Here is a 288358-nt window from a genome sequence, read left to right on the forward strand (position 1 = left end):
TTGCGATTCTGGCAGAGCTTGGTCAGTTGTTTTACCGGATTGGCAAGATTTTTGTTGAAAGAATATCATAGAGATTCAAATCATCCCGACGAGAACCCAAGAAATCCAAATAGAAGATGGGGTCTGACCGAGGCCCCCAAAATTCAATGGTATATATACATAGTTCCACCAAGTTTCTAGGATGGGGAGCGGGGAAATGCTGGAGCGGACTATGCAAAAGCTCCCCACCAATTTTTAGGAAAAGTGGGAGGACATTAGGGTCTTTAACATAAGGGACCTCGACAAAAACAGTAAAATACTAAAAAATTATAAATATATCATCGAAATTTTATAATTTATTTGTCTTTATCATTATATAACACTTACATCATGAAAGATAAATCGATGAATCATATAACTGAAAGAAATTTAAAATGAAAAGCATGGTACAATCATACATGTAACTGTAACATTGTACAATGAAAATAAAATTTTAAACCATATTGAAGTTCCAACCGTGAATACTGAATATTCAAGTCTGATACATCAAGATTCAATTTTTATAGTAAGTCTAATATATCATATATCAAGATTCAAAACAAACTAAAGTCTACAACTAAAGTCTACAACTAAAGTCTGAAACATAAAAACAGATAACATAAGAACATATCAAATGACAAATGAGCACAATTGCTCAATGTAATGCCCCACTAATCTGTGCATCCAACTGCTGCATAAATAAATTAGGATCATCCATGTCACCATTTGAATCAGAATCACTTGTATTTTCAAACATGTTAAGTGACACACCAACCAACCCCATCTGTGTCATCAAGTCCCTCCTCCATATCTACTTGTGCATCATCCTCTGATCAACATCCCATCGTGTTGTTAGTGCCTTCAAATACTTAGGTGTCTTCCTATGGTCAAGATGTAGGGCACTGTGCACAACAACTAACTTCTTCTCTCTTCTAGAGGTAAACTTGTTCCTTCCCAATCAATTCATAGTATATTTATAATATTTTATAAAATTTTTTAAGAATTTGACATTTTCCTTGAATGATTTGACATCGAATTTTTTTGGAAACCTAAGAAACTTTTCCTCTTTTAGGAGAAAACATCCCCTCAAGTTTCCTCGTGTTTTTTTTTTTTTGGGAACATGGAGAAACGCCTCCCCGACATCCTCACATCCCCGAAGTGTGCAATGAAGCGCGAAAATGCATTTCCCGATAAAAGGATGCCTCCCCATCGAATGTAATATCTAATGCACTACATTGTTTTCAAGCGTATATTGTTTATCAACCCAGTGCAATCCAAAGCACTCTATAAATTGGACAATAGCCTACTGCATGATTCAACTCGTCCAACTTGTAATATATTTATTTATTTGGATGTGTATTCCTCTTCCTATCTTATTTTTCATAGGACTTTCAAGTTTGTGCTGTGAGCGGGCCGTTGCTTAACTGGGAAGAAATGAGATGCTGTATACTGTAATCATTGGGAAATATTCTTAAGAGTGGAAATTGCAAGTTGGTTGTTTATTTTGTAAAATGTAGACACTTGTACAACTGCCCAAAACATGTGCTTAGAAAATTCAAGTGGATAGAAACTGTTGAATTGAGGCTTCTGTGATCCATATCAGGTTTACGAGAGATTTTTTCGGCGTAAAGCACAAGATCTATCATTTGTCGACGCGTTTCGAAGCAACTAGTGTGGTTCATCGTCAGGACAAGTTGAAGAACCAGATCCAGCTTTGCATGTTAAATAGCTTGAGCAGAGCCTCCAACAGCTAACAAGGCCAACGGCTAAATTAGACTAGGGACCTTATATAAATAATTTAAATAAATAAAGGACCTTACCTCTAAATAAATATATAAATAATTTAATTTAATTGGTTATCAATTTAATAGTTAGTTAAAGGGGATTAACTAATTAATAAATACATAGAAAATACATATTGAAATAAAAAGTATAATTAAACTATTTATAGAGTTATTAACTCTACGTATGATTAACTATTAATAGAGATTATAAATTGGTTATTAAGTTAAAAAAAAAAACTAAATAAAAATAAAATAAAATAAATAAATAATACTTAAAAATAAAATAAATAAATAAATAATACTATATAAAAATAAATAAATAAATAAATAAAATAAAATAAAATAAAAAAATAAATAATACTAAAAAAAACAACTTAATAAATAAATAAATAATACTAAGAATAAAAAAATAAAAATAAAAATAAAATAAAATAATGGTAAATATTAATTTATAAAAAATAAAAAGATGAGACAAGAAACGAGGGGAGGGAGAACAAGGGGCAGAAAGGAAGAAAGCGACTAGGAAGAGAGAGCTGGGACCTAACATCTACTGATCTTCCAGCCATCCTCTCTATTGAGATTGCACGACCTCTTTTCAATCTCCAGAGCTTCCCTGAATTTCCGATGATGGAACTGTGAAACTTTAGCAATGACATTAGCCTCCTCAATACAAACATGATGATTGGTTTTTTCTGCATGCTCAGCTAAAGCCGAGGACTTTGATCTCCTATGCTTAAGGTCAGCTGCGTGTTCACTAATCTTTTGATTGATGGAGCGACCCGTCTCATCAATATAGGGGGTCCCACAAGAACAAGGGATAATATATACCCCTTTCATATCTTTAGGGTCGATAGGATCCTTTACTGATCTGAGGGACATACGAATGGTGTTAAGGGGCCTAAAGGTTACAGGGACACTATGCATCTTGAGAATCCTTGCAATCTTATCAGTGGTCCCTTGAACAAACGGAAGATGGACACCTGGAATCCGCTCCTTCGGCTCCCTTTTAGCAAGAGAATTCTTGGTAGCTTTTAGGAAAGCCTTCTGTCCCATGTATCTACTATAACCATTCTCGACAAAGACATCAAGGAGATGGGATTTTTCTTTCTCAAAACTCTTATTATCCGAGATCCTTAGGGCCCTAGTAGCAAGGGTATTGAGAACTCCCATCTTCTGAGCAGGGAAATGGTGGGAACTGACATGAAGATATTGCTCCGTATGCGTTTTCTTTCGAAAAACTTGGTGGGAGAGGGAGCCATCACTATTCTTAGAAATAAGAATATCAAGGAAAGGGAGGCACCCATCAACTTCCTGCTCTTTAGTGAACTTTATGGCCGAGGATTGATTGTTGAGATGATCGAAGAAGAGATCTAATTCCTCTTGGCCGTGAGACTAGATAACATTGGTGTCATCCACATACCTTTTCCATAGCTTGGGCAGGAGACGGGATGAGTTAAGAGCCTTGGACTCAAAATCTTCCATAAAAAGATTAGCAACAACAGGGGATAGGGGTGAGCCCATGGCAACCCCACAGGTTTGCTCAAAGAACTCTCCCTTAAAATTGAAAAAGGTGAAAGTGAGGCAGATCCCAACTAACCGAGCAGTGTCAGGATCTGTTAGGCGGTTGATAACCTCCAAGGCCTCATTAATAGGGATGCAAGTGTACAGGGAAACAACATCAAAATTGACAAGAATGTCCCCAGGGTCAAGCTTAATGTCCTTGAGTTCATTAATAAAGGAAGTAGAGTCTTTTATGAAGGACTCCGTATGACCAAATAAGGGCTTAAGCCTTAATGCAAGGAACTTAGCAAGAAGGTAGGTAGGACCTCCAATGGTATTGACAATGGGCCGTAATGGAGCTCATTCCTTGTGAATTTTGGGGAGACCATAGATCCTTGGGGTGATAGGGTTGCTCTCAGTGTGTTTATGGTGTAGGGAACTCACAGAGCTAATGGACTTAATGGCAAGAGCCACATTCCTAGCAACCTTTTTTAAGGGGTTTTTGGGAAGCTTTTTATAGCTACCACTATTATGAAGATGATCCAACATTTTATTGCGGTAATCAACCCTGTTAAGAATGACGGCAGCTCCACCCTTGTCTGCCTTTACAACAACGATATCTTTGTTCTGGTTTAAGAATCTGAGGGCAATTGATTCTTCCTTGCTAAGGTTGCTTTTAGGGGGCTTAGCCTTTCTCAAGACAACCGCACAATCCTGCCTGATTGTGTCCTTGATTTTATTAGGTAAACCTCTGATCCCAAACTCTATGTCACAAATGATATCATCTACAAGAATTTTCTTAAGAGCTAATATTAATAATAATATGAATAATAATATTAATTCTTTTAACAATTATAATAATATTAATAAGAATAATAATAATAATAATTTATTTAACATTTATAATATTAATATTAATAATAATTTATTTAATAATAATAATAATAGTAATAACAGTAATTTATTTAATAATAATAATAGGAATAATAATATTCTTAATAATAATAATAATAATAATAATGGTATTAGTAATAATATTAATGTTAATATTAATAAAAATGATACATTATTTAATAATACAAATGATTCTATCATAGTAAGTAATAAAATATTGAATATTAATAATAATAATTTGAATCATAGTACAAGTAATCTTCCCCCTCCTTCTCAATTTAATAACAAGGTTATTAATCTTTCTAGTTTCTCTTTCCCCCTTTGGTTTTTAAAGTTTTGGGTAAGGGATTAAATTTTGCCTTAGCTCCTAAGAAAATTCCTGTAGATGATATCATTTGTGACATAGAGTTTGGGATCAGAGGTTTACCTGATAAAATCAAGGACACAATCAGGCAGGATTGTGCGGTTGTCTTGAGAAAGGCTAAGCCCCCTAGAATCAACCTTAACAAGGAAGAATCAATTGCCCTCGGATCCTTAAACCAGAACAAAGATATTGTTGTTCTAAAGGCAGACAAGAGTGGCGCTGTCGTCATTCTTAACATGGTTGATTACCACAATAAGATGTTGGATCATCTTCATAATAGTGGTAGTTATAAAAAGCTTCCCAAAAACCCCTTAAAAAAGGTTGCTAGGAATGTGGCTCTTGCCATTAAGTCCATTAGCTCTGTGAGTTCCCTGCACCATAAACTCATTGAGAGCAACCCTATCACCCTAAGGATCTATGGTCTCCCCAAAATTCACAAGGAAGGAGCTCCATTAAGGCCCATTGTCAATACCATTGGAGGTCCTACCTACCTTCTTGCTAAGTTCCTTGCATTAAGGCTTAAGCCCTTAGTTGGTTGTATGGAGTCCTTCGTAAAAGACTCTGCTTCCTTTATTAATGAACTCAAGGACATTATGCTTGACCCTGGGGACATTCTTGTCAGTTTTGATGTTGTTTCCCTGGCCTTGGAGGTTATCAACCGCCTAACAAATCCTGACACTGCTCGGTTAGTTGGGATCTGCCTCACTTTCACCTTTTTCAGTTTTGAGGGAGAGTTCTTTGAGCAAACCTGTGGGGTTGCCATGGGCTCACCCCTATCCCTTGTTGTTGCTAATCTTTTTATGGAAGATTTTGAGTCCAAGGCTCTTAACTCATCCCGTCTCCTACCCAAGCTATGGAAAAGGTATGTGGATGACACCAATGTTATCTGGTCTCACGGCCAAGAGGAATTAGATCTCTTCTTCGATCATCTCAACAATCAATCCTCGGCCATAAAGTTCACTAAAGAGCAAGAAGTTGATGGGTGCCTCCCTTTCCTTGATATTCTTATTTCTAAGAATAGTAATGGCTCCCTCTCCCACTAAGTTTTTCGAAAGAAAATGCATAAAGAGCAATATCTTCATGTCAGTTCCCATCATTTCCCTGCTCAGAAGATGAGAGTTCTCAATACCCTTGCTACTAGGGCCCTAAGGATCTCAGATAATAAGTGTTTTGAGAGAGAAAAATCCCATCTCCTTGATGTCTTTGTCGAGAATGGTTATAGTAGATACATGGGACAGAAGGCTTTCCTAAAAGCTGCCAAGAATTCTCTTGCTAAAAGGGAGCTGAAGGAGCGGATTCCAGGTGTCCATCTTCCGTTTGTTCAAGGGACCACTGATAAGATTGCAAGGATTCTCAAGATGCATAGTGTCCCTGTAACCTTTAGGCCCCTTAACACCATTCGTATGTCCCTCAGATCAACAAAGGATCCTATCGACCCTAAAGATATGAAAGGGGTATATATTATCCCTTGTTCCTGTGGGACCCCCTATATTGGTGAGACGGGTCGCTCCATCAATCAAAGGATTAGTGAACACGCAGCTGACCTTAAGCATAGGAGATCAAAGTCCTCGGCTTTAGCTGAGCATGCGGAAAAAACCAATCATCATGTTTGTATTGAGGAGGCTAGTGTCATTGCTAGAGTTTCACAGTTCCATCATCGGAAATTCAGGGAAGCTCTGGAGATTGAAAAGAGGCCGTGCAATCTCAATAGAGAGGATGGCTGGAAGATCAGTAGATGTTGGGTCCCAGCTCTCTCTTCCTAGTCGCTTTCTTCCTTTCCGCCCCTCCTCCTCCCTCCCCTCGTTTCTTGTCTCATCTTTTTATTTTTTATAAATTAATATTTACCATTATTTTATTTTATTTTATTTTTTTATTCTTTAGTATTATTTTTTTATTTATTAAGTTGTTTTTTTTAAGTATTATTTATTCATTTTATTTTATTTTATATATATATATATATATATATATATATATATATATATATATATATATATATATATATACTATTATTTATTTATTTTTAGTATTATTTATTTATTTTATTTTATTTTTAAGTATTATTTATTTATTGATTGATTTATTTATTTTTAACTTAATAACCAATTTTTAATCTCTATTAATAGTTAATCATATGCAGAGTTAATAACTCTATAAATAGTTAATTATACTTTTTATTTCAATATTTATTTTCTATGTATTTAATAATTAGTTAATCCCCTTTAACTAACTATTAAATTAATAACCAATTAAATTAAATTATTTATATATTTATTAAATTAACAACCAATTAAAATTAAATTATTTATATATTTATTTAGAGGTAAGGTCCTTTATTTATTTAAATTATTTATATAAGGTCCCTAGTCTAATTTAGCTGTTGGCCTAGTTAGCCGTTGGTGGCTCTGCTCAAGCTATTTAACATGCAAAGCTGGATCTGGTTCTTCAACTCGTCTTGACGATGAACCACACTAGTTGGTTCGAAATGCGTCGACAAATGATAGATCTTGTGATTTACGTTGAAAAATCTCTCGTAAACCTGGATAGATACTCTCCAAAGAGGGAACACAGGTGAGGTTGTCTTAGTTCGAGACGGTTACTTTGGTGGTATTTTTTGATCACAAAGGAAGACATTGAAGATGGTGAACGGACTTTGTAATTTAATATCAGAGGCATTGAATTTGGGTAAATATCTATTTCCGATTCGGTGCCCGTAATCCTGTTCTGTGAGAAATTCTTTCTCTTGGTTGTGAAATCTCTGTGGTTATTAATGAAATTTGTAAATCAAATTATTATTTATAAATAGTTTATAATTAATTAAGTGTAATTATAGTTTGGTAAATTTTTTATTTTATTTTATTAAGGATTTTAACATGAAAAAGATCGAGTTTGCTTATATATTAATTTATGGTAAGGTAGATTTTAGTAATAGATTTGACTCTAGTAATATATTTGTCTTTTTATCATTAATAGTTTAGTATTGGCCAATACAATTTCTAATGCTTACTTTTAATTTTTAATTTTTTTTTCTTAAATATTTGAATGAATTATAATTTAAAGGTTTTATTGTAACATTTGCACATTATAACGTTGTGTGGATAACTACTTCACATATTTTATGCCATAATTTATAGATATAGTTGCAATATACATGCATGATTTTTAGATATTTGTGTAGCGATTTTTTATTCTTAAATTTTAGAGAAAACCATCCAAAAATAAAATCCTTGAAAATAACTCATACTTAGGTGAGCAACATATTTACCATCAACTACTTATGAGCAACATATTTACCATCAACTACTTCCCACGATAAATTAAGCAAGTTTTTGCATTAAAAATGGATAGGAATAAAATATAAATAAATATATGACTGATGACCACTATTAATTTAGCATTACTTTGAAGGTTATAATTTTTTATGCAATTTTTCCTAGAACATAATTTCTAACTAGACTTGCAAAATTGCCATGTAGCACTTGTTATATGTGTAATGTAACATGTTCTCTTGCTATATTGACATATCCTAATGGATTTTGCTAGGATCTTGTTCCACATTAATATCCCTATTCTAAATTAATGTGTAAAAACTTATTGTGAATAATCCTTCTTACATAACAATTATAAGATATAGTTCACAAGTCTCAAATTGTGAATAGTTTCACATGTATAACTTGAGTGGGTATAATGGTTACGTAACATGTGCTTTCTCAAATCTACTAGAGGTAGAATGAGATAGAGCTACTATGTTATATGTGCTTTCTCAAATCTACAAGAGGTAGATTGAAATAGAGCTACTATGTTATATGTATGCCTTCACATACTTTAACAATGAAATTACCACTCTAAAATATGTCTCTTTCTCCTAAAAAACATCTCATAAACCAATTTAATATCTCAATTAACAATAATTTTAAAAATAAATTATTATTATTATTTAAACTTCAAAATATAACCATCCATCTTATCCATACATAAATTACCTTTTATCTATCTATACAACTTTAATTTATGTATTATATTTAATAACATATCTCTATCTCTTCTAAAATTCTGTACCACCCTTTACTTATTAATTTATATACTATATTTGAATGACATATCTCTGTCTCTATATTGAAATTGTGTGCAACACTTGACTTATTAATAGTCCTTACATCCATACGGTGAAGAATAAATAGTGTCAAATAGGCTATCACATTACAAAGATTTGCTCCCACGCCATTGACAAAGTACAACCAACCATCCTTGGTTCTCTTTCCTGGACCCATACCAAAGCATAAATATCATCCAAGATGCTACCGCATCAATTATTGGAATACTAGTTTTGAATGAGGAAATGAGTTTAGCTAAAATAATAGATGAAATTGTTAATTGTTATATTTTATTATTTAAATTATAATTTTAAATGAAAAACAAATTCAGCTTTGAAATCGTTTTTTTATATTAATCTCATTATCATGGATGGAAGTCACATCATAATTATTGACATTTTGAACCAACATTGGTTGTTCAAAACAAACTAAATTTAATTTTTGCAAAAACATTAAAATATAAAAACTCAACCAAATAAAATTATAATTTTTTTATTAAAAAAATCTGTCCAAAATTAAAAGAAAAATCGTTACTTAATGTTTTATATCGTCAGCCCATCCATACCCATATGTCCACTCAGGCATGGTTTGATTAGGACGTCTAAATATCTGCATATCCACTGAACTCGGTTAGATTAGGAGTTGAGAGAAGCTCGATTGAAATGTCATGATGATGAGATTGGAAAGGAGTATTCTCCACGTCGGAAGCGTTTGAGGTGGTGATCTCTGCGTACTATAGCGACATGAGGCGGTGTCCAAACAGAGGTGGATAAATAAGACAAAGACCATGAAGACGCCTCGGGCGCACGCAACCGTGAAGACGCTTCGAGCGCACGCAACATTTCTGTTGATTAGTTGTTGTTGACTCCTAGCCTTTTATCCCTTTGACGATGTCAGGCAGTAGACCAAACGTATTTTATTCTGTATTGAAATTCGGCTGTTCCCTTTTAATATTTTATTATTGAGTTTATAAAGAGTTTATTCTTATTTTGTTGGGTTGGATATGGTTAAAGGTTAACAAAATTATTCATATTTAAATATGAATTTGTGAAAAAAAAATTATTTATTTTAACTTTTATCAGGCTAAAAATAGTTTATGAGATAAATTGCTTTTTCATCTTTTTCATTTACTTGATGTATTTGGTCTTTTTTCTATGAAATTTCAAAATAATTGCTTCCAGTTTCTCGACAAACCCCTCGCTAAATAGATTATCCCAAGAGCTAGCTGCCAACGTATTTGCATAACTTTCCCTGTTGTCTTTGAAAGCCTCACATTTTAAAATGAAATGTTTTTCTGTTCCAATTTTTTGGGAAAAAACAAAAAATGCGTACTCTTTCGTCCCACACTTCTTTTGGCTTTTTCCAGTGCGCTGTTTCACAACAGAGTTGATGAAAATTAGTTCTTAACTGACCAATAAGAATTTTGTCTCTCCAATAGATATTGGCCTCTATGTATACTTTTGGTTGATGATTATGAATAAGATTACACACTTCAATATATGAATTTTTTTTTCTTCCTAACTCCTTATCCCAAATACATTTATGAAACTTTTCCATAACTGACCAATAAGAATTTTGGCGCTCCAATAGATATTGGCCTCTATGTATACTTTTGGTTGATGATTAATGAATAAAATTACACATTTCAATATATGAATTTTTCTTTCTTTCTAACTCCTTATCCCAAATACATTTATGAAACTTTTCCATTACAAAAACTTTTAAGCTGAAATGAGAGGGAACAATTTTTTTTTTTTACAAATTTTTAATAAATAATACCCCTACAAAATTTATAACACGTATTTACAAAAATACAATCTAAATTTTGGTACATGCGAGTTGGCACATGATCTCTTATTCATCATAATTTCAACTTGGACGAGACACTCTCGACACTCCACATTGGGACTCTTCACTGCGTTTTCTTTAACAAAAGTTCATAAATGCCGAAGCTTTATGTCATTAGTCAAGTAGGTCGGTGTCTGTATCTGTATGATTTCTGTACCATTTTGTCCGGCAATTTGAGGCGGCGAAGTGTACATATGAAAAGCAGGTTCCTCTGTTCGCATCACAATGCTGCCGTGGTTGTTTGGCTTTAAACAAAAAGCTTCGAAGTCACCCCAGGAACTGATATCGATTCCGAAAGACAGACAGCGTGCATTTTCGTGCGATGAAGTGGTTCATTTTGCTCGCTTTGCTGCAGCTTCTGCCATGCGTGGCACCGGGGCGTATTCTTCTCCAGGGATCCTCAACGGGAATCGTCCGCGGGCCAGTCTTGGTTTCCGATGGAGTTCGGGAGACGGCTTCATGGGGTTTTATAATGAAGCCCAGTTCGGAGACAGGTCTGAAGCGGCTATTGTCTTCGAGTAGTTGCGACGAGACTTACGGTTTCATGCCTTGCACTACAACTATAGTGGGAAATTTGTTTTTGTTGGCGGCTTATGGATACCTGATGTTCAAGTCTGCCACCCTTATCACGAATGGCTGCGAGCTTCTGTTGGTTGTGATGGGCCACGGTATAATTGGCGGGTTGCTTTTACCTATCCTCGGAGCTTTCCCCGATGCCCTGCTGATCGCTGGTAAAACTATTCCCTCTTTTGTTTTTGTTGTGCAGTTCAGTTCAGGTTGAATGGTCTTGTCTGGCTTGGTCTGTTACGCATGATTTAAGTATGAAACCCACGTTAATCTAGCATAGATCGACCGGGTCTAATAAGCATTTAAGCGGACCAGCAGACTTTTAGGTGCAAATCTGTTGAATTTTAATGGCTCGGGTTTGTTATGAATATATTGTTATTTAGTTATAGTTGTTTAAATTCAGAGGGACCAGCAAATTTTAAGATGCAAAACTGCTGAGGTTGGGGCTTGATATGTATGTATAAAGCATTCTGAGTTACCAGCAAAGTTTGAAGTGCAAATTTGTTCAGTTTTAGTGGTTTGAGGTTGATATGCGTTAAGAACACGTTTCTTTTTAAAGGTCACATATTCAAATTTAAAACGGGCAAGGTAAGTTATTTGTATTTGTGTAAGCTTGGCAGTACTTCTTTTTTCTATTAATTATATATAGGCAGGTAACAAAAAATATGTCTGGTGGCCCAACCTGCCTGAGGGAAACCAGGTCTGTTGGCCACCGATCAACATCATATGCTGTTCGAAATTTAAACAGTTTGAGAATATCCATCTAAGCTTAATCAATGAATGTATTGAATTGATTTACAATGAGCAGTGAAGTTCAATAAATAATACAAGTGTATTTACAGAAATAGCAAGTTTCTACTAAGAATATAGAAACAACGAGTTTCTAACAAGAAACTGCTAATTACAATCACAGATGAGCATTAAACACTAAAATAGCATTATTCTAATACCCTCTCTTAATGCTCAATCTATTTACAACACCTATAGACCCTCTGAATTTTACAAACTTATCAGGACCAAGAGGCTTGGTGAAGATGTCTGCTGGCTGCTCTGTTGTGGGATCATACAACAATTGAATGGATCCGTCTTCAACAAGCTGTTGAATGTAGTGACAATGGGTTTCCACATGCTTTGTTCGTTCATGGAAGACTGGATTCTTGGCGAGTTTGAGCACTCCCTGATTATCACAGAACAAGGGAGTAAGATCTGCCTGGGAAACATGCATATTTGCAAGCATACGTCGAAGCCAAACTGCCTCACAAGATGCCTTAACTGCTCCCCAATACTCTGCTTCTGTCGAGGAGAGAGCGACTGCCTGCTGCTTCCTACTAGTCCATGTGACAGCGTCAGATCCCAGACTAAACACATACCCAACTGTAGATTTATTGTCATCAACCAAACCAGCCCAGTCTGAATTTGTGTACCCACTGAGTGTAGGATTTGAACTCCTAGTGTACAGAAGTCCATAATCAGGAGTGCCTCTTACGTAATGCAGCACACGCTTTGTTGCAATCCAATGATCAGCCTTAGGAGTTGACATGAAGCATGAAATGTAGCTCGAGTGGCAGTAAGGTAGATGAGGTTTCCCACTAACTGCCTTAATAAAGTTTCATCCACAAGTGGTGAGGATGACTGAGCTGAAAGTTTGAGCCTTGGTTCCATAGGAGTTGTGACAGGTTGGCAATCCTGCATTTTGAACCTGTGCACAAGATTTATGGCATACTTGGACTGAGAGAGAAAGATGTTGTTCTCAGTCTGCCAGACTTTCACCCCGAAACAGTAATGAAGAAGTCCCAAATCTGTCATATCAAAAGTGCTGCACAAATCCTGTTTGATCCCATGGATCACATGTGCTAAACTGCCAGTAATGATAAGATCATCCACATAGACAACCACAAATAGAATATCATCACCAATATGTTTGATGTACAGGTTTGCATCAGATGGACTTCGTTGAAAGCCATGATCTGTTAGGTACTTGTCAATTTTCATGTACCAAGCCCGAGGGGCTTGTTTCAGACCATAGAGTGCTTTGACTAATCTACAGACTTTCTGTTCTTGACCGGCAATCTTGAATCCTGGAGGCTGCGTCATGTAGACTTCTTCCTGTAAGTCACCATTCAAAAAAGCACTCTTTACATCCATCTGATGGACTTTCCAATTGAACCGAGTTGCTAAGGCAAGGAAAAGCTGTATGGTACTCATCTTGGTTGTAGGAGCAAAGGTCTCCTCATAGTCTATGCCTCCCTTCTGTGAGAACCCTCGAGCAACAAGGCGAGCCTTATACTTGTTTAGGGTTCCGTCAGCTTTGTATTTCACTTTGTACACCCATTTGCAGCGAATGGGCTTTTTCCTTGCAGGAAGATCAGAAAGGGTCCAAGTGTGATTCTTCTGAAGACTCTGGAATTCAGCGTCCATAGCCTGTTCCCACTCAGGTGTACCCTTAGCCTCTGAATAGGTTTGAGGCTCAAAAATACTGTGTAAGTTAGCCATAAGAGCAAAATTTATTGTAGACTGCTATTTGCTCTTATTTCTGGAAGTTCTGCCTTCAAGGAGCTCATTATCCTGGAGATCACCAATAGTTTTAGCCCACCATTTAGGCCGGAGAGTAGAGGAACCAATATCAGGAGGAGGTGGAGGAGGCTCAGGAACAATAGGAGTAGCAAGAGGAGGGTTATTTTTCGGAGGAAGCTCAGGTAGTGCATCATCAAATACTGATGCTGCATCATCCCTCCCATCAGGTGGACCTAATGGAAGAAGAACACTGTGAGGCTGATCCTCAAAACATTGCGCAGAAGGAGGAGATTGAAAGAACCCTCGGTCTTTATCAAATACTACGTCCTGACTGAAGCTAAGACGACCAGTGTCTATATCGATCAACCTATAGGCCTTGTGGTGATCACTGTACCCTATCATCATGAGTTTCTAGCTTTTGGAATCCAACTTAGAGTGCTTAGCAGCTGGAATCCAAACATATGCAATCGAGCCAAACACTTTGAGGTGACTGATCTTAGGCTTACGGCCAGACCAAACCTCTTATGGAGTCTTCCCCTTAACAACCTGAGTAGGTGATCGGTTAAGAAGATAGACAGCATTAAACACTGCTTCAACCCAAAATTTGTTCGGAACATTCTTGTGTTGTAACATGGAACGAGCCATTTCAACAACTGTACGGTTGCGACGTTCGACAACACTGTTCTGTTGAGGAGTGTAGGGTGTAGTTAACTGCCGTTTGATGCCATGGGTATCACAGAAGTTGGAGAAAGCAGAAGATCAAAATTCTCTCCCCCCCGTAATCTGTCCTAAGAGTTATGATATTACAACCAGACTCTTTTTCAACTAAGGACTTAAACTTCTGAAAGATACTAAATACATCAGATTTATGTTTTAGAAAGTACACCCACATCTTTCTACTGAAATCATCTACAATAAGCAAAAAATATTTGCAACCAGTAACAGAAGATGTATTCATAGTACCACAAATATCAGCATGAATTAACTGGAGTACCTTAGATGCGTGCCAAGATTCTCCATCCTTGAATGAAGACCGATGTTTCTTGCCAGCTTGACAGGGGCCACACACTCCCCATGCTGAGTCTGAATATCAGGTAACCCTGACACAAGTCCCTCCCGAGATAGCTGAGAGAGATACTCAATGTTTAGATGCCCATATCTCTAATGCCACAGTGTGCTAATGGGAGAAACACGTGCTGCTAGAGCCACTTTTGGAGAATCACCAGTGTCAAGAAGCCTGTATAGGCCATGATCTTCTAAGCCAACAACAACCTTAAGATGAGTTTCCCTGTCAATAATGGAGCACTTGTGTGCACTGAACACCACATCGAGAGAGTTTCTCATAATCTGGCTGACAGACAGCAGATTAATTTCCATACCAGGAACATAGTACACATTCAGGAAGATGAGTGTGCACCCACCAGACTGGATCTGAACTGTACCTCTGCCAACCACTATGTACTCCTCACCTCCACCGAATACCACAGAATCACTGAAAGATGAGAAGTCAATAAACCAGTCACGCCTGTGAGAGAAATGACGTGATGCACCAGAGTCAATGTACCAGGCAGTGTTGCGGGGGAGCCCCCCCGATCCCGCTCCCAATCCGCGCTCCGGGCCGGAGCGGGTCGGGAGCGCGCTCCCTAAATTTTTTTTCGCTCCCTACCTTTTGGGATCGCTTTCGGTAGCGTTTTGCCTTTTTTGCAATTTTTTTTTTGTAGTAATGTTCGAAATGCAATTTTTTTTGAAAGAAACAAATAATTTTTGAGTGGGGCAGCTTAATGATGAAGTCTATGGCCCTAGTATTGATATGCTATTCATGGTAATGTTAATCTTCATTTTCATCCTTTTACTTAAATTTTTAACATTACCATGAAATGACTTAGGATGTTTGAGAGTGGTTCCGATCTCATTGGATTTCATATGGAGAAAGTAGAATTTTAGATTTCATTCAAAATCCAGTGGACTTATCAGTTTTTCAGGATTGGGGGGATTGCAATGTTTCCATTCAATTTTCTCATGTATTAGGGTATGGAACTCATATTTAATCAAGAGCACCAATCCCTCTATGTACCTTGATGTTAGTGACATTGGTTGTCGAACTCCTCTATCATGACCCTCCTAAAAATGTATGCATCACTCAAACAGAATCTTGACTTGACATGTTATGCTTTTTCTATCTTATGTTAATGCTTAGAGGGTGATATTAATGACAAAGATCCCTATACAAATACAGAGGTAATGACAAAGATACCTCTGGATATTAATGCTTAGAGGGTGATATTAATGACAAAGATCCTTATTTTCCAACAAGACCAAAAAATTAGACATTTCTCGTGGTGGCAAGAGGCCCAAGCATAAGAAATAGATAATAGATTTACTTCTCTTTTCTAGTTTCTAGTAGTTTTTATAACTATTGACTCTTTCATATTTATTATGATACTTTTTAAAACAATATATGACAATTTAAGTTTGAAGTTGGCTATTATAACTCATTAGTAATGAATTATGAATATGATGCTTCATGAAAGTTGAAAGTTGTTTCATTTCATTTCATTTTATAACATTTCATTTCATGTTAGATATTATTTGTTGTAATGGTTACACTTAGCTTACAAGTACAACTTTGGTGATCAGTGATGATAAATGTTATATATTGAATTTTGAAAGCTTGAAACTTTAAGATTGATGAATCATGAGACTCAATATGTTGTATGTTACTATGTTATTAACTTGTGGACGTGATTGATGAAGATTATAACTTCTAGATGATTGTTATTATATGGTTCAATCTATATTTTTAATATCTAGTTCACTATTCTACATGTTTTTGACATATATCTATCAAAATATAAAAAATATAAAAAAATATATATTATATAAAAAACGCTCTAGGATTCGCTCCCAAACCGGGAGCTTCTGAAAATGTTGCTCTCGCTCCCGTTTTCGCTCCCACTCCCTGCTTTTGCTCTCGCTCCCAAGTAACACTGGTACCAGGCAGAAGACGGGACATGATCTGAGGACCTCTTAGCCATAAAGGCGTAAAAAGTAGATTCCTTCTACTCAGAATGTTCTGCAACATTTGCTTGCTAATAAGACCCTCCCTGCTTCTTCTGTTCAGAAGCAATTCTTTGTTGGCAATCTTTCTTCATGTGGCCAAACTTGTGACAGTAATTACACTGCACATTTTTCTTCTTAGCGGGATCAGAAGGCTGAGAAGAACCTTTCTGCTGAAAGGATTGAGAGGACTGATATTTGGCAGCAAAAGCATTTTCTAAGGAGGCTGATGAAGCACTACTACCAAACTGCTGTTTCCAACGATCTTGCTGCGTGAGTTTGGTCCATAACTCTGGAAACTTCAGATCAACATTAGTGGAGGTAATGTTGAGTGTTTCTATGAAGTGCTCATAAGGTTTTGGTAGACTTTTCAGAGTGATGACTACCATATCTTCTTCCTCCATGGTCCGACCAATGGCTTCAAGCTAATCTCGAGTGTCTTTAATCTTGTTAAGATGTTCCTGTAAAGACATGTTCGTCCATCATGATGGAGAACAATTGATTCTTGAGAAAGGAAGCTCTGCTCTTGTCGGATGTCTCATGCAATTCCTTCAAATGTTGCCAGATTTTGGCCCCTGTCTTGCCAGAAGGAATTTGTGGTAACTGATTATCAGTCATAGAGAGTTTGAGAAGCATAACAGCCTCTCGATTTCGATCATCAAACTTAACTTGATCTGCACCAGCTGTACCAGGATTGAACTCTTTGCCCAAAACGAGCTGGTCAAGACGCCTATATTAAAAAATGGTCAACATTCTCTTTTTCTAGATGTTATAATTGGTGCCATTAAAACGCTGACTGCCTTCCAACATCAGATTTGTTAGCGAGGCCATTTGCACGTTTCTTGAGACACATAAAACAACAAAGGAGTCCGACACGGATTTCAATGCAGATGTCGGCTGATCCAGACGAAATTTGACCGGTGCAAACTTTTATGTAGCCAACAATTAATTCGAGAAATGATGTTTAGCATAAAAGAACTCGACCAACAAAAATCTTCATACTCAGCCAGCAATAAAAGACACGTGGTCTTAATAACCCATTACACTTCTGACAATGTGGAAGCTCTGCTACAGGAATCTGGGCATCCTTTTTGTGTGGATCTGGAGCACCCTGCAAGATCTACTGATAGGTGCAAGATCTATATTGAATTCTGCAACAACACCTTCACCTCCGTGCACAATAGGTGCAAAGCCTGCTGCCGGCTGCACAACTGCAGATGTTCCTACCACAAGCAAAATGTCTCACTTAATCAAAGCATTTTCTGCGCGATCTAGAACAGTTGGATCAAGGCATTCACCAAACCAAACAACACGCTGAATACATTGTATACGAGAACGCCCTTGAATGCATGGAAAGTAGAAAGGGAAGCTCTGCGATGTATATGTGTTCGTTCGCTTAATACTTAGACGGCAAGTTCCACGCCAGTTTTCCCTTCGGTCCATGCTTTTCCTACACGCTGATTTTGTCTGTGTATGACGACGCAAATGTCATCCAGTGATTCTCGTCGAGAGTGGAACCAGTCTCGCGGAGAATAATGTAAAAGGATGGCAGATGACTGCAATAAGCTTTGGTTGAAAACCACGAGCGGAACGCTGCGGAAGAAGTACAGCGCGCACTAGGCGACGACCATAGCGAGGACCACGAGTAACGAGATGGGCGTCTCGAGGAGAAGGAAGATGTGTTGCAGAGCTCCGACCACGGGCAACGTTGGGCATAAGTGGTTTTGCTTGCTTTTGAGATTTGTGTGAGTAGGTTCCGTCAACAAACGGACACAAGACAGCCTCTGACGATCTTTGCATTCTCGGACGATCTCTGGAGGTCAGCTGCGTCGAAGAGTTGGCCGAGGCGAGAATTGAATCGCTATCAATATACGAGAGCTTGATCTTATACCCAACTTATGCAAAACAATTGGCGTGTTGGCCCATGGTGGAATTAGCTATGAAGGCCAACTTTTACAAGTGCCGCCACGAAATAAAGCAGAAGACCATTTCATCCATGGCGGTAAAGCCCCCGCATAAGTCTGCAGGTGGACAGTCGCAAATTTCTTCATCGACCTCAAAACTATGCCATTTAGGCGAGATTTTCTGAAGTTTCTTTCCAAAAAAAAATTGCTAAAATTTTTGAAATATGATCGAACGGTAGATTTCTTCAAGAAAAAATCAAGCTTTGAAATTAACTCCAGCGGAAAACAAACGCAACTCTCAGAAAAGTAGCTCAAAAATTGTGATGCCAAAAAAAAAATTTCGAAATGAAGCACGAAATTTTTCAAACAATGAAAAATTATTTTGAAAAAAAAAACCTAAGCTCTGATACCATAATCAATGAATGGATTGAATTGATTTACAATGAGCAGTGAAGCTCAATAAATAATACAACTGTATTTACAGAAACAACAAGTTTCTACTAAGAAAGTAGAAACAACAAGTTTCTACTAAGAATATAGAAACAACAGGTTTCTAACAAGAAACTGCTAATTACAATCACAGCTGAGCATTAAACACAAAAATAGCATTATTCTAATAATGCTAAATATACTATTGTATCTACTGTATGCTTAATCCTTCGACTTTGAAAGTAAATACTATCTGACATAAAACCAAAAAATTACTTTCTGCTACTCTACGTCAGTCATCAGATGACTTAATAGGGGCTTGGACTTGGGTCCTTTGCATTCAACCTGGGCATTTTGATTCCACAATAAGGTTTGAATTTGTTTTTCAGTTCGACCAAAACAGAGGTTCTGATGGTATTGCTGTCCCTGCACTGCCCGAATCTCCTTTTGGATGTCCTTTAGGCTTGGCTCCTCTTGACGAGCTTGCATTGGTTCTTCCCAGTCCCTGTGTGTTGTCATAGCCTTGACCAACAAGTTCTTCATGACCCAATATTGCTGGACTGTCTGTCTAAACAGTGTTTGCCGGCCTTTGGTGTGCCCTGGATCTATGAGCAGAGGCTCCCATTCCACCGTTGTAAGCACTTCTGTCGTAACCTTGGTGTTTAGCTCTGCCTCCCATGTTGAAATTATGGCTTTTACTTGAGCTGGAGTTCCTCCATGGTATGCATGCATTAGGTTCTGCATGCTTTCCTCTCCAGTTTTCCTACCCCTTTTTCACTAGGTCTTGCTCGCTGAAGCCACTGACGCCTTCATTTTCTTTTCTGTCTGTTTGCTGGCCCGACGACCCCCTTTTCTTCCCTGCCTTGCTTCCGCCTTCACCATTTTATTTTCCTTCTGAAATTCTTTCAGCCCCCACCCCTCTCTCGTTCTTTCCTGCTCCTGGTATCAGAGTGTCAGAGTCAGAGTGGCAGAAGAGTTAAATAAACCTGTAAGGGTAGCATAAGTACAAACATTATAACCAGTCCATATTTCATTTGTGGCCTTCAGCCTTTCCATGTAAATCACCTTTATAGAATAACGAATTCAAATTTGCAGGAGATGACCTGGGTACCCCCCAGTCCCTTCCCATCTTTCCTTCATCCTTACTGTGCGCAACAGTAAGAGATTCTCTTCCCTCCACCGCTTAATTCCCCCCTTGGGGTCGGCGAACTGGGTTCCAGGCTGAGGTCCAACGACACCCGAGGTTGCTGATAGGCAAGGTTTGGGGTGATCAAAACAAGAAACGCAGGAGTTTGGCTCGGTTCTAGCTGAAATTGCAAGCCCACTAGAGTTGTGATGCCTCGACTCCTCCCTCCTACCCTTGAGGATTTTGACATGACCCTGCTATCTGTCTTGAACCAGAATGACAGAGAGAGATGTTAAGAGCCTACTCAGAGCCCCCCTCGGGTCAGACTTACGGGCCTCTACCCAACCATATTTCCATTTCCACTAGAATTTATTTGCCATGGTGGAATTACTAGCTGCACTGGGGTTCTAGTCCCCCACCTCCCTATTGATGTCCTGTTGCTTCTCATGAGTACCCGGGAGCTACGATGAGAGCAGTTGGTCGAGCTTACCACAATTAAGGTTCCCCAACACCCCTTTCCTACCCCTTTGGATTTGCATGTCTCCTGCTAACCAAACTAACTAAATTGAGCATATCTTCCACTTCCCATACCCCCCTTGCACCCCTCGCTGGTTCTGTAGACTACCAGACCGCCGCAGGCTCTCAGGGGAGCCTCGACCCCTTCTATATCCCAATCTGCGGGTTTTCGCAGTAGCCATTGCTAATTTCATTCCTTAGGATTCGAGAGTCCCTCCTAACCCTTAATAGATTCCCTCTTTCTCCCACAACCTTCCATAAATTGCAACAAATAACAAACCAAACATTAACAACAGAAGACTGAACCAACATTCTCGCATTCTTCTATATATTGAAACAAATATAAAACCAGACATCAACAACAGAGGACTGAACCAACATTTTCGCAAAACATTCGAAACCACCACCATTCGATGCCAGACCAGCCTCCAATCTTGCAGCATTGATTCCATATCTAGACTTAGGTAGGCTTGAATTACATACCAATCTCCTTCCAAGTCGTTGAAGGCAAATTCTAGGTGCAGACGACAGTCCCTTCTCCCGTAGGCTTGGTTCTCCTCTCGGCTTCCAGTCTCGTCACTTGCCACCTGTTTCCTCCTCTAGTCTTGCATGCATGCACTAAACTCCCTCACCACCTTTTTGCCTTGAAAACTTACCCACCTAACCTTTTGTTTTCTCGAGGTTGCCTCCATCCGCCTATCTCTCTTGGTACCTCCTGCCGCGCTCGTGTGGGGTCCTTGGGTGGGCCGCCCACGTACCCTATCCATTTGTCCTTCTCCCATGTCAACGATCCCTTTCCAGATCCCCTCTCCCTTTACACCCCGAGGGGGGCATATTCAAATTTAAAAAGGAAAGGTAAGTTATTTATATTTCTGTAGACTTTTTAGTCAAATCGCTGGGAAAAAAAATCTATTACACCAATTTGATGTTTAATTATTCGTAAAATCAAATTATTATTATTTTAATTTATTTATAGTTATTTAAATTTAGCCATACCAACAAAACTCAGAACTCAGGATTGATATGAATCTATTTTGATTTATTTATAGTTTAAATATGAATTTTCGTAATTTGGCTCTTTATAAGTGCAAGCCTTGACGTTGGTTTTAGGAATCCTCCTTTTTCTTCAAAATTGCATAATAATCTCCCGCTTCTCCACTCTTGGTGATGCCATTCTTTTAGGTGATTTCAATGCTCTTGAGACCTCCAAGTTTCCCTACACAATAGAGTGGATGCGGAGGATGTCGTTTGCTTCTCGGAGTTGGAACTAGAATCTATTGGTCTTCATTGGAGTTCATAGGATTTCATAGGACACTGATAGGCCCAAAATCTACGGGTCTTCATAAGAGTTCATAGGACAATGATGGCCCCCTCATGGTTTATGGGAGACATCTCTTGCACCTAGGCAAATCCCAATGTTGTTGGCTATGTTTTAGCCAACCAAGACCTTCTCAGGCATATCCAACACCTCTATGTCTCTCATCTCCCCTTGGCAGACCATGCCCTCTTCACCTTTACTCATTTTCTCTCTACCTCCTCTTCTTCTGCCCCCCACCCTCCAATCCAAGCCCATGTATTACCTTTCTTTTTGATAGAGATTATGCAGACTCCTATACCACCAACCTCGAGGAATTGCTTTGTCTCTCTGTTTTCCACTTCAAGTCACTGAACACAACCATAGCTAAATATGAGATACTTTTCACTGCCCTCGTGGAGCAACCTTCGACTGCTACCCCTATACTCATCAAAATGACCATAAGCCCCCTCTGATCCTGTCCCATGAATTGCTAGTTAGACAAACATTGTTGCACAAAGGGGGGACGATTTTTGGAAATGAAACATCAAAAACATCATTTTCCAAAAATTGTCGAAAGCGAAACATCTATTATATATATTATATTTTTTTGCATTTATATTAAAAAAATCCAAAATACCAAATTAGTTGTAAAAGATATGAAAACATGCATATTTGTACATAAATCAAGATAGATATGACATCCATTGTACATCAATGATTAATTATTTGAGCATCAACCATCTAGATGCATTAACGATCTAGAATCTAAATTCTTCTCCTTTTGTCTAGCCTTTGCCTCTACTTCGATTCTCTAGGGATATTAGTCAACATTGCCCAATTTTGATCAAATGATCTAATCCAAGCCTTATAATATGTGGTAGAAAGGCTTAACATGCTTGATCAATGATTTTGACTTGAGTGAAGGGTATATTTTTGCTAAGGCCATGACAAAGGGGTTCAACAATCAACACCCCCAAAACTGGGGTATATATAGGGCTTGATGTTCTTGAATAAATGCCAATCACATACCCTCATACATGATATAAACTAATGAAATTCCACAATCCCATTGATCCTGGAATCTTAAAAATTGTTATGTCCACTAAATTTTGAATGGGATATGAAATTCTATTTTCTCCATATGAAGTTCGATGAGGTTGGAACCAATCTCAAACATTCTGAATCATTTCATGGTAATGTTAAAATTTTTTAAGGATGAAAATGAAACATAAAGGAGAATGTCACTTTTACTTTAAGAATTTAACATTACCATTAAGGAGCATCTAGGAAGCATCAAGGGGGCACCTTGGGAGTGTCCAGGAAGCATAGTTCCTCACATAACATTTCGAAAATTCCAAAACAAAATTAAAAAAGCCGCGTGGAACCATGTGAGCAGTTTTTGGAACAGTGGTGGAATTGCTGTTCGGAATTGTCATGATTCCGAAAGTCTATTAACAACGAAGAAAGGGAAAAACTATGGTTCCCCCCGAGGATCGTCAACAAATTTGTCAGGGACACGAATCCACCTCCTGAACAGTAGGGGGGGGGGGGCGATTCCTGCAACTTTGAGACAATGAATGTAAATCCCTTCATAAACAACTTCATCTCAGCGTCTAGCATGGCCCATCTTCTCCCCCTGCCTCCGCAAAACTTATTGTCAACTTTTGCATTGCAAATAGCGAACCTATCTTTCTTGTAAAAGGAACTATGTGAGGCCCTTCGCCACTCCTCGAATGCCTTTTGGCGTACTCTTTTTCCTAAACACACTATTCTACCTGGCCAAAATCCCCAGTCCTTATTTTCCTACACGACCTCCCTCTATGACATTCTTGGACAACCTATTATGCCCATCCCCTTCAATACCATTTATCTCTTCATGCAGAATGTGAGTCTTGACTCTTATGTAAGAGCCCTTGAAGGTCCTATCAATTTTACATAAATTGCACCTCCATTCTCATGAACCCCCAACACCCACTTGCTTGACTTTGGTTACATACTTCCAAAGAGGATAGTATTCTTGCTGTTTGTTTGCTTGAAACCTCCGAGAGCACTATAAATACCATTTTGGGAAGCCATTAATGCTGCAAAAACAGTAAATCCACTCACCAAACAAATTCACTGCCCACACATTTCTTTTTGTTGTCCACAATTGTTCTCTTGCTAGAAATGCACCAAAGCTTACTCTCAATGCTCCAAAACACAAGTAAAATAGTTGTTATTGTTGTAGGAAGATCCTCTTGTTAAATAATGTGTGAGAAATGAGTGAATGAAATATTTTTTTGATAGAAAAGACGCTGTTAAGGTAGACAAATCTATTTTCTTACTTTTTATTTTTATTTTATGAAATGATGTAAAATTGGGTTAATTTGTTTGTGCAGTGAATTGAAATTAAATTTTATGATAAATTTAGTTGTTTTTTTACTATAGAAAACCTTCACATGCTTCTTGGGCACTTGAATGGGCCTACAAAAAGAAAAACTGTGTGGATAGATGGTGAGATTTAGTTGAAACGATATTGGCCATACCGTACACTCCTTCCAAATTGTAAAACTTTGTACAGTATGACTGATGGGGTTTCAGTGGATTTTTGGCATTTTGTGGACTGTTTCTGTTGGTTTGGGGTAGCATCGAATGTGCTCGAGGCTTCAAAATTTGCAGGAAGGCTTAGACACATGCATTTTCCAATACTCAGAAATCATTTTGGGAAATTCCACCCGGAAACAATTCTATTAAAATAAATAATTTTTTTTAATGGGATCCTAGGTCTAAACTTGGGAAATTAAAATAATTAATGGGTATTAATCTAAACTGTGGTTGGAACTTCTAGGAGGAGGCAGAGATCAAGTCAAATGATCCTAACCATTGATTAGAATCTAATTTGGGTTGTTGATTGATCAATGAGAGGATTATAAGAGAAGACTTGATGGGCACTTGGAGAACACACCAGAGGCAGATACTTAGTTACTCGAGGAAGATCGATTTTTTCACTGGTTGATGTTAGGCAAGAGAAAATTGAATCAAAGGGAGAGTTGCAGGTGAGAAAGGAAAAGTGGCCATCTGCATATCAGAAGTGCAAGGCAGCGAGACGTAGAGTAGAGACAGGGTGACGCAGAAAGAGGCAACGTAGAGGCAGTTTGACGCAGAGCCCTGATGCTGAGCCTGGGAGAGTAGTTTGACGTAGAGAGGATTAGGAGGATTCCGGGGAAGAATAAGTACTTCACCTTGGGTAGAACTTGGTCAAGAAGTGTTTGTAAAATTTCTTATTCCTATTACATGAGAATTCGCTGAAGAATAATAAAACGCTCATCCGCTGCACCAATTTTCCCACATTGGGTTTTTCCGGGATGATTGTCCAAAAATAACTGTCATTGTGATTGTATTGTGCTAGTATTTTTCCTTACATTTATTTTCTGCAACGTTTTAATTGTGAAGATTGCAGTAGAATATATTTCGATATTTGCCGTAAGAATACTGTGGATAACTTATTTATGAGATAATAAGTAGAAGAAATAATATTAATCACTGCAGTAGGATTTCTATTTAGAAATTTTCACATGGTATCAGAGCTAAAGGGAAGTAGAAGAAAGAAGCCGGAGGACCCAACGTTGGAAGGAGAGGGGAATTTAAAATTCCTGCAGGGGCATAAATTTGAATCTCCCAGAGGATTGTACAGGTCAAGCCAAGAAGATTGGATTTCAAAACTCTCTCTGAGTGAGTCGATAGAGAGGTAAGTCTTTCTAATCGAAATTTGTCAGTGGGAGAAGGAACAACACAACAGAAGATTCAGCTAGGAGGGGTGTCTCAGGTGGGACATAGTTTTTCCTGCAGCAGTTGCTGAGACAGGTTAGCATTAGAAATTGGCACAATATGGATACTCAAAATGTCTTAGATTTATCTACCAAATTAGATGAAGAATTCACATGCCTAACAAATTCAGCGTCAGCGGATGTTTGGTACATTGATAGCGGGGCTTCAGCTCATATGACTAGAGTACGAAAACATTTCTCGAGCTATCAAGAAGAACACATGGACTTCCAAATAACTATGGGAAACAAAACGAAATGTACTCCAGTAGGGAGAGGCACCATAGCATTTCAGACGGAAGCAGGGACCAACATTTGAGCCACTAATGTTCTGCATGTGCCAGGATTAGGAATGAACTTGATTTTAGTGTCCCAGTTAGAGGGCAAGGGATATGATGTATACTTCATGGGAAAGAAAGTATACGTCAAGCATCCACGCTGGAAGAAGAAAAAGAAAATTGGGATTCGAAGCAACAAGTTGTATAGGTTGCAACTTGAATCAACAATGGCACTGATAGGCAAAATGGTGAGAAGGAGCAAAATGAATTATGGCATAGGCGAATGGGGCACTTACGCCATGGAGCACTGAGGATGCTCAGAGAGACTGTTACAGGGGTAGCATTCCTTAGTAGTGAACATGATGACTTATGCAGAGAATGTGTGCTAGGGAAGTACGCTAAAGCAACTTTTTTCAGAAGCAACAATAGAGCAGAATGCGTATTAGGATTAATACACTCAGATATATGCAGTCCTATGTCCACAAGAGCTCTTAGTGGTGGCGAATACTTCGTCTATTCACCACCTTTATCAATGATCACTCTAGAAAAACCTGGATCTATTTCTTAAAGACTAAGGATGAGGTCTTTCATCGTTTCTGAAAGTTTAAAGCTCTTGCTGAAAATATGACAAGGAAAAAGATAAAGGTATTGTGTTCAGATAATGGTGAAGAATATACAGACAAAGACTTCACAGATTTCTGCACAAAGGAGGCCATCAAAAGAGAGTGGACAACTCCATATAATCCAGAGCAGAATGGAGTAGCAGAATGAAAAAATAGAACTATTGTTGGGGCAATCAAAGCTATGTTGTATGATTAGGATCTACCTAGGTATCTATGGGCAGAAACTTGCAATGCAACAACATATATCCATAATAGAACTCCTCAGAGAGCATTGGGGAAGAGAACACTCGAAGGAGTTTTCACATGGAAGAAGCCAGAAGTCAGTCATCTTAGGATATTCAGAAGTGTGGCTTATTGTCACATTCTAGACGAGAAGCACAATAAACTAGATCAGACTGTAGAAAAGGGGTATCTTGTAGGATACAACGAAACCTCAAAGGCATATAGAATCTACATTTTTGGCAGCAAGAGGATTGTAGTAAGACGAGATGCAAAGTTCATGGAGGACATAACTTTCAGGAAATCTCGTGAGATGCCTGCAGAAGATCAGTCAGGAGATGTTTCGTTAGTCCGAGAGCAGCATGGGTAGCAAGGAGGACAGACAGGAGGACATACCCCTGGATTGAGTACAGTGACCAGTGCCAATATCTCCTCAGAAGGAGGAAATGCAGATGGTTCTCATTAGATGGAACGACGAGATTAGGAGGAAGAGTTGGTTGAGTCTCCCACCACTAGTGGTAGAACCAACAGAGAAGTACGATAGACACTGAGGGACACAGAGGAGTTTGTTGGAGCTCCTAGAGCCGAGAAGAGGCAGTGTAGAAGCTAGATAGATAGCAGGCATTGGCAGCTCAGGTTGAAGAACCCTCTAACTTTCAGGAAGCTGTTCAACACCAAGTATGGGTGGATGCCATGGTGGAAGAATACAAATCCATCATGACAAATGATGTCTGGGAAGTAGTACCTAGACCAGAAGATAGATCAGTTGTAGGATCACGATGGATCTACAAGATCAAGAATGCTGCAGACGACAATATAGAGAAGTATAAGGCAATGTTCGTGGCAAAGGGGTATGCTCAGAAAGAAGGAATAGACTACGAAGAGACCTTTGCCCCAGTTTCTTGATACACCTCTATTAGATTTGTTATATCCTTAGCAGCTCAAATGGGAGGGGAGATTCACCAGATGGATGTCAAGACAACATTCTTGAACAAAGTGATAGAAAAGGAGGTGTATATAGAACAACCCGAAGGCTTCGAAACTCATGAGAAGAAAACTCATGTTTGCAGGTTAAAGAAAGCCCTGTACGGGCTCAAGCAGGCATTCAGAGCATGGTATGGTCGGATTGATAGTTACTTGCAGTAGTTGGGATTTGTCAAGAGTGACGCTGATCCTAATCTCTACTATTTGTTGGTAGAGAATGAGCCACTTATTCTGGTATTGTATGTAGATGACCTGTTCCTAACTGGGTCATCCAGGATTGCAAGAAGAATCTTGAAGCCAAATTCAACATGAAGGACTTGGGATTGATGCATTGGGGTTGGAAGTTTGGCAGAAGAATGTGGAGATCTTCCTTGGACAAGGAAGGTATGCTACAAATTTTTTGAAGAGATTTAGGCAGGATTTCCGACCCATGGCTACTCCCATGATCACCAACTGGGAGAAAATAGATGCATCAGAAGATAAGGAAGTAGGTCCCACCTTATACAGGCAACACATTGGGTTGCTTCTGTATCTGGTCAACGCTAGGCCAGACATTTGTTTTGCTGCAAACACTCTTAGTCAGTTCATGGTGGAACCAAAAAGGGTGCATTGGGGAGTAGCAAGACACATTCTTAGGTATGTACGTGGAACAGTCGGATATGGGTTGAAGTACCTTCGAGGGAGGACGTTAGTTTGAATGGGTTCACTGATGCAGATTGGGCAGGTAATTCAGTAGACTGGAAAAGTACCTCAGGGTATTGTTTCAGTGTTGGATCAAGGATGATATCTTGGTGCAGTAGGAAGCGGAAATTTGTAGCACTGAGCTCAACAAAAGTAGAATATATGGCAGCCATCACAACTACGTGCGAAGCCATATGGCTCAGAAAAATTTCGTGTGAGCTTATTTAGGAAAAGGATGGAAGCGACCAAGGTTTACTGTGATAATCAGAGTTGTATCAAAGTCTCTGAGAATCCAATATTTCATGATTGGTCGAAACATATAGATATCCATTGTCACTTTATTAGAGACTATGTTCAGCGTGGGGTAGTACAACTACACTATGTCCCCACAGGAGAGCAAGTGGCCGATATACTCACAAAGGCTCTCAGAAGAGCTAAGTTCACTTAGTTTAGAGAGCAGATGGGTATTGTTGAAAATTCGTTTCAGTAGAAGCAACAGTTTGCAGTGCAGGGACAGTTGGCATTGGCAGTGCCAGCAGCAGCACAGACGCAGACATTCAAAGGGAGCTCTAGTACAGATGTAGTGTTGGTAGTGGCAATGTTAGCAACAATACAGTTATAGCAGCATCGCAGTAGTTGGTGGACAGTATGTCAGTCATCAACAACGCAGAGAACGATGCTTCAGAGTCAGAGCAATATGCAGTAGCAATATATTGTTAGAGCACATTCCTCTGTAAGAGGGAGTGTTGATCTGGGGTAGCATCAGATGTTCTCTAGGTCTCAAAATTTGTAAGAAGGCTTAGACACATGCATTCTCAATTACCCAGAAATCGTTTTGGGAAATTCCACCCAGAAACAGTTTTATTAAAATAATTAATTATTTTTAATGGGACCCTAAGTCTAAACTTAGGAAATTAAAATAATTAATGGGTATTAATCTAAATTGTGAGTGGAACTTCTAGAAGAAGGCAAAGATCAAGTCAAATGATCCTAACCATTGATTAGAATCTAATCTGGGTTGTTGATTGATCAACGAGAGGATTATAAGAGGAGACTTGATGGGCACTTTGAGAACACACCAAAGGCAGATACTCAGTTACCTGAGTAAGATCAATTTTCTCACTGGTCGAAGTTCGACAAGAGAAAATCGAATCATAGGGAGAGTTGCAAGTGAGAAAGGAAGAGAGGGCATCAACATATTCAGAGAGTGCAAGGCAGCGAGACATAGAGTAGGGATAGGGTGACACAGAAAGAGGCAACGTAGAGGCAGTTTGACGCGGAGCCTACGTGGGCAGCTTCATGCTGAGCCATGGAGAGTAGTGTGACGCACAGAGGATCAGAAGGATTCCGAGGAAGAAGAAGTACTTTACTTGGGGTAGAACTTGGTCAAGAATTGTCCGTAAACTTTCTCATTCCTATTTTGCTGGTTGTAGTTTGTACATGAGAATTTGTTGAAGAATAATAAAACCCTTATCTGCTACACTGGTTTTCCCACATTGGGTTTTTCCGTGGATGGTTTTCTAAAAATAATTGTCATTGTGATTGTATTTGTGCTATTATTTTTCCTTACATTTATTTTCTTCAATGTTTTAATTGTGAAGGTTGCAGTAGAATATATTTCGATATTTGTAGTAAAAATACTATAGATAACTTATTTATGAGATAATAAGTAGAAGAAATAATATTAATGACTGCAGTAGGATTTCTATTTAGAAATTTTCACAGTTTTAAGCATCGATACGCCATTTTGGGGGCATTATAGGGCTTAGAGTTCCTTCTTGGATTTCAAAAATTCCTAGTGGGGCTTTCCTAGCTATATATGTATGATCCTTCTTATTTTGGATTTCATAAATCAAATTGTCTTCCTTCTCAACCAAATTTATGCAAAAGTTATTAAAGCCAGGTTTAGGGTTCTTTATTCATTTCATAAACTTTATTCTTAGTCTGCATAAACATTTCGTAGATGTAGAACAATTTACTATCAATTATGGAAAAAGGCTCAAATCAACCTTCTAGTTTTTTCACGACATTTCCCAAGTTTGTTAATGGCATTCTTTACTATATACAAATATTCTTGAATACTTTCAAAGGGATCTAATGCATTCAATTTACTTTTCGATTGATCGCTCTTATTATTGTACATTTTGTTCTTTTGCTACCCTCCTAGGTTGCCCGAAACGGGGAAACGGGTACGAGTTTTTGAAACGGGAATCGATACAAAACGTGACCTCCCCAAATTTTGGAAACGGGGAAACGCGAATATATATATATATATATATATATATATATATATATTAGGACATTTAAGAAATATGTGCAATCATAAAGAATATATGATACATTCTAATTTATTACATTATGATAAAATTGTCAATTGTCAATGCATAAACTATAAGTCTCTAAATTTACATCACATTTACTCATGAATGATCACATAATGAAAATAGAAATATCCAAAATCAGCCACGAGAAATTTCTAATTTCTTGTCTCGTGCTTGATTGGGAGTCTCCTCCTACATAGTCGAATGACCTTAGTGCTCTTGATTAAATACAAAGTTTCATACCCTAGTACCCTACATGCTCTTCATTATTGGGAGTCTCCCCTGCATAGAGGGTTTGGTTCTCTTGATTAAATACAAGTTCCATACCCTAGTACACGATAAAATCCAATGGAAACATTGCAATCCCCCCAATCCTGAAATCCTGAAAAACAGATAAGTCTGCTAGATTTTGAGTGAGATCTAAAATTCTACTTTCTCCATATGAAATCCAATGACGGCGAAACCACTCTCAAACATCCTGAGTCATTTCATGGTAATGTTAAAAATTTAAGTAAAAGGATGAAAATGAAGAATAAAGGAGAATATCACTTTTACTTTAAGAATTTAACATTACCATGAACTGCATATGCCTCAAACTTCCTGATGAACTGCATATCAACACTAGGGAAAAAGTTCACTTTTATAACTTTAGACAGGAATCTAGAAGCAACTAGAAGTCACTAGGATAACCTAAAAATAAATTAGAAAACAAATTAAAAAAAAAATAAAAAAAAAACTAGTAAAAAGCTGAAACGTGAGTTGTACGGCCCTGAAACGCGTTTCAGGCCGTACTGGCCACGTTTCAGTTTCGTGAAACGTGGTAGTATGACCTGAAACGCGTTTCAGGGTCGTACCACACGCGTTTCAGCATTTCATACTTGTTTCCGTACGGAAACGCCCCCTTGCCCTACGTTTCTTGCAACATAGCTACCCTCTGACTTGGCATATATTGCTCGACAATCCATTGATAATTTTCTTTCTAAGATTGTCATTTAAGCCCTTAACTATTATGTGTCGAGTTTCTTCTTTCTCTCAATTATTTGTAGGTTCATTTAGCTCTTCGTTGACTAGCCTCGTCGATTTTGGAACTTCATGATGTCATTGGGGGGAGCTTTCCAATTAACATAAACTTTGTCATAATAAATTGACACATTTTCATCTATAATCTTCGTGATGCCAAAAATATGTCAAAATCTAGTAGTGTTTGAAGTGGCAAGAGTTTCATAAAAGTGTGGCAAATAATAAAAAGATTCCAAAAGTTACTTCAATTTGCTGTCCAGATTATCACCTCATATTTAACACAAGTCCTATAACCTTTTGTAGTGACTTCAGGGCCAAAAAATCCAATTTGATGAGATCCAAGGTGAAAATTGAACCTTCGAGCTAATGGTATCAAAGGAGACATTTGGTAAATACTTAAGTCTAATATCTTTCAACCATCGATGATGGCCATTTCAAGAGGATCAAGCCTTAAGATTGAATTCAAAGTCCATGAAAGATATCCTTAGTATTGAGTTTTCATATCCCCGATGAGGTTTCTACATTGGTTTGGTATAAATGGTAGGGGTGCATTTGTTTATCATTGAAGCATGACAAGATAACTTAAATTTGTAATATGTTATAATTTCATTGACACTCTTTTATTAGTATCAAAGAGGTTTCTTGTTTTTATGGTCATGTACTTATGCGTGGTTATATGTAAATTAAAGATAACTTAAATTTGTAATAAATTATAATTTCATTGACACTCTTTTACTTATTTCAAAGAGGTTTCTTTTTTTATGGTCATGTACTTATGCGTGGTTATATGTAAATTTAAGTGAAGGAATGATCACTTGTAAATAGAAAGAAATACTTACATGGAATTTGTTGAAAAATGTAATTAGGTTTTGTCTTCATAATTGTAATTGAGTCAAAATGAAATGTATTTATCAAAAGAAAGTTTTTTTTTTTTGGTAAGACTTATTAAAGAATGAGTTTCATGCTTGGGTGATCATGTTTTAGGTTAAAGCAGTGTTGCAAAAATCGTGATATTATCGGAAAATTGCGATTTTTTGAGTTTGGCGATATTATCGCCCGATTTTTACGTTATTTTTATTTTTTATAAATAATTTTCACAAAAAATCGCGACAACTTGAAAAAATCGCGATTTTTTGGGAAAAATCTTTGAATATTTTTTTTTTTTTTTAATTTTTTACTCTTTCCTCCGATTTTTTGATGAGGAGGAGCAACAGGAGGAGGAGGTGACTCAACCTACCCAGGCTACCCCTGTCACCAATAGAGGACATGGTCTAACTCCTATAGCTCCTAGTTCTTTAGCTTTTAGAGCACAACATAGTCCACTGCCAACGCCACCAGCATCTACATTTAGAGGGAAAGGGAAAGCTATTGCATTTTCTCGCAAGAGGGGCAAAGGAAATCAGTAGTATTAGACTTTAGATATTTGGTTCATTATATTGTATATGACATTATGACTCATGATATGAGATACATTATTATATTTTTTGTTGATATTTTGAGGCTGAGTTGGGACTCAGGAGTCAGGACTTACTATTCAGGACATGATTCACTGTTATGTGTGATGTAGCACTAGAAATGATATTACACATCTTAAATGTTAGTTCTTTTATCATATTTATGTGTCAATGTATTTATTTTATGTTGTAGATGCTTTATATATTAAAAAAATTGAAAAAAAATGAATATTTTTGTATTTTATGATTTTTTCCCGATTTTTACGATTTTTTTTTAAATTAATTAATTTATTTTTATTTTTTATTTATTTATTTATTTATTTTTTTCCGATTTTTTCCCCTCGCCGATAATATCCCAATAACGATAACTGCAACATTGGGTCAAAGTCCCCATGGAGGACTTCTAGGATTTATTTCGAGTCATTAGAGTCATTGTCCATTTAAAGAGACCCTTCTTGGGCTTTTGAATTATGTAAAAAGAATTATTACTAAGTAAAATAAGTCAATTGTCACCTCCACACCAAGTCGGCTTCAAGGAGATCAAAGTCGGCCTCAAACTAGGTAATTCGACCTCACCAAAAGCCTATATATTGGAGCAATTTGATTAATTTGAAGAATACACTCTCACTCAAGTTCGATATCCTAGAAGAAAGTGCTGGAAAAAGTGTGAAGTTGGAAAAGAAGGAAGAAAAGGTCAAGATCGAAATTTTGGGCTATCTCCACCTCGTGTGGATTCCTCTAGGAGATCGAAGTCGAAATTACTGCTAGGTCGAAATTGTTGCTGCCAGGGTTATCATCTCTGCAAGAAGGTAGAAATGGCTGACTTGGTTTGGAGGAAGTTTGTGTCTAGGTCAAGAGTCTTGGATTATCTCGAGAAACTATTGAAGGAAGATTAGTTGACTGGGTTTTCCCCTAGATAGGGGTTTTGCCTTGGCCGAGTGCCTACATCTGGTGTCCTTGATGTTTGTGTTATGGTTTTGGTAATTGCTTGATGAATTGAGTTAAAAAGAAGAATACAAGAAAGATAATAAGAACATATGAATATCACAAATAATTGTCAAGTATAAGAAAATCTTTTTGCCTTTCTGATTTTCTAACATGGTATCAAAGCTAAGGTGAAGAAGAAGGAAAAAGGCAGACTAAAGATCTATTGAAAAGAGAATAAATTGATTAAGGGTTATTAAAGGAGATCATACAGGAGAGAAACCTACCATCTTCAAGGACCATATCTAACTCAAAAAGTTCATAGTTCATGTATTATGAGATCTACAATTGTCACAAGTTCATAATTCATGTGTTTTGAGACCTTCCATGTACTTGTATATGAATGAATACCTCCCTAGTTAAGAGGGAGTGTTGAAAAATGTAACCAGGTTTGGTCTTCATAATTGTAATTGAGTCAAAATGAAATGTATTTATCAAAAGAAAGATTTTATTTTATTAGTATTATTATACTTATTAAAACATGGGTTTCATGCTTGGGTCATCCTGTTTTAGGTCAAAGTCCCCATTGAGTACTTATAGGATCTATTTTGAGTCACCAGAGTCATTGTCCATTTAAAGTGACCCCTCTTGAGCTTTTGAATTATGTAAAAAGAATTATTATTGAGTAAAATAAGTCAGTTGTCACCTCCACACCAAGTCAGCTTCAAGGAGATCAAAGTTGGCCTCAAACTGGGTAATTCGACCTCACCAAAAGCATATATATTGGAGCAGTTCGATTCATTTAAAGCATACACTCTCACTCAAGTTCAATATCCCAGAAGAAAGCGTTGGAAAAAGTGCGAAGTTGGAAAAGAAGGAAGAAAAGGCCAAGATTGAAATTTTGGGCTATGTATCTCTCCCTCGTGTGGATTCCTCTAGAAGATCGAAGTCTCTTTTGTCAAGTCGAAGTTGCTGTTGCTGCTGTTGCTAGGTCGAAATTGCTGCTACTAGGTTGAAGTTGTTGCTGAAGGGTTATCATCTGCAAGAAGGTTGAAATGGCTGACTTGGTGTGGAGGAAGTCTGTGTTTAGGTCAAGAGTCTTGGATTATCTGGAGAAACTATTTAAGGAAGATTTGTTGATTGGGTTTTCCCCTAGATAGGGGTTTTTCCTTGGCAGAGTGCCTACATTTGGCATCCTTGATCTTTGTGTTATGGTTTTGGTAATTGCTTGGTGAACTTAGTTAAAAAGAAGAATACAAGAAAGATAATAAGAACATAAGAATATCACAAGTAATTGTCAAGTACAAGAAAATCTTTCTGCCTTTCTGATTTCCTAACATGGTATCAAAGCTATAAGGTGAAGAAGAAGGAAAAGGAGGCTAGAAGGGTATGACAATTCCGAACTGCAATTCTACAATTGTCACAAGTTCATAGTTCACGTGTTCTGAGATCTTCCATGTACTTGTATATGAATGAATACCTCCTTAGTTAAGAGGGAGTGTTGAAGAATTTAACTAGGTTCAGTCTTCATAATTGTAATTGAGTCAAAATGAAATGTATTTTTCAAAAGAAAGAAAAAGAAATTTTTATTAGTATTATGACTTATTAAAGCATGGGTTTCATTCTTGGGTCATCATATTTTAGGTCAAAGTCCCCATTGAGGACTTGTAGGATTTATTTTGAGTCATTGTCCATTTAAAGAGACCCTTCTTGGGCTTTTGAATTGTGTAAAAATAATAATTATTAAGTAAAATAAGTCAGTTGTCACCTCTACACCAAGTCGGCTTCAAGGAGATCAAATTCAGCCTCAAACTAGGTAATTCGACCTCACCAAAAGCCTATATATTAGCGCAGTTCAATTCATTTGAAGCATACACTCCCACTGAAGTTTGATATTCGAGTCGAAGTTGCTACTACTGTTGCCAATCGCTGCTTGGTTGATTGCTGCTACAAGTTGTCGCTACTAGGTCGAAGTTGTCGCTGAAGGGTTATCATCTGTAAGAAGGTAGAAATGGTTGACTTGGTGTGGAGGAAATTTGTGTCTAGGTCAAGAGTCCTGGATTATCTCGAGAAACTTTTGAAGGAAGATTTGTTGATTGGGTTTTCCCCTAGATAGGGGTTTTGGCTTGGTTGAGTGCCTACATTTGGTGTCCTTGATCTTTGTGTTATGGTTTTGGTAATTGCTTGATGAACTAAGTTAAAAGAAGAATACAAGAAAGATAATAAGAACATAAGAATATCACAAGTAATTGTCAAGTATAAGAAAATCTTTCTGCCTTTATGATTTTCTAACATGGTATCCGAGCTAAGGTGAAGAAGAAAGAAAAAGGCAGCCTAAAGATCTATTGAAAAGAGAATAGATTAATTAAGGGTTATTAAAGGCGATCATATAGGAGAGAAACCTACCATCTTGAATGACCATGTTTAATTCAAGAAAGGGAGAAAACAAGTTAGGAGGAGTATCCGATTATAGGTCATGGAAAAAGAGGATAGATCCAATCCTCGAAGAGAAGAAAATTTTGGATCCAGTCAAAGGAAGAGTAAAGAAGCCTACAAATGAATCAAGTGAAGCAAAGAAAGCAAAGTTTAGAGAAACAAAGATTTTGGCCATGAGCCTAATAGTGGATGGAATGCATGCAATAAAGGAGTCAAAATATCTTTAGTAATCAACAAGGAAAGTGAAGAAGAGAGAATCTCAAATAGCTATTCCGCTCATCATAAGAAGAAAGGATCCTTCAAGAAGTCCAAAGGGCCATGGAAGAAGATAGACCTATCCAAGAATGAATGCCACAATTGTCACAAAATGGGCCACTATAAAAAGGATTGTCCAGGTAATCCTAGGAATAAAAGAGGGACAAAGATCAAGCAAACTTTGCTAAAGAAGTTTCACCAAAAAAGAATAAGATGAAAGGATCCGAAGTCAAAGACCTATATGCTAGGAATTTTAGGGACTTGTTGATGGTGTTGGAATCGCCAACATTCAGGGGATCTCCCTGGTATGAAGTTTCAACTAGACCTCACACTGTTTGGTGTAGGAGTCCCATCCGGTTCGATGGCCCGGTTGCCATTATCTTAGATATTTGCCTTCACTCTTTTTGTTCAGCACATGCGAGTGTTATGCTTGTATCCTCAAAAAGCGAGGTGAGTATGCTTAGTGAGTGCATAATGTAACTTGTGTCCGGGTTCTCTTACTATAAAGGGAGAGAGTAAAATGAGCCTCTAGATGAGAGGTAATAGTACCACCGAGGGAGAGACACATGCTTACTAGAAAGGATCTGTCCAACATTCAGCAGAGTAGTCCACAATGGATGCGACAGTTGTTAAAACAAAGTACAAGGGAAAACACATACACCATTCAATAGAGTAGTCCACACGGATGTGAGGTTATAACCAGTAAACAAGGAAGGTCTGTCTAATGTCCTGCGGAGTAGTCCACAAGGGCGAGATAACAGTGATAAGCAATACAACACATCTTCAACAACGTAAGTACTAAAACAACCAAAGTAGTTCAACTATCTTAGTATAGGTTAAGCAAACATGCATTACAAATGTTTAAAGAGTAGTCTTACAAACATCTACAAAACATGCGTGAAAATGTGCTGGCCTTAATATGCTTTTGAATTAAGCAAAAGTCCCAAGACACATCTATACACCATACATCACTAGTCCCAGTAGTGGGACATTGGAGTGACTCCTCGCTCCTCAAAGAATAGACTATAGACTCTCAAGGCTATGTGGGAGGAGCCAAGGTGAAAAGTCTTTGTTCATACAATGGGAGGGGTATATATAGCCATAAGGGGAATGCTTGACCCTTGTGACTCTTGGACTACCCTCATGACCATTCAACTTCTCACGACTTTTCAACTGACATGACTATTCAACTTCTTCTGTGCGTTCATTGGACTTTCACTTTACATTACATTCAGTTACAACGGATATGGCCCATAGTGGTGATGTGACCAAGACAACTCATGACACAACTCGACATGACAATGCTGACATGTACTGGCTGACTGTGGTGTCTATGTCAAGCTGTTGCATTGCTGAGTGATGGATGTACTCTTGGTGTGCTTTGTCTTCTCTTCTGCATGGTTTAGTGCTGCGGGGTCTTCAATGGTCTTGGTCTTGCATGATGGTTCAATGCATGTGTTCCTTTTGCTTGTTGCTTGATATGCTTGGTATGCCCGTCCAACTGTAAGCAAGTCTTCCAACATGTGCGCTCCTTCATACTGTTGGTCGTCTCACAATGATCTATCAGTGTACTTGTTCCTGCAATTTACTCATGACATGAAGACATAAAATCCAAAACCTCCTAGTCTAGCATGATGCATTGTTCTCGTGTTTCGAGCCCGGGATAAATGAGAGACTGGGAAGCGGGCCCAACAACTGCGCAATGTGCAGTTCCAGGTGACGGGGAGGGAGGACAAGTCACTGAGACAACGTAGAGCGCAACTCAGGCTGGGATGAGGATCTTCGGAAGCACAACCTTCACTGTTGGGAAAAACTGCGCAGTGACCATTGAGAGACAAAATTGCGCAGTGAAGGACACTAGTAGCAGTTGCGAGGTGGGACCTTGAGGGGGGCATTTCTGCGCAGTTCTTGGAGGGAAGACATGACAGGGTTGCAGGGGACTTGCTGGGCAGTTTTGCGCAATTTCTGAGAGCAGTGTAGGACAGGCAGTAGAGGGCCAGTTGGGCATGTCTGCGTAGTTTCTGAAAGCAGTGCAGGATAAGGGAACAGAGGGCCAGCTGGGCATGTCTGCGTAGTTTTGGAGAACAATGTAGAGCAAGGCAGCAGAGGGCCAACTAGGCATGTCTGCGCAGTTTTGGAGAATAGTGCAGACCCAGGTCTCAGTGTAGTGCAGGCTTCTAGCAGACAAAAGGAGGCTTGATGACTATGCTTGAGAAATGCACAATTCAGTTTGGACATTGAGGTAGTTTTCTGTGTAGTTTTGGGAGGCAGATAGACTGCTCACCTCCGTGATTGCCCAGTGCAGCTGACCTGGAGGAAAACCTCAAGCACTGCGCAGTTCCACGCAGCAAAGCAAGGTCACTGAGGGTTGATACTGTGCAATACAGCTCAGTCGGGGTCTGGTGGAAGAGGGTTGCCCGGTCGGACAAATTTTCGGGAAAATGGCTAAGTGTGGGAGGCAACTGAACTTGTGCAGACTTGACATTTTGATCATACACTTACCATACTTTGACAACGAGACAACATAGACCATCAGGACAACAAGACAAAACACGCCCTTAGTGAGACTGTCTTAGAACTGAGAGCGACAAGTGCGACACTTGGGATAGACTTTCAGAAGATCATGACAACACTTGCGCGACAATGCTTACAACTTTGTGTGTGAGTACGACGAATGTTTACATAGAGAAGACAACCCAAACACACAAAGACAAACCTTCAAACTCACCAGAACGAGATCGCAATCATGACAAAGTAATCAATATGCCAAAAGACGACTGTTGGTGAAACAAGCGAAAGGGTGAAATGACTTCACAAGAGCTCATGGGGTGAGCTCGAGTGTTTGCAACCATCAAAGGAAAAATCAAGGAAGGCTTCGAAATTTGGATGAAAGCCAAATTTTTGGAGGGTTTTGCAACCTCTACAGTAGGACACTATCCCTTGCATATCCTTCTAATCTAAGTTTTGAATTGCTTTCCTTTATATTTTGATTTCTAGGTTTAACATGCTTTGGAAAAAACATTTTTGAATTGTTTTTTGATAAAGCGATAGGCATCCCCTGAGATTGGATTGAGAGGGAGCCCTCACCATTTTCCAAAGATAAGTATCTTTCGTCTTGTATTGTCTTTTATATTTGGTTTCCATCTTTTATCTATTTATGTTTGTATTAAATACTAATCACATTTATTTTCATATTTTCCTTGTTTAGGAAAGGTTTGCTGATTTTCTCAAGGTTTATGAAGAAGACCTCACAAGACTAAGCATTGGAATTACAAGGTTTGTTAGGAAACAAAGGTATGCCTTAGGCTATAAACTTTGTTCTCTTCATGATAAAAGTATATTCATTCTTTTTGGTAATCTATTCTACATTACTGACATTATTGTGTCTAGCTCTCATGAATCATAAAGATTCTTGATCAGATGATTAATCTTTAGATAAATCTACCCTCCTCATATCTTTGATTATTCTTGTGGAACCCTAAAAGGGTTCTCTGTAAAACCCCAACTTAAGGGTATGCTGATGATAATATGAGAAACCCTAACCTACCTAGGGTTACTGGTGAAGTCTAAGAAAAATTTATTTTTGATGTTTGAAGTTTTGATGGTAATCTCATGTTTGGGGTTTTTGGTATGGTTATGGAAATCCTAATCTTTTAGGGTTGGATGGTAATGCCTGAAATCCCAAACCTTTGAGTTTTTGGTAATTTAGGGTTTGCTGTGTTATGTATTGAAACCCTATATCTTTAGGGTTTGGTAGGGATTATAAGCAAGACCCTTATTTTAGATAATGTCCTAGGAATGAAATCCTAGGTATATGAGTATTTGTTTGATTGAAACCCTAGCCTGATCAAGTTTGCTATATGTCTAACTTTAATATATTGATATTTGTGTCATTGGGATTGACTAACACATGTTATGATATGCTTGATGATGGAACCCTAGATGTATGTGTTGACCTAATTGTTGATGGTCATAAGTTCTAGGGGTTTGGAACTAAGACATGGTCAAAGTTTGATACTCTAAGATGATAGTGTTTGTGAATTCTAGTAGAAGTTCAATTCTTTAATATATGATGATTGTGTGATAGTCCAAAATTTATGAAATTGCGCTGTGATTGGTTTTGATTGTTGAAGCTTAATGGCTCATGTATGAAATCTAGGATCTTGCACTAAATGCTAGTGGAAGTATAACATATGAGTTCTAAAGTTGTTAGATGCTTTATAGAACTATATTCGTTTGAATTGCTTCTAGGGTTTGCAATATATTGTTGTAGGATATGTCATACCTCTGGAAGAAATATTGAAGCCCTAGATATAATGAAAGTTGTTATCTTGATTGAGGTGCTTGAAGTCTTGATGATGAAGTCTAGGGTTTATGACAAAGGCCTAGCAAGAACTTGAAGAAGAAAAGTATGTGTTTCTTGTTGTTTGTGAACCTAACTAAGTTTAGGCATTTGATGTCTAATGCTTCTTGTTGTCGCACAAAGTGTCTAGGCATCGTGAAAACGCTCAGAGTAAGGGCTGTCACTCTTGATCCTTACTCACTCTGTTTAGACTCTATCTTAGGCAAGTCAAGGGGGGTAGTCCCTAAGGTAAACGGATGAGAAAAGCCTATAGAACACGGGCTCTAGGAGACTTTAATGATGGACAAATTGACGAAAGTAAACGAATCTCGATTAACTTAGATGAATAGATTAAATGCTAATGTAACCAAGACACGACCACGAGATAGAAACAATTATAGACCAGTGCCTTTATGTTCAATTAACCGCAGATTAAGTAAGAAAACAAGTTATCTAGAACAATTTTTCCAATATGTGACGAACAGTGACAATCATGAATGATCAATATAAACGCCCAAAACTTTATTACACAAGATATTCTAGATTTAAAATGATTTTCATTCACTGCCAGATCTAGCTTTAATTAACCTTTTCAAACAATCAGTATGATTTAAAACGTTTATCGCAATTGACATAAAAAATCATGAAAATTTTAGATTTTGCTCCTAACACCGGAAACACCAAGAGATTTTAAGTTAGCAATTCAATTGTGCCATAGGAAATTAAATAAATGCAGCAAATGAAAAAATCAATTTTTTTTTTTTAAGTGTCGGAAAATGAAATAAATGGTTAAAAATCAAAATTTTAATGGCCCGTAGGCCACATTAATTTTTTTTACTGTTAAAGCGTAAATCCCTTTAATTTATTTTAAACTCCCTAGTCACCAAATCTTTTTAGACTTTTAATTTTTTTTTTAATGTTTTAATGTTTTTAAGATTTTGTTTTTAATATTTGTATTTGTGTGAATGATAAATGAAATCAAAATAAAAGTGAAAAACAAAATCAAAATTTTTAAATTTTTAATAAATCTAAATTAAGCCTTGAAACAAACCAAAAATGAAATCGAAATTAAACCTTAACCCAAAAAAGGATACACGCATATATACAAATGAACATGAAATCAAGATACATATATGACCAACCCTAACCACTATACAAACAAAAGAAAGTTAAAAAAAAAAATCAAATAAAAAAAGGAAACTAACCCTAATTCTAACCATATACAAACACCTAACTTAAATCATATGCCTATACGCTATACAAATAAAAAAAAAAAATTCGAAATGCTATTTGTGTTGCAGCTGCAGGCCCATCCATGGAAATGGAAAACGAGGGAAGGCTGAGGAGAGGGAAGGAAGCAACGTAGGTAGCGTTGATGGACAGGGAGGAAGCTCGAAATGGCAGCTGCGGGTTGATGGGGAGGACGGAGCCAAAAGGAGGAACAACTCGATGGAATGGAGGAGAAGGAGAGAAGCGCTGCGTGGACGGGTTAGCAGGTTATGGTAGCTGTGGGCAACTACGTGAGGGTTTGCAGGAGCCTGCGGAAGAGATGACGCAACAATGAGCTGAGGACGCAGACTATGACAACGTAGCAGAGAAGGGTAGTGTTTGGAGGACTGCGTGAGGGTTTGCTGGACTTGTTAGATAGCTGTGTATGCAGGTCAAAGGAATGTTTGCTGTTTGCAGGTTGGATGGAGAAGGCAGCGAGGTTTGGGTAGTAGGAAACTCGGATATTTGAGTGCGTTTGCAGGTGCGGCGGCTGAAGGAAAGGGCTGTGGATGGGGTTGACACGGCTGCAGGCTAGAGATCGCAGAAGGGAGCCACAGAGCGATGATAGAGGCAGTGTACAGGTGCTGAGGAGCTGATCTGACGACAAATTTTGCAGCAGACTTAGGCAACAAGAACTGTAAAAAATGCATAGTAAACCCTAAAACCAGGCAGCCAATAAATTTGCAAAATGGTGGCCCAGAACTTCTTTAAATCCATCAGAACCTCAAAAAAAACTTTCAACAATCTTAATTAAAATTTTAAATCCTTTTGCTTCAGATTTCTTAATGAAACCCTCACGAAATTTCTAGATCTAAAAATAAATAAATTTAAACCCTTGGACTGCAAAATATGGATATGATCCCTGCAAAAATGACGTTGATGAACCCCAGAGATCCAGATCTTACCCTCTAGGGCCTAGATCTGGACTCTGCACAATTTTCTCCTTCAGATTTGGAGCTGCAAAACAACAAAAAAACATCCAAACGATATATACAATGACCCAAAAAACTAAAACCTAGAAAACCTAAGTCAGGAAATTGAAAATAATCATAGATCTATGTACATGAATGGAAAATCTATCAGATCTAGGGAGTGTGAGTCCAACTCCGCTCCTAGATCTGATAATCTGAGGCTCTCAACAACCAAATCTATCGATTTAGCATAGAAAAAATTAAAATTTTCAAATTTTAAAGGAGGTACTGAGCTCAAAACCCTTCATGCATCACCCATAAAAAAGATCTTATGATAAGTCTGAGATCAAATCAAGCTGGGCTCTTCAGAAAACATGGATCGGGAGTTGGTTGGTTCAGCTGAGAACTTCCCCGAATGCCGGATGATCTAATAATCAAAGATTTCCTGCAAAACTCAATTTAACCATCAACATAGAGCGAGAAAACGATAATAAAATTCAGATAAATAGAGATACCTGCTATTATATTCAAAACTTAAATTATCATTCAAACCCTAGCGACTGAGCAAGATACCTATACTCAAATCTCTCTTCAGAAAGCTATTATCAATGGCTAAAAAGAAATCTATGCATGAAAATGACACATCTTATAGTATTTCCATGAAGAGTAACACCAATAGAAATTTAACCCCAAAGTCTTTCTTTATTGCTCATAAAAAAGAGTACAAGAGAACTTTTCACTTAGTACATGATTCAGAGATCGGATGAACTCACTGAAAAATGACCTCTTATTTAAAGATAAATCCTCCAACTACTAGTTCGAGTGATCCTTGTCAAAGCAATCTCGACCGTTGATGAGGATCAAAATTTCTTTTCATCTCATCTGTCGAAATTTTAAATTATTGAGGAAATTCGAATTTTTCAATTAAATGCATTTTAATTAATTCAAAAATTAAAATTTTGAATTAATTTCTTCAAAATTTTGACTTTGACTTAGCCTCAGGGACGAAAGGCCTAAATTTTAGCAAAATAATTAATTTATCTTAGTCTCTGGACTTCTTAAAATTTAATTTACCTAAGACCTAGAATTAATTAAATTTCTGGCTTAGGATTTTAATTAATTTTGGCTAGAAAATTTAATTAATTAACCTATAAGGGGGTAAATTATTTTTCCAACCCTCAAGACACTGTACATCATGATTTCACATTTTTTACATCTCAAGGGGGAAAACCCGTTTGTAAAAGACCCTCATAGACTACCCAATTCTGCGACACAAATATAATCCAACAGACCAAGCAGTTTGTAATAAAATAACCCAACCAAATGGTTAGGATTATTCCCAAATCACTTTTACATAGACTCAATCTAGAACACTAGGACTCCTCTAAGATCTCAGTCACAAAATCCATTCCGGCCTTGGGGTAAGGCTGAAGGAAAACTCTGCCGACCATTCGAAAATGAATCGGTGAGACAAAAAACCTCCCGGAATGTAGATCGTCACCAGAGAAGTAAGTTTAACTATAAGTTATTACATATACGACATGGATATGCTGAGATTATTTACATTATACACATGTAGAATGGGTTTACATTATAACATGATCCTTAGGTTGATGATGATAGCTGGATCGCAGGAACACATCGATCAGGCACTATCCCTTTTGCGAAAAAAGGGGTTGTACTGCTATGGGTCGTTGACATGCAGTGGTCAACACTTCCATTATTATATGATTATGATATGGTTAACTTCATGCTTCTATGGATTTGGTTGTACTTGCTACCTGAGTTGTGCAGGAACATAATCTTCAAGATGGGGAAGCTGTTCATAAGTAAAGCATGATGAAGGAATTTATATGAATAATTATGATCAACAAGGATGGAAGCTATGAAAGATTCTCCGATGTCATAGAAAAGAAGTTGATCTCCCTAAGTTAAGAGTGAGCCTGGATAAAGAAAGAAGTTATCTCTTGAGTTAAGAGGGAGGTATACTTCAGCCATGATGGATACCTTGAAGAAATTGGAGAATGAATATTAAGGTGTTGTTGAAAGGAGGAAAGCTGGATTTGGCTGCTATATGTGAAGTAGGAAAGGAAGTTGAATGATTGAGGAAAACTTTGTCAAGAATTGTTTGGAAAGCCTCGAAGTCCTATTGTGATGAATTGTAAGGCAACATTAAGAAATTAGGAAACTTCGAAGGTTTGTGTTTACTTATGTATTTGTTGATGGTGCTGAAAATGCGTCAATCAAGCGGTTCTCCCTGATATGAAGTCCCAATTAGACCTCACATCGTTTGGTGTAGGAGTCCCATTCGATATAAAGGCCCAGTTGCCAAATGCTCAAAGATCCACCCTGGCTCTAACTGTCAGCACATGAGAGTGATGCAATGGTATTTTCGAACAACAAGGTGAGTGTGCTTAGTGAGTGTGCAACGTAACTGTGTCAAGGTTCTCTTATTGCAAAAGGGGGGGGGGGAGAAAGGTGAACCTCTAAGTGTGAGGTAATAGTACCACCCAAGAAGAGACACATGTGAACCAGAAAGCCCTATCCAACATCCAATGGAATAGTCCACAACGGATGCGATAGCCATTACAACTAATGAACAGGGAAATATTTGTCTACCATCCAACGGAGTAGTGCACAATGAATGTGACGGTCGTTATTCGTTACAACCGATGATTAAGGAAAGGTCTGTCTAGTATCTTGCGGAATGGTCCACAAGGATGAGACAACAATGACAATCATTACAACGCGTTCCCAACAAGATAAGCACTAAAACAACTGAAATAGTTTAACTATCTTAGTACATGTCAAAACGAACATAAAATGCAAATGCTCACAGAATAGTCTTACAACCATCCATAAGTCATGCATGGAAAAGTGTTGGCCTGAAAAGGCTTCTGTAATTAAGCAAAAGTTCCAAGACACATATTTACATTATACATCACTAGCCCCAGTAGTGGGACATTGGAGCCATTCCTTGCTCCTCAAAGAACTAACTGATCTCTCTAATGCCTTGCGGGAGGAGCCAATGTGAAAAGTTGCTCATATAATGAGGGGGTATATCTAACCAAAGGGGTGATTCTTACCCCTTGTGACTCTTTGACTACCCTCATGATTGTTCAACTTCTTATGACTTTTCAAGTTACATGACTCTTCATATCCTGTTGATTTGGAGTAGCATCAAATGTGCTCTAGCCACGAAAATTGGTGGAGAGGCTAAAGCACATGAGATCTCCAATACCCAGAAATGGTTTGGGTAGATTCTAAACAGTTTGGGAGATATTAAAATAATTAATATTTTTAATGGAGTCCCTAAGTCTAAACTTAGGGAAAATAAAATATTAATGTGAATTAATATAAAACTGTGTTAGAAGGGTCCAAAAGTCATGTATCAAGTTAGAGTTAATCTTAGCCGTTGATTAGGGACTTAATCTCGGCTGTTGAATTGTCAACGAGAAAAGTATAAAAGGAGGCTTGAGGGTTACTTGGAGAACACACCGAGTTGATCAAGAATTCGATTTTCTGGGGCAGGGCTTGCTGAGAAAATCGAAGGAGGCCCTGCCCCAGAAAATCGAAGGAGTGGTCAAAGTTGCAGTTGAGGGGCAGTGAATGCAGTAGCAGAGAGGCAGAGATAGTACTGGGAGCATCAACGTAGAAGTCGGGAGAGGGTTGACACAGAGCCAGCTAGAGGCCACGCAGAAGCAGCTAGAGGAAGCTGGGAGCTGTGCAGAGCCTGGGAGGGCCAGCGTGGGAGATGCAGAGGCTCCAGAGGCTGACGCAAAGCCCAAAGAGGCAGACGCTGGGCCAGGGAGGCTGATGCTGGGCTAGAGAGGCTGACACACCCTAAAGGTTGACGCTGGGAGATTCGTGAGGCAGATTGGGGCTGAGATCTGTCTCCGACTGAGAGGTACTACTGCCAAGGGCATTCTCTGTTGGGTGAGCCATTTCTGGCACCCAGATTGTATTATGAAACTGCTTAATAATAAAACCATCAACTAGCTGCACCAGTTTTCCCGCATTGGGTTTTTTTGGGGACATTACTACAAAAATAAGGGTGTCACTTGTGTGCACTTGTGTGCTTGTTTTTCCTTCAGTTGATGATCTGTATGTGTTGAGACTGTACTTGTATTTATTTTCAGTATTTACATGGTAAATAACTTGTTAATTAAGAGAACAAGTAGGAAGAAATAAATCAGAAAGTACAGGAAGGATTTCTAACAGTTAGACTTAGAAAATCCAACATGGTATTAGAACGAGGTTGTAGATCACAAGAGAACTGAGGGCATCAACTGAGCAGAGCAACAACAACAGAAACAACTGTCCCGAGTGACAGAAGTTGTTTCTAGTGGAGAAGCAGCAAGGAAGGGGTGACACAGTGCCTGTGTCATCAAGTTTGAGCTGGGAGGAGGATCAGCACAGTGGCAGAAGGGAGTAGACCTGACCTATGCAGTGTCCAATCATCTTTCTCAGTCAGGAAGGATTGATGCTCGTGGCCAGGAGGTGTGGATTTTGCTAGTGCCGGGATTGCGCAGAGCCTAGAAGCTCTAACCTTCAGTTTGCTGAGGCATAGGAGGTTGTGGGTAAGTTGCGGAGTGAAACTGGTGGGGTACTATGGTTAAAACAATACCTAACAGGGCAAGGACAAGGAGGAGAGAGTTGTTGCCGAGGATTTCTAGCCAAGAAATCCGGATTAGTGGTGCAACTGCACTAATGATTAGAGTGGGGGCATCTCAACATTGGCAGAGGGGTTTCCAGGAGGGAAATCGAGGCTCAGAGGGAGTCACACCGAGAACTTCCACAAGGGAAGTAAAGGAGCAGCAAAATGGCGGTGAATGGGGTAAGAGACCAGGACAGATTAGACGAAGCCTCATACTTAGTAGTCTGGAAGGCCAGAATCTTGTACGTTCTAGACATGAATCGTCTCAAGGACTTTGCCTTTGAAAACTATAGCGATCCCAATTGACCCGGTTGAGAATGATAAGTACGAGGAGGAAATGGCGAGGGCCAAGAGCATCATCCTTGATGGGGTCAAGGACCATGTAATACCACATATTGCCGAAAAGGAAACGACAAATGCGATGTGGGAGGTCCTAATGAAATTGTATCAGCATACTTCTGTGCAGAGGACGATGCTACTAGAAAATCAGTTGCGGTCATACCCAATGCATAAGGGAGAACATATCGACACCTTCCTCGGTCGATTGAAGGAGATCCGGGATTAGCTGACTTCCATAGGGGCCACGCCGGATCAAGAATTGATGGTGAGAACAGCCTTGAACGCAGTCTCAGAACACTGGGAGGTGTTTGTCCAGAGCATACTGGGCAAGTCGACCCTTCTAGATTGGGAGGAATTGTGGGCGGCTCTTCGCCAAGAAGAGATCAGAAGGCTGACCAAGGCGGGAAGCAGCGACAAGGGGGTCAGAATCAAGGAGGAGGAAGAGGAGGATGCTGCCTAGCATCTGAGGGAAAGCAGGAGAAACGGAAGGAGGACCCCTCCAAGGTCAAATGTTTCCACTGTGGGGGACTGGGTCACTATGCGAGCCAGTGTCCAAGGAAGAAGAGCAAGGGAGAGGCCTCCGAGACCAAGGCTGCGCCAGCAAGGGCAGAGAAGGAAGTGGAGACAGATGATGATTGTGCCATGAGTGCTCACACGCCACTAGAGAGGAAGTGGGGAGACATCGAGCTGTAGTCAGATGGACTACAAGCGATGAGGGGCAGGATCCTCGAGGTACCCAGCCTCTTGGATTATACCTTGCTATGGGAGCCCTGAAGAGGAGTAGCAGTACTGGTGGATGTCAGTAGAGACGAATGTGGATGGAGCGACAGAGGGAGCTACAGTGCAGGAGTCCCAGGACAGCGTGAGGCAGCAGTGCAAGGTGCATAGAGTTGTTGCAGCAACGCAAAGGTCAGAGAGGGAACACTTGTCAGCGACAGAAGGAGTTTCAGCATCGTGGGTGTCTCTAGCTTGTCAAAGATGTCAGAGTTGGGAGATCAGTTACTTACTTCTCAATAATTGAGTTGTAGTGCAACAGTTAGCAGTGGCAGGGCTATGGGCAGCGCGATTTAACATGATGAGAGGGGCTGCCTTACGGATGCAGTAGTGGCAGTGGCAGGGCCATGGGTAGTAGTACATGATGCAGCAGTACAGAGGATGTTCGGCAGCAGGCCTAACATTAGCACCAGGACTGATGCCGGATGATCAGGGTGATGCTTAGTGAAGAGTATTACTATAGCACAATCCTCACTAAGAGGGAGTGTTGATTTGGGGTAGCATGGGATGTGTTCTAGCCACGAAAATTGGTAGAGAGGCTAAAGCACATGAGATCTGCAATACCCAGAAATGGTTTGGGCAGATTCTAAACAGTTTGGGAGATATTAAAATAATTAATATTTTTAATGGAATCCCTCAGTCTAAACTTAGGGAAAATAAAATATTAATGTGAATCAAAATAAAACTGTGTTAGAAGGGTCCAAAAGTCATGGATCAAGCCAGAGTTAATCTTAGCCATTGATTAGGGACTTAATATCAGTCATTGAATTATCAACGAGAAAAGTATAAGAGGAGGCTTGAGGGTCACTTGGAGAACACACCGAGTTGATCAAGAATTCGATTTTCTGGGGTAGGGCTCGCTGAGGAAATCGAAGGAGTGATCAGAGTTGCAGCTGAGGGGTAGTGAATGCAATAGCAGAGAGGCAGAGATAGTACTGGGAGCATCAGCGCAGAAGTCGAGAGAGGGTTGACACAGAGCCAGCTAGAGGCCACATAGAAATAGCCAGAGGCAACCAGGAGTTGTGCAGAGCCCGAGGAGGGCCAACGTGGGAGACGCAGAGGCTCCAGACGCTGACGCAGAGCCCAGAGAGGCTGACGTTGGGTCAGAGAGGCTGACACAGGCCCTAGAGGTTGATGCTGGGAGATTTCATGAGGTAGATTGGGGCTGATATTTGTCTCCGACTAAGAGGTATTACTACCGAGGGTATTCTCTGTTGGATGAGCCATTTCTGGCACCCAAATTGTATTCTGAAACTGATTAATAATAAAACCCTCAGATAGCTACACCGGTTTTCCTGCATTGGGTTTTTCCGTGGACATTAGTCCAAAAATAACAGTGTCACGTGTGTGCTTGTTTTTCCTTCAGTTGATGATCTATATGTGTTAAGACTGTACTTGTATTTATTTTCAGTGTTTACATGGTAAATAACTTGTTAATTAAGAGAACAAGTAGGAAGAAATAAATTAGAAAGTACAGGAAGGATTTCTAACAGTTAGACTTAGAAATTCCAACATATTCATGTGCGTCCATTGGACTTTCACTTTACAATACATTTGATTTACAATATGCATGGCCCACAATGGTGATGTGGCAAGTGACAACTCATGACACTACTTGACATGACACTGCTGACATGGACTGGTTTAATGGTGTGGCAATGTTACGCTATTGTCGCTGTTGAGTGATAGATGTGTTCTTTGATGTGCTTTCTCTTCTCCTCCGTATAGATTGATGGTGTGGGGTCTTCAATGATATTCTGTCTTGGGAGGTGGTTGCAAACTTATGTCCTTTGCTTGCTCTTGATAGGTTCGTCTGTCAGTTCAACTACAAGTGAGTCTCTAGGCATGCTTCCTTCCTACTTTTCCTTCTTCATCATCTCGCCATGACTTGAGAGTACCTGTTCCTACAATTTACTCATGACGAGATGACATGAATCCGAAAACTCCCTACTCTAAGATGGTGCATTATCATCCATGGACTAAGCTTGGGACAAGTCACAGGCTGGGAGACAGGGCTCAGTGACTGTGCCTTGCGCAGTTCCAATTGGTAGGGAGAGAGCTTGATCACTGAGACTACATAGAGCGCAACTCAGTCTTTGTTGATTTGGGGTAGCATCAGATGTGCTCTAGCCACGAAAATTGGTGGAGAGGCTAGGGCACATGAGATCTCCAATACCCAGAAAGGGTTTGGGCAGATTCTAAACAGTTTGGGAGATATTAAAATAATTAACATATTTAATGGAGTCCCTAAGTCTAAACTTAGGGAAAATAAAATATTAATGTGTATTAATATAAAACTGTGTTAGAATGGTCCAAAAGTCATGGATCAAGCCAAATCTAATCTTAGCCGTTGATTTGTCAATGAGAAAAGTATAAGAGGAGGGTTGAGTGTCACTTGGAAAACACACCAAGAGATCAAGATTTTGACTTTCTGGGGCTGGGTTCGCCAAAAAAGTTGAGAGAGTGATCAGAGTTGCCGTTGAGGGGCAGTGAATACATAAGTAGAGAGGCAGCGATAGCACTAGGAGGATCGACGCAGTAGCTGGAGAGAGGGATGCAGAAGCAGCCAAGGGTTCACGCAGAGCCAGCGAGGGCTCACACAGAGGCAGCCGGGAGCTGCGCAGTGCCTCAGAGGGTTAGCGTGGGTGACACAGAGGGCCAGAGGACTGATGCAGTGCCTCCAGAGGCTGATGCAGGCCAAGCCAGAGTGATGCTGGGCCAAAGAGACGCTGACGCAGTCCCTAGAGGTTGACACTGGGGTTCCGTGGGGCAGATTGAAGCTGTGGAGCTGCCAGAGTGTTTATCCGGGGTTTTAGCCAGAATATCTGCTTCTGAGTAGTGAGGTACTACTGGCAAGATTTTTCTTTGTTGGGTGAGCTGGATTTGGCACCTAGATTGTATTCTGAAACTGCTTAATAAATCAAACCCTCAGATAGCTGCTCCAGTTTTCCTGCATCGGGTTTTTCTAGGGACATTAGTCCAAAAACAACGTTGTCACTTGTGTGCTTGTTTCTATTTCCTTCAGTTGATGATCCGTAATGTGTTGAGCATGTACTTGCATTTATTTCCAGTATTTACATGGTAAATAACTTGTTAATTAACAGAACAAGTAGGTAGGAATAAATCAGTAAAGTGCATGAAGGGTTTTCTAATGTGTTAGACTTAGAAATTCCAACAGGCTTGACAGAGGAACTTTTGAGCACAGTCCTCACTAAGGAGAAAGATTGCGTAGTGGCCACTGGGAGACAAGATTGCGTAGTTCAAGTCAGCAGTGGCTGGTGCAAGGTGAAGCCAAGGGAGGTCAGTTTTGCGTAGTTTTCAGAGGCAAGGAGGACTAGGCAACAGAGAGACATGGAAGCAAATTTACACAGTTCTTGATGACAGTGAGCTTGGGCTGAGGGAGGACATTGGGGGACACCTCTGTGCAATTCAGTAGGCCAAGGGAGGCTGGGCTCTCTGTGCACTGTGAGATTCTAATAGGCAAGGGACAAGCTTGAGGACTAAAAGTGCGATATACGCAGTTCAAGCAAGATTGGAAGGAATTGCAGTGCAATTCTGGGAGTCAAGGAAGGTTGCTGAACTTTGTAATTGCGCGATGCAACTACCTTGGAGGACATTATCTGCGCACTGTACAGTTCTAGTATGCAAGGTCACATCGTTGAGGGTTGAGACTGCGTAGTGCGTAGCTTAGTCGGGCCCTGGTGAAGGGGAGTTTCCTAGTCAAGAAGATTTCCGAAAACGGTTAAGTGTGAGGGAAAAGACGAACTCTTGATGAACTCAAATTGTGATCACACACTTAGCATACTTCGACGTCATGACAACCATAGACCATCAGAATAACAAGCAAAGCATTGCCCTCTGAGTGACTGTCTTATGACAAGAAACGACAAGTGTGACACTTGGGATAGACTTTAGGATGTCTGTGATGACACTTGTGTGACAGTGCTCGACATGTGTTTACATGGTTAGCACAACTCGTATACACAAAGATCAACCTTCGAAACCACCAAGAAACGTTTGCAAACATGACATAATGCTCAAACATGCCAAAAGACGACATTTGATCCAACAAGCGAAAGGGAGTAAAACACTTAGACCAAACACATGGAATGACTTTCAGTACTGGCAAACATACATGTCATTGAAGACACGACGATAAGACAACGACAAACAATCATTCATACTGCGCTAGGTGTATTTCAACTTCATGAAAGATGTGCTTTGTTTTCTTACCTACCCTCCAAAGGGTTATGCATCAGACGGAGTCTTTATGCGGTCCCGATCTTCTATCATACCTTGGGTTCCTTGGTCTTCTTATATGATAACCATCTTTTCTACTCAGCGCCTTGAGTGTCATCTAGCATGTCATCCTTCTTCATCATCTTGTCATAACTTGGTAGAATTCCTGTATCTGTAATCTACTCATGACAAGACAATATCAGTCTGATAACCCCTAGTCTAAGATGCTGCACTTGGATTCATAAACTAGGCTGGGACTTAGTGATAGGTCAGGGGAGAAGGCCTAGTGTTAAAATTGGAAACTACGGCCAAACTCCATGTGGGTCATCTTATTAATGGAAGCTGATATTTTTCTTGGATCCCTCTCATCGGGAGGTGTAGGATTGATCTAAAGATCATCCGATTCTGATAAGTATTCATGAAGATATGAATTTATTTGTGTTATGGGACAATTCGTCAAGGTCGGCCAGCAACCATATAAACCCCACTTGTGCTCAACGTTTTAGTATAAATAGAGGTGGCCTTCAAGCCATTTCAACACACTTGGGATCTCTTCCTCTCTACTTGTCTTTGGGTTTTAGTAGGAGGAGAGATCCTAAGGGATAATGATGCCCTAATCTAGAGGGCAGAAGCCGGAACTGTTGGGACTGGCGGGAAAAGCCGAAACTGCCGAGAAAAGCCAGAACTACTAGGAACTTCGGAATTGCCGGGAATAGCCGGAATTGTCGGAATTGTTGGGAATAGCCGGAACTGCCGGGAACAGTTGGAACTGCCGGAACAGTCGGGAAAGTTGACGCAGAGGGCAGAAGCCGGAAATGCCGGGAACTGTTCGAAAAGCCAAAATTGCCAGAACTGTCGGGAATAGTCGGAATTTCCGGAACTGCCGGGAATAGTCGGAATTGTTGGAACTGCTAGAACTGTCGAGAACAGTGGGAATTGCCGAAACTGCCGGAATAGGCGGGAACGCTGACGTAGAGGGGAGAAGCCGGAACTGTTGGGAATAGCTGGAATTACCAGAACTGCTGGGAACAACCGGAATTGTCGGGAACTGCCGGAATTGCTGGGAACTGTCGGAACAACCAGAGCATCTGTTTCCGAAGGAGAGAAGCATGCAAGGGACAACTAACTAACATTGGGACAGTTGTATGGTACTTAGCAACAAATACACCAGGCATGTAATGTTACAACTAGCATGTAAAGGACAACAAGCAAGCAAGATGTAGCCAGCACATAGGTCAGCATGACAACATGGTGCAACAATGGCACATAATGCAGTACAATGATGGGTATAGTCATGATTACTGAAGCATGATGAGATGCAACATAGTGATGATGGGTGCAACATGGTGCAACACGGTGAGGTGCAGAATGATGACGAAATGCAGCGCAACGATAGGTGAAAGAGTCACCTTGGAGAATCAATTGAAGCAACATGTCTTCAATTGATCTCATGTATCATCTTCTTAGAGATGATCTATGCTCCTCTCTAGTTAAGTCAAAATTTTGACTTCTGTTGTAAACGTACTATCTCTCTCTCTCTCTCTGCTGAACTATTGAAGAACATATAAGAAGAATTGATCAAGGGTTTCCCCACATTGGGGTTTGTCCTTGGCTAGTGCCACATCTTTTGTCCTCTTGTTTTGGCTTGTCTTCTGCAATTTATGTTTATGTTCTATCTGTAGTTTACTTTAATGTTGAAAAGATATTGAGCTAATTGTGAAAATTGAAATAAATTGCTCTAAGCATAGAACATACCTAAAATTTAACACCCATTGATTGTGCAATTGTGCAGTTTAAGCAACCAATGATCAAGCTTGATCATTGAGACTGTACAGTGCGCAGCTCAGGCCAGATTGAGGGAAATTTCTGCGCAGTCCTTACTAAGGGAAAGAATTGCGCAGTGGCCACTGAGAGACAATATTGCGTGGTTTAAGCAGGTAGTGGTTGCTGCGGGATAAGGCCCTGCGAGGACAAATCTGCTCAGTTTTAGGAGGCAAGGGGGATTGGGCAACTGAAAGGATTAAGGGACAAAACTGTGCAATTTCCGGAGACAGTGAGTTTCGGTTGAGGGAAGGACACTGGAGGAAGCATTTGTGCAGTTTTGGATGCCAAGGGATGTTGGGTTTTCTGCGCATTGCGCAGTTCCAACATGCAAGGAAAAGACTTGAGGGTTTCAGATGCGAAGTGTGTAGTTTAGAAAGGCTGGATGAGGCTAGGTTGTTAGGAAACCTCCAAAATTTGGCTAAGTGTGGGATCAGTGGAGCCGATGTGAACAATGATAGAACTTGACTATGATCACACACTTGAACACTTAGTGATACAACATAGACCATCCAGAACACATGAAAACATACTTCGCTTAATGCAACAACCTTTGTGGCAACTTATGACAAGTGCGCCCCCGACGATAGACTCTGTGAGGATAAAGGAGACACGTGTGCAATAGTGTGTGAAATTTTGGAAATGAGTGCAAAACATGTTTATATGATGAACAACCCATTTTCACAAAGATTTCCCCTTGAAGCAAAACAAACTTCCCTTTACATGACAAGCGATAATCCCCATGCCCGAAAATGACAGATACTATATAAAGATAAAAGCGTGAATGACTCTTAAGATCGAAGAAGGGAGCTTGAAATCATTAGCTTACCAATAAGTGACTAAGGAACGATCGATCACAGGATCGACAGTAGGCTCCAAAATTCAAGTGTAGGGCAAAATTTTAGAGGGTGTTGCAGCTGCTACAACAGTATTTGAAAGTTTGATAGTGGTTGGGGTTGTGATTGTACAAATAAATCTCTTGTAGTTTTGGAAGCATGCTTGATGTTATCGATCTGTTTGATCGGGAGAGATTTGATGTGTTGACGCAATGTGTAATACCTGGGAGGACATGTGGCCAAAACTATGTGTTGTTGCCTAGATCCCGAAGTAGGGAGGGTGGCGTTGGTCATAGAGCTCTGACCTCGGATACACACTTGGATCCCTGGGTTGGTGGTTAGCAAGTAAGCCTGATGGTACCTAGAAAGGATGAAAGCTTTAGTCCATCTTAGTCCTACCTGGATAGATTCCCTTGGTCAGGAGTCTAGTCCATGTTACCGTGAGTGCCTAAACTGTTGGAGGACATGGATAGATTGCCTTGGTCAGGAATCTAGTTTGTGGCATTGTGAGTGCCTAAACTCTTCATAGTTCATGTGTTCTGAGATCTTCCATGTACTTGTATATGAATAAATACCTCCCTAGTTAAGAGGGAGTGTTGAAAAATTTAACTAGGTTTGGTCTTCATAATTGTAATTGAGTCAAAATGAAATGTATTTATCAAAAGAAAGAAAAATAATTTATTATTATTATTATTATGGCTTATTAAAGCATGGGTTTCATGCTTGGGTCATCATGTTTTAGGTCAAAGTCCCCATTGAGGACTTCTATGATTTATTGTGAGTGCCTAAACTCTTCATAGTTCATGTGTTCTGAGATCTTCCATGTACTTGTATATGAATAAATACCTCCCTAGTTAAGAGGGAGTGTTGAAAAATTTAACTAGGTTTGGTCTTCATAATTGTAATTGAGTCAAAATGAAATGTATTTATCAAAAGCTTATGAAAGCATGGGTTTCATGCTTGGGTCATCATGTTTTAGGTCAAAGTCCCCATTGAGGACTTCTATGATTTATTTTGAGTCAGTAGAGTCTTGTCCATTTAAAGAGACCCTTCTTGGGCTTTTGAATTATGTAAAAATAATTATTATTGAGTAAAATAAGTCAGTTGTCACCTCCACACCAAGTCGATCTCAAACTGGGCAATTCAACTTCACCAAAAGTCTATATATTGGAGCAATTCGATTTATTTGAAGCATACACTTTCACTCAAGTTCGATATCCCAAAAGAAAGAGCTGGATATCTATCTCTCTCTCGTGTGGTTTCCTCTAGGATATTGAAGTCTCTTTAGTAAAGTCAAAGTTGCTGCTAGGTCGAAATTGCTACTGCAAATTGTCGCTGCTAGGTCGAAGTTGTTGTTGAAGGGTTATCATCTGCAAGAAGGTAGAAAGGGATGACTTGGTGTGGAGGAAGTTTGTGTCTAGGTCAAGAGTCTTGGATTATCTCAAGAAACTATTGAAGAAAGATTTGTTGACTGGGTTTTCCCCTAAATAGGGGTTTGTCCCTGGCTGAGTGCCTACATTTGGTGTCCTTGATCTTTGTGTTATTGTTTTGGTAATTGCTCGATGAACTAAGTTAAAAAGAAGAATACAAGAAATATAATAAGAACATAAGAATATCACAAGTAGTTGTGTATAAGAAAATATTTCTGCCTTTTTGATTTTTTAACAGAATTGACTCTTATAAAATATTATTTAATTTATAAAAAACAAAATGAAAAGTTAAGAGGACCAAACTAACAAGTATACGTATAAATTTATTGGATGTTTCTATAAGGTCTGGATGCACAGGTTCTTCTTACTCAAGACATGAACACATAACCCCAATCTCAATTCACTCTGTGACACTCTATGCAAAAACGATCACACCATGATGCGCTATTGATAATGACTTGTTGAAGGAGCAATGTAAAGTTCCTTTTAGCACAAGCTTATCCTCAAGGTATGTGCAATATGCTTTCGCGAGATCCAACTCTAACTAAAATTGCAAAGCATTATTCTCATTGCAAGTATTAGATGGGTGGGCCGTGGGTTGTATCTTATGTTGCATTGGTTTTGGGGACGGGGAACGATAGGGACAGGTTCTTCTTACTCAAGACATGAACACATAACCCCAATCTCAATTCACTCTGTGATACTCTATGCAAAAATGATCACACCATGATGCACTATTGATAATGACTTGTTGAAGGAGCAATATAAAGTTCCTTTTAGCACAAGCTTATCCTCAAGGTATGTGCAATATGCTTTCGCGAGATCCAACTCTAACTAAAATTGCAAAGCCTTATTCTCATTGCAAGTATTAGATGGGTGGGCCGTGGGTTGTATCTTATGTTGCATTGGTTTTGGGGACGGGGAATGATAGGGATGGGGGACGAGTCCCTGGAATGGCTAGAGTGCAGCCTTAATCTTTTCAGGGTACGATAGGTTGGGGGAGACAATTATATATATATAATTCAATATTACTATTTGTAGTTGTTTCAAGCTTGTAAGCATAAGTTCCAATGTTCCACAGGGGTGCGTTCCCCAGGGTGGGGAATGTGCCCCGACACTCCCCCATGCTCTGGGGAAGGGGTAACTCCTGGGGAAACGTTTCCCCCATCACGTTTTGGGGAAATGCGAGGAAACTCAGGGGAGACTTTTTTTTGGTGACGAAATGCGACTCCCTTGCGGGGGGGACGCCGAAGGGACGCAAGGGGGATGCATACGCACCCCCCATTTTTTTGTCTAATAATTTTTTTAAAACATTAAAAATAAATAAAAAATACAAATTTAAACATATGAAAAAATAAAAAAAAAAAAAAAAAAAAAAAATGAAACTATATTAAAACTTTTAATTTGTCAAAACTTGAATTTAAAAAGAAAACTATATTTATTAAAATTTAAAACTTAAAAAAAAATTAGAAACAATAACAAAAAAAAAGTATATTAAAACTTAAAACTTAATATTTATTAATATTATTTAAGTACTTTTTGAGAAATTTACTAGTATTTCATTGCTCAGTGCTTTCTATGTTTACTTTTAGTTTAGTATTCTTTAGCTATTTTAGACTTCAACACAATGTCATTGTCATTGTCATATGATGAATTTACTTTTTATCATTTTTGAAAATTTGATGTGCATTGCATAATTTCAATTGTCAAATGATGAATTTATTAATTTAATTTAGATGTATCTTGCATGATGCCAAATGATGAATTTAGATGGAACATTGCATAATGTCAAATGATGGATTCAATTTAGTAATTTACTTTTGGATCTACAATGCAAAAATGTCAAATGATCATTGATAATTCATAAATGATAATAGTCTAATATGTAATGATGATCATATTTGGTCTTTAGATGTAATTTCATAATTATTAAGGTTTTCTATTTAGTTATTGACATATTTTTGGGATTTTATTTTTATATATTAATTTTTTAATAATTTATAATTTTATAATTTTTATGACTTTGACGCCCCCTTGTTTCCTTGAAAATTCCCTAAATTTTGGGGTTGCTTATATACGTCCCCCTTGTGTGTATCCCCGCTCCCGCGTTTCCCTGTCCCGGAAACTCGGTGGAACATTGAGCATAACAAGCTATACTTTATAGTATTATGCACAACCCGTACACTTGCCAATTAAAATCTCAAACAATCTAAAAAGGGGTTGAGCGACATTCTATTATTGGACACTAGACATGAGCTTTAACTTTAGAAACTTAAGTGTAACTATTTTAAATTTGTAATAAGGTCCATGAACAATCTATCACAGAGAACTGTCTTTATAGCAATTTTTTTCCTCATATTTGTTGTTAATGATGACCATGTTAAACATAAAGGCATTCCCTTTTCAATAGGTTTTGCAAACTTTTACTGCTGTGTTGAAAACCACTATAAAGTACTTTGGTTTTCTGAAGATATTAAATTCATATTTCAGATTAAGAAGGGGATTGAATAGGAATTTATTTAAACATTTAGTACCCAATCCAATTCACTACTATCTGATTGTTTTCACAAGGCTTGGGGTTGGGATGGTGGGAGCACTGAACTTGAATGAGTCCTTGAAATCCATGTACAATATGTAAAAGATGAGATGATCCGAAAAGTGAGAAAGAACAAGAAAAGAAACCACAAGGATCAACCTTTTAAAACATTGTATTTTCTGTTTTCTTGACATGGAAACCGCCTTTTGCAATTTTACCATTGAAAAAACAATATCTAAATCACTATAAATACAAAATGAAATTTATCACGTACAAAACCCATGTATTGAGCTGCAACTTGTACAAAATATTTAGATTCAATGCATTCCAAAAGAAAAGAATGAGAATCATCAATGTCGATGATTGTCAAAACTATAGCTATATGCTTGGATTATCCCTGAAACTTTCCCAAAACATTCCTGAAATCTGCCCAGAAAGCCCATGAAATCTTGCCAAAAACATCCCTGAAATTTGTCCGGAACATCCCTGAAATCTGTCTGGAATGCCTTGGGGATGGCCAACAAGTCCCTGAGCCCCCAATAAAGTCCCCAACAGTTTGGCGACGTTTCTATGGGTCCAAATCCCCCCGGAACGTGGAGAAGCAAGGTACGTGAGTATTTGGGAGGAAGGTTCCCGTGCAAGATAGGTTGTATCAGTAAAAATCAATCATCCATTAAGTTAATTCATATAATTTTAGTTATGGAGTTCCTTCTACTGTTAAAATCTAAAAATATGTGTTTTTCTAGATTTATATATGCAATGCACTAATAATATTTAATCTTGGTTACAGCCGCTCATGACACAATTATCATTATAGAGTACTAATGTTTTTCTAAATTTACATAGTCAATGTATTGATTATGCTATGCACTGATAATATTTAACCATGGTTACAGCATCTCACGACACAATTGTCATAGTAGACTAATAACCATTTTTATGATGATGGTTACTCCGTATTGCGGTCGTGCCGCTACATGAATTAGCAGAATTAATCAGTTCAAAGATTTGGCATATAGTGACATGGCACTTTGAGAATATTTTTTTAAAAATTTCCATATATATATATATTTAAATTATTGATTGGAACAATGTATCTTATACATATATTTTTTTACCACATGGTGAATCCGTAGTTGCTTGGACTACTCTAAGGGAGACCCAAGATTAACCCTCCGAGACTCACGGATAAGGAGAGTCTACTCCTTGGACTAATCTAAGGGAGACCCAAGATTAACCCTCCGAGACTCACGGATAAGGAGAGTCTACTCCTTGAACCGAGATCATGGCAGGACACTATACTCAATGAGATTTGAACCGCGGTCTCGTAGGCTTCACCCAGCGAAACTTACCATTAAATCACACATGACTGTATGATGTATCTTATATCTTATTACCGCAAAAATAACACTTCAGTTAGTCTTACATTACTGGCTCACAAAATGGTATGTGAGCTGAATATGTTTCTCGAGAAGATGCATCGAATTTATTTTCTATGTCAAAAACAACACTTCAGTTAGTCTTACATTACTGGCTCACAAAGTGGTATGTGAGCTGAATATGTTTCTCAAGAAGATGCATCAAATTTATTTTCTACTTCAAACGTGAAAAAAACTAAGTGGTATGTGAGTTGAATATGTTTCTCGAGATGATACATCAAATTTATTTTCTACTTCGAAAGTAAAAAAAAACTACACTTTTTCCATCAGTAAACATTTGTTTCATGTACATATATATTATCCTTACTGCACAGAAGAAAAAAACAACCATGAAGCAAGCCTTATGTTTTTTTCATGAAAATAACATATTTTGCGGCAATAAACATTTTTTATGGACCCACATATTATCAACATACAATATATTATCATTTGGAAGGCATTGAGATGTATATATGGAAATGTGAATATGGAAGTTCTGACACTTTAACTTGTAATGTACTGTATAGTGTCTGGTCTATCTGGAAGTAAGACAACTGCACAATCACAAGTGCTGATTGGAATCGGGTTGCTTGCCGGTTCGACTGTAATGTTATTGACAGCGTTGTGGGGGGCATGTACGATTGTCGGCAAATGTGATCTTTCTCCAGAGAATGCTGCCATTGATGGACAGGATACAAAAGGATTCAGCCCGTTTCGTATGGTTTCGTCAAAACTTGTGATCTTTATGTTATTTTATGTCTTTATTTAAAAAATAACTTGGATTATTTTGTATCCATGGTAGACTTCGTATTTAGTATTTGAAATTTTCTTAATTTTATGATTTGCCAAAGCATAATGATATGCTGTCTGCTAGTGAGACTCATTGGATAGGAGGTTGTTGTTTTATGAACCTCGTTTAGGTTTGTAATCAATTGGTAACGAAGGATGCTCAATTTAGATCATATTTTATGTATAAAAATCATTACATATCTCCTGTAGTAAAATCATAAACCACATGCTAGTCTTGATGGGGATCATAGTAACCAGGTCCAATTGGAACCCAAACTTCTTGGATCAGCCAAACCAGTTTAGATCGAACCACTTAAACTTTACTTGAAAACAAAATAATAAAACCTTGAAAAGCAATTTAAAATCTGAAAACTACTTTAGAGCCCCACTCCATCCTTTTTCACTTTAAAAGCTGAAAACATAGGGTTAAACCTTAATTCTCTTTGGGGTGTACTGCTTATAATAATTCAGAATGTTCCCTTTGTCTTAGCTGTCATGCTATATGAGGGGCGCATCTATATTTTCAAAATGACCTAAAACCTGCACCTAGCCACATTTGCATCGATATTGGGGATTTTGTACTTGGATATCTGCATTAATACAAGCTCTATCAATTTAAGTATGACAAAATAACCAATGAATTGAACCTTATGTAGTGTCCCTTTCTTCTCCCTTTTTATGAGAATCTGCCAAAATTCAATTTTGCATGGTTGGAATGGTGAAATCACTTTGCTAAGACTGCATGCCATGGGTGCCATGGGGTTTTTTCGATGTCTTATGATTCCATTTGACAACATCCATTCTGGCTGATTTTGTGTGTTTTGAGTTGGATTTGGCTAATTGGATTTTGGTTAAGCTCCATCAAAAAAGGTTAAATTTGTTAGTGAGTAAACTGACTTCATGGAAGCTTGCCATTAGACCAATTCCTATGGGCCGAAGGATTATTTTGTTATTATTCTCTCAATTTAAGTATAAATTTATATGTTCCATACTTTTTGAGCCTATTGAACTAATTTTTTGTTCAATGGTGTCGTCATTGATGCCAACATCGGTCTTTTAATGCTCTTAATATTCTTCTAGTTTGCATTGATTGGAAGCTCCAAATGACAAGAAGCCTTGGAAGAGAGAAAGGGAAGCCCTAGATGCCCCACACTTGTTGAAGAAAATGGATATAAAAGGACAATGATTTTGATCACATGACCAGAAGCCTTGGAAGAGAGAAAGGGAAGCCCTAGATGCCCCACACTTGTTGAAGAAAATGGATATAAAGGACAATGATTTTGGTCACATGACCTTCCTCATTTGATTCTCCTAGTCGTGCCGACTCCAATGGTAGGTGGCACACAACATAACTCCTCACGGTTGAGGAAATATGGCGTTTCAAAGATTGCAGTCCCATTTTGTGGTTAAAAGCCCCAAAGAAGATTCTACAAGCAACTTGATGTTCTGGTCAAAGATTTGGGCTTAATGATGGCATTTATATAAAATAATTTTTATGAGGCTTAAACTGTACTATTCTGTCCATTCTTAAGTGATTAAAAATTACTTTAAGTCGGCCTTAATGGTAATAAAAATTGGCTCCAAAAGTGTTTAATTCAAAATTTGAAATTTGGTATGGTCGACTCTATCTTTTCTTGGGCATGTCGGCCCCCTCTATTGAAGCCTTTCCATCCTCTATATATTTGAGGCTCCCTCCAAGTTGCCAAGTCGACCCTCCAGGATGGCAATTTGGCTTGCCCACGAGTTGTGTCTTTTCACATCATGAAACAACTATACATTGGCATCTATCCTCCACCATTTGGCAGTCAATTCAGTGATCTTCTGTGGCATAATAGTTTGGGTTTGTGGCATAGATTCTTGAGGCATATATATTCGAGTTTTTGAGGCACATATATCCAAACTTTCTAAAGTACATGACTGAGTTTCTGAGGGATAAACATCTGAGATTCTTGAGTTTTGAGAAATCAATGGCAACTAGATTAGGGTGATTTCTCTTTACTTTGATAACTGCTCATGATGTTCTTTTACTTTAACATGATGTACTTATAATTAGCTTCTTCTTTACTCGATTATTATAGTGTTTTTATCATCAACAACTACCAAACTATGAAGATCAATAGAACAAGTGGATACAAGATATAGGCTGCTAGCTAGAGCCAAAGCCTTTCCTAGAGTGGAAAACCCACAAGAAATTCCTCTCTTCTTATAGAATCTTCAAATGACGAATGCCAAAACCTTTAGACCGAAGACAGAGACCCTTCCAAGACAATGTCAACCTTCCTTCTTGATGAGCTTTCCTTCAAAGTTAAAAGAACTTCCAACAACAAATTTTCGGCCTTCTAGCTACTACTGCAATTTCGACCCCTAACTACTTCTGCAACTTCGACCCCCAACTTTTCTTGCAACTTTGACCTCTAGCTTTTCTTGTAACTTCAACCCCTAGCTTTTCCTGCAACTTCGACCCCTAGCTTTTCCTGCAACTTCGACCTAGCAACTTTCAACAACTTCGACCTATCAGCTTCCACTAATTTCGTAGCTTCCAACAATTTCGACCTAGCAGCTTCAAGCAACTTTGCAGCTTCAGAAACCCTAGATTTTCTTCGCACGTGTGAGAGATAGGGACCAAAAAACTTCGATTCCAACTTCTTCCTTCTTCTTTTTGATCTTCGTCCTTCTTTTCCTCTTGTAATCAAACTTCTTTTCTTGCTTTGTCGAATTGCTTGGATGTCTACTTCAAATGAGGTCGAATTTTCTTATATATAGACTTCCAAGGGGTACAAGTTTCCTTCATGAGGCCGACTTGATTCTTGAGGGTCTTTTGACACAATTCTGACTCAAATAAATTCTTCTGACTATTGGAAATACTGAGAGGGGGGTGAATCAGTGTTTTCTTCCAATTGTTATTATTACCAATTAGATTCTTCACAATTTAATCAGAGAAATGTATAAGAATAAGTTTATTGAGTATAAAAGAATAAATACAAAGTATGGCAATTATTCCCAAGCACCAACTTGGTTTTTTGATAAGGCTCCGACCTCTAGGGCTCTGACCCTAGTTTTCTAAGGCACCTACCTTGAGTTAGGAGCACCAACTCCAAGGACACCAATCCTGCTGTTTTTTAATAAAGAGTGTAAATATAACTTACTTGAAATGCTTCATTGTCTTCACTGTTTAACTTGACTGTCTTCACTGAAGGTCTCACTGTCTTCACTGACTTCACAAGTCTTCAAGCCAAACCAGGAACATATGTCTGCAATTCGAGCTTTACTTCATGTGACTGTTTCTAGACTTATCACCAACCTGCCTCCACAGGGCATACCAGGTCTAAGTTTCTTGAGCTCCTAAATCCGAGCTACAACCGGTTGTTGTCATTCTGAGTTTGAAATGACACTGTCCATGCCTTCACACAAGTCTGAGCAGCTTCCAGATGACAAGCCTTCAACTACTGATCCGAGTCTTCAACTGATGAGCTTAATGTCTGTCCATCACAGATCTGAGTTATAAAAACAAATTGATAAGCCCAGGTCTGCTATTCTCCCATAAAACAGAGGCACAAGAGCAACACAGGTGACTATTCTACGTTTGAGCTGAGGTTCTGTTCACAAATCTGAGTCAAAGAATTTGTCACAGGTCTGAATGAAGGGTGCACAGGTCTGAAGTGCACAGGAGACAGTGCGAGGTGCTGTTCTTTGATCAACGTCCCAGCAATAGTGTTCCCTGCCTAATCCGCAAATCTGGTCATCAAGGTAAGCTAATCTGAGGAGCTCAACACGTTTTTTCTGCTGCTGTCTGAGGTGCTGCTCCTCTCTTGACCTGGTCCAAAGTGCACAGAAAACCCTGATCCGTAATCCTTAAAAAAAATTATGAAACAAGAAAAGAAATGCCTTTGCTTGTTCACGAGATGTGAACTTCTGATCTGCTTCCTTAATCTGAATTTTTCCTGAGCTATATTGACGTCAAAGACCTCATATATATACACCTATTCGTCCTCATAATGAACAGTTACGTCCACATGCAAGCCGACATGAGTTATGGAGGTAAGGTCGGCTCAATAACCAGAATTAATTTCCTTATCTTTAAAAATTCATATCTCTTAGGATATTTGGAGTTTCGGGGCATGTGATAGCTCATTAGAAAGCTAAAAATATGTCCTTTCAGATGGTCCAGGTCTCATGATGAAATTCTTTTTCTAAGATAGAAAAAAATATTATTTCATGTGGCTGATCATTCAATAGTGCAAAACTGGAGGCATGGCAGAATGCTTTTTGGCTTCTTCATGGTTTTGGTTTCTTCATTGATTGCCTTCTTAATCATATCATCATCATATCCCTGCCTTTCATATCCTTGATGTCCTTGACTTCTTCATCTTTATGTTGTGGCCTTCTTTAATATATTGACATCAATGACATTATACTAACACTGACTTGTTACAGGATGCCCAATGGAGTCTTTTATATAATGACAATGACTCTAATGACTTCTTGACTCTATGAAAAACCCTAGAAGCACACAATGGGTGCTTGACCTATAAATAAGTTGACCTAGAGCACGAAATCCATGCTATAAAATAACAATAATAATATTTATTTTTAATTTTTTAATTCTTTACATCAAATACATAAAATCATTAGTACATAGAATATTATGAAGATTGGACCTAGTTACATTTTCCAACACTGAGTTCTATGGTGATGCGAATTTATGTGGTTATATAATGCGGATTTTGTTCCTGTGACTATGATGATGCGAGCTGCAGAAGTACAAAATAATGTGAATTATAGAGGGACTTTCTTCTAGATGATGCGAGTTTTATAAGGACACACATATGGGATTTTGATTGACTATCTTATGCACAGAATATAACAGAGGTTGGAGGGATGACTTGGAACTAGGATCACTGGTTTGTTTGACTTGGATTTCTCTTGTTGATGAAGAAGCTATAAGGAAAGGATTTACGGTTTTGCCCTGGCCTCTGGCCTAATTTCTGGTGTCTCTTATCTCTTGTTAACGTGTAATTGCTTAATTACATAACTAATTTCTGGTGTCTCTTATCTCTGGCCTAATTTCTATATTTTTTTAACGCGTAATTGCTTGATGAAATAACTAATCAAAGTAAATACTAAGAAAAAGAATGCATATCAGTCACAAGTGATTACCATGATAAGAAATTCTGCATTGTATCCGAATTTCAACATGGTTAAGCAACCTTCTGTGGACATCTCTTTCTTCTTTTACACTACTTAAAATACTCTGTGTTATCCCTTCTTGAGGGGCAAACATTGGAGACAAGCGTAAGGTAGACCTAAGGATTATTCTAGCATATGATCTTATCAACCTGAGCTTATACAAATAGTCAAACCTTGTTTTCCGGGACAAACTTCTGATCATTATTTAGAGGAGAAGTTGTTATTGAAGGCAATACATTTGAGGTCAGGGCACTGTACACAGGGATATTCAGACATCTTGGTCACAAACTTAAGGAAGTCTCTAAAATATACTTAGGGGTAAACTCTTCATTAACAAGAGCATATTCAGAACATCACAATTGGCATGGTCATGTGGTACATCCTTCATCAAATTTGGCTGTTGGCAAAAGTCTGGCTTATCTCTGCACATCTGAAGCAATTCAAGGGCACATTTCTTATCTGCAAATGAATCAAAGCCTTCGAAGTCTGAGAAATATACTACCAGGGTTTCATCTCATAATTAGCAGAGAGGGATATGGTTGACGGTTAACCTGGAACTGATATTGTACTGATGGCATAAGGGTTTCATCATATTGGTCACAATTGTGATGTTTGATGCTGAGAATTTTGAGGCAGAATATGTTTTAGGTTGTTTGAGTTAAAGGTTTGATAGAAACTGCTGCACAAGGTTATTGGCCTATGTGGGCAGTTGATGAATGCCAGGGTTTTCAGTGTTTCTAACTTGCTTGTTGAACCAAGGTTATATGGCTAGATGTTTATTGGCAGGTTGATGTAGCTCGAGCAGAGGTTAACTAAATTTTATGAAGCTAGGGTTTAATGCATAGAAGCAGATTTGTTTAAGCAGAGATTGTATTGCAATTTGTTTTTGTATTTTTTTTAGCACATGTGGATCATGTTTGAATTTTTTTAAACAAAATTCACTTGTTGAATAGAGTGGCAGGGCGGTGCAGGGCAAGAGATTGGAGTCTCCTTCAGGTTGGAGCTTGAGAATGCTTGCTAGGGCAGGTTGGAGCCTGTTTAGTGTGTTGGATCCTTTCAATTAGAGTTGATAAAGCCAAGGCATTGGAGTGTCCTTCCAGTGGGAGATGGTAAACCAAGGTGTTGGAGTGTCCTTACAATTAGAGCTGGTAAACCAAACTATTGGAGCATCCTTCTAGTGGGAGCTGGTAAACTAGCGCGTTGGAGTGCCCTTCCTGTTGAAAATTGTAACTAGGTTCAGTGTTCATAATGACCTAATTGTAATAATGACATTGTATATTCTTTATAAAGAAAGAGAAATTATATTTTTATTTTGGAATATAGGTTTCATACTCAAGTTTGAGTCAAAAGCATGTTTTTCATGCTTTTAGGTTTTCTAGATCTTTCTAGGTCTTTCTAGGATAAATAATAATATTGGTCATGTGTCATAGTCCCATTTGGAGTCATTGTAATAAATAAAGATATTTATTTTATCAAGAAAAAGCCATTTTGTATCCCAAGACCAAGTTAGCTAAAGGGCAAGATCAAGTCAGCCTAAAGGGGGGCTATTTGACCCCTCAAGCAGGCTATAAATACAAGGAGTACGACGTCGTTTGAGATACTCATCCAAGTCAAAATTGGTCTGCAATAGCGAAGGAGAAGAAGAGCTAGAAGTAGGAGGAAAAGAAGGAAGAATCGAAGTTTCTTGGGCTAAATGTTTCTCTCCCTCCCTCTCTATCTCTCTCCACACATGTGATCCCAACTCTCTCCGTTTAAGCTCTCTCCTAGCTAAAGCTAAGGGGGGTGATCCCCAAGGAAAATTCCAAGGATAACTTGTTAGAGATAACAAGTTCTAGGAGATGGTTAGTAAAGCAATCATCGTTCAATGTAACTTGAAATGAAATTAGAGATTGATTTAGCAAGTACAAATATTTATGAGCACATAAACGTTAACAATATAAATTCAATTAATTTAACAAGATATCCTGCAAGATAAATTATAACAGACTAGTGCCAATAGATATAATACTTGCAAGAAATATATGCTCAAAAGTAAAATCACAATACTTGCAATGAAATAATGATTTTCAAGATACAAGAATGGGAAGCTACAAGAAATGTGTTAGTGAATCAAAACCACAATAGATTATAAACAACTTTGAGATATGAGCACCAAGATGAAAATAAACCTTGCAATAGAAGAGAACTTGTACTTGAAGAGAGATGCTCAAATATGATATGACATTTAAAGTACAATTAACATGAGAATAAAATTTAAAATAGACGAGTACATGAATATTTAAATGAGATGCTTGCAAGTAAATAATAAGCTCAATATTCAAAGCTATATGATAACAATTGATTCAAGATGAAACACAATTATATGTGAGTCTGTGGAATAGACGTGGTCTTGGTAAATTTTAATTAAATGCCTATTCTAAGGTGTGACTTCCTCTTGATTCCTTCAACTTGGTAAGGACTAGTAGGTAGTTGCAAGAAGTCTAGGATGAAGAAACAATGGCTTCATTAATGATACCCACCTAGGACGTCAAGGCAATCTGCATGCCTTTGTTCCTACAAAGGACCTAGCCACGCAAGAGAACTGTGAGGTCATGCGTTTTAATTGTTGATCAAAACTCAAATTTAGGGAGATTGAATGATAGTTGAGGAATTTTGTCCTAAATGTCTACCAACAAGCTTATGATTGGAGGTAAATTTTAGTGAATCTAAAAATGCAAAATAACACAAGTGCTTCAAATGAGATTGATAATTAAAGTGAGATGCTTCAATTTTGAAATATTTAAGATATGCCAATCCACTTTAAATGACCCTATTAAAACATTTTAATGACTAATGAAGCAATTGCGAATTCGATCAAGGAGCTCGTGAAGTTATTTCAATGAAAAATGCTAATTAGATCAAGTAGCTAATGAAACTGTCCAATGAGAGAAAAGAGAGTTAGTCCAAGAAATGGTGTGTGAAAAAAATGAAAACTAGAAACTAGATCTAGCAATTAGATGATGCAATGAGCAAGAAATAAAACTAAGCTAAAAAAAAGCAAAATGAACAAGCTAATCACCAACTATCAAAGAGATCCTCCTTCCAAATGAGGAGGTGGGATACGAAGCGGAAAAATCCCAAGCTCTCTCAAAGAGAATTTTCTTTTATTATTATTACAAGTAAAAGCCTCTTATAGAGAAGTGAGGGCTTAGATCCTTAAGGAGGGTTTACAAAAATTAAGCTTCAAGAGAAAATACCCTTCCTTAAGACATCAATATTACAAATGAGAAATTTTTACAATGATTATGGTACAATTTGAAGTGAAGAGTCCCTTAATAGGCAAATCATTTTCCTCCAAGAGATTTTCACTCAAGCAGATAGAAGCCCAAGCTTCAAGGGAAAATATGCACAAAAGAGAAAGAAAAATTCTCTTATATGCTAGTGACCAAAGGGAAAAGGGCTCAAAATGTAGATCTAAAGTTTTTCAAGCCTCCAAGAGATTTTCCCTTCAAAATCGATCCCAAAACCCTAGTTGTCTAGCAGATCTGCAGAAAAAAGACAGGAGGATGAAGGTTTGATCCATGAACCTAGGATAGGTTTTGGCTTCCAAAAATATTTGTCTCTTTGATCTTTAAGCGTCTGCCTACAAAAAAATCAGGAAAAATATCCAAGCCAAACCCTCCTCCTCCAAATTTGTGCAAGCATAGAAAAGGAGATCCAAATATACAAGAGGAGCAAGAGAAATATATTTACAAAATGGCTAGAATATATACATAAAATTACAAATTCGCAAGCAACAAGAGTTTGAGGACACCTCCACTCTTATGCAAGCAAGAAATAAGCTCTAAATAGCTAGATTTGACAAATAAAGCGCATAAACAAATAGATTTAAAGATTAGATGATATTTGCAAGCTTTGGCAATGTAGCTACCTTTTAAAATAACTCGTTTGATAAGCCTTTGAGAGAAATCGATGTGGGTTCTCCCACTTCTATTTGCTTGAGAGTTGGTTGGTTCAAGCTGAAACCAAACACTGAAGAATTGATTCAGAAAATTATAGATCTCTACACACTTTAAAATATATTGTTAGATCCATAAGGGATTAGACTGCACAATGAAAAATAAGACTAGGGGTTCAACCGAAAAGCCACTACGCTTCTAGATCTAGGATGGTTCTCTAATCTAGAAAGTTGCGGAAGATAACTTGTATAAATTAATCCCAAAGGCATATGAAATTAACAAATTAAAGATCAAATTGTGTTAGAGCATTAAGAGGAAATAAATATGAAAAATATTACTATAGAAGAAGAAGAACAACACCACAAAGTATGTACCCCCAAAGTCTTTCTTTTTTACTTAGAAAAATATTCAGTACAATAGAGCTTTGCTAGCCAGTAGCTTAAGAATTACAATGATTACAATGAGGAGCTCAAAAGCTTTATTTATAGGAAAATATGAGAGAGAATCCCTCTCTAAGTAGAAACGTCTTAGTCCCTTGAGGAAACGACTAGATCCAAGTGAAAACGAAGAGATCTGCTTCCAACAAATCATAACCCTTGATGACTCTGCGCAAATCTTGAGGAGAGAGAGATGTTTTCCTGGAGGAGTGGCTGGGTGCATGAGATTTAATTCCAGAGTGATTGGACCACTTTAAAAATATTCTCCTCATTTTTACTTGAAAATCCACCAACTTGGACCATTTCTCCAACAAATTCAAATTTCCTGGACCATTCGTTTTGGCTAAGGGCCAATGAATTTTTTCATGAAGCTTAATTTCCTTGATCAGTGGAGATTCCATCACTTTTTGACTTGACACTTTTCTTGGGAAAGTCCACTTCATTTTTTAATCATTTTTCACTTGGAGAGAATTCTTATTTTTCTCTCATTTTATTTTATGACTAATTTTTAGCTAATTATTTACCATTTTTTTTCAAAAAATTGGAGAAAATGGGTTTTGAGGGGTAATTAATCATTTTTCCACCCTCAAAGTGTGTCTGAATAGAAAGTTGAGGTGTAGAGTTCTAATTTTGATTACCTATAACCCCTACAACTTCTACAGACAACACTTGTTACATTTTACATCAGAATTACATTGAAAATCCCGTCTAGAGGGGAATTTTTGACAATTAAAAACTGACCCTAGACTTAACCAAATTCTATGAAACTTTAGAGATGGATCTAGCATGGTAATATATATTGACTCTAGACACTAGGACTCATCTAAGACTCTACCATCAAGCCACACTCTAGCTTTGGGGTAAATCTAGGAGAAAAACTTAACCAATTATAAGTGTTTAAAAACACAAATAATGAGCAAAGGGAAAAAAAAATCCTTAGAGTGAACTCACTTGCTTGTATAATGCTAAGCTACCTAAGCCTCTTACATGATTCTTTTTCTTCATACTAGAATCATTTTTACAATATCCACGCAGGGTTGCAAAATCTCGAATACAAAATGATGAGAAGAAGAAGAATGATGATGATGAAGTCTGGTATTTTGATTGATCTATATGATGTTGGAATGCTCCAAAGTGTACTTTGGGCATGGAGCCTTTGACAAATCTTCAATTGGCATTTGAGTGGTTAACAGGTCTTATGCAGCTATGCCATATGACCAAGTAGTTAACTAACCAATGCTCAACGTCCATGTGACCATCTCCATACGACTTGGACCTTAGGGTCATAGGTCGTTCCTTCGATGATGTCATTGTGACATCATTGATCCATGTGGCAGCCTATGAAGGGTGCCACATCTCACCCTAATTCAGATTGATCGCTAATCCAAAAGTGCCATTTCTCATTGTCACGTGGTAGCCTCTGTGGCTCCACGTCACCATGCAATAAATGATGTCGTGTGTCGACTCTGATTGGTTTTGGCGAATCTGTTAAAAATCATGCTATTTTTCTTCTTTCTGACCATTGATTTGTTGAAGATACCATTGATTTGACTAAAACATGCATGCCCTTTAACAATGTTAAATAGTGAGCATCTTTGCGCAATCGTGGTTGTTGGTCTGTTCTATCTATGGTGGATCTATCCAAAACTTGCTTGTTGTTTAAACCTTTAATAATTTTGGTTTGGCCCTATTGACCACCAAGTGACAACTACCCTATAGCAAAGTACATTTTTTCAGACATTTTTAATGGTCAGAGCAGTCAGGCATCCATATTTCATCATCATCATCCAACTTCTAGTCTTCAAATGTAATCCAAATTCTGCAGCCCTGTGGATGTTACCCACCACTTGTGGGTATAGGAGATTTTTTCTCTTAGATGGTCCTCAATCGAAAGCCAACAGTCGCTTGCAGCCACTAGATAGCTCAATGTGACATTATCTTTGCCGCTTGAGCCAACCATGTGGTCCCTCGCCCACTTGTTACGATTGTATGTTTGAAGGTGGGCCTCTCGACCCTAAAGGTATGGCTTTCATTGGTGTAATTGAGTAATTTTCCCGACTTTTCATGGGCACTTTAGGGCATGGATTGGTGGGGGGATTCAGTGGAAAGAGTCGGTTAGGTTTGTACTCTTGTCTCCATTGCCTGATTTCGTGGTTAGCCTTGTTTCCTAGTCCCGTGGGATCTCCTTTATTGGCCATTAGCTTTAGGGCTTGCACTACGTGGGAAATCCTGATTTTGGTTGCATGGTCCCGCTTTTCGACACTATATACATCACTCCCTTCCGCTCATTTTAGCCCCATTCACCTCTTTTCCCATCTGGGTCCACATTAGCTAGGTCCACATAAGGTTAGCCTCCACGTCCCCTTTTCCACACCTTGGGTCAAGCTTGGAATGATGCCTGAAGGTTGATGCAGCTAAAAAGCACCACTTGTGGGTATAGGAGATTTTTTCTCTTAGATGGTCCTCAATCGAAAGCCAACAGCCGCTTGCAACCACTAGATAGCTCAATGTGACATTATCTTCGCCGCTTGAGCCAACCATGTGGTCCCTCGCCCACTTGTTATGATTGTATGTTTGATGGTGGGCCTCTCGACCCTAAAGGTATGGCTTTCATTGGTGTAATTGAGTAATTTTCCTTCCTTTTCATGGGCACTTTAGGGCATGGATTGGTGGGGGGATTCAGTGGAAAGAGTCGGTTAGGTTTGTACTCTTGTCTCCATTGCCTGATTTCGTGGTTAGCCTTGTTTCCTAGTCCCGTAGGATCTCCTTTATTGGCCATTAGCTTTAGGGCTTGCACTACATGGGAAATCCTGATTTTGGTTGCGTGGTCCCGCTTTTTGACACTATATACATCACTCCCTTCCACTCATTTTAGCCCCATTCACCTCTTTTCCCATCTGGGTCCACATTGGCTAGGTCCACATAGGGTAAACCTCCCCGTCCCCTATTCCACACCTTGGGTCAAGCCTGGAATGATGCCCGAAGGTTGATGCAGCTAAAAAGATAAGAAAAAGCATAATTTGGCCACTCTCAACAGGAAATGTACAAAAAAATGCAAAAGATGGCTGGGACATACAAATTTAGCATGTGGCCAAAAACCAAACATGAGCTCTACCCCTTATCCATGCCCATCACCCTAGTTCCTATGGGGCCTAGATGAGCCCCCTCCATCGTTAAGGCACCCATGATTGTGGGCGATGAATTTCCCCACCTTAAGGGGGGTATCCACTGCTATATATTACACAACATGCTCTCATCCCCTAGAGCCTCGAGCAATTATGAAGAAAATTCAATCAAAGGCAAAAGACATATGAAGAAGGGTGGAAAAACAAAGGCTGGGTAAACTCATGTAACACAATTTTCTCCCTGCTACACTCATATACCCAGGTGGGGTTTTCCCTTATTATAGCTACCCTTGTACCTGTTGATTTTTGTTAGCATCAGATGTGCTCTAAGTCTCAAAATTTGTAGGGAGGCTTGGACACATGTATTCCATACAACCTAGAAATCGTTTTGGGAAATTCCACCTGGAGACAGTTTTATTAAAATAATTAATTATTTTTAATGGGTGCCTAAGTTTAAACTTAGGAAATTAAAATAATTAAAGGGTATTAATCTAACTGTGGGTGAAACTTCTAGAAGACAAGGATCAAGCCAAAATGATCTGAGCCATTGATCAGGATCTAATTTGGGCCGTTGGTTCTCAACAAAAGGATTATAAGAGGAGGCTTGATGGGCATTTGGAAAACACATTGAGTGGGAGATTAGAAGATCGAATTTCTGTAGCACAACAAGTGCCGGGAAGAGAATTCGAAGTGATCTTTTGTAGAGAGGGGAAGGGATAGTTCGATTGGAGATTTTTCCTGATCCGGGAATACTCAGCAGAGAAGGCAGAGAGAGATCCAACAGAGGCAATGTAGAGCCAGAGAGGCTGACGCAGAGGCCACACAGAAGCCCAAAAGGAATTCGTAAATTTTCTAGAGAAGGAATCAAAAGCAAATTGATCAGCTGGGAGGAGTGACATAAGCCCGAGTAGCTATGACGCAGGGCCTACGCAGTGATTGCGTAAAGACTGCATAGAGGCAGACAGGGGCTGGTCATTTAGTGGTTGGATCAACCAGGGTCTCCAGTGATAGTGTGAGGTAACCTCACTCATCTCTCTGTCAGTGATATTCTCTGTACTGGATAGCCAGCTAGGCATTCAAAGATTGTATTCAGAAAAACTACTACATAATAATAAAACCCTCAGCTGTTGCACCGGTTTTCCCACATTGGGTTTTTTCGAGGACATTTGTCAAAAAATAACTGTGTAGATGTGTGTGATGTTTATTTCTCTCCTGTGCTGTATTTAGTTTCTGCAGTTTTATTTGATGTAGGCTGTAGTGTATGTATTTTAGTATTTGCTGTAGAAAACTGCAAGTAACTTGTTCAATTAATTTAACAAGTAGGTGAAATATAATCAGTTTGCTGCAGTAGGAATTGGGTAACCGATTTTTCACAGTACCATGACATATGGTCTGGATGATTCTCCTTTTCCCCATTCTATTCCATTACTATATCATTTGCCCCCTGTCACTTGAAAGATGTACCGTGGACATGTCGCCCCCTTTAGAGGTAGAAACCACCTAATAAGGACCTTGATTAACCCCCTTGTTGAGCTTGGAGACACTTGTACATGCCAAAGCCCACTATGGAAGGGCATGCCACCATGAAGTGCCCAATTGATTCCATGACTTGTAAGCTCTTTTACTTGATTATTTAATGATTTGTTGTATTGGAGGAAAAGGGGACACATTCTACCTTATGCAAGATTGCAGGGGGGTTTCCATTTGGGTCTCAGTCTCCCTATACGCGGTCCTAGCCCTCTAGAGGGCCACATTGCCACTTGTAGTGTGAGCGTTTAGAGCCATGGGCCTCCACCATAGTATAAAGCACTTCATGGGTCCCCAACACCATTCATTGATTGCTCATGTTTCACCTTTTGGATGAGGATGATGCACCTAGTTCACCATGCCCAATTGGCTCCACGCTTGCACCATACACTTGGCATATAATTCTGGGTCTAGATGAGCACCATAAAGGGCTTATGACATCATCCTAGCCCTTACAAATGGTTGACATGCATTTTCGATCCACTTGGAGACCACCCATGAGGATGTCCTTGTGCCCCCACACCCACTTGGGAGCACCACAGGTTTTACTTGGAGAACAAGGGGCCAAGCCCTTGTTCACAATGTTTGAGGTACATGTTCACATCATGACACATTCTGGACTTCATTAGGCATCCGCAAAGGCACACCGACTCACTTTATTGATCATTCGACCCTCTTGAGAGGCTTATTATGGTGTTATTGAGCTATCTTGGTGGGCTTGTCACCAAAAGTATTGTTATTATGCGCATTATTTTATTTTAGGTGCATTATTAGTCAAAATTAGGCCATTCAAATCCCTTAGAGGATTGTATAAATAGAAGTGAGATGATTCATTTTCATCATCATAACTTGGATTTGGGTTATTAGCTCTTGCGAGATTTTCACTATCCTTTTGGAGGACAAGTTTGGATGATATGGATGAATTTTGATGTTTCGATCTCTCTGTCTTGTCTTGGAGCTTCATTATTGGCATAATTTGATGATTGGATATACTCTTTTGTACATTTAAGTGCTCTTTTCATGCTTATTCTTGTTATTTACTTTTGTCACATGAATGTTGCTGCGATTTTCGTTGTACAAGTCTGAAATTTACTGCTTTTTTGTACGAATTAGTGGAAATTGTGATCTTTTATAGCATTGCATCATGTCATGGGCCATGTATGAATGGGTGAATGTTCCTAGAGATAATTTGTGCTAAATGCATGTCGATAAGTCATCAATTATTGCAAATTGAAGTATGAAGTCCTTGAAGCAGTTGCTTTCATGCCCTAATGCTATGCAAAATTGTTTGAAGGCTTCCTTGATTGAGTGAATTCTTTCCAAACAATAAATTCTACTTGACTCCATCTCTCCCAAAGAACAAGGCACTAATCCTCCATAGGTGATCACTTTTAAAGCTTATTTCTCTCACCTCTCCTTCTCTTCTTAGGCTTAGCCTCCATAGGTCATCTAAGGCATCATTTATCCCATGTTCTAACCATCAAAAGAATTCAATCTCTTGCCCACAATTGCGCTGGTGTGTCCTCTAGAAGCCCTCATAATTTCACAAAATTTCGACGGTGGGATCTTGAGATATTCCAAGCTCTAGGTCGAAGATCGATTCTTGCTCGTGGTTTCCCATTGGCTGGTGAACTCATGAGGATCATAACATCAAATCATCAAAAAAAGATTCTTTCTTTGATCCTCTTCCCGTCCCTAATTAGGTCAAGTACATCCTTGGTTGATCAACTCCATATCCTTGGCCTAATTTTGGGTCCACTTGGCCCTTTATGGTCCCACAACTTGTTGACTCCAATTCCACAAAGATCACTTAGAAGCCAAGCATTCATAAGGCATTTTGAGTCTAGGGGCTTTCTTGATAAGACATATTCTCAAACCCTAACCTCAAAAGTCCTCTTAGTCCTTCCTAGAGAGCTCATCACCTTTCTTTTCAACCAAGAAAACTATAGATTTGAGCCTCTCTTGTGAATAGGCCTTAGGAATCACCTATTTATCTTATCATTGGCCATATATTCGAGTGATTCCATTTTACCGAGTCTCCTCCTATCGGTGAAAGTTTGTAAAGAGCAGGGAGCCTTAGCTGAGGTGACAATGGGCTATTGCTCCATTGTTGCACTTGACCTAGTTGTTTCCCTATAGGATCCCTTGCTAGTTTGATGCTAACAAACCCTTTTGTAAAAATGATTCTAGTATGCTTACGAAGCCATGCCATGTAACACGCTTAGGTAAGCTTAAGAAATTTTGCTAGAGAGTTTCACTCTAGGGAGTTTTTTTTCTTTAGCTAATTATTTGTGTTTTTCAATTACAAATAATTGGTTGAGATTTTCTCCCAAGCATACCCCAAAGCTAGAGTGGGGCTTGATGGTGAAGTCTTAAGTGAGTCCTAGTTTATAGAGTCGATATATAATGTCATACTATATCATCTCTAAAGTCTTGCAGAATTTGGTTAAGTCTAAGTGTTTAATTTTAATTATTAAAATTTTCCGGCGGTTGAGATTTTAATAATTATTTTGATGTAAAATGTAAAATCTAATGTTTATAGAAGTTGATGTGGGTATGAGTAATCATAATTAGACATCTACACCTTAGCTTTCTATTTATACACTTTTTGAGGGTTGAAAATATGTCTATCCACTCAAATTATTATTATCTTTATTTTTTTGTCAAAACATGGCGAAATAACTAGTCGAAAAATGGTAATAAAATAAAAATGAGAGAAAAATAAAATTCTCTCCAAGTGAAAAATATTAAAAAAAGGAATGTGCACTTTCCTATAAGGGAATCTCCACAAATTGGCCAAGAAAAAATCCAAGAAAATATATAATGTCATACTATATCATCTCTAAAGTCTTGCAAAATTTGGTTAAGTCTAAGTGTTCAATTTTAATTATTAAAATTTCCTAGTGGTCGAGATTTTAATAATTATTTTGATGTAAAATGAAAAATCTAATGTTCATAGAAGTTGATGGGGGTATGAGTAATCATAATTAGACATCTACACCTTAGCTTTCTATTTAGACACTTTTTGAGGGTTGAAAATATGTCTACCCCCTCGATTATTATTACTTTTATTTTTTGGCAAAACATGGCGAAATAATTAGTCAAAAAATGGTCATAAAATAAAAATGAGAGAAAAATAAAATTCTCTCCAAGTGAAAAGTATTAAAAAAAGGAATATGCACTTTCCTATAGGGGAATCTCCACAAATTGGGCAAGCAAAAATCCAAGAAAATCTGTTGGGCTATAAAAGAGGAGTTAATTCCCATAAAAATCATATTTTTAAGGAAAATCGAATTTGTGGTCCAAGTTGGTTAAGTGAATGGGGGATTTTTGAGGAGAAAATTTTGGAAAAAATAAGTTTTGGACCAAAATCAAAACCATTTTCAAAGGAATTCGAATTTTTTCTTCGAGATCTGTAGGAATTTATAGGGTAAGTTCCTCAGATAGAACATCAAAGGACATTGCTCACAAACAGATCACAGATCAATACACCAGTATTCTTGACGTGGTTAAAACCCTCAAAGACGGAAACAGTCCACAGCCTGAGCCAACGCGACCACTTCAGGCAATTTATTAATATAAAAGAAAGAAAATTTACATAAGCTTCTCTCATGAACGGTCACCTTACAAATGACCCTCCATGCTCTTTGAATAGAGATCATGCACCAATCGGGTGTTAAGCCACAAATCAAGTGTCGGTAATACTGAGGAGAGAATGAACCTTCGGATCACTTCACGTTAGAACATATCGTGACCATTAGATTGTAAGTTACAAAAGTACATAGTAAAGAAACACACTTTACCTAACTCTACAGTAGATCAAGTTATATTTAACTGTTTCCTATGTGTCAGAATATCCTAACATCCCCCCTCAAGAACAACTTGGGATAGGATTGAAGGATGTACAAATATGACACAAATAGGAGAAGGAAGGAGGCATTAGAGCCTATCCTTTTACAAGGTAAGTTCCTTAGATAGAACACCAAAGGACACCGCTCACAACCAGATCACGGATCAATACACCAGTATTCTTGGCGTGGTTAAAATCCTCAAAGAGGGGAACAACCCATGGCTTGAGCCAATGCGGCCACTTCAGGCAATTTATTAATGTAAAAGAAAGAAAATTTGCATAAGCTTCTCTCATGAACAGTCACCTTACAAATGACACTCCATGCTCTTTAAATAGAGATTATGGACCAATCGTGTGTTAAGCCACGGATCACTTCATGTCTAGAACATATCGTGAGCATCAAATTGTAAGTTACAAAGTACATAGTAAAGAAACACACTTTACCTAACTCTACACTAGACCAAGTTATACTTAACTATTTTTTATGTGTCGGAATATCCTAACACCCCCCTTAAGAACAACTTGGGATAGGATTGAAGGATGTACAACTATGACACAAATAGGAGAAGGAAGGAGGCATTAGAGCCTATCCCCCCTTAGTGACAACTTCCTGAACTCCAGCCATAAATCGAAGTTTAGTAAACTTAACCTCCGTGAGAGCCTTTGTAAAGATGTCTGCAACTTGATCATTAGTTGAACAATATTGCACTTCAAGAACATGGTCATGAATGAGTTTTCTGATGAAGTGCATGTGTAGTTCAATGTGTTTGTTGCGCTGATGTTGGACTGGATCTTTGCATAGTTGAATGGCACTTTGATTATCACACCAAAGTGTAGTCGGATGCTGCTGCTGAAAGCCAAACTTTGACAGTATCTGACGAAGCCACAGGGCTTCCTTACTAGTCTTTACGACGCCAACATACTATGCTTCTGTTGAAGAAAGAGAAATGGCACTTTGTTTCTTGCAAGCCCATGTAATAGGTCCAGAACCAAGAGTGAAGACATAACCTGCAGTAGAATTCTGATCATTAGGGTCACCAGCCCAATCGGAATCAGTGAAACCAACTAATAGAGGAGATGCTTTTGCAATGTATTGAATCCCAAACTGAACTGTACCTCAAACATAACGAAGTATTCTTTTAGCTGCTTTCCAATGACTTTCATGTGGGTTTTGCATAAACTGAGCAATAAGGCCAACAACAAAGGAAAGGTTAGGACAGGTATGGGTCAGATACAAAAGATTTCCTACAAGCTGACAGTATAAGGTAGCATCAACTTCAGGGGAAGTACAAGTGACTGAAAGTTTGGCTCTAGACTGAAAGGGAAAAGGGGTTGACTTGCAGTCTTCCATGTGAATGTGGCGTAGAAGATCACATGCATACTTGGACTGGGAAAGGGAAATACCTTCCTTGGATTGCAAGATTTGAAGACCAAGAAAATAATGCAAGTGTCCTAAGTCTGTCATTTCAAACTACTTTTTAAGGCTAGACTTCACATGGTTTATAAGGTTGGGATCACTACTAGTAAGTTTAAGATCATCAACATAAAGAACAAGAATGATAAGAGACTTACCCACTTTCTTGGTGTAGACAGTATTGTCAGAATGACACCTAGAAAAGCCAATATCTAAAAGAAAGCTATCCATTTTGGCATACCAAGCACGAGGGGCTTGCTTGAGACCATAAAGGGATTTCTTAATCCGACATACAAGGTTGGAGTTTGTTTGTATAAAGTTAGGAGGTTGTTCCATATAGATTTCTTCATGCAAGTCCCCATTCAAGAAGCTAGATTTAACATCCATCTGATGGACTTCCCATTTGAAAGGGGTAGCAAGGGAAAGAACAAGGCGGATAGAGTTCATTTTGGCAACAGGGGAGAAGGTTTCAGTATAGTCAATGCATTCAACTTGTGAAAAACCCTTAGCAACAAGACGAGCTTTATGTTTATCAACTTTTCCATCTGGTCCAAACTTGGTTTTGTAAACCCATTTACATCTAACAAGTTTTCGTGCCTTTGGAAGAGAAACAAAATCCCATGTATCATTTGCCAATAATGAACGATATTCTTAATTCATAGCTACGTCCCAATCTAGATGGCCTGAAGCTTCTACAAAGGTGTAAGGATCATAATTTGCTGAAGCTTGAGCCAGTAAAGAAGAGGCTTTATCGAACTGAGAACGTGTACGTCGCTGATCTGTAGGATCACGTGCAAGAGCACCTGTTGCATCTCGAGTAGCACTGACCCATTTTGGAAGCTGAGGAGCTGAAGGAGGATCCCGAGAAGGTGGGGGAGGATTGTCATCCTTGATGTCATCATCCGAAGAAGAAATGTTTTCAGAAGTAGAAGGGATAGAGAGAGGTGGCACATCTGCCGAACTAGGCTCGTAGGCTGATATAGTTTGAACAAACTTTACATATTTTCTAATGGTAACACTTTTGGATTTAGGTGGAAAAAGTCTATATCTTTTGAAATCTTTAGAGTATCCAACAAAAATACATTTTTCACTCTTAGGTTCTAAGGATTTATGTTCTCCTCGGGAATATGGGCCCATGCTTCACTTCCAAAAACACGAAAGTGACTTACATCTGGTTTAATTGAGCTCCATGCTCCTTCTAGAGTGATATTCTTTAAAACCTTAGTATGAGTGCGATTTACTATGTAATTTGCACAGTTAATTGCTTCTGCCCAAAAATTAAGACTAAGCCCTTTAGATTGAAGCATACAATTAGCCATTTCCTTTAAGGTGCTATTCTTCCTTTCAGCTACACCATTTTGTTGTGGAGTATATGGAACAATATGTTGCAATTGAATTCCATGCTTAGTGCAAAATTTGATGAATTTGTTGTTAACATATTCTCCACCATTATCAAATCTTAGCTTAAGAATTTGATGTCTAGATTGTTTCTCAACAAAGGCCTTAAAGGGCAAGAACATGTTAAAGACTTCACTCTTTAGTCTTAAGAAGTATACCCAAGTGTGTTCGGAGAAATCATCAATGAAAGTTAAGAAATACTTGTAGCCAGAGAATGAAACAACTAGAAGTGGACCACATAAATCACTGTGCACAAGCTGTAAAGGGGCTGAGGCAGCTAAGAAGCACGTTTTTCAAAACTATCCCGATAATGTTTTCCGAGTACACATCCGGAACAAACACCATCTCTACAAGATACCATAGGAAGCCCTGTCACCATATTTTTCTTAGATTTTCAAGGGAGCGATAGTTTAAGTGACCAAATCGCTAATGCCAAAGTTTGCTCACTTCATCATTATGAGAAGCAAATACCGAGGGAAAAGTTAATGACCCAAAGTTGTTAAACTTATACAACCTTGTAGAATCATCAACAATGGCAGCCTACAAGATACCATAGGAAGCCCTGTCACCATATTTTCTTTACATAGATTTTCAAGGGAGCGATAGTTTAAGTGACCAAATCGCTAATGCCAAAGTTTGCTCACTTCATCATTATGAGAAGCAAATACCGAGGGAAAAGTTAATGACCCAAAGTTGTTAAACTTATACAACCTTGTAGAATCATCAACAATTGCAGTGGCTAAAATCTGTCTATGATCTCTTAGGTCCTTAATTACGATATCATGAGGTTTAAATTCACTGGTTTTACATTCACCTCAATGAGTTATCTGATATACAGATAGAAGGTTGCAGGATAAGGTAGGAACACATAATACATCATTAAATTGACCATTGTCTAGATGAATAGGTCCAGTCCCTACAACACTAAGAAATCTATCGTCACCAACATATATATTTTTGGTGTTACAATCATTTAAAGAAGAAAACATGGCTTTGTTTTTTGGCTATGTGATAAGAAGCTCCAGAATCAATGAGCCACTCATGAGAATGAGAAGAAGAAGATGCATTTAGTGCATAACCAGACCGAGATGCTTGAAAACCACATGTAGAAAGTGCTATTCGAAAGCGCGTCAATTGTTGCAAGGGAAGAGCAGCATCATAGACGAAAGATTAGAAAAGCACTTGAAATTATCAAACATCCTCATAATCTGAACAAAGACAATGGTATGGAGATTAGTGGGAGCTGGCTTCCCTTGATCAGAGAAATCAAAGATCACCGACACTTCCCAGGTATAGCAATCAGTAGGTAAGGTATCCCTCTCCTATTCTTATATCAAGTAGTTAGTAACCCTTTTTTAACAATAATAATAATAATAATAATAATAATTAACATTTCAATACAACATTTACAATAATTACAATAATTACTATTATCATGAACTATTATTAAAAAAAAAAAAAAAAACATAATAATGGGTACTATTTTAATTATTAATATTAATTATTAATTATGATGTTGTAATATTAATTATCAAGTATTAATATTAATTATTGTTAATTAATTATTAAGTGGTTATTAATTAAGTATTATTAATAATTTTTATTAACATTATTAATCTTTATTAACATTAATAATATTGATTTATTAACATTATTGATATTTATTATTTTAATATATTAATTAATTTATATAGCAATTAATTAATATATTAATTTTTTTTTTTTTTTTCAAGCTGTGGTTCACAGTGACTGAGTGGCCGCTACATCCACGGGAAAATATCGGGGCAGATCCACCCAAAGGGATATGCCCGTCGGCCAATCTTAACAGGCCTAACCCCGAGATCGTCGAGGAGATTTGACCCCGTGACCTCCCAAACTGGGAAAGTGCTTTAGCAACGGGAACTCGACCATTTGAGCTATCCCTTGGGGCTTTATATATTAATTATTATTAATACTAATATAATTTCAAATAAAATTTTAAATAATTTTAAATATTAATACAATATACTAATTTTTCTATTCATTAAATACTAATATATAAATAAACATTTGACATACAAAATAAAATATAGACAAAATTGCTAAGATCCTAAGGAAGAAAAACATAATCACGCAATTCTCAACACCTGGAACTATTAGGCAAGGTATGAGGTCTGTAAAAGATGATATTGATAAACATCAACTTAAAGGAGTCTATAAAATAGATTGTTCATGTGGAAAAAGCTACATTGGTGAAACAGGTCGCTCCCTGCAGACAAGACTCAAGGAACATGGAGCTGATATTAGGAATGAAAGATCTCGTACTTCAGCCTTGGCAGAGCACTCCTCAAAAACTAAACACCATATCTGCTTGGAAAGCGCCTCAATTTTCGCAAGGGAAGAGCAGCATCATAGACGAAAGATTAGAGAAGCACTTGAAATTATCAAACATCCTCATAATCTGAACAAAGACAATGGTATGGAGATTAGTGGGAGCTGGCTTCCTTTGATCAGAGAAATCAAAGATCACCAACACTTCCTAGGTATAGCAATCAGTAGGTAAGGTATCCCTCTCCTATTCTTATATTTAGTAGTTAGTAACCCTTTTTTAATAATAATAAATAATAATAATAATAATTAACATTTAAATACAACATTTACAATAATTACAATAAGAGCTATTACTATTATCATGAACTATTATTAAAATTTTATTTAAAAAAAAAAACATATAATGGGTACTATTTTAATTATTAATTATGATGTCGTAATATTAATTAATAGTAATTATCAAGTATTAATATTAATTACTGTTAATTAATTATTAAGTCGTTATTAATTAAGTATTATTAATAATTTTTATTAACATTATTAATATTTATTAACATTAATAATATTGATTTATTAACATTATTAATATTTATTATATTAACATTATTAATATTTATTATTTTAAAATTTAATATATTAATTAATTTATATAACAATTAATTAATATATTAATTATTATTAATACTAATATAATTTCAAATAAAATTTTAAATATTAATACAATATACTAATTTTTCTATTCATTAAATACTAATATATAAATAAACATTTGACATACAAAATAAAATACATTAATAATATTGAGTTATTAACATTATTAATAATATTGATTTATTAACATTATTAACATTTATTAATACTAATTATTTTAATATATTAATTAATTTATATAGCAATTAATTAATATATTAATTATTATTATTATTAATACTAATATAATTTCAAATAAAATTTCAAATAATTTTAAATATTAATACAATATACTAATTTTTCTATTCATTAAATACTAATATATATTAAAAATAAATAATCATTTCACATACAAAATAAAATAAATAATATTATATTAACATATATTAAATATTTAATGATTATTATTAGCATTAAGGTTAAGGATTTTATTAATAATAATTTAAATTAATATATTAACTCATCAGTAAAAATTAATATATTAAACTCAGCAGTAAAAATAAAAATAATTCAAAAATCTACAATTAAATATTAAAAATCAAGCCGACATTCAGCTGATCCTTAAATCTATTTCCTCATAACTATTTATTTCCTTCAAATTAACTCTTCTTATATAATCATTCATAAGTCCTGATGATGGATCCCAGTTGGGATTTGAAACGTTGACAGAAAAATGGTTCATACTGTGGATTCTCCGGTAACTGAGTCAAAAGATATAAAACACAGATCTCTTAAATCCAGAATCCTTCCTTTCTATTTTTGATTTGCTCAGATCGCATAGAGTTGCAGGGCAAAGAGCATATGCAGAAATGAAAGGTATGGATCCGGTAATAAAAAACAGAGAGATAAATAAATCGAAATAAATAGAGAGATAAATAACCAAAACTGCAAGTAAACACTATATACCTCCAGATTTTAGAAATAAGGTAGCTAGGGCTACTGGAAACCTTTTTGTGTGAAACGAAAGGGGTTCCTCACTGGAACAGATGCTCCTAACACAATAGAGCAGTCCTCTCGGCCTGAAAGCAGTCATAAATAGTAGATCTAGGAAACGACAGTCGGATGTAGTTGTATTGGCTTCGGATTTGGATCACCAATGGATGCGGCCCTGAAATAGCTTGATACCATGTAAGAATTTATAGGGTAAGTTCTTCACATAGAACATCAAAGGACACCGCTCACAAACATATCACAGATCAATACCCTCAAAGAGGGAAACAATACACGGCCTGAACCAACGCGGCCACTTCAGGCAATTTATTAATGTAAAAGAAAGAAAATTTACTTAAGCTTCTCTCTTGAATCCTAACAAGATCAAGGGACAAGAATATTTTGGTATGGATGAAGCACTCAACTAGCCGGGATCAAGTCAACTTTGTGCAACTTCTTGGACCTAACAGTTTTTCACTTGGAGAGGAATCTAGATCTCTCATTTTTTTCTATAAATTGAGCTTGTTGACCACTATGTGTCAACGACCCATAGCAGTACACCCCCTTTTTTCGCAAAAGGGATAGCGCCTGATCGACGTGTTCCTGCCATCTAGCTATCATCGTTAGCCTAAGGATCATCTTATAATGTAAACCCAATCTGCATGTGTATAATGTAAATAATCTCAGCAGATCCGTGTCGTGTATGTAATCACCTAGGTAAACCTAGTTTTTTGGTAACGATCTACATTCCGGGAGGTTTTTTGTCTCACCGATCCATTCTCGGATGGTCGGCAGAGTTTTCCTTCAGCCTACCCCAAAGCCGGAATGGATTTTGTCACTGGAATCTTAGGGGAGTCCTAGTGTTCTAGATCGAGTCTATGTAAAAGTGATTTGGGAATATTCCTAACTATTTGGTTAGGTTATTTTATTACAAATTGTTTGATTTGCTAGATTATATTTGTGTCACAGAACTGGGTAGTCTATGAGGGTCTTTTGCAAATGGGTTTTCCCCCTTGAGATGTAAAAATGTAAAAAATCATGATGTAAAGTGTCTTGAGGGTTAGAAAAATAATTTATCCCCTCATAGGTCCTAGGTCCTAGGTAAATTTAAGTTTTCCAGAGGTAAAATTCGTGGATCCTTTAAAAAATTAAATCTTAATAGGTCCAGGGACTAAGGTTAATTGATTATTTTGCTAAATTTTATACCTTGGGTCCCTCGTGTTAAGTCAAAGTCAAAATTTTGAGGAAATACATGCAAAATTTTAATTTTTGAATTTATTAAAATGCATTTAATTGAAAAATTCGAAATTTCCTCAATATTTAAAATTTCGACGGATGAGATTAAAAGAAATTTTGATCCTCATTAATGGTCGAGATCACTTTGACAAGGATCACTCGAAATAGCCGTTGGAAGATTTATTTTTAAATAGGAGGTCATTTGTCAGTTAGTATCATCTGATCTTTTGATCGTGTACTAAGCAAAAAACTCTCTCTTGTAATCTTTTTATGAGCAATAAAGAAAGACTTTGGGGTAAAATTTCTGTTGGGGTTATTCTTCATGGAAATGCTGTAAGATGTATTATTTTCTTGCGTAATTTCTTTTTTGCCATTAATAATAGCTTCTGAAGAGCGATTTGAGTATAGGTATCTTGCTTAGTCGCTGGGGTTTGAATGATACTTTAAGTTTTGAATATAATAGTAGGTATCTCTATTAGACCTGAATTTTATCATTGTTTTCTCGCTCTATGTTGACGGCTGAATTGAGTTTTGCAGGAAAATCCTTGATTATTAGATCAATGGGCGTTCGGGGAAGTTCTCGGCTGAACCAGCCAACTCCCGATCTGTGTTTTCTGAAGAGCCCAGTTTGAATTTGATCCCGGGCTTATCATAAGATATTTTTATGGGTGATGCATGAAGGGTTTTGAGCTTAGTACCTCCTCTAAAATTCAAAAAATTTAATTTTTTTTATGCTAAATCGTTAGATCTTTTCTCTTGAGAGCCTCAGATCATCAGATCTGGGAGCAGAGTCGGACTCAAACTCCCCAGATCTGATAGATCTGCCATTTATGTACATAGATCTATAATTATTTTCAGTTTTCTGACTTGGTTTTTTTGGGTCATTGTATATATCGTTTGGGTGTGTTTTTTTTGTTGCATTGCAACTACAGATCTGAAGTTGAAAGCTATGCAGAGTTAAGATTTAGGCCTTGGAGGGTAAGATCTGGAACTTTGGAAGTCCATCAACATCATTTTTTGTAGGGAATTTATTTAATTTCAGATCTGAAAATTTCATAAGAGTTTTAAAGAAATCTGAAGCAGAGCGATTTAAAAATTTAATTAAGATTTTTGGAAATTTTTTTAGAGGTTCTGTTGGAAGTTCTGGGCCACCATTTTGCAGGTTGATTGCCTTCCTGGGGTTTCCTGAGCAGAAAAATTTCGAATTTGTTTTTTTTTGCTGTTGTTTTCTGGAGAATGTCGAAATTATTTTTACTGTTTGAGTTTGGGTTTTAAATTTTTAAGATCTAAAAAGAAAGCTCTGCTGTCTTTCTGCGTTTTTCTCTCTCATTTCCCTTAACCTCACTGTCGTTTCTCTACAGCAGCCCACAACCATCACCGTCCAACTCCCTGCTCGCAGTCCCTATTTCTTCACGCTGCATTTCTTTCTGCCCGTCGAATTTTCCCTTGCTGCTGCCATAGCTATGCACCTCCTACCTGTAGCTTCTCCGTCCTTTTCCCGCAGTCTTCAATCACAGTGACAGTTTTGGGCGTTTCTATTGATTGTCACTTTAGTCACATATTCAAAATCGTTCTGGATAACTTGTTTTATTGATGGTTAATTCAAATATCGAAGGCACTAGGCTATAATTGTTTTTATCCTGTGGTCGTGTCTTGTTTACGTTGGCACTTAATCTATTTATCTGAATTAATCAGGATTCATTCATCAAGTTGTCTGTCATTAAAATCTCCTGGAGTCTGTTCTTCACAGGCTATCCTCATCCATTTACTTAGGGACTACCCCCCTTGAGTTGTCTAGGAGAGCGTCTAAACGGAGTAAGGATTTAAGAGTGACAACCCTTACTCTGAGCGTTGTCGCGTTGCTTAGACACTCTGTGCGACAACAGAGCTCAAGGCTACTCATTGTAACACATTGTAATCAAGCTCTTGACTAGTGAAGCTCTGCTGAAATTTGTAATTTTTCCTATAATAATAAAAGAAAAGTCTTTCAGGTTCATTCATGGTAGTGTTTCTCTTTTTTCATCTGTGGTAATGTATTCTGAATAATGCTCTTAATGCCCTACTGGATTTAAATTGATATATTGTATTTCACTTGCTAGTTGTGGACCAACTATTTACACATGTATCTTGTATTAGATTTTGGGTTAGAGAAAATATTTTAAATTTAATAAGTCTAGTAGGTATCTCTAGATTTGTTCTTTCAGTTTTGCTAATTGCCTCCTGTGATTTAACAATTGTGTTTCAAGTGTGTAGAGATCAATCACTTTTAGATCTTGGGCGTGAGGAAAAGTCTTTTGTTGGACCAACCAATTTCGAAGGCAGAGATTGAAGAACCTACTTTGTCTCTCCCCAAAGATTTATCTAACGAGTGCTGCAAAATCTTCGTTGTCATTGCTTGGAAAAAACTTATTAATCTTCATTTATTCTCTTATCATTGTGCCATATATTGATAGATATGCTAATATAGATTTGCTATTTGCTAATCTTGGAATCAAGTTGTACTCATATGACATTGATTTTGCGTTTGAAGATTTGTAAATATTTTTTTTCGAATATTTTCTAACCCTTGAATTCATAGTTTTTACTATATATTTGTTGGGTCTTTTTTATTGAGGTTTTGCTATAGATCAAAAGAGAAAAATCGAGATTTGACTTAATTTCTTTGCAGGTTGATCCCATAATTTTTTTGAAGGAAAATCAATTTTTTTTCTGAAACCATTTCTTCCTTGTCGGTCGACTAGGGTTGTGAAGCAAAAATCAAAATTTCGAAGGGTCGTTAGTCATTCCGCTTTGTCCTTGAGGCCGCAAGGGTTTGGACGCCTCTAAATTAAATTCTTTCAAAGGGTTTTCAAATTTAATTTTATTTGCAAAATTTTTGAGGGTTTCAATTAGGGCCCATTTTCTTTTATAGACTGAGAAATTGTTTTTAGAGAGGCCACTAGTTTGGAGGGCCTTCTCTCATTGTTTAAAAGCGTTCAATATCATTTTGTGGCTCCAAATTTTTTTTGCATTATTTTTCTGAGGACCACATTCGTTGTTCTCCTTTTTTGTGAGGGCTGCAGAGGTTTGAGGGTTTTATTTCTTGGCTTTTATTTCAATATTCATTAACCCTTGTTTCTGCAGTGATAATATATTTTTTTGGCAGGTGTTTATCATCGATTTTGGGCTAGGAATCAAATTTTTAGAAGGTCACAAGCATTGGCATCATTTTTTGGCTAGGCCACAAGGCCTTTTCTCTTGCCCTGTTTCCAATATACTAATCCTCACTGTTTTACAAAGAATTAAATCAAAATTTGAAGGATTTTCTCATAAAATTTTGGTAGGGAATTTCTTATTTGTGGCTTGTAATTTTGAGCAACGCTGCAGGCTTATTTGGAGGTCCTTTTCCTCCTTGCTGTGAACCTAGAAAGGCAAATTCTTTCTGCCTATGTGAGAGCATTTGGAGCTTGAGTGTTTAATCAAATTGATAAAGGCCCAAAGTCTCTAAACCTTAAGAAAATTTCCCTTAAACTTTCTAATAAAATTTAAACAAAAAATTAAGCTATTCTCTGAGATAGCCATGACCATCTAAGTAATTCTTTTTTTCCTCTAGGCCAAAAGGCTATTTGTCCCTGGTGCAAAATTTTTGGACGTTAACATTGTTGTTTTGCAGGAGGATTCAAAAGGATTTCAAGCAGAGATCACATCATCCTAAAATTTTAATTCCATATTCTGTAAGGCCGCGAACAAAAGGAGCTTGTCTCCTTCATTTGTCAGATCTCATTCAGTTGGAACAATTGTAATTTTGACTTGGTGATTTATTGAAGAATCAATTAACTTCAGGAAATTTCCTTGTATTTCACTATGCAACTTTTGTAATTTTCCTCATTTATTGGACTAAGGTTTGAGGAGGATTATTGTTGTAAAGAATCTATCACTTGTAAAACCCTCTTCAAGGTTTATAGGACCGTTCTCATTGACAAAGGGTTTTTATTTATCATTGGAATTTCATTAATTAAACTGAGCGTGTTTCATAAAGGAGCTTAGAACTCTGTTCCATGGTATCCCTTCTCCTTATTTGAAAGGGACGAGCTTCTAACCTTTCTAACTCACTAACTTCAATTAGTTCTGACTACTAACTGGTTTCTTGCATCTTCTCATCTTGCCTATTGCTATTGGTTACTTGATCTATTATGTGAATGAGTATTTGATGTATTGATCTCTCTTGCATTCTTTTGATTAAGTGACTTTTCTAATTTTCACTGTTAGCAATCTCATTTGCCATATTTTAATTATCTTGTGCTCTTAAAGTTGTCTATCGTTTGTAATTGAGGCATTTGAGTTCATTTTTTAAACATTGTTATCTTGTCATCTCTTGTTACATTGAGTAATCATTACATGCTTCATTGGTTATTTATGTAAGTTGAGCTAATCTTGTTTTAAGTGTTTATCATTATCTTGTGGATTAGTATCTCTTTCTTTGGAGCATCTCTGGTTATAATTTCATCTCATTGAAACACTTCATTAACATATTATCTTGCATATTAGAGCTACATCTGCATTTTTAAAATCTACCTCCAAGCATAAGTCTGGCTGAATAGAAAGATAGGACAACCTTCTCCAATTTTCAATTCAAGAGCTCGACCCTTGCTCAAAGGTTAAAATAGGTGACCTTGCAGTTCTCCCTTGTAGGAACGGAGGCACTTGAGTCGGTAGAAGTCTTGGGTAGGTATCGTCAATGAGGCCTTAGTCTCCTTCCCCAACACTTCTTTTTACAACCTTGTTTTAGACTAATTTTTGACGATTGAGGAGAAGGCCTTCACCTTAATTAGGCCATTTAATTAAAATTTACCAACATTCTTGCATCTCACATAGTTTAGTCTTGCATTCATTCTAACATCATCTCATTTTGCATCAAGTTGAATTGTGAGCATTTTATCTTACTTGCAATATTACATTACTACTCTTGTACTTGTCATTTAATTTCCTTGCTCATTTTCCTTTGATATTGTCATATTTTATTTGAGCATCTCTTTGAAGTAGAAGTAGAAGTTTCTTTTACCTTGCAAGTTATTTCTTTTTGTTCATATTTCAATATTGTATCATCTTTTGCTTTCTTGTACTAACACTTTCTTGCAGCAATGCCTATCTTGTAACTTGAAAATGATCTTTGTGCAAGTATTAAAATTCGTATTTGAGCGTTGTTATTAAGGCACTGGTCTCAATTTGTTTATCTTGCTATTGCCATATTGAATCTAATTAGAAGCCATCTTGTTAACATACACATTTCTCATTAATAATTTCACTTGCTAATTAACCTTAAATCAAATTATCTGGAGAGGTGGTTGCCTTGACCTTAGTCTCCTAGACTTGTTTTAGCAAGTTTTCCATCCTTTAGGGACTAACCCCCTTAGCTTGTCTAATATAGAGCTTAAATGGAGTTAGTAGGGAATAGGTGACAACCCTTGCTCTAAGCGTTGCGCCATAAGATTTATAGCTTGTGGGGTTGGAAACTTTTCGCACACTTAGGTGACAACAAACCCTATAATTTGTCCTTGCAATTTTTACTTAATCTAATGTTGATTTTCAATTGGCCATAAATTCTAATCCAGGACGAGTTTTTCTAAGCAGGATATACCTTTGGAAAGGTATCGACAAGCTCTACGCAACCATGCTATTTTTAGGATCTTTTGAGCACCATAACTTCATAAAAAACGTGAATAACTTAAAGTACCGATATCTTCATGAAATGAGACCTTGCGAAATGTCTAGCTATCATTTTGCTTCACAAAGAGGTCTTGCTGCTTTTTTGATCATCAAGGATGACCCTATTGTTGTTGTCCCATACATCCCCTTTGAAATCACTGACAACACTATGTGCAACAATTGGTTGTATATTTAAGGCTCTCATGTGTGCTATGTCTCTTATTGTTTCCCTAGTAGGGCTTAGTTTTGGTGTGCTGTGCGGATTTTAAGAATACGTATGGTCTAAGTATGGTGGAGAGAGGGCTTTTTGATTGGTGGTTCCATGGGATGTGTGCACCATGTTGAAGGATGAGGGAGGCCTTGGTCTAATTGGTGTGGCCACACAAGGAAGTATTCTTATGCCCTAGTGGGTGGTGTAATAGGTCTTGTTTTTCCATCAACTAATGGCATCTCAACATTCAAGTAGAGTTTGTAGGGCCGTCAATTTGTTTGATAATATCTTGTTGGCCCATTTGTTTAAGGTTTTGGAGTTAGTCTGTTATGAAACCAACTCACAAAAATATAGAAAACATAGATCAATGCCTTAGAATTCAACCTCTTCGAGGGGGCAATCTCCTTTACATTACACAAATGAACAATTCTTGGATGATACAAATGACAAGACGTCCTTTCTATATATAGGAGTCTAAGGGGTCATAAAATAATCAGAGCCGACATAACAATAATAATGTAAGGGCACAATAATAACAATAGTGGGCTACTATGGGGCACAATAATAACAATATGGGGACTATACAGGCACAACAATATAATAAGGGGTTGTACTAATAACAATAAGGGGTTACACTAGTAGTATAGGGACCTAACATGCCCCTCTCCTTCAAAAAGTGTTGTCGTCAACGCTTGAGTAGTTCTTGATGCTTCTGTATAAATTCTTGTCCTCCCATGTGGAATCTTTAGTGGGGGTGTTCTTCCACTTGATGAGATACTCTGAAATTGATCTATTTCGTAGCTTTCGATTTCTCGGTTCTGTGACTGCTTCAGGTTCCAATATGATTTTTCCTTCCTTGTCAAGTTCTCGCAATACTGTTTGAACTGGGATCTTCTGCAATTTTTGAATGAGTTCCCACTCCTTTGGGCATATGGATATATGTAAGGCCTGATGTTTGGAGGAACACTTCGTGGAATCAAATGAATAGCATGATCATGATCACGAATAGGTGGGAGGCCTTTGGGAGTCTCAAATACCTTGGAATGATTGTCCAAAACGTTTTGGAGATATGGAGAAATACATGATTTCGATGTGGGATCCTCTAGTGAACATAATTATGCAATTACACCCCGTTGTTCTTTATTTAGAAGCTTTGTCATGCTGTTAGAGTTGATTATATTTCCAGGTTTTACTTTGATACCCCTCAATTCAACTTCCTTTCCTTTCCAAAAATATTTCAAGAAATGTTCTTGAAAATTAAAAGTTATCGTACCCAAAGATTGTAGCCATTGGACTCCTAGTAAAACATCAGCACCACCCATTGGAATGGAAAGCATTGGGCTATTCAATACATATTCTCGCATGGCTAACTTGATATTATGGCACTTTCCAGAGCAATTTATGGTTCCTCCACTTGCAACCATCACTTGACACTCCGGTGCTCGATATAGGAAGCAATTCAATTCCTTGGCTATCTTACAATCAGTAAAATTATGGGTACTGCCTAAATCAATCAACACTCTTACCTTTTTCTTCTTGATATGTCCTTCTATCTTGATAGTTTGAGGAGTGGTAATTTCTTCCAATGCATTACAAGATATGGTCAGATTGATTTCTTGAGACTCGATGTGATCTTTCAATTCTTGAACATTTTTCTTCTTGATATGTCCTTCTATATTGATAGTTTGAATGGTAATTCCGTCCAATGCATTACAAGATATGGTCGAATTCATTTATTCTTTCTTGATGTGATCTTTCACTTCTTGAACCTTTTTCTTCTTGATATGTCCTTCTATCTTGAGAGTTTTAGGAGTGGTATTTCTTTTCAATGCTTTACAAGATATGGTCAGATTCATTTCTTCTTTCTCTGGTGTTGATTCCTGGTGTATATACTCTTCTTTTAACGTTTCTTGATCCTTTTCTTCCTCCTTTCCACAATCAATGTAAAATAATTTCTTCTCAGCAAACTTATGACTTTTAATGTATTTGTTATCACAATTGTAACAAAGCCCTTTTTCTCTTTTTTTCTTCCAATTGTTGTGGTGCAACCCTTGTAGGTTGTGGAAGGCTAGGAGAAACAACACTTCCATCTTTATAGTTTTGACGGGTAGACTTTCTTGTTGCCATAATTTTGCTTTCCACTTTGTAACAAAACCCTTTTTCTCTTTTTTCTTCCAATTGTTGTGGTGTTGCTCTTTGTATCCTCATAATGTGCTATCATTTCCTCCGTGACCACGTAACAAGTTGTTTACGAGAACAATGCCCTTTATACCATAAAAATCGATTCTGTTCTAAATATGAAGATGAAATACATACCTTTTGTAACATTGGTACACCATGTAGATCAAAATATTGCTCCATCTGTAGTATTCAATTTACTGGATCCTCTACATCAAACTTCCTCATGTTGCCTCTTCTCGATTTCGGGAGCTCGATCTTGAAATCACTGTAACTATGTACTTTCAGATCTCAAAGTTCTGAAATTGTCTCCTGCAGTAGCCCTTTGAGTCCTCTTTCTAACCCCGCAAGTCTAATTAGAATTTGATTCTCCAAGAAAGTGTTATGCCCAATCTCCTAAGATGACCTGATTATATAATGCTTCAGTAGAGCGAACTTGTATGACATGCCACATGTCACTTTTTCAACCTTCGGATCTGAAAACTAATATACATAAAACTACAGGCTGTCCTCTTTCTGAAACTTCTTACGAAATTTCAATCTGATGCTCAAAACCAAAGTTATGACGCTTTTCCCAAGGTCACTTGTTTAGGATGTAATTCGTGAGTCTGCACAAACCCTAACTTCCTCAGATCATATATCCGAAAATATAGCGAGACAAGATCTGAAATTCGGACTCGAGATTCAGAACTATTTCTTCTCAAATGGGTTTTTTCTTTAGCTTCTGAAACTTCGTAGCGAAAATACCACGATGACCCGTTTTAGATAAAATTTTGGAGCTTGCAAAAACCCTAACTTCCTCATATCATATATCCGAAAATATAGCGAGACAAGATCTGAAATTCGGATGTGCAGTTTAGCAAGATTTTTTCTCAAATGGGTTTTTTTTTTAGCTTTTGAAACGTCGCATAAAAAACGTTATAGCGAAAATACCACAATGACCTGTTTGGAGCAGCAAAACCCTAGAATCCAAAGCTCTGATACCAAATGTTATGAAACCAGTTCACAAAAGATAGAAAACATAGATCAACGCCTTAGAATTCTGCCTCTTCGAGAGGGCAACCTCCTTTACATTACACAAATGAACAATTCTTGGATGATACAAATGACAAGACGCCCTTTCTATATATAGGAGTCTAAGGGGTCATAATATAATCAGAGCCGACATAACAATAATAATGTAAGGGCACAATAATAACAATAGTGGGCTTCTATGGGGCACAATAATAACAATATGGGGACTACATGGACACAACAATATAATAAGGGGTTGTACTAATAACAATAAGGGGTTACACCATAGTTTTAAAATTCGGCCGTTTCGAAACCGAAACAGCCGAGTTGATCCGTTTCGTTGCCCTCAGAAGTGACTCGGTAGAAGAAACGGTTCGTTTGGCCGAGTTAGCCATGACTCGGCCAACTCGGCTGTTTCCATACTGACTCGGCCGAGTCACAAACAGCGGCCCTTAACCTAGTAAAACAACGATTTAACAAATTTTTAATGATTTTTTAAGGTGTTTGCTGATTGTTTTGGACTCCAATGTGTTTTATGAATTAGTTAAATGTTATTTGGGGTCCATTTCCCCTCCCAAACCCTATTTAACACACTCAAATGCTCTGTACTATTGATATGCTATTCAAATTTCATGGTAATGTTAAATTCTTAAAGTAAAAGTGACATTCTCCTTAATCTTCATTTTCATCCTTTTACTTAAATTTTTAACATTACCATGAAATGACTCAAGATGTTTGAGAGTGGTTTCAGCCTCATTGGATTTCATATGGAGAAAGTAGCATTTTAGATTTCATTCAAAATCCAGCAGACTTATCAGTTTTTCAGGATTTCAGGATTGAAGGACTGCAATGTTTCCATTGAATTTTGTCATGTGTTAGGGTATGGAACTCGTATTTAATCAAGAGCACCAATCCCTCTATGTACCTTGATGTTAGTGACATTGGTTGTCGAACTCCTCTGGGATTCGCTCCCAAACCAGGAGCTTCTGAAAATGTCGCTCCCGCTCCCGTTTTCGCTCTCGCTCCCCACTTTCGCTCTCGCTCCCCACTTTCGCTCTTGCTCCCAAGTAACACTGAGCCAAATGATGTTGGCAACTCTAGCAGTAGCCACTAGCAAGTAGTACTGGTCACAGACTTTTGTTGTAGAGGCCATTTATAGCCTCCTTGGTTATGTGTTTTTGTTTTGATCTCTATATCATCATCGTGTATGTATTGGACAATGCACTGGGTGCCATTTTGATATAATGGATATATTCATGAGCCTACTTTGATCATATGTTGTCTTCTATCTATATTCTAATGCTGTGTGTTTGGAAACATGAATGAAAATCTTTAAAAGTATGTGTTTTTATAAAAAATAAATATTTAATGTATTTTTTACAACGACCGAGTCATTGAAATCGAGCCGGTCGAGTCGATACGGAGTCGGAGTCGGAGTCGGAGGCGGAGTCGACCCTTGGCCGAGTCGGAGTCGAAGTCGGAGTTTTAAAACTATGGGTTACACTAGTAGTATAGGGACCTAACATAGTCATCTTTAGGAGTGTTAGAATTCCATGCACCCTAGGTTTGGTCTATGATCTAGCTAGAAAACATAAACACACTGAAAGTGCTTAACTTCAAACTTTTGCACAACAAAAATTACACCAACAATCAAATCACTGTATTATACACAACATTTATGCCTAAAACTTGTTTCTTACAATTCCATTAATAAGAAAACTCACAGGGCTTCCGTACCAAGGATAATGGCCCTTTATATCCTACTAAAATGCCAAATACAAAGTCAAATCCTTTTGACCAAATACCTAGGGCCGAGGCTTTGTCCTCTAAGCCTTTCTTGCCCAAATAAGATATCCACAACACCCAAATTACACAGTTGTAACAAACACTAATATGCTTACTTGGCAGGTTGTTTTGACCTTGTTGTAGCCCTCAACCAACCTCCTTGTAACCTTGGTCTGCGCCCTTAGTTCCTTGGCTTTCTCCTTTAGCCTTTTGCCAGTCCTTAGCACACTTAGCCTTCTTCCTTTTAGCTTTGGCCCTTTTGCTATCCCTTGGTTAGCTTGTTTTGGGATACAACCTGCCCTAACAAGCCTCCCTTAGCCCTCCTAGGCCTAAGCCCCCCTGACACATCAATCTATACCCTAAGACCTATTTAGTCCCCCTACCAACACTAATCAGGCATGTCGCTAGCCTTCTTTCGGCTTGTTTTAGCCTTGTCTAGATACCCTTTAGCCTAAAACTTTCCTTTTAGGCCAACGAATGCTAAATTAGGCACTCAAACCACTTAGATGCACCAACGGTCTCCTGTTCGAAGCTTCCCTTAGGGTCTGTCGCTATCTTTCCTTTGACCAGATCACACACAGGTCTAAACGGACTTCTCTTCTATCCCAACGACCGCCTCAAACATTGGTATGTCCACAAACTTTAAACTCAACCAACCATGCTCCAAACTTCCTCTCTCCTATGACCCGTTTTGCTGCCCACGACAAGATCACTTTTAGCCTCTCATAAAAAGATTAATCCTTATGCTTCTTTTTTTCTAGCCTCTCCATTGGCTACTTTATTTAGACCTGTCCTTAGGTCTCTTAGGAAGGCCCATGTCCTTCAAGAACCCTCCAACACAACCTCAACATTAAATTTGAATTTCTTTGGGTTCAAAGCTTAAGTTGCATTGAAATGGATACGGGAACGGATACAGATACAGGGTTTGAAACGGATACGACAAATTTTCAAAAAATCTAGATATGATACGGCAGGAAACGACACATAATAAATAAATAAATAATATATATATATATATATATATATATATATATATATATATATATAAAATAAAAATTTCATATTACCATTCATATTTTAGAATCTAGATTAGATATAAAGACTAAAAATACATAATCAATTATCATCTATGATCTACCATGATTCATCATCAATTCAACATAAACATTGTCATCATCATTAACGATTATGATAACATTCATGATTCAAGTTTTTGTTTCAAATTTCAAACATCAAGTTATCAACATGACAAGTTATACGAACACCATCATTACCAAAATTACCAATGCATACTAATTACTACATAGTACAAAGTACAAAATGAACTGTGACTGGCAGTCTACTATCATTATTCATAATTCATATGGTTGTTCAAAAGTTTAAAAGTTAAAACACCATCATAAATTACATTTACATATCATCAAATATGTCTTCATTCATGCCACTATAAGGTTCCACATCCTCTCTAAAAGTGGGACTGGGAACATCGCTGCCATGTCCACTTGAAGATCCACTTATTGGTGACTCCGCATCAAACAAATTCATATGAGACATGGCATTCAATGTCATATCCAAGTCAGTCAACTCTGGTTCAATGTCCCATAATTTGGTGGGCCCAAATTTGTATTCATCTCTCTTGTGTGACAGAGGGAGAAGGTTTGAATGAACATACACTAGTTCCTCAGCCTTCTTAGATCCCAATCTGTTTTGCCTCACTAAATGGATGAAGCCGTATGTACTCCAATTCCTTTCTACTGAAGAGGAACTAGCGACCTGTGACAAGATCTTGATGGCCAATTTTTGGATATGTGGAAGTGTCCCACCATAGAAGTTCCACCACTCAATTGGACTTAATCTGGTCTTGTCTCGCATACACTCAATATCACAACCCCAACTCTCTGATCCTACAAAATGAGAAAACTGTGCGCGAATCCGAAGCCCAATTTCAGGATCTACAAAAAGCTTTCTAAAAGCATTTTTAAATCCTTCTGTGATTTTTGGGTCTTTGTTTGGTGCGGTTCTTTTTGGATCACGTAGCAACTCTGCAACATAATATTTTGGATTCACTGCGTAGGCTAAAAGGTGCAATGGGGTGGTCATCTTGTTCCACCTTTTGGTCAATATATCTTTTACTTTTTTGTAAAAGAATTCATCCGGGTCATTCTCCTTGGCATTTATACCCAACCTTATCTTCTCTATCATGGAATCAATGCCCTCATACACCTCTCCCAAATTAGGCATATCTGTGTCAAACATACGGAGCAAATACACAATTGGCTTAGTAAATGCCAAGAGGTACTCCACCCTATGCCACCATTTATCATCAACAACCAACTGTTTCATTGCTTGTGCTCTATCAGATTGGGATTGATTCCATTGATTCCATTGATTGTAATGCATCTTTCCCCTACATAAGCCTTGTTAAGACTATTATGATGTGAGAAGCAATTAGAGTCTTGGCAACCTATAGGTGCCAAATTGCTAATGTTTCAAATTTCAACAAATTAAAAATCATAATTTGATTGAATAACTATTATGATTCACGAATCATGACATTTGAGAATCCAATTTAGATATTTGAATTTAGAGTCAGAAATTAGAATTTATGAAATATTTAATAAACTTTAAAGTATAGGTACCTTAAGGAGCTCCAACTTAGCAAATTCCTTGTAGATGCCTTGGGACATGTGGTGGTTTGTGATAAAGGTTTGAATTTCTTTTGCCTCTTCAAAAATAACTCGAATCCATTCAATTTGCTTCCCCATCTTGCTCAACATGAGGTTCAATGAATGTACATTACAAGGGGTCCAAAAGATGTGCTGTTATTTGCCTTCAATAATTAGGCCCGCTGCTCTACACACTGTTGCATTGCCATTACCTGAACAAAATTTTCAGGCCCCACCAGTTCAATTGCTTCAATCAAGCTGTTAGCAATGAATTGAGAATCTTTCATCTGCCCCTCACAATCCACTACCTTAAAAAACATTGCCCCGTGTGGGCTCCGAGCAATCACATTGATCAAAGGCCTATTTCTTTGATCTTTCCATCCATCAGAAATGATGGACACCCCTGAAATGAGCCATGAATCACGAATGGGGCCTAATTTAGCCTCCAAATCTAACTTTTCAGCACTCAACAATGTGGTGCGTACCTTCTCATATCCAGGGCTCTTGTACCCTCTTGGGGCTTTATTCACTGTTTTAACCATCTTTGCCCAGCAAGGAGATCACACAAGGTTAAAGGGAAGACCATTTGCATAAATGCATTGGGCTATAACTACATCTTCTATCTCTCAAGCATCATTATTAAAACTCTTTTCAAGTGGTCCCAAATTTGACCGCTTTGAACAAAAAATTCCATGAGAATGAAGTGGAGGCTTTGATGAAGATGCTCCCAACCTTGTTGGGTGTTTTAAATGGGAGGTAGGATTTGCTTCATTTGCTTTAGCATTTGCCTCGCCTTCTTCTCTCTGATATTTTGCAAGTTTTGCCTGCCTTAAACCATTTCCATCTGTCCCATTCTCTTTAGGTGGGCCACTGCATATTCGAACCCCTTTGCCTCTTAATCCAAGCAAATGTGCTTTAACCCGTGCGTATGATCCCTTATACTCCTTTTTACACTCACTGCAACCCCATGCCAATGATCCACCTCCTTGGATCTTCCCAACAGTAGTTACATATTTTCAAAGTGGTGACTTTGGATCAACTTTAGGGGTTGATTCAATTTCATGTGCCACTTCCTCCCTCATGAATCGCTGAACTTGAAGTTGCCATGAATGATGATGATGATGTTGTAAATGAAACTGAAAAAGAAAATTGACAAATATCATATATGTATTTCAAAAGTTCAAAACAAGTTACAATTTACAAACTTAAAATTTAAAAAAATTAAAATATGTATCCCAGTCTTTAGATCCCAAGAAAACCCTAGTAAGACTGAACAGCAAACCAAAACCTAGTGAACATGGACATCACAAACCCTATAATGAGGAAGATGGGTGTCAATTCTCATAAATATAACCCAAACCAAGTGAACAACCAAGTTTGCTAGTTGGTGTCAAAGGTTAGTTAAGTGGTTTGGGTAATTTTCTAAAGTTTATAAAGATTTTAAACATTGATCAAGTGTTGGGTTCTCTGTATTCCAGCTACAAACATGATCAAGTTACTTTCTGGGATTAGCTTACAACTGCAACAACTTTCTCCTTTATGGATTTGATCATCAGTTTTTTTAACATAGTTTAACATTAACAAATATTTAGCATTAAATTTTAGCCTTCTTTGTTGTGTATGTATTTCTGTTTCACTGTATAGAATTCAAGTTTCAACAGATGCATAAAACCCTATAAAGTGTGAAGAAATGAGAAGATGTTGGTAAAAATTCAGATCTGCTATTGTAATTGATTGCTCAAGTTCCTCTTGCCTTTATTATTCTTCATTATAGAATGGTATTATGGTACAGTTCAAATTTTAAAATATTTAATCCTATGATTAGCCATCTATTTTTAATGGAATTGTCGAAATGCATTTGTTGTTAAGGTTGATAGCTAAATGGTTTTATTATGTTTTTTCCTTCTTGTGGACTTTAAGTGATCTTGTCTATAGTTTAATTGCATTCTTAAGTGCATACAACTATTCTTATGGGTACTGTCCATATGATGAGGTGGCCTTATGACTAGTGATGGAAAGGCAAGCAGGTAGAACCTATTTAGTATTAACACATTTTAAAACAGTAAACTTAAAACAATGAAGTTCACTGACCTCTCGATGTCTGGCGATGAAAACAGTTGAACACCCGTAAATTTTAAAAGTCTCAAACCCAAACCACAGCGGCGATCAACACTCTCGGCAACTTCCACGATAACGCTTCACGATAATGGCAGCAACAGGCAGCAACTCTCCGCGGCCATAAGTCTCGACTCTCAACTGGCAAATGCAACTCTCAACGGCAAATGGCAAATGTAACCCTTTCTCATGGCGGCGACAAGTCTCTGCAGCGTCCAAATGCAAATGAAATGATAAACGATAATGCTTCACTCCACTTTTAAGTTTTAGGTTAACGTAAAGGGTAAATGAGCATAGTTTTAAGTTGAAACAAACCAATTCAACGGTTCCCGGTGGGCAAATGTGGCCATTCTGCAGAAAATGCTTTTTTCCATCAAAAACGTTTCACGATTTTAGAAAAAAATTTCATGATTTTCGAAAAACATTTTAAATTTTTTTAAATATGTTTCAAAATTTCGTAAAATGTTTTCATTTTTTTTAAATGGCAAGTTTTTTCGACAAAAACACCTTGAAAACCGCTGTGGAAAAAACTTACTGTTTCCAGAAAAAAAATGGCAAAAAAATGTTTTTCCGGTGTTTCGTTTGCGGATCGGATCTGAAACGGAAAAACAGCGTTTTGGGGTTGGAGGTAGCTGTTTCCAGCAACTTAGGTTCAAAGCCCACTCACTTTGGGTCCGAAACCCCTAACTTGTGTGCAAAGCCCACACACTCACCCTTTGTGGATGATTCTGTCTCACAAGCGTAGCACCAAGGGCATGTGACAGTACCTCCCAATGCTGCCCTATCTCAAGAAGTAGCATATAGTCATCTTCACAAGCTATTGGCATTGGGAGGTCAATAACATGATGGGTTTTAGCTTGTCATTCTATTTGGAGTTGGAGGGTTCAATGTTCTTGAGTTGTGAAGTTGCCTTGTTATCAAAAGCCCATGGGCTAATTAGGAAGGGTATTTTTTTCAGGGATGATATGTGGATTTTGTCTTCCCCCTTGGAAGGAGTGGTGTTCTCTTACTTAAGGATATGGTCTTCCCCTTGATCAACTTTTGAATATTGAGTTGAAAGGCCTTATTCTATAGTCTTAAGTTGTTTAAAATGAATATTGGATGCCTAGGTTGTTTTGGAGGGATTGAGGTCAGATTCTTGGTTGGTTGCTTCTTTAGTATGCCTCCTAAAACTGCACTTGATGCTTTATTCAAGGCACTCATTATCTCTAGTGCTTAATGCAGGTATGGTGTCCAAATATCTACAAGATATATGGGTGCAAAGACTTGATAGTGTTTGGCTGGTTTGGCTTTGTTATACGATGAAAGTGTTTTCTTGGTTAGTAGGCTTCCATCCAAGGCAATGCTAGCCAAGGTTGGACCCTTTGATGGCTTTTGTCTTGTTTTCCATTTCTTGGAGTTTGTGAAGCATATTTTCTCGAAGTTTCAGTTTGGCAATTATTGTTGGAGTTGTCTTCCTAATTAGTGTTTAATGTTGTTTTATGGCCAGAATCATTGGCATTTTTCCTTGTTTGGAGATAATTGCTTCTTGGATCGTACTACATTCTTTGGGATATGGAACTACCTGCAAATCTTCACTATATTTCTCCCTTGTAAAATCAATGTTAGCTTGTTTTTGATCGGGAAACTAGCTCTTTGTCTGCCTTTTTTTCTATTTGGAGGGATGAGTTATGCCATTAGCTCTTAGCTATGGGGTGCTTTGTTGATCAAGAATGTTCACTCTTTGAATCCATCAGAGTATTTTGATTTCATTTCAGTGCTAGTAGCTTTGAGGAAGAGTTTATGATGATCATTGTATATATCCTTCCACTTCTGGTATTGCTTTTTGTAAATATTTTTTTGTAGTATAAGAAGTATTTTTCAAAAAAAAAAAAAAAAATCTCAATTCTATTAGAATTTAAGTTATGATGGAGTATATCATTGCTTACAAAATTTGTAAAAGGTAATTTCAAATCTTAATATTTCTCATTCAAGCGATGTCATGTAATGGTTTGGAATACAAAAATAGTTAAAATAGAAAAATAAAAGAAAGTCATCAGTCATTGGTGTTTAAGTTTGGTTTTATTTTTGCAGGTTCAGGTATTACTACGGATAGAACAACTACTAAGGCGGCGCAAATTATGGTGGTGTCACTCATACCTTTTATTATTGTAGAGATCCCTCAAGCTATTGACTCAACTTCGGCTAAACGAATAGGGGTTTTGGTAGGATGTATTGCTGCAATTATATGCTTACTATCATATTGTATATATCAGGTAATCCAATATCAACATTACTAGTTTCCTAATAATTTTTCTACACCCTTATCTTACATTGATTAGTGGTTTCTTGATAATTTTCAACACTCTTTTTTCAAATTAATCTTGTTAGCTTATGAAGTAATTGATTAATCTTTGAATCCAAATTTGTGGTCCATTTTTTTTCTTCTTTTTCTAATATCTAAACTGAAAATATTTTTAGAAAAATGTTCATATATGATTTTAATTTAAAGATGTTATTAGTAGCTACAAGCATCTTTGTTAATTGGACCTAGCTTGGCTAGTTGGGAGGAATGATTGTTATCCTCCCCATGCGGTTCTATTCTCGCTAGTGACATGTTGGTCTGGGGTTGAGCGTTGATGAATTTTGTTTACCTTGGGTACCATCCTTGAAATGAGGGGAAGTGCCTAGGGGTTTGTTAGGAAATCTCGGGTCAGATGTGTCTAACTCGAGTGGTTGGGAGTGTTATCCTCCCCACCTAGATTCAATTCCTGCAAGTGAATTGTTGAGCTCTTAATGAGTGTATTGTTGTAGTCAACGATCGGAGAACCAAACTAGTCATTGAATTCATCAACCCCAAAAATGTGAACTGAACTCGAATTGGGAAAAGACTAGACCCAAAAACTACTCAACCAAAAAATACATAAAATATTCAAATTTTGAAAAGAAACATATATATGCTTATGCATCCATATGAATTCAAAGTTTCAAACCATTTATAAAAGATGCAAAGTTTGTCATAAATAGAGCAAGAGTCCGTATAACTTGTTGTAGCATAGAACCATTTTTGAGTTTTCTTAGTGTGCACCAATTTTATTTTTGAGTTTTATTATACCCGAGAGTTCTATTTCTTTGAAGTAAAGTTGTGAAATTTTAAAGTTTGGTGTGCTTTGGTGCTTTCCACAACAAAATAAAACATTGCCAACTTTGTGTCATGCATCGTAAGTGATGCAGATCAATGACTGTAAATAATTTCATTCCTCAGTGGAGGGGGATGGGGGGTCCAAAATAAAACCCAAGTGGTATATTGCCAGGGTTGTGTGGCGCAAGGATAGCCATTTTGGGGCCCCATAATCTATCAAAACAACCCTGCTCCCCTGAAACTATTCTGGTGGCATGATGTGACAATAAGAATAAAAGAGTGGACCTAACAATCAACATGTGATGGTTGACAGGTCATATAGGTTAGGATTCTAGGGTACGCGGCAGCTAAGTGTCAATCTACGTGGGATCCACGTAGGCATGATGTCAGCATTGTGTGGTGATACAAAGCAGAGTTACGTGGCGCAAGAATAGACATTTTGGGGGCCCCATAAACTATCAAAACAACCCTGCCCCCCATGAAACTATTCTGGTGGCATGATGTGACAGTAAGAATAAAAGAGTGGACCCAAAAATCAACATGGCATGGTTGACAGTCATATAGGTTAGGATTCTAGGGTACATGGCAGCTAAGTGTCAATCTATGTGGGATCCGTGTAGGCATGATGTCAGCATTGTGTGGTAATACAAAGCAGAAAACAAATTTTCACTTGTCTAAAAGACACCATGCATTAAAAAATTAATTGATTGGTTTTCAAAACGAAAAGGAGAAACTATTGTTTCATTTGCCAATTTTTTAAAAATGAGAGCAAGTTGAAGGACCACCAGCAAAACAAGCATTCAAGTTCGTGACTGTTACAAGTCACCATCAACCCTGTTCAACTACTTTTCTGGGGTAATTCTCAGTCTTTATCCTGGTTTATTTCAGTATGAGGATTAAACAGTCAAACCTTGAAATTGCCGAGACTTCTTGATCTGTCAATTTCAAAGAATTAATTGATAGAGAGGGAGACATCTTCGATACCTGATGTCAATTTGACCTTTATGAATAAATAGAGAAAGCTTTTCGACATTTCAAAAAAACTTCAAGATATTTCATTGGTCTGAGATTCGTATTTGGCCCAATTTACCATTCCCCAAAGCTTTTGTTTCCTTGAATTTGTAACCTGGTGCACTGAGCACTACATTGTGAGCAAAAAAGCTATCATTTCTAGGAATGGAGTTATTCTGTTTTCCATAAACTCTCAGTCTATTCAAGAAATGCTTAAAATAGTTATGCCCATTGAAAACCAAACTCTGGATGAAAAGAATCTAAGCCTGAATTACCACAAATTAGCAACAGAGGAAAGAAGAACTTTATTATAGTCATTTTTACCCTTAGATGCACCGATACCTGAAATTCCACCACCGTACCTTTCCGGTATTTTCCCTGAGTTATCCAAACACATTGTGTCCATGGTTTGTTGTTTGTTTGGGTATGATGATGCCCAAACTATTGATGAGATAGTCTTAGGCTTGTCTTCCCTCCACCTGGTTAAAAAGTCGTTTTGTCAGGTTTCGTTTCAGTCAGTACCTAAATGAAGCCATAAATTTGCAATTGCCTTAGTACAAACTAACTAGATATTTCAAATACCAAGCTTACTTAGCCTATTGTTTCTTTATTTCCAAGTTGTAAAATTCTTGAATTTATACCTACAAGTTAAAGATGAAAATGGAGATCAAAATTCTTTCATCCATTAGATTTCCACTGTTATAGGACAGTCAAAAACACAGGTTTTTCTGAATTTATCCACAAATTTATGTTAGTTGTTTATTCAGTATTATATGAAGATTTTCCTCCAAGGATTTTTCCAGAGAAAGAAAATTCTACAACCACGTTTGTATGGTAGAGTTGGGGATTGGTTCTTGTTCAAGGAGTATACAGAATTTAGAATACATGGTTGTGAACTACCTCCATATCATCTTTCAATTTTTCTTCCTATATGAATTTTTGGTTTAGAATGTATTAGACAAAGATTGAGTTTATATCAGCTGCATTTTGTTTTCAAGAAACATCAGGCCACTTTCTAGCCAAAGAAAGAAGTAGGTCCATTTATTGCTAAAGCCTAACACTAAGGCTGCTTTTCAAGAAGTGGAAGAAATGATGAAAATTGTGAATTTTCCCCTAGGAGAAGTCTGGCCATATGATCCTTATATGATCATATCAAACAAAAGGACCAAGCAAGCATCTACTCCTTATATACATGTAACAAAAGCCCACATTAAAAAGTTGGCCAATAGAGATACTTGGGAAATTGAGCAACATCAAATTACATAGCAAACTTTAGAGGCAAATCAATCTTATCAATCCCCTATTTTAGAAACTCCTCGACCACATGAGAAAAACTTGAAAATAACTCGTGCACAAAGTTTTCAAACAACTTCCGAAGCAGAGGAAGATCAACAATCAAGAAAAAGACAAAATGGAGATCAAAATTCTTTCATCCATTAGATTTCCACTGTTATAGGACAGTCACAAAACACAGTTTTTTCTGAATTTATCCACAAATTTATGTTAGTTGTTTATTCAGTATTATATGAAGATTTTCCTCAAAGGATTTTTACAGAGAAAGAAAATTCTACAACCACGTTCGTATAGTAGAGTTGGGGATTGGTTCTTGTTCAAGGAGTATACAGAAATTATAATATGTGGTTGTGAACTACCTCCATATCATCTTTCAATTTTTCTTCCTATATGAATTTCTGGTTTAGAATATATTAGAAAAAGCTTGAGTTTATATCAGCTGCATTTTGTTTTCAAGAAACATCAGGCCACTTTCTTGCTAAAGAAAGAAGTAGGTCCATTTATTGCTATCACCAAGGCTGCTTTTCAAGAAGTGTAAGAAATGATGAAAGTGATGAATTTTCCCCTAGGAGAAGTCTGGCCATATGATCCTTATATGATCATATCAAACAAAAGGACCAAGCAAGCATCTACTTCTTATATACATGTAACAAAAGCCAACATTAAAAAGTTGGCCAATAGAGATACTTGGGAAATTGAGCAACATTGAATTACAGAGCAAACTTTAGAGGCAAATCAACCTTATCAATCCCCTATTTTAGAAACCCCTCGACCGCATGAGAAAAACTTGAAAATAACTCGTGCACAAAGTTTTCAAACAACTTCCGAAGCAGAGGATGATCAACAATCAAGAAAAAGACAAAAAACAGGGAAGCAAGTAGAAGTAGAAATGTCAGCTTAGAGTGCAGAGGAGGCCACATCAAGCGAGCCTACCATTAGTTGGAACTTTTGCCATCAACATCAACAAGTCAGGAAAACCAAGCAAGAATGTTGCCTTCAGCTTCAGGGAGGAAAGAAAATATATTTGATCAGTTCTTTGAATTTAAGAATAAAAACATGAAGATGAAGCATGATTCATATTCACCGCTTTGGGCACAAGGATCAAGTTCATCTCAAACAAGGCTATTATCAACCTTAGACTATGAAAAAGGGCAATTGAACATGGCTATCCTAAAATCAAAAACTCAGGTTATTCAAACAACAAATGATTATAAAGGTGTAAAATTCACAGTTGATCGGAAAAAGATATATTTAGTAGATCAAATGGATTTGCACAGGTAGATAGGTGAAATGATCTTCATGATTCTCACACTCACTGCGTTAAATATCTCTAAGGTGGAAAATATGGTCTCAAAGGTCACCAATCAACTCAAACAAGAGAAAATTGGCACAAGAACTAAACAAAAGAAAATAGATGAGTTAGAGAAGTGGTTTATTAAGTTGGGAGGAGATCCAAAGTATGCAGCCTCAGTACGGGACTTGATCAAATCAAAGGACCTGGATATTCAAGCATTGAAAAAAAGATTAAAAATCCCCAATTTGGAGCATGTACAGACACCGGAGCTACAGGTTGTGCAACAGGAAAAGGAGCAGTTGCTTGCAATAATGAGTGAAATGAACAGAAAGATGGAAAATTATGAAAAGCAAATTGAAGTCTTGACAAAGGAAAGAATGGAACATCTGTTCAGGGTCTTCATTAGCACAAACAACCCTTGTAGATTCATTTGAAAAATTAGCCGAGATTATGTCTGAATTAAGCTTGAGAGGTGGAGATTGAAAATCTAAAAAGAGTAATTAGTATTACAGTCAAGAATGTGGAAATTCATATTTTGAAAGAAAAATATCAGAATAAATGCAGCGATTCAAGCTGACCAAGATTTAAAAACAAAATTTCAACAGGAGAAAGAGTAGATGAAGAATCATTTAATAGGCACTAGTTCCTTAACTGAAGCAAGGTGTATTTTGCGAGGATAAATTGTCATTGAAATCACTAGGATGTGGAATTATTTCAGATTCATAGTTGATGAGTAAAATTTGGTATGTAATACATAAGAGGCTATTCAACAAATTCAAAATGATTTGGGCAACATGCCACAGATAGCCAACAAAGTTATCAAATATCTTAATGTAATGACATGGGACCAATTACATGCATTAAGAATTCAATGGAAACCATTAAGGTTTTAACCAAGAGGGCTCTAGTCCAACAGGCTCAGGACAAATACAAAATGGTGAAAAAGAATGTTGAAATGTTTATGAATAAATTCAATAATATGATAGAAATTTGTTTTCCATCCTGCTGGGAGCAGAATGAAAATATGATATCATTGGATGATTTAGAGAATTACTACCGAGGGAAAGAAATAGGGTTGGAAAGTTTTCAATTTTGTCTAGAATCTTAAAAGGGAAAACAATGGTTGATAAGTTAATCAATGTTTTTTATCTGCTTTGGTGGGTAAAAAATATTTTCTCAACTGTTCTCACTTATAAGTTATTATAAATATACGAAGTTGGATATTCCCTCTAGAAATATGACAAATTTTAATTATCCAGTTGGAGAGAACTGGAATCAGTTAACCAAATTTGTGCCATGAATCTTCTAGATTCTTATCAACAAAACACACCTAACCAAGGCCATCTGGCAGACAAATAGTTGGACCTATTGAGCTATTTTTTTTTTTCGCAATTTGGTTCCTAAAAGTTTCCTTCTCAACTAATGTCTGTTGTAATATTTTTGTGTAAAAATAGAAAGAGACTCGAGGAAAGGGCTTTCTAGAGAGAGAAGGAAAATTTTTGTATTAAGTGGGTGAAAATAGTTAGTTGTAATCTATCCAAATAGATTATATTTCCAGCAAATTGTAGTCTGTTCATTTGCTATGTGTAAAGCATTTTTCTGATAAATCAAAGCCATTTTCTTTTATATGTTAGTCTGAGTTATATGGATTGATTTTTAAAAGTTGAAAATTGAGTATCACTTTTTCCCTCTATAATATTTGCAACAACTTCATAAGCGAAAAGATTTATATGAGATCCAATTTGTGTGCAACATACCTTCTTTCTTGTGGAATTGTATGCAATGCAATTTTTATGATTATAGTAAACTAAATTGTCGTATTACTAATTTTTTTTTGTACGTATGCTTCATAGAGTGATTAGGACATTAGTTTAATGTTTGAAGTCTTTCTTGTTTATATTTCTCTATCTTCATCCATCTTCTTTGAATACTAAATAGTTGTCTGTTTTAGTTTGAAAGTATCCTACTGACTGATCTTTGAGAACCTATTGTCCTACTACAAGATATAAATTAAATCCAGATCAATTATTTTAAAATACTTTGGTGCCTTGACATAGTTCCCTAGGTAGGAACATCTGAAGTAACAACATAATCAAAATAACACTGAGAGCAATACATATTTGAACCAAAATGCATCAACAAATGGGCTCTAAATGGCCTCAAAAGTCCAAAACTAAGCATAGTACTAATGAATAATTATGATGACATAGTTTGGGAGCTAGAGTCTAGACATCCCCATTCTTGTCTTATATCTTTTGTTGACAATGACAAGAATGGGGTAATGTTTGTGCAAGTATAGGACCCACCATTTTGTGGGTGATATCCCTAAGATTTTTTTTTTCCATGATGGTCCTCAGACGGCGGCCAACAGACCCCTTGCAGCCACCGACTAGCTCAATGTGCCATTTCTCCGCCACCTGAGGTAGCCATGTGGTTCCTCACCCATCTATCATGATCATATGTTTGAAAATGGGCCTCCCAAACTTAAAGGTATGTCTTCTTATTTGGTAATTGAGTATTCTAGTTTATTTATTATGGAAACTTTGGGCATGGATTAATGGGGGGATTTGGCGGAAAGAGTGGTCTAGGTCTATGCTTTTGTCCCTTAAGTCTCTTTTGGGATGTTAACCGTGCATCCTAGTCTTGTGGGATTTCTTGTATTGACCTATTGGTTTTAGGGATGGTACTACATGGGAAACCCTAATTTTGGTTGCGTGGTCCCGCTCCTCGATTCACATATATTACTCTCCTTCCGCTCACTACACCCCCAATCATCTCTCCTCCTGGGTCCACATTCCTCCACTGGGTCCACACAGGGTCAGCCACCTCCCCCTTTGCCCTACATCTTGGCTCGGGCTTGGAATGATGCCCGAAGGTTGATGCAACTAAAAGAATAAGAAAAAGCATAATTAGCCACATTCAACAGGAAATTGTAACACAAAATGCAAAAGATGGCCGGGACAAAAGCATTTAGCACGTGGGAAAAAAACCATGACATGAGCTCTACCCCATTCCATAGCCATCACCCTAGTTCCTACATGGCCTTTGATGAGCCTCTTTTATCATTTAGGAACCCATGATTGTCCCAACTCCTGGTGTGCGTGAATTGCCCCACCTTATAAGGGGGTATTCACTGCTATACTTTACGCATCATGATCTCATTACCTGTTGATTTGGGGTAGCATCGGATGTGCTCTAGCCACGAAATTTGGTGGAGAGGTTGGGGCACATGAGATCTCCAATACTCAGAAAGGGTTTGGGCAGATTAACAATTAAGGAGATATTAAAATAATTAATATTTTTAATGGAGTCCCTAAGTCTAGGGAAAATAAAATATTAATGTGCATTGATATGAAATTGTGTTCGAATGGTCCAAAAGACATGGATCAAGCCAGATCTAATCTTAGCCGTTGATTAGGAACTTAATCTCGACCATTGATATGTCAACAGGAAGAGTATAAGAGGGGGCTTGAGGGTCACCTGGAGGATACACCAGATGATCAGTGATTCTATTCTCTAGAGCGGGGTTTGCTAAGAGACATAGAATTAGTGATCGGGAGTTGCAGCTGAGGGGCATTGAGTATAGAGAGACAAGGAGGCAGAGATAGTGTCGGGGGAGCAACATAGTAGCTGGGGAGAGTGATGCAAAGCCAGCCAAGGCTCACGCAGGGCCACGCAGAGGCAACCGGGAGCTGCGCAGAGCCTCATAGAGGCCAGCTAGGCTGACGCAGGGCCTCCTAAGGCTGATGCAGACCCATCCGAGGTGACGCAGGGCCAACGCTAGGCAGAGAGGGGCTGACGCAGTTTAGAAAAAGCTAACGTTGGGGTTTCTGAGGCAGATTGGTGCTGAGGAGTTGCCGAAAGGATTATCTGGGGTTTCAGCCAGGAGATTTGTCTCAAACTGAGAGATATTATTGCCAAGGAAATTCTCTGTTGGGTAGGCCAGTTTTGGCACCCAGATTGTACTCTGATATTGCTTAATAAGAAAACCCTCAGATAGCTGCGTCAGTTTTCCCACATTGGGTTTTTCCGTGGACATTGGTCCAAAAATAATGGTGTCATATGGCGTGATTGTTTCTATTTCCTTCAGTTGTTGATTTGTAATATGTTGAGCATGCACTAGTGTTTATTTTCAGTATTTACATTGTAAATAACTTGTTAAGTATCATAACAAGTAGGTAGGAATAAATCAGATAAAGTGCACGGAGGGTTTCTAACTAAGTAGACTTAGAAACTCCAACATGGTATCAAAGTGTGATTGTAGATCACAGGAAGACTGAGGACATCAGTCGAGCGGAGCAATAGCCGCAGAAAACAGCTATCCCAAGGTGACAAATGCTGTTTCTAGGAGAGCAACAAGGGAAGGGTGATGCAGTGCCTGTGTCATTAAGGGTGAGTCGGGAAGAGGCGGCGCAGAGGCTAAGGAAGGCAAAGGGAACCTCACGCAAAGCCACACAAAAGTTGGGAGGGCCGACACAGTTGGTTGAGAAGGCCGGGATTGCGCAGAGCCTAGGAGCTCTCACCTTCAGGTTGCTGGGGTTTAGAAGGCTGTGGGAATATTGCAGAGTGGAGCTGGTGAGGTATTGTAGCCAGAACAATACCTGATAGAGCAAGGCCAAGAGGAGGGAGTTGCTACCGAGGGTTTCTAGCTGAGGAACCCGGATTAGTGGTGCGGTTGCACAAGATGATTAGAGTAGGGGGCATCTCGACAGCGACAGAAGGATTTCGAGGAGGGAAATCGGGACTCAGAGGGAGTCCAGAAGAGAACTTCCAGACGGGAAAGAGAGACTCGAAGGAGTCAAACAGAAAACTTCCAGGGGGGAAGTAGAAGAGCATCATGGCACTACACGGAGTAAGAGACTAGGATAGACTAGATGGCGTGTCGAACTTTGCAGTTTGGAAGGCCATAATCTTATCCGTACTTGACAGAAATCGTGTCAAGAACTTCACCTTAAAGGTTATAGCTATCCCAGTCGACCCCAATGATAACGACAAGTACGAGGAGGAAATGGCGAGGGCCAAGAGCATCATCCTTAACGGGGTCAAGGACCATGTAGTACCACACATTGCCGAGAAGGAAACGACATATGAGATGTGGGAGGCCCTCAAGAAATTGTATTAGCATACTTTTGTGCAGAGAAGAATGTTATTTGAGAATTAGTTGAGGTCGTATCAGATGAAGAAGGGAGAACTGATCGACACCTTCCTCGGAGGACTGAACGAGATCCGAAATCAGTTGACTGCTATAGAAGCCATGCTGGATCAGGAGTTTATGGTGAGGACAACCCTAAATGTCGTCTCAGAAGACTGGGAGGTATTTGTCCAGAGTATACTACGCAGAGGGAAACTCCCACCTTGAGATGAGATGTGGGCAGCTCTTTGCCAGGAAGAGATCAGATGACAGTCAAAGACAGGTAGCAGCGACAAGGGGATCAAAGTCAAGCAGGAGGAGGAAGATGTTGCCCTAGCATCTGACAGAAAGTAGGAAAAGCGGAAGAAGAAAGATCTCTCCAAGGTCAAGTGCTTCCACTGTGGGGAGTTGGGTCATTATGCGACTTAGTGTCGAAGGAAGAAGAGTAAGGGAGAGTCTTCCGAGACTAAGGCAGTGCCAGAATGGGTAGAGAAGGAAGTTTTGCCAAACGATGTGATCTGGATTTAAACAGGAACGCAACAAATTACAGAGAAAACCATAAACACAGAGATGTAGTAGAAATAATACTTCATTTCATTAATGTAAAATACTGAAATATGCTTACAAACAGAAACGGAAATAAACCAACTAGGGCCATGGTAGCTCATCTCTGAGAAGAGATGTGGTGGCTACATGCCTCTGAACTGTGTTACAATGAGGCTTGAAGGCCTATTTATTGTTGAGAAATAATGGAAAACCGTAAACATCCAAAAACCTAACCCTAGAAGATGAAACGCCAAACTGTGGGTCTCGTTTTGGGTAAAATTGGTACATCAACTTTCGGGGGTCGTAACTTTGGCACTCGATCTCCATTTGACGCGTACAATAGCTCGTTAGAAAGATCTATCCGAGAACTATAACTTTGGGAAGAGCAACATCGGTCCATGGACCCAGGTTGTTCCCAGATTTCCCAAAAAACGTTGTTTAGGGCCTCAAAATGGCTCTAGAAGTTCAGGACCCGAAAAATTGCTAAAAATAGTAAATTGTGCTACAAATAAGGAAACTGAAAAACTGCTAGAGACAGTTGTGGGGGTCCAAGTGGGATAGGTGGGTGGCCACCAACATGCACCTGGATCATTCCTCCCCCTTAGGAAGCAATGGTCCCCATTGCGTTGAGTTCCTCCATCTGCTGAGCTTGGTCCTTGGTGAGCTGTTTTGCAATCTCTGATGTGTCTAGTAATGGTGGGAAGCATGGTTGAGGGCGTTCCACATTGAACACTTGGTGCAAGTGAAGGAATGGAGGAATGCTGTGCTCCAAAGCATTGTTTCCCATAGCCTTGGTAATGCTGTAAGGACCATGTTAGAGTGGTCTGAGCTTTTGATGGGCTCTTGTCAGACGTTCTTTCTGCAGATGCAACAGACTTTGTTGCCCCCATAAAACTTGTGTGGTACCCCTATGGGTGAGAAGCTGTTCCTGTGTTCTGTCATGACCGTATCCCTTTGCTGCTGCTGCTGCGTGGAGGAACCCTTCGCGGGGGTCATGGATGTGGCTACGATCTTCCCCTTACTTTGGGAGTGAACTAGACAGAAAATGAATTTCCTAGTCTGGGAGATGATCTCGCTGCATTTCTTAGCAGAGATCAAAGAGGTGGCGGTAGGTGGGGCTACCTTCGCCATCTTGTATAATGAATTACCCAAAGTAATAATGACAGCGCGAGGCCTTGAGTCATACACAGCATGTCGCTTCCACAAGTATGGCTGGCCAAATAGTACATCACAAACATCTAGAGGTGCAACAACACATAATACCTCGTCTGTGAAGGGCTTGATGCTATAGGGAAGGCGGCACTGCTGGCGAACTCGGCCTTGGTGAAGCCACCCGATACTGTACGACTACGGGTGTGGTGTAGTTGGTAGGCCTAACCGTTTCACGACCTCTACTGAAATGAGCTTCCTTTGGCTGCCACTGTCGACAATGAATTGCAGCGACGAACCCTTCACCCACATCTATGAGTGGAAAAGACGCTCCCCCTCCTGGATCTTCGGGCTCATTCTTCTGGATCTTGGCGGTGGAAATAGTGGCGCTGGGCTCCGCATCAATGATCTACTTCCCTTTGCCATTCCCCTTGTCGGGTTCTGACTCAGGGTCGGAACATGCATCTGATTCTAAAGCTTTTCAACTCGGCCACTAGTCACTGCTTGGTCCGACACTCACTTGTGTTACGAGTGGGGCTCTTATGGAACTCACACCACTTTCCTGTGTCCTTCGTCTTCGTGGTGTTGTTCTTTTCTTGTGGCTTCGACGGGTTGTCTTGGGTCACCCCGCCTTGTCTTTGACCTTTGGTCTTCGGATTCGCAGATCCAAAGTCTCGCTTCTTCTGTTTGAACTTTTGCTCGATTTTGATAGTGTATCGGTACGCTGTGCTGAGCGAGGAGATGTTCAGGGACTCCATCTCTTCCTGGATGTATCTGTGTAGGTAGCCGCGGTATTTGAGTACTAGATGCAACTCAGAATCTTTGATACCCAATTGTGTGCGAAGGGTATGAAAAATGTTGGTGAACTTTGACACATCTTGGTTCCTTCCCTGTCGCAGCGTGGTCCAGTTTATGTATTTGTCCTCATAGCTTTTGACAGGGTAATACTGCTCCTTAATGGCATCCCGGAATGAATTCCAAGTGGGTGCGGCTGAGAACAGTGAGCCCGTACTTTCATCCTTTTGCTCGCAGTAGGTTTCCCACCAGTCCTTGACGTGGGGGGCTGCTTTGAGAAGAGCGAAAATAATCTTTTCCTGATATATCCTTCGTAAGTGATTCTCTATATATTGGGTCTCCTCCCATCGGTGAAAGTCCATAAAGAGTAGGAAGCTTTAGCTATGGTGACAGTGGGCTTTAACTTCATTGTTGCTCTTGACCTAGCAAGTGCCCCTCTAGGACCCCCTGATAGTTTGAGCGGTAACAAGTACTAAGGACATGACAAAGCCATTGAACTGTGCTCATAGAAATTGACATGCAAGATTGAACATGCAGGATCGAGACTTGATTGGAAAGGAGCTTTAAAAATGGCAGTGTTTAAAGGACATCGAGGAGAAATGAAATAGCAAAGTTATGTTCCTACTAAGAGCCTTAAGTCAATAAAGTCTATGGATGGGGTGTTTCAAATTTGAAGCGCACCTATCAACAAAAGAGGCCTGAATAACATTGCGCTAACTAGAAGAAGACTGGTGGTTGTGAGAATACATATGGGTTTCAATGATACATTATTTACTTTATAGGTTGTAAATGCTTGTTATGTGGCTCAAAAGCTTGGGTGTTAGTGTTAAACTGGGAAAAAGTTGCCTATTTCAAATAAATATGAGGACCTTGCCAAACATTAAGAATTTAAATGCCATTTGAATTGCGCATGGGCAGAAGGGATAAAGATGTATGTAAAAGACATACATTATTTGTATGTGGTTTTCTAAATAAGCGTTTGAAGATATAGAAGAGTTTACTAAATTTTTTTATTTAGCAATACAATGTGTAGCGATTCAAGCAAGTTCAACGTGTATGTTTGAGCCTTGCTATAACATTCCAAATCAAATCATTGAATAATTCATGATGCTAAGGGATGAAAGGATGGCCAAATTCTTAAAAATCAAATGTAACTGGTCCATTCAAATGTGCTGTGTGAAAATGAAATGCGTGGCACTGTGCAGATAGACAAAAAACAAATAACTGACGATGTCAAACAACGAATACTGCAGTAAAATCTGGGAATACTCTTTTGGCTAGTTATTCAAAATGATATCTGTCATATTGTCAATGAGTTTGGTCTTAATTGGAATTGGCTATCTTCCCCATATTGAATGTATATTTCACTTTGTTCGATGTATTCCACATCAAATTGATGTCTATTACTTTAAGCATGTGTACATTGTGGTTTTAAAGGATCAGAAGGGAACCTTACACTCCTGGTCAAAGTAGTGGCAGGGGCTTCTCTTGCATTTAGTTGATAAAATTGGATAAACTAAACCTGAATGTCATGATGAGAAGTTCACCTTTGGTGAAGTTCACAACCAACACAGGAAAGCATGATGCTTTCCAGAGGGTCCGCTCTCCGGAAGTCAATGCTTGTGCAAAATTCCCTAGAGTAGCAGTATAAAAGATTGAATCTTTACTAGTTTCAGTTTATCACAGATAAAATTGGAAAGATGTATCATATGAAGAAATTCAGTTCAAGTATGGTGGAAAATATGTTTACAAACCTTTCATAAGATTACAATTGGATTATAAAGATCAGTATGTAGGTTGGTGTGGATGTGCATGCAATTGTTGTTTGAATGTTTCTTATTTTCTGTTATTATTACAGCAGCTTGGTCTGTTTACTATGTCAATTACCCAGTCAATGCATATCATCGAATCTGTTAAGTTTTGGATAGTGATTTCAAGGTATTGTTTTAAATATTCTTCAGTCAATATACTTGAATAGTGGTGTACGGATCTGTCTGGTCATTGGTTTGTGGTGGTGTATGGATCTGTATAGTTACTAGTTAACCGGTGACTTTGTATATGAAAAGAAGCAAAGTACCTTTGAGGGTGGAGATTGTTGTATCTTCTAAATTGTCGTGTATGTGGCATTTGCAGGTTTTACAACCATGGATTCAGAAAAGACGAGTGGCATATGTGAAGCAAAAACATATGGTATCAGCTATCATGAAAAATGTGCATTCGAAAGGATGGGGAAAGCTCCTCAGGGAAGATGGCCAACCTGATCAGGATGTCCTTAAAAGGTCATACTCAGAATTTTTTTTAGCCACCTCTATGCAAAACTTTAGGTATCTTCACATTGTAACCACCATGTTTGAATCTCATTAAATGCAGTGTATTCGGAAAACTTGACGATGACAATGATGGATATTTGACAAAACATGAATTACGTGGGCTTTTATATGGGCTTGAATTGCAAGATCCAGATTCTTCAACAACTGATGCCGTTAACAAAGTAATGGCAGACTTTGATTCCTCGGGAGATGACAAGCTTAGCCTAGATGAGTTCAAAGTTGGAATGAGTTCATGGCTTAGGATTGCAACCTCCACAGTTGATCATTCAAAATCAAATAACTACTCAAGGAAATTTATATCTGATTTTCAATCGGTATGGAATCCCTGATTTATTCTAGGAACATGCTTAAGGTTGTTATGATAAGCTTTTATTTATCCATTTGTATGTTTATGCTAATACTGCAGAAAACAAAGGAGGAACTTGAGGCTCTTCAGAATGAGAATGAGGAGGGAGTTTCTGAAGTTGATAATCCATACAAAGTTTATCTGAAGGCAATAATGCTGATCCTGGGAGGTGCCATTTTAGCGGGCATATTTGCAGATCCCCTTGTAGATGCTGTTGACAATTTTTCTGATGCAACAAGCATCCCTTCATTCTTCATCTCATTCATAATAATGCCTTTGGCTACAAACTCCAGTGAGGGTGTTTCAGCAATCATTTTTGCAAGCCGGAAGAAAAAGCGCACTGCTTCTTTGACTTATTCTGAGGTTATTCCATCTAACTTCTGTATTTTTTGTGTGTTTGAATCAAGGGCAGGGATCGGTTGTGTGTATTTCTGTGTGCATTAAATAGAAAGTGTATTTTTAATGTTTCTGTAATAGAGATTTTTTTTTTCTAAATTCCAAGCAATGTTTACAAGTCTCTTGATGGATCACTCTTTTGATTTTTGTGTCTTTGCTTGATGGATCACTCTCTTGACATATGGGTGCTTGCTATTTCATGTTATATTCTTAATGGAGCATCTTCATAATCTTGCATGATGGTGATGTCACTAGGAGGGGGTATTCTACGTGGTCCTCTTATCTTGAATGTGTGCTGGGGACATAATGTTTGATGGAGTGAGCGCTGTGTCATGTATCTTTCTATAATGTACTTGTTACTGCTCAAACTAGAAGGGGTCCAAGGAGGGGATCCTATAGAGAAACTACTAGGTTAAGGGGCAACAATGGAGCGATAGCCCACTGTCACCCTAGCTAAGGTTCCCTGTGCTTTACGGACTTTCACCGATGGGAGGAGACCCGATAGAAGGGGAATCACAATGATGAATAGATCAATGATTGGATAAGGAGTGATTCCTAAAGCCTATTCACAAGAGAGACTCAATTAAATAACTTGCTTGAGAAACGAGGTGATAGGATCTCTAGGAAGGGCTAAGAGGACACTTGAGCCTAGGTTTAGAGGATATGCCTTGACAAGGGGCCTCCTAGGATTAAGGATTCTTATGGAGAACTGGATTCTTATAATCCTTGTGGAATTTGAGTTATAAAGTTGTGGGATCACAGAGAACCCAAGTGGACCCAAACTAGGTCAAGGGTATGGAGTTGATTGACCAAAGAGGGGCTTGACCAAATTAGGAAAGAGAATAGGATCAAAGGACAAATTTTCTTTTGAAATTTGGATGGAATGATCCAAATGAGGACACTAACCGAAATCAACTTGGGGAGAGAAATGATCCTCGAGCTAGGGCTTGCCATATCTCCGGATGCCATCGAAAAATTGTGCTCAAATTTGGAGGACCCCTTGAGAAGACCCTAGCGCAGTTGTGGACCAGTTTTCAAGGTGTTGGGATGGCTACAAAATATTTCACTTGATGCCCTAGGTGACCCTTTACTGTTAGGCTTATAATTTGGAAAAGTGAAGAAAATAGATGTAAATTTCATCACCAAAGAGATACGAGGATCAGTGCCTTATTGCTTGGGCTTAATGGTGTCAAGATACACATAGATCGAGAATTTTTGTGAGCTAAGGAGCCCTAATTGACCTTTGCTAGCCTCTCCAAGTGAAACAACTAGGTCAATAGGGATTTATACTACAAATTTTCTAAAGAGATGAAGTTTCAAGGTCTTTCAACCTAAGAGGTGCCTCTAGGAACATTCACCCAATCCCTAAAAAAGAAACACATGCATTAAATCACCTATTCAAGGTCCCAGAAGAATTTCACATTACATTAACCATACAAGAATATTGATAACAATACACATGCATTTGGCAAGTAAGATAACAAGAATAAGATAAAAAATTTGACTTACATGAGAGAGAGAGTATATCCATTCATCCACTTTGCATTAGAAAGAATCTCCAAAGACAATAGCGAAAATCCAAACATCATAGTGCAGCAAGAAACTCCAAAAAGTTTATCCCAGCAAAAAGTGCAAAAATATCTCAAGAGATACCAATCCAATCCAAGTGATGATTAGAGGTTAGAATGAGCCTCTCTCATATTTATACAACTCTAAAGGGGATTCGATTCGCCTAATTGGCCTAATTTAGCCGCAAATAATAAAATAATACATAATAATGACACGACTTGGTGACAATCCCACCAAGATAGCTCAATAATACAAAGGTTAGCATCTCAAGAGGGAAAAATAATGAATATGATGAGTTGTTGGGCCATTGAGGAGGCATAATGGAGCCCAAATGTGCCAAGTTGAGCGAAAATGCTCCAAAAATAGTGGACAAGGGGTTGGCCCCGTGTTTTCCAAGCAAGTCACATGTGGTGCTGCCAAGTGGGTGTGGGGGCACAATGACATCCTCATGGGTCTCCAAGTGGATTAATAATGCTTGTAAAACATCTGTAAGGGCTAGGATGATGACATAAGCCATCCCTTTGTCCCTTGTAGTGAGACACATCCTCATCTGGACCCTAGAACATCTTCCAAGTGTGTGGTACATGTGTGGAGTCGGCTGAACATGGTGATCCAGGTGCATAATCCTCGTCCAAAAGGTGGAACACGAGCAATCCCTGAATGGTGCTGGGGATCCATGAAGTACTCTATGCTATGGTGGAGGCCCATGGTTCTCAATGCTATGGTGGAGGCCCATGGCTCTCAATGCTCACCCTACAAGTGCCAATGTGGCCCTCTGGAGGGTGTGGACCCCGTATAGGGAGACCAAACCCCAAAATGGAAATCCAATTGCAATCCTAAATAAGATCCAATGTGTCCCCTTGCCCTCCAATACAACAAATCATTAGAGTAATGAAGTAAAAAAGCTTACAAATCTTGGAATCAAGTGGCTAATTCATGGTGGCATGCCTTTCCATAGTGGGCTTTGACATGTATAGGTGTCTTCAAGCTCAATAAGGGGGTTAACCAAGGACCCTATTAGGTGGTTTCAATCTATAAAGGGGGTGAAATGTCCATGGTACATCCATCAGTGGGTAGGTGGCATGTGATATAGAGATGGGACTGAGTGGGGATCAGGGAAGGCACCAAGCGACATGTCATGGTACAATGGTAGCTATGATGAGGGAAGCCCACTCTTGGGTATATGAGTGTAAGAAGGAGCAAATCATGGTGCATGAGTTACCTCGACCTTTGTTTTTCGACCCTTCATATGCCTTTTGCCTTTGATTGATTTTTCTTCCTAACTGCTCGGGGTTCCAGGGGATGAGAACATGATGTGTAGAATATGGTAGTAGATACTCCCTTTTAAGGTGAGACAACTCATTGCCCACTAGGGTTGGGACAATCATGGGTTCCTTAATGTGGAGGGGGCTCATCTAGGGCCCATAGGAACCATGGTGATGGCCATGAATGAGGGGTAGAGCTCATGTTTGGCTTTTCCCACGTGCTAAATTTGTATGTCCCGGCCATCTTTTGCATTTGGTGGTACATTTCCTGTTGTAAGTGGCCAAATTATGCTTGTTCCTTTCTTTTTAGTTGCATCAACCTCCAAGAATCTTTCTAGGGCCAACCCAAAGTGTGGACAAGGGGAGGGAGAGGCTAACCCTATGTGGACCCAGTGGACACATGTGGACCCGGATGGGAAAAGTGATGAATGGGGTTAAAATGAGCGGAGGGGAGTGATGTATATGGTGTCGGGAAGCGGGACCACACAACCAAAATCGGGATTTCCCATGTAGTGCCAGCCCTAAAGCTAATTAATGGCCAGTAAAAGAGATCCCATGGGACTAGGATACAAGGCTAACTACCTAATCGGGCAGAGGCAACAAGAGTACAACCGTAGCCCACTCTTTCCGTGGAATACCCCCACCAATCCATGCCCAAAAGTGTCCATGATAAGTAAACAAAATTATTCAACTAAACCAATGAAAAGTCATACCTTTCTAGTTGGGAGGCCCACCTTCAAACATGCGATCATAACAGATTGGCAAGGGACCACAACGCTGGCTCGGGTGGCGGAGAAAATGGCACATCAAGCTATCTGGTGGCTGTAAGGGGCTGCCAGCTGAGGACAATCTTGGAGAAATTTTTTCTCCTAGGGATATCACCCACAAAGTGGTGGGTAATAGTACCAAGCAAAACTTCATGCAAATTTCTTCACAAGTTTTAAAACTTTTCCTTTGACACCTTTCTACAAACAGTTAATGTGCAAGCTTTGACAAACACCGAAAGAATACCTTCATCTAATAATACTGCAAGAAACCATGCTTTCTTCAAACATTTCAAGAGCAAAATAAGAAGAATGATATTGATAGATTTCTGGGTCAAAAACAGACCTTTATTTGAGAATGATCTTCAATGATTACAATGCAGAACCTGAAACTTGCTCCAGCTGACACAAAAGCAATTAATTTCCTTAATCCAGTGCTAGTACAATGCCTGGAGATCACGCTTCAGCGATACTGGGTTAATTCAGCCTCCTGGACAATATAATTCAGCCACCAATAAAGTCTGCTTCAGCACTTGAGATTGACTGATATACCAATTGGAATGATAACAACTTTCAACCTGCTGCAAATAAGGAATCAGACCACTGGAAAGATGAATTCGTCCTTGGCAGAGATAAGGTCTGCACATAAAATAAACTCAGCCTCTGATAATAAGAATTCAGCCTCTTCAAAACTGATTTAGAATTCCTGAAAGATGCCAAAGATAATTTTGTTCTCCACCCAGAATAACAAGCTTCTGATTTGGATCCTTTTGCTGGAAAATTTGTATTTCTTCTTGAGGAGAAATCGACCATCCAAGCAAAATGAATTTGGCCCTCTTTATTCAGCCTTCAGGTAGCCACATAAAATCATGAAATCAACCTCTCCTTCCAATCTTCAATGGACTGAGATAACTCTTCCAAGTTGAGCAAATAGCAGGGGAAATTCCCAACTCGGCCTGCAAAATCTACACAATTTCCTGGTGCAAATCGAGCCCTGAATGATTAATGACACTCAACCTTGATAATTGTCAAATCAAACTCCAAAATTCGGCCCTCTTGAAAGACTAACTTGGCCCCTTTATAAATCAATGCCTTCAACTTCAAAATCCATCATCTCTTCAAGTAATCGACATCTGCTTCATATCTAAAAGGATCTGGGATTTCTCGACTATATGCTGGGCGGATGGCACAATAGAAAACCCACTCGGCCTTTGCAACAAAGGACAAATTCGACCCTCTACAATTCTGCCTCCCACACTTGCTAATTCAATCTGAAGATGGATAAATTCATCGCCTTTTTGTTCTGCTTCAGAATTGAAGGGATACTCAGCCCTCTTGAGAATAATAAGAATCCCGTACTCCTGCGAATGACAAATTATGCTGAAGAATGCTTACAACCAAACTCGATTAGATCTTCACAATAAACTTTGGAAAAGAATCCAACTAGGGTAGCAATATTGTCCATCGAAATTGGGAGATATTAGCTAGGGTGGCAATGAGATCCACCAAAACTAGTATGAGGACCTCTCTTGAAAACCTCAGCCTGAAACTTGTTTTAGCTTCTCTTCAATGGCAATGAGAAATCATGAGATGGAATGATGAGAAAATGAGCTCTACCCTTCTTTGATAATTTTTCATTTAGTTTTCTCCAAGCTTTTAGAACTGCCTTTTTAATATTATTTTATTGATGAAGCCACTTTTTCTTCTAAGTGACCTTTTACCCCCTTCTAATAAAAATAATATAGCCCCTCTTATTAATTATATTTTACCAGTTTTATTTAATATATAATAATATCAAAATTGGGCAAATTTCTTTGGTCTCCTTGATAATTTTTCCTTCTCGCTAGCCTAAATGAGACAATTAGGCAAACAAAGATACTGGCTCCAAGTTTTAGAAATATGGGACATTACAGTTCTCCCCACCCAAAATTGCTTGTCCTCAAGCTATTTGATCTCAGGATGCTGCAATATATGTTCTCACTCCCACGTAGCATCTTTTGAAGGTAAATTTTCCCACTGTATAAGATATTCTTTGATTATTCTGCTCCTCAGCCTTCTCTCCCTTGCTTGCAGAATCTGCTCAGGTCTCGGTACCAAATATTCCTCCTCATCCAAGGGAGGTAGCTCAGATGAAGTAACATTCTGCTGTCCAATTTCCTTCTTTAAGCAAGACACATGAAATACATTGTGTATCTTGCTTCCTTCTAGAAGCTCCAGCTCATAGGCCACTTCTCCTATTCTCCTGATAATTTGGTAAGGCACATAAAACTATGGTTTAAGTTTCTTTGCGCCCTTCTGCTTGAGGGAACACTGCCTGTACAATTGCAAGCACGAGTGTACTATGTCTCCCACCTTGAATCTCCTCTCTTTCCGGTGTTGATCAACGTATAACTTTTGCCAGTTCTAAGTTGTGTAAAGGTTGTCCACGAGTGCCTTAAGGATATCCTGACACTCTTGGACCCAATCTATAGTCACTGGGGCCCGACTATCATCGAACACCTTGTCTACAAAGGATAATGCATCATAGCTATACAAAGCTCTAAATGGTGACATCCCGATCAACACGTGGTATGGAGTGTTGTAGCAATACTCGCCCAAATGTAGCCACTTCACCCACACTCTCTGTTATCTTGATACATAATTCCTCAAGTACTTCATGAGCCATTTATTTACTATCTCTATATGCCCATCTATTTGTGGGTGATATCTCGTACTAGGGGTGAGTTCTGTGCCCACCAACCGAAATAACTCCTACCAAAATCCTCCCATAATTCTGTTGCCCTTGTCACTAACAATAGTCTTGGGTAGACCATGTATCCTGAATATCTCCTGGAAGAATAAGTCTGCGCCTGGGATGCCGAGCTCCTAAAGGGGTTCGTAAAGAAGTTAGCGTACTTAGTCAATCGATGCATTACCACATATATGCAATCTTTGCCTTGCACTTAAGGCAGTCCCATGATGAATTCCGTAGAGATGCTCTCTCACTTTTGTTCTGGAACAAGAAGTGGCTGCAATAGGCCTGCTGGATGCATATGCTCCTCCTTATTCTTTTGAGTCTTGACAGAGGCTAAATTCACGAACATGTCTCAAAACATCCTCCTTAAGGCCCTTCTAAGAGAACCTCTCCCTAACTGCCCTGTAGGTCTTAAGGTAGCCTGGATGACCTGCAAGTGGAGAATCATCTATTGCATGTATCACTTTATCCTTCAACTGTGAGTCTAACACCAAGTAGGTTTTGTACTTCTAATAGATGATATCTTGAACTACCCTGTATCTGCTATCTTGTATTTTCCCATCCAAGATTTGACATGCCATCTTGTTTTTGAAATACTCCACCAATAGCTGGGACTTCCAATCCAATGAAGTGTCCATGAAAGAGAATGTCGCGGGTCTCCTTGTAAGTGCATCTATGACCACATTATTCTTCCCCTTGACATACTCGATCTCAAAATCATAAGCCCGAACTTTGCTCACCCATTTCTACTTTCGATCATTTAACTCCTTCTAATCTAAGAAAAATCTGAGGTTGTTTTGATCAATCTTGACCTTCCACTGATTGGCCACAAAATATGCCCTAAACTTGGCCATTGCATGCATGATGGCGAGCATCTCTTTGTCATATATTGAGTAGTGACACTCGTAGTCCCTAAGCTTTTTTCTCTTGAAAGAAATAGGGTGGACGTTCCACATCAATATTGCTCCAATCCCTTCACTTGAAGCATTACACTCCAAAACAAACGACTGAGAAAAATCAGGCAAATCTAAAACAAGATAAGTACTCATTACCTCCTTAAGTCGCACAAAAGCCTTCTTTTCTGCATCTTGTCCACACAAAGGCTTCTTTATTGGTCAAGTCTGTAAGTGGTGTTGTTAGTTGAGAAAACCCCCTTGACAAATTGCCCAAGAATCCTCTTTACGTCGTCACATTCTTAGGAGTAGGCTAATCAATGATAGCTCAAATCTTCTCCTGGTGCACTTGCACCCTTCTCCACCAATCACTTGGTCAAACTAAACTTGCACTTGGATAGCTTGTCATAAAATTGTTGTTCTTCCAATATCTTCGACACCTCTTCCAAGTGTTGTAAATGTTCCTCCCAAGTTCTATTGTATACCAGAATGTCATCAAAGAAGACTAGCACATATTTGTGCATCTGTTTGTTGAACACATGGTTCATACAAGACTGGAAGGTCGCACGTACGTTGGTCGCAACCCAAAAGGCATAACTAGAAACTCATAATGGCCATAGTGACATCTAAAAGCAGTTTTTGGAATATCTTGCTCCCTGACTCTAATTTGGTGGTAGCCCGAGCGAAGATCAATTTCGGAAAATTGTTTGGCCCCTTTTAATTCATCCATCAATTCATCAATCCTAAGAATTGGTATCTATTTTTGATGGTTTTCTTATTCAATGCATTGTAACTGATACACATCCTCAGGGACCTGTCTTTTTTTACTAGAACCACTGATGGGGCAAATGGGCTAGAACTGGGGCAAATGTGGCTTAGTGCAAGCAATGCCTAAATAATCTTCTCAATCTTATCTTTATATGCACTGGGGCACTTGTATGGAGTAGTGATGACCGCCTAGACCCCTTCATCCAACTTAATGATATATGATCAAAGCTCCTATCAAGTGGCCTCCTTGACGTAATATCCATAAACACCTTCTGATATTTCTGCAATAAAGATGCAATGTATGCCGAATACTATTGATGCTAGTTTGCTGACTTCTTTTTCGACACTTTGCACTCCACTGCCCACTCAATGTCTCCATGTCGAAAGATTGCCTCCATCTTGTTTGATGTCACCGTCTTGGGGGGATAAGTGTGCATGCCTCCTAGCACCACCTTCTTGCCATCCTTCATAAACTCCATCTCCATTTGCTGGTAGTCTGTGGTATAACACCCAATAGAGATGATCCATTGAACTCCCAACACCACATTATTGTCATGAACATTCGTCACCAAAAATTCATCTGTGATAGTGTAGTTCCCCGTTGTCAAGCTCATCTTGGGGATTGTTGTCGCTCAAAATTTACAGGCACTGCGACAACGATTCAGGTTGGGGGATGTCACCCTAATCCCCAACCTCCCTGTTTAAGTTGTCTCCCAGCAACAGGCTATGAGGGTAGATCCTATGGAAATAGAATGAAGAAGGAAAAGTTGGGAACCAACTAGTCCAGGAGACACAGTGGAGTGGCCTAGCATTTGTTTAGATTTAGCAAGATATTAAGGATTCGATTGGCTATATATATTTGAAACCAATGCCTTATGTAGTCAACACTCTTGCTTTACAAATTTTAACACCAAGTACCGGATGGACAATAGTTACTTCAATGCGTAGCGATCCTATATGAAATGCAATTCCTAGGACTTATGTGAAATGCAGATTCTTGGTTGATTTTACTTAACTCCCTAGTCTAAGTATGACCCTTAATCTCTATCTATATTGAGCCTAAACTCTATAGTAAGTGGTAGAAAGAAGTCAAGGTGAAGCACATGAGGGTGTGATTAACGATTCCTCTCCTTGAAATCTAACGTACCCGGTGCCTCTGGCGTTGCAGAGACTGTGGCTCTGACAACTGCAAGGTCACCGTTTTAAATACTAGAAAGGCTAGATTTCTCAAGAGAAGATGAAAAACTCTATAGTAAGTGGTAGAAAGAAGTCAAGGTGAAGCACATGAGGGTGTGATTAACGATTCCTCTCCTTGAAATCTAACGTACCCGGTGCCTCTGGCGTTGCAGAGACTGTGGCTCTGACAACTGCAAGGTCACCGTTTTAAATACTAGAAAGGCTAGATTTCTCAAGAGAAGATGAAAAGGTGTTTCTATCTTTCTCTCAACCAAGCTTATGCTTGAAGCCTTGAAGGTAAATTTTAATATGCACAACCATCTTAGGATGCAAATGCAATGTGAAGTTAGAAGATGGTTATTAGAGGAAGATTTCTATAACCTTGAGGTACTTAGATTATGGTTTCTCTTGAGTTATTTTGCCAAGTACTTATTCAAGAAATTTCGATTATGCCAACTCTAAAAATGCCAACAAGATATAATGGAACTCACTTAACTTGATGATTGAAAGATGCACAATTTGCCACAGATCCACAATCGAATACTTATCCAATCTCAATGAAAAATGCCAATGACAATTGCTTGAAATTTCAAAATCAATTATCTAAAAGATGCCCAATATGCAATTGGATCTCAATCAATCAATTATCACCTTCAATGCTACTTAGAGAGAAATAGATCTTAACACAATTATTTTTCACAAATCAATGAAACAAGAATACTTTTGAGCAAATTAGAACATTATATGCCCACAACTCCTTAAACTTATCTTCTTGACCAAGTATGTGAAACAAATGTACTTTAGGATGTGAGCTTGTGTGTGTGCAAATTCAGATCATAGAACTCAAAGAAAGATAAGAAACATCAATGCCAACAATAACTTTCAATCTCACTGATGATGCAAACAGTTCTCTTTCACCAATGACCTCAAAGTACTTTAAATTTCAGAGATTAAATTTAGGATAGCAGTAAGGTTTAGTGATAATAAGAGCAGCAAATAGACTTATGACAGCAAAGAATGCCTACTGCAAACAAATATATCAGCTCTCTGAAAACTTTTGTGATAAGGCTAATTAAGTAAATGCCCAAGTATGTTTAAGGATTGCTGTGTGTTAGGTGTGTTTAATGCCACTGTTATGCAAATTTATTTGACTGAAATAATGAGGTAATAGTTAAAAGAAATGCACCAGGAAGCCCTAGGGCTTGAAGACTCTTTCCAGATCTGCAGATCAAGTCACCAACACTTCAATTCTGAACCAAAACCTTATAAAAATTCTGATTTCCTCCAAGGTCTAAGTTTGAATGAGACGAGCCTTTTAAGCTTGCTATCAAGGCGATATGAAAAAAAAGGCTTAAGCCTCAAAGGTTTCTACAGGCAACAAGAGGCAGCAAATAGGGGGTTTGTTATGGCTCAAGAGGCTGCTACAGGCAGCAGGAAAGGAAGACCGAGCAGTGGCAGGGAAAGGATTGTTGATTTTTGTAGCTTGGGAGGTACTCCAAGCCTTGAGGTTTGAAGGTTTGGAGGAAGGAGCTGCACAAATGGCCTTGTGTGCTTGAAACCCAAGCTTGGGGTTTTGCACCCATCGATGTTGGTGACAAAACAACGGAGGGATTTCGACACGTGATGGATGGGGGTGATAGTACTCATCGAGATGAATCCGACACATCGAAAATCATGTGATTTTGAGTCCTGGTTGAAAAGAAATGAATTTTTGAAATTAAGATGGGTAAATTTGTCTAGTTGGGCAAGTCGGTGTGAGGTTAAAGTAGCGCCCAAAGACAAATTCGTTGGAGCCACTTGATGCCTATAAATATAGGTCAAGTGTGAGGCATTTAGACATATACAAGAAGCATCTTTCATAGTCTACACATCAAGAAAGGCAACGCAAGTGCGAAAAGCTTGAGTGCAGTACGCACAAGTGCAGGAACATGCAAGTGCAGGTATGCAAGAGTGCAAGAACACGCGTGTGCAAGAACACACGAGTGCAGGCAGCACGAGTGAGGGCTGAGCGCGTAGTAGACTACACCAGGGTGACGTAGAAGCTGAGCAGGGCTAGGTATGTATTGTATTGATGTGTTAAGGTTCAATTGATGCTAGTGGATGGTGTCCTAGGAGAGGACAATTTGGAAGTCTATTAGTAGCCAAGAGCAAGGGTTTCCTAGGTGGTTGGATGCCTTAACCAAGAGCAGATGCTACAACAATGATTGGTCACTCGTGGTCTGTTGGAGGACAACGTGATAGTGTCCAAGTTGGAGCCTGGTGTGCACCATCTTCATGGACTTAGGTAGTTGCTAGAGTGGCAGTGGTTGAGCTCATGGGTCCGATCAACCTGGAAAAGTTTGTGCAGTCCTAGACTTGTGTGTGGAGAAGGACATCTACAGCAAATGATGGGCAATCGCCCTAGCCCGTGTTCATTGTGGGAGATGGACATGTTGCAGTGATAGGTGGCAACCCTCTGTGACCTATGTTGGTCTTCATTGGAGAAACGAAGGAAGACCATAGTGGGTTGAAGTCCCTAAGTAGCTGAGGAGCAACAGTGGGTAGATTGAGAGTTGTTCACAAACCAAGTTGTGAACAACTCGACAAGAGTTTTGATGTGTTGTGCCCTTGATGGATTAGGGTACAAGTAGTGAGGAGATTGGATAATCGAGGTTCAGTGGTCAGATGGATTTGGATCGTTGATAGACGCAGTGCAGCAGATCGAGAGTCGAAGGACAGTACAAGTACAGGGTACGACCAAGAGGAGCTGAGAGAGCATGCGACAGCCAGATGGTTAGAGTATCTTGTGTTGAAAAACCTAGGGAAAATGTAGTTAATGTGATTCTTCTTAGCATGATAACTATTTGTGAGGTATTTTAAGTTTTGCTTATTAGCACAATCTTCTCTTGATAACATTACTGTGTGTATTTCTTACTTCATCAAATAGTTACCAAAATACAAGAGACAAAAACACAAGATGTTGGCTTTCTGTCAGGGCCAAAACCTCTCCCTCTTGGAGAAGAAAACCCACACAAAATTCTTCTTATAGAGATTCCAATTGACGAATACCAAGACCATGACTCTTGACCTATCATGCCACTCCAAGACCAAGACAACAATCCTCTTCTTTGTCACTGTTGAGATCATCATCACTGCTGCTTCATCATTGATCTATCTTGATTGAGATCATTGTTGCACACTGAGATCATCTCTACCACCATTACTGTTGCACTACCATAGAGATCTTCATTACTGCTTTGTCCTCACTGAGATCTTCTCCACAACAAAGAGATCTGAGATATATAGTAGAGTTGCACTTAGATTCACCGAGACAGTGATATCCTCTATTAAGGTCTTGACTATAGTTATACTGAGATCACTATTACATCTCTTATGAATGCTTCTGGATTGAGATAGAGTGTTAGTAGGCCAAGACTGTGACCATTATTGAGACCTTCATTACTAAGATAATGACTGCTATCCTTGTACCGAGATTATGATTGTAGGTATGCTGAGATTGCCATCATTGAGGAGTATTAGACTGCAATTTTCCTCACTGTAATTGCCTACGAAATTGTAGAGGCATCCGAGAACCTTCCTGCACCCATCCGAAGTTGTGCCATCCGAGTTCCTGCACCTCTTGTACCCATCCGAATTTTTACCCTGTGACAGACTCGTAAATCTTAGACAAGTCCGAGTTCTGTGTCCGAGTTCTGCGGATACCCTAGCTGAGTATATATAGTGGTTTCATCCCATATTTAGCTGACCTATTAGTGTGAACAGATGTGTCTATTTGCAAGTCGACATGAATTTTATTTAGTTCATTTGCTGGTCGACTACATCCAGAGGATTGTGCTTGTCTTGGAGGGTTGTTTTAGACATTTCGTTTGATCCATATACATTACACATAGGCTCAAGAAGAGCTCTTCAATTTTCTTATGACTCTTTGACTTTCTTAGACCTATGGAATGAGCAAGAAACTCATTCATATAATTTATAAAAATAATAATTGTTTTTCTTGACAAGTACAAAGATCAAAATTACATTGACAAATACCGAACCTAGTTACCCTTTTCTTCAACATTCCCTCTTAACTAAGGAGGTATTTACAATGGTACTTGGTTATTCTCAATTTGAAGAGTTTCTCATAAGAAGAATCGGATTGGTAATCCCATCTGTATAGAATCATATCAATCAACATTGTCATAGTGCGAGGCCTTGACTAATAGCTCCATTTCTCCATGAGATCATGAGCTACAACGCTGGCGAGACCAATGATTTATAGACACCTTTATCATTGTCTCTCAAGGTATATACCCACCTGGGTGTTCATTGAGTATGACCTTTTAGGACTATTCATATCTTAGGTTCCCAACCCTCAAAGAATATCGGTCCTCTTGCCTACTCTTACCTTGGATGCCCTACACATCCTCAAAGAGTATCAGATGCCAGATGATTACCCAATCCTCCCATTCTTTCTTCCCAAGTGAAGACAAGAATGTTGTCTCTATCATATGTCTAAATTTCTATTCGTGACCTTCATCTAGACTTACGACTGTTAGTCCTGGTCTAGTGCATGACATGAAATGGAAAAACACAATTGTCACTCCTTTGTAATCAGGGGTGATCTAATTCAAACTCCCTCTTGATCGGGGACCTGTCAAAGCTCCCTCTTACGTAGGGACTCTTTTATACATCAATAGCTTCTTCTTCGTGGGTTATTAAGTTGCTTGATCAACTTCTCTCCTTATTGTCATGAAATTTAGTTGATCTTCTTCCTTGTAGGGCAACAACCATCGTTCACTTTCCTTCTTATTTCGTCATGTCATTCTTTTCTTCATGGAAAGTGGCCTTCTTGGCATAAATCTGGAACTTTCTTCATATGGCTACTTCTTTTCTCTCCATGCTTCTTTCAAGGGTTTCCATCCATCACATGAATGCTGGTTGTACTTGTACTTACAAGTCTTGTTCTAGTAGCCCTACATGAACTCATCCAGATATTATTCAAGAAATCAAAACATCATATTAAATTAAATCATACCTTACAAGATGGTTCTTCATCATGACATCTTCTTGTAGGTATCAGCATCCTACACACTTATTGACGTATCTCCCAAAGATATCCATTGTCAAGGGTCTTCATCTTTTTCATACGAGTCTTTATATCTTTCTGGGAGACTTCCTAGTCAAATCTTCTTAGTCTTTTGGATGTTGATTTCCTTCATTGTGGTTGCATATCTCACGATCTCTTCCTTCCTTCCTTACACATTCCATTTCTCAGAGCTTTTAATCAGAGTTTCTTAGTCAACTACCTCATACTTCATATGAGGACATATTATGTTGATTTCATCTAGTGTGACTTGTTGATTTCTCGAGTCGCTCCTGTTCAGAGCATGGATTGGGAGCGGGGGGGCGCGCCCTCGCAACATTGCCACACCATAACCCTTAGTGGATTAGGTGTCCAACATTCTCCCCCCCTTTAATTCGAAGGGGGACATATGATTCCAAGAACAGAGCTGAAATACAAAATGTGCTAAAATGCATGGCAACAAATCACTGAATGTGCTCTCTAAAATGGTGGGTCTTAAGAAAGACCACAAACCTAGTGAGGTGGGAGAACTTGAGGTCTCAATCGATGGTGGTTTTATGGATGACCACCAACTCTGGAATGCTTGGTGCAGTTCTTGGGACAATTCCAAATTTGGGTAGAAGCTGAAGTCTTTTGCTAGTGGAAGTGCTCACTAATGTTTTGAATGGGAGAGCATTGAAGTCTCAATCAGTGGGTGGTTTAAGGAAGGGCACCAACAAAAAATCATGCTCATGGGACATGACTCTGTCTCTGGCTACAACTCTAAATCTTGGTATGGCTGACTCTGGCTCTAGGTTTAGGCAGTAGGATAAGGCTTGCTTGATTTGGCTTCGAATCTAGTAACTGAATATCAATTCCTCCTATCAGATACAAGGTGAGAAGATGAAGAAATCTCAACTGCAAGACGTGTCAATACTCGAGAATGAAATCTGAAGTATGACCGAAATATCTACTTCGCTGCTGAAGCCCATTGTCAAGAAGCCATCCATCCAAGGTGAATCTTCGTTCTGGCAGGAGGCTTATTTTTGGAACATCTATTTGAATGATGAGTGTTTTTACCACAATGCTCACATGGGTGAAGATCAAAACAATGATCTTTCACATGGCCAACTTGATCACAATGTTGGCATCTGCAAATTTGTTGTGGTTGTGGAACAAAAGCATGACGTTGAACAAGTGAAGATGAATCATTTTGAAAAAACCCAACACTCTGAAACTGTATGGGTTTGGAATAGCATGAATATTAAAAATCTGAAAGTTATATGCATAAATGTAGATATTCTTTGTAGAAACTTGAAAGTTCTATGCAAAAAACTGAATGTACGATGCAAAAAGTTGAATGTACTTTGCAGAAAACTGAATGTTCTATGCTGTTACAATTACTTAGAATGCAGATTTATTCTTCAAAACTTTTCAGGTCAGCAATTGTAGATAGAACATAAACATAAGGGAATACAACCAAGCACAAATATGAGGCACTGAGATTTAGGTCCAATGACCAGGGAAAAACCCTTCAAAGGGAAAACTCGATTAATTCTTCTTCTATTAGATTTCTTCAATTGTTTCACAGAGTATAGAGAGAGAGAGAGAGAGAATAAGAATGAATAAATTCACCAATGTCTGATCAACTTGTAGCTGAAGTGCTCACACTCTTTGTTTGAAGATCTCCTCTTTCCCTTGATCAGATTTTGTTGTTCACACTTGTTCTAGCTTTCCCATTGCTCTTGCTCTCACACTTCTCTTGCACACACTCAACACTTGTTCTCCTTCTTCACAATGAACATGCTACTCTCAACTCTCATTTTCTCTAGCTTAAATAGATGAGAAAGAGAATGAGTTACAAAAATAATTCATGCCTTGAGCCAACAATAGGAGAATTGAATTCCATGAGGGAGGAGTTACTAAAGAAGTGTAACTCATCCCAAGAATAGAGAGAGGTACATTTGTCTTGAGGAGTTACAATTTGAATTAGGGAGAAAGAGAGTTACACTTAGACATGAGAGAATATTCAGCGAGGGTTACAAATCGAATTGAGCGAGGAAGTTACAACTGCATTTAATGAGGAGTTACATTTTGCCATACATTGAATTAACGAGAGAGAGTTACATTCTCTTAAGTGTGGAGTTATTATTCTATTCCAAGAGAGGTTCGATTTGCCAAGTAAGAGATTCTCAATTTGATTGACTTATTCCATGAGACTATTGAGAATTCATTTTTATTAATCCATTAAAGGTGAATGACTTTAGACTAACTTATAAATAATAGTATCATCATAATAATAATAATACCAGTGAGGATAAAATATTAATTCTTGACTTGTATAATCATGATTGATTTGATTTTAAAGTGGATTCCATATGTCGAGATCATCCTTGATCATTTAGACATGACTTTCTATTTTTGGAAAGTCACTTCCAAATTGAGATGTGACTTACTATTTTTGGAAAGTCATATTAGAATTGTCAGAAATGAAATTTTATTATAGGTGGTTCAAACAGAATTGAAAGATATGATTTCTTCTAGGAGAAATTCATCCTTGAGCTGCCAAATTTTAACACTCCCTCTCAGCTAGGGAGGAATTTCTTTCTGTATCAAAGATCTTTGCTTCCTCTGATCTCTTTCATTCATCTTAGTTCAACTCTGCTTTGTAACATTTGTAACAATGAAGTTGCAATCTAAAGAAGAATCATCCACTTGACACAAATTTGGAAAGGAAAAGATCATCACATGGACAAGACTCAAACAAGTCACACAGACAAGAATCAAACACAACCAAGTTTCTTTAAACATCAAGTGGTTGAACAATTGCATCCTAGACAAATATCACTACACCTATTGGCTAAATAGGTGGCTTTTCCCATGTCCCAGATCGTGGGTTAGATACATATTGAGGCCTACTCTTGTGGCACACACTACACAAGAGGTCCCTCATCCTGGGGAGGTTTCCAATATTATTCCCTAATCCTTGAGCTTTGATAGGGGGGAAAGGCAACTCAGTGTTCTCGATCCGCTGTGATCGCTTTTCAGAAGGGTCACGTCCGTAAGTCCAAGTTGTTCTCTAAAAAACAAGAACTTTCCTTTTGGTAAAGACTTGGTAAGAATGTTAGCTATCTGATCATCGGTGGAGATGTGATAGAGCCTCACTGCTCCTCTCTACACCATATCTCGGATATAGTGATACTTGATCTCAATATGCTTGGACTTGTCATGAAACACAGGATATTCAAGCAAGATGAATCCGATTCTTATTGTCACAATATATAACTGTTGTGTTTGGAACTTGCTCAAATAGTTCCGCAAAAATCTTTCTTAGCCAAACTGCTTCACAGCTAACCATGCTAGCAACAATGTACTCAATGCAATAGACTTCAGCTTTCTGTTCATCCAAGAGATCATGGCAGATCCCAAGCTAAAGCAACACCTAGAAGTTCTCTTTCTATCAACAAAGTTATCCATGAAGTCTTACATTTTTAGCAGTGTTTGTCAATCCTAGATTGATAGTTCCATGCAAGTATCTAAGTACGTGTTTTGTAGCAATCCAGTGGGCATGAAAGGGATCAATCATATGTTGGCTTAAAGTGTTTACAACAAACAATATGCCAGGCCTAGTGTTTAGCAAAAACATCAAAGCACCAATGAGCTGTCTATACTCTGTCGGATTTGTTAGATTAGGTCCTGTAGCTTTGTATGTAATTTCTTAAAGTTCATTTCCATAGCAGTATGCATGGACTTACATTCTACCATAGCAATTCTTTCAAGAAGCTTAACAACATATTTTCCTTGAGAAAGATAAATTTCAATAGGTCTTTGCCAGCCTTCTAGACCCATAAAGTAATGCATCAAACCAAGGTCTTTCATTTCAAATTTAGAAGCTAAATCCTTCTTACACTTGAGGATAAGAGGTTCTCCTCCTATCAAGAATAAATCATCAACATACAATATCAAAATCAAAGGTATACTTTGGACAATCTTGATGTAGAGGTTTGGGTCTGCACTGCTTCTGGTGAAACCAAGCTTCATCAGGTAGTTATCAATGCGAGCATATCAAGCTCTTGGAGCTTGCTTTAGCCCATATAAGGCTTTCTTCAGTCTGCATACACGAGTTTCCATATCATGCTCTTCAAAGCCTTGTGGCTGTTCAACAAATACCTCTTCCTCGAGGAAGCCATGCAAGAAAGAAATTTTCACGTCCATTTGGTGAAGAGTCTGTCGTCGCACATAATGTTTAGGCACTGCGACAACAACTCAGATCAGGGGCTGTCACACTGATCTCCAATCACTTCGTTTGAGTTGTCTCCCAATAGCAGATTAAGGGGGGTAAACCCTATGGAAATGGAAAGAGGAAAGATTAGTTGGGAACCAACCAATCTAGGAGACACAACTAAGAAACCAATACTTTTTTAGATTACGAAAGATTTTAAAGGATTCAATTTAATTTGAGGAAAATGATAGCAGTGCCTTGTGGAGTCAACTGTTTTGTGAAGGAAATAAAGTCCAAGTACAGGATGGGAAATTGCTGCTGAATTATTCGATTGTCTTATATGTAGATGCAAAACTTAAAGCTATGTGAAATGCAGGGACTTGGTTAATTTTAGTTAAATGAGGGCTTAAAATATGAATTATTATGAGTTATGTTGCGAGTGTTGTTTAACTTGAGAGTTAAAAAAATGATGATCGTAATGTGAAAACAAGTACCTATGCTAGCAATGTAAAATGTAAAAATTGCAATCACTGAAATGTACAAGAGGATTGAAATGTAAAATGCTGGAAATAAAAAACTTTAAATTCAGAGATCCACAATGTTCCACAGGGTCATGTCCCCCCACCTAGGGGTCGTGTTTCCTAGCTCCCTCACGCTCCGGGGACTTGGGGACGAGAGGGGGATGTTTCCCCAAGCTCCCAAAAAACAGGGTACGCGAGGAAACTTGAAAGGGGTCGTTTCCTCCATTTTCGAGGTCGTTTCCTAGGCGAAAGGGGTCTTGAGGGGTCGTTTTCCTAGAAAAAATTCACAAATTTTTTTATGAAACAAAAGAATCGTAATTTAGGGTTTACGTTATGTGCATTTCCCATTTCATTTTATGTTTGATCCTTCGATGCTGCTATCGCCAAGCAACCTTTCTTGGTCTACGTTATATGCATTTCACATTTCATTTTCTGTTTTCTCCTTCGTTGAACTGAACACTGCTGCCATCGCCAAGCAGCCTTTTGTCTTCTCCTTCATTGAAAGGAACACTGCCACTGATGTATCAGACATGAATTTTATATTATTCAGTATTCAATGTTCACAGTTGGAAGTGGAACATCAATATGGTATACAGTTTAAAACTTTAAACATTTATAATTTTATAATTTATTTTCATTGTGTATTGTTAGTAAGTTAGTAGACTAGTAGTTACACTGTACAGTTACAAAGTTGTATGATGTATGATTATAATCTATATGATAATGATATCAATGATCATGCTTTTCGTTTTAAATTTGTTTCAGTTATATGATTAATCGATTTATATTTTATATTTATAACTTTTTAAGACCCCGATATCTCCCCACGTTTCCTAAAAATTAGTGGGGAGATTTTGCATAGGCCGCTCCTGCGTATCCCTGCTCCCTCACCTCCTCGTCCCGAAAACTTGGTGGAACATTGGAAATCCATTTGCTTGAAGTACTCAATCAAAAATCATTGGATGCATAAGTGAAACTAAGTTAATATTTCTTGAATGAGCATGTGAAAACAAATGTACTTCAGAAATAAAACTAAGTACTTGAACATAGATTACATCAATGAAATATCAGTCTAGTAGATTATCTACTCTTAAATCAAATGTTAATACCAACAATATATTCTAAAACAATAGCCCTGTAACCATGCAATATTCAGATTTTTCTATGTATAACAACAAAAACTTTTAAATGACAAACTGATAACTACAATTTAGAAAATTTCTGAGTTTAATTATTTCTGATCTAATGATGTTTTTGATCTAAAAACTCATAAATAAAGTACTAAACAACAGTGAAACAATGTTCAAAAATTTGTCAATTAGCATGCAAACATTTTTCTATGTATAACAACAAAAACTTTTAAATGACAAACTGATAACTACAATTTAGAAAATTTCTGAGTTTAATTATTTCTGATCTAATGATGTTTTTGATCTAAAAACTCATAAATAAATTACTGAGCAATAGTGAAACAATGTTCAGAAATTTGTCAATTAGCATGCAAACAATTACTGAAGATAATTTCTCTCTGCAATGTATAGTAGTAGAAGATGTAAAGTAAATTTGCAGCTATAGTCCAGCTAATTTCAAATTTGTGCCAGTATTAGTCTTGCTTTCAAAATGAAATGAGGAAATGTTAGAGGGCGTGCACCAGTCAACTCTTACGGTCTTGAAGACACTTGAAGATATGCTGCCCGAATAACTGAAAATCCTCAACTCAATTTTTTTTTGTGAAAAACATGTTAAATTTTTTTAGGGAAATTATGGAGAAAATTTAGTGATGAAGGAGGGTGAAGAAAGGGAGGCTGAAAGGGGAAGGATGCAGGCCAAGAGTGAGATGAGGGGAGATCGAGAATGAAGCAAGGGAGGTTGAGGGGAGGTGAGGGAGGCTGAAGAGAAATGGAGGCTGTGAATGAGGGGAGGTCGTAAGGAGGTGGAGGGATAAGGAAAGAGGAGGTCGAAGTGAGGGCCGAGAGCAAGGGGAGATAAGGAGTGAGGGCTGAGAAAGAGGTCCGAGGAGCAGACTGAGGGGGAGAAGAGGGAGGATGGAGGATGCTGTGGAGCAAGGGGGCTGAGAGCAAGGAGGGAGGTCGAGAATGGAAAGGGGATGCCGAAAATGGAAGGGAGGCCAAGGAGGCTGGAGATGGCCCATGTAGTGCCTCAAGGCCCTAAAAAAATTGCCCAAGATCTTCTTGTATTTTCTCTTTAACTTGCAAACAAAATGGGGATGCCCTTCGGGGCCTAGATTCGTCTCCAGAATCCAGAAAGTTTGCCTGCAATCTTCAAGTCTGTTCCTGCACAAACAAAAGATAGCAAACCCCAAAACATGTATATGCAAAAATATGAAATACCCAAAACCCCAGTGAATTAGAAAATTAGTATTTACAAATCTACCATAATATTCTATAGATCTAGCAAATTTGCAGATCAAAGCCATCTATTAGCTAGGTCTAAACAATTTTGCACAAGTTTGTAAATAAAATAGAAATTTTTAAAGAGGCACAAGCCCAAGAATAACCCTGCAAATAAAATATTTTGTAAGATAACTTCATCAATTAAAAGCAGTGGGCTCTTTAGATTCTGTAAACTGAGAGTTAGTTGGTCTAGTTGAGGACTTCCCCAAATGCCCAAATTTTGAATGATAATTTCTGGACACTTAGATCTGATTGTTAGATTAATAGAGATTCAAAAATGATCATAAAATCATCAAGAAATAAAGATACCTGCTACTTCTATCAATAAAAATGATATTTTAAAAACCTAGAAATTTGTGCAAGATCCCTGTACATAGATCAATCCTTAAAGGCTATTATCCAACAAATACAAATAAAAACGATAGAGTATTAAGAACAATATTACCACGTAAGTCTGAAAGAGGGACATCACGGTCTGAAACCCCAAAGTTTTAGCATTTTATTAACCAGGAAAAAGTTACGAGAGCTTTCTTAGAGCAAGTACACTATTTAGAAATCGGGATCCAAATAATGGAGAGAGACCTCTAATTTATAGATAAATATTCCAATGGTTAGTTGGCTTGATCCCCATCAAAGTAATCTTAATCGTTGATGAAGATCAAATGACCTTTTAATCATCAACGTTGAAATAAAGTTATTTTTTGAGGAAATTCGAATTTCACTCTTAATTTCCTTTTAATTAACCCAAAAATGATTATTTTGAGTTAATTGCCTCAAAAATTTGACTTTGACTTAATTACTATGGCTCAAAGGTCCAAAATATCTTGAAATTTTCAATATTCCCTTGGCCCGGGACTTCAAAAAATTTAAAACTTTAAAACCCACGAATTTTAAATGTTAGAGAGATTAATTTTTCCTAGGACCTGAATTAATTAAATTTCTGTCTTTAGCATTTTTAATTATTTTAGCTAGAAAATTTAATTAATTGACTCATGAGGGGATTATTAATTTTTCCAACCGTTTGATACTTTAACATTAAAGCTAAAATTATTTTTTTTACATGAAATATTACATTTTTAACCCATGAAGGGGGAACACTTGTTCATTATAGACTCTCAATAATTACCCATTTCTGCGACACAAAATATGATCTAGTAGACTAAGTGACTTGTAATAAAATAAATTAACCAAATAGTTAGAACTATTCCCAAATCACTTTTACAGAGACTCGATAAATAAGACTAGGACTCCCTTATAATCCTGACAACAAAATCCTTTCTAGCTTTGGGGTGAGGCTAGAGGGAAAAACTTTGTCAATCATTCATGTTTAGAAACACACAGCAATTGGTGAGACTAAAACCTCCTAGGATAGAAATCATCATAAGAAAAATAAATTGACCTAGGTTGTTACATACATTTGTCTTACTTGGATCATTTACATTATAGAATGCAGAATGGGTTTACAAAAATCTAGCGTACATATCGTTGATAATGATGAATTTGTGGATCATCTGAGTGCTCGGACATGATGGAAATCCATGCGCGAAAAAATGTACAGCTATGGGGTAGTTGACATGGAGTGGTCAACATTTGGCTTTACTTGGGGAGATGTTGCTTCATTGAAGGAATATGAGAATCTAGAATCTACACCCAAAGAAAACACATAATGACATAAGTAGCGTCCTATCCAAATATAATCCAAAAATCATCATATAACATTAAGCACATAAAAATAGAAGCTCTTCATTTATTAACTATTCTACTAACATGAAAATATAAATTTAATCTAACGACAAAGTGAAAATGTTGAGATAATAGGGTATAAAGTTAGAGATACAATACAAAGGATGTCTTGTGGCATCAGATGTATTCAATATAGTGCATACTGAGCTTTTTCCTGCTTTCAGGAAATCTGTGGGTTGTTTTTCGGATGTGCCATGTCCAATCTTGCATACGGTAGGACTTTGTCTTATCTGAAAATCGAGCTGCTTGCGGCCATCATATGCATCAAAACACTTACTCATTCTTTTTCCTTTTTTGCTTCAGGATTTTCTTTGTGGCAGGTTGTATCGCTGATGATGTGGAACATTCTGCTTGAGAACTTTCAGACAAAGTATTTAAGATATTTGTGACATGCCTCTCTTCATTTTCTGTTCTGTGATAAATGATGGATCAGTTTCACAAGTGTTATGAGTTATAACTTGATCCTTTTCAATTTCTTCTCTGATCATGTCATCTTCAGTTAAATCTTCGTTAATGGGGCCAACCACTTTCTCAGGATATTCACAACAAGACAGGACCTACTTTAATGGCTTGGGAGAGTTATGATCTGTTGAAAGCTTCTTGATTTTTTGCCATCTATCATTTGGATCATACTGAAACTTCTGTACTTGTGATTTCCTTTCTTCCAACCTCTTATGTATGAAACTTATTTCTCTGACATGCCTTGCTGAGCTCAGTTTTAACGAATCTGTCTTGCAAAGTGACATGATTGGCCCCCATAGTTTTCATTTCTGAGTGTGCTTTGCTTCCATTCCAATCACATGATTCTGAATAATGAACATCTGATTAGAATGATTAACTTCCATTATCTATAATTTGTTTTTGATGGTATCCATTTCTTCAATATTTATAACACATGGTGCTTGTTTTTTCTCTATGGCCGATAATCTATTCTGAAGAGATATTTGACCAACTTCCATGTCCTTTATAATTTTATCATTCTTCACTTTCATGCCCATGAGGCAATTTTGCATATAGTTTACCTCTTTCTTATGATTGGCTTGCATGGTAGCTAACTGTTTGTTGTGATCAAATTCCATGATGGCCATTTCTTCCTCATGTCTTTCTTCCATGGCAGTCATTTGATAGGAGTGATTGAATTCCATGATCGTTATCTTTTCCTCTAAGGCTAATAACTTGTTTTGTATAGAATCAGTGTCCTTGGCATGATCAACTATTAATCTTGCTTGGTTAAGTTTGATATCTTTAATAAGTTGAGCCTGATTAACATCTGTATTCTTGATTACTTGAGCTTGATTTAACTGTATGTCTTTAACCATCTAAATCAATTCCTTAACAAGATGCTTATCGTTGTCAACACTGATTTGACAACTTGTTTTTGCTTCTCCACTATCATAGATTTGTCTTCCAATAGTACAAGTGGATTCATTATGAGAATTGTCTTGAAACATTTTGTTGATAGTTGAGTTGTTAACAAGATCTCTTTCACTCTTTTGCATAGTACTAGGGGCACAAGGCAAGTCACCTTGTTTCATATATCTATCCTTAAAAGCATTGCTAATGTTTTATAAAGAAGCGAAAGAATCCTCAGGACAATTATGAAACCAATCCATAGCATCACCTTCTAAGGAAAAGGAAAAGAGATGTATCTTGACATCTTCATGATTATATTGTGAAAGAAGACAATATCTGATTATTATATGAGTAACCTTGCAGAGATGCTTTCCAGCAGTGGTTGAATTACCACCCGAGAACTAAGGCAATTTATGAAAGGCCTCTTCTAGCATATCATGAAGAGTATCATCCATGATGATCTGCTTAAAGGGGGGAAAGGGAACAACCAAATGGATGCTAGAGAGATAGATCTTTGCTCAAGAAAATAAAAAAGATCCACAAGAAGCGAGCTTCTAGCAGAAATTCTTGAAAGAAATGGAGTTGCCACTTGAGCATGAACCTAACTTTTAGATTCCAAAGGCAGAAATTGAAAGGTCAGTGGAGAGAAGTAGATGGATAGTAGGGATGGTTTCTTGTCTGGGAGTAAATGGATGAATAAGTGGAGTCGCCACCCAAACAGGAAATCAACCGAAATGTCTAGGTGCTAAAGGCGCAGATGAAAGGATTAGTGAGATGACGAAAGATACGGTGATGAAAATATGAAGAGATGAAATGGTGCTAAAAAATGTGGCGTTGATGGGAAAAAAAATGATAAGAGATTGAAAAAATGAATGAGATGAATGTCGTAAAGCCAAAGTCCAATAAATTGGTTCTTGACAACAACACCAAGAAATGTTGGTGTTGTTGGCTTGAATGAAAGATAGAAAGATGAAAAGAAAAAAGGAAAAAATGATGTTGTGAATCTGGCAACAAGATAAACTTGATGCCTCGGTAACAACAAAAAAATGTTGTGCCACTTTGACAGGTAATGAATGGCGAAAAAGATTAGAAGATTAGAAAAATGTCATGAGGACCAAGGACAAAAAACTCTATCCTCGACAACGGCGCCTAAAAATGTTGCCGCACAATCTAGCAACTTGATGCTTCCTTATAGATCCTCAATAATTACCCATTTCTGTGACACAAAATATGATCTAGTAGACTAAGTGACTTGTAATAAAATAATCTAATCAAATAGTTAGAATTATTTCCAAATCACTTCTAGAGAGACTCGATAAATAACACTATGACTCCTTTAAAATCTTGACAACAAAATCCACACTATCTTTCAGGGGAGGCTGTTGAAGAAAGTGTAACTAGGTTTAGTATTTAGAAATGTAATTTTGATCTTTGTACTTGTCAAGAAAAAGAAATATTATTTTTGTAAATTATAAGAATGAGTTTCTTGCTCATTCCATAGGTCTAGGAAAGTCAAAGAGTCAAAGACATATGTAAAGATCACTTCTTGAGCATATGTGTAATGTATATGAGTCAACCTAGTGTCTAGAACAACCCTCCAAGACAAGCACAATCCTCTTGAAGAAGGAAGCAAGCAAAACAGTCATGTCGGTCTGCAAAAATGAATTAAATAGCTAAAAGAAGTCATGTCGGCTCACATATAAAGACACACCTCTTCGTTGGTTCATGTCGGCTTAATATGGAGGGAAAACCACTATATATACCCCGTCGGGTTCACCACAAAAAAGACAATTCGGATGCCTTTGAAATTTCAGATGGTGCAAGAATCACGGTCAACCACAGGAGTACAGAACTTGGATTTGTCTGAAATTTCAGAGGTCTGTCACAAGGTACAAGAATTTCGGATGGCAGTTACAGGAAGGGTTTTCATATGCCACAGTAAGGTAATGATGCAGTATGTGTATTTTCCAGATGAGTAGCACAGTTACAGTCTTGGCACAATTGCGATGGAGTGGTGTAGTAAGTCAAAGGTCATGGTCTTGATGTTCATCAATTGGAATCTCTGTAAGAAGAATTATGTGTGGGTTTTCCTCTCCAAGAGGGACAGATTTTGATCTTGGCAGATTGCCAACATCTTGTGTTCTCGTCTCTTTGTTTTGGTAGCTATTTGATGAACTAAAGAAGACACACTCTAATAATAATAAGTGAAGATTGGAATAAAAAGAAAAACTGAAAACACCTCACAAATAGTTATTAAGCTAAGAAGAATCACATTAATCCTACTTGCCCCAGATTCTTAAACATGGTATCAGAGCTATGGTTACAGTGAAAGGAAGGGAAAAAAAGAGACATTTCAAGGATCAAGCTTCTAGCAGGGCATCAAAGCAAGTTGAAGGAATTGAAATATCAATCTACTACAACAGTCTACAATAGCAAAGGTTTTTGTTTATGCAATCTAGTCTACAATAGCAAGAGCTTTTATGTTCACGAAAGGCCACCAAGACCCTCATAAAGGTTGTCTACAAAGCAATACCTCATCTTGGAACAAGTTGACACCATAGAAGCAGTGTTGATCTACACTACAAAAGAAGGCACATTGAAGGCAAGAAGGCACTATCATATCCAAGGTTATGAAATCAAAGAAGGATCATCTCCTTGCCCTAAAAGAAGACCATTCGAGGAAGCAACAAATCATCAAAAGGGAGCAACCTTTTCTGTTAAGGAAAGTCTTTCTCACTTGAAAGAAGATCATCCAAGCATAAGCCCTCATACATCTTCTTCAACCATCATCAACATGATCAAGGTGAAGATTCCATCTTCACATGACAAGTAAGTAACTTTTTAATTTATAAATTTGGTTAAATGACTTAATGTATTGCAAGGACATCTATAAGTTGATGGGTCATCAAGATTCATTGCATGAAGGAGGAGGATAGTCATAGTCCTCTAAGAAGCATAAGTCATTAAACATATCAAAAGGTCTCCTTTGAATTTATGGAAAGGGATGCTTATGAAAGATCCCCTCACATAGCAATATTGGAGACATCAAAGTAATGTAGATGATAAACTCATTCTCTAAAGATGCAATGAAGAAGGTCTCATGAAATCTGATCTACATGAAAGTAAAGGGTATCAAAGGATGTAGGATATCTTCCATCTACAAGAACTAGAAATGAAGATAACCATAATGCACTAACACAAATAATCAAGGTAACAAATATCCATGGGATAAGAAGGTGAACTCATTTGACAACTTATGTTCTCTATGCTAAATAGAGAAAGACAAGTCGATGGCAAAAGTATTGAAGGGTAAAGGACTAAATCATGTGCAGAAAGAAAAGGGAAGTTTGTTCCTCAAACAAGGCAGAATCAATATAGCTAAAATTATGGAAGCTCATATCACCAGATAGGTGGAGGAAGCTAAAGAAAAGGGCCAAGGAAAGAGGGAGTAAAAGATCTCTATGATGTGGATAGTATCCCTTACAAAAGGGTCCTATCTTAAGCTTCTGTTATAAGATATGACAATGATGATAAGATGCATCGTAGCATCATGGAAGCATCAGAAACAAGAACTCGTGACATCACCATGGGAATCATGAAGGACAAAATCCACGACAGACAAAACATGAAGGATATAGCTCTTGGGAACCTCAGTGAACATTGCAGGAAAGGAAGAAGTCATCTAGGACAAGGTTCATAATACATCAAGTCAAAAAGGAAACATCTGCCAATTGGGGATATACAAGTTCCTAAAAAATTCTCCGATGGAATCCTCATTGTAGGGTCACTAATCTAGAGAGGAAGAAAGTGTTTCAACAGGATCTCCAACTTATGGAATCCATGGGATGATGATGTGATGACACGAAGTAGATCAAGGGATTGAAGATCTCTTGAATCAAGGAAGCTCCTGGAAGAAGCCTCGATGACCTAAAGGTAAAATAAGGTATGTATGCTTGTGTTTAAAATTATAATGTCATGTCATATGGTTGCAGGTAACATGGATCATTACTTCTATCTTGAGAAGCATGATCAAGAGAAAAAGGATCTCCTCCTCTGAAAGGATGCAAGAAGGCATAAGACACACTAGATGAAATCAACATAATATGTCCTCATATGAAGTATGAGGTGGTTGACCACAATTAAGAAACTCTGATTGAAAGCTATTAGGAATGGAATGTGTAAGGAAGGAAGAGGTCGTAATATATGCAACCATGATGAAGGCAATCAACATCCAAATAACTAAGAAAATTTGACGAGGAAATCTCCTGGAAAGATATGAAGACTCTGATGAAAGTCTGAAAAAGATGAAGACCCTTCACAATGGATATCTTTGGGAGATGTGTCAACATGAATGCAGGATGTTGATACCTACAAAAAGATGTCATGATGAAAGGTACGATTTGATTTAATGATATATTTGATTTGTTGAATAATATTTGGATGAGTTCATGCAAGGCTACTGGAATTCTAAGTACAATTATAACTAGCATTCATGTGGCGGATGGAAGAAGCATGATGAAGAAGAAGTAGCTATATGATGAAGGTTCCAGATATGAAGAAGGCCACTTTCCATGAAGAAAGAAATGACATGACGAACAAAGGAGGAAAGTGATCGATGGCCATTGTCCTACAAGGAAGAAGCACAACTGAATTTTATGACATCAAGGAGAGAAGTTGATCAAGAAGCTGAAGAACCCACGAAGAAGAAGTTGTTAATGTATAGAAGAATCCTTAGCTAAGAGGGAGCTTTGACAGGTCCCTGATCAAGAGGGAGCTTGGATTAGATCATCCTTGATTAAAAAGGAGTGATAGTTGTGTTTTTCTATTTCATGTGTCATGCACTAGGCTAGGACTAACAACTGTAAGTCTAGGTGAAGGCCATGAATGGAAATGTAGACACATGATAGACACAACATTCTTGTCTTCACTTTGGAAGAAAGAATGGAGGATTGGGTAATCATTTGACATCCGATGCTCTTTGAGGATGTGTATGGCATCCAAGACAAGTGTAGTAGGCAAGAAGACTGATATTCTTTGAGCGCTGGGAACCCAAGATAAGAATAGTCCTAGAAGGTCATACTCAGTGAACACCTGGGTGGGCATGTACCTTGAGAGACATTGATGAAGGTGTCTATAGTCATTGGTCTTGCCAACATTGTGCTCTGATCTGATGAGAGATAGAGCTGTCAGTCAAGGCCTTGTTGTGGAAACAATTTTGGTTGCTATGATGCTATAACAGTTGGGTTACCAATCTGATTCTTCTTATGAGAATTTCTTCAAATTGAAAATGACCAAGTACCATTATAAATACCTCCCTAGTTAAGAGGGAGTGTTGAAGAAAGTGTAACTAGGTTCGGTATTTACAAATCTAATTTTGATCTTTGTACTTGTCAAGAAAAATAAACATTATTTTTTGTAAATTATAAGAATGAGTTTCTTGTTCATTGCATAGGTCTAGGAAAGTCAAAGAGTCAAAAACATATGTAAAGAGATCTTCTTGAGCATATATGTAATGTATATGAGTCAACCTAGTGTCTAGAACAACCCTCCAAGACAAGCACAATCCTCTTGAAGAAGGCAACAAGCAAAATAGTGATGTTGGCCTGCAAAAATGAATTAAATAGCTAAAAGAAGTCATGTTTGCTCACATATAAAGACACACCTCTTCGTTGGTTCATGTCAGCATAATATGGAGGGCAAACCACTATATATACCCCACTAGGGTCACCACAGAAAAGACAATTTGGATACTTTGAAATTTCAGATGGTGCAGGAATCTCTATCAACCACAGGAGTATAGAACTCGGATTTGTCTAAAATTTCGGAGGTCTGTCACAAGGTACATGAATTTCGGATGGCAGTTACATGAAGGGTTTTCATATGCCACAGTAAGGTAATGATGTAGTATGTGTATTTTCTGGATGAGTAGCACAGTTATAGTCTTGGCACAATTGCGATGGAGAGGATAATGATGATCGCACAACAACGGACAGTCTCGTCACATTGGTGATAATACCCTCTCGACATGTTTATAGTCACGGTCTTGGGATGATTATAATGATGAGGATCTCGGAGTATTCTCTGTCTCAACATACTAGACAAATGCAACATATCTATGATGATGAAACACGGAGAGAAAAATCACAATCATGATCTCAGTGTATCTCAGTGACTTACCATACCTTGGCATATGGATATAATCATGATCCTGATGAAGACACAATTACAAGGAGAAGATCACAGTGAAGATGTAACAATGATGCAACAGAGATAATCTCGTTGTTACAATCAATATCTTAGTGAAAGTGTAGCTATATTGTCAATGAAGGTGCAGCAAGGTGTCAAGATCTCAGTAATGCAATAATGATGACTTTAGTGAAGCAATGGTAATGAAGATGATGTCAGAAGTGATAAAGAAGAGGATTGGTGTCTTGGTCTTGGAGTGGCATAATAAGTCAGGGGTCATGGTCTTGGTGTTTGTCAATTGGAATTTCTATAAGAAGAATTATGTGCAGGTTTTCCTCTCCAAGAGGGAGAGGTTTTGACCGTGGCAGAATGCCAACATCTTGTGTTCTTGTCTCTTTATTTTGGTAGCTATTTGATGAACTAAAGAAGACACTCTATTAATAATAAGTGAAGATTGGAATAAGAAGAAAAATTGAAAGCACCTCACAAATTGTTATCCAGCTATAAGAAGAATCACATTAATCCTACTTGCCCTAGATTCTTCAACAGAGGCTAGAGGGAAAAACCCTGCTGATCATCCGTGTTTAGAAACACACGAGTCGGTGAGACTAAAAACCTCCTAGGATAGAAATCATCATCAGAAAAATTAATTTACCTAGGTTACATACATTTGTCTTACTAGGATCATTTACATTAGAAAATGCAGAATGGGTTTACAAAACTCCAATGTACATATAGCTGATAATGATGAATATGTGGATCATCTGAGTGCTCGGACATGATGGAAATCTATGTGTGAAAAAATGTACAACTATGGGGTAGTTGACATGGATTGGTCAACAAAGCCCATCCCTGGCTAGCAATTAAGGCAACAACAGATCGAATAGTAGTATATCGAGCTACAGGGGCAAAATTTGCATCATAATCTATGGCCTCTTTTTGAGAGAGACCTCTAGCTACAAATCTAGCCTTATATTTTTCAATAATACCATCTGCACCATGTTTAATCTTAAACAACCGTTTGGAAGTGACAAAAAATTTACCTTGAGGTCTAGGAACCATTTCCCAGAGAACATTCTGGATGATGGACTCATATTCTTTAATCATGGTATCTTTCCAGACTTGTTCTTTTGCAACTTCTTTAAAGGTGCAAGGTTTTGCCTGAATGATGTTGCTCATGGTAGAAACATACCCTTGAAACTGACTTGGCTTCTTATTTTCTCTGAACGTTCCTCTTGGGGCAACATGTTGTTCAACATCCTGCAAGGTATCTCGCAGCCATAGTGGCCTCATTCTACTAGGAGGATCATGTGGTGGAGGATCTAGAGGATCCATGGAACCCATGGGATTATCAACAAGCTCATTCTTAGGTTCCGGTTCAGACTCAAATGTAGTCTCTTTTTCATTAACAACTTGTCTTTCAGCAATGGCAAGAGGAGGAGAGTCTCTTGCTTTTCTAAGAGTTGCATCTTTATCAAATGTTACATTTCTACTAAACTCTATAGTTGTTTGACCGGGTACATAAATTCTAAAATCTTTTGAATTATCATAGCCAAAAGATGTCAATCTTCCTTTTTATCACCATACTTATTGTTCAAAGCTTCACTGATCTGCTCCAAATTTGCAAAGGAGTTTGCGACTTGTTATGTAAACCAACCTAGAGCATCTTCTTCCAATGATAAAACAAAGTGCCTCATTTTAACATCTTCATAGTTGGCAGTATTGCACCACTTGCTTATACAAAGATTAAAGGTCTTATGTGCATTTTTGCACTTATTGCATTGTTGCCCTAATAGAATAGTAACTTCTCTATAATGTTATCAGGAATGTTATGAGGGTATCCATTTATGTTAGAAAAGTCACAAAAGCAAACAAATCATCCGTATCTTCTACTTGACTATTATTAGCTAAAAAAAGTAAATGGATATCAGAAAATGATTCTTGTCCTAGATTAGCAAGAAGTCTACAAGAAAAGATTTTTTAATTTCCTTCTATAAACCTTTTTAGGTTCAGGAGTGAGACTAAGCAAACTACTTGTGTTTCTTCTAGTAGAATATCTTGTAGTATTTTGAGAGTGGAGTTGCCACTTGGACACAAATCAACTTCTAATGACCAACCATGCATAAAACAAAGCAAAAAATAAAGTTAAACAATAAGTCTTATTTTGGGCTTAAAAAGATTTATCCCCAACAATGATGCCAAAAATGTTGCCGCCTAAATCCACACTTGGGTTAATGTGGTGAAAATCTTTAACTCCACGTGGTTTGGCCTTGGGAACAAGTTTCAAGTTGAGCAACTGTCACTCGAATCTCAATTCCTCCATCTAGGTGAACTCCTAGTGAAGCCAAGGGGGGTGGATCATGGCATAAAAGACAAGTTTCGATGACATGTCATGCTGATGTGGCATGATGATGTGGCAATATTATTCGGAGGAATTGCTGTGGCCGTCATTGTTGAAGGGATGATGTGAAATTTGGATATCTGAAAAACTCATTTTATCAAAAGGGGACTTTTAAGATTTTCTTAGATTCGGATGTTTGTTTTGCTAATAAGCTCTAGTGCTTGGATCTGAAATCTGAAAGATTGGAAAAAGCCACCACAATGGGTAATTAAAAATTTCAAATCCATATATAACTTGGAAAGCCATGATGTTCAATTCATTGACTTGGCACACTGTGTTGATGACACGTGGATTGCATGGATGATGACATGTCACAGACTCACAAGACAAATTTTCTAAAGGCCATAACTTTGTCTCTTGAGCTTAGAATTTGATGAATTTTATATTGTTGGAAAGCTCTTGATGAGAAAAAGACGCTGGTGGCCTCAAAAAGAAAAGGTTTGAGACGATTAGAGGAATAGGAATTTTTGTATATCCCACCTCCATAAAGTAACCTTGGAGGTTGGGCATGTACACTCTATAGAGGGGATGGGGTGTGTTACAATGGTTAATCCTAAAGAACTTGCAACTAGTTTGAAAGATTTCAAAGCATTAACTTGTCAAGTGAGTCTAGATGATTACCTGTTTAGGTTGAAATCCAATTTCCCTAGACTTATTTGGAAGGATTGAGAATGGTCTTATGGGATTGATGTACTATGAAACCAAGAAACTCTATGATCATATTTCAACTAACTTGTTCAATGGAAGAGTACCTTAATAAGAGATGGAATATTCAAGATCACGAAACAAGGTAGATCAAGGGGTGTTAAGGCATCTTGAAGTCCCACTCTTCTTTGACGATGAAATACTTGGGTGGTTGGTCCCTCATCCTAGTTTAGCATTAAAGGGTCAAATATATTGCTGTGGTATTACAGATGGGTGTTGTGTGGTTTGTCACAACTTGAAAAGTTAAGCATGTTACGTGAAATTGCAAACTGCTATAAATTTTTTGGCTCCAATTGTGCTATGTACAATAATCTCTTTTTTTTCTCTCTTCATTAGAAAGGGTTCATGTTCGGGAACAACTTGATGATCTGACAAGTAAGGAGTATATAGGATGTGTTCATATTAACAACCATCTTTCTTATGGAAACATCGTTGTTTAGCAACCTCTAACGAAGTGAATACACTAATCAACTTGGGAGAAGTTTGTTCATTTACATCAAGATCGATCAAGATGTGGGGATACAGACAAAATGAGTGCCATGTCTATTGACTTATTCTGTCGTGGATAAGGACCAATGCTCGAATCTCTTTTTTGATAGTGCATACTGCATTCTTTAAATTCAATAGAATCATTACAATTGGCTTGAGAGGTTGGGCAGCACAAGCAACCCACTTGTGTGGGTAAAATGACCCTTGAGGGGTAACTATAATGACAGGCACTTCCATTCAGCTAAAATTTACCCAAGACTTGCACTTGGTCCCATCAGCTTATTTGTGTCTCAGTTGAATTGAAATTTGGTGGGGGGCCTGGCATCCCACTATCTTCACTGCTGAACCATGACTCAATTGACATTGCTTTAAATTTTTTGATATCTTATTAGTGATACTTGGTTCAAATTCAACTTGTATTTAATGTAGTCTAAATAGGCTGCATGTGAGCCAGTTGGAATTGTGAAGTGTGTTGCAATACTCTACGAACCTGATTACCAGTGAATTTTTTGCAGCAGCACAGTTAGGATTGGAGGATTGCATACATTTTTGTTTGGCATTGGATAATAGAGATTCTTGTTTGGTAACTCAAGCTTTCTTTCATTTGTGGCAGAATTCATGCCTTATTTCCTTTTTTAAGGTTATGATGGGCTTCGTATCTTTAATTAATGTTTTGGAAGTTAATTTTCTGCTACCCTCGCATACTTTCGTTTTAGTGGAAGAACAATTGCATGAATTTTGTCTTTATTGTGCATTTCCAATTCCTTTCTCAAATAATCTGATGAAATTTGGAAGCTTTAGTACTTGTTGTCAGTATGTATGAATCACTCTTTCATCCTTTGCTGTATCTACTATCTCTGTTTGTCTGATTAATTTGCCATATTTTATTCTTTTATGACTAATCATTTAATAATCTTTCCATGCCTTGTTATCTATTTATACTATATAGTGCATCTCCTCATCTCCAATTGTGGGTAAATTCAATTCTACTTACTTTTAATCTCCTAAACAAACAAAGAAAGAGGGAGGTTTTTATGTCAAACAGTCTGAAATTAGCTTAACAGAGAGAAAGAGAGCATCTGAAGTCATTATCTTTTGTCTTGCATTGCAGATATATGGTGCAGTGACCATGAACAACACGTTATGTTTGGGAGTCTTCTTGGCCATTGTTTATTTCCGTGGCTTGGATTGGGACTTCTCAGCTGAGGTGCTAGTAATTGTACTTGTTGTTTTAGTAATGGGCATTATAAGCAGCTTTCGTACCACTTTCCCTCTGTGGATGAGTTCGATTGCCTTCATTTTTTATCCCTTAACGTTAGCCATAGTTTACGTCCTAGATTACGTACTAGGATGGTCATAAAGAGAGTACAGATGGTTTTTGCATGTCGTGTCATAGATCAAATTTTGTATACAAGTAGATCAGTTTGTCTTGGGTGTGAAATGTTTTCTTTTGCAATGGTATTTATGTCAATAAGTGTAATCTTATATGGTTATATGCACAAAGTTGTATGTTCCAAAACAATGAACTCGTTGGATTGAACGTAGTCCACGGAGTTGTACAATTTTACTGAATATTAGCTGTCCACTGGCCCTATCTTGACAACCTACGTCTATGCAGTAAGCTTTCATTTGTTTTGTTCCTACCAAATTTTTGGGATGTGTTTCCATACATGATGGCCAGTAACCTATTTGACCTGAATTAATAAAAAGTTTGGAGAAATGAACTGCTGTTACTTTCAATTATCCAAAGTTATTACTTGCCAAATAAACTTAAACATTATGCTAATTTTTTCTGTGCATGCTGCTTATTGTGATGAGTGTCAGTAACTTGTGTGGATTCCTTTGCAAGCATTTCGCATTCTCGTCAAACATGTAGGTATAGCTTTGTTCTGATATGTTTGTGTTCTTTATATTCATCGAAAGTGTGGCGTGCACCATCAATATAACTATTCTCAACTTCAAATTCACAATAAGCATAACTGAAAATGCAGTAATTCGCACTAAATACAGCAAATTTGCGGTGATATGAAAAAGCACTTTGCCTATGAAACTAAGTGGTTCAATGTTCGGAAATTAAATCTGATCAATCTTTTTAAGCTCCAGTATGTAGCCATTATTTATTTTTATTGCTTTGTTGGCACACCCGTCTGTTAGTATGATTTGGAACGCAGCTGGTTTTTCTTGCACCCATATGGTCGTTGTTACTCTTGTACTTTACTGCATCTACATCAGATTATGCTGAATGCGATACTGTTTTCAGATGTGGTTTTGTTGCATCATTGTGGGTTGGCCTTCCTATGTTCATGCGAGGTTCCAGACCATGCGAATAGTGGGGCTGAAGGATGGGTGTCTGGAATAGAGAACACCCCCAAAGTCATCAGGAGATAGTGAGTCAAATCAAGGATGAGTTTTGCAATTGTAATAAGGCAGTGCATTGATTGAACATTTCATTGTAAGTCCATGAGAAACCTCCACAAACTTACCTACACGATTCACATTTCAACTTTTGGTTATGGTCCATTTATCACACCTAGCCACATCAAATCATTGAAGTAAAGTAAATCCCAATTGGTATTTCCATCAATAAGATAATTAAAAAGGTCAAGGAAATTGTATACACTTATCTAATACTAAGGAAGCGTTTTGGGATATTAATATGAAGTCTTTAGCCCAATGTAAAAGTAGGATCAGTGCATAAATTTTAACTAGTCTCATCTAGAGAGGTTCCATCCACTCAACCATACAGAGTACTCAACAATTTTTAAACCAAATTGGAAACCTACAGCAAGAGAGACATCTAGGGTCCTTGAAAAGTAAAGGGACTTGGGGACGGTCCGCTAAAGGTCTTCTAAATTGCTCACGGAAAGTGCGAACACTTCCTTAGAAGTCCTTGTGCATTTGATTTTTTTTTTTTTTTTGGATTTTAATGGTGGGGATGGGTTCCTATGTAACATAGCCATCTGTGAAACGTAGCTATTGTCAGATTCTTCTGCTTGCTGTTGTGTCTGCTTGTCATTGCTGTTACAATATTGTTTTCTGCAGTATTTTATCATCTAAACATTATATGCAAAAGTATGTTATATGTTATTGCCACGAATCCATAACAATGTCGGTATTTTTGAGCCCGAGAACATAATTAAACTGGAAAGAAAAATGCATAAATAAGCAGCAAACTTAATACTGAATTCATAGACAGACAGAATTTTATGTGTTAAAATTTTGACAATGTGCCGAGGAAAATTTCATTTTCATTATTATTCAAGGTGAATAATGACTTTTCGATACAATATGCCCTCTGGGGCTATTATATTTTAATATAGAAGGACTCAATTCCATATTGTTATACAAAATATATCTACAAAATCTTTTATTTTGTTTTCATTATTGAGCGGGGAGGCTTATTCTACAACCTAGTATGATGTGTAAATTTGTCTGTCTGTTCCCTTAAAAAAAAAAAATTAAATGGAAAAATAATGTCAGCTATAATTAAAAAAATGTGAATTAATCTTGACATATACTTAAATATGTATATATCATGAAAAATTAAGTTTTTATGGTGAAAACGTTTATTTGGTCCTATATCCACTTTATTTAGCATTCAAAAATATAATTTAAACAATGAAAAATAACACATTGTATTTTGCACGTGAAGAATTTGATCCTTATCGGCTCATGTTGGATACATACTTAAGATGGATCGATGCTGGTTAACAAACAAATTGGAGGAAAATGTAACTCATTGTTTATGGAAATGAAAAAGAATTTGTGCGCAAGAAAATACTAGATTTAAACAAAACAAGGAAACAACCCTTCTAGACAGTGTCACATCCCCAGTTGATATGAGATTAGGTCCCATCTGCCCGACTATAAAGATTCTGGCCAACTGGAAGCTAATGTTCATTTTCTCTCTTTTTTATTAATTTGAAACTTATCTCAATAAATTTCGAAATTGTCTTTGTTACAACAAAAAAATCCCAATGCATGTATTTTCTTTGAATTTATAGTGAAGTCCTAACTTCAGACATTTTGGTCCTCGGAATGGTTTGCAAGTCTTTGCATATCAACCTTTAAGCATTTTAAGCTGGTGTTATTTTATGAAGCTAGGACTAATCGCATGGTGGTTATCACTCGCTAACGAAGGCTTATCTTAAAATGTGAAGGACATCATTAATAGAAAGGAAAGGAGTAATTATGTAATCAAGAGAAGCCAAATGAGTAGTTGTGTAATTAAATTAAAAAGATGTTAGAGCAAGATTTCTCACGCATAATTTTATTATTATTTTTTAAATTAATTGAGTTGGATTAAAGTAATTAGAGTTTTTAAGTATGGTTATATTTATAGATAAAATTATAATTTTTGATAGAATTCAATGTTTTCATTTTTTAAAGGTTTTTTTTCTTGTTAATCATGTGTGTTGTTTTCTTATTCGAAAAGTACAAAATGCATTTCTTTGTTGGTGTAGAATTAAAAGATTAGATAAATCGAAGAGCTAATCTTCCAAAAGAGAGATAGTGTCTAAAGAGATTGCCATAACTCTTAAACATAACAGAATATAGTTCAACATACATTGCAATGTAAGAAACCAAAATATATCCATGCACAACACATATCGTACATATTTGCTCACTTATTGATCAATCAATGAGGTCATCTATCATGACCCCAAGAATTTTGCTTAAATCTGTTTCCTTAATTGTCTCTGGTTGCATGTCTCTATCTTGCCTTAATTATAGGGGCTTGGCCAACCCATGTTTACAACAACCAAAGGACATCTCTTCACTTTAGGCTACAATATGTTAGATATGTAATCAAATTCAATACAACCAAATTCATTCAACAATGGGCACATATCTAATCACGATGTTGAATCATCTCATCAATATTTTGTTAGCTAGCCAATATTCTAACAGTTCTTAGCCAACATAATGCATTCAAAGATTATAACATTCATCCAAGTAAAGAGATCACATCACAAATGTTTAGTTGAAACCTAAGGTGGATGCCTAGACTTCATTTATATGAAAATATAAATAATGTTACAAGATACAACAAAGAATCACGGGCCTTTTATAGACTACAATTATTCAATGCACAACTGCTTATAAGAGTTGCTAGCCCAACCCCTAAAACATATGCAATCTGCCTTGCATAGGTCCTAACTCTTTCATTGTTTAATATGCTAGTGTCTAGTTCGCTCTGCGATGTCAAACCCAAACTTAACACAATCACAAAGCTTTGAATCCACCTCATGTGTGTTGAATATGCTATTCACAGCCCAAATTTATTCTCATGACAATTATATATTCCCAACAATTTATTTAATTAACCAAAAATAAAATAGAATTATTGAAAAACAAAATCATTGGTATTTTCATCTCTAGAAATTATATGTAGCGGAAATAAAAATTGAGAGATATCAATCACATTGAAACAAATAAATACCCACAACAATTCTCCATCATTCATTAATATGGAAAATATGGGTTTTCCACTGACAGAGAATTACAAGGAAAAATACAATTGTTGGAACCTATAACTAGGGTCCCATTGCATGATTTCAACCTCTTGGAAAATCGGCCTCTAAAGGTATTCATCCTTGAGAAATTCAACCTAATCAATCTGCTGGCAAATCGACCTTGTGCCTTCCCTATGAGTTTCCACTGCACCTAAGGAAATTAAGCCTCCAACAAATCAACTTCTCTGATTCAATTGACCTCCTTTGCTTCAATAACTTGGCCTTACAATCTCCAACAAATCAGCCTTTTAGAGATGCTCTCGAATCCTCTTGTAGTCTTCCTCTATGCTTCAGCCTCCCGAACCATTGTGGTCTTCCTCTAAGCTTTAATATCTCAAGTCATTCTCACTAGAGAAAATTGCTTTCTCTTGTTTTTTCTTCACATCATCCTTAGGCTTCTTTTATAATCTATGTTAAGCCTAAATTCCTAACCCTAATCTTTCTTTCTAGAAGATTTTGCAAATCAATTATTGAGATCATTTCTAAGTCACTTAAATAATAAAATTATTTATCCTTAGAAAATAACTTAATAGTCCACAATAATTTTTTTTTTTTTGTCGATTGAAAAAAATTCTTTATATTATCCAAAGATGGTTGATTACATTGTGGTGGCTTGCGGCTCTCCCAGCTTCACTTCGACCAGATTTGTTAGCAAGGAGATCCAGACAAAAACATAAGAGATATACCTAGTGATTACATATGTGCCATGGAAAAAATGGCCAAATATACCAAAAAACAAGCAAAAATACTACACAACATGCATATTTCATATTATGGAGGGGGGTTTTGAGCTTGATTCCCTGAGTTAGCTGGTTGCCCATGATCTTCATGTATATGGAAGTCAATATGGGCTAGGTGTGCTTCCATTTCGTCCATTCGTTCATTACTGCAATGTTGACTACATCTCATGGCAGTTAGTGATTCCAAGATCTCAGTGTGACTGAATTACACATCGGCTATGTAAGCTACCATCTCATTTCGATCCTCGTATCTATTCTCCCATAGAATGTCCAGGTTGGCCTAGATACCTTAGAGCTATTCTACAATTGTCTCCAAAGATGGTAGTTGGACCACATGGCCCAGGGATGGAGTTGGGGTGTGGGCGACCTCTCCTTCCCGACGATACCTTCCACCTCATCCTCATTCATGTCCATCCTCTTGTCAACTCGTGTGCCCGGATGCCCCTAATGACCAACTACAAGCGAGGACGTCCCCACTATCGATTCATCACAACTTCCTGACCCCGACGACCTCTTTGTCGAGACCACACCTTGCTGAGAGAGCCTCCATTGCTAACCCCCTTCGGTGGTGGTCGTTGAGACCACCCTTCCTTTTTGGTCAACGCCACAAGAAGATTGAAGAAGCTATTCGTTCGACCATTGGCTAAGGCGGAGCAAAGAATTCTTGTGCAGTTCCTTCCCAACCTGACAAGCGGTGAGGTGGAAGGCAAAGACAACAAAGAAGGAAAATATAGACCCAAGCCCAAACACCTACACCTCTCAAGATCTTCATTGGCTACACACAGAACCCACACTACCCAGAAAGGGTCCCAAGAGGAGAGGGAAAGCCACCAGGAGAGATGCTCACTTCAGATTTCTAAACCCATCACTGACCAACCAAACACCCTCACAAGGCTATAAGGAAAAACAAGACGGTAGCTCTAGAGCCCTGTTGTCGCAAAGAACACATAACAAGAGAAAATGAGTTGTTCAACCCACAACAAAAGAAACCAAACATATAGGATAAAGATCCAAACAAAAATGAGAGATCGACCATTACCCAAAAGAATTCTGAGGCGACAGAGAAAAATCCAACCCCACCACAGACTTGTCTTCCCACAGATTAGAAGCCAAATGAACACATCCAAGACCGAAAGAGAAAGAAAGAATCTTAGAAGACTCCACTCCCCCATTGAAATTCTTTTAAACTAAAGCCCTGTCGAAATGCAAATCTAAAAGTCAAAGCTTACCTACCAATATACTGCATTGCAGAGGCATGCATGGAGAGAACAAGTGCCTAGATCCCATGTTGCGGGTTTGCTTGTAGATTCTAGCTTGCCAACAACAGATTCCTCTCCCAATCCAACCCAATTCACATGGAAAACTATCAAAGGGTGCAACGCGCCCCAGAGTAGCACCCTGCAACATTCTCGCTGACACACCCTCCTCTAACCCTGTCGCATATTTCACGGATGCAATTTATACCCATCGTCATTCCACCACAAAGCCAAATACTCCAACCTAACTTTAAACTAATCCAGCGCTGATCCCAAGTGCTCTGAAACGTACCACGTCGCATCCAACTACGTCTGCATGGTGTGAGTCTCATTAGGGGGATTTTGAGGTATAAAATGGGTTTCTTAACGAAAATATACAATCAAAATTCATTTTATGAGAACCAATCACATTTTAGGGGATGACATCATCCCCAATGGTTGAGGTGGCATTGCTCCAGTTAAAAGAATTTACGTGTCACATTCTCAATGGTGGATAAAAACTCATGGTTAACCATGGTAATGCTCTAAGTACTTTTAAAGTCATAAAGTAAAGTACTCATAATAAAAGCCATTTCACACTTTTTGAATAAAATATTATTATTGTCATTTCATAATTTTTGAAAAAAACAATACATATCTCTATACAATTTTCATGTATACACTTTTCAAGAAATATTATATTTGTATAGTTTCATATATTTATTTTTGAATTATATATTTATCTAAATTTTATTTAATTTACAATTTCAAATTAATTATAAGTTAATATCTATGCATATATATTATACGTGTGAAATCAAAATAAATACAATTGTAACCTTGTAATTTTAGAATAAATCAAGTCTATTAATAATATAATTATAATATTAATAATAATAAAAACATATTAAAATTTAAGAAAAAGGTATATTGTTTTTGTATGATTTGTGGTTTTTTTTAATAAATTGATCTTACAAATTTTGTTTAATTTCAAGTTATTACATCTTAAATAGAAATTAAATCTTTAAGTTTTATAAATTATTTGATAAGTTCTTACACAATTTTATGACAATTATAACTGGTTTATAAATTAATACATAAAATAATATATTTCACTTATTATATTATATTATTTGACTTTTATATAGTATATTAATTAATTACATGTTGATTACAGGTTTACATTAATTACATGTTATTATATAATTTAAATAATATAAATTTTAATTAATAGTATATTATACAATTAAGAATTTATGAATTTATATTTATAATATATTTTAAGTTATTTAAGTACAAAGGACAAACGCATTAGTTGTTCAATGATAATGATTTTTCCTTGAAAAACTTATTCTTATTTGTAGTCATATCAATACAATTTTTGTATTAATTTTAATTTGTTACGACTTTTCAATTGAATTTAACTATGATTACATGGATTGTGGTGCAAAAAGTGAATTGCAAATTCATAAATATTATTTTATTGGTTTAACTATTATTTTATTATTTCCTTAGGAGGCCCATTTTAGACCTCAAAATTCCCCTAATTTAATGCTCAATGCCCACTGCCACCGCTTGTCACCCCCATTGGGAATAGTCCACAATAATTAATTGACTTTTAATCATTGTATTTTTCTTAAGTTAGATTTAGGAAAAACAACATAAATCACTTACTCCATCAAGAAAACACCTAGAGAGGCAATGAATCATCTTTCACATGCTAAGACATAAAGCCTATGCAGAAGACCTTCCTAAGCTACTATAAGCTTCAACACTCCCTCATTAGAAGGAAGGAATTCTCCACCATACCTAGTTTACCTCGGTACTTCACAAACTACCCTTTCACTAGAGGCATAGTGAGAATATCTATGACCTACTCCTCTGTGGAAATGTATGGTAATCTCACAACACCTTTTGGACCTCGTCTTTGATGTGTTGAAATTTGGGTCAACTTTGGGATGAATTTCCCCAAGAGAATCTAATTACCCCAAAGAGAAGTGCATCTACCCCGAGTGAAACAATCTTGCCTCAAGGAATAATTCAAATTGGTTAAAGGAAAATATTATTATTAATGTGTTCTTGGCATTCCTCAACGTGACAACTTTATTTGGGCAAGTAATCATCAAGGTATTTGGTAAATATATTTTAAATATATTATTAAGTGTAAATTGAAAGGGTTTTCATCAAGTCGACTTTACTAAATGAATGGTCACCTTGCCACATAATAGACCCCATGGGTCCTATATCTTCTAGTATAAATTAAGAAGTCTTGAGCTCATTCTCCATCGCAAGTCCACTGCGGCTTTAAAGAGTGTCTTTTGAGGTAGCCACAAGCTTGAGAAGCCCTAGGCAAAATGGAGAAGAGATGGTTTTTGGTGACCTATCTTGTGATTGTTCTTGGATGAGTTACGGAAATTGTAGACCGAGTTGGAAGGGATTGTCCTATGTATGCTTTGTTTTTCATTTCTCTTAAAGAATAATGGCCAAAGTTTATATGTCTTGTAGGTAGGGACGACGCCCTATAGTCTCCTGGTTGGAGGGTTGTAAGGCCTATCTTGGAGGGTTGAGTCATGTCATATTATTGGTCGAGTTTGGAGTCATTTCTGGGTAATGCTTTGAGCATGGTTTAGGGGTAAATTCTATGTGTGATATTTGTGGAAGGGTCTTTGTATTACAGAGAGACATACATTTATTGTGGAATGGATGAGAGGCCTAACTATGAGCTGGTCTAAGGTCGTATTACCCTAATACTATAGCGCTGGAAGATTAGAAGGATATCACAACAATTTATGGGGTCTTGAGGCCCAAATTAGGGCTAATAGGAAGCCCTAACTAGGGCCAAAAAATACCAATACATGTGCACAGGGCCAAGGTATTTGAAGGAAGAAAAAAAAGTCTTACATGCAAGGTATGTTGACCTCCCCTGTCTGGTATTTTGGAAAGTGGAGTAGATCCTAGTTGATCAGATAGTATGGCAATGTGGAGGGTTGTTATAGAGCTTCTAGGAGAGCCCTTGTACAATGATCAAAGAGGCAAATTTATCATTATGTATATGTAGTCGTGTGGAGCACTAAGAATGGACCTTTGAATGAGTTAGTACATTGAGTTGTAGGAAGCTCTTCTCAGTGATGTATGGCAATATGACCATCTTCAGTGACTTATGGCAGTGATATCTAAGATATATGACAATGACATTTGGTAGTAATACCTATGTGGGAGTGATATCTATGCTTATGGTAGTGATGTATGACAATAATATATAGAATTGTTCTCATGAAAGAGATATATGACAATCACCTCATGATTATGATGTATGGTAGTGTTCTTATAACAACTGATGTGTGGTTGTTTTCTCATGTCAATGATGTATGACAATGACCCTCTTGATAGTGATATATAGTAGTGATATGACATTGATGTATGGCGGTATGACAATGATGGAAGACAATGATTCTTGTACTTATGACAATGATATTTGACAATGATATGACCATGACACATATCTGTGGTACATGTTCTCATGACAATAATTTATATGCTACATGAGACAAGGACCTATGCTACTTACAATGATTTGAAGGAAGCCCTATCAGAGGTTTTGTGAATGCCTCCTTGAAATACTTGATTTGTTGCCATCTTATGAGGATCCTATATGATGTAGGGTTGGCTCTAGAAGGCTTATTATGTTTGATGTTGAAAGTATTGTGTCTCATTATTATTGTACAATGTATCTCAACCGAACCTTTGATGAATATCTAAGAAGAAGAATAATTGATTTTGGGTTCCCCCCCTTGTGGGGTCTTGCCCTAGTCTCTGACCTAAACCCTAGTGTCTCTATTATGCATGCTTTTCTTCTATTGTTCCTTACTATTTTGTTGCATTGTTTATGTTGATGTTCTCTCCATATAATTTCTTATGATAATATGGGGTGAATGTAATCTCAAAAATTGTTGAAAAAGTTTAAAAATGCAATTATCTACAACATAAAACAATCTATCCCTAAAATTAACATGGTATCAGAGTTGGGCTAAACAAAAGTCATTTAGATCACCCATGTGTAGACACTTATGATGGAGTCCTTGATCAAGTAGAGTGAAGATGTTGGAGACTTAAAAGCATACTAGGGTTTGAAGGAAACCCTAGGGAGTGTTTGCTTTTAAATAAAGGTTATGGTTTGGGAGAAACCCTAGGAGTGGCCATGGATATGGAAAAGGCCTAGGCTCTATAGCATTGGAACCCTAGTGTGATTAATAATTTTAATGATATGATATGATTCAAGTGATAAATTCAATTCATATGAGAAATTCATAGTAACCCTATATGGGTCTATCTCCCTATAGGAGATGGTGTGATTCAAATCCAGTGGTCATCATATACATTGATAGTTTGGATTGACTATCGATGAAGGAGATTAAGGATATAGGTGGTGTTAAAGAGGAACAATTTCTTCTTTTGTAGATGACATTGTCATATGGTTGATGAATAATGATACATCATGGTGTTGGCTTGAGGGGGCTTGGACCTAGATTCAGAGTTAGTAGTGCTAACCAACAAACCCTACATTATCGGCCCTTTCGGCAACAACCTACTTGGCACAGGCTGCAGTCTCACCCGAGGTAGTATTGGAGGATGCTAGAACTAGGTTTCTGCATTCAGAAGGCTATGTGATGTGGGGGTAATGCGTTTCTTCAGTTCAAGGCTTGATCTAACCTTTGCGAATCCTTATCCTCAAAATCTCCATACTTAAATAAATTTGTAATTAAACAGAGTTACGAGCTTCGCCTAAGGGTCTAATCACACATAAAATAACTTATAAGAGTAGATCCATATCTTTGCGGAGTAATTAAGGAAAACTTACAGATAAATGGCATTCAATTGTGTATAAATACAAAAAACACATAAGTATAAACTTCGGACACAAAATTGCTTCAAATACTCTTTATTATTCCATATCTTCAATACATATACTTTCGAGACCCTGTGCACACAACTGTAGGGGCCCACGCACTCAGCTGCAAACTTGCCAAGTTCTCTGCGCACACAGCAGCACGATCCTTCCCCTTCGCCCGAATACAGAAAGATATCACAATTATAGACTCAAAAACATATCATCATGAATTGATTGCCTTAGACTTGCTAATACATCCCTTTATATATCCTTTACCCTTACAATACCATGGTCCGCAAACCATGGGTGGAGCTTAAAAAAATACAAAAACTAAGGGGCTTTGACCTTCCTAAAACCCCTTGACTCTCAGTGACCTGCATGTTACGTGCTTCGCTCCTTAAAATGTGGAGGGTTTTACAAAAATGAGCCAAAATTGGACCTAGGGGACCCCGTCCCAACAGGCCCCCAACACAAAGATGTGACTCGTCCTCGAGTCACTCCGCTGGTACGCTCTGTATCTTGGCTTTCAAGCTGCTGAACAAAGACTTTATTGGGTGAAGTGCCTCAATGCATTGTGATGTTTCCTGTCGAACTTCTTTGACCAACTTTTATGTAGTCGGTCCTTCTGCTGCTATGTTGATTGTCCGCTACATTCAATGCATACCATTGAGCGTGTCTTCCACAGTTTTTGAGAGCTTCCCTGCCTCTTCTTCCCAAGGTTGCATCAGTGCAGTGATAATCTGCATCTTCTTTCGTAGCTCCTCGATCTGTGGTTGCAAGGATGTCCCTTCTTGAAATCGGGCGAACTGTTGCACAGGTGCTAAGGTACTCACCATTACCTTGATCTCATCACACTACAATTGCTTATCCCGTATTGTTACTTCAATCATTTTCACCTATGGGTCCTCTTGCAAGGAGACTCACAGTTTGAGCATTTCTTCGAATAGTTGGCTATAGTGCTTGACTGCAACGTCGATCTTTCCCATGTATGTTCTGATGGCAGCCTCATGTTGCTCTCGGATCTCACATGGCATGGTGGATTGTAGCTTGAATTGAAGCTCAGTAATTTGCATCTGTAGATCAAAACAAACCTTATCCACTTGTGCCTTTGACTCTCTGAATACATCTTCCAGGTGCTACACTTTGTCTTCTCAAGTAGCCTCAAACAGAATTTGGAGTTCTAGAAGCTCATTGCATACTTTGGAAATCACTTGCTCTAGTTGTGTCCTTCTTGTAGATGCCTCATTGCGGTCCTAGAGAGATTTGTGTTTTTCATCTGATATACGCTGACTAGTGATCTTCACATATTTGATCACTATGAGATTGTGTTGCTCTCGCACCTTAAGTTCATATGCTACGCCCTGGTGTAGCTCATGTAATGTGTACAGAGGGAGTGCCGTGAGGTTAATACTCACGTTCAAAAGAAGTTGCGTGCCTTCCCTATCTTTGACATTATTCAGGTGTAAAGATCCATTAGGCAGGGGTAGAGCATGGAGTTCTGAAGTGAGTAATGACTACACATTGCCTGATGTCATTGGTTCCACGCTCGCTTGAGACTGTCTCGCTTGAACTTGGCTCACTTGTATAACGCTTGTCTGTACTTGCAATTCCTTAAGGCCTTATTGGACCTTCTTCAATACTGATTGGTATTGCTCTTCAATGTACCCCCAAATATCCTCCATCGCAACTTAGATGGTGTCTCCAATTTCATCGAGGTCCCCCTCAGTGAGGACCATGACCTTTAGGCCAGCGGACTTATCAGATTTGTGCTTTTTACTTGTGCCTCTCGCACTTGTCTTCTACCACAGTTTTAGAATAAACAAAGAATCACCTTCCTCCAGGTCTACATATGGGTCTTTGCCACCCTAATCAGGTTCTTTTGTGTGTTGTTCTTCTTCTTTCTCGCGCTTTTGTTCCTACACGGTATTCTTGTTTATGTCGATGGTCACCCTCTTCTTTTCCTTCGGCGCATCTTTACTAGTCCATGTTGCGCCTTTTGTAAATTCTGTCGGAATGATCCAGTTAGTCGGCCACTAAAGGACTAGCTGGGCGATATCTTCTTCGGTGACCAGAAATAGAAACGTCGTCCATGTCTTCGTCAAATCACGCCTTGCACGGATATACACATGGTGGAAATCGGCCTTGAAGTCAGTGATGCGCCAATATTCCTTGAATAGACTTGTTGAAAACCTTGGCTTTTGGCTGGTCACCATACGGAATTCCATTTAGAATAACACCCAGAACATCTTATTTTCTATAATGTGGGTAGGGTCCTTTGTTTTCCACACGAGGAAATCTAGCAGTCTCACACAACTCCAGATCCGTAGTGGGGAATTGTGAATCATTCGACATCCTCCAAACTATCAGTGCGATCAACAATAAGTGTTAGGCCCCTATAATACTAGTGGAATGATTTTCCCTCCTCCTGTGCTTCACGACAATTTTCGAGGAGTTCTTGGGATAGATAGTCCACCCAATTGAACTGAAACCCCTTCCTACACTACACTGCTAAGGATACCACTTGTGCTGACAATTCATCTACATGACACTTCCTCATGATCTTTCTTGCCAAGATCTGTGCAGCGAACCACAACTTCGTCTTTGATTGAACTGATAGAATATATCCTATACTTCTTGATCAACCTGAAGCCACTCTTCATCTGGTCCACCAACGTTTTCTCAAGTGACTTCCCCACAAAAGCATCTGCGTGGTTCGCGCCTTGATAAGGTAACACTGTGATTCTACGTATCAACATTTCATCAATTGGGATGGGCTCTCCCAACCAAAGACACCCATCATGGACCAATGCCAACAATTAGCGCACAAAAATATTGGTGATGTTGCTTCGGCTAAAGTGTGGGATGTACAACATGTTCAACAATCTGGCACGCTCAATACTAACCTCCCATTTCATTGGTTCAAGTCTTGTGAGGCCCGCCTCCTCATAGTACACTACCTTCAAATACTCGCTGGGTTCCAGCTCTAGAAATTTCTCATGCTCACCCAAATCCCAATCTTCCATTTGGAGCTGGCGTATCCTTTCCAACAATTCGTTGTCAATAGTCACTTCCTTCAGAAGAAATGGGGTGAACACCTTAAATTTGATAGAGTCTGGATCCTTAGCCACTTTTGAGGTTGGCTTCCGCGGTGGCATATACGGTGGCAATCGAGAAATTGGCTTCGTTGCTTCTACATTGATATCCTTAAGCCCTTCATTCAAGTCTTCTTCATCCAAGTCCTGCGGCTCTATTGGCTCTCTCTGTTTGTCCATTTTATCTTTTGTCTTTGCTCGGTTGGAATTTTCTACGACGATGTTAAACCAGGGTCTTCTGCGGTTTTTTCTACTTTTTATCTCCTGCCGTGGAGGCAGTAGGCTTTGGCCTCGACGACTTGGGTTCTATATTGTAGAATAGCAGTGTTGCAGTCATTCTGGTCCCTATTCCTCTATTGAAAAACTCTTGCTTAACTTCCTCCCAACTCAAGTAACCAGACATGCAGCAATACCCTCGGCTCTTTAAGCACAAAAACACAACAAATTCTCAAGAAGAAAAGTGTGAAAATGTGGAGCGGGGTGCAATATTTATAACCCATTTTAGATTCAAATTGTTTGTTCCCCCTCAAATGTTCCTCATAAATGTGATTTGGAGGCAAATTTTTAGAGATATGCTCTTTAAATGCATTCCCCCCGCTCCTTTTAACGACAAAATCGTTGTCAAATCAACTGTAGCTATTTCAACAATCATTTTATGTGTAGGCTGCGTGGGACTCCTCCTTATGACGCAACTACCTCGTCACAACTTCCACCCGCGCCATCTTCCTAAACGTCACGTAACCCTCCTTCGATAGAACTTTTCCTTCGAAGAGTAGTTTATAGTCCTGCGCTCTCTTTCAACTGACAGAAGCACTAAGGCTTTCCTGTTGTCATGTAGTCATTACATAGGGGTGGGATCCTCCTTGTAAACCTTCAATCGGCTCACATTAATCCTACCTGGAAACACTTCCCCATTCAGCTTTGCAAGCTGAACTGCGCCACCATCTGAAATATCCTTAGTCACATATGGTCCTAGCCAATGCATCTGAAGCTTCCCCGGAAATTTAGTTAATTTTCTATCACACATCAAGATCGAATCTCCATTCTTAAAAGTACACTCCTTAATGTGACGATCATGCCACGCCTTTTCTCTAGCTTTCTGCACCTGCTGATGAGAGCCAGCCAAAAAGTGGACTTCCTCTAACGCAAGAAGTTGTGTTAGGCATTCCTCCATTATGTCGCAATCTGCCATCTCGGTTACTGTTACGATTCTTAGGCTGGGCACTATATATTCCATCGACATCACCGCTTCTTGTCCATAAACTAGTCGAAATGGTGTTTGCCCAATCCATTTCTTACAGGTCATCCTATATTCTCAGAGAACTGCTAGTATGCGCACATCCTAATCATTCCGATTAACATTGTAGACCTTTGTTAGGGAATTCTCCAAGATCTTGTTGAAAGCTTCAACAGTTCCATTCACCTGGGGATGATACGATGTACTCTTCTGATGGTACATCTGGAATTCTTTTGTTAAGGCCACAATTGTCTCATTCAGGAAGTGTGAACCTCTGTCACTCATTAGAATCTTCAGGCATCCAAACCTTGACAGAATAAATTCGAATATAAACTTCGCAGCAGTTGTCGTGCTGCAATCCTTCACAGGCTGTGCCTTAGCCCACCTGGTTAAGTACTCTATTGCAGTGATAATATAACGTGCTCCCGTCTTCTTCCCTGGTGGATGAATAGGTCCAACAAAGTCAATTGCCCATTTATCAAATGCTTGTAGCGTGACTTGTGGATTTAACGGCAGTTCATCCCTTTGCGATGGCCTCCTGGTCCTTTGACACACATCGAACATATGACAATACTCAGAATCTTTGTGTATCGTAGGCCACCATATTCCTACATGCATAATATTCTGCACATTTGCCTTGCCTGCATAGTGTGCTCCCATGATACCACCATGTTCTTCAGCTAGAATACCATGTATTTCATATTCAGGCACATATAGGCATGGAAATTTGTCCGATCCCATCTTATATAAGTGTCCTGCAATCATGGAAAAATTTGCAGCCTTGAAAACTAATTCCTTCTTTTGTTGTGTCGTATAACCTTCAGGAGCTACACCGGTAGATAAAAAATGAATAATATCTACCAAATGATCATCTGCAACTTTGACAGCAAAGATCTATGCATCAGGTAACTCTTCATCAATATTAGTTTGTTCTTTTCCATTCTCGATCCAAGAGAGGTGATCAGGTCCAACATGCAATCTCTTAGGCTTAACTATCAGTTCAAAATCATACCCCTGGAAAAGAAGCAACCATCTACAGATTCCCCCACCCCCCAACACAGGCTTATTGACTAGGTACTTCAAAGCATAATGGTCCATGTACATTTTAAAGTGCGCACCTAGCAGATAATTCCTGAATTTTTGTAGTGCATAAACCATGGCCAATCCTTCTCGCTCTGTGGTTGAATAGTTCTTCTCTGCCTTAGATATTTTTCGAATGGCGAAGGCAATCAGGTGATCAATATATCCTGCCTTAGGTTGAGTTAAGAAAAATCCCAATCCTATACAAGACACATCCGCGTGCACATGAAATTCCTTCTTCCAATCTGAGAATACTAGGATTGGGGCCATAACCATCTTTTCCTTCAGAATATCCAAGCTCTTTTGACAGTCATCGTCCCAGGATAATGTAGAATCCTTCTTTAACAACTTCTCCATGGGCACAATGATCTATGCGTACGCCTTAATAAACTTCATGTAGTACCCAATAAGAGCCAAAGTCATGCATAATTTCTTTACATTCCTAGGGGGCTCCAAATTGATAATTACAACAATCTTATGAGGGTCTACCATTAATCCCTACTTACAAACAACATGTCCCAAAAGTATTCCATAAGGGACCAAAAAAATTCATTTCTTCAAGTTCAAGTAAATTTGATACTTTCTACATGTATCCAACATCAGGTGCAGACTAGAGACATGCTCCTTGACTAGCCCAAACATTGCCTAATCAATGAAGTAGACTTCCAAAATTTTATGAATGAATTCCTCGAACGCTGTGACTACCACCGTTAGAAGATCACAACAACATTTTTTAGTCTGAAAGGCACGACCGTATATTGAAATTTCCCCATTCTATAGTGAAGGTATTCTTGCTTCTATCCTTCAGTGCAATCTTAATTTGGTGATATCCGGAAAATCCATCTGTGAATGAATAAGCTTCCTGTCCACCAAAATTTTATAGAAATTCATCTGTAAAAGGCATAGGAAATGGATCATGTACACATATACCATTTAAATTCTGCAGATTAACGCAGATCCTGATATCACCCTTCGTTTTCTTCTCCTAGACCACCATAGGATTGACCCATTCTGATTCTTCTACAGGCTCAATTATTCCTGCCGCGATCATCTTATTGAGTTCTTCTCTTACATTTTCCTTGTATTTGGGATTCAACCGATATGGGCACTGCTTAACTGGCTTCACATCTAGTTTTAGATTGATCTTCATCATACCCAAATATGCTACTATTCCATACAAGTTAGAGGACTTAGTTGGAAATAAATCCTAATATTCATGTAATACTTCAACGACCTTATCCACTGTGTCTTCATCCCAATAGTCGCCAATGTTCGCTAATTTCGGTTCTTCTTCTGGGCCAATATTTACCTATTTTGTGCGCACCGGTTGTGAGATATCAGGGATCTCCGCATCTGGTCCAACAACTTTGCACTGTCCCTCTGAATCAAGGATATTAATATTCCGTAGATCCTCATCGCCTTCTTCCATAGTAACATTGTAACATTCCAAATCATGTTGTAGTTGCGTACTCTAATCAGGCTGTATCCAAGCGATAGGCTCTACGGGTGTTCAGAATATTGCTGCTTTAATATCTTGAAGCGCTTCATCAATTCTTTCAAACCAATCTTCAAAACTAAATGTTAGCAAGAAACTCTCCTTCATTTCATCCTAATCAATAGTCCCATGTCGCATCTCCATCTCTAAATACCAGTTCCTTGGGATAGCATCCAAGGTATGAATAAAGATATGCACCCACTTTGGTTGAGGTACCTCACCCCACGCCTTAGTCCATCGAGCCAAATGTTCGCGTGGATCATCCTTTCCTGTGTACTTTTCAGTGAGTTGGGTTTTTGTGTAGCCAGATCTTAATCACATAATTTTACGATATTCCTTCCAGTCAACAAAATTATCCTTGTGTGTGCCCCACCATCTTGCACGCATAGCTCTCAATTCTATATCTAAGGCCTAGAACCAATGCTCCTTTGGCATGTCCCTTTCAAAATGGTCAAGAAAAATATTGACATCATCGAAGCCATAATTTACGTACCTTAGTAGATATACAACGTAGGGACTTTGTAAGCTGATTGTGTTGCAACGTAGAGACCTCATGCAACTGATTTTTCCAGTTTTCTAACTCTTAATCTGAATCTGATTGGTAGGAACTATCATTCTCCCATCTGATCATTCCATACACAATGGGATTGACCCAATCTTCTTTTCACGCAGTTAGCTTATATATGTTCTCAATGTCTTCGTCTTCATAATAATCATGGTTTGGTTCTATGTATCACACACCTTCTGCTGGATCCAATGAAACAATCACTCGAAGATCATTCTTTTCAAATACCATGCTTCGCTTCTTTAAATTAATAATTGCATTCATGTTGAAGGCCCAATCAATCCCAAGAAACACTGGGTATGGATTATTGTCATCTACTATCTCAATAACTTCAAAAATCTTCCACTGCACTCACGCCTTCAATATCTATAGTTACTCCATGCAAGCGACCCATTGGAATTATCTTTCGCTAGTTCACCATGTGCAATTGAATTGGCGACCACTGTAACTTAGGCTTCCCCATACATTCCCAAGTTTGATTTGGCAGTACGTTAGCATTAGAGCCCAAGTCTAGGATTACATTGTCCATTTCAAAATCACCAATCTACGTTTTCAACCACATCTCCCTACCAATTCTCTTCTTGCTTCGGTTCACCTTATTGAACGCACACTATTAAGGTAATGGCTTATCATTGCTGACGAAATTATCTATTAGATCTTGTAGTCCTTCAACTTCCTTATGATCTCGTAATAACTTCATGCAGGTTTGTAGAAATGATTTTAACATTGTGGGATCTGAATTCTATGTCACAGTAACTTCTTCAGATTTCTCCTTTCGTGGGACTACTCACATCTAATTCTTAGACATGGAAGCACCTGGATCCATAAAAAAAATTCTTGCCTCCATGAACGTCTCTTTTTCTCTATGTAAATCAAACCCAACATTCTTCTCACCATCTTTCCAAAACCATAGATCCAATACTCGTTGTTTACCTTTGACCTTGTCTTCACCAGTGGCTATACCACTTCACATGACTATGTTGATACTAGGAACATCTTCGTGCGGCTCAGATCTCATCATCTGAACATTCTGTGTCGGCTATTGGTTCTTCTTCTCTTTCATCTTTAGTATTAATATTGGACAATCTTCTATAACATGATCAAATTGCTGACAATATTGACAAGAAGGGTGAGCTGGATTCTAACAATCACGCGTAAAGTGTCCCGGTTCTCCACAGTTGTAGAAAATGATCTGGCCCTCACCCCTTCTAGCTCCTCCTCATACTCTTCCCCGTCCTTGGAATCCTTCGTGAGCCACATGTGAGCCTCGATTGTTCTGCGCCTGATTTTCAACTTGCATTATATACATCAGAGTCCTGTCCATCATCAATTCATAGCCTCGACAATTCCTTTCATCATGACCAATCAATATAGAGAAGTTACAAAAAAGTTGCTTTGGAGACTGTAAAAACTTTGGTAATAGAGGAAAATTATCTGTTGAATGTTGTCCTGATACTTGGAAGATGCTACACCAGGCACTTGCATCGGTGCTTGATCCAGCAGAAGATTCTAGCTTCAGCAGGTTGGGACACCCTGTAGTTATATAATCCTAGAATACAGGGCATTGATCTTTATGATGACCTTCAGTCTTGCAGTTCGTGCACCAAAATTCAGAATGTGTTTCTGATTTAACCTCCTTTCCCTTCTTCAGATCCTGCAACTACATATGCAAGATTTTTAAATGTAACTGGATCTATTGAACCCCTATATTCATGTCTTGGATCGACAAAGCTTCTAGATTCATTGCGATCTCCAATGCTTCGACCTGAGACCCAATCTTCTGTTGAGATAACGACAATCTTAAGTGGGGTAATAGTGTAGCTATGTACTAGTCCCTATGTTGTTCATCTAAAATCTAAATATTATCTTGGCTCAGTAAGCGCTTCAGTCGCTAATCTATATCCCACAGAAAATTGTTAACCCTCTGCTTGATCTCCTTTATTTCTGCCACACACTGAGCTTGCGACTTTGACTTCCTAAATTCTACATTCAGCGCATCCTTCGTGCCAGCGAATGAAACAACCAGATGAGTCGTACTATAGCTGATGTACCAGGTAAGTGCTCTGTCCTATAGCATTGTAACTAGTTTCACTTTCTTCATGTCATCATCATTGACCTGCTTTGATTTCCACACAACTTCTACAACAAACCAAACTTATCAGGATCCTATGATCCTTGAACCATAAATACAAGGATTTTTACTAAATTCACCATATTGAATAGTGGAGGTGGAGTCATAGGTGCAGGTGTATGAGGTAGAGGTGAAGGTGGAGGTGGATTGGATGGGTTCAAGTTCTAGAAGTATCCTGATCTACTGACTGTGTCGTACCTCTGGGCGTACTAGGGCTACTTCTTTCTTCTTCGCTTCTAGACTCTCCCATTAAAGGACTGTATTCACTTCCAACAAATTTGTCTAGATCTACTCTGAATCACTTCCACTTTGTGAAGATCCAGTCTGACCTCTCTTAAACATTAATGTAAAGGCATAACCCCTTTTTCACACAACAACATTTTAATCTAGGTCTTTAGCAATTTCAAATACTTACCTCTCGGATCCTTGAAGAATTGATGTTCAGCTTTGCTATACGACACAGATGTATCGATTGAAAATTTAGTGATGAAACTGTCCAAGATACTATCAATCTAGTAATCAACAGCCCTTGCAACCTTGTAATCAGATCCTTCAGGATGTTTGACTAATTGTGGAGTCCACACAATAGGATCATCATGCTTCCAAGTAGTTTCCCTATCTGCTACTTTGGACAAGCACTAGTGTAATTCACAAGGGAACTTCGAAAAGAAAACTTCGTGCACTTTTGTGTAGAGCTATCTCTATAATCACTTTTCTTTTAAAAAACACAAGTCCTGATTCTCCTGAGCTACAAACTCGTGCAACTTCCGATCTATCCATTTCTCGATTTATTTCTTAATTGGTCTCCATGAACGCCACATCACACATCCCTCAGATTGATCCTGGTCTTGACAATGGAACCATTTTTTGGCTTGAGGGGGCTTGGACCCCAGTTCAGTGTTAGTTGCGCTAACCAACAAACCATACACTACCGACTCTTTCGGCAACAACCCGCTTGGTGTAGGCTGCGATCTCACCCGAGGCAGTATTGGAGGATGCTAGAACTAGGTTTTTGCATCCAAAAGGCTATATGATGTGGGGGTGAGGTGTTTATTCAGTTCAAGGCTTGATCTGACCATTGTGAACCCTTATCCTCAGAATCTCAAAACTTAAAGCAATTTCTAATTAAATAGATTTACGAGCTTTGCCTAAGGGTCTAATCATGCATAGAATAACATATAAAAATAGATCCAGATCTTTGTGGAGTAATTAAGATGAACATAGATAAATTACATCCAACTGAGTATAAATATAGAAAACACATAAGTATATAGTTCAGGCACAAAATTGCTTCAAATACTCTTTATTATTCCAAATATTCAATACATATACTTTGCAGACCTTGCACACTAGCTGCAGGGGCTCGCGCACTCAGCTACAAAACTACCAAGGTCTTTGCACACACAGTAGTAGAAGCCTTCCCCTTCGCCCTAATAGAGAAAGATATCACAATTACAGACTCAAAAACATATCATCATGAATTGATTGACTTAGACTCACTAAGACATCCCTTTATATATCCTTTACCCTTACAATGCCATGGTTCGCAAACCATAGGCGAAGCTCAAAAGAATACAAAAACTAAGGGGCTTTGACCTTCCTAAAACCCCTTGACTCCTAATGACTTGTGCGTTGTGCGCTCTGCTCCTTATTAAATGCGGAGGGTTTTACAGAACTTAGTCAAAATTGGACCTAGAGAACCCGTCCCAACACATGGCTAAGGAGGCAGGATGAAGAGGGAGTTGATAGCTTCCTATAATCTTCATTAAAGATGAGTACTTTCAAAACTTATATTATTTTGTGACATTATACTTATTTAAATTAATGATTGTTTATTCTTCATGCATGAGTGATTAGCTAACCAAATGCTTATATCCTTGATTTCCTGAATGAGGATGTGATCAAGAAAAGAAAATCCATCTTGAGGGCCATCAAGATGAAGAGTTAGTTTCAAGAGGGATTTAGTGTAGGAAAATAAAGGAACCACACTCATATCTAGAGGAGAAAGATAGTCCAAATTCATCATCAGGTACACTTTATTATGTTTATTTACTTTGTTATTTGCTCTTGCTTTGGGTTCTACAGAAACATCAGATGGATGTAAAGTCCTTAATATCAATATTAAGGAGGATGTAGAGCCATCCCATGATTAGAGTGGTACTAGAAAATGGACAAGAACTCAGACCTCGAGGGAAGGATTGTAGTCTCCCAGGTTTGACTATTATTGAAGAGGCTTCCTATTTAAAGGGAGTAGACTATCATATTGGATATAAAAATTATATGAAATACTGAGAGCACTATTTCCTTCATGCAAGGCCCATTCTAGATGACAAATATGCAAAAGTGTCAGATGCCTAGTTCATTAATGATAAAAAGACTTTGATAAGATCCTAGCACATATTATCAGATGCTTTATTATTAGATATATGGAAGCATACTTGGAGCTACCTTAGGGATGTAAGGCACATGAGAAGGAGACTCATGATTGCAGATTGAAGAGAGCCCCATAGGGAGTCAAGCTAGTCCCTTGTGTTTCGTATGCTTGGATTGATGAACATCTACTGCAGATTTCAACCTCTCTTCAAGGTTGAAGGTATGGCTTTGATTTTTTGTTTTATATATGATATTAGTTTATTTTTTGAGAGGACTAGATCATCTTTTTTTTAGTTTCAGAGGGAGTTAACCTCTGAGCACAAGGTGATCCACTTTTTGATATTAGAAGTGTAACAAAAAGATGATGAGGACTTCCTTGTCAAGGGAAATATGCTATAAGAGAATTGGCATGATGGATTACAAAGAAGCAGTTGAGAGAGTCCTCTTAAAATTAAAATTTGATGGATACCATGATGAGCAAGAAACCAGGTGAATCTTTTCTTTTTAGCGTGTATGATAAGATAGATAGAGCTTGGGCATGTATATTGAGATGTTGCAAATATGGTATTGAGATACCTACGTGGATTGAGATAATGCAATGATTGAATAAATATGCCTATGCCAAGTGAACTTGGAGTGTTGTGATCAGGAAGAACACATTGAGGTATTTATTTAGTATGGGTCTTGCTTTGATTCCCTAGATGGGCAAGCAAAAAAATTCCATTGCTACACTCAATCCAAGCAGTGGTCGATTATATTGCAAGCAATTGGATTTTGATGGAGAATTGAGGCTCCAACACAAAGGGAGTGATGAGGCTCTAGCACAGAGGTGGAAATGAGGCTTCGAAAATAACCTTTTGCAGAATTGAAGAAGTGAGGCTTCAAAAGACGAGAAAAATGTTGAAATTATCTCCAAGCCTTAACTAAAAGAAAAGTCCATATTATTCAAAGAGTAGCTTGGTGTGTAGGAGAATATATCCCTCCCCTAGAGGGAATATTTCTAATCAAGAACATTGAGCATTTTCCTTCCCCTCTCTTTATGACTAGCCATAGACTAAGTGAAGGGGGTTGTGAAACCACTCCTGGGGGAGAGGTTACTCCTTGAAGCCAAGGATTTTTTTGAGTACATGCCCCAATATCCATCCTACCTACAAGTCACCTTCATTTTTTTACTGACCAAGAGCCATGTTGAGGTGGTTAAGCTTACCGATATTGCCACCCATTTGACCAGTGGGTGAGGAGAATTAGGTGTGTGCGATCTTTGCCTAGTGCCAGGCATGCCTACCATGGACTTGGTTATGGTAAATTGATCTCCCCTAAGTAATGGATGCATGTGTTCTACCACTTGATCATTAAGGATCAAGTTGGGCGAGGGTCAGTTAGTAGACATAGGTTGTTTGATCTTTACCAAGGTCATTTGTGACCGCCATGGACTTGGTTGTGGTAAATTGATCTTCCCTATTGTCGTGTGGATCATTCTTCTTCTTCTTGGGATCAATTCATCATTGTTAAACTGAGATGAAGTCATGGAGCTTGACCTGGAGACTAGTAGGGTGCGTGTGATCTTTACCAAGGTCATTTGTGGCTATCATGGACTTGGTTGTGGTAAATAGATCTCCTCTACCATTGGTTATGGATTATTATTCTTATATGAGATGAGATGAGCTTCTATTATGTCGAGACATGTACATATAAGATAAGACACATGGTACATCTAGAAATTCTTCCCTAACTGAGAGGGAGTGTTTAAATTTGGGGCAGCGTTGGGATGAATTTCCCTAATAGAAATCCAATTGCCCCAAAGTGAAACATATCTATTCCAAGTGAAACCATTTCACCCCAAGGAAGAATTCAAATTGGCTAAAGGAAAATATTATTATTGATGTGTTCTTAGCACTCCTCCTTAAAGTGAGAAATTTATTTGGGCAAGTAATCATCAAGATATCTGGTAAATATATTTAAATATATTATTATGTGTAAATTGAAAGGATTTTCATCATGTTGACTTTACTAAATGAAGGGTCACCTTTCCACACAAGAGAGCCCTTGTCTCCTCCATATTCTAGTATAAATTAAGAAGTATTCAGCTCATTCTCCATCACAAGTCCATTGCAACTTTGAAGAGAGTCTTTTGAGGTAGCCGAAAAACTTGAGAAGGCCTAGCTGAAATGGAGAAGAGATGGTTTTTGGTGATTTTTCTTGGAGGAGTTAAGGAAATTATAGGCTAAGTTGGGAGGGAGTGCCCTGTTGTAACCCTAGAGATAATGCCTGGATGAAAGGGAACAAGTTCCTAGGACATCTGTTTCAAGATTCTTAAAATTGTTTTTGTGTATTTTTTCCCAAAGTTAAAACCTTGGAGTATAATGCAAAACTTTGTTTTGGAGATAGAATAACCCTTCTCAAAGATGGCCTGATATGAATATTTACAGTTAGTTATGACGTAGTATGGTGGTTAGAAGAAAAGAAGGAAGAAGGGTCTTATAATTTGGGCTTAGCATAATCCAATATATTAAAACCTAGTAGGAATTAATATGACAATAATAGGAAATATGACGAAAATTTAGAGGAGCGTTGTTTAAGGTTCTTACAGATAAATCCTCAGGTATCTTCATTTTAACTTAGATAAATATGATTATTTAACAGGAACAACCCACTACTATTACACACTTGCTTTGAATTGAAGATAACAAACATGAAAAAAATAACAAAGAAGCACACATACTGCAAATACCGAATATGTTGGATCAACTCTGAAATTTGTATTGATCTCCAAAAGTGATTGATACATTACACGGATAATAGAAAAATATATGGGCCAAAATTCATAACCCCTTACATTGGCTCCTTTGTCTCTTTTAAAGAAAATGTCATCATAAACAATTATAAGTAATTTTCAAAATTGTGTAACTACTTAACTATTCTTTCAACTAAAATTTATGTATTATTACAGAATAAAAGTATTCATTTTTTAATATTCGGATGAGAAATGGAACTTTGACCCTGGGACTCAGCACATGGTTCCACAATTTCAAATGCAACATGCTGGATCAAGTATTCACATTTGTTCCAAAGAACTTCATCAAGGATGGCACACTGGATCATCTTTTGAAAAGTAACCTGTAAATATGACAATTTGGTGTAGTCTGGGGTTGAATCAAATAAGGTGTTCATCTACCGCAAAACTGAAAATCTCTTTGTAGGAAATTAACCATATTTTACCCTTCAACACCACAGTTTTCTCAAGAGATGAATCCAATCTACACTTAACAGCAATTAATTATTATTATTATTATTATTATTATTGTTATTTTATTATTATTATTATTATTATTATTTATTTATTTTTTCAGTTTGAATGCATAGAAGATTCTTTTCAATTATTTTTTTGTTTTCCATAATGACCATAGTCTTGTCAACAATATGCATTGTTTTCAATTCTGTTGTATGTTTTTCATTCAAAAGCTTGATAATTTTAATGGATTTGTGTGCTTCTTTCTGCACCCATCTTTTACATGAGATTACAACTTCAGTAATATCGGTGAGTACAACCCTTTCTTCAACAATAACTTGGAAATATCCCCATATGGAGCGAACTTGTTGAATGGTGTCATCCCAAATAACCTTCTTAGCTTAAATCAAGAACATATTTCCCTTCAACCGGTTCTTTAGCTCTTTTACCTCTTCTTTAGCTAACTTATATTTTTCAGTGAGTTCATTAATTTTTAAATTTGTAGACCTTAATTGTTTCTCTCATTAGGGTAATCTTGAGGTCTAAAAGCCCTCCTAAGAAAAATGTACAACCAAAATAAACTTTATAAGAACCAATATGATTCAAGATGATGACGTCAATCATGGGGGATGATTCACCATTTTTGGAGTAAAAAAGTAAAATGATTAAAAAATAATAAAATAATAAAAATATTTTTTCAACTCGTATTTTCAACTTATCTCCCTTAAAATTTACTCAAATTTCGAGTGGGAGTACACTTTAGATGCAAAATTTAATTCCTCATCTAAGGAGTACCCATGTTTCATACTTTTGATGGACTTTGCTACATGAAAAATGAGAAATACATGACAAAAATGTGATTGCAATCATGTTTTTCATGTATTTCTCATTTTTCATGTAGCAGGGTCCATCGAAAGTATGCAACATGCATTCTCCTTGGATGAGAAATCAAATTTTTCATCCAACAAGCATTTCCACTCGAAATTTGAGTAAACCCATAGGGAGATAAGTTGAAAATATGAGTTGAAAAAATAGTTTTTTTCCCCTCTAAAACTTGATGATGTAATCTAATCTTATTTTATTATTTCCACTATTATTTTATAATTTCCTTAGGAGGCCCATTTTAAACCTCAAAACTCCTCCAATGTTAACACTTAATTATGTTAGAGATAATGTTAGATTATCCTAGAGCTTTCTCATTTCTACCTCTGAAAGTGTGAGTTTGGTCATCACCTTTGCTAATTTGTTTGAAGGTCCTTCTGACTTGTTTGAAATTGTAGAAAGAAAGGCTCATTTTGACTTGTGCCTTAGTCACATTGAGTAATTAAATTTTCCACATCAGCAGGATGACTTGGATTGTAGTTAGTTAGAGTGACATGGACTTGTCTACTAGTTAACTCAGTAAATTCGAGTTATAGGCTTGAGAAGAGTTGTGCATGTGGTAATTGCTAAAATTTAGCAATATAGTTCAATTATTTTTAGTTGAAATCAGTTAACTAAGCTCAAGTAATTAATTGATTCAATTGAAGGTCAATTGAGTAGTGGAACTATTGTTAACTCTTTGATCTCTCAGTTAAACTAGTCAATCAGTTAAAAATAGCCCAGAGATGCATGGAATTCGAATTGTCTGTTGAAAATAGCAACAAGAAATGCTAAAAATAGAAGTGCTAAAAATAGCACTGCTATAAATAGCATTTCGGGATACATTCCAATTTTAGTTAGTCCATAAACTAAAATTGAGAATTAAAATTCGAATTTGATCTTAGCAGCTGTTTGTAAAACAATTAATTAATTCATATTGAGTTAATTAGTTGTAGGAAATCAAACATGAAATCTATATGAAGACATGCAATAGTTTCTCCGTTGATTGAGGAAGTTATCCCTTGATTAAAGGAGATTAGGATGAGTTGTAATTAGTTAGCTCAGTTAACTGAGTTAAGTCCAGTTAGATTAATTCAAATAGTTTGTTGAACTAATTGTGAGTTCAGTTGGTTAATGCATGCATGCATGTAACTGCTGCACTTCAGATAACTGAATATTCTTTCATAAATAACTCATACATGTCAGTTCAGTCAGAGACTTAGTTCAGATCAGATGATGGGACATTGTACTATCAGTTGCAGGAATATTCCATGGAGGATATCTCTTGCATGCAGAAGGAATTCATTCCTTGGAGATTGCGCAGTTACTTTTGAGTTTGATGAGTGTGTGATGAGGCCAATTCACACAGGTGGCAACATTGGATCCCAAGAGAAACTACGCAAGGAAATAGAAGGCTTGGAGGGCTGAGGGAAGGCATATGTTGTGTCTATTTAGTCTGTGAGTTGTATTGTAGGATTGTACTGAGAGCATGATAGCTTGTGAGCTAATGCTTTATGTAATCTGGACATATTTCCACTTGTATGATAATATAGAGATCAGGGTTTTTAGCTAAGGCTTTCCTTAGAGTATTCTTCTGTGTTCATGTGTGATTTCTTTTTCATTCTCAGTTATATGTGTTCTGTTTGATCTTGCTCAAAATTGATTAAGCTTCCACAAGTTTGTTGTAGAAGTAGATCTTGTATTTTGCTTTAGTATATTGCATAATCTGTTGATCTACAGTGGGAATTTCTACATGGTATCAGAGCAAAGGTGATCAAAGTGAAGAACAATATACAAAGAAGGGAGAAGTTCGAAGTTTCAAGTTCCTGATTATAGAATTCGAATTCTTATCACATCTCAAATTTCACCAATGGTGTTCAATGGTTTAAGACTTGAGTATGCCCTTGATGGCAGCTCGAATTATATAGCCTGGAAGGATCGCATGGAAGTAGTATTAGAGGACAATGGTCTAAAGGACTTCATTGATCAAGAAGTCCCCAATCCAGCAACGTCTAATGCTACAAAATTGGCGGAATGGAAGAAATATGTGGCTAGAGCGAGGAGAATCCTCCTGGAGGGAATTTGAGACCACATTGTCTCGATCCTCCATGGGAAGGAGACACAGTTTTCAATGTGGAAAACATTGAAAGATCTATATCAGAACAACAACGATCAGAGGAAGCTGGTGCTGAAAGACAAGCTTCAGAAAATCAAGTGTGAAAAGGGCGACACGATCTGTACATATCTAAACAAGGTCACCACCTGCAGGGATGAGCTTGGAAGTGTAGGGATCACGACAACCGATGATGACATGGTGAGTCTTGCTCTCCTCGGTCTTTCTAAGAGCTAGCATAGCTACCAAGACTCGGTAAATGGAAGATAGAAACTGCCAGATTAGGAACGACTTTGGTCAGATCTGATGCAAGATGAGATAAGAAGAGGCACCAGAGATGGATCTTCATCAAAGCAAGATGATGAAGAAAATCTAGCCTTAGTGAGTAAGGCGAGGAAAGGGAAAGGGAAGGTGTCCCATCCAAAATCTAGTTCTTCCCATGGTGGGAAGAAGTTCTACAAATTGAAAGTGCGATGCTTTCATTGTCATGAGTCGGGCCATTATGCTATGAATTGTCCACAGAAGAAATCCAGGAAGGGATCCTCGAAGGGATCAGATGGTGAGGCATTGACCTCATAGTATGAATTGGATTTCTCTCTCATCGCATGCATGGTTTCATCCATGGTGGGATGTGTTTGGTACCTAGATAATGGAGCCTCTTTCCACATGTTCGGCGACAAGAATCTTTTCAGTACCCTGGAGGAGAAGGATCTCCAGATGCAGATCGAGATGGGTGATGATGGAAAGTACTGTGTTTCAGGTGAAGGTACGATTGTGTTTCAGAGGAAGCATGGAGCTCCTCTCACCCTGATTGATGTAAAGTATGTACCGGGTCTGAAGAAGAATCTTGTGTCTATCGCTATGCTAGAAGACAAAGGCTATAATATAGTCTTTAGTAAATGAAAGGTATTCCTGGGGCATATCGGTACTAGACAAACCAAGAGGATTGGGATTCGAGTTAAGAATCTCTACAAGCTGGAGGTAGACGACTATGCTGCATTGAGTTCCAAAGCAGAGATGGTGCAGATCCAAGACGTTGCGAGCTATGGTATAGAAGATTGGGCCACTTGCACCATGGGGCCTTGAATATCATGCAGTAGATTTCTACTGGACATCCCAAGGGAAAACTGGAGTAGACAGATACATGCAAAGGTTGTACCTTGGGTAAGTGTGCGAAATATTCCTTTTAGGATCAAGACAGTAGAGCTGGAGAAATCATGGAGCGAGTTCACACAGATGTATGTGGACTATTCTTTACAACCTCCACCGCTAAACAAAGGTACTATGTTATTTTTATTGATGATTTTTCTCGTAGATGTTGGACCTACTTTATGCAAAATAAGGATCAGACCTTCTTGAGGTTTTGTGAGTTTAAAGCCTTAGCAGAGAAACAATCTGGAAAGAAAATAAAAGCCTTGCGTAGCGACAATGGTGGAGAGTATGTCTCCCAATAGTTTAAGGACTTCTGTGCAGCATAAGGAATTAAACGGGAGTTGACCACACCCCATAACCCATAACAGAATAGGGTGGCTGAAAGGAAGAACATATCGATTGTGGGAGAAGCTCGAGCGATGTTGCATGATGTCGAATCAGATGATATTTAGTATTGATCTGCTTTGTTCGAACATGGAACTTTGGGTTCTTGGCCAACTTTATTGCAGAGGTATTGTCAATCATGAGTGGAGTCGATTGTATTTGTTTTACCTGCAAATCTTCAAGAATTTTCCTGAGCCACACAATTTCTTTTGTTGCCTCAGCTGCTACCACATATTCTGCCTCTGTTGTGGAATCTGCTGGAATTGATTGTTTGCGTGATCTCCAGGAGACAGCTCCTGATCCAAGACTCATAACATAACCTAAAGTAGAAACCCCAGTTTCTTTGTCTCCATCGAAGTCTGAATCAGAGTATCCAATCAAGCTGAAGTCGCCCACCTATGTATACTTGATTCCAAAGTCTTGAGTTCCCTTCAAGTACTTTAGAACACTTTTTGCAGCAGATCAATGTCCCTCACAAGGCTTTTGCATAAATCTAGAGAGGATTCCAACATCAAATGAAATGTCTGGTCAGGTACTAGTTAGGTAGTTAAGACTTCATACAAGCTGTCTATACTTTATTGCATCCTCAAATTCTTTTCCTTCAATGGATGTGAGCTTTAAGTTTTGTTCCATTGGAGTAGTCAGAGGATTGCATTCAGTCATGCCAAATTTTTTCAACAGATCTCCAATGTACTTTTTTTGAGAAAGGAATATGAACTTTGAATGTTGAGTTACTTCAATACCAAGATAGTAATGAACATAGCCCAAATCAGTCATTTCAAAACCTTTCTTCAATTCCTTATTTATGGATGCAATGTAGCTTTCATTGTTCCCTGTCATCAAAAGATCATCTACATATACCATAAGATATACAACTGTTTTGCCAACTTTCTTGACAAACAAAGTTGCATCATCAAGATCATAATGTTTGAAATTGAGTTTCAGAAGATGCTTAGTCAATTTTTCATACCAGGCTCGTGGTGCTTGTTTGAGGCCATACAAGGATTTCACAAGTTTGCATACTTTATGTTCATGTCCTTTCACAACGAATCCTTTAGGCTGGGACATAAAAACATTTTCTTTTAGATCTCCATTCAAGATAGCATTTTTTACATCCATTTGATGGACTTTCCAACCGCTCTGAGCTGCCAAGGCAAAGAGTGTTCGGATGGTAGCCCATTTTGCCGTGGGGGAAAAAGTTTCCTCATAATCGACCCCTTCCTTCTATGCAAAACCTTTTTCCACAAGCTTGGCTTTGTGCTTGTCAAGTGAGCCATCAGGTTTATACTTGTTCTTGTAGACCCACTTGCAGCCAATTGGTTTAGTTCCCAATGGAGGATAAACCAACTTCCAAGTGCCATTCTTTATCAGGGCATAATACTCCTTTTGCATTACTTCTCTCCATTCATCATGAGAGGCAACTTCTTTGAAGGAAGTTGGTTCAAAATCTGTAGACAAATTGAATTCACAATCATAAGAAACATCCATATCAATAGGTGAATAAGAGTCATCTACATTTCCTCCATTTGTCTGGTTTGAATTTCTAGTTCCTGTCTTTCCAACCTCATCAGGATGAACACTTTCAAGTGTCTTTGTCAGCCACTTTGGGGGACCTTTCTTAGATGGTCCAGGTTACTCCGTTGATTGAGTTGGGACTGGATCAAGATTGAGTCTCCCAAAATTTTCAATCACATCACTCAAAGTATCATCCGTTGTTGGAGTTTCAAGTAGGGGAGAGAGTGTTTCAGAAGAAGATTCCATAGATTGATCTAGTATAGGAATCCCCCCTTCAAGATGTGGAATCTGATGATCAAATTCTTGAAATGATTTTGCATATGTGAGTCTATCCAAGCGATCAAGTTGTCTTTCAACAACATTATCAGTTTTGGATGATTCAAGAAAGATTACATCTCTAGATACAACAAACTTTTTGTTGACTTCATCATAGAGACAATATGCTTTGGAGGTGTTTGAATACCCTAGGAAGATACACTTACGACTTCTTGCACCAATTTTGTTTCTATGTACCTTTGGTATTAAGGCATAATAAGTGGAACCAAAGACCCTGAGATGCTTTACCGAAGGAATGTGCCCATACCACATTTCATAGGGAGTCTTGTTTCTGATAGCATTAGATGGACATCTATTCTTTATATATACAGCACATAGAACTGCATTAGCCCAAAAGATCATTTTTACATTTTTGAAGAATAGCATGGAGCGTACCATATTTAAGATTGTCCTATTCATTCTTTCAGCTACACCATTCCGTTGGGGATTATAAGGCACAGTTGTTTGATGTTTGATCCCATGTTGGCGAAGATAGTTTTCAAATTCATTTGAAGTGTATTCTTTTCCATTATTAGTGCAAATAGAGCCAATATGAGATTGTTCATCATTTTCAATCCATGTATGAAAGTTCTTGAATGTTTGAAAAGCATCAGATTTGTTCTTCAATAAATAAACCCAACACATTCTGGTGTAGTCATCAATAAATGTCATCATATGTTTATTTCCATTTGCAGAAGGAACAAGCATTGGACCACATAAATCTGAATGAATGAGTTCAAGTTTTCTATGTGCTCTGGAGTGTGAATCATGAAAGGACTGTTTGCTATGCTTTCCTAAAATGCAAGCATCACATTGCTTAAGCTTCCTAGGAATTGTAGGCAAACCAATAACACCATTTTTCTTCAACAAGTGGAGGTTGTCATAGTTCAAATGTCCAAATCTAGCATGCCATAATAAACTTGATGGAAGTGTACCTTCTTCATAATGAGAATTGTATGAGAAATATTGTACACGAGCAGAGGTACCCCACAGCTTGAGAAGCCTTTCTTCTTCTATCCCTGTCATGACAAGTGAGTGGTCAGATGCTTTTCTCACCTCAAGCTTGCCATCAAACATATGAATGGAGTGACCTTGCTGGTGAATTTGGACCAAGGACAACAAGTTTCTCCTCAGTTGTGGGAGATATAGAACATGATGCAGAAGAAAGTCTGTAAGACTAGGCAATTTAAGCCTGATTGTGCCAAGCCCTGATGGCTTGAGTTTTGATTGGTTTGCAAAGTATACTACTCCATCAACATTGTCAGTAAATTCTTCAAAAAAATCTTTTCTATGAGTCATGTGGCAAGTTGCTCCTGAATCAAGCAACCAATCATTTTTCGAAGAAGCAAGTGAAGCATTAAATAAGTCTTCATTTACAACAATATTATATTGTGCCACAACATAATGAGCGGATTCAGGTGCTTTACCTTTGTCTGTGTCATTAGTATTACCTTTGGGTTGGTTTCTTTGCTACTCAATTTTGTCCCAAGGTAACTTGTATGTGGAGGAATCATGTGATCCATTTCTTTTGCAACATATGCAGTGCAAAGCTGACTTTTCTCCTTGAGAGTGTCTACCCCCCTGCCTCTGAAATTTCTTCCTCTTCCTCTTCGACCACCTCTTCCTCTAGAAAAATCTTGGGCAAGATTCTTTTCTTTATGAACAAGGCACACAACCTCTTCAGAAGATTCACGGGCTGTATTCTTTCCAAAAGCTTTCTCTCTTTCAACAATTTTTTTCACAAGGGAGTCAAAGGTGATATCTTTGAGATTTACATTTGCTTGCAATGGTTCAAGATAATTGGAGTAAGTAGGATAAAGTGCCTTGAGAAAAGCGATCAGAGGAATATCCAATTCAACCTTAGTGGCTTTGATATCATGCATTATAGATTTTACTTCGGATGCAAGAGAAAGAGGATCATTATTTTGTAATTCAAGGGTGAAGAGTTTAATCATGAGTTGAACAACTTCAAGTGATGAGTGTGAGTCATAGAGTTCCTTCAAGTTTTGTAAGGCTTCAAATGCATTTGAAAATGGCGAAATGTGTCGACTCACCTCTTCACTTACAGATGCTGCAATCAATGCATAGGCTTTGCTGTTCTTATTTTCCCAAATGGCGAGCTCCTTGTTTGAGGTAGGCTGGACTGGCACTTCATCTCCTTCTCCAATACAAACTCCTTTCCATAGCTCATTAAAAATGAGAGTGTGTTGGATTTTCCTCGACCATTCAAGATAATTCTCCTTGCTAGTGAGAACTATTCCCACAATAGATATGATTGAATGCATATCGTTATACCAACAATGTTATACCAACAACGTTCAACCTGGTATCGCCTTCTTTCACCCGTATACTAGAGTTTGACGTTTAAGAGATGAACGACGGAGATGAGCGGTGGAGATGAGCGGAGGAGATGAACAGAGGAGATGAACGGAGGAGGGCCTTCGATGGTAAGTGATCAACAGTTATTGCAAGCAAAACAAGTCGGGGTGATAACCATGGCTAAAGGTGGATTTTAGGTTACAAGTGGGATTTCGAGCGGATAAAAAACGGTAAGTGGTATTGAGAAGGGAGCGCCTGATTCCACAGAGGGTTTATAATATGGGTTTATAATACTTGAGATCCAGCTCAAGGGAATACAAAAAAGGATATATGTGAATACAAATAAAGATATATGGTGTTTCAATGCGAAAGGGTATATATACCATACTTTGAGTGGGAGGAAATCCAAGTCATTACAGCACCTTCAACAAATGTGTTAAACGAAAAATGAACGAAAGCTCTCCTTAGGCTTTAATGCACCGTTCGACGCAACAACAATGAATGAGATTTCGCAGGGTTATGACAGAAATGTCAGCTTGCAAAAGATGAAAAATAAAGGCAAAACAGAATAGGAGTTACAAATTAAAAGGAAGCCAAAAAATGGCACCTGCTCTGATACCATGTCAGACCAGGAGGTAACTCCTCAAATCAAAAACTCATATATTCATTTAGGTTGTTCATTATTATATACAAGAGGGAGTGACAATTCCGTTCATCTCCTAATGACTCTCTATCTTCTCTATTATTAATTTACATTAATTACAGTTGTACACCCAATCCCTCTGATTAGGTGTCAACACTGTATGTTTCAACCGAGGAATAGGATGCAGATATTTTGATTAAGGCATTATCAAAATGCAAGTTCGAGTTCTGTAGAGACAGGATTGGGGTGACTGATAATCGATTCTTGTTGAGAGGGAGTGTTGAAAATAGCAACAATAAATGCTAAAAATTGAAGTGCCAAAAATAGCACTGCTATAAATAGAATTTCGGGATACATTCCAATTTTAGTTAGTCCCTAAACTAAAATTGAGAATTAAAATTCGAATTTGATCTTAGCAGCTATTTGTAAAATAATTAATTAATTCATCTTGAGTTACTTAGTTGTAGGAAATCAAACATGAAGTCTATGTGAAGACATGCAACAATTTCTCCATTGATTGAGGAAGTTATCCCTTGATTAAAGGAGAATAGGATGAGTTGTACTTTGAGTTGTAATTAGTTAGCTCAGTTAATTGAGTTAAGTCCATTAGATTAGTTCAAATAGTTTGTTGAACTAATTGTGGGTTTAGTTAGTTAATGCATGCATGCATGTAACTGTTGCACTTCAGATAACTGAATATTCTCTCATAAATAACTCATGCATGTCAGTTCAGTTAGAGACCTAGTTGAGATCAGATGATGGGACATTGTACTATCAGTTGCAAGAATATTCCATGGAGGATATCTCTTGCATGCAGAAGGAATTCATTCCTTGGAGATTGCGCAGTTACTTTTGAGTTTGATGAGTGTGTGATGAGGTCAATCCACACAGGTGGCAGCATTGGACCCCAAGAGAAACTGCGCAAGGAAATAGGAGGCTTCGAGGGCTGAGGGAAGGCATATGTTGTGTCTATTCAGTTTGTGAGTTGTATTGTAGGATTGTACTGAGAGTAGGATAGCTTGTGAGCTAATGATTTATGTAATCCAGACAAATTTCCACTTGTATGATAATACAAAGTTCGGGGTTTTTAGCTGAGGCTTTCCCTAGAGTATTCTTCTGTGTTCAAGTGTGATTGCTTTTTCATTCTCAATTATATGTGTTCTATTTTATCTTGCTCAAAATCGATTACGCTTCTGTAAGTTTTTTGTATAAGTAGATTTGTATTTTGCTTTAGTATATTGCATAATTTGTTGATCTATAGTGGTAATTTCTACATTGCCTAGCTGGAGTGGAGGAAAAGGCATATTGTAATGATCAATGTATACTAGTTGAGTGTACAGGATTGGAATTAATGCAGGTGATCAATTCCTTGGGATTTGCGGAAGGAAATAGGGAATACACCTATTATTTAGGAGTCTAATTTTTACTGAATTGCAAAAGGAAATAGGAGGAAACTGGTACCTTGAATTGGTTAGCTAGAGCTGGACAGTTAATAGCAGAACATGTTTACAGTGCGGGGTGTGCTTTAGGATTGAATCAAGACATTGTAATAGTTTCCCATTCTCATCTGAATAATGAAAAGAAACAGAGGGGTTTTTCCCAATTGAGTTCCCCTGTAAATCATTGTGTTCTTGTGGTTTTGATGGTTGCGTGTCATTACATGTGTTTCTAAATTGTGATTTCCTTTCCAAAAAATAATAGAGGAAATTTGTAATCTCTTGTTTTTAGTTCGAATTAATTAGTATTAGAAAATTTCTATTAATTTATACATGGTATTAGAATTGAAATCATAATAGAAACTAGTCAATAGATCTTCTCCTTAAGAGATTTCGATTTGCAGATTCAGTGAAGCCGTTTTTCTCTTGTGTAGGAAAATGTCTTTCAACATATTGATTTGATTATTCTCTGGAAGGAACCCAAATTTCATAGCTTGGAAGGACAGGATGGAAACTGTACTCGATGATAAAGGAGTGCTATAGTACTACGGAGTAGGTAAATCGCCTCTGTAGACATAGGTGATCCCTCTAGCCCTAGAGTGGGTCTAGCTGCAAACATAACAACCTAATGAAAACTTCCTTAAACTAGAATCGAATAAGAGGGCCTACCTCTTAGAATGCTACTCCGCTTGATGATGACCTCGCTCCTTTGCTCCAACTTCCTTTGAGTTCTTCTCCTTCAAATACCTGAAACAAATACACAAGAGACAATAGCAAACGTAATAACATACAATCGCATTCAATTTACTTAAAAATTCAAGGAATCTTAAGCCATTAAATGTAATATGACACTCAATGTAGGAAATAAATCATTAGTTGTATTGATATAAAGCTCAGAAAGAGATACAACCAAAGCCTTGACATTGCAGGTCTCCTCCGACATATTTGGGTTCCAACACCACTTCTAACATTTCATGGTAAGCCTCAACAATAGGAGTTTAAGGCTTCTTCCCTTTAGTTTCAAACCAAACAAAACACACTATTCTCCCTTTACACACATGAACTAACAAGCAAAAAGCTATAGATATCTTCTTGGTTATTCAAGCTCCAAAAAGACTAGTTCAGCTTGGAAAAGGAGGAGTTTATATAGCTTTGATGGAGGGGAGATGGTTCCTCTTATTATGGGAGAGGCCTTATCTCTTGGGTTTATTCCATCTCAATAGGGGAAAGGAGCCCAAACTGAATTCCTCAGCTCTATCTAGCCCAACCATTTACCAGACTTCCGTTACGAAGCTTCTAGACTTGGAAGCTTCGAATCCATATTTAAAAAATTTGCCAAAAGAGGATGGGCATGAGTGATGAAGGGCTCAATTGCATTGTACGGTGCTAGGACTGGTTTTAAATCCTACAAATCGATGCGGGGAAGGAATTGAGCACTAGCACTGGTCTTGTAAACTGGGATAAGAGGAAAATTCTTGGGAAATGATGCAAAAGGGAAATGTTCTGCCCATGAAGAGGGACATAAGGGTAGCCTCATTATGATGGGAAATCATGTAAGGTTCACTGTAGAGGTCCCCTAAGATTGAGGATTGGGGAGTATAGGGATAGTGACAAAATGCTGTGTAACAGATGCCCCCTAAAGCATGAAGGCCAAACTAGAGTGAGGGGTGAAATTCTTTACAAGTAGATGTGTGGAACCGGAGACCATCGTTGGAGAACCTGCAAGCAAGCATAGATACATATACATCATTGAAATATCTAATAAATGATACATGAATCATGGTATGGATGCAGCCACCTAGAGAATGATCATGTAAATGGATCCAAGGCATGGGCACAACCATCCTGTAAGGAGGATCATATCGAAACCAAGGTATGGTCACAACCATCCAATAATGAGAAGGATCACATATAACAACTCATGGTATGGTCATAGCCATCCATCTGAAAGAGACATGTATATCAACATGATCATGTCACATCGCCTTACAACTTGGACTTTTGTAATCTGAGCCTAGGGTCTTGTGCTCCAACATGACCCGATCAAAGTAAAAATTATAACATGTGAATAAGTGCGTTGAAGTAGAACATGCTAGAAAGTCGCTTCATTACCGGTCAATGATACGAACCGTTAACAAGCGTGAGAGAAACCACCAATAATGAAAATGGCTCTCAAGGTACTAGCAACACAATTCATGGAACGTGAAAAGGAACTGAAGTCGAACACCCATGAAATCACCCGATCGAAATCCAATGATGTGAACTTGTCATCGAGTGCGAAGAAATTTCCATTAGGGCATGCAAGCTCTAAGGTATTGGAAGGGAGTCTCTCGGTCAACTTCCCAAACAATGAGCTGAAGTCGACAGGAAGCATCCTTGTCAAAGGAGGGTCATGATGTATCCCACATCATCGACGTGAGACAAAGGGATGTAATGATTTTGGATGATACAAAGAGTCAAGAATGAGTGTAACTGCAGAAGGATAACTCTTGAACATATTGGTGACATGACTCCAGAGTTTGGTAGCTTTTGGATCCATAGGATTGGAGGTCATGATGAAGCCGAAAAGATCAAATGGAAAGGCAAAAAAAGAACGACCCAACCTAGGAAGGTCAATTATGAAGTGAGGATATCCCAAACTGACATGAAGCAGAAAGTGTAATGTTTAAGAGTGAGCTGCCGACACAATTGATGGAATTTCCAATTTCCCCCCACCATTTCTGGTAGGTACCCCAATTATTTTTTATCAAAAGCTTGAAGGGGATAGCATGTGCTTGCACTGTAAGTCCATCCTTCAGATGAATCCAACCTAGTAATATTAATGAGCCCTAGGAAGGAGAAGCTCATGTCCATCATGGTGACGAATCCGATGCCGTTTAATTTTAATGAGTCCGACAAAGGTTTAACTCAGTATATTTTTCATATTTAGAGAGTTTCAAAAGACACAGAAAATAAAACTCCAAAAGGTCCCTTTTTGTACATTTGTGTCTCTCGAGCCTGAAATAGAAAACGATACTTGAGAGAACCGCTTGACCATGTCAGTCAAGGATTACCTTTTTCGTAAATAGTTTATCCTAGCTTAAAAAAGGGGTAAACGTATATTGGGTAAACGATGTTTCGTAGCATTTAACAAGTTCAAAACTACAAGCACTCAACAATATTTTCATGTTTAAAGAGTCGGGAAAGAGCTTGAAAGTAGACCCCCTATCTTTATTTTCTTTAACGAGTCAAAAAAGGAAAAATAATATGCGATCTTTTCATTTGACTTTTTACGAGTTGAGAAAAGAGATTAAAGATGACTCCAGTATCATCATCAATAATCTGTCACTTGTCGTTGCACAAGAGGCAAACATATTATCCAATTTCTGAGGTAAAAATAGAGGAAAAATGCTTTTTAAAACCCTAAAATATCATGAAAAATGAATAAAAAGGGGAAAAAGTAAATTATTTTTACCATTTTACCTTTTTACCTTGGTGGAGCAATTTTTTACCCATTTATGCCCTAAAGTTTTAAGAGCAGATTGCGGCAGATCTGCGAGGCTGATTGAATATTAGTCAGTTGTAAGTAGGATTCGAGACCATTGCCTTTATTTTTATGCTTGTTTTTCTTGTTTTTAACCATTTTTTGGATTTTTGGACGAGATCTTATCAAAAAAATTCGCCCTTGGTCGGCACGAGATCCAGCCTTGGGATCGCATCGATCAAGGGTCATTAACACGACCACTTGAGCCATCAATGCTACTGTTTTTAAAACAGTCACGCTGACACCGAGAGTAAGAAAAAATCAAATTTTTCTCCCTTTCTCTACTTTGAATCCGAATTTCTTTAGTCAAGGATGAATGTTGACTCGATGATATGGTTTTTGCAGGAAAAATACAAGGAAAAATGGTCGATTGGAAAGAATGTGAGGATAAGGAAAATGATTCATAGGCATTGGCAAACCCAAATTGTTTAAATGCCCCAAGGAATTGTGGGCTCCTCAAATTCTTCCTCACACTGGGTCTTCGAGCTCAACCTGAGTTTCTGCAATATTTGATTAGTCTTTGGGCATTAATCGAGATTTTTTTGTGATTCGGGATCAAGAACTGTAATTAGAAACTTCCAACATATATTTCATCAGCTGACTATCTCAAAGAGGGGAACCAGTCAATATGTTCGGGACCAGGCCTGTTGGGGCAAACGTGAACATGTTGCTTGCAGAACACTGCCTAGAAGCACTGAAATCAAAGAGTGGCAAGGTAGATATCATGACTGTTAATGACCTTGTGTTGAAAACACTGCTCTTGACTATAAACAGAGTGGCTAGGGCTCAGGCATTGCATGAGTCCAACAAGTCCAAGTTTCAGTATGCTATAGACTGTACGACGCCCACTATCTTCAATTGGGCAGAAGCCATGAAGGTAAACATGAAGCGCCAGCTATCCAAAGCCAAGGCAAAAAACTTGAGGCAATTCTAATATGGTTCTGTTCTAGTGACCTTCTTTTTGGAGTGGATCCCACTATTTCACTATCAGCTGGCAGAGGTGAACCCCCCATTGCCACGAGACCCACGGATGGTCCGTTGGAGTGAATTGATGCCCAAAACCGGTGGGGGCCAACATATGTCATACAAGCACGCCTTGTTTTCGTGGCTCAGATGTTAGTTGATCATGGTTAAGGATTGGCCTTATAGTGGTAAATACTTCCTCGACGATCCTGATATGATGCTCCTAGAGGGAGAATATTATGATGATGGAGGTAAGCAAAACAATTTTAATTTTATGGTTTTTTAATTGTTTTTGAAATATATACATTTGTGACATTTTGATTTTGTAAATGCAAATGTGGGACCAGAGTGACCAACAGGGATGTCCCTGATCGCCAAGCGCATTGCTTGACAATTTTATATCTCTCCTTATTAGGAAGGAGTCGATAATGAGGAGGAGATCACACCGAACCTTGAGGGGGTGTCTGATTGGATCCGTCATTTACTGAATTGATTAGTATGAGCAGTAATGTGCTATCATGATCATCATGCCGAGTAGTCCATAGTTTAGCATTTATAGTTTTGAGGCCTGCGAGCCACGGATGTACTGAACACATATATTATTTTTTGGGGTTTTGATGTATGACACTCAAACATTATCGATATATATATATATATATATTTCTTGCTTACTATGATACAAATGTTTTACTTTTTCACATGTTACGTAAATGTCTGTCTAACACATAATTAGCTAATGCATATGTCAATGTATTCATATGCCTAGGAATATGATGATATGTGATGTAATCAAAATTTATTTCCAATAGACGAATACACAAATACATTCTTAATATGTGAGGGTTTCTGATGGAATATTGCCCATTGAGCTTAAGAACAACAAGCTGTGAGTCGAGGTTAACAACCATTTCCCGAATGTCAAGAGCAATGGCTTCTGACAAGAGTTTGATGACTACGTTATACTCAGCAATGTTATTAGTTGTTTGACCCAAAAAAATACCTTGAATATCAATCAACTCACCATTAGGGGTGTAGATAGCCCATGCCGCGGAAGATAGATTCCGGGTACTACGGCAAGCACCATCAGCGAAACCGACGTAAGGAGTCACAGACATCTGCAAAGCAGGTGAAGACATAATAAGCAGGAAAGCTACTTGAAAAAAATGCCAAACCAAACCAACTTGCACAAAAATGAATAACACACTTATGTACAAAAGTAGCCATGCGAGATGACTCAAGCATAATACTTTGTCAGGGAGTCCACGCTCGGACTTGGGTAGTCAATCAACAAATATGAAAATCAGAGTGTTACCATTGACATGACAAGTAAGCATAGACTCGGCCAAATAATACAGTAGAACTCATATAAGGTTGTGCCCCCATGCCCCCTGGGTGAGGGAGGGTTACTAGTCATAAGATGATAAGCCCATTGTGATAATGGGCATTCAGTAGAAACTTGGGGAGGGAGAAAAAACCTGAACCTATGAGGAGGTAAAGGTGCCTCTAGTTGAAATATCTTGACAATATCAGGATAAAATGACATGTCAATAGGAAGCAGAGAAGATAACTTCTCAAGATGAGTAGACATGACCGCCGGGGCAGAACTGAGCCACGAGGATTGAGAACACACATTGAGAGTTGTACTTGAAACAGGATGATCATAGGATACCAAAGTTGAGGCCAAAACAAGCTCCACATAATTAATTTCGGCAGGGCTTAACATCATAACATCGCTCCATGTACCAACATGATTCGACGAGGGAACAACCCAAGGATCAGACTTGATCAAGATCATGTTGACAGAGGCAACATGTGGAGGTGGGAGCGGAAATATACCCATCAAAGTGGGATCTTTAAAAATTCCTGGCCCAGACTCTCATAAGGAGCACCGATGTGCTTAACATAAGGAACATTGCCGTCCGAGGAGGAAGAGGCAAAGAAGGACAGTTGATTGACTATGGAAATCTTCCCTTAATGGGGAAAATGAATCACGTGGAAGAGATAAGAGGCTACAACATGCATGGAATGGGTTGAACTTTGTTCGAGTCGAAGATTATAGTTTAGATTTGTGTCAACAATCTCTACTTCGATGTGAACTGTATTTCCCTCCAAAGCAATGGAAAGGTTAGGAAGGACACCGAATGGTCGTGAATCGCGTCCATCGAAATCTTCTGAAGTGTTAGGGTATTGGTTCAAGGTAGGAGAAATAATTTCCTTCTAACAAGTGACAGACATGATGCAGGTAGAAGCACCTTCATCAATGGTGGTCCTATGAATTGTATTCTTATTAATGATCACCTGGATGAGAAAGGAAATCTGATGAGATAAGCGTGGAACATGGTTTTCCAAATCGAAACAAATAAGATTGGATTCATATGGATCAATACCTCCAATAGCCGACAACAACGCTTTCCACTGAGACGAACAAGTTTTAAGGACCTCGAGAGAAAACATAAATGATGGCGCTTGAGCCAAATCCTCAATAATGTTATAATGCTGAGCGGATCGAGCGTTTGGATTGTACGAGGACTTTCATAGCACACCCTGAGAGGGTGGTCGAATAGACTAATCTGGATTAGGCCGCTCTATATGGAGAGGACTAGAGGAAGACGAGATAGAGGAGGAAGGGGCACCTTCTTTCTCTTTCCTTGCTTTCAGGGTAGGTGTTTGATAATATTTTGATCTAGTAGCCACATTTTCCAGTGAACTCATCATAAACACTTGGGAACTTGAGGAAGAGGATGACTGAGGCTGGTCTACCATTTGATTCTACTGGGACAAGAAGGGCTCTTTCAGGAAAGCTAGGGTCCCTTTGAGCAAACGACTAAATTTAGATTTTCGGGGACAATCTTTAGTGTAGTGATCCTCCTAAAAAATGAGGCATGGATACTTGGGCTTCCGTTGAGAAGCATCACTAGCAAATGACTTACGAGGGCCCTGTTTCAAGGCATCAATTTCTTTTTGTCCTTTTTGAGTTTTGCTAAAAAAAGCTAGGAATAGCAAAAGGAGAGTACTAGAAGGTAGAATGCAGGGGCGGAAAGTTGATAGAACTGGGAGCTTTAATTAAACTTTCCACTGATGAAGTAATAGAGTAGGGGACTGATGTCTTTGGATCTGAGAATAATGTAGAAGATTTGTAAGCTTCTCCACTAGGATTATTCTTCAAAGAATCAATTCTAGAAGACACAACCCAAACTTGTCTCTTGATGACATCAAGACTGTTATTAACTTTAACAATCTCTTTGCCATGAGCAACAACAGCTTCATGAATTTTCTTTTCTATCTGTATGGTTAATCTATCTAGACTCTGGGCAATTGTTTGATCATTTTCAGTCAGAGTCTTTATACTTTCATTCAAGCAGACAATATTATAATCTTGCTTCTGTAGAACTCTACCAAGCATTAACTTCATTTCAGAGCATGCAGTTTCTAATGAAGCAAATTCTTTTCTAAGAAATCTTTCTAAACTAGACAATGCCAAATTAGTCCAGTTTGTTGCAGCAATGGATTCTTTAATTGATAAGGAAGAGTCATCAAGATGGGAAGGAAGAAGTTTATACATTTTCCCATCCTGTTGTCTTGTGACCAAATTTTTCCACGGTGGGAATTCTGTTTCTGTTTCAATCATGGAACCATCAAAGAGTTCCCACTTGTGCTTGCCAGGAGTTCCAGTTCTAATCATATTCACATTAAAACTCAAACATATATCTCGTACCAAATTTTCTCCTTTCATCCTGACTGCTATCAATGATTTTGGAAGATTCTTTTTAGATAGCATGTTCTGGATCTTTGGATGAAAGACTGGGGTGACTAAAGGAGATGGAATAATCACAGGATTATTTTCCATTTTTCTTCTACAAACTTTTCTGGTTCCTTGATCCTTTTCTGTTTTGCTTCGTGTTTGAACTGTTTAAACAAGGATTCTTCTATTTGATTTGCAGAAGGGTAATACCATTCGTAGAATGATATCCATTGGTTTTGAGATTGCATCCAAGATTTCCATGCAACAATATTCTGTTCTTTAAAATTTTTCCTATCGTGCTTATCCAGGAGACATACTTCCTGCATGTACAAATGCTCTTTTTCATGAGTATAGATGTCCCAATTGAACATCTTCTTTTTCCAGGCATCTTTTGGATCATAAGGCCCAATTCCCTTGAAAATCTTTAAGAAGGCAATTATCTCAGAATCAGAGGGAATTTCAATGGACTTAGGAATCTTATCAATAGGATTTTTTTCTATATGGGGGAATAACATAAGTATTTACAAATCCAAGACCACGAGTTGTAGTCGAGGAGACAGAATTTACAAGTAATTCTTCTTGAACATTGAAGAATGAAACATGTTTATAACTTTCTTCAGATGAGTCAGATGAAGGCACAAATTTAATCATGTTGATGCGGCGACTATCTGACGATTCTCCATGTGGAGTAGGAGGTTCTGAAGAAAACTGACATAATGTTTTGGAGCAGTGTGGATGGTCACATACAGAGTCACTACTGCTAGCGGTGACATCACAACTGTATCAGAAGCTGAGATAGATGTTTTCCTAACAGAAGATATCAGAGTCCATCTGATCTGCCCAGTGGTACCTGGTATGGATTGCGCCATGTATCTTGGGACTCCATTTTTTCAGAATTTTGAGAAACATGGAGTCAAGTTTGATAATTCCAGCCAGAGGTATGGATACTTTCTCTATTTAAACAATAAAGAAATTTTCTTTCCATTCATTAACTCCAACTCCCCGAATCGGTTGAAAAGAATTGAAAGAATGGAAAACCTATTAGCAAAAATGGAAATGAAAAGAGAAATCCTAAAGATAGAAGAGCATTTGGATAACGGGAAGTATGCTAAAGAAATATCAGATCTCATTGCTAAATTCAAAGAATGCTGTTTAGACAACCCCAATGCCTTCTGGCATATTCATAAGCAAGAAGTTGAACTTCCCCTTAAAACTGATTTCAGTGGAAAATTGAGAAGATCCAAAGCAGTTGCCATGAACTCAGAACAGATGAAAATGTGCAAAGAAGAAATCAGAGACTTGTTGAAGAAAGGACTAATCAGGAAGAGTAAAAGTCCTATTGCTTGCTTTGCATTTTATGTGAACAAACATTCAGAGATAGCCAGAGGTAAGCCCAGGTTGGTAGTAAACTACAAGCCTCTGAATAAGATCTTGGATTATGATGCCTATCCATTACCTAAGCCTTCCACCATACTTGCTCAGATATCTAAGTCTAAAGTGTTTTCCAAATTTGACTTGAAGTCTGGTTTCTGGCAAGTAGGAATCAAAGAAGCAGATAAATGGAAGACTGCATTCTCTGTGCCTGAGGGAATTATGAATGGAATATCATGCCTTTCGGTCTGATAAATGCTCCTTCAGCATTCCAAAGAATCATGGATGAGACCTTTGAGGGAATGGATGAATTCCTCAAAAAATACATTGATGACTTGTTGATTCATTCTGATAACATTCCCGACCATATAAAACATTTAAAGATCTTTCTCCGAAGAATCAAAGAAAAGGGAATTGTTTTATCTGAATCAAAGATGAAATTATTCAGACCAATGATAGATTTCTTGGGATATAATATTCAATATGGCTCTTATAGTGTAATCCAGAGAAGTTTGAATTTTGTAGATCATTTTCTAGATGAAATCAAGGATAAAACTCAGTTACAGAGGTTTCTCGGAAGCCTAAATTATATCTCTAAGTTTTTGAAGCATTGTGCCCAAGAAAGAAAACTTCTAAATCAAATACTTCAGAAGAATCCTATTCCTTAGAACGATGATTGTACTTAGGCGGTCAAAAGGATAAAATAAAAGTTCAGGAACATTCAACCACTATCCCCCATTAGAGAAGAATGGGAAAAGATTATCATGACCGATGCCAGCCATGCAGGATGGGGTGCTGTTTTATGCCAGAAGAACCCCAGTGACAAAAAAGAAATTGAAATCTGCCAGTATGCATCAGGACTATGGGCCAAGAATCAGCTAAACTGGTCTAGTCTAAAGAAAGAATTAAGAGCAGTCTGTCTCGGCATTGCCAAATTTAAAGATTTTGTTATATATACAAAATTCACTGTAAAAACAGACTGCCAGGCATTAAAGTATGCCATACAGAAGTGTGAGTTTGAAGATGCTGCTATGGTTAGATGGGTGATGTAGCTAAGTCAATATGTTTTTGATATAGAATTCATACAAGGTGATAAAAACAGTTTTGCCGACATGCTGAGTCGAGAATTTCTAGCAGAACACTCCATTCTTGCATTATCTTGTAATTTCATCAGAAGAGGAGAAGACACTGTGCAGATAGAAACTCCTAGCGGATGGATCACCTATGATTTAGAAACTTCTCTTCTAGATCATGATGAAGAATGGTTCCCAATCAAAGAGATCCGACACAGAATGGGAATCCCCTATCTCTGGACTAAGACTATGCAAAATGAAATGAATAATGAGGCTATTGAAGCCTTAGAATATCTGGAACATATCGGGAGCATTATGTATGTACTCCAAAGAAGTGATGATGATGAAGACCTGATTGAAAGTTGTCATATTACTTTCAGGCGCTTTAGTAATCATTTCAACAGGCCAGATTTTGATGCTGATCGACAAAAGGACGCCTTCTACGCAGGTATGAATCTTCAAAACTACTCTTCTAACCTATTTTATTCTATGCAGTTCTCCTTTCTCTTTGAAGGAATGACAGTTGAAGCTATGGAAGAAGAAGACCCCACTCCTACTTGGTTCGTTGATTGGTGGAAGATATACGGTTTATCAACATTTGTCATAAAACCGTATTCCCTTCACATGCTAAAAATTCCAGGATTCAGTGAACCGACAGCCCATTTAACTAGAATATTATATAAATATGTCAGGAGCATCTTAGATATTGAAGATCTCTCTTTTTTTTACAAGAGACAAGAAGGTGTGGTCATGTTCGATGGTTCGTCACTAACCATTATAAAGTCCGGACAATCTCCACCAGTACCAGCTATGGAGATTTTCATGATCAAATTGATCCTGCTTCGAATCCTTTTGTCAATATCAACTTCCTGGAGCCACCGAATAGTCACAACTCACAGGCCTGGGAATCTGAAAAAGAAGTCAGGGTCCAGTACTTCTCAAATTATTTGATTGAACGATTCCAACATCAACATTATTCCCATCCTCAGATTGAGTACTATGTACTATAATAGTGTCGTCTTTCCAACCGACGATGGTGTTGGACAAGCTTTAGTGGGTTCACTTGTCCTTGAATCTCCACTGTGTAAACTTTATGTACAATAATGAGATTTGCATATCTCTACTTTAAGTCTTTCAGTTGTGTTTTCATGTCAAAAGATTCGGTCCCCATATGCCACTTGGCTATCCGAAAGGAGAAGGGACGAGATAACATGAGATTGTCCTCTCATGCCCGAATCTATCTTTGTACATATTACTTTCGGAAAGATGATTCAGTCCTTGGAGCATCTTTTCTTTTGAGTCACAAGTTTGTATTTGACACTTCACGGATGTTTGTCCCCCTTCAAAATTATAAAAGAAGGTAAGGCTCATCAATGAAGGAGAGTGCAAGTGAGGGTGTGGATGTCATGTGTCAAAGATTTAAGTCTTTCTAGTCTCAGCCTGCTTGCATGCTAGGTAGCCTATGGAGTTCTTAAGCTTTTGGCTAAGATATCTCTATTAAATGCTGTAGCAATCAATCTGAGAAGGAAGGATATTAATCTTTTAGAGGATCAAAACACAATCACGGAAGCAGAAATAGAAGAAACAAAAATTTTATTATCAGAAGAAACAATTACATATAGAAAAGATTAATATCCTTCCTTCTCAGATTGACTGCTGCAGCATTTAACAGAGATATCTTAGCCAAAAGCTTAAGAACTCTGTAGGCTACCTGGAATACAAGCAGGCTGAGACCAAAAAGACTTAAATCTTTGACACATGACATCCACACTCTCACTTAGCCCTATTCTTCATTGATGAGCCTTACCTTCTTTTATATCTTTGAAGGGGGACAAACATCCGTGAAGTGTCAATTACAAACCTGTGACTCAAAAGAAAAGATGCTTCAAGGACTAAATTCTTTCCGAAAGTAATATGTACAAAGACAAATTCGGGCATGGGAGGATAATCCCATGTTATCTCGTCCCTTCTCCTTTTGGATAGCCAAGTGGCATATGGGGACCAAATCTTATGACAAGAAAACACAACTGAAAGACTTAAAGTAGAGATATGCAAATCTCATTATTGTACTTAAAGTTTACATAGTGGAGATTCAAGGACAAGTGAACCCACTAAAGCTTGTCCAACACCAACGTTGGTTGGAAAGACAACACGATTATAGTACATAGTACTCAATCTGAGGATGGGAATAATGCTGATGTTGGAATCATTCAATCAAATAATTTGAGAAGTACTGGACCCTGACTTCTTTTTCAGATTCCCAGGCCTGTGAGATGTGACTATTTGGTGGCTCCAGGAAGTTGATATTGACAAAAGGATTCGAAGTAGGATCAATTTGATCATGAAAATCTCCATAGCTGGTACTGGTGGAGATTGTCCAGACTTTATAATGGTTAGTGACGAACCATCGGACATGACCACACCTTCTTGTTCCATGTAAAAAAGAGAGATCTTCAATATCTAAGATGCTTATGATAGATTTATATAAGATTCCCATCATATGGGCTGTTGGTTCACTAAATCCTGGAATTTTTAACATATGAAGGGAATACGGTTTTATGACAAGTGCAGATAAACCATATATCCTCCACTAATCAATGAACTAGTCGGGAATGGGGTCTTCTTTTTCCATGTCTTCAATTGTCATTCCTTCAAAGAGAAAGGAGAATTGCATAGAATAAAATAGGTTAAAGTGTAGTTTTGAAGATTCATACCTGCATAGAAGGCATCCTTTTGTCGATTAGTATCAAAATCTGGCCTGTTGAAATGATTATTAAAGCACCTAAAAGTAATATGACAACTTTCAATCAGGTCTTCATAATCATCACTTCTTTGGAGTACATACATAATGCTGCCGATATGTTCTAGATACTCTAAGGTTTCAATAGCCTCATTATTCATTTCATTCTGTATAGTCTCAGTCCAGAGGTAGGGGATTCCCATTCTATGTAGGATCTCTTTGATTGGGAACCACTCTTCATCATCATCTAGAAGAGAACTTTCTAAATCATAGGTGATCCATCCGCTAGGAGTCACTATTTGCATTGTGTCTTCTCTTCTTCTGATGAAATTACAGGATAGTGCAAGAATGGAGTGTTCTACTAGAAATTCTCGACTCAACATGTCTGTAAAACTGTTTTTATCACCTTGTATGAACTCAATATCAAAAAAATATTGACTTAGCTGCATTACCCATCTAACCATAGCAGCATATTCAAACTCACACTTCTGAATGACATACTTTAATACCTGGCAGTCTGTTTTAACAATGAATTTTGTATATATAACAAAATCTTTAAAATTGGCAATGCCGAGGTAGACTGCCCTTAGTTCTTTCTTTAGACTGGACAAGTTTAACTGATTCTTGGCTCATAGTCCTGATGCATACTAGCAGATTTCAATTTCTTTCTTGTCATTGGGGTTTTTCTGGCATAAAACAACACCCAATCCGGCATGGCTAGCATCGGTCATGATAATTTTTTCCCATTCTTCTTTAATGGGGGATAGTGGTTGCATGTTCTTGACCTTTTCTTTTATCCTTTTGACCACCTGAGTGCAATCATCGTTCCAAGGAATCGGATTCTTCTGAAGTCTTTGATTTAGAAGTTTTCTCTCTTGGGCACAATGCTTCAGAAACTTAGAGATATAATTTTGGCTTCCAAGAAACCTCTGTAACTGATTTTTATCCTTGATTTCATCTGGAAAATGGTCTACAAAATTCAAACTTCTTTGGATCAGACTGTAAGGGCCATACTGAATATATTATCCCAAGAAATCTATCATTGGTCTGAATAATTTCATCTTTGATTCAAATAAAACAATTCCCTTTTCTTTGATTCTTTGGAGAAAGATCTTTAAGTTCTTTATGTGGTCGGGAATGTTATCATAATGAATCAACAAGTCATCAATGTATTTTTTGAGGAATTCATCCATTCCCTCAAAGGTTTCATCCATGATTATTTGGAATGCTGAAGGAGCATTTATCAGACCAAAAGGCATGATATTCCATTCATAATGCCCCTCAGGCACAGAGAATGCAGTTTTCCATTTATCTGTTTCTTTGATTCCTATTTGCCAGAATCCAAACTTCAAGTCAAATTTGGAAAACACTTTAGACTTGGATGTCTGAGCAAGTATGCTGGAAGGCTGAAGCAATGGATAGGCACCATAATCCAAGATCTTATTCATAGGCTTATAGTTTACTACTAACCTGGGCTTACCTATGGCAATCTCTGAATGTTTGTTCACATAAAATGCAAAGCAAGCAATAAGACTTTTACTCTTCCTGATTAGTCCTTTCTTCAGCAAGTCTCAGATTTCTTCTTTGCACATTTTCATCTGTTCTGAGTTCATGGCGACTACTTTGGATCTTCTCAATTTGCCACTGAAATAAGTTTTAAGGCGAAGTTCAACTTCTTTCTTATGAATATGCCAGAAGGCATTGGGGTCATCTGAACAACATTCTTTAAATTTAGCAGTGAGATCTGCTATTTCTTTAGCATATTTCCCATTATCCAAATGCTCTTCTGTCTTTAGGATTTCTCTTTTCATTTCCATTTTTGCCAATAGGTTTTCCATTCTTTCAATTCTTTTCAACCGATTAGGGGAATTAGAGTTAATAAATGGAAAGAAAATCTCTTTATTGTTTAAACTGAGAAAATACCCATACCTTTGGCTGGAGTTATCGAACTTAGCTCCATGCTTCTCAAAATTCTAAAAAAATGGAGTCCCGAGATACATGGCGCAATCCATACCAGGTACCACTGGGCAGACTAAATGGAAACTAATATCTTCAGTTAGGAATACATCTATCTCAGCTTCTGATACAGTTGTGATGTCACCACTAGCAGTAGTGACTCTTGGACAAGCAGTAGGTCTTCTGTGATTCATGCTGACAACTATATTACTTACTATGTTAAGACGGGAACCAGTGTCCATTAGCACTTTCCAGTATTCATACTGGTTTCCAATCTTAACTTTCATTTTGACACAATACATAACATCTCTGTTGAGTGTATTGCATCTTAGACCCACTCTATCTGTTTCATCTTCAGATTCTTTTTGTTCATGCATCTGCTCAGAGATTGGACTGGCATGAAATGTCCAATTTTCCATTTTTCCTGACATTGGAGGAGTTTGAGAGGTAGAGGCTCCTTGTGCATTCATCATTCTGACACTGATTTCTCTGTGATTTTCTATGCATAGCCTTTTATTTTCTTTTACAGTTTTTCTTAGTTCTTTTATTGCCTGATGAATGCTAGGCAATGTCTGTGGTAGGTCTTCACCAAAATCCTCATTCTTAAACTATTTGGTTAAAGCCTCAACTGAGAATAAGGATGCAGGAGGTACATACCCTTTGTTTGGAGAATTCTTTGAGCTTGAAGGTGTCTGCTTCAGATGATCCATCAGCATAGTTTTATACATATCTCTGATCTGAGGATCAGTTGCGGCCATCATTTGAGTGAAGTAATTCCTACTGGTTTCTTCATAATCACTCTTCATCATTCTGATTGCATTACATTTACAGACATCGGGATCGCTGCAATCACAATCTTTGCATTCTATACAGTGGGGATCCCTGCAGATTTCTTCTTCTGAAGATGAAGAGTAGTCAGAATGTACAAAATTTAATTCATTCTCTGATTCTGTATCAGAGGATAACAATTCATCACAACTACTTGGTAAATCAAAGAAATTTATTTTTCCTTTCTTGTTTCTATAGGGCAGTTTCTTCTTTGATTTTTCTTGCTTGTTCTTGGGACAATGATTTGCAGTATGTCCCTTCTCATTGCATTTGTAACATATGATTTCTTTTGAAAACATTTCTGTATGTTTATATGGTTTTTTCTTGAAATGTTTTTTCTTCGGAACTCGAGAAGGCTGGGAATTCTTTTGTGGATGATGATGTTTTTTCCTTCTTCGCCCCTCAGAATTTCCATGCTTTCCGAGATGCCATTGTTTACACAGCTGCTGATAGCCATGTGGCTTTTTGGGATTAGTTGCAGCTCGAGCAATCTTCATCTGGGAACAAAGTTCCACAATGACAGCTTTAACAGCCTGTCGAATGACTCCAAATTTATAGTCTCCAATTTTTCCTGGGAGTTTACTCACGATTGCTGAAGATACCCAATGTGGAAGAGAGGCAACAAAAATTTCTTTCCACTTAGGCTCAAGTATTAGATCAGGGGACAAAGTATGCAGGCGATGGAGAAACTCATTGAAGTACTCATCAAAGTGTTGCATATTGTGCAACTTCATGGCTAACAGAGTGACAGTAGTGATTTCATTAGTAATCTGTGGAAAACCAATGAAATTGACTGTTATTCCATATAGAAGTCTACCTATCATATTATTGACTGGAAGATGAGTTACAGGGTCCATGTAGGTACTTCCATCTTCATTTTGTACCATAGATTGTTCCCAAGATGGGAGCAAATTTGGCTCTTTTATTGTTTCTACTTTTAGCCAAGCATCTAAAGTTCCTTCAAATCCACCAATAATCCTTCTGGTGGCATTTATAGGACCAATATCATCTGCAAGATAAGTTCTGTAACAGACTAGCATAGAATGCAGGACTGACATGACCTCGGCTTCTGTACAATTATCAATATTCCAGGAATAAGTGGAATTTGCAGACCAATCCTTGTGATATTCTGACTTCATTAAATCCCTGTGGTCTGGGGCTGGATTCCAAGTAGTATTCCACTTAGATCTAGAAGATGTGGCATTAACTTGAGTATCATCAAGTTCATTATTGGTTTGGATACCAAACTGTTCTTTGTCCTGAACAGAGAAATTGTTTATGCAAGCTTCAAGGTCTTCTAGTTCAGGAGCATATTCTATTTTATGAATAGCAGTGCCAGACTCATCTTTTTCTTCTGAAGATTCTCCATAAAGAAAATCTGAAAGACTTCCTCTGGTAGTTTCTTCAGGTTCTTTTTGTTCTTTTTGAGTTTTACTAAAAAAGCTAGGATTAGCAAAAGGAGAGTACTGGAAGGTAGAATGCGGGGGCGGAAAGTTTATAGAACTGGGAGCTTTAATTAAACTTTCCACTGATGAAGTAATAGAGTAGGGAACTGATGTCTTTGGATCTGAAAATAGTGTAGAAGATTTGTAAGCTTCTCCACTAGGCTTCTTCTTCAGAGAATCAATTCCAGAAGAAACAACCCAAACTTGTTTCTTGATTACTTCAAGACTGTTATTAACTTTAACAATCTCTTTGCCATGAGCAACAACAGCTTCATGGATCTTCTTTTCTGTCTGTATGGTTAATTTATCTAGATTTTGGGCAATTGTTTGATCATTTTCAGTCAGAGTCTTTATACTTTCATTCAAGCAAACAGTATTATAATCTTGCTTCTGTAGAATCCTACCAAGCATTATCTTCATTTCGGAGCATGCAGTGTCTAAAGAAGCAAATTCTTTTCTAAGAAATCGTTCTAAACTAGACAATGCCAAATTTGTCCAGTTAGTAGCAGCAATGGATTCTTTTACTGATAAGGAAGAGTCATCAAGATGGGAAGGAAAACGTTTATACATTTTCCCATTCTGTTGTCTTATGACCAAATTTTTCCACGGTGGAAATTCTGTTTTTGTTTCAATCATGGAACCATCAAAGAGTCCCCACTTGTGTTTGCCAGGAGTTCCAGTTCTGATCATATTTACATTAAAACTCAAACATATATCTCTTACCAAATTTTCTCCTTTCATCCTAACTGCTATCAGTGTTTTTGGAAGATTCTTTTTAGATAGCATGTTCTGGATTTTTGGATGAAAGACTGGGGTGACTAAAGGAGATGGAATAATCACACGATTATTTTCCAATTTTTCTTCTACAAACTTTTCTGGTTCCTTGATTCTTTTCTGTTTTGCTTCGTTTCTGAACTGTTTAACCAAGGATTCTTCTATTTGATTTGTAGAAGGGTAATACCATTCGTAGAATGATATCCATTGGTTTTGAGCTTGCATCCAAGCTTTCCATGCAGCAATATTCTGTTCATTAAATTTTTTCCTATCGGGCTTATCCAGGAGAAGTACTTCTTGCATGTACAAATGCTCTTTTTCATGAGTGTAGATGTCCCAATTGAACATCTTCTTTTTCCAGGCATCTTCTGGATCATAAGGCCCAATTCCCTTGAAGATCTTTAAGAAGGCAATTATCTCAGAATCAGAGGGAATTTCAATGGACTTAAGAATCTTATCAATAGGATTTTTTCTATATGGGGGAATAACAAAAGTATTTACAAATCCAAGACCATGAGTTGTAGTCAAGGAGACAGAGTTTACAAGCAATTCTTCTTGAAAATTGAAGAATGCGACATGTTTATAACTTTCCTCGGATGAATCAGAAGAAGGCACAAATTTAATCATGTTGATGCGGCTACTATCTGACGATTCTCCATGTGGAGTAGGAGGATCTGAAGAAAACTGATAGAATGTTTTGGAGCAGTGTGGATGGTCACATACAGAGCTGAAAATTTGACTTGAACTTGGCTGTGTAAAAAGTTTTCTGAGTGACTCATAAACTGCTGGATCAATTACAATTTGTTGAGGAGCCTGTACAGGATGTAATTGATTTGTGGAGACAGTTGTAGGTACTGTGGTGACAGAGGGTCCACCACGCTGAGCTGACTGCACTCTGGGAAATCGAGTAATGACTTGGTCATCTGTTTCAGTGATGATGGATTGGGCTGCTGCAATAGATTTACGGGCTGGCTTTTTCCAGTTTGTAACCCAATCATCAGGAGGGCAAAGCTCTTTTCAGGAAACAGAGATGGGAGCAACAGGGTTGCATGCAGAGTCATACTGGATAAGAGTAACAGTGCCAGAATCTTTATCAGGAGATTTTAAGACGGCTGGTATGGTAGTATTATAGAAGCATACACAAGTAATATAAAAGATTGTCAAATTTTTGGCTTTTGATCTAAAATCTTCATAACCTTGAGTCTGTACACCTAAGGTAAGACATTTCAGAATATGAGGGTCATCAAGTGCGACTGAAAAATCAGGATATACATCATATTGAACCGGACCATCAGACAGACTGGTCTCGATTCCACCTATCAAGGCTTTAGTGAATACTGTCCATTGATTATCTAATAAGGCCGAAAAAACAAAAGCTTGTTGACCTTTTCTGTGCAGAGCATTGAGGCCTACTCTCACCATCCCGAGATGGACGTACTGGTAGCCAGATTTGAGGGCGGCTTGAATATGTCGAGGCTCAAGAAGAGGGATTGTCATCATGACATTTAGATTCAACTCAGTTTTAACAGATTTTTCTTTAATTTTTATCTGACTGAGGGCTTTGAAATGGAACGGGGAAAGTCCTTTATATACATCAGATGGAGAAACAGAAGGAAGTTTCCAATTTACAGAAGGGTTTGGTTCTTCATTATCTAAACAAGCAGAGTTTCCAAAAGTCTCTTCAGAATGACAGAGATTTTCTAAACCAGACCTTAATTCTTCCTCTGTTTGTAAAGAATCAAAATGTTTTGAACCAAATCAACCCATAGAGCTAGAGCTACTAGATGAATCCATTTTGAAGTAAAGAGGATAGATGATATGAGAAATACCGTTGGAATCAGCAAAGGATACCTTTGCCCTTATTTTTACATTTAGAGGATTTGTCTGCTGTGGTAACTAGACAACGTGAACCTCCGAGGTTTTACCAGGACTAGGTGAATTTCAGGAGGAACCATTGGAATCAGCGTTTTAGACCGAATTCTACTTGGAAGAACACTTTGCAGGGGTCTAAGACACTGAACCAATTAATCCATCAACAGGAGGTGTAGCCAGAAACTTTGATGTTTCCAGATCAGATGATGGTTTGGGTGCATTGGGCAACATATCATATAACTTGCCAAATTGCCAGTAGACAAGGCATAGAAACTGGGCATGTACGATGGCTTGTTCTTTAGTGACACAACCACCCATGGCTATGTCTTCAGCGATTTTGCTGACAGATGACTTGGTGAACCATTCAGTCAACAACTGATCAACAATTTCAAACTTGATCAGGTGATGCCACCACTTCCATTCATGGATGTGATTGGATATATGGGTCGCAATGTCATGCTTAAGGGACGTAAGCAGATGGGTGCCAGTTTCATAGTGAAAAGGTAGTTGAAAATGTGTGAGGAAAGCCATAGCGAGAGTGTTAAAGTCATTATAGGTACCTCGAGGCAATTCGATGTACCACTTGGCTACAACACATGTGAGGGTTCGTTGAAAAAGATGAAGATGAATAGAATCATCAACATACGAATTAGAGGAGCACTAGAGGTGATATGTCATCACGTGGGCTTGTGGATCCTCTTTCACTTTTCCCTCGAACTTTTGACAATTGCTCGAAATCTTGGACGAACTAGAGGCCAGTACGGTGAATGAAGAATGGGATCATTCATGAGTCTAGAAACATCTTGCAGCTCCAATGTGTCCAAGAAAGGAAATTACGTATTAAAAGGCATTTGGGGCCTATGAACAAGCCCGGATTGCAGAACCCATCCTTGTTGATAAGGATTTTGTCCCCATAGTGGAGGATTTTGTCACATGGCATTTGATTTTGCCCCCACTGTAGGTTACCTTGCCCGTAGGGAGGACTCTAACTTGGGTAACCTTGATACTATCCGGCCATAGGCTGTTGATAAGCAACATATCGGTTAAAAGGCTGTTGATCCTGTTGGCCTTGGAAAAATGGATTTTCCACCTAATGCCCTTGGAAATAAGGGTTTTGAACTTGTTTCACTTGGACATAAGGATTTTTCACATGCTACCCTTGGACATAAGGATTCTGAACCTGTTTCCCTTGGACATAGGGATTTTGAGCCTCCTGCTTCAGGACTTTACTTTTGCATTGCAAAGGTTGACCCTGTTGATATGAGTACAAGGGTTGTCGCTGCCTGGGTTAACCTTGTTACTACAAGGGCTGGCCTTATTGTTGTAAATGTTATCCCTGCGGTTGCAGAGGTTAAACTTGTGAAGGCGTAGGTTGGGAAGCTTAGTGAAAAAATTGCATCTGCGATTGCAAAGTTTTCTGCGACTGCTGCAAGGGTTGCCCCTGTGGTTGCTACAGTGGTCCTTGCTGTTGCAATGTCTACCGTTGCTGCTGCAAAGGTGGCCCTTGTAGCTGTGAAGGTTTCCCTTGCTGCTGCAAGGGTTTCCCTTGTTGTGGCAAGGGTAATTGAATAGTTCCTGGAGCAATACCTTGAAAATTCTGAATTGGATCTGGTCATATCCACTAGGCATGACAGATGGACCAGGCTAAACATAGGGTCCAACTTGAGGGACATAAGGCAGATTTACCATCGCTTGTGAACCATATGGAACATAAGGAGGTTGGAATGGACCCTGAGCCACATATGGCTGCTGGTACTGGACATTACTTGACCCAGATAGACCAGTAGGGTTTAGCTGCTAGTACTGGACATTACTCGATCCACCTGGACTAGCAGGGTTCTGAATAACACCATAAGAGGGTTGGTTCATTCCACCCATGTGAGTTTGTGAGCCACTCACATTGGTTGCACCAGAGATCATTGAAATATTTAGGCTCAGCCCCAGGTGGTGGCATGGGTTGTCCACTTACTGAAGGGGTCGAAGAACTGACCAAGAATTGACTTGAGATTGTTGGTTGAACCGGAAGAGTCAGTTGAAATGACGAAACAAGTGGATTCAGAATAGTGGGTTGCATTAGAACTAACGTAACTGCAGAATGCACAATCGGTTGAGAGGTTCATGTTATGAAACCAGCTCAAGAAAAAGATAGAAAAGATAGATCAACGCCTTAAAATTCGGCCTCTTCGAGGGGGCAACCTCCTTTACATTACATAAATGAACAATTCTTGGATGATACAAATGAAAAAACCTCCTTTCTATATATAGGAGTCTAAGGAGTCACAATATAACCCAGCCGACCTAACAATAATAATATAAAGTCACAAAAATAACAATAGAGGGATTCTATGGGGCACAGTAATAACAATATGGGGATAATAGGGGCACAAAAATATTAATAAGGGGTACAATTACAATAGTAATGGGGTAATCACTAGTATTATAGGGACCCAACATGCCCCTCTCCTTCAAAAAAGTGTTGTCCTCAACGCTTGAGTAGTTCTGGATGCTTCTGTATAAAATTCTCATCCTCCCATGTGGAATCTTCAGCGGATAAGTTCTTCCACTTGATAAGATACTCCGAAATTGATCGATTTCGTAGCTGTCGAGTTCTTGTTTCTGTGACTGCTTCCGGTTCCAATATAATTTTTCCTTCCTCGTCAAGTTCTGGCAATATTGTTTGAACTGGGAGCTTGTCGCCTATAACCTTCTTTAAACATGAAACATGGAAAACTAGGTGCAATCGAGAAGCTGTAGGAAGCTCCAATTTGTATGCCATAGTACCAATCTTTTGCAACACCTTGTATGGACCATAATACTTTGGTGATAATTTATTATCCTTCTTAGCTTGCTTGAGGGACATTTGCTTATATGGTTGTAGCCGTAGGAATACCCAATCACCTACATCAAAACTTCTTTCGCTGCGATGTTGATCTGCCTGTTGTTTCATTCTATTCTGTGCCAACACGAGGTTATCCTTTAAGAGTTGGAGGACTTGTTGTTGATGTTCGATGTGATGTTCCACTGCCTGAACCTTAGAATTTTCTCTTAAATATGATGTGATGGATGGTGGTTGATACCCATAAAGTGCCATAAATGGGGTCATTTTTGTTGTTGTATGGAAGGAAGTGTTATACCACCATTCAGCCAGAGGCAACCATTTGACCCATTGTGTCTGTTTATCAGATACAAAGCAACGAAGATATCCTTCCAAACATTTGTTTACTATCTCAGTTTTCCCATCAGATTGAGGATGATAAGATGAGCTATGAGCTAACTGAGTACCAAGACAAGAAAATAATTATGTCCAAAAATTTCCAGTGAAAATGGGATCTCTGTCACTTACAATAATCTTTGGGTTTCCATGTAGCTTTTGAATTGTTTCCATAAATGCAGTAGAAACTGTACTGGCTTTAAATGGATGTGATAATGCACAAAAGTGTGCATACTTGGTAAGTCTGTCAACTACCACCATGATGACACTCTTTCCCTCAGACTTGGGTAAACCTGTGATAAAATCCATTGAAACCTCCTCCCAACGTTGGCTTGGAATGGATAAAGGTTGTAATAGACCCGGTGTCTTAATTGTTTCAACTTTATTTTGTTGGCAAACCAAACATTCCGCCACAAACTTTTGAATATCTGATTTAAGGCCATCCCAAAAAAATTCCTTCTTAACCCTGTGGTAAGTTTTTAAAAATCCTGAGTGCCCTCCTAAGGGAGAAGTGCAATTCCATAAGAATCTTTTGTTTTAGTTGGGAATTCTTACAGAGGTATAAGCGATCTTTGTACCATAACGAATCATTTTGCCAGCTAAATGTATCAGACATACTGGAATCTTGTTGTAACTTTCGAATAAGTGCCCACACTTCTTCGTCATTCTTCCATTCCTCCCTTGCTTCGTTTATCCAATCTGGTTGGATAATAGAAATGGCGCACAACAATGCTTCCACATCCTCATCCTTTCTTGAGAGTGCATCTGCCACCACATTTTGCTTCCCTTTTTTGTAGATGATTTCAAAGTCATAACCCAACATCTTTGTGACCCACTTTTGTTGCTCTTCAGAGGATAATCTTTGTTCTAAAAAGTATTTAAGGCTATCATGATCCGTTTTTACCTTGAAGTGTCTTCCCATTAGGTAGGGTCGCCATTTCTTAAGTGCATGGAGTATTGCCAACATTTCCTTCTCATAAATAGCTTTGTGTAAAAACTTTCCCTTGATTGGACGACTTTCAAAAGCAATGGGTCTTTCATCTTGCATTAGAACAACACCAATTCCATTTCCTGAAGCATCACATTCCACAATAAAGGTTTTTGTGAAGTCCGGTGTAGCTAAGACCGGTGCTTGGCACATTGCCTCTTTAAGATGTTCGAAGGCCTTTGTTGCTTCCGGAGTCCATGAAAATGCATCTTTCTTCAATAATGTTGTTAGAGGTGCTGCTATTCTCCCATAATTCTTAACAAACTTGCGATAATACCCTGTCAACCCGAGAAATCCTCGCAGATGCTTTATGGATGTGGGGATTTTCCATTCCTTAATGGCTTTAATTTTGCTAGGGTCTACCTTAACTCCTTCATGAGATACAATATGACCCAAATATTCCACCTCTTGGACTCCAAAGAAACATTTGGATCTTTTTGCATATAATTGTTTCTCCTCCAATAGTTGTAGCACCTTGTCAACATGTTCAACATGATCCTTCCAAGACTTGCTGTAGATTAGTATATCATCAAAAAATACTAACACAAATTTTCTAAGGAATGGTTTGAAAATTGAATTCATCAAACCTTGAAATGTTGAAGGTGCATTGGTAAGGCCAAAAGGCATGACCAAAAATTCATAATGACCCTCATGAGTTCTAAATGTTGTTTTCAGAATGTCTTCAATCTTCATTCTGATTTGATGATATCCTAAACGAAGATCCAACTTGGTGAAGTAAATTGATCCATGCAATTCATCCAGTAATTCATCAATGACAGGAATGGGAAACTTATCTTTAATAGTGAGCTTGTTGAGCTCCCTATAATCCGGACACATGCGCCATGATCCATCCTTCTTGTGCACCAATACTACTGGAGCAGAGAAAGAACTTTGACTCGGTTGAATTATACCAGCCTCTAGCATTTCTGCAACCATACGTTCAATTTCACTCTTTTGGGCATAGGGATATCTGTACGGCCTGATGTTTGGAGGAACACTTCCTGGAATCAGATGAATAGCATGATCATGATCACGCATAGGTGGGAGACCTTTGGGAGTCTCAAATACCTTGGAATGATTGTCCAGGACTTTTTGAGATCTGGAGAAATAGATGATTCTGATGTGGAAACATCTAGCGAACATAATTGTGCAATTACACCTCTTTGTTCCTTTTTTAGAAGCTTTGTCATACCATTAGAGCTGATTATCTTTCCTGGTTTCCCTGCAATACCCCTTAATTCAACTTCCTTTCCTTCCATAGAAAATTTGATGAAAAGTTCTTGAAAATTAAAAGCTATTGTACCCAAGGATTGTAGCCATTGGACTCCTAGTACAACATCAGCACCTCCCATTGGAATGGAAAGCATTGGGCTAGTCAATACATATTCTCCCATGGATAGCTTGATATTATGGCACTTTCCAGAGCAATTTATTGTTCCTCCATTTGCAACCATCACTTGACACTCTGGTGCTGGATATAAGAAGCAATTCAATTCTTTTGCTACCTTACAATGAATAAAATTGTGGGTACTTCCTGAATCAATCAACACTATTACCTTTTTCTTCTTGATTTGTCCTTCTATCTTGATGGTTTGAGGAGTGGTAATTCTCGCCAATGCATTACAAGATATGGTCGGATTCATTTCTTCTTTATCTAGGCTTTGTTCTTGGAGTATATCCTCTTCTTTTGACCTTTCTTGCTCCTTTTCTTCTTCCTCTTCACAATCTATGTAGAATAATTTCTTCTCAGCACACTTATGACCTTTAGTGTATTTTCTATCACAACTGTAACAAAGCCCTTTTGCTCTTTTTTCTTCCAATTGTTGTGGTGTCAACCTTATAGGTTGTGGAAGACTAGGGGCAACAACACTTCTGTCTTTATAGTTGTGAGTGGTATGCTTCCTGGTTGCCATAATTTTGCTTTCCATTTTTCTTGCTAACCTGAATGCCTTCTCTAATGAATCAGGTTCCCAAAGGTGAACATCATGTTGGATATTATCCTTTAAAGACCCTATGAACACATCAATCCTATGCTCCTCTGGAATATTTTTTACCCTTATGTTCAATTTTTGGAACTCCTCAATGTGCTCCATTATTGAACCCTTTTGTTTGAGACTTATCAATTGGCTAAAAAAAGTGTTGCTTTTTGTATCCTCATAATGTGCTATCAATTCTTCCGTAAAAATTGCCCAAGTGATAAATTGTTTACGAGAGAAAAGCCATTGATACCATACAAACTGATTTGGTTCCAAATATAAAGTTGCAATACGTACCTTTTTTGTGTTTTGCACATTATTGAGATCAAAAAATTGCTCCATCTGTAATATCCATGTTGCGGGATCCTTGCCATCAAACTTCCTCATATCGATTTTTGGAATATGGTGGGTCTTCGATCCAACATTAGAGTCTATGAAATCATGATTAACATTTCTTTTGTTCTCATCATGAGTTTCCTTTACTACCCTTTCACCATTAGTAAGCATTTCTTGTAGAAACTTTGTTAAATCTGTCTTCAAATCTTCCATGTCTGTCTTCAAATCTTCCATGTTTGTCTTCAAATCTATCTTCAAATCATCCATCTTAGCTTCCACGTCAATCATCTTAGCTTCTACACCTTTCTTTAAACAGTCCATCTTAGCTTCTACACCTTTCTTTAAACCATCCATCTTAGCTTCTACATCTTTCTTTAAACCATCCATCTTAGATTTTGTTCCTTTTTGTGCAAGGGACAGTTGTTGCACTTGGTCTTGTAATTTTGATATATCATGTTGCATTTCTTCCTCTTCTTCATGAGTCATGCTAGAGCTTTCAGGTTCCTTACTAGGTGTTTGCATTTTCTTTCCTCGGGGCATCAGTTACCGATAATAATGCTCTACTATGCCCTTTGAATTCCTTCAAAATAAATTTCAAACCAATCTTAAGCAAAAATTTAAAAGAATCTACACACCTTTTTTCACTTTGTATGAGCTCGATATTGCCTCTGATGTATCTCTGTACATTCAAATCATCCAATTTTGAAATTGTGATCTGCAGTAGCCCTCTTTATCCTCTTTCCAATGCCACTAGTTTGATGCAAATTGGATTCTCCAAGGAAGAGTTATGCAAAATATCCCACAGTGACCTGATTATAGACTAGTTCAGTAGAGCGAACTTGTATGGCATGCCACAAGTCACTATTTCGACCTTTGGCTTTGCAAAATATATAAAAGAAACTACAGTCCGTCCTCTTTCTATACCCTCTTACTAAATTTAAATCCGATGCTCAGAGAGAAAGTTATGACGATTTTCATCAGGTCACCTGTTTGGAATGTAATTCAGGAGTCTGCAAAAAGGCCAACTTCCTTAGATCATATCTCCGCAAATATAGCGCGAAAAGCTCTGAAATTCGGACCCGAGCTTCAGGCGATGTCTTCTCAAATGGTTTTTTTTTTTAGCTTCTGAAACGTCGTAGAAAAAAAGTTATAGCGAAAATGCCACGATGGCCTGTTTGGAGCAGCGAAACCCTAGAATCCAAAGCTCTGATACCAAATTTTATGAAACCAACTCAAGAAAAAGATAGAAAAGATAGATCAACGCCTTAAAATTTAGCCTCTTCGAGGGGGAAGCCTCCTTTACATTACATAAATGAACAATTCTTGGATGATACAAATGACAAAACCTCCTTTATATATATAGGAGTCTAAGGAGTCACAATATAACCTAGCTGACCTAACAATAATAATATAAAGCCACAAAAATAACAATAGAGGGATTCTATGGGGCACAGTAATAAAAATATGGGGATAATAGGGGCACAAAAATATTAATAAGGGGTACAATTACAATAGTAATGGGGTAATCACTAGTATTATAGGGACCCAACAGTCCAGTTCTGAATGAATGAACTTGAAGTAGGCATCGTGCCAGATGACCAGATAGGGTTGTGATATAATGACGAAGCACTAGGAGTGCCTGAAACCAACTAAGCTAAAGAAACATAATCATGAGGTAACTCAGGGTGGACACTAGTCAAAATGCTTCCCATGTAAGGGAAACCTTCAGGAGGGAATGGATATCCTTGCTCATCAACAACGTGAGGAGTGTGTGTAGCAGAAACCTCCGAGTGACCCAGAGAGGAGACTGGGACATCGCCTTCTGATTCCATGGGTGGAAACAAACGATGATGGAAAACTGAAGATGTTTGAGGGGATAATTCCAAAGGAATACCTAGTTGATCATATGGACTGTATGGATGCTGCGGTGATATCACAACAAGATCGAACAAAGGATTCAGAGGGAAAACAACCAGTCCTTGCTGACCTTCAAGAGTCGGCAAACTCTCCAGAGTCTAGATAGGATTATCTGGAGATTTTGGGCTAGATTTGTAAGGTGAAACAATATCTGAAGGGGGAGGATGAGATGGAAGAGGTTGAATACTTAGAAAAATTCCAAGTTCAACACCTTGATCCTCGAGTGACTGCGGGAGTTCGAGAAGAGGCTCCTCAGATGATCTTTCAGATGGAGGAGTGGAAGAGGAACTGGGTGAACCTAATGGTTCAACCATGATGAATTTGTCTCAAATAACAAGAAGAGAGAGATTAATTTCAGGGCTTTTACAAAAGGTATTAAAGGTACTCACGATGTGGTCCAAAATGAGACTATCGGGAATGTTATGTGATCTTGGGCAAAAATTTTTAAGACTCTGAAACACACTGGTGCTATTTCATGTCTTGAGAGTCGAGAAAAAAGCAAAGATGACCCTGTCTCTTTCGGTTTGAAATGAGCTCGAAACTACAAGTGCTCGGTGATATTTTAAATTTAGGGAGTCAAAAAGATCAAAATGACTGCATAGGATAATCTAGGCAAAAAGGATTACCAAGTAACCATGAATTGCATAATACCTTTGGTGAACTGAGAAGTACGAGCAAGTAATCTCCCCAAGTTCTATGTTCGGTGTATCACGTTTACAAGGCGGCAGACTCAGCTTCCTGAGGATAAAGAATTACAAACCTAATGGGGTCTCCCTTTATATACACAATGGTACAGGGAGCACAAATCCGTACTAGCACTATCTAGTGCTGAAGCGAATGACAGTTCTGAGGTTTAAAGAAGTTAGAACACGTCTCTAGCCTTGACCTCTAAAATGTGAGCGTTAGGTTTAAAATGCACCTTAGGTTAATTGAATACATTTTAAAGTTTATCTTGAAATTATGTCTCAGTTTTCAGGCCCTATCGACGTGACTTGAGAAAACTCCTATATACAGCTAAATGAGACAAAACCCTTTCAATTCGATGAATGTTTACACTAATGGGAGTAGAGAAAAACAATCAATGCAAAAAACAAGCAACTGAAAGCAAGATGACCTTTTCACTACTTCGCTTTTGAAAACAAAATAATGATTTTTTTTTTCTCTTCTTATCTTCCCTATCAAATGCACTTCAAATAGTCCTTTCAATAGTAAATAGAATTCATTTCTTTTCGAATGAAAATGATGATGAAACTCTAGTTTTCAATGATGTTAGCTAATGTAACATATTGATTCATCAAACTAGAAATATATAATTAAATAACGAATCCATACAGGTGAGGAAATTTTTTTTGATAGAGGAGGAATGACCTGTTATAGAGTTTTATGAACCCAACATTTTAGACTACCAAGTGAGTCCATCATTAGGGGATGCGTCATTAATATCTTCAAAATATCTAGTGACACATTCCCTGATGATGGACTCACTTGGTAGTCCGAAACGTTGGGTTCATAAAACTCTATAGAAAGATATACCTTTCAATGGAATGATAAAACGAATTTTCACACAAACATTTCAATGAAATTTTTTAAAATAATCAACATCAATCAAATGCCAAGCACAAAGAGAGAATGCTTTCTAAACCAATTATGCAAAGACTCAACCACAACAATATGAGCAATGTAATCTATGCCCAAAAATAGACGCTTAATCAAGATAAGAACAAACGATGCTTTTCAAACTTGTTTGATTGAAATCAAAGCAATAAAGGGACTAGAAACGAATTGCTTGGAGCAACTAACAACCAAATTGACTTGCTGAGCACACAAATAGCTGAATGGACAACGACCTAGATGCCCTAGGGTCACAAACCATCCAAAGACTCAAAGATCAAGTAGGGAAATCTCAAACCAAACATGCACACAAACCAAGCTAATGAAGTTTTCCAGTCAGGGAGAACACATGAAAAACAGACTAAGAGGCAGAAATTAAGAGGCCAAGACACACTAGTTATGATTGAAGAGAAATCTTGATCTTCACTTACAAGAATCGATGCAATTGTGTAGTTGACAACAAGCGCCACAAGGGGGGACGATGTGATTGTTTGAGAGAAATTTGCGTTGATCGACACGACTGTCATAAAATTAAACACGCTGATCAAGGATTTCAAGAAAAAATATTTTTTTTCAAATGAAAAAACTAGACTTTCCACTGTAAATTTCAGACTTAGAGCAGTAAAATAGACAAAGCATAGAAAACCAAAGGGAAAAGGTGATACAACAAAAGTTCACACAAACCATGAAATGAAAATCAATCAAAAGAGAGTGCTGGTTCCCCAGTGGAGTCAACAATTTGTGGAGTAGGTAAATCTCCTCTGTGGACAGAGGTGATCCATCTACCCCTAGAGTGGGTCTAGACACAAATAGAACAACCTAATGAAAACTTACTTAAACTAGAATCGAATAAGAGGGCCTACCTCTTATAGCACTACTCCGCTTGATGATGACCTCACTCCTTTGCTCCAGCTTCCTTTGAGTTCTTCTCCTTCAAATACCTGAAACAAATACACAAGAGAAAACAACAAATGTAATAACATACAATCACATTCAATTTACTTTAAAAGTCAAGGATTCTTAAGCCATTAAATGTAATATGACACTCAATGTAGGAAATAAATAATTAGTTGTATTGATATAAAGCTCAGAAAGAGATACAACCAAATCGTTGACGTTGCAGGTCTTCTCTGTTGTATTCAGGTTCCAACACCACTTCTGACATCTATGGTTAACCTCAACAATGGGAGTTTAAGGCTTCTTCCCTTTAGTTTCAAACCAAACCAAACACACTATTCTCTCTTTACACACATGAACTAGAAAGCAAAAAGCTATAGATATCTTGTTGGTTATTCAAGATCCAAAAAGACTAGTTTAGCTTGGAAAAGGAGGAGTTTATATAGATTTGATGGAGGGAAGATGGTTCCTCTTATTATGGGAGAGGCCTTATCTCTTTGGTTTGTTCCATCTCAAAAGGGGAAAGGAGCCCAAACTGAATTCCTTGGCTCTATCCAGCCCAACCATTTACCAGACTTCCGTTACAAAGCTTCGACTCTGTATTTAAAAAAATTGCCAAAAGAGGATTGGTGCGAGTTATGAATGGATCACTTGTGCCGTATGGCGCTAGGCCTGGTTTTAAATCCTACAAATCAGCGCGAGGAAGGAATTGAGCACTAGCGATGGTCTTGTAAACTGGGATAAAAGGAATATTCTTGGGAAATGATGCAAAAGGGAAATGTTCTGCCCATGAAGATGGACATAGTGGAAGTCGCATTATGATGGGAAAGCATGTAAGGTTCACTGTAGAGGTCCTCCAAGATCTGGGAATGGGGAATACAAGGACAATGACAAAATGCTATGTAACGAGTACACAAAGCTGACATTCCAAAACCACCAGTATCAGATGCACAAAAATTAGCCTAGTGGAAGAAGGATACCACAAAAGCTAAGAGGATCATCCTTGAGGGTGTGAGAGACCACATAGTCTTGAATTTACATGGAAAGAAGACTCCATTTCCTATGTGGAAGAAACTCACTAAGTTATTCGAAAATGGAAATGATGTCAGGAAATTGGCATTAAGGTACAATCTCAGAAACATTTGCATGTAGAAAAATTAAACTATTCCTCATTACCTCTCTAGATTCACTCAATGTCGAGATCAAATTGAAGGAGTTGGAGAAAATATACCATATTTAGAGCTAGTAAGCCTATCTTTCCTAGGCCTTCCAAAATCTTGACACAACTATTAGGAATTTGTAATGGAAGGAACAAAAGACAAAATTGAAGGGAGACTTTGGTCCGATTTGGTGCAGGACGAAATTCATAGGAACACTAGAGATGTAGTAAAATCCAAAGTGGAGGAGGAAGAGAATTTTTCCCACGTTGGGAAGGGAAAGAAAGCTAAGGGAAAGAAGGCCAAAAGCAAGCCAGAGTCTATCCAGAACAATGTCAAGAAGAAGGATCTAAGCAAGATAAATTGTTTTCACTTCCATGAATATGGGAATTATGCAACAAAGTGTTTGCACAAGAAGTCTAACAATAATCCTTCACGAGGAGTAGGAGATGAAAAAATTGCCTCACAATCTGAATTAGAATTCAACCTAATTGCATGCATGGCAAGCAGTGTAATGGGGAGTGTGTGGGACCTAGATTCACATGCCTCGTTTCATATGATAGGATGAAAAAAATTCTTCAATAGCATAGAGGAGAAGGATCTCCTGATGCACATAGAACTTTGGGAGGTACAATACCAAAGGAATTGTAAGTGTAACTTTTAAGAAGGAGTCAAGCTCCCATATTCATTTGAAAGATGTCATGTATGTACCTAGGTTGAAGAAGAACTTGATCTCTGTATTTGTATTGGAGGATAGAGGCTAGGACATTGTTTTTAGTAAAGGGAAAGCCTTTCTAAGACATTTAGCTATTGGGTAAGTGAAACATATTAGAATTAGAGTGAAAAATATCTACAAACTTGAGGTGGAATTTTTCTCTGCATTGAGTAACAAGGTAAAAAGGTGCATAGTCGAGATGTTGGAGAACTCTAGCATAGGCACATAAGACACTTACACCATGGGGCCTTAAAAATCATGCAACAGATTACCACAGGTCTCCTGAAATGCACCCTTGACTAGCATGATGTATGTAGGGATGCACATTGGGGAAATAATAGAGATGGAGCAATCTTGGAGAAAGTTCACTATGATGTGTGTGGACCATTTTCTACAACCGCTACAAATAATCATAGGTATTATTTATTTTTTGTTGATGAATTTTCTAGAAAATCCTTGATCTTCTTCATGTGGATGAAGGATGAAGTTTTCTCAAAATTTGTTGAATTCAAAGCACTGATTGAAAAGGAGATTGGTGAGAAATTGAAATCCCTGAGAAGTGATGATGGAGGAGAATCTGTTTCTAGCACCTTTAAGGACTTTTGCACCAAAGAGGGTATTAGAAGATAATTGATAGTACCCCATAACCCACAACAAAATGGGGTGGTTGAAAGGAAGAAAATAATAATAGTGTGAGAAACACGAGGCATGTTGCATGATCAAGGGATGCCATTACATCTATGGGCATAATCATGCAATCCCAAAGTTTATTTTCATAACAAGTGCCCTCATAGAATACTTAACCTGACCACACCTGAAGAAACTTTCTCTGGGAGGAAGCTAGATGTATCTCATTTTCAAATTTTTGGAGCTACTGTGTATTATCATGTTTCCAAGGATAACATGAAGAAATTGGAGCTTACATCTAAGATGGAAGCCTTTGTAGGATACATAGATATTCCACATAACTACAGGGTGTATTTTTCCTCACTCAGGGTGACAATAGTGAAGAGAGATGTCAAATTTGATGAGGAGAAGGCTATGAGATGCTCTCTGGAGCGAGAGATAAGTCTCTCACTAGAGGAGGAGATTATAGCTTCGAAGGAGGATCCTCAGATAAAGCTTCAGGATGTTGTGGAGCATCCACAAGTGGAGGAGCAAACAAGAGGTTGAGTGGAGGCACCCACTCAACCAGAATATTCCAGAGAGGGGAGAAAGAGAACAAGAGAAATTGAAATATTGGTGCAGGATGAATGGGAGCATGTGGGATCTCCTACATCTCAGCACAAGAAGAGGATGTCACTAGACAGGGACATTGGATGTATTTCTCTCATGACAGAACTCATTGAAACAAAGCCTTCTTCATTTGAGGAAGAAATTTCTCAACTAGTGTGGGTTGATGCCATGGTGGAGGAGTATGAATCCATCATGAAGAACAATGTATGGGAGGTGGTTTCAAGACCAAGGAACATGTCATTGGTTGGTTCCATATATATCTACAAAGTGAAGCATGCAACTAATGGGAACATCGAGAAGTACAAGGCCAGATTTGTGGCCAAAGACTTCTGTTAGGTATAGGGAGCGAACTATGAGGAAACGTTTTCCCTAGTTGCAAGATATTCCTTGATCAGAACCATTCTAACATTAGCTATGTAGATCGGGTGGAAGATCCATGAAATGGATGTGGATACCACCTTCCTCAATGTTTTTGAGGAAGAAATTTACATAGAGAAACAAGAGGGATTTGAGACATATGACAGGGAGACACGTGTGTAGACTCATGAGATCCCTTTATGGTCTCAAATAGGTGCCCCAAGCATGGTACACTTGGATTGACACATATATAAGTGGATTGGGCTTCACCAAAATTGAAGCAGATGCCAATATCTATCACATTGTGGTAGATTAAAAGTTGTTTATCTTGGTTTTTTATGTTTGACTTGATACTTACAGGGGATGATCAATTGATCTAGTCTTGTAAGGAGGACCTTGCAAGAGAATTTGAAATGAAATACATGGGATTGATGTGTTAATCCCTTGGGTTGGAAGTATGGTAGGGTGATGGTGAGTTGTTTGTGAGTTAGGGGAAGTATTCCTTTCAAATACTTCAAAGATTTCACGAGGAGAATTACAAGCCTATGGACACACCTCTAGCTACAAACTAGAGGAAGGAGGACACCTCTTTAGGTCTAGAGGAAAATATGCCACCATTTACGAAAAAATTGTGGGATCATTGATGTATTTGGTGAACACAAGGCCCACCATGTGCTATGCAGTTAATCAGTTGACTCAAGCCATGGTGAATTCTACCAAGTTGTCTTGGAAGGCAACGAAGCATGTGTTAATATATCTCAGAGGAAAAACTGAGTATGGGTTATGGTACAGGATGATAGAGGGAGTGAAGCTCTAAGGCTTCACTAATGCAGATTGGGAAGGGAGTCCACTAGACATAAAAAGTAATTCAGGTGCTATCTTTAGTGTTGGTTTTATAGTTATTTCATAGTATAGAAGGAAGCAGAGGTCTGTGGCACTCAACTCAACATAGGCTGAATACATGGTCGAAATTCAAGCATAATGTGAGGCCATATGGACGAGGAAAACACTTGTGGGTCTTTTCAGTCAAGAGATGGATCCAACAATGATTTATTGTGATAATAAGAGTTGTATCAAACTCTCTGAGAATCTAGTATTTCATGATAGGTCCAAGCACATTGATATAAAGTACCATCACTTGCGGAATTGTGTGCAAAGGAGAATTATGATGCTACAGTACATTCCAACTGAGGAGTAGGATGAAAATATCTTGACAAAGGCATTATCAAGAGGCAAATTCAAATTCCATAGGTGTAGGATAGGGGTGGTGCAAAATCCCTTTCTTTCTAAGAGGGAGTGTTAGAAATTGTAGCAAGAAAGGCTCAATTTGACTTGTGCCTTAGTCAAATTGAGTAATTCGATTTTCCACATCAGCAGGATGACTTGGATTGTAGTTAGCTAGAGTGACATGGCCTTGTCTACTAGTTAACTTAGTAAATTCGAGTTATAGGATTGGAGTAGAGTTGTGCATGTAGTGATTGCTAAAATTTAGCAATCTAGTTCAATTATTTTCACTTGAACTTAGTTACTTGAGCTCAAGTAATTAATTTAGTCAATATAACACCAGTTGAGTAGTAGAACGGTTGTTAACTCAATAATCTATCTGTTAAACTGTCCAATTAGGTACAAATAGCCTAGACATGAATGGAATTCGAATCACATAGCTGGAGTGGAGGAAAAGGCACATTGAAATTATCAATTGTATATTAGTTGAGTGAACAGGCTTGGCATTGATGTAGGTGATCAATTCCTTGGGATTTTTGCAAGGAAATAAGGAATTCCCCTATTATTTATGAGACTAATTTCTCCTAATTTACGCAAGGAAATAGAAGTAAGTTGGGGACTTGAACTGGCTAAGTGTTGGCCAGAGTAGGACAATCAACAAGAGAACAAGTTTATAGTGCAAGGTGTGCTTCAGGATTGAAGCAAGACATTGTAATAGTTCTCATTCTCATTTGATTAATGAAAAGCAATGGAGGGTTTTTTCCCAATTGGGTTCCCCTATAAAATCATTGTGTTCTTGTGGTTTCGATGGTTGGATGTCATTTCATGTGTTTCTAAATTTTTATTTCTTTTCTGCAAAATAGCAGAGGAAATTTGTAATCTCTTGTTTTCAATTTGAATTCATCAGTAGTAGGGAATTTCTATTAATTTCTACACACTAGACACTACAATTGTACAAACATGGCTCTTGATAGTCTTCTCCAAGTCTTTAACCTTTTATTTCAATACTAATATCTATTTGTTTATGTCTATCATCTCAACCATCAGTTGTTCCTTTTCTTTTTTTACAATGGCCAATTGAGTTGTTTGGACATGTTTTGTCACATGCATCTTGATTTTTTTTCTCATTGATTACATTTCAGACTTTGTGCTTTGTATCCGAGTTTTTATTTCTTCCCTATCATTTGGATAAACTATAAGCTTGATGATCAAGTCTTTAAAACCTTCCTCCTGCAAGTATAAAGTCCTGAAATTGGATTTTTCTTGTTTGAGTATGTTTGAAGGAAGTGATTAAACAATAGGATGCAAAAGGGAGAGTTTTAATTGGTTTCTTTCTAGATCCATCGCTGAGAGAAACCTTGTCTGATAAGAAGAGGTTGCTTGTACAATGAGTTGAGACATCATTTCACTTTTAACCATTTCACTCTTTTCCTCAATTATTTGATAATTATTTAATGATGTATCCACTACAGATGAAATTCCTTCAACTGTAGTCATTTTTAGATCTATAGAACTAGAAGGAATGATAAGCTCTATTTCCCAAATTCATTTGAAAACTTGGTTGAATAGAAGTTTCTTATGTCATCTTCCCTGTACTTCTTCCTCGTCCCCAATCTGTATTTTGGTTTTATTTGATGGATGTACGTATTCCATATCAACATCTTTTGTTTCAATAATGTTTCTTTTCAAATACTTTTCCCTGAATGAAGGGGTTTCAACTTCTAACTTTGCATTGATGGGCCAAACATCTTGATTTTCTTTCCCTTCTAGCTCGAGTTTTCTTTTGTGAGGATATGTTTCTAAATTGATATTCTTCCTTCTATCATAAATCACATGGCGAGGATCATATTTCCATTTCTCGCCCAGTTCAAAATGAAAAATTTTCATCATTTCCTCCACCTAAGCAAAAAACCACTATGAAAATGCCTACAACATTCTCCAATTTAAACATATATCCTCTGTGCCTAGGAATAAAATGGACTTGATCTACTTGTAAAATTTTCTTTGTAAACTGCATGGAGAATATTCTCATAGGAAGAAAAATTGGTAATTGATAAGGCTGCACTTCACATCTATATAGTCTTATCTATGTGAATCCTAAAAAAGGTACCAATCTCCAACCCTAGTATCCTTATTGAGCCGCAATAACTATTTTTGTTGTGGTAGAATTCTTGGGGGTGGTAGAATCCTTCATTAAGGGTGCTTGAGTGGTAGGATTAGGATTTATAGGCTTCAGGGTAGGTTTCAAGGCTCTTTTCAGTTTAATAATCGTGAAAAATTGGAGTTTGATACAAAATTTATAAACACCTGGAAATTGTGCGAAAGCACGAGGAGTTGAGGTGGAATTGTTGGTTGATGAGTTAGACGTTAGCTAGTGAAACTTTCATACTATATAAAATTACAAGAAATAAAACAAAATGAGTCCCCATTTTAAACTTTTTGTTGAGCGAGAAAATGAATTTAATGAGTACAAGTGCAGATGGATGATATGATAGATGGATAACGTGGAGGGTGATGTGGGAGGATGAGGTGGTAGGTGACTTGGATACCGACTCCTTTGTCTCACTCGCTTGGCAGGCTCGTCTGACAAATGAAATTATTAGATGTTGTTTAATAAAAGCGATTTCAAAAAGTAGCTTACTGCTTTGTGAACCCCCTGCAACGGTTTCAGAGAACATGGTAGAGGTGTTTCGCATTTAATCTCCACTGTTGATTTGACTACTAATGATCCTTTCAAACAAATTTGTGCCACCCCTAACCATTTTTAATGTTTGAGCACTTTAACCCGTCACAAAACCGTGTGATATGACTGTCAAGATAAAGAAATATGAACCCTTTTGTATTTAATATTATAGGCCCACATATATAATTGGCATTAATAATTGTTGAGTCTAAAAGGGTTAGGACCATATAATAATAAAAATATAAACTTGAGCTAGTCCTTTTGTAATTATAAGTGAAAACTTGAGTTACAACATTGACTTTATTGGCTTAAAATTTTTAATAGTGCTAGACCCTGGGTTCAGACACAAGGTGCCAACAAAGGATTCCTTCGTAGTCGAGCCATCCACTGATATTTTCACCTGTTTTGATAAGAAAGAGAGGCATCTAACCTGAGGCGTGCTAAGAATCAACAAAAAATAAAGGATCACGTAACAATATCAAGGATTGGTTCCACAAATAATCCATCCATTACATACAAACAACATATAAGTCCTCACATTTGCAGACATAATATAATCAAAAAAATAACAAGAATGCAAGATGTCAGGAAATAATATAAAGTATTTTGAGTTATAATATTTAAAATAATTTAAGAGGTTAATCCTCCCATCAACATTCAAACACATAAACATTTCTTGGAAAAAATATTCTATTACCAACCAGACCATTACATTAAAAAGGCTATTCATCAGATGCGGGAGCTTGGATCACTATCAGATCATAATACAAAAAATAATTCAGAGATAGATCATAAACATTAAGAATTAATTCAATCATCAAACCAACAACATTTCGACATATGCTCTAGATCTCTCTCTTTGCCATCCTTTTTAAAGATTATTATAGATTTCCTTTCCTTAATCCCGCTCGCTTGATCTGGTCCACTTTGAAAAATTCCAGTGTGCCTATCCTTCTTTTGTGACCTCTACAAATTCCAATGTAACTTATTTTTATTTTCCCTTTCCGCTTCATTCTAACCATTCTCAACGTTTGGTTGTTTCATCCAGTCACTTCACTTTTTTCAGCGATCTCTTCCGCGACCACCTTCTGGCCAAAACCCTTATCAACATTTGCAAAAATTGTGATAAAAGAATGAAGGACCCAACAAGCCCCGACCACAGTCCATTGAATCGCCTTCGAGTCAATCTTCTACTAGCTCTTCCACTTCTACTTTTTGTTGTGGTACTTCTTCTTGTGCTATTGGTTCACCTTCAAATGAGGGAACAAACTCAGGTAATATCTAGAGAACTTGAGATTTGAAAGAAGACTAGTTATCCATAGTAGATTTCTAGGAAGATATTAGAATAACGACTTGATCAAGAAATTGAGTAGCTTGTTCATCAGTGGGATGTTTTAGCCTTGCACTCATTACAACTTTCCATTGGCTGTTAGCTTCAAAGTTGAGTTGTCACAACTGTACAAAATGTCTTTTGGAAGGTGGCCGAAGATCTCATAACACAACTTTAGCTGCATGTGAATCCTCTTCTAACAAATGAATCTATTTTTCCAATGCATCAACTTGATCAAATAAGTCTTGTTGCAATGACCAATGCATGATTGAAGAATTGTTGTGTTTGTTGGCACAATTCATGCAAAGGTATTTTTTCTTTGCAAGTAGGTCAATCTAGTCTTGAACTTGCTAGAAGACCTCCTATGCATCATCAGTAAGTTGGCAAAGAGAATATCTGAATGAAGAACCATTAATCAACTTCTGCTAAATCTCAACATTATATTGAGTCAGGGGATCCAGGAGAGCTTGATGAATATTCTCAATAGTATGATGCAATTCCAAATTAACAGTGATAAGTTAAATACACACAGCTTCAATATGGTTCCAACATTCAAAAAGAGGGAAGATATAAAAATCCTCTAGTGCATTTGAAACAATGTCAGTAATATTAGGCCATAAAGTTTCAAAATTATCAGTAATATCTTCTACTTTCCCCTCCAATTCTTCCTTCCCACTATGCAACTTATCTCGTTCAGTTGTGAGAAAATGAAGTTGCTATTGTTGGTGTTCATATTCAAAGGCTAAAGAGTTGTGATGATTCTCCACATGAGAGAAATGACTTGAATAAAGTTAAGAAATTGTAAAGAGTACCAAATTTGAATATTATCAGATGACAGATCATTTGGCAAAGGAAACCGAGCATGTAAAGGTTGACCACCAACCACTGACTTCTTACAATGATCATGCAGTAAATTCTTGCATTTGCGGCTCTTATCTTTATGAAATTGAGCATGAATTTGATCCATAGTATGCAAAGGTAATAAAGGAACAATATCGCAAGTTCGTGCAACAAGGCCCAAAACTTTGTGACAACAAACATGGTTTTTACTAAGCTACACAATCTGAGCTGCTGAAATTTCGAGACAAGATGCTAGAGGCAATTCATCAGGTGTAGTTACATAGGTGGTAGTAATAGGAGCAGTATGCACATTTGAAACTTCAAGGGTTTTCTGTGTATCATCCTAAATAACATAATCAACTTCCATTTCAGCCTCATTGGTGTTATGGTTTCCTGTATGTGGGATTTTAAAGATGGTGGCAGAGGGGGATGCTGTGTGTGGAGATGAATTAAGGGAATGGGGAGAATTGGTAGGCAAAAATAATGAGGTTCTTGAATAATGTGTTCTCCGATGACAAAATATTGAGGTTCTTCATCCATGACATCTACAATATGAGAATTGTGATTGTGTCGATTATTTCAAGCAACAAGTGTTAAAAGGGAAGCAAAACTAAATGGAACAGTATCTAGATTTTTTGGTTGGGCTACAAAAGTGGGGTCCATGGTAGAAAAAGGGACAACTAGTGGTTTGAGAAAGTGACTATTAAGTGGAAGAAAAATATGGATATCAGAAGTAGAAGGTTTATAATTTAGCAAAGGGCTAATGGATTGTAAAGTGCTATGAGAAAAGAAAACAAACTCCTAGAATTTCTTGAAGACAGAGTTAAGCACCTGGTTTGCTATACATTTCATAGATGATGAAGGGATCATCATAGAAGTCATACACGGAAAAATTCCTTCAAATGAATAAACAATTTCCATCTCAGACCTGACACTAGACTCATGGCCAAGAAAGAACTTCATTATGGAACACCTCTTCATAGACAAAAGTGCAGTGTATTCATATGGAAGGTTTCAACACCAATAACTTTAGGGAAAATATAAGTAGTGCCATGGTAGATTTCAAACTATATTGAATGATAATATTCATCTAAAAGTGTTCTCGGCACTCGTGTCATATTTTCTATATTGTGCACCATTTTGGTATAACAATTGGTGAAGGATTCTTCATTAATTTCCTTATTATTGGGTTCACCTAATACCTTCCACAAGACATAAGCAAGTGCCAAAGGATCATCATTTTGATATTCCAGTTGGATGTCTCCCTTTTGGTGTACACCATTACATCATGGCTATAGAAATTACCAAATAACCATAAGTGAAATATGTAGCCCGCTTGAAAACATCCTCACAGGCCTTAAATAACTCATTCAATAGATAACTACACCGATTAAGTTTCTCACCATGATCACAAGCTTATGCAACAGAAATGACATCTAGGGTACACTCGCCTCTGGTGTAATGGCGCATGAGCTTATAAGCTATAATGTGGCATGCAAATTCTATTCGAGGATTATTGATCATGTCGATAACAACCCCTCGACCTCATCGTTGAGTGCCATACTTGGTGTAAACTTTATCATCACCTTCCTTTTGCCTCACTATGAAGTATTTTGAAATGCAGAAGAAACATCGAGGTCATAGAACGAAAAACCTATTAAGTTATGGATATCATCAAAATGAATTGGATATTCTATGTCAATCCATAATGATCTACCATGCAATCCACTTATAAGGAATTTTGTACACTTCATAGCTGCTCTAGTAGTACCAAATACAAGAAAATTTCACAGTCATCAACGTAGACCGTTGTAGAACTCGAAAATATTCCTTAATGCGGGAAGAAGCACTGCCATATTTCTTTGCTGAAGGTTCCATAAAAAATTTAGACTTTAATGCTAGAAATAGGAAATAATAAGCTAAATCATTATCGACCGATGAGACTTTCTCATACTTCTCGAGAGTGTATTCCATAGCCACAATGCAATAATATGAGAAACCTAGGGAAAAATAGGCTTAGAAAGACGATTCATGGTTGAAGCTCTACGATTTTAAACAATATAGATGGGAGGTGAGAAATGGGGTTGATAAGTATAAATATTTGACACAAGAGCTAGGGTGAAAAACTCGACCAAATAGACCCTCACAATGAAGAACTTTGGCAACTACAAGCAGACTATATAGAAAATCTTGACAAGACACAACATGATTAACAAGGTTAACTAATAAATATGGTAACTTACCAAAATCAATTTGAATCATGATAATTATGATTACTAGGACGTGGACCCCAGTTTGCTTACATAAAAGACTTGAAAAGTAGATTATACTAATTATGGTCAATTAATGGGGAATTATAACAAAGCCTAAAAGTGGACAGTCAAAATCTGTTAGAATATTACGAGAAATATTATAATAATGACTTAAAAGATTGTTAATTATTAAAAAATTGATAGAAAAAACACCTGACACGTGCTTCCCCGACCACAATAAGTTATGGTGGGTCGTGACTAAGCTAAACTGGAAAAACTGATGCAACTACTCTAGTTATTTCAACAAACATAAACACACAAACTAACACGACTTACTCTATCCTAGACCTAATCATGAATTCCTTTTAGAGATCAACAGTTACCTTAAAATTTTATTAGCCATAATAGGGTTTTGGCAATGCACCATTAACCCACTCTGGCAAAATAACTCCATCCATTTGCATAAGTTTGACAACTCCCGAATCTCGTATCTAAACAACAAAGAAGGGACCCACCCAATGCATTTGTAATTTTCCTGGATGCTTCAATCGTCGTAGAGAAAGACACAATCTCCAACAAAGAAGTACTTCTTCTTTATGAGTTGGTCATGCCAAGCCTTTTTTCGTTCACATTCAACAATTTGATGAAAATCTACCAAAAATATCTCTTCATCCAACTACCATAGCTCCTGTAGTCACTTTGTAATAGATTCATCATATGTCATCTTAGTAACTTGTGCGATAAATAAATTAAGGACAATAAAATTAGATGGTACTACAACTGCTTGACCATAAACAAGCTAGACCATAGTGTACTTGTGCAGTCGCTTCATGGTAGTATGATAGGCCCATAATGTAGCTGGAACGCGTTCATCCCAATCATCCCAATTTGCAGAACAAATATTAGTAAGACCCTTCTCCAAGATTTTATTAAAAACTTCAACTATGCCATTCGCTTGCGGATGATAACAAACTGCTATTATGGTGATGGGTCATAAAATTTCACAATAATATGTCAACGGTCTCATTGATGAAATGTGATCCTTGATCATTGGTAAGGCTCCTAGGACACCCAAATCTGGTAATAATATTTTCAAAAATAAATTGTATAGTGGTATTAGCAGTACAATCTTTAACAATAGCTACTTCATCTCAGTGTGTTAGATAATTAGTGGCAGTAATAATATATCAAACATGAGAATGCTGCATAGGGGGATTTATAGGACCCATAAATTCAATAACCCAATTTTCAAAAGCTTCAAGGGCTTGAACAAGATGCAGAGGACGCTCATCTCGTTGGGATGACTGACCAACTCGATGACAAATGTCGCGCTTTTTAGCATATTATTTTGAATCTTTAAATAGAGTAGACCACCAAAGTCTAACTTGCAATACTTTTCAAGTAGTTTCCTTTCCTCCTACATGACATCTCACAATGCCAGAATGACACTCCCATAGAACATATTCTTTCTCATGGTCTAAAACACATCGCTGCAGAATATGATCTATTCCCATTTTGTGTAGTTTCCCCACAATACGTTGGTAATCTGAAACCCTAACTAGCATATGTATTTTCTAGGTTGTCGTGTAGTCATCAGGGAATTTTCCAGTGGCAAGGAACATGGCGATATATTCCAGATAATAAAGAATTAATTCAACCCGAAATAAGTTTGCATCAGATAACTAGTCATCCACAGATCCTCCTGTTTCATCAGACTCTATCTGAGAAAGATGATCAAGTCCCACATTGGATCTTCCTAGTTTCACAATAACCACAAATGTGATTTCCTGAGATAACAAAATCCACATGCATATTCTTCCTTCCAAGACATGTTTATTCACCAAGTATTTTAATGCAGAATGGTCAATAAAGAATTTAAAAGGGTCTCCGAGAAAACAGTTTCTGCATTTTTGAAGGGAATACACCATAGCAAGAGCTTCTCTCTCCGTGGTTTTATAATTCTTTTCTTCCATAGAGAGTTTTTCTTTCAAAATAGATAGGATGATCTAAATTCACTTCACCTGGTTGGGATAATATAACACCCAAAGCAATTCCATAAGCATATATATGTACACGAAATTGCTTGTTCCAATATGGATAGACTAGAATTGGAGCACTGACATGCTTTTCCTTTAAAGTATCAAATGAAATATCACATTCAACATTCAACACAAAACACTCTACTTTCTTCAACAAATTTTCCAAAGGAGCAATGATCAAGGAATAGTTGTGAAAAAATCAGGGGAAATAACCGGTGCACCCTAGATGTGATTGTAACTACTTGACATTGGTGGGAAATGACATGTTTAGAATGAATTCTACTTTAGCTGGATCAACAAAAAATCCTTCCTTACTATTGTCGCTACGATCAAAATCCTCCAAAATTTTCCTACACTTGAATTTTGGAGCCTACTAAGGAACTTACGATCTGTCGTTCCATGGTCACTTCATGGTCAGTTGATGTTTCCAAAAGCACTCAAGTATTCTTCTTAGATGTTAAGTGTTAAAGTCACTTTCTTACACATGCTCAATCCTTGATGAATTCAGGTTGAGACATACATTGCATAATCTTTGAGATTAAGGCTTGCACAGTCTCTAGAAATAAGGTTTGCACAATTCAGTTATAGTGCTACCGCAGTCATTGTAGAAAGTACCTGCACAAGACATAATGAAAATTCTTATGCAATGTTCAAACTATGCCGACAGTCAATGAACCATATTATCTGACAATCTCTCTCTCACTTTGGTTACAATTGTACTTCTATTTGAGTGAGTTTTCTCAACTGTCGCTTTTGCAGACTTCTGCATTCACAAGTGTCGCTTTCACTTTTATGATTGTTGTCTTCACTTGCTTTCAATTTAAAAAGTGTTTTTCTCACTTAATATTCACTATGGCATGTATCACTTTCAATTTCTTTAGCCTTTGAAAGTGTTGTTTTCACATTTTCTTATTGTTGCAAGTGTCGTTTTTAACTATTTTAACTCTTATATGTGTCACACCTTTGCACATCACTAGAGGCATTTCTAGCATACTCTCTTGTATTATATGGTCATTTAGATCATTATAATATGTGGTAGACACATTCCTACATCTTAGCACACTTTTTGGTCACCGTTGACACTTTTTCGCAACTTGTGTTCTACGTGTCGCAATGTGACGTTTCAACTGTCACACTTCGAAATAAGTGTTGCTTTGCTACCGATTTAAGGTGTGATTGCTAATAATGAGTCCCGTGCATTCCCATGGTCTATATTGATGGAATTCAAGTGTGTTATCTGTATTTAAATATTGTTCAAATACTTTTGTCTCCCTTACTCTACTAGTCTCACACTTAGCGATTATGGAGCTCCTCTTGGTCCTCCTGCCTAGTATAAGTTATGAAAACATGAACCCTTCTCTAGGTGATAAGCACTATATTTTCATGAGCCTCATTGATGAAAAATCTCCCTCTTATACTTGTGCACTAAGTCTTTTTGAAGGCCAGCTCCTATCATTGTGCATTGAGAACCTTCAAAGCATGGTCACCTAACTCTTGTTGCTTGTACTTACTCACTACACTGAGATTCGATAACTTATAGCTTTCATAGTGCATGTAGGAATTCTAGCTAGAAAGAATGACCTCCTTCATTCCCTTGAAAAATTAAATTTCATAACGCAAAGGCCCTCTTTCCTTCACAATGCAGTGAACATCTTCGAGCAAAAGTGACCTAACATTCTATTGCATACGTTAGTTAACTATGAAATCTTCTTATCTAGTGAGACTATAATGCACATGGGATAGTTCTAGTGGATAGTGTGTCCACTTATAGCTCACTGCAACCTTCGACTGCACTAGCATAGGATCCCACTCCTCAAGCACTATGCATGTTGCAGTTGTAGTGCCTAATATTTCCTTATCTACGGACTAGAACCCCTCGCTGCACCATGCCTTATTTTTCCTGCCTCCCTAGTGCATGTCATGGTTCTAGTGGATAGTGCAACCTCTCCTATAACACTCCTGAAGAGAACTAGGCAATACACTATGTTTGCCCTTCCTTAACAACACATTGCGCAATTTCATTCAGCAAGCCATCAACCCCTATCCACTAGACTTCCCCGCTACACAAATCTTTTTCCTATCTATCCTATACTACACCATGCATATTTCTAGTATAGAGTGAGACTTCCTCACAATTACCCTGAAGCTCAACTACATTATCGGTGTCTCCTCTCCCTTCAACTCTATGCACTGCGCAATTTGAGTCAGCAAGTTCATCACATTGTCTCTTGCACTTTTCCAATATGTGTTAGGGTCCCACCCTAACCCCCTTATTCATGTAGTAGGATCGAGTCGTAGTTATAGTTAAGTAAGGAGTCAATAAAGCCCATATTAATAATTGTAAGTGGTTAACCCGCAATTAATGACGGGACCACAGTTAGTTGCAAATGGGCCATGGTATTAGATAGATGGTATTAATAAGAACCATGGTATTGATCCATGGTATTGCATGTATGAGTCATATATAAAGGATAGAGACTCCCTGCGAGGAGCATCGTGTCTTATTTTGTAATCGAGCTCTGCTCTATTGGAGGTTGCCCCCTCGAAGAGGCAAGTGAACATTGCTTTCTAAATAATAAAATACTTGCTGTTGTTTCTCACTATTCTATGTTCTGGGTATATTTCTTCGCATATTCTATATTCCGGTATTTTCTTGCAGGTTAAGAGCATAACAAGTGGTATCAGAGCTCTTTCTAGGGCCAGTGGGATCTCCATTTCTTAGCAATTTTTTTTTTGGCTAGAGACATGTTCCGGCGTCTTTAAACCACGAGATCTGTCGTTGAGCGCATAAACCTGCAGATTTGGGGAGGCATGCACGCAGGAAATACAAGAGGTGGTCACGCTTGTTGGACTCCCTTGTAACCCCTGTGGGTACCCCTTCGAGTAGTAGCGCATTAGACAGAACCGCGCATGGACTATCTTCCAAGTACCCTTTGGGTATATCGGAAGCCCCCTAGCTCCTTTGAAACCTCGCCATAGATAAACCGTTGGCTATCTTGCTGCTATAGTACACCGAGAACAGCACTCGGAGAGATTACTCGCCCGTACGATAGGGTAGTCGGGTTGTACTGCTAAGGGTATGGTTGATCCTCCTTAGTTAGCACCCTGAAACATTGGGCCGAGTACTACTGTCAGACCCTTATGTATATTGCGATCTGTAGCACCTGACACTCCTCGAGACCATAGTTCCATTTTCTGTCTCAGGATCATGCATAATCTATGCCAGATCAGATCTCGCAAGTGGGGTTGCAGCAGTAGTAGACATCAATCCCGCAGTTCCAAGTTAGCAGACCAGCGTTTTCAATCCATCAGATCCGCAGCAGCAGTCGGTACCACCGCTCAAAGCTATCCAATCAGCCATTCAGATCTCTTAGATCCACCAGATCTGAGTAGTTGTGTGGGGTTCCTATACCGGGGCGTGATTTTCGCAGGACTTTTGGTAGCATTGGCATTTTGGGGATTCGGCTACTGCAGTATTCCTAAGCAAGGAGTAAAAATTCATTAGGAGTTTTCAAAAAAAAAAAAAAACTGAGACCCCCCGGGGCGCTTATTGGAGATCTAGCCCATAAGAATCAGGACGACGAGCTGAGCAAGGTGGTACCATTCAATTGTTAGTGAAAAAAAAATTTCGGGCGGTCCCAAATTTCAAGTGCATAGGATCGGTGCATGGTAGAAACTAGAGCTCAAACTATGGCCAATGAGAAGATCGAGAAACTTGAACAATCCTTGCAAGCCATCCAAGCTCAGCTTGATAGACTAACTGACACACTCTCTAAAGGCAAGGAGGAAGCCCGCGAGGAGGCGTATATTGGCAATGGACACAGTGAGGGTGAGTCTAGCTGCTCTCTTCACCTCTGGGGCACCCACCAACAATCCCGTCCGCGACCTCCCAAGCTGGATATGCATAAATTTGATGGTACTCACCCGGCCGCATGGATAGCACAAATGGAGCAATATTTCAATCTGAATAACATCTTAGATAATGAGACTCAGCTTATGGTGGGGAGCATGTACTTGGACAATGAAAGATGGCAATGGTGGGAATGGCATCAACGTTGCAATGGAAGTTTTATGACTTGGGCCACCTTCAAAAAAGCTCTTACAGAGTGCTTTGACCAGGAATCTTCTTTTTTGGGTCGTCTCACTAAGCTCTGACAGACTGGCACAGTGGATGAATATGTTACAGCCTTTGAAGCCTTAGCTTTCCGCACTAGGGATCTCTTAGATGCATTCTACATAGAATGTTTTATCAGCGGTCTTAAAGAGGCCATACAAGCCAACGTCCGACTACACCACCCTCCCACATGGTTGGAGGCTTGCAAGGTAGCTTGTAACGTGGAACATGCGTTAGTAGCCCAGTCCATTCGCCCAAATGTCACCGCCAAGGGTCGCCCCCCACAGGCTCACAACACGACTCAAACACTTAAGGTTCAAAAGGTGTCACCTGCAGAAATGGCTGAAAGAAGAAAACAGGGATTATGTTACTACTGTGATGAAAAATACTCCCCAGGTCATAAAGGCAAGGAGCCTAAATTTTTTCAAATTGATGCCACTGATTACAACTCATCGGAGGAAGCCCCACCACATGAGGAACCGAAGGAGGTAGAAGAGGACAACTAGAAGGACAATGTCCCTGACAAACTAGTTATTTCGCTGCATGCTTTGGTAGGGATTTCTTCACCTCAAACTCTCAAAATCAGAGGTTTTATTAAACATCACCCAGTAGTAGTCTTGATTGATAGTGGAAGTAAACATAATTTCATCCATCAAAAAGTCGCGGAAGCAGTGCATTGTTTTGTACGAGCAGTTTCTAACTTCCATGTCCAAATTACGGATGGGGGAACAATGAAATGTGAAGGCCATTTTGAAAATGTCAAACTTCAAATGGGGGATTATCAGTTGAAGACCCACATGTTTGCCATACACATGGGAGGGTGCGACATTGTCCTCGGTGCTGAATGACTTTGCACTCTTGGGCCAATCACAATGGATTTTCAGGAGTTATATATGAGCTTTAAGCAGAACAACTCCACACATACCCTTCGTGGACTCCAGGCGGGAGCTCCCTCTATCATCAGCTCACATAGGATGGAAAAATTGCTAAAAAAGGGCCATCATGGAGTTATCACTCAATTTAATGCCATCCAGGCCGTCGAACCCAATTCTCTGCTGATTCATCCTGAGATGCAATAGATTTTAAATAACCATCTGCCAGCCTTTGACAAGCCTCATGAGCTTCCACCCTCGCGAGGGGAACATGATCATAGCATCACCTTGGTTCCAGGGGCCCAACCACCAAATGTGCGCCCATACAGATATCCATTCACCCAAAAGAATGAAATAGAAAAAATAATCAAGGAACTTTTGGAAGCAGGTGTCATTCGTCCCAGCATTAGTCCTTATTCATCACCGATGGTCATGGTGCTCAAGAAAGACGGGGAATGGCAGATGTGTCCAGAATTCAGGGCCGTCAATAAGTTGACAGTCAAAGATAAATTTCCCATCCCGGTTGTTGATGGTTTGCTGGATGAACTCAATGGGGCTCAATTCTTCACTAAGTTGGATCTTCACTCAGGCTACCACTAAATTCGCATGAAGGAAGTTGACATTCCAAAGACTGCTTTTAGAACTCATGAAGGCCATTATGAGTTCCTGGTCATGCCATTCAGTCTTTGTAATGCCCCATCTAATTTTTAGAGCCTTATGAACCACCTTCTCAAACCATATCTCAGGAAATTTGTCCTTGTCTTCTTCGTTGACATCCTCATCTATAGTTGCACTTCGGCCGCACATCTTCAGCATGTAGATCTGCTCTTGCAACTGCTCCGCAAGCATAAATTATTTGTTAAGATGTCCAAATGTTCTTTTGGCATGGAAGAAGTTGAGTATTTGGGCCACATTGTGGGGCATGAAGGTGTTAAGGTGGACCCCAAAAAGATCCAGGCAAGGCAGGATTGGCCTCAACCTAAGACCTTGAAGAGCTTGAGAGGATTTTTGGGTCTCACAGGCTATTATCGCAAATTTGTCCGCAATTATGGTCACATTGCGAAGCCCCTCACTCAACTCCTGAAGAAAAATTCATTCTTCTGGAATGATGATGCACAACAGGCATTTACAGCTCTCAAAAATTCCATGTGTTCCACTCCAGTCTTAGCACTACCTGATTTCACAAAATCTTTTGTCGTTGAATGTGATGCTTCGGGTACGGGTATTGGGGTGGTCTTAATGCAGGAAGGTCGACCCTTGGGCTTCACAAGCCAACAACTAAGTGGGAGGAATCTGGGACAATCTACCTATGAGAAGGAAATGATGGCCATCTTACATGCAGTAGATACCTGGCGACCTTACTTACTGGGGTGACGTTTCCAAATCTGCATAGACCATCACAGTCTTAAATGTTTTTTGGAGCAATGCCTATCCTCCCCACAACAAAATAAATGGCTTGCCAAAATGCTGGGATATGATTATGAGATCATTTACAAGAAAGGGCATGAAAATAGTGTAGCAGATGCATTATCTCACCAATTTGAGGAGGAAAGTATCTTGCTCGCAATTTCCCTTTCCATTCCAAAATGGATTGAAGAGGCTCGCAGGGAATGGTTTTCACATCCCGGGCTCTCCCAACTCATTACTCAATTGCAGGCGGATCCAAATTCCACCAAGGGCTACTCGTGGCAGGATGAGATTCTTCGCTACAAGGACAGAGTCTTAATATCACCAACATCCACCCTCAAAAGCTGCATTTTGGCAGAATTGCACTCATCCCCCACTGCAGGACATTCAGGCTTTTAGAAGATCATTTTTTTGGACAGGCATGAAAAAGGACATCCTTACTTTTGTAGCAGAATGCGATGTCTGTCAACGCCACAAAGGGGAGACAGTCAAAGCACCAGGCACATTACAACCGTTGCCTATCCCGACATCTATATGGACGGAGGTTTCTATGGATTTCATTACAGGTCTTCCAAAGTCGGAAAACAAGTCAGTCATCATGGTGGTTGTGGACTGACTTTCTAAGTATACTCATTTCTGCGCCCTACCCCACCCGTTTACACCGACTTTGGTCACTCAATCTTTCATGGATCAAATATTCAAATTGCATGGCATGCCCACTTCTATTGTGTCTGATCATGACCCGATCTTCACCAGTAAATTTTGGCAGGAACTCTTCAGGATACAAGGCACCCAACTAAAACTCAGTACTTCCTATCATCCACAAACGGATGGTCAAACTGAAGCTGCCAAAAAATGTCTAGAAACCTACCTTAGGTGTTTCACTTCAGAAAAGCAACATATATGGGTACAGTGGTTGCCTCTAGCTGAATGGTGGTATAACACCAACTATCATGTCACCACCAAAGTGACTCCCTATGAAGCAGTTTATGGTCAACTCCCTCCTTCCCCTACTTCTTATATCAAGGGGTGCTCCAAGGTACAAGCAGTGGATCAACTCCTACAAAACCGCACAACCATGCTCGCCCATCTTAGAGAGAATCTTCATCAAGATCAAAACCGCATGAAGCAACAGGTAGATCAGCATCGCTCAGAGCACCAATTTCAAGAAGGGGATCAGGTATTTTTGAGGTTGCAACCATATAAGCAAACTTCACTCAAAGACAAGGGTTGTTATAAACTATCTCCAAAATTCTACGGACCATATCAAGTACTTCGGCGCATTGGAGAAGTGGCCTACAAGCTAGCTTTGCCACCCACTGCAAAAATCCATCCAGTTTTCCATGTCTCATGCCTCAAGAAAGTGATTGGGAACAATTGCAGAATTCAAACTAGTCTACCTGAATTGGATGAAGAAGGGTCAATCTAGCTCCAACCTGAACAGGTCCTAGACATAAGAGAATGGCACTTGCGTGGCCGCATTATCAGGGAAGTCCTTGTCAAGTGGAAAGAGACCTCTTCGGAAGATGCAACCTGAGAACCAACCACTATTCTTCAGCAGTTTCCGCAGCTTCAGCCTTGAGGACAAGGCTATTCTTAAGGGGGAGGGCATGTTAGGGTCCCACCCTAACCCCCTTATTCATGTAGTAGGATCGAGTCCTATTTATAGTTAAGTAAGGAGTCAATAAAGCCCATATTAATAATTGTAAGTGGTTAACCCGCAATTAATGACGGGACCACAGTTAGTTGCAAATGGGCCATGGTATTAGATAGATGGTATTAGTAAGAACCATGGTATTGATCCATGGTATTGCATGTATGAGTCATATATAAAGGATAGAGACTCCCTGCGAGGAGCATCGTGTCTTATTTTGTAATCAAGCTCTACTCTATTGGAGGTTTCCCCCTCAAAGAGGCAAGTGAACATTGCTTTCTGAATAATAAAATACTTGCTATTGTTTCTCACTATTCTATGTTCTGGGTATATTTCTTCACATATTCTGTATTCCGGTATCGTCTTGCAGGTTAAGAGCATAACACTATGATGGCTCCTAAAGAGCCTCCCATTATAGGGCATGGCACAATTCTAGTTGACATTGGTGCCTTCCTTAATCACTGTGCAACCCCCAATAAGCCATTCCTTCACAGTCCTTTCATAGGCCCATAACAATTAGTATCTTCCATGAGTTAGTTAGGGATAGAATAAATGATTTCAATATTTCTCTTGCCTTGTCATGAGTGAAGTTCATTAGAAATTATACCTCCTCGATGGGGAAAGGTTATCCTCAAGGAATATGTAAAGGAGAAGAACTAAAGAAGCACTTGCATAGAAGAAGAACAAAGAAGAACCATCATGAAGACATGAAGAGATCCTAGACCATGATAGAATGAAGACATTTCATGATGACTTAGAAGGTCTCGATACTAATCCAAGACCCTTTGGAGGGTGAAGATGAAGTATTGATTGGATCTATCATCAAGAATGAAAACATAGCAACAAGTATAGCACCTTGGCATTTCCACATCATCATGAATTTCCATGTAATCAATGCCAAGTCATGACTTGTATAAGTATCATCACAATGTCATATGTGTTAATGTGTCTTGTGACATGATGTGGGATGTAACTATGTAGAATCAAAAGGAAAATGACAAATATAAATGTGTGGAAGTCCAAGAGCCACATTGTGGAATATGAAAGGTCACATGTGGACCCAAAGAGTCAATAAAAGTTCAAAGATAATTTAGGAGTCCAAGAGTCATGAGTGTAACTCAAGAGTCATAGGGGATATGAAAGGTCATTCATGTTGTTATAAAAGACACCTCATAACTCGAGCAAGGAGATTTTTGAAGTCTTAGACTTTGAAGAGCTAGCCTTGGATTCTCTAACTTGGCATATGAGAGAATATCATTCTTTGGAGAAGCAAGAAGTGACTCAATGTTCCACTACTGATGCTAGTGGCTCGCTGATCCGGAATTTATCCAGGACAAAGAATCAAAGGTATTATAGACTCATGTGCATGGATGTGCCTATGTTACTTATGCAACGGATCGTAATATTGCTAGAATACATAGACACTGAGGCAATCAGAGAAAACATAACAATCAAACATGTAAACAAAACAAGTTTAATAAGGAGTTCACCCAATGCTCCTAGGCTACGTCTCCTAGTCTAGCCTTTCAGTGGTGGCCTCTCTATTATGTTTTCAGGCAGAGTTTTTACAACAGTGAGCTTGATTCGAGACTCACTTAAACAGAATGAAGTCAGTAGGAATAGAGTGCACAGAATCTCCTTACTGGATCTCGACCTCTGAGAGTCACAGTAGTATGACAGGCCTATGCCAAGGAGTTTGCTTGAACCCCTCAAGCCTTCAATGGAGTACACAGACTCTCTGACTCTCTCTGGCTTTGTCTGGTTCGATTCTGCCTTCAGCTCAGCTTGGCTTCTACTCTTTGTTCTCTGCTATTATCTTCTTGCTTCTCTGTGTGTGCCTCTTTGTGTTGTCCATTCTCTGCTTCTGTCAGTTCATGGCTTTAAAGCCAGTTTGTTCTTTAGACTGTTCGTTTCCACTTCTCGGCCTTCTAGTTTCCTTACCTCTATTTGTTCGAATTCCTCTGCTTTGTGTCATTATCACTGGGTAACGCCTCACAGGGAGGTGGCCACCTGTTTCCCAATGAATTGGGTGTCAGATTCTTTGAATCATTTTTGAATGGTAGTTGATCCCATTTGCTCCAAGATTGCCTAAGAATCATGAATCGTTTGCCAACTCATAATCCACATCAAACTTCAAATCCCCTGTCATCTTGATTTTTAAACTGTCAAATCTGGTCAGTCATCGGGACGTACCTCTGCCGTTGAATTGGGCCCCCTAGATCCTATGGTTGTCCTTCATATTGGGCGGACAGGTTGCATGGTGTTTACCCATCTGATGCGGGTGGTTTTCTCTCTCATCCACTGGACGCGTGTTGCTCGATGTGTGGCATTGGGTGGGACTCAGTCAAAACTGCTTATCGCCTCGAAGCCTTCTTATATCCTACCAGTTTGGGGAATCCCGTGCTATGGAATTGAAACAATTACTTTTCCATTTTTTATAGCGATTTCGGGTCCCGGCGCTTTGGCTCTTTCCTTCACAGAGAGGGACGCCCTGTGATACATGATTAGTGCTTAGCGCTAATCGCGTATTAGAATCCACCTTTGTTTCCCGAATTAGCCTCTAGTTTTGCCAGTTTTGTGCCATTGCGCTTTACCATGGACCAACGGTCTGCGCGCTCGACTGAGGGTCATCATTGCTCCGCTCTGGCCACAACTACAACTGTTACAAGGATTTCTTCTAATAGCTTTGATTTTTCTAAGACTTTAATCTTTTGGCAAAATTTGAAACAATCATGAAAAATTAGAGAGTTTTTAGGATCCAATTAGGATCACAGCCTTCCCACTGAAAAAGCTTTTGGACCACCCAAAGTTGGTTTTCTTTCAAGCATTAATCAAGTGAGGGTATTGCTTCTTCGCTTGCTCAATTTCTATCCATTTCGCACTACTTGGCTTTGAACCTTTGAGTCCGATCCTGAGGTATTCAACATCCCCTCTGTGTGTAGTTCTTACCTTCCTGTCCAGAACTGTATCTTCTTGCAATTCATTAAGATATTTAGGTAACAGATCATCAATAGAAGGTAATTGACTCTGCTCTTTTGGATCTTCAATTAATGAAGGTTCAAATAGTCTCAAGCTGTCTGCATTAACAACTCAGTAGATGTGCATGCAAGCTGGTAGATCAAGGTGAAAAGCATTCTCACCAATTTTCTCAAGTATCCTGAAAGGGCCATACCTTATTGGCTTCAGCTTCTTACCTTCACCTTGCATCTTGTCTTTGCTAATATACAACCAGACTTGATCACCAACTTGGAAACTATGCTCCATCCAATGCTTGCCATACCTTGCCTTGTACTTGGATTGGCTCTTTTCCAGCTCTTCCTGTACTGCTTGGTGATTCTCTTGGATTTGTTCAATGAACTTGGTTGCCTTGTCCACATCACTGTGTCCATCAACTGCTATGTCTTTACCAAGGAAAAATTCCAAGGGAGACCTTGGTGTGAAACCAAAATAGGTCTCGAAAGGAGATCTCTGTGTAGAAGAATGTTTAGCACGGTTGTAAGCATGCTGCACATAACATAAATTTTCATCCCAGAGTTTCTTACTGCAATAGCCTCTGAGAAACTGGAACACTGTCATGTTGACCACTTCTGTTTGGCCATATATTTTTGGGTGAAAAGCTGTGCTCTTCTTCAGCTTGGTGTCCATCAATTCCCACAAACTTGACCAAAATTTCCCAACAAATCGGGTATCTCGATTAGATATTATGGAAGTGGGTAATCCAAAATGAACCCATACATGCTGAAAGAACAACTTTGTAGTTTGTTCAGTTGTAATCTGTTTGTTACAAGGTATTAAAATACACATTTTGCTGAACCTATCCACAACAACATATAAATAGTCATGACCTTTCCTAGATTTAGGCAGTCCTCCAACAAATTCCATGGAAACACTTTCCCAAGGATGAGAAGGAACTGGTAGTGGAGTGTACAAGCCTAGTTTTCTATTGTTGGGCTTGCTTTTAGCACACATGGTACACCCTCTTACATATCTAGAAACTGTCTCATTCATTTTTGGCCAATAACAAAATCTTTGCAGCTGTGCAACTGTTTTACTTACACCAAAGTGACCTGATATTAGAGAAGTGTGTGCTTCTTGAATTATCTTTACTCTTTCAGTTTGTGGAATGCATAGCTTCCCAAAATGATACAAGAGTTGGTCCTTAACATGATAATCCAATTCTTCTACTCGTTTGCCTTGACTTAAAGTTGCATATACATCTTTAAAATCTATATCTTGAGCATATTGTTCAATGTAGCTCTCATGCAATACTGAATTATGCTTAAGTATAGTAGATGCATTTATAATTGGTCTAGATAACATATCTACAACTTTATTGTGTATGCCCTTTTTATATCTGATGACTAAATGAAACTGTTGTAGAAAACCCATCCATCTATAGTGTCTTGATTGCTGCAACTTAGTTTGGGAGTGTAGATATTGAAGTGGTTGATGATCAGTATGTATAACTATCTCTTTGCCCATTAAGTAATGTTTCCACTTTTTCACACTCTGTACTAATGCATACAATTCTTTATCATATGTGGGATAGTTAACTACTGCATAATTAAATGTCTCAGAATGATAACATATGGGTTTATCATGCTGCATCAACACTGCTCCCATGGCATAGTCATTGGCATCTGTTTCAATCCCAAAAGGTCTTTGAAGATCGAGCAGTGCTAGTACTGGTGCTCTACTAATCTTTTCTTTCAAGGTGTTAAAGGCTTTCTGCTGTTTGCCTCCTCATTGAAACACCTTGTTCAATCCTGTTAAAGCATGTAAGGGAGCTGCAATTAAGGAAAAGTTAGAAATAAACTTTCTCCAATATTGTGCTGCTCTTAAGAAGCTTCTAACTTTTGTAGCAAATTTGGGTTTAGGCCAGTTTACAATGATTGCAACCTTAGAGGGATCTATCTTCAATTCACCACCCCTTACTATATGTCCCAAATAATTCAAAGATGTTTTGCCAAATTCAAATTTTGAGAGTTTAACATAAAGTTTTTCTCTTTCCAAAACATCTAGTGTCTGCTTAACATGCTTTAAATGTTCTTCCCATGTTTTGCTAAATATAAGAATGTCATCCAAATATACAATAAAAAAATCATCAAGAAAAGGTCTGAGTACATCATTCATTACTCTCATGAAAGTAGTAGGAGCATTAGTTAAGCCAAAAGGCATAACCAACCACTCATACAATCCCTGCTTTGTTTTGAAAGTAGTCTTCCATGCATCTTGCTCTGCAACTTTGACCTGATGATAGCCACTATGCAAGTCTAGCTTGGAAAAATAAACAGCTTCTTTCAACTGATCTAATAGATCATCTATGCGAGGAAGGGGGTAACAATTTTTTATCATTATCTTATTCAGTGCTTGGTAATCAATGCACATTACCCATGAGCCATCTTTCTTTTTCACCAAAACAATTGGAGACCCACATGGTGATGTGCTAGGTCTAATGAACCCCTTCTCAAGCAGCTCCTGTACCTACTTCTTGATTTCTGCATTATCTAAAGCGGACAACTTGTACATTCCGATGTTAGGCAATGGAGCATCTGGCTGCAAATTAATATCATGCACTATTCCTTTTTGGGTGGCAACCCTTTAGGTTCTTGAAACAATACATCATATTTGAAACAACTTTTTCTAAATTAGCTTGCTGTTTAGCATCACAACCCTCAAATACATTGGTTTTATCAGGTTTCTTTTCCTTTATAGCCATCAGTAATAATTGTTTGCATGAATTTACAATTCGTTTCATCTGCCTTGAGTTTATGAGAGTATAATTATTGTTAAGTTTATGAGCTCTTACAATATATTCGATTCCATATTTAATGAGTAGATACTTGTTCTCAGCTCTATAGAAAATAGCTTTTCTATCATACAAGTAAGGACTTCCTAAAACAATTCCACATATGTCCAAAGGAACTATATCTAACTCAACCTCATCTACAAATGTTGACTCAAAAGAAAACTTAAGTTTACATTGTCTAGTCACTTGTAGCTTTGCTTTATCACATAGCCAACCTAATGGATATGGTTTCTTGTGAGGTGTGGTTAGTAATCCCAACTTCTTTACAATTGCTTCAGAAATTAAATTTACTTGTGAGCCACTATCAAACAAAGTATCAATCTTTTGATGATTGGAAATAAATCGAGTATGAAAAAGCTCATGTCTTTTTCTCTCATTTTCTTCATTTTCAGTAGATTGTGTAGAATTACTAGTAGATGCTTCAGAATTTTTACCTTTTATACTTGTGGTTGTGATTGTTGCTTCATCTCTTGAGTCTGACCCAAATCCTTTTGAATAGCTGTAGTAGTCTTATTCTTCTTGCCCCTGAACTTCTTAGGTTTCAGCTCTGGGTGCAGAATCTAGTAGTGTTCATCATCATTCCCATCCTTCTTACAGTGAGTTCATGAAGACTTTCTTTTCTGTACAGTGTTTGTCTTCCTCTCTTTCCATTTCTATTTTCTTTTCTCCTTATTTTTGCTTGCAGTGGGTTGGGATGATCCCCCAACTTCTGGGTTCCCACTCTTACCTCTAGCTTCTAGATGCATAGCCTAAACGGATACCTCATCTATGCTAGTGGGATTAAACATGAGGATAGTGTGCCTCATGTAGTTGTGTAGACCACCTATATACTTCAACAGAGTCTCAGGCGAGTCTAAAGAAATTCCTAGAATCAAAGCTCTTTTTCTAAATTCTTGGGTGTAACCTTGTACACTTTGCCCTTTTCGTTGTCAAAGAGTTTGCCAGCTCATCATGGCTTGTTGCATGTAGGCTAGTGGATAGAATTTCTTTTTAATTGCAGAAACAAATTCACTCCAAACAGAAATAATCCTACCATGTTTCTTCATGTCAGCTTGTGTCCTGCCTTCCTACCATACCAAGGCAATGCCTCCAAGGTGTAGGCTGGCCATCTGAATCTTACTCTTGTCTAAGTCAATGCTCTGCACTATGCAATAAACATCAATCTGTCTGATCCAATTATCCAGCTTCTCTGCATTCAACTCTCCATCATATATTGGTAAATAAAATTTAACATCTAATTTAATCAAAGATGTCTTCCTTTTATTTTCATGGCTATTAGGAGGTGTGAGAAAGTTTTCTTCTTTCCCTTTGCCTTTAGAGTGGTCACGGAGGAGATATTATTCTACTCCTTTGTCTTGTTTGGAGCTTGATGAATCTTCATCTCTATGTTTCTTAAAGTCCCTATACATTTCCTCCACCATGGATCTTAGGGTCATAAAACTATCCATGAACTGGGGGTTTGATTCCAAGGGATTTTCTTCTGACATTTTCCTCTTAGAATAGAATCTTCCAATTTCTGGGTTAGTTTCAGCCAATTCTCCTTCTCCTAATTTAAGCTTTGATCTAGTTAGCATTCAACAACAAAATCCAGCACAAGCTTGTCTAACCTTAGTAACCTAGGGCTCTAATACCACTTGATCTGGAATTTATCCAGGACAAAGAATTAAAGGTATTACAGACTCATGTGCATGGATGTGCCTATGTTACTTATGCAACGGATCAATAAGATTGATAGAATACATAGACAATGAGACAATCAGAGAAAACATAATAGTCAAACATGTAAACAAAACAAGTTTAATAAGGAGTTCACCTAATGCTCCTAGGCTATGTCTCCTAGTCCAGCCTTTCAGTGGTGGCCTCTCTATTATGTTTTCAAGTAGAGTTTTTACAACAGTGAGCTCGATTCGAGACTCACTTAAACAGAATGAAGTCAGTAGGAATAGAGTGCACAGACTCTCCTTACTGGAACTCGACCTCTGAGGGTCACAATAGTATGACAGGCCTATGCCAAGGAGCTTGCTTGAACCTCTCAAGCCTTCAATGGAGTACACAGACTCTTTGAATCTCTCTCACTCTGTCTGGCTCGATGCTGCCTTCAGGTCAGCTCGGCTTCTACTCTTTGTTCTCTGCTATTAGCTTCTTGCGTTTGTGTGTGTGCCTCTCTGTGTTTTCCGTTCTCTGCTTCTGTCAATTCATGGCTTTAAAGCCAGTTTGTTCTTTAGACTGTTCGTTTCCGCTTCTTGGCCTTTTGGTTTCCTTACCTCTGTCCATTCGAATTCCTCTGCTCTACATCATTATCACTGGGTAACGCCTTGCAGGGAGGTGGCCACCTATTTCCCAACAAACTGGGTGTCAGATTCTTTGAATCATTTTTGAATGGTCGTTGATTCTGTTTGCTTCAAGATCGCCCGCAAATCATGAATCGTTTGCCAACTCATCATTCACGTCAGACTTCAAATCCCTTGTCATCTTGCTTTTTTACCTGTCAAATCCAGTTAGTCATCGGGACGTATCTCCGCCATTGATTTGGGCCCCCTAGATCTTACGGTCGTCCTTCATATCGGGCAGACAAGTCACACGGTGTTTACCCGTCCGATGCGGCCGGTTTTCTCTCTCATCTACCTGATGCGTGTCGCTCGATGTGTGGCATCGGGCGAGACTCAGTGAAAACTATTTACTGCCTCGAAGCCTTCCGATATCCTGCCAGTTTGGGGAATCCCGCGCTATGGAACTGAAACAGTTACTTGTCCATTTTTTATGGCGATTTCGGGGTCGAGTGCTTCGGGGCTTTCCTTCACTGAGGGGGATGCCCTGTGATACGTGATTAGCACTTAGCACTAATCGCGTATCAGAATCCACCTCTGTTTCTCGAATTAGCCTTCGGTTTTGCCAGTTTTTTGCCATTGCGCTTTACCATGGGCCAATGGTTTGTGCGCTCGACCGAGGGTCGTCGTTGCTCTGCTCTGGCCACAACTGCAACTGTTATGAGGATTCTTTCTGATAGCTTTGATTTTTCTAAGACTTGAATCTTTTAGCATAATTTGAAACAGTCATGAAAACTTAGAGAGTTTTTAGGATCCAATTTGGATCACTCGCCATTGTAACTGTGTACTTGGATCTTTCACTTAATAATTAGAATCTCGTTGAGCTGACACATTTTCATGCATGTATCATGAATATTGTAAGACTATTCTTTGGATGTTTTCAATATACTTTATGTTATTGTGTACTAAAGAAATTGAACAGCTTCATTGGCTTTGGTGTTTTTCTTGTTGAATGTGTGTTGTACTTTCTTTAATGATTGTTGTGTCTATGTGAACTATTTCTCTAGATAATTAACAAATCTTTCCTTTCTCTCATGTGACTCTCTTAGAGTAGTACTATTACTTTCCTTATAGAGACCCACTCTTATCTCCCCTCTTGTGAAAGTCTCCTTTTACACATCGAAATTAGTGTTTCATAGTGTCAACTTGGTTGCTAATTTCAAAGGTTATGTGCACACTCTTCTATGTTATTCATTGTAGCCAAGGAAACCTTAGAGTTATGGTGCCCTTAATGATTCTCTGGATGGGGCTCCTACTCCAAATGGTGTGACATCTAATTGGGACTTTACATTAGGGAGATCCCTTGTATGTTTGTGGTATCCAACATCGTCAACATTTTGGCACTAGAAGAGGGCAAGATGACAAGCTAAGCATGTTGTGTCTATTTTGAATCTCTTATCTTGAATGACTCAATCCAAAATCATAATCTTGGGGTGATTTTCTAAGAGACTATATCTTAAAATCCTTGTAGGAATAATCAATTACTTGTATCAATTTAAGTTTGATGGCGAGGGTGAACTAACTGTCCTTGAACACTTCTTCCAATTCATTCATTTTTGCCTCTCTAATGGAATTCACTGTAAATATGTTCATAATAGTTTGTTCATCTTCACCCTTAAAGGTTGAATCAAACAATGGTGTCATACATTACCATTCGCTTCCATCCATTTGTTTGAACAACTTGTTAAATAGGTTCATGAATCTTTTGATAGGTATTATTAACGAGATGTTCTTAAAAATATTAACCAACTAAGAATGAACCCTGATGAGTCAATTGAGGATTTTTCTAGTAGATTCCTTCACCTATGTTATGAATTTCCTAGAGAAGATACATATTGGGATTTCTTTAAAATAAAGTTTTAACATTTGGTTCAAATCTCTTTGGAACATTGTGAATCTAAACCCCCAGATGTTTTTCCTCCCCTAGATTTTGAAAACCATGAGACACCTCTAATTTCAGAGGAGGAACCCATTATTCTTTGTGCTCATCTTCCTCTTCCTTTCTTAGTAACAATTTTGGTGCCTCCTTGTAATGATGTTGAATTTCAGAAATATGGAAATCAAATTGTTTATATGTCTCTTTGACCTTTATCCACTTTTCAGGATCTAGATCTGATGCAGGGGAGCTTGGAATGGCTCATGAAGCCTAAGGTGAAGACCAATCCCTTGAATTTTCAAGATGATATTAATACTCATCTTGAATCTGATTTGATTAAAAGAATTATCTCCTCAAGGGATACTCTTCATCCTCTATCATTCTATTCTCATGATTATTTGCTCCTTGATCCACTTGATCATGTTGAAATATGTAATTAGGTGTCATCTTCATAATGACATATGTAATCATGATTTTATGTATTTAATGTAAAGATAAAAATAAATTTATTATTATTGTTCTTGAGACATGGGTTTCATGCTCAAGGGAAATTTATTTTTAGGTCAAGCACCAACTGAGTGCTTCTAGGTCAATTGAGTCATTGTCATGTTTTGAAGACCCATTTGGGCATGTTACATATTTTAAAGAAATTTTATTTGAGTCAAAATAGAGTGAAATACCCTCCAAGGCCTTGTCATGTGCAAACAAGAAGTCTACATTCAAAAGAGAAAGTTTTCCTTATTGAGGACTCAAGGAAGCCTATATATAGTAACACTCAGCCTCATTCAAGGACACACTCATCCAACAAAAAAGAAGTTTGATCAAGATAAGAAAGAGATCTAGAAGGAGCGAGGAAGAAGAGGTGAAAATCAGTAGAAGAAATCAAGTTTTGGGACATTTTTTGGGCTATATTTCTCACATGTGTGAAGTGTATTAGGGAATCCTTCTGCAACAAGAAGTATCAAATTAAAGTCACTCAGGAAAGTCAAGCTTTATGTTAAAGGAAGTCTCCATTGCAAGCTGAGTTGATAAGGAGAAGGATTTGTCTCAAGTGAAGGAGAAATAAGGACAAAATATCTATCATTCTCTCACACATGTTATCTAGGATTTCTATAAAAGAAACTACTAGAGGTCAAAATTTCAAAAGAATCTGTTGGGAGGTCAAAGTTGTAGAAGAATTTGTTGGGGGGTTAAAGTTGTAGAAGATTCCGAGGTCAAACTTGTTGGAAGGAAAAATCATTAAGGAGATAAGGGTTTCCTTGGTATTGGAGGGGTCTTGGTAAAGGGTATTAGGTCTTGGAATTTTTCAATTGAAGGACTATAAGTAGAGAAGAATTCTTGTAATTTTTCCTCTCAAGTGGAGAGGTTTTGGCCCTATATGATCACCTACATATTTTGTCCTCTTTTCTCATTGTTATTTATGATTTGGTAGTTGTTTGATGATAAGAACACTAAATATAATCAAGAGAAATAAGAATATAATCAATTTAAGTAAAAACACGTCACAAGAAATTATCAAAGCAAGAGAAATAACCTAATCTAGCTGCCCTAAATTATTCAACATGGTATCAGAGCTAAGTTGACAAGACAAGGAAAGACAACTTGTGGAAGGACCATCAAAAGGAATATAAAAGGTCAAGGCATAAAATAGGACATCGAACCATCAAGAAAGGATACATAAGGGACAAGAAATACAAACAAGAAGGAAAATTCATCATATCTCAAGGATCATCACATCTAAAAGAGAAGAATACTTCATAACCCTAGCTCATTTGAAGAAGGGTTTTTAAAATTTAAACATTATTAAGAAGCTCACACATTTTTCAATCATTATCACAAAGAATATCTCAAGGACCATACCTCCAATCAAAGAAGGACTACAAATTAAAGCATCCTTAAGTCTCTACAACCAAGGAAAGTTGGAAGAAGCACTACCATCATCATCAAGAAATCAAGCTGATCTCTCGCTTCTTGAGTCAAGGATCACTATCAAAACATACTTGAAGGAAGAAATGTTCATCAAGAAGACATATTCTTTTATCATCATCATTAAGAAAGACATCAAGTTGAAGATTTCATAATATAGGAGTATCTTCACTTGAAATGTAAGTATCTTTATATTTATGTCTGAATCTATCAAAATGACTTAATTTTGCAATGAGAGCAATAAATTGGTTGGGTCATCAAACTTCCTTACATTGAAAAAGAGGACAAATTTGATCCTCATAGAGAATAAAGTTATTAGTCATATCAATGGTAAGGTCTCGAAACTATCACAAGAAGAAGCTTAAGCAATGTTGAAATATATGAAAGGGGAAACAAGGGCTCAAAGTATCCTTATAGAATCCATCAGGGATCCCTACATACCTTATGTAACAAAGTTTCAAAGTATCCTTATAAGAAGTTAGTAGAATTGTTCTCTATAAGCACCAGTCGAGAAGTCATATCCTTAATGTTGATTTGGGGTAGCATCATATGTGCTCTAGCCACGAAATTTGGTGGAGAGGTTGGGGCACATGATATCACCAATACTAATGTGCTCTAGCCACAAAATTTGGTGGAGAGGTTGGGGCACATGATATCACCAATACTCAGAAAGGGTTTGGGAAGATTCTAAATAGTTCAGGATATATTAAAATAATTAATATTTTTAATGGAGTCCCTAAGTCTAAACTTAGGGAAATTAAAATATTAATGTGGATTAGTATGAAACTGTGTTAGAATGGTCCAAAAGACATTGATCAAGCTAGATCTAATCTTAACTGTTGATTAGGGAATTAATCTCAGCTGTTGATATGTCAACGAGAAACGTATAAGAGGGGGCTTGAGGGTCACTTGGAGAGCACACCAGAGTGATCAGTCATTCTATTCTCTAGAGTGGGGTTTGCTAAGAGAGATAGAATGAGTGATCAGAGTTGTAACTGAGGGGCACTGAGTATAGAGAGATAAAGAGGCAAAGATAGTGTCAGAAGAGCACCAAGTAACCTGAGAGAGTGACGCAGTAGCAGCCAGGGATCACGCAGGTCCACGCAGAGGCATCCGGGAGCTGCACAAAGACTCAGAGAGGCCAGCGTTGCTAATGCAGAGGGCCAAAACGTTGACGCAAGGCCTCCTAAGGCTGATACAGACCCATTCAAGGTGATGGAGGGCCAATGTTGCATAGAAAGGGGCTAACACAATCCAAAAAGGGCATACGCTGGGGTTTCTGAGGCAAATTGGAGCTGAGGAGCTGCAGGAAGGATTATCTGGGGTTTCAGCCGGGAAATTTTTCTCAAAGTGAGAGGTATTACTGCCAAGGAAATTATAATAATCTATTGGGTAGGCCGGATTTGGCACCCAGATTGTACTATGATATTGCTTAATAAGAAAACCCTCATATAACTGCACCGATTTTCCTACATTGGGTTTTTTTGGGGACATTGGTGCAAAAATAACGGTGTCATTTGGTGTGATTGTTTCTGTTTCTTTCATTTTTTGATCTGTAATATGTTGAGCATGCACTAGTGTTTATTTTTAGTATTTACATTGTAAATAACTTGTTAAGTAACAGAACAGGTAGGTAGGAATAAATCAGATAAAGTGCATGGAGGGTTTCTAACTGGTAGACTTATAAACTTCAACATGGTACCAGAGCATGATTGCAAATCACAAGAGGACTGAGGACATCAGCCGAGCGGAGCAATAGCAGTAGAAAACAATTGTCCCAAGGTGACAGAAGTTGTTTCTAGCAGAGCAACAACAAGGGAAGGGTGATGCAGTGCATGCGTCATCAAGGGTGAGCCAGGAATAGGCAGCACAGAGGCTAAGGAAGGCAAAGGGAGTCTCATGCAGAGCCACTTAGAAGCTAGGAGGGCTAACATAGTTAGCCGAGGAGGCTAGGTTGTTGGTGCCGGGATTGTGCAGAGTCTAGAAGCTCTCACCTTCAGGTTGTCGGGATTTAGAAGGGTGTGGGAATATTGCAAAATGGAGTCGGTGAGGTACTGTAGTTAGAATAGTACCTGGAAGAGAAAGACCAAGAGGAGGGAGTTTCTACTGAGGGTTTCTAGCTGACAAACCCGGATCAGTGGTGCGGTTGCACAGACGATTAGAGTAGGGGGCATCTCGACATTGGTAGGAGGATTTCCAGGAGGGAAATAAAGACTCAGAGAGAGTTAGATCGAGAACTTCCAGGAGGGAAGTAGAAGAGCATCATGGCACTACACCGAGTAAGAGACCAGGATAGACTGGACGGCGCATCGAACTTCGCAATCTGGTAGGCCATAATATTATCCTTACTGGACAGAAATCATGTTAAGAACTTCACCTTGAGGGTTATAGTTATCCCAATCGACCCAAATGATAATGACAAGTATGAGGAGGAAATGGCGAGGGCCAAGAGAATCATCCTTGACGGGGTCAAGGACCATGTAGTACCACACATTGCCGAGAAGGAAATGGCATATGAGATGTGGGAGGCCCTCAAGAAATTGTAGTGACATACTTCTGTGCAGAGAAGAATGTTACTATAGAATCAGTTGAGGTCGTATTAGATGAAGAAGGGAGAACTGATTGACACCTTCCTCGGAGGTCTAAACGAGATCCGAGATTAGTTGACTTCTATAGAAGCCACGCCGGATCAGGAATTGATGGTGAGGACAAACCTAAATGAAGTCTTAGAAGATTGGGAGTTATTTTTCTATAGTATATTGGGTAGAGGGACACTTCCACCTTGGGATGAGATGTAGGCTTCTATTCACCAAGAAGAGATCATACGGCAGTCGAAGACAGGTAGCAGCAACAAGGGGATCAAAGTCAAGCAGGAGGAGGAAGATGTTGCCCTAGCATTTGAGGGAAAGCAGGAAAAGCATAAGAAGAAGGATATCTCCAAGATCAAGTGCTTCCACTGTGGGGAGCTGGGTCATTATGCGACCTAGTGTCCAAGGAAGAAGAGTAAGGGAGAGTCTTTTGAGACTAAGGCAACGCTAGCAAGGGCAGAGAAGGAAGTTTTGACAGACAATGACTGTGCCATGAGTGCACATAGACCACTTGAGCGGAAGTGAGGAGACATCTAGCTATAGTCAGGTGGACTATAGGCGATGAGGGAAAAGATCCTCAAGGTACCCAGCCTCTTGGATTAGACCTTGCTACTGGAGCCCCGAAAAGGAGTAGCAAGACTGGCTAATGTGGGTAGAGACAGATGAGGATGAAGTGGCAGAGGGAGCTACCATGCAGGAGTCTCAAGAAAATGCGAGGCTAGTAGGCTGCAAAAGTGCGAGAGGCACAGGAGTGTTGCACCAGTGTAGGATGGCACAGAGAGGTGTGCAACGATGCGAGATGCAAGGAGTTGTTGCAGCAGTGCAGAGGTCAGAGAGGGAGCACTTGTTAGCGACAGAGGGAGATTCAACATCGAGAGGGTCTCTAGCCCAACAGAGAGGTCATAGTTTGGAGATCAGTTACTTACTTCTCAGTAATTGAGTTTCAGTGCTGCAGTGGGAAGCACGATCCAACATGATGAGAGGAGATGTAGTGCTGGGAGAAAGGACCAGTAGTAGCACGGACGCAGAGGGAGCTGTTGTACAGATGTAGCAGTGGCAGCGGTAGAACCATGGGCAACAGTACATGATACAACATTGCAAAGGATGGTGGACAGCTGGCCTAGCATCAACACAGGGATCGATGCCGAATGATCAGGGTGATACTCAGTGAGGAGTATTACTAGACCACACTCCTCGCTAAGAGGGAGTGTTGATTTGGGTTAGCATCGGTTGTGATCTAGCCATGAAATTTGGTGGAGAGGTTGGGGCACATTAGATATCCAATACCCAGAAAGGGTTTGGGCAGATTCTAACAATTCAGGAGATATTAAAATAATTAATATTTTTAAAGGAGTCCCTAAGTCTAAACTTAGGGAAATTAAAATATTAATGTGGATTAATATGAAACTGTGTTAGAATGGTCCAAAAGACATGAATCAAGCTATATCTAATATTAGCCATTGATTAGGGAATTAATCTCGGTCATTGAGATTTCAACAAGAAAAGTATGAGAGGGGGCTTGAGGGTCACTTGGAGAGCACACCAGAGTGATCAGTCATTCTATTCTCTAGAGCAGGGTTTGCTAAGAGAGATAGAATCAGTGATCAGAGTTGCAATTGAGGGGCATTGAGTATAGAGAGATAGAGAGGCAGAGATAGTGCTGGAAGAGCAGCAAGTAGCCAGAGAGAGTGGCGTAGTAGTAGCCAGGGTTCATGCAGGGCCATGCAGAGGCAGCCGAGAGCTGCGTAGAGCCTCGAAGAGGCCAGCATTGCTAACGCAAAGGGCTAGAAGGTTGACGCAACGCCTCCTAAGGCTGATGCAGACCCATTCAGGGTGATGGAGGGCCAACGCTAGGCAGAAAGGTGTTGACACAGTCCAGAAAGGGCATACGCTAGGGTTTCTGAGGCAGATTGGAGCTAAGGGGCTGCCAGAAGGATTATCTAGGATTTCAGCTGGGAAATTTGTCTCAAACTGAGAGGTATTACTGCTAAGGAAATTCTCTGTTGGGTAGGCTAGATTTGGCATCGAGATTGTACTCTGATATTGCTTAATAAGAAAACCCTTAGATAGCTGCACTGGTTTTCCCACATTGGGTTTTTCTGGTGACATTGGTCCAAAAATAATGGTGTCATTTGGTGTGATTGTTTCTGTTTCTTTCAGTTGTTGATTTGTAATATGTTGAGCATGCACTAGTGTTTATTTCTAGTATTTACATTGTAAATAACTTGTTAAGTAACGAAACAAGTAGGTAGGAATAAATCAGATAAAGTTCATGGAGGGTTTCTAGCTTGTAGACTTAGAAACTTCAACACTTGATAAACAAGATATATAAGATGAAGGTATGAGGGGAAGAAGGGATAGCCTCATATCTTATGAGAGTGTAAGAAATAATATACCAACTACAAGATTTGGGGGAAATAATTTCTGATAAATAAATGACCATTGTCTTGCTTAATGCACTACCTGATGAATGGGGCAACTTCGTATCAAGAATATATGGAAAGAAGCAAGCTACCCCATTCAATGACCTTTGGTCATTGTGTAAGATTTAAGAAACTAGGTTAAAAGAAAAGAGTGATATTGGACCAAGTGAACAAGTTCAAGCATTTTCTTCCATGGCTAGAGAAAAGGAAAGTTTGGGAAGTTTGGTCCTCATAAAAAGAAGAAGATTGATATGCTAAAGATCCAATGTTATGACTATCAAGAATATGGGAACTACAAGAGATATTTTCCTAAACTCAAGAATGAAAACAAGAAAAGGAAAGAAATAATTGAATCCCATATCACCGAAGGAGTAAAAGAACCCGATGATAAGAAATCTAAGAAATAAGGGATAGATCTTCACTATTAAGGTCTCTATAGCAAGGAGTAATAGGAGGTAAAAAGACATATACTATGGTGAATAATGGCTATAATGTTAGGAAGCATTGTAAATATGATAGGATGTATCATATTAGGAGATGTAATCATATTGGAAGCATACAAATGAAGCAAGAGCTCATGAAACAATCTTGAAATAATAGTTGAAGTAGAAGTTTGCATGAATGTAGCAGTCATCATAGAAAGGAAGTAGCTCTTCGTAACCTGTTGAAGCCCTGAAAATCGGGTCTACAACAAGGGGGATACCTTCCCGGTCCTGACCTTGGTTGGCAGCTCCTTATCCGTTTGGTATAGCGGGTCCGACTGGGGATATGGGACCAGTTTCCCAATCTATGAGTGTGTGTGTGTGTATAATTTGATGTTCCTGATCTAACAGTTCCTAATTAAGATATTTTAGTTCTAACTTTAATCTAATGCTATGCTATTTTAATAAGCAGCAACATCTAAGTCTATACTAACCTGGGATGTAATTCTTCTATTATGCGATCTAAAAAGATTTCAAATAAAAACTAGTAACAAAGATTATTCAACTATTATGAGAAAAGAAATCAATAAGGATGAACCACTTCGCATAAAAAGTTAGACGAAACAGTTGTGAAAAACATATCAAATAATGAGTTATTCATACATTAAGCATAAATAAATAGCTATCACCGTACAAAAGTGCCAAATGATAACTCAGGCATTCATGCAGTAATACATAAACAACTAAAAACTGTATATCACTTTTAACACATAAGCAGAAATGGTTAAGAGATAAAAGTATCATTTATAACTAGTCCTACTCATGAGCTTCAAGCGACAATGATTTATCTCTCCTTGCTCTAAGATCCACTAAGAGTACAGAAGTGCAACATTAGTAGTAGATATTAAATGCAAACATCAACAAATCTTGTTCCATTCATTCATCAAAACCTCCTCGGAGGGTGCAAAAGTGCATGTTCTGAGGAAAAAGTTTTGATAAATTTCTGGACCCCTCTCTAAATGCATGAGAAGGGTTTAAATACTACTAACTAAATAACTTATTTACAAAAATTCAGGATACAGTTTAAATGACCGCCCTTTTTCTAAGCAAAAAAAATAAAATAAAGAAAAACTATTTCTAAAATTAAATCTAATATCTAACTATTTCTGCATTTGCTCCTTAACATTGCAAGCATTTAGTATTTGCTTGAGTAGAGTCGGCTGACTGTCTTCTGCTTTTAGTTGAGCTAAGCAAACAAAATTGGCAAGAGCTGCACCATCTTCTCAGCAAAATCAATGATATACTTGAGAGTCATCCACTGACTACGTGGCTTTGCCGTGTATGCCCAGTAACAATCTCAGTTCAACTTGGTTAACCCTTGGATTGCTTCTGCCTTTTCTTTAGCTTTTTTTTTCCAGTTTGTTTTTATCATTGCTTTCTTGCAATTTTTGGGTTTACAGGTGACTGAGCTGTTAGAAGCTTTCCTTCTCGAGCAATTTTCTTAGCAATGCACGATTAGCGCTAGGCGTTAATCGAGCATCGAAAACTGCCTCCGTTCTTTGATCCGGGCTTCTCTGATGTGTTTTTCGCCTTTTGTGCCTCTTTCTCTTATCGGGTATAAAGCTCAAAATTTGTAAAAATAATGATTTCGTGAGCTCTTGACCCTTAGCATTCAACTGTCTGTCTCTGATATCAGCATCGCTCAGTACCCATTTAACCATGGCTATATATGAAAGATCTGTAATGGATGGCTCAGCAGCATTTTGTGAATCTGAAGCTCTGTTGCATGCGGTATCTGCGTATAAGGGCGCCTTTTCTCTGTCTTTGGATATTGGAGCCTTACCCTTTTTCCCCATAGCTTCCTGCACATTGCTTTGTGTAACTTTTGTTCTTCGTTCCTCTAGTTCACAAGTGAGGAGAGATTAATGATAATAAATAATGACAGGAAAGCTTTAAATGCCAAGGATATGCAAAAACACGCCATCTGACGTAAATTGGCTCTTCGGAAAACACAAAACCATATTTTATTAACAACTGGCATGTGATTCATTAATTATCATTAAAGCGCGTAACCGGTTCTTGGTTTATGGAAAAACTTCTTGAATATTGAGCCAGGAAAATCTGCGATGGAATGTTTCTGCGATTTGCTTCGCAGTATCGCATTACGCTGTATCGCATTACTGCAATATCTTCGTGTTGTTCTATCGCAAGGTTGTTTGATCGCAATATCGCAAAGATCGCAGATCGCAATATCGCAAGATCGTTTAATCGTTTAATCGTTATGTGTATTTTATGCGATTTTGCGATATGCGATATGCGATATCGCATATTGGCGATTTTAAGGTTTTCCAACGTGAGTGTTCATTAATGCATGCGATGCGATGGAGTTTGCGTCGCAATCTCGCATTTTATCATTTTGACTCATAAGAAGATGCCCTATCATTCTTTGTGCGATGCAATATTTCTTAAGGAGTGACATTACTTTCCTCATCATGAAACTTAAGCTTTTTAGATTTTTCAAAAGTATTTTCCTAAGTCCATGATGGTAAGTTTTATCCAAGAGGACATATAAGCACTAATTGATTTTTTTAAATTTTTTTTGACTAAGGGTCCCCACTTATATAGTGTTATTGCTAATACTAAATAAGGAGGGGGGTTGTTGGTGGCCACAACAATTGGCGATTCACTTGGAAGAACCAGTTATCTCTGTTTTTCTATTGAATTTTCTAAACTTCCAAAACAGAAATTTTTTTAGAAAGTTAAACTTTATTATGGAAAGATAAAGTACATTATGCTCTAACATGTCAATGAAATTTTGTTTCAACTATTTTCAACTTTGATTATTTGCTTCCTCAGGCTAGTCCTTGTATTTACACCAGTCATTACTTGGTCTGTAAAGATAAAACAAAGTCTTCTCTATAAACCAATTTTAAATATGATCATTTGTCGTAGGTAGAGCCTCTGCTGCCAGCAGGCGTTTATAGCCTCGACAGGGTTACAGGTTACCCAGCAATGATCCTGTATCCTACTTAAAGCAACCTACAACTCTCAAAGAAGAATCCACATCCACACTTATTGCTTTGATTTTCTTTTTACTCTTAAAGAACAATGTCTTGGTTTGATAGCCAATTTATGACACAATCATTCACTTGATTTATAACTTTGCTGAACAAGTTGGCTTGTGATGAGACCCCTTGTATTTTGATTGTAACAATCTTGAGTCATTGCCCTGTTGTGGTGTACAGTATTTGGAAAAGTCAGCAAGTTATAATATCAGTGATTATGATAAGTCGGCTCGTGATGACACCTCTTATTCTTCAAGATGAAGTGTATCCTTGGGTTGTTCCTCTGAAAGTTGTGATCTCCTTAGCAGGGAGGAAGTCATTGTTTCCTTAAGATAGCTCTGGACGACAATAATAGAGTTTTTGGAAACAATTGTTCTACAAAGAATCCTTATTTTGTTATTGATAACTTTTATTGTACTGACATAAATCAATTTCTTCACAAAAGGTTATTTTCATCAAACTTTATGAAGTTGGAACTAGTATCATATCTAGGCTAGAGTCTTTAGCTGTATCTATCAATAATAAAGATCAATTTTCCAAAATATTTGCTATTTATACAAGCGAAAAATCAAAATCTAAAAGAGAATTGGTGTCTTATTCGTAAATGCCTAATGTAACCACTCACAATTGGTTTTATTATGAAAAGAAAAACAATTACTCTACAAAATAGAAGAATAATCTTCTATGGAAAATATTTCTTGAGAATTTGTTCGTTAATAGGCAAAGAGTCTCTCTTACCTGCTAAATCCTGTAACGCAAACGTTGATGGACCTTTGAATTCTACAATTTGAAAAGGACCAAGCTACATTCTTTGAAATTTTGTATGTTTCCCTTTCTCTTCATGAGCCTTGTCCCATTTTAAAACTAAGTCTCCCATCTGAAAATCTTTTCTGGTCATTATGTTTGAATCAAAAGAGGATTTTACTAGTGCTTGATGATGAGAATGTGTTTTCTTAGCCTGTTCTCGTTGTTCTTCTAATTTGATTATTTCCATTTGTCTTAGCTGTAAGGAGGAAGTTGGTACTTCATCAATGTATTGAACTAGAGACAAAGAGGGAATTGCTAAATGAGTCGGAAGAACCACTTCTTTCCCATAAACTAAATTAAAGGGAGAAGTGTCGATAGAAGCTTTTTGCGTTATTCGGTCTGCCCATAAAGCATATATCAAAGCCTTATGCCAATTTTTATGATTTTGGTCAACTGTTCTTTTGATAATCCTGATTAGGTTTTTATTTGTAGACTCAGCTAACCCATTGCCTTGTGGGTAATAATTGGCCGAATATTTAAGTTTGAATCCTCTTTTAAGTGAAAATTCAGTCATTGCATTTCCAGAAAAGTATGATGCATTATCAAACATTAAAGCGGAAGGCAATCCAAACTTGGTGATTATAAATTGATCTATGAACTCAATGATATTTTCAACATTAGACATCTTGAGTGGAACTGCTTCTACCCACTTAGTAAAATAATATGTTGCTGTAAGGATATATCTATGCTGCTTATAAGAGTGAGGAACAATCTCACCTATTATGTCCAATCCCCACTGACTGAAAGGTTGCTCAATGTTAACCGGCTGTAGTGGCAAGGATGGCTTCTTTTGTCTCCCAGCAGTAGTTTGGCAAAATTGACATTTCCTCATGTAATTGTGCGAGTCTTTCAATAACGTGGGCCAGTAATAGCTTGTGCGCAAGATTTTATGTGCAGTAGCATCTCCAGCATAGTGTCCGTCTGCTGGCCCATCGTGGAGTTCCTGCAAAACTTTTTCAGCTTCAGATTTCTCAAGACACCTAAGGAGAACATAATCATAATTTATTCTAAAAAGAATATCATTTATGAGCTGATATTGTTTGGATTTCAACCTTAGAGCTCTTTTCTTAATATGATTGAGGTGTGAAGGAGCATACCCGTTCTTAAGATAATAAATGATATCAACGTATAATGATTCTGCATCGTTTAGGCTTACCTCGCACATTTGTACCTCTGTAGATGGAATTTCAGAAATTTGCGACGCTCCAGCCAGAATTTTGCAAAAGCCTTGACCTTTTACAATGTTTGCTAGTTTAATCTCAATGTCATATTCCTGTAAGACAGTAACCCAATTGGCCCTTTTCTCACCCACATCCTTCTGTACTAGAAGATTCCTTACCGCTGGAAATGGTACTATAATTTTTGTATGGGTTTTGAGTAAAAAACGTTTGAAATATTTGATTGCTTTGAAAATAGCATAAGCCTGTTTCTCCACATCTGAATAATTTAATTCAACGCCCTGTAAATTTGAACTGAAAAAAGCAATTGGGGCTTCCGCTTTTTCTTGATTTGCTTGAGTGAGTATCACAGCATATGACCTATTTGAGGCAAATGTATATAAAATAAAAGGCTCTGAAAAATTCGGAGTTGCTAAGGATGGAGCATTAATAATAGCTTGTTTGATAAGGTTGAATGCTTCGTGTTCATCTTGGCCCCATTTAAAATTTGAGTTCCTTTTAATCATGGCTTGCAAAGGAGACACAATTCGTGAAAAATCTAGAACAAATCTCTTTACAAAGTTGATCTGACCAAGGAAAGATTGCATGGCTTTTTTGTTGTGAGGTAAGGATATTTCAGAAATCTCTTTGATTCTGTCGGAATCGATGTGAATACCAGATTTTGACACTATGAATCCTAGAAGTTTCCCTTCACTTAATGCGAAAAAGGATTTTTTTGGGTTAAGTGAAATTCCATACCTTAAACACCATTGGAAGATTTGTTTTAAATCTCTAAGATGGTCGCTTCGTTTCTTGGAATACACTGTTATATCATCCAATAAATTACTACATATTTATTGACTAAACCTTTGAATGCGATGTCCATGGTTCTCTGAAATGTGGCACCAGCATTAATCAAACCAAATGGCATCTTTCGATATGCATATGTGACCCATTTAGTTCTGAATGTGGTTTTTAATTGATCATCAGGATGTACCAACACTTGATTGTATCCTGAAAATCCATCCAAGAAATACATTAATTCTGAGCCCGCCACTGCCTGCAATATCTGTTCCATAGGTGGTAAAGGAAAATTATCTTTTTGGTAGGCCTTGTTAAGGTTTCGAAAGTCAATGCAAATCCTAATATCTCCGTTTTTTTTTTTCTAACAGGTACCATATTGGAGACCCATTTAGAATGTCTGACGGGAAAGATTATTCTGGCTTTCAATAACTTATTGAGTTCAGTTTTTATCTTATTTTCTAAATTGGGATGGATCTTTCTCAACTTTTGTTGGACAGGTTTTTCGTTATCGATCATTGGAATAGTATGTTGGATGATGGAAGTGTCGTATGTTTTGAGTTCATCATAGTTCCAAACAAAAACATTTTTATATTGTCTCCAAAGACGAATATACGCTAATTTTTCTTCAGGGGCTAGGCCGAGACCTAGATTAATGTTTTGTGGTTTGGCATCGGTTCCTAGGTTTACTAATTCGTAATTCAAAGTTCAACTTTGGAGTTTTGAATTGGTAGACCTTTTAAACCGATCTTTCAAATCGTACAGGTCTTCTAACTTGACTACCGACTTAGGTATAACATTGTTAGTGCTATCTTGTTGCAATTGTCGATCATGTTGGTCTTCGTCAATTATTTGATTGGAGTAGGCTCCTTCAGATGTGAGAAAATTTACGATATCAGGATCATCGTTGAATACTCTCCAATTTGTGATGTTATCAGGAATAGATGGTCTATTAATTCTATTGAAAATATATCTGGACTAAAATCTTCCGAAGGAATAAGCTTAGAAGCTACGTTAGCCAAAAGGTCTGCACTTGCATTATGGAGTCTGGGAATTGAAGAAATATTGAATGTTATAAAATGCTCAGTCAGATCTTGAACTAAGGATTGATAATGTTTAAAATGACCTGATAAGCAGTGTATAGTATTACATACCTATCTGACTACAATTTCAGAGTCTGCGAAAACTTAAAGGTACTTGACATCTAACCCGATTGCTTTGTACAACCCTTGGACCAAAGCCTCATATTCTACTATATTGTTGGTGAAATCAAATTCGAGTCTGCATGTTAACATAATTTTATCTCCTTCTGGACTAATTAGAACGCATCCTACTCCTGCTTCTTCGTTAGATTTAGAACCATCAAAAAATAATTTCCAAAACAAAGATTTATTTACAGGACTATTTAAAAAATTGATACATTTTGAACTATCCGTTTGAGAAAATTTTTCGACTTGGGACAAAAAAGAATGTTCTAAGTAAGGTGATGCATGAGCATTAAAATTGCCGAGGAAAGAATCTACTGAGTAATTGCCAATAATGCTACTGTCATATGCTACTGGTTCATTTTCCCCCTCTAGCTCCGTTACTATGTATTTTTGATGTAGTTCTCGTTCAACTTTTATTTGATTTGGTTTACCATTGTAGGGCAGCCACATGTGCGACCAGTCAGTTATCCATGAAGTTTTTCTGACCAATCCCTACTAAGAATTAAGCCATAAAATTATGGAATATCAACAACTAAAATGTCAATAACTTGACATACCTTTGGGTTGGATGACAACCTTATGGTTACTTGATTTAGTTCGCCAATCACTTCGACTTGAGATCGATCTAGCTGAACTATGTGCACAATGGATTTCTGTGGTTGAACGTTTAACTTGGCACATATGGACTTTGGTAAAATATTCGATGAAGCACCAGAATCCACTAAGCAATTGTGCACATTTTTATTGAAAATTTCATAAGTAAGGAGAAACGGGGGAGTATGAGATCTCGATCTTCCTCCAATTAGAGCGATGTCATTTGGATCAATCTTATTGGTCGCATTAGTTGGAGGTCTTCCCATGTTATGGGAAGCTTGAGAAAGTACAATGGTAGGCAAAGGTGCAACTGGCACAACATGTAATTCTTTCAACATTATCTTCTGTTGATGCTTTAACTTGCTCAATTCGTAAAGAGTGATGTTGGCCCTAGTCTTTTTCATATCTTCTATAATATTGTACTCCATTTCATCCGACACGATCAATGTTTTAGATGGAGTTGATGCATTTGTTTGGACTGGGCTGGTTTGAGTCGCTTTAGATGTCATTTTCTTTGTTACGACTTTATCCTTTATTGCAAAGCTTGCGCTCTTTGGATTAGGGGTAGTCTGGGGAGGATCAAGCTGATTTCTACTTCGTGTGCTAACTGGGAATACTTCTTGATCTTCTTCTTTTGGGAGGATGAAATCCCACATTCCTTGTAACTCTACAAATTCTTCTTCATCGGTTTGCCCTTCAGTGGCAATTTCCTCTTCCTCTTCTTCGGATTCATCATTTGAAATAGCTTTGGGTGGCTTTGAATCCATTGAAGGGCCTCTTTTAAAAGCTCTGTAGGGCTTTTTTGAAGAAGTTTCTGCTACTTGCTTCTTGATGTCGACCATTTCATTGGACATGGTCTTCAGAACTTTTTGCAATCCTTCCAAATCAAATGGATCTTTTGTTTGTTTCTTCTTGGAATCTTCCTTGAAGGTGACTTTCTTGGATTTCCGTTCCTCTATCGTGGATTTCTTTTCAAGGGCTATTATACGTTTCTCTACTACTATTGCTTCTTTCATGTTTTCGGCTAAGGTTGTTTTATTAGCCCTGTCCACGAAGATTGCTATGTTTGATGGTAAAGCAGTGATATACCATTCACTTCGCACTTCTTCACTAGGCTGGGAAGCAGTAGGAATTTTGTTTAAGATCTTATTGAACCGTAAATTGAAATCTTTGATAGGCTCTCTTGACTCGGCCCTAAGGTTAGATAGGTCGTTGATTAGCGTTGTTGTAGACCTGTCATCACCAAACTTGGTCAGGAATTGCTCTTGGAAGATGTCCCAACTAGTGATAGATCCAGAGGGTAATGAGAAATACCATGATCCGGCTGTTCCTTGCAGAGTATAAGGAAAAAGTCGAACAACAGCATCTTCATTAGTAACCCCATTGAGATTAATGGATAGCATAAAGTTGTTTATATGCTCTTCTGCTAGCATGCCTACCTCGGGATTAAACTTAGGCAGCCATTTCTCAGGATGGGCCGGTATTTGACTCAAGGGTGCAGGCATTAAGACTACCCCAGGGTTATTCCATGGAGATTGGGCCATTGCTGAACTACTAACAGAGGAAAGTGCAGAAGATGATCCCTGCGGTTGGGAGGATGAGGATATTACGATTGCAGATGATTGAGGAGGAGTAGTGGGGGTTCCAGTGGACGGATGGACAATGTTCTGAAGTGGAGGAGTGGATGGTTGACTTCGCGGTAAGGAAGTTGAGATGGATGATGATGATGAAAGAGTCTCGCTATCGGACTCCTTAGGTGATTTCCTTGCTCTTTTCCTTTTGGGAAGAGGTAATTCGGTCGGTTCAACGCCAAACTTTTCACTCTTTAATCTGGTCAGGGGATGAGCAGGGTTATATTGCAAAGTCACACTGCCTTGAGATTTATCAGATTTTTGAGGAGAAATAGAAAATCGCTGAAGTTTGTGAATCAAAGCTTCGACTTCAGGAGGTTCAATGGTAGATTTTTCTGAAATGTCAGGGTTTGTAGCAGCAGTTGATGCTCCAGTGACTTCTAGCTCTGGGTTTAAGTGTAATGGAGAAGTCAGGGGAGATGGTGAGGGCGATTTACTCTCAGAATGGGATTCATATTTAGATTTACTTGCCATTCATAGTTCAACCCTCCTTCTAGCACCAAATATGTTGAAGCCCCAAAAATCGGGTCTACAACAAGGGGGATACCCGCCCGGTTCGGACCTTGGTTGGCAGCTCCTTATCTGTTTGGTATAGCAGGTCTGACTGGGGATATGGGACCAGTTTCCCAATCTACGAGTGTGTGTGTGTAGAATTTGATGTTCCTGATCTAACAGTTCCTAATTAAGATATTCTAGTTCTAACTTTAATCTAATGCTGTGCTATTTTAATAAGCAGCAACATCTAAGTCTATACTAACCCGGGATGTAATTCTTCTATTATGCGATCTAAAAAGATTTCAAATAACAACTGGTAATAAAGATCATTCAGCTATTATGAGAAAAGAAATCAATAAGGATGAACCATTTCGCATAAAAAGTTAGACAAAACAGTTGTGAAAAACATATCGCATAATGAGCTATTCATACATTAAGCATAAATAAATAGCTATCGCCGTACAAAAGTGCCAAATGATAACTCAGGCATTCATGCAGTAATACATAAACAACTAAAAACTGTATATCACTTTTAACACATAAGTAGAAATGGTTAAGAGATAAAAGTACAATTTATAACTAGTCCTACTCATGAGCTTCAAGCGACAATGATTTATCTCTTCTTGCTCTAACATCCACTAAGAGTACAAAAGTGCAACATCAGTAGCAGATATTAAATGCAAACATCAACAAATCATGTTCTATTCATTCATCAAAACCTCCTCGGAGGGTGCAAAAATGCATGTTCTGAGGACAAGTTTTTGATAAATTTCTGGACCCCTCTCTAAATGCATGAGAAGGGTTTAAATACTACTAACTAAATAACTTATTTACAAAAATTCAGGATACGGTTTAAATGACCGCCCTTTTTCTAAGCAAAAAAATAAAAATAAAGCAAAACTATTTCTAAAATTAAATCTAATATCTAACTATTTCTGCATTTGCTCCTTAACGTTGCAAGCATTTAGTATTTGCTTGAGTAGAGTCGGCTGACTGTCTTCCGCTTTTAGTTGAGCTAAGCAAACAGAATTGGCAAAAGCTGGCACCATCTTCTCAGCCAAATCGATGATATACTTGAGAGTCATCCACTGACTATGTGGCTTTACCGTGTATGCCCAGTAACAATCTCAGTTCAACTTGGTTAACCCTTGGATTGCTTCTGCCTTTTATTTAGCTTTTTGTTTCCAGTTTGTTTTTGTCATTTATTTCTTGCAATTTTTGGGTTTACAGGTGACTGAGCTGTTAGAAGCTTTCCTTCTCGAGCAATTTTCTCAGCGATGCGCGATTAGGAAACTACCTCCGTTCTTTGATTCGGGCTTCTCTTATGTGTTTTTGGCCTTTTACGCTTCTTTCTCTTATCGGGTATAAAGATAAAAATTTGTAAAAATAATGATTTCGTGAGCTCTTGACCCTTAGCATTCATCTGTCTGTCTTTGATATCAACATCACTCAGTACCCATTTAACCATGGCTGTATATGAAATATTTGTAATGGATGGCTCAGCAACATTTTGTGAATCTGCGGCTCTGTTGCATGCAGTATCTGCGTATAAGGGCGCCTTTTCTCTATCTTTGGATATTGGAGCCTTACCCTTTTTCCCCATAGCTTCCTGCACATTGCTTTGTGTAACTTTTGTTCTTCGTTCCTGCAGTTCACAAGTGAGGAGAGAGTAATGATAATAAATAATGACAGGAAAGCTTTAAATGCCAAGGATATGCAAAAACACGCCATCTGACGTAAATTGGCTCTTCGGAAAACACAAAACCATATTTTATTAACAACTGGCATGTAATTCATTGATTATCATTAAAGTGCGTAACCGGTTCTTGGTTTATGGAAAAACTTCTTGAATATTGATCCAAGAAAATCTGCGACGGAATGTTTCTGCGATTTGCATCGCAGTATCGCATTACGCTGTATCACATTATTGCAATATCTTCATGCTGTTCTATTGCAAGGTTGTTTGATCGCAATATCGCAAAGATCGCAGATCGCAATATCTCAAGATCGCTTAATCGTTTAATTGTTATGTGTATTTTATGCGATTTTGTGATATGCGATATGTGATATCGCATATCGGCGATTTTAATGTTTTCCAATGTGAGTGTTCATTAATGCATGTGATGCGATGGAGTTCGCGTCACAATCTCACATTTTATCATTTTGACTCATAAGAAGATGCCCTATCATTCTTTGCGTGATGCGATATTTCTTAAGGAGTGACATTACTTTCCTCATCATGAAACTTAAGCTTTTTAGATTTTTCAAAAGTATTTTCCTAAGTCCATGATGGTAAGTTTTATCGAAGAGGACATATAAGCACTATTTGATTTTTTTTTAAATTTTTTGACTAAGGGTCCCCACTTATATAGTGTTATTGCTAATACTAAATAAGGAGGGGGGTTGTTGGTGGCCACAACATAACCTCACTAAAAGAATGAGTAGAATACATAATAAATTCACCTAGAATGGTAAAAATAAATCATCATACGTCATCATTATTAGGAAGGAGCATTTGCAAAATAAGGATAATTAAGATCCCATGTTGGAATCTTCATTAGAAGGCTCACCTCTCTTGGAAGAAGTAAGTATCTCACTAATCATTTCACCTTGTTTGGAATCCATTACTTAGAAGGATGATGGTATGGTGACAAAGGAGTGCAGCTTTTCAAGATGGTTTAAGTACTTTCATTGAAGGAATGGAAGCTTTCGAAGGAAGTCTAGATGACCAAAAGGAGAAAAAAAGGTATGCATATATGTGATATATTAAGTCATGTCATCATATAGTTGCAGATAACATGGGTAAATGCTCTACCTCATGAGCATAATCGAATAAAAGGGATCTTTTCCTTTGGAAAGATGCATGAAGGCATGGTTCACATATTGACAAGATCAAATGAACATAATAGGTCCTCATATGGAATATGAGGTGGTTGGCAAAGATGAAGAAACTATGGATGGAAGTTACTAGGAGCAATATGTGAATAAAGAAAGAAGATATTGTGAAAGATGAAACTATAGTCACATAAGAAAATATAATAAATAAACATTCGATGACTAGAATAAATGGTTGTGACATCTCCATAAGGAAGGTATGGTGACCTTGATCAGGTCTATAAAGGAAGGAGACCCTTGACATTAAAAGTCTTGGAGATGTGTTTATGTAGGACATTGATGTTGCAAGAACAAGATGTCATGATGAAAGGCCATCACAAAAGGTAAATTTTATTTGATGTTCATTTTTTATTTTTGAACAACATCTGGATGGGTTGATATAGGACTACCGAAAGAAAATTGTAGATGTTACCTACAACTAACACTCATGTTGTTGGATGGAAGATCCTGAAAGAAAACATGACTTGGAAGAGGTAGTTCTATAAACAAAAGCCAGATGTGGACTAGAAGATCACTTTTCAATGAAGATAAAGATGACATGACTGATATAGTTCATGAAGGAAAGTGATAGATGGTCAATTCCCTACAAAATATGAAGGATCCATTATGAAGAAGATGTAGTTCATGACATAGAAAGGAGGATCCCTACTAGAAGATGATAGTACCATGATCTCCACCAAAGAGATGAAAGCTATTATTGGTAAAAAGTCCCTAGTTAAGAGGGAGCTTGGATAAGTCCCTGGTTAAGAGGGATCTTGGGTATATTCCTTTTATAGTGTTATTTTTTCTTAGGGATAAATTTTTCTTTGCTTTGATAATTGCATTTCTTCATTTATACATTAATTTCACCCGAAAACATCATAACATTATTCAAATTTACATCATTATTCAACGACATATGAAACTATATAGAAAGAAAAATATCATTATCATCAATGTAGTGGAACATAAAGGAACAATAAAGGTAAATCATTCACATGGAGACACTAGGATTGGTTGGAGACCAGGGAAAAACCCACTGTGGGGAAAACCCTTTCAAATTATTCTTCTTATTAGATTGTCATTAAACGCTTCAATAAAATAGAGTTACAACGATTCATATATTCATCCATACAAATATCCACAAAAAATAAACTAAATAACATCCATGAAATGAACCCAACAATACTCATACTCAGAACCCTAATTAAGAATCTTGGAATGAACTTCACTATCTGTGGTCAACTGCTGAACATTGTGGTCAACGAGCGAAAAATTCAGACATCTGAAAATTAAGCCTTTAGGTCCCAATCACATGGAGGAGGATTCATGCATGTGAATGATAGGTTCCAGTCACTCCCGCGAGCCTATAAGCCAACGATTGTAGTTGAAAATATCCTTTCTGAAGCCAACAACTGTAGACAAAAACCCTAGTTTCCAGTCGCATGGAGGACGAGTAGATTGAGCGAATGAAAAGATTCAGCCACACATATGAGCGACTAGTGAGCGATTGCAATCAAGATCTCTCTAATTCATGCCTACAACTAAAGCCCAAAACCCTAAAAAATGTGAGCTTTAGACCCTACAATTTCTCCTTCATGTAAACTAATTCTCTGTAGATGTGCCTCAGAAATGTGCAAACCAAGACAGAGAAGAGAATAGAAGAATGTATCATGATAATGTCCAAATGAGGTAGAGGTAAGTTGTATTTATAATCTTCCAAGGGTGTCTAATTTTCATTGGGGCAGACATGATTAAATATGGAAATGTGGGCTTATAATTCAAAAAAACACTTTCCCTTGTCCACATTTTATGATCTTTAGGTAGATTTTAGTCCTCTCAAAAAGAGGAATTAAATTCAATCATCATATCCATTAAATGATTTTTCCAAAATGGAATTTGGCCCTAGTTCCAATTTTAACACTCCCTCTCAACTAGAGAGAATTCCACCTGCATCAACTTCCTTGGTGACCTTAAGGAAATGGAATCGACAAAAGCACATCAACCATACCTTCCACATCAACAACAACACTCCCAGGAGGCATCCTAGCCACTCAAGCATCATGGCCCTCGGTCCCACTGAATTTTTAGATCACTTGACCTCTGGACACTCTCATGCTATGGGCATGCTAGTGTTCATGGACCTATGGATTCTCTCACAGGCCTTGATGCCTGCATGCAGGGACTTTTCCCAGAAGACCTGTGCCAGCGTATGCGAAATTTAAGGCACTTTTCTAGCCCAAAATTCTGGCCACTACCTAGAACTTGCTGTAACTTTCAGAATCCATCAAACACATGATGAAAAGAATAATAAACCAAAAATCAACTTCAATGCTAGGCCTGACCATCCCCAACTGGGACAGACATTCTATCAAACACTTGGTATCAATGCAACCTACATGTCTAGGATACAAGACATAACATGAATGACTGAAAACTCTTATGAAACATAACAAGAAGGATCATCACCTTCTCCTTTGAACTTTTATGACATTAATTAGGTCTTGCATCCATCATTTTAACAATTACAAGTAAATACATGAAATAACCATGACATGAACCAGTCAATTAACCATGCTTATAACCAACATAAAACCAAGTAAATAACAAAGATATAACAACAATTAAAGCCACATATAAACAAGTGCGAAAGAAAGAGAACTTAGATTTCATTAATCATATGCAAATTCAGCCAGGTTTGGGACTTCCATGTACCACTTGACCGTAGACATGGCTGAACCAATTCTTTCTTTTAGCCAGTCACCCCCATGTCATATTCCAAGCATGAATGTGGGATCTCATGGATAAAACAATCCAAAAACAACCAAGGGAATCCAGAGGTTAAACCACCCCCACCCTCACCAAACTGCGATCACACCAAAATTGGTGCTTCGATCACAAAAATGAATCGAACTTGGAATGCCATCCGAAATCCATCACTATCCTTGAGGAATTTTCTGTCTCCTTGTCTCTTAGGATTTACCGCAATCTAATCCTGGATCACTAGGCTATAAATTGAGACCAGTCTCTTAGGATTTGCCGCAATCCAAACCCAGATCACTAAGCCCTAAGCTAAGACTCCTCCTTGAGGATTTACCATGTATCCCGCCAAAACCAGTGAAGGGATTCCTAGGCCTTTGGGAATGAACCTTGAGACCACCTTCGCATCTAATTCTAAAATCCATCGGGGAAATCCAAAGCTCAAAATCAAGATAAACATCCCAACACAACATGGCATTTGAAAATGGTAAGGCTAGGCTAAAAACCACTGTCATAACATGGCAAAACCATGCCACCAACAACAAGAGAGCCATACACCAACATACAAAGTCATACATGTCAAAACCAGCTAGGAAATCACACATGAAACATGTTACTTGGAAGTATTCCCACTGAGGCTGCTTGATCCTAGTTTTCCTTGCTTGATCCTTGATTTCCTTGATTTCCTTTCCTTGTCCTTCCCTTGATTTCTTTTCTCTCCCTTGCTCCAAAACCTGAGGAAAAACTTGATCCAAGATCTTAACACTGACAAAAATCTTGGAAACTGATCCTCAGAAGCCTTTTTATCAATGACGTCGCTATTTTCGTAATTTTCCATTATTTTCCTTTAATTTCCTCCTCACATGCAACCTGTGACCTTTCACCTTACTTTTCTCCTATTTTCCTTTGTTTTGATAATAATGTGCCAAAAATGCCTTTTACCTTTGCCTTTTCCTTTGCAAATTTCCTTTAGCCATAAACACATCCAATGATGCCCACTAGTATATCTTTGCCCAACATTCATCTTGGAATACGCGTCCTTTAACTGTGGTCTTAATTTTTTCTTTATTAATTTTATTACATGGAATTTTCACTAGGTCTATTACAGAACCCTCCCCCTTGGCGAACACCATCCTATGTGTTAAGCCAGACCAAGTCCTCAACAAAATTGCTGAAAAATAAACATACTACCCATGGAGCTTTATAACTTAGTTCATTGCAATATTTACAATGAAAGACCTACTCGAAAGAAAAACATCATGATAACATGACAACATTTTACATATTGGAGCTTTATAACATAGCCCATTACAGTGTTTACAATAGCCACATATAAACATAGGCACATTTTCGAAACCAACAAATAAAAGGATACGATGGTTGCATATGCTACAAGGGAATTTAGAGGCTCAAACCTCCACCCTCAAAGTAATACTACGATTCACCTCCTTCCTCGGAAGTCCAAAATCCACTGCCGCAGTCAAACTGCATCTAATGTCCAACGCTATAATCTTGTGCCGCTTTTCCTCTTAGCAAACAGTTACCAGCTCATTGTTCTAGGGGGCACTCCCAATGTGCATTTGATTCCATTTGGAAATGCTAATGACCAAAGAAAATATATACCTATCCTTCCCTTCTATGCTACACACTCCCTAGGGAATTCTGGTCACCCCTTCCGTGCAGTCACTCACCTTCCAAGTTCCCTGGAATCCTCTATCTCGGGAAATCCATCCCTTGGCAAGGCGTCCTTACATTGGAAAGTAAAAAAAACCAAGGCATATACCTACCTCAAACCATCATACCAGTCATAACATGCTCATGGAAATAAATGGACACTATTGGGTACCAGTGTCCCACAATGGTCCTGCTCCTGAAGTGCTTTACCAGCATACTGCTACATGTTCCAATTCATTTTATCATTTCTGCCAATGCTTGTAGCTGATTTAAGCCACCCAACCAGGAATTTCCATACTTCATGTACCAAGCACATATCTTCCATTATATTTAAAATAAATTGAAATAAATTCACATCATACCTCATTGGTAGCTCATCAATAACGTACATTTGCAATCCTGTTTGCTTATTGTCACAACAAGTGAAACTAGGATCTTTGACCAAATCTTCATGTATAAATATATCACATTAGGTTATCTTAAAACACTACCCTCATAGATCAAAATCATAATTCACATGTAACCATCATAAACCAGAATCATATATCACATGTAATCATCATAGGCTAGAATCATAGATCACATGTAATCATCATATACCAAAATCATAAATGATATGTATAATAAAACTGAAATAAAATATTGATACTTATCCTTTAATCAATCCTTAGGTTCTACCTTTGTCCTTATTCTGTCTGCACTCCGGATTGGTTTCCACACCTGACAAACACCTAGTTTCTTCTCTTCAACCGTGTACACATATACATATTGTAAATCACACAGATACAACCACACACTACATACAACACCATGTAATACATGCACCTACACCTAACATACAACACATACACCTACACCCAGTGTAGAACACAACATAATACATACGCCCACATCCAGTGTACACCACCACACAATACATATGCCTAAATCTAGTGTACAACATAGCAAAATACATACGCCCGCATCCGGTGTACAACACAATACATATACATACACACAGTACATCATAACAAATACACATGTCATGATACCCTGACTACACAATGCACATACATAGTACTGCATGCCCTCAACACAACATGTATGCCATGCACACAATACCACACGTACACTAGTACCATATATACAACATGTACACAATACCACTTGTACACCGCACCACCTGCACAAGGTGTGCACAACATCACATGTACACGACACCACCTCCACAACGTGTACACAATGCCACATGTAAATCGTACCACCTATACAATGTGTACAAAATACCAAATGTACACAGTACCACATGCACAACATGTACACAACACCACATGTACACAACATCCCTTGCATGACATGTACACATCACCACATGCACACATCACCACATGTACACGACACCACATGCTCACAACACTAGTTGTACAATCATGAACACAAAACCATACGTATAGAGCACCATATGTACAACATGCACACAACACCATATATACATAGAAATGCATATACAACATGTTCATAGCACCCTATGTACACAACACTGCATATCCAACATGCACACAACACCGCATATCCATCATGTGCACAATACAATATGTGCAAAACAATGCATATCCAACATGTACATACCACTATCTATACCCAGCACTACATGTGCAACATTCGCACAACACTATCTATGCCACCCTTTACATATGATTGCATAAACAAAATGTACACATACTATATATGCACAACATTTCATGCGCACAATCATCACATATGCAACATGTACAACATATACAACATATGAACAATAGTAGTGTTGCACATCCAAAACCGCACAGTCTCCACCAAGCAACCTTTCTTCCCGTGTCTCTCTGCCATCCATGCTTATCCTAGCACGTCACAAAGCACATTGTTTTAATTCCGCTGATGTATCTTTCAACGTTACCTGTCATAACATAAAGATAGGCATAATACAAGCATACAATATCAATTCATATCTACATGATACCGACCTCATATATTCATTACGAGTACTCTTCCCACTTGATTTCCATAAGACCAGGAACCTCGTCATGCCATTCATCTGCATAAGCAATCATTCCTCCACAAGAATGATCCCTGAAAACCCTGTCAGACAGTGACATAGATGCATAGACACATAGATAGATATACATAAACATTAGCATAAATCAATCATGATCCACGATGACCCCATCGGACATGACACTCATTCATTCATACATGTATACATATATAAAGACATCAACATAATTACTAGATATCATAAGGTCAAGGTTAAGATAACTCCCTTTATGCGTGCAACACATGTACAACATCAAGAACGAAAATTCCAACATAACTAATGAATTTTATGCCTCAAATCTTTTTACATTACCTTTCCTAATTACTTTTCATATGATTGTCCCATCATCGTCTATTTACAACAATGGACCCAACCAGTTCAGTTGGTTGTCATACTCTTTCCTTCAACTTCCTTTATACATGCACCGACTTCATCTAAGTCTTATATTTCCTATTAGATTTCATTCATCTCTGTCCAAGCTCCACTCACTTTCCTCCTTCCCAACCAATTCCCAAGACTCAAACTTAAAAGGCAAGCACGAGAAACAAACAAGAAGAAAACCATGAAAACCAATAACAGTACGACACCGCAAACAAAGTGGCATGATCATGCACTAGACATAACAAAACTGCAAATCAAGCGCAAGAAAATAACAAAAGACCAGAATAAGAAGACTAACAACATACACTATGACTCAATCCCCATAGTTCCCATTGCTTCTGTTGACACCTAATCCGAAACGGATGGGTGAACTGGACAGTCATCAGGAAGATGAACTGATCCGTTGTATTTATGTATATAAGTATGAGTTAGTTAATGAATAATATATATCAGTTTTCTCTCCCGCTCATTCTGGAGTTACCCTGGCCTGACATGGTATCAGAGCACAGGTCCCAGAAATAGTTGTAACTCCTGCTGTCCTGAGAGCTGCTCAGTCCTGAGCGCTACTCTGACATTGATTCCCTGGCTCTGCCTCTGCCTGGCCTGCGCTCTCTGACTGCCAGAGACTGCGCCTCTGTCCTGAAGACTGCGCACTATCCATAATTATGCTGCTAAATGTGCGTTGTTCTCAGTGATTGATACTGAATGTGCGTTGATGCGTTTTAAGTAAAATCGTTTTGCAAGTCCGACTTCTTTTGCGGAATCTCTTCGAATTCTCCTCGGCTGGTAGGCGACTGAGAGATGGTTTATCGTAGGCCTGTGTAGGTTTGGGTATTTGGTATCGTATTCTCCAGAAGGTTACGGGCTGATACCATAATTTTTTGTGATCAGTAGGCGACCCAAAACGTGAACAGAATGCTGGTTCACTTACGGGCTGACCCAAAACGTGTAATATCTGTATTTTGTCCATATTGTGCAGAGTAGAGCAACATTACAGTTTTTTCAAGATAATTATTTGACCGTTTATATTGGTTTTTAAGAGAATCACCAGGCGCAGGATCTGAAGCCGATGCCACCTCTGTCTCCACCTCAAATATTTCCCCATCGCACCTCTGTGCTTGTGGAGTCTAGCGCTGGCTGTCATTGATGCGTATGCACTGCTCGTGAAACGGAGTCTACGAAATCCCCTCCGATAGACCGAGCTTTCTCATCGGAGTTTTAGCTGGTTCAGCTCGATTCTTCCATTTCCTCGTTTGAGTTTTGTGTGCATCCGTTTATCGGAGCTCCATTCTCTTCGTAATTTTTTAGCACTGTGCTGCATCCGTTGATTTATACTATAATGTCATGACTAAAGCTTGAACTATTCCTTTTGCGTAATCTGATGAGGTGTATGTGCCTACGTAATGCGTTTAAAAATCCAAGTGATCATCAAGCGTACACATTGTTCTGTTCACAAGTTGTTGACTTTGTGGATTGTTCTGTACAATCGTATTTACAATCTCTGCAGCTCTTGCACGAAGTGATGCATAAGGATTCTTGAGGTAACCAAGCAGCGGAACAAGTTATTGTATCTGACTCATATTATAGTATGCAATATCATGCTTATACTTGGAGCGGAGTTTTATATATTGCGCTGTTTTCTTAACAGTTTTTGCATTGATATATATTGAAATGATATATGTTGAAGAGATCCCTTGAGCGCCTTCTTTTTTTCAAAACATAATATTGTGGCAGTGATATAAGAAATGGTGATATAAGAAATGCTGATGCAAATGTTAGAAGAAAATAAAATGCATAAGGCTATGGCATAAGGATTTTTTTTGGCAGAGATATTTTTTTTACAGAATGCATTCAATCATTTCTATGGTAGGAATAGTTCTCACTGGCAAGGAGAACTATTCAGAATGGTCTCGAATGGTAAAACACACCCTCATCTACAATGAGCTGTGGAAAGGAGTGTGTGTCGGAGAAGAAGACAAAGACCCTGTGCAGCCTACATCAGATAAAGAACTTGTCATTTGGGAAAACAAGAATAGCAAAGCCTATGCATTGATTGCAGCATCTGTAAATGAAGAAGTAAGTCATCATATTTCATCCTATTCCACTGCCTTTGAAGCTTTACAAAAGCTGAAAGAACTCTATGATTCACATTTTGCACTTGAAGTTGTTCAGCTCATGATTAAACTCTTCACTCTTGAACTGAAAAATAATGATCCCCTTGCTCTTGCATCTGAAATAAAGTCTATAATGCATGATATTAAATCCACTAAGGTTGAGCTAGATATCTCTCTTATTGCCTTTCTCAAAGCACTCTATCCTACCTACTCCAATTATCTTGAGTCTTTACAAGCAAATGGAAATCTTAAAGACATAACCTTTGAGTCTCTTGTGAAAAAGTTTGCTGAAAGAGAGAAAGCCTTTGGAAAGAAAACAGTCCCTGAATCTTCTGAAGAGACTGTTTGCCTTGCTCATAAAGAAAAGCATCCTGCTCAAGATTCTACAAGAGGAAGAGGTGGACGAAGAGGAAGAGGAAGATACTTCAGAGGCAGGGGGGGCAGACATTCTCAAGCAGAAAAGGCAGATCTGCATTGCATTCGCTGCAAACGAAATGGATCAAATGATGCTTCTACATGCAAGCTACCATGGGACAAGATTGAGCAGAGAAGAAATCAGCAGAAAGGTAAAACTGATGACACAGACAAAGGTAAAGCACCTGAATCTGCTCACTATATTAAGGCACAATGTAACATTGGAGTAAATGAAGATTTGTTTAATGCTTCACTTACTTCTTCGAAAAATGACTGGTTGCTTGATTCAGGAGCAACCTGTCATATGACTCATAGGAAAGATTTTTTTGAAGATTTCACTGACAATGTTGATGGAGCAGTATACTTTGCAGATCAGTCAAAAATCAAGCCATCAGGGCTTGGCACAATCAGGCTTAAACTGCCTGGTCTTCCAGACTTTCTTCTGGATCATGTTCTATATCTCCCACAGCTCAAGAGAAACTTGTTGTCCCTGGTCCACATCCGCCAGCAAGGTCACTCCATTCATATGTTTGATGGCAAGCTTGAGGTAAGAAAGGCATCTGACCACTCACTTGTCATGAGGGGTATAGAAGAAGAAAGACTTCTTAAACTGCAAGGAACTTCTGCTCATGCACAATATTTTTCATATATTTCTCATCATGAAGAAGGTACACTTCCATCAAGTTTATTATGGCATGCTAGATTTGGACATTTAAACTATGATAGTCTCCGCTTGTTGAAGAAAAATGGTGTTGCTGGTTTGCCTACAATTCCTAGAAAACATAAGCAATGTGATGCTTGCATTCTAGGAAAGCATAGCAAACAGTCTTTTCATGATTCACATTCAAGAGCACATAGGAAGCTTGAACTCATTCATTCAGATTTATGTGGTCCAATGCCTGTTCCTTCTGCAAATGGAAATAAATATATCATGACATTTATTGATGATTACACCAGAATGTGTTGGGTTTATTTTTTGAAGAACAAATCTGATGCTTTTCAAACATTCAAGAATTTTCATAAGTGGATTGAAAATGATGCACAATCTCATATTGGGTCTATTCGCACTGATAATGGAAAAGAATATACATCAAATGAATTTGAAAACTATCTTCGCCAACATGGGATCAAACATCAAACAACTGTGCCTTATAATCCTCAACAGAATGGTGTAGCTGAAAGAATGAACAGAACAATTTTGAATATGGTACGATCCATGCTTTTCTTCAAAAATGTAAAGACAATGTTTTGGGCTGATGCTGTTCTATGTGCTGCATATATAAAGAATAGATGTCCATCTAGTGCTATAAGAAACAAGACTCCTTATGAATTGTGGTATGGACATGTTCCTTCGGTAAAACATATCAGGATTTTTGGTTCCACCTGTTATGCTTTAATACCAAAGGTACATAGAAACAAACTTGGTGCTAGAAGTCGTAAGTGTATCTTCCTGGGGTATTCAAACACATCTAAAGCATACCGCCTCTATGATGAAGTAAATAAAAAGTTTGTTTTATCTAGAGATGTCATTTTTCTTGAATCATCCAAATCTGACAGTGTTGTTGAGCGGCAACTTGATCGCTTGGATAAATTCACAAAACCGAAATCATTTCAAGAGTTTGATAATCAGATTCCACATCTTGAAGGGGGGATTCCTATACTAGATCAACATGTGGAATCTTCTTCTGAAGAACAATCTCCCTTGCATGACACTCCAACAACGGATGATGGTTTAAGTGATGTAATTGATAGAATTGGGAGACTCAATCTTGATTCAGACCCAACTCAATCAACAGAGCAGCCTGGACCATCTCAGAAAGGTCCCCCAAAATGGCTGACAAAGACACTTGAAAGTGTTCATTCTGATGAAATTGGAAAAACAGGAACCAGAAATACAAACCGACAAGATGGAGG

General features: G+C 38.2%; 2 protein-coding genes across 3 annotated transcripts; one reads left to right on the plus strand and one right to left on the minus strand.

The window, feature by feature from the left end:
• The first annotated feature begins 10604 nt into the window (after window positions 1-10604).
• LOC149161813 (sodium/calcium exchanger NCL1-like) lies at window positions 10605-157366 on the plus strand. 2 transcript variants are annotated; one of them, XM_089437056.1, is made up of 7 exons: window positions 10605-11230; window positions 62007-62195; window positions 106038-106219; window positions 120438-120583; window positions 120675-120907; window positions 121045-121343; window positions 156738-157366. In XM_089437056.1, the coding sequence occupies exons 1-7, from the start codon at window positions 10822-10824 to the stop codon at window positions 156984-156986; spliced, it is 1707 nt and encodes a 568-aa protein (XP_089293182.1). In that variant the 5' UTR covers window positions 10605-10821; the 3' UTR covers window positions 156987-157366. The 2 variants fall into 2 exon arrangements, with proteins under 2 accessions (XP_089293182.1, XP_089293181.1); XM_089437055.1 differs by having other exon boundaries at window positions 10607-11230; window positions 120675-120948; window positions 121041-121343.
• A 14572-nt stretch (window positions 157367-171938) lies between these two features.
• Window positions 171939-172289, minus strand: LOC149161814 (uncharacterized). Its single transcript, XM_089435008.1, has one exon. The coding sequence runs from the start codon at window positions 172287-172289 to the stop codon at window positions 171939-171941; it is 351 nt and encodes a 116-aa protein (XP_089291134.1).
• Window positions 172290-288358: the final 116069 nt, after the last annotated feature.

This window comes from Pinus tabuliformis, chromosome 5_2 (assembly GCF_031772625.1).
Source record: "Pinus tabuliformis cultivar Carrire ecotype Pingquan chromosome 5_2, CPIR1, whole genome shotgun sequence".
NCBI classification, from domain to species: Eukaryota; Viridiplantae; Streptophyta; class Pinopsida; order Pinales; family Pinaceae; genus Pinus; species Pinus tabuliformis.

Coding starts and splice junctions, on each gene's coding strand:
- LOC149161813 (XM_089437055.1), top strand. CDS start 10,822: ATGAAGTGGTTCATTTTGCTCGCTTTGCTGCAGCTTCTGCCATGCGTG. Junction 106,220..120,437: donor TATCATATTGTATATATCAG/GTAATCCAATAT, acceptor TGGCATTTGCAG/GTTTTACAACCATGGATTCA. Junction 120,584..120,674: donor GATCAGGATGTCCTTAAAAG/GTCATACTCAGA, acceptor CATTAAATGCAG/TGTATTCGGAAAACTTGACG.
- LOC149161814 (XM_089435008.1), bottom strand. CDS start 172,289: ATGGCAGATTGCGACATAATGGAGGAATGCCTAACACAACTTCTTGCG.